The 288,358-nt window shown below is 40.8% G+C and overlaps 1 protein-coding gene and 1 long non-coding RNA gene across 3 annotated transcripts; both read left to right on the forward strand.

The window, feature by feature from the left end:
• Window positions 1-11,298: 11,298 nt before the first annotated feature.
• On the forward strand, window positions 11,299-164,176 carry LOC126262541 (solute carrier family 35 member F5). The gene is made up of 10 exons (XM_049959225.1): window positions 11,299-11,962; window positions 62,385-62,522; window positions 79,858-79,914; window positions 87,186-87,296; window positions 98,114-98,266; window positions 120,686-120,868; window positions 126,483-126,636; window positions 130,266-130,425; window positions 146,682-146,924; window positions 160,627-164,176. Exons 1-10 carry the CDS (start codon window positions 11,804-11,806, stop codon window positions 160,694-160,696), a joined length of 1,428 nt encoding a protein of 475 aa, XP_049815182.1. The 5' UTR covers window positions 11,299-11,803; the 3' UTR covers window positions 160,697-164,176.
• An 86,662-nt stretch (window positions 164,177-250,838) lies between these two features.
• On the forward strand, window positions 250,839-269,044 carry LOC126263097 (uncharacterized). Of its 2 annotated transcripts, none has more exons than XR_007546833.1 (2): window positions 250,839-250,988; window positions 268,776-269,044. It is a non-coding gene; the product is annotated as an uncharacterized LOC126263097 (long non-coding RNA). The 2 variants fall into 2 exon arrangements; XR_007546832.1 differs by lacking the exon at window positions 250,839-250,988 and adding an exon at window positions 260,017-260,249.
• The last annotated feature ends 19,314 nt before the right edge of the window (window positions 269,045-288,358 follow it).

Raw genomic sequence — 288,358 nt, forward strand, 5'->3', positions numbered from 1 at the left:
GCATCATGGTGTGGGGAGCGATCTCCTACACTGGCCGTACACCACTGGTGATCGTCGAGGGGACACTGAATAGTGCACGGTACATCCAAACCGTCATCGAACCCATCGTTCTACCATTGCTAGACCGGCAAGGGAACTTGCTGTTCCAACAGGACAATGCAAGTCCGCATGTATCCCGTGCCACCCAACGTGCTCTAGAAGGTGTAAGTCAACTACCCTGGCCAGCAAGATCTCCGGATCTGTCCCCCATTGAGCATGTTTGGGACTGGATGAAGCGTCGTCTCACGCGGTCTGCACGTCCAGCACGAACGCTGGTCCAACTGAGGCGCCAGGTGGAAATGGCATGGCAAGCCGTTCCACAGGACTACATCCAGCATCTCTACGATCGTCTCTATGGGAGAATAGCAGCCTGCATTGCTGCGAAAGGTGGATATACACTGTACTAGTGCTGACATTGTGCATGCTCTGTTGCCTGTGTCTATGTGCCTGTGGTTCTGTCAGTGTGATCATGTGATGTATCTGACCCCAGGAATGTGTCAATAAAGTTTCCCCTTCCTGGGACAATGAATTCACGGTGTTCTTATTTCAATTTCCAGGAGTGTATTTACAGACTTCTAGTTAGAGACAATCATTAGATTTACTCCTAGTATGCAATACTTTTTTTACACACACACACACACACACAAACACACACACACACACACACACACACACACACACACACACACAGGTGATCTCTAGCCCATTTGCTATCCTGAAAAACTGAGTCAGCATCCCTCCATAATGAGTGAGACGTTGAGCTCAGAAACAGGAAGAAATATTAGTATTGTGCTATGCGTAGCTTGGGTGTAAGTATTTCTAGAAAGGAAAAAAAGAAGAAGAGAAACATAAAGTGAAGGTGTTATGTGGAATGTTGGATATTTTATAATAATAATAATTATTATTTATTTGTCTAACTTTTTTTATCAAACCCCTACTCTGTTTTAGCTACTTAATCCTTCAATGTATAAAATGTCTTGCATACCTTTTTAAATAAGTGTATTTTTGCATTTTCTTTAATATCTTTTGGTAATTTATTACAAAGTTTTATTCCTTGGTAGAAAATGCTGTTCTGAGTTTTGTGTTTATTTTTTCTAGGTAAATTAAGTTGAGTCTATCTCTTGTTGCATGGTCATGTACAGAGCTGTTTGTGCAGTAATTACCAATGTTATTTTTGATGTGTACAACTGACTGGTAAATGTATTCACATGGAGCAGTTAAAATACCCAGTGTTCTGAACAGATCTTTACAATGAGCTTAACTAGTATTTTTCGTTATTATTCTTAAGGCTCTTTTCTGGAGTTTGAAAATTGTGTTCATATTTTATGCATTTGTTCCCCAAAAAAGAATGCCACAGCTAAGAATTGAGTGTACATATGAATAATGTGTAACTAAAAGACACTGCATGTTACACACTGATGATAGGATTCTACGGGCATAACATGCTGATGATATTCTGTTTGCAAGTACCTTTGTGTGTTCACACCACTTTAACTGAGAATCAATATTCATTCTTAGAAATTTTGTATTTGTTACACAGTCTATGGAGGTGCCATCTACATTTAATTTAACATTCTCATTTTTCCTCTTCAAACTGAAATTCATAGCATTAGTTTTGTTTATGTTCAATGTCACTTTATTATTTATTGACCAATCACAAACTTCCTTAAGAGTTTCATTTGCTTTCTCAGCACAGAGTTCTCGTGTTTTCTCTGTGACTATAATACTGCTGTCATCAGCGAAGAGGATTTTTTCAAACACTATTGGGAAAGTCATAGATGTATATCAGGAACAATATTAAACTTCCTGGCAGATTAAAACTGTGTGCCCGACCGAGACTCGAACTCGGGACCTTGGCCTTTCGCGGGCAAGTGCTCTACCAACTGAGCTACCGAAGCACGACTCACGCCCGGTACTCACAGCTTTACTTCTGCCAGTACCTCGTCTCCTACCTTCCAAACTTTACAGAAGCTCTCCTGCGAACCATGCAGAACTAGCACTCCTGAAAGAAAGGATATTGCGGAGACATGGCTTAGCCACAGCCTGGGGGATGTTTCCAGAATGAGATTTTCACTCTGCAGTGGAATGTGCGCTGATATGAAACTTCCTCGCAGATTATAACTGTGTGCCCGACCGAGACTCGAACTCGGGACCTTGGCCTTTCGCGGGCAAGTGCTCTACCAACTGAGCTACTGAAGCACGACTCACGCCCGGTACTCACAGCTTTACTTCTGCCAGTACCTCGTCTCCTACCTTCCAAACTTTCCAGAACCTCTCCTGCGAACCATGCAGAACTAGCACTCCTGAAAGAAAGGATATTGCGGAGACATGGCTTAGCCACAGCCTGGGGGATGTTTCCAGAATGAGATTTTCACTCTGGCAGAAGTAAATCTGTGAGTACCGGGCGTGAGTCGTGCTTCGGTTGCTCAGTTGGTAGAGCACTTGCCCGCGAAAGACCAAGGTCCCGAGTTCGGGTCTCGGTCGGGCACACAGTTTTAATCTGCCAGGAAGCTTCATATCAGCGCACACTCCGCTGCAGAGTGAAAATCTCATTCTGTAAATATCCCCCAGGCTGTGGCTAAGCCATGTCTCCGCAATATCCTTTCTTTCAGGAGTGCTAGTTCTGCATGGTTCGCAGGAGAGCTTCTGTAAAGTTTGGAAGGTAGGAGACGAGGTACTGGCAGAAGTAAAGCTGTGAGTACCGGGCGTGAGTCGTGCTTCAGTAGCTCAGTTGGTAGAGCACTTGCCCGCGAAAGGCCAAGGTCCCGAGTTCGAGTCTCGGTCGGGCACACAGTTATAATCTGCCAGGAAGTTTCATATCAGCGCACATTCCGCTGCAGAGTGAAAATCTCATTCTGGAAACATCCCCCAGGCTGTGGCTAAGCCATGTCTCCGCAATATCCTTTCTTTCAGGAGTGCTAGTTCTGCATGGTTCGCAGGAGAGCTTCTGTAAAGTTTGGAAGGTAAGAGACGAGGTACTTTCAGAAGTAAAGCTGTGAGTACCGGGCGTGATTCGTGCTTCGGTAGCTCAGTTGGTAGAGCACTTGCCCGCGAAAGGCCAAGGTCCCGAGTTCGAGTCTCGGTCGGGCACACAGTTTTAATCTGCCAGGAAGTTTCATATCAGCGCACACTCCGCTGCAGAGTGAAAATCTCATTCTGTAAACATCCCCCAGGCTGTGGCTAAGCCATGTCTCCGCAATATCCTTTCTTTCAGGAGTGCTAGTTCTGCATGGTTCGCAGGAGAGCTTCTGTAAAGTTTGGAAGGTAGGAGACGAGGTACTGGCAGAAGTAAAGCTGTGAGTACCGGGCGTGAGTCGTGCTTCAGTAGCTCAGTTGGTAGAGCACTTGCCCGCGAAAGGCCAAGGTCCCGAGTTCGAGTCTCGGTCGGGCACACAGTTATAATCTGCGAGGAAGTTTCATATCAGCGCACATTCCACTGCAGAGTGAAAATCTCATTCTGGAAACATCCCCCAGGCTGTGGCTAAGCCATGTCTCCGCAATATCCTTTCTTTCAGGAGTGCTAGTTCTGCATGGTTCGCAGGAGAGCTTCTGTAAAGTTTGGAAGGTAGGAGACGAGGTACTGGCAGAAGTAAAGCTGTGAGTACCGGGCGTGAGTCGTGCTTCGGTAGCTCAGTTGGTAGAGCACTTGCCCGCGAAAGGCCAAGGTCCCGAGTTCGAGTCTCGGTCGGGCACACAGTTTTAATCTGCCAGGAAGTTTCATATCAGCGCACGCTCCGCTGCAGAGTGAAAATCTCATTCAGGAACAATATTGGTCCTAATATGCTACCTTGTAGAACTCCTATATTAATGTATTTTGGTTGTGATAAGTGTTTTACTAAATGTTTGGATCTATTAGAAGTATGTGTTATCTCTACTCTTTGTACCTTATCTGTTAGGTATGATCGAAACCAGTCATTAGCTACCCCTCTCATTCCTAATGCTTCTAATTTATTTAATAGAATCATGTGGTCAGCTGTATCAAACGTCCCAGAAAGATCCAAAAAATATGCCTGTGACACACTGGTCTTTATCAAGAGCATCAAGTACAACTTTTGTGAGTTCTACTTTGACTGACTCCGTATTTTTGCCACTTCAGAAACCAAACTGTGATTCGCTGAAAAGATTGTATTTATTCAGGTATTTCATTAATCTGTCTTTCATAATTGCTTATATTCTTTTTGAGAATGGTGACAGCAGGGAAATGGGCAGATAATTTTCTATGTCTTCTGCATTATTTTTCTTAAGCAAATGTACAACTCTTGCCTGTTTTAACTGCTCTGTAAATGTCCCCGATGTGAAGGATTCATTTATTATATTTGTTAAGGGGCCTTGTATAATCCCTATGCATTGTTTCAGTACACACACTGGTACTTTATCTAAGCCTACTGACTTTTTATTTTTTAGTTTTTGAATTGTTTTTCTGAATTCATTATCTATGCTTGGAAGTAACATCATTGTATTTAGTGCAACATTATTTACAAGTGTTATATTTGTTTGGGGGGACTTTTTGCTGTAACTTCTCTGCAATACTTGAAAAAGGCTCGGTTACATGGTGTGCTAAGTGCTGTTGATCATTTATTACTTCATCTCCCTCCCTCAGCAGTATGTTATTCTGTGTTTGTTTACCTCTCCCCATTTTCTTTTTTATAACATCCCAGACTGCTTTGCTTATATTCTCTCGATTATATATTATTTTGTCATTAAATGACTTTTTTTACAGCAATCAGCACCTTCCCATATATATTTTTGTATGTATGATTGAAATTGAAGAATTCTGAATCAATGCAAATCTTTTTCATGGGACTGAGTTGTTTAAGTTTTTGAGCAGGCTTCTTAATGCCTGCTGTTATCCATCTCTGTTTGTGAGATGTTGATACAGACATACATACTTTTGGAAATGCCTTTAAAAGTTCAATTTAAACAATGTGGAAAATTTAGAGAATTTCATATTCACATTGGTTTCCTTATACTTAATTCCAGCTTTGTTTTTGTAGTTCTTTTAAAAATCTTTAATTTTGATTTCTGATCGATGTCGTTTGTAGGCTTGTAGTTTAGGGAATGATTCGATGCCTGACTTTACTGTTGTTATTTGACATTGATGGTCTGATAGTCTGAGATCTTTTATAGCTACATCAAATTTTTCCCTATCCATATTTGTGGCCACATGGTCAATTACAGATGAAGTAGTTGTGGTAACCCTTGTTGCACTACTGACAAAACTTTGAAGGATGTTTATGAAGGTGCTTCTGGATTCATTTATGATGTTAGTGTTGATGTTAATGTCTCCACACAGAATTTTGTTGACCTTTGTACTTGAGACTTTATGTATAACTTCTGTTAACTTATTGAAAAAAGTGTCCACACTACCACTGGGAGATCTACACACACACAAAATGATTAATTTCTTGGTGATATCAAGCCTTGTTAATTCAATAGCTGATATTTAAAAGTGTTTGTCTTCACTTACGTTTCTGAGATCATGTCTTGATTTGAACTGTGTTCCTTTTCTAATATAAATGCATGATCCTCCACCCCTTGAAGTAGTTCTGCAGTAAGAGTTTGCCTTTTCATACAATGATAATACTACATGTTGGATTTCTGTGTCTCTACACCAGTGCTCAGCAATACAAACTATTGTGCAGTTCATAGATTTGAGCTCAACTTCTAATAGTTGTATTTTATTTTTTATTGATTGCATGTTTTGGTGGAGGATTGTTGAGTCTGTGAAATGCCCCATGTTACTCTTTTCAATTGTTTGTTTTTCTTTGTGACATCTGATATATGTGAGTGCTGGAGACACCCTTTAGGCAAGGGAAACTGTTGTCTGGATTTATCCTAAAAAAGACCTACTTTTCCTACCTATGACAACAGTAATTTGACCATGTGTGGCCCAAGATCCACCCAATATATACTTTCATGAAACAGCTGTACCAATCTTCCCTTCCCAGTCCTGTTTAGGTGTAGGTCATGCCTAGTGAAACCCCATCTGTTGATAGTCCCAACAGGCAATGAGCAAAGTTGGCTGTCCTCAGAGCCATCCCTAATCCCACATTGATTCGCCTCACAGCTCCATCAAGGTGTGGTCGATCATGACGCCGGAACAGTTCAACAAAGTGTATGCTGGCGCCATGAGTCAGGGAAGATATCTTGTCCAGATCACCACCTATGTCATAAGCCCCATCCCTGTCCAAACTGTTTCCTATCCCACCCACTATCACTACATGGTCCTCTTTTGTAAAGGCCTTACATAAAGACCCCAGGTCCTCTATCACATGACTTAGCCCTGCATTTGGCTTGAAGATTCTGGTGGCCTGGTACGCCGCCCCTAAACTTTCCTGTAACTGAGGGCCTACACCTCGCCAATGGCTACTACCTAGCAGCAACACTTTCTTCTTCCTAAGGCTTTGTACATTCCTAGGCTTCTTGACCTCAGTTGAGATGTGCTGCACATTTCCTGCTCCTCGTTCTACCTGAGGCTTGTCTCCACTTAACGCTGACAGTGGTAGATAACTGTTTTTGGTGTTGATGATAAAACTGCCAGATCGCGTTCTCTTTCTTCCTATCCTCCTACCAGCTGCCAGTTCCCAACCACCCTCCTCCCCCTATCTCCCTTGATCCTTATGAGTTCCTTCCTTGCTTCCTCCAACTGTGCCTGAAGGGCACAGATTTTCCTTTCCTGTTCCCCATTCAAAATGTTCCTACTGCATACTCTGCAGTTCCAGCAGAGAGGGTCTTCTGTTCTCCCAACATTCTCCCCATGGCATCTCCCCCACCCCCAGTCAAAATATTTCCTACAAGATTGGCAACAAATCCCTCTACTCACTACCCTATAACAGCTCCCATATTTCTCACTCATGGTCAGTTTCGAAATTGGCTGTTTGTAAACAAAAAATAACACAAAGGTCTTATGTGCAGTGGTTGGTTTTTTTGTACTGATTTAGAAATACAATGACAGAAGAATGAATTTGTAATTAATTTGATTTTAGAGAATTTACGTTATCAGGCGTGTTAGGTCAGGTTTTTAAACGTTTATAACTCGGAAATTTTTGGCCTAGATCGTGACTATCTAACTAGTAAACAATACGGAATGTGTTGGTTAAATACGATTTATAAGCATTTAATTACACTTTTATTGCGACAATAGACCATGATGAAACAAGTAGCAGTCTTTTTTAAACGAATTTTACACCATCAAGAAAACTTGAATAGAATTTTTTGTAAGGCGAAATTTCCGGTTATGTCGCGATTATCGCGAGTTCAGCTAAGGAATACGTTTTTTCACGAACAAGTGCTGTTGGGACGTTAATATTCAGATGTGTGACAAGAACAGACGCTATAGCAAGTATACAAAACGAAGAAAATTTAAATTTGGCACTATTTCCTCTTAAATAAGTTATTTTAGCGGACTAGGAAAATACCTGTGATCACTCTGCGGCCACACCTTGGTATGATGGTGCCGTGACGTTATAGTACTTTGATGGCCAGTGTGAATTGGCCATTACACAGCATTCTCTGCTTTTCAGCACTTTGTTTTTAGAAACTGCTCTGAAGTCTCCACACTTCCATCAGAATCGTGTCGAATACATACTGTTCTCCTGGTAGGACCATCAAAACTGCACCCAATCTCCCCTAAAAAAATTCTTTCTATGCTTATTTTACAAAATTTAATTTTTGTTTAGGTTTAATGACAATTAAGCACAGTGAAACTGACTCTCAAATTTCATAGAAGAATTAGTAAAGAAAATTGCGATTTTCGATGCTCTGGAATGTACCAGAGTTTAATTTGCACAATACCTAAAGGTAAGTTCACACATGAAACTAATGTGGTGCCACAGCTTGTGGCTTTCTGTAATTGCATGGTGAGCTACCATTCACATAAGATGCCACAAATTCTATGTACTTGCACAGCTTTTAATATGGCCTCAATTGAAATAATATTGCTGGGTATGTTTCATATATATGTTCCGTATGTTTATTTATTAGATGATCAGTATGGTTACCATGAAATTGGCTTCATCGAAATATATTTTACATATTCATAAACGTATAGTTGTTACTAATTTTTACATTATACATTATGTATTGTACATTATGCATATATATACATACATCTTTTTAGTAGTTATTAATTTGTACATTTTACTTACATCATCATTTATATATACATAAATACATATAAATACATAAACTTCTTACTGATCAGGCTACATTCAAGAACTACTTATACAGTTTTACACATTTAATTAATGATAGTCACATTACTTCCTTGTTTATACATTACTTCGAAAATACCTCCAAGATATTCTTCATTTGAATATTATGCTTTCTTTTTAAACCATGTGTCTAATACCTTCGTAATTTAAAGAAGGTGAGGTTTTGACTGATTGTGGCAGTTTATTATATGACTTTAGACCTTGGTGTTTGTGACTGTTGTGTGTCAGTGACAACCTAGAACATGGAATATCAAGCATGCAGTTGTTTCTAGTGCTGTGCAAATGTAAATTCATTCTGTGTAAATTGTTGTATATTTTCTTTTACGTATATTAAGCAGTTATACATATAGAGTCTTGGGAGGGCCATTATGTTTAATACGCTGAAGTTCTCCTGACAGGTTTCTCTTGGACCCAATCCTTGTATACATCTAAATGCCTTTTTTGCCATTTGAATACACAGTTTGTGCCTGTTTAATTACCCCATAAAAGATTCCCACATTGTAGCTGTGACTGAAAGAATGTATAGTAGCAAAGCCTCAATAAACTTTTACTGACAGAATATCTTAGTTTATACAGCAGGAATATCATGTGTGCAAATTTGCCTGTCAGATAGCTTATATGGTCATCCCATGAGTGCCTTTGGTCTAATTTTAGCCCCAGTAGTTTGACACTGTGATTCTCTTCTTTCCATACCTTCAGATTAAAATAAATTTCCTCAATTTTTGTGTTGTTTATACGTAACTGGTTAGCAATACACCACACCCTACTTTTTTCATAAAGTTCATTATTTTTGTTTACCACATCTTGTATATTCTCACTTGTGGAGTTCACTGTCATATCACAGCATACAAAACATTTTTGCAGGGCATATAGTTTGAGAAGTCATTTACATAGATAATAAAGAGGAAGGGTCCAAGAACCAAGCCCTGTGGAATTCCTCTCTTAATTTTCATTAGTTCTGACCTTTCATTGTTCACATACACTAACTGTTACCTGTTATTTATTTATGACTTAATCAAATTAAGTGATTTGTCTACAACACCATAATATTCTAATTTTTTAACAATTATCTCATGTGATACTGAGTCAAATGCTTTGCTTAAGTATGAATGTATAGTGCAGGTTGTGGCATTAGAGCTGTGACAGGAGTTAAATACAAGGAAGACGAAAGCCAAGTTTTGTATCAAAATTCCCACAGGGATAAATCAGGGGCCACTAACAAATTTATGAAAGAAATAGCGCTCGAGACGAAAACGGTGTTTGCAATAGCAAAAGAACCAACAGCTTGCATATAAGTATCATCTGCAGACATGCCACTCTTCCAAGATTTCAGAATCCTATTGTATTCTTTTATACATGCATTTAAAATAACCAGTTTTTAGTTTAAGAGCTGCCACATCACACTCTGGAACTATTTCCATCAAATAATTCACATCTTATAAAATAACACGTCATGAAGTTTATACAACTTGCTTTTTTGGTTACATATATTAAGTTTATTAATTTATTCATCCAAAAATCTTTTAAGATTGTGGACTACGTCATTGGTTTGCAAATATTGCCCCCTCTTCTCCCCATAATCGCATAAACCCACTGCTGCAGAAAATCAATCATAGGTTGCTGTTCTTGTAGTTCCAGAAGCCGCAAAAGTGTACCTCTCGACCATTGTTGTGACAGAATACTTGTGTTTCTAAATACTGCCACCAGGGAGCAGTGCTGGAAGGAAACTGGCGCAATGAAGCACAACCAAGTTTAGCTTGGCATGACAAAAGTGGTGTCTGTTAAGTTGCTCCACTAAAAACTGGGAGGTCGCACATGCAACTGCAGTATGCTACTAGCTGTGGCGACACCTTCGATGCGTGTGTGAAACCGGCTTAATACATAATTCTTATGATATCAGATGCCTGAGCAATGCAGCCAATGACAAATGGCAGAGCATACATTTGTTTACATGAGCGTTCAACTCAGACGAACAAAGTATAACTGTCTGTAGGCACAGTGACTGACAACCTCTATAATATTATTAATCAGCCACAGAAGGTTCTTTCATTAATTTGTTTTTATTTACACAACAGATAGTATCAACTAAAACTTGGAAATAGCAAAAGTACTGGTTGGAGGGACAAGAAAATTACATATCCCCTCAATCTTTGTTGCTTGCTTCTTCCATCATCATTTCTCGTTCCAGTCCTCAGTCATAACAAATCGGAAGCCACCGGTAAAATAGCGCATTTGCTTCATCGTGCACTGCCCGACCTTTGAGATCCTGCAATAATGTTGGAAAGCAGAGGCAAGAACTCCAGTGTTGGGCATGAGGAAGCTGTAAGTGGCATCCCTGCATACCAAAAGCAGTGCTGTTACATAAACTGAGCCAGCGATAGACGTGTGTTCGGTAGAGGTCGTTTTTATTTTATTTTGCTTTTTTGATGAAATGACACTGTGGCAACACCATGTGTTTACTTACAATCGGTGGTCAGAGGAAAGGTTTCTTATCACACACAGAGGATAGGAAAAGGGGCGTAGGATAACTCACACGCCTCTCCTGGTTAATTCTTAATCCGTCTTTTTTTTTCGCGAATTTTGCGCTCCTTCTGTGCCTACAGCCCTGGTGGACCTATCTTGCCACCCTCTCGGTACGGCCATGGCCTCCATCTATTCTTTCAAACGAATGAATGTCTACACACATAGATGGGGAATATGCTACTGAACTTCCACATACTCTAGAAAAATGTTCTAAAAACAAAAACAACATTGGATCAGTTATCCGCTGTTATTACACTTGTATACAGAGATTTTTTCACACTGTCTGCATTTTAATTATAATGCACTTCAGGGAGCGATCCAGTTATTTCCTAGTTTAGAAATGCCACTGCTACGCGAATTAGATTGCGCTCTGAGGACCGTCGTGCCTACGATAACTATGATTTTTCTCTTTCGATGACTTTAGATTCGTGTCCGTTGCGCGCAAAGTCCTGTTAACAAGTACTTGGTCTGTATAGCAAAGACCTTTTAACAATTGTACAGTGCAAGGAGGTTGGTACGCTGCTTACACCACAGATCTTAACAATTGCACCGATTACCAAAAATGTTTTTGTGGTATCGAGGGAAGATAGTTATATAAGTGGTGTCATCCCCCACGAAACGTTTGACAGCTGCAATTTACACGTTTCTGTTCCTACGGCAACTTTTTTGAAGTTTGTTGGTGCGTGTGGCAACAGCACTGTCATTCTCATGTGATGTTTAAGAACGTCGTCTGCAAATGACGTCAATGTCTGATGGCGATGTTTCAACTGTTATGAAATTATTACCCGCGTATCCGAGTCTTGTTTTTATTGGAACTGCATTAGTTTGTGATTGTTTTAAATCGCCGAACAATACATGGACTGCTTCTTTGCAGTGACAAGTTTGTAGTTTGTTATGCGGAAATTAGATAGCACCCGGGATGTATCTTTCGCCAAGTGAAAACTGTTATCTCGACGTACGTGTTAACGCCCCCATATGACAAGTAGTATATTCAGCTATGTAGTCAAAGAGAGGAAAATTGTGAACTCATGAGAACATTATGGACCAGAATGAGTCTTGTTGTGAGACTTATAGATGTTGGCGCATCATTCAGCGGAATGTTGAATAAATCACAGCGTTTGCTTCTGGGCTTATTTGTTCTCCTGCTAGTTGATATTATTTGGGTGTCATCGTCAGAGCTGACCAAGGTAATAAAATATGTAATGTTGGGTTTCTTTGTTAAATACATGTTCTTGTTTACACTGTTAGAAAACTTAGCAGAAGTTAACATACGAGTACCGAAAATAGCCATCTAAGATAAAAAAAAGACTTAGATTTGTCCTATAACTGTCTAGAAATTAAGGCAGCAAGATTCAGTGAAAGGAGATGACAATCTGTATGAAATATGTTGCCGCAACCAGATATATAGATGTCGGGAAACTAGACATAAGTATGATGAGTAGGGCTATTTGTTTACAGTTAGGACCTGGAGTAGGACAAGAATGTAAATATAGCACAGGAGATGGAGTGATAACTGATTACAAATACTGGCTAGCATTAGGAGAATAGGCAAGTATGAGGAGATAGAAAGGTGCCACGAAAAAAAGATTGAGTGTACAAGTGGGATAGATAAAATAAAAGTAGCTCAGATGTGACTGCAATCAGGAAATGAGAGATTAGTTACACTGGTATTTAATCACCCAGGACGGCATTGTTGTCATATTGCTAGTGGTTAGCAGTAAGTGGTTGACAAGAGTTCATCACTACATGACTTCCAAGGGTAACTGAGTTGAAATAGCTTTAAAAGACTAAGTTCATGATGGGAAGAGCAATTTAACAGCAAGGATGTCACATTTAGATCCTAGTCACCATTAATAATCAATGTGACCAACATAAATGCGAAACAAAAACATTTGACTTAATGTATGTTGTTGTTGTTGTTGTGGTCTTCAGTCCTGGGACTGCTTTGATGCAGCTCTCCATGCTAATCTATCCTGTGCAAGCTTCTTCATCTCCCAGTACCTACTGCAGCCTACATCCTTCTGAATCTGCATAATATTAATTATGATTGCTTTGAGCATTATACTGTTGTACTGTTAACATGCTGGAGACATGTACCAAACAATCAGATTACAAACAAGTACACAGATATTAAGAAGACAAGTAATTTCTTCTTATCATTAAACATGGCAAACAGTGCATATGTGTACAGTGGTAATGAATTTATGAGCTTGTATAAATAAAGAGAATGAAACACCTGCTATAGATTGACACAATTATCAGTATTATTATAAACTGGGCAATGTGTGAAGCCTTCAAATGGCTACCCTAACAGAATCTTATTGAAATCTTTCATGAAACTTAAAGAATATCAGGTGAAATTTAAAAACTATTGACGTGAAAGATAGTGTCTCATAGATGGTGCAGGAACTGAGACTGAGGGTGGCTAAGAATAAGCAAAAGCCGAACACTGTTTCCATATGTTCCTGTCCAAGAGAGGATCCAGGCCTACTGCACCAGTGTAATACTTGCACCACTCCAAAGACAAGTGACAGATGTTAATGTCAGTAACATGGAGAAATCGCTAAACATATAAGACCTTCAGGTGGTATATAAATCACTGTTGAATTAGCCCCTCCCTCTTCACCACTGTTATGTAGATCCATTACGAGGTGGGGGGGGGGGGGAGATTGTGCTTAATGGCTGAAAGACAGCAAAGGTAATGTCTATGGGAAGCTAGGAGAAGTGCTCTCCAAAACTACTGACCAATGTAAATGACATATATTTGTTGTAGAAGCTTACAACATATTCAAACATAATGCCATATCTTGAACAGAATGACCTCCTCCATCTCAAATAACATGGACTCCAGTAATATCTGTTACGTGAAACCCATCTTTGGCTTTCCTCACATGACTTCCTGAAAGCCATGGATCAAACTATCAAATGGACACAGTAATTGTTGTCTTCCAAAAACCATTTTACTCAATACTGCACCAGTCATTATTAATGACAGTATTTTGTTGTAATCTTAAGCACTACTCTCTCTCTCTCTCTCTCTCTCTCTCTCTCTCTCTCTCTCTCTCTCTCTCTCTCTCTCTCAGCTATTCCTTGATGTGTCCCTGTTCAGTATCTCCTCATTAGTTATTTGACAGACTAGGCTAATTTTCAGTATTTTATCTATACCAGCATATTTCGAAAGCTTCTGTTCTTTTCTTTTCTTGTCTGAATTGCTTATCATTCGCATTTCACTACCATCCAAGGCTACGCTCCAGACAAATATATCCAGAAAAGACTTGATAACAGTTAAATTTATATTCAATGTTAACAAATTTCTCTGCTTGAGAACATAGTTCAAGGAGTTCTTGCTGTGTTATACTTGTCAATCTCAAGCTTTCGGCGGCTTTGTCTGTCATCATCATCATCATCATCATCATCAGGAGATTAGATATCAGTAGGGCATTAGGTACTACAGTTTGCTGAATTACATCATGGAGACATCACAGAATTATGGAACTTCTGTATGTTGCCTGAGAGTATATCGATGTAGGTTACTTAAGAACATTGGTAGTGATGCTGATTCCACAGTTTGGTGGAGGATTCAGTTGATTTCTTTGTTACCATTGGATATTCTTGGACCAATAAACAAAGAATATCAAGTACCTGTGTTCATGCATCATTAAGGATGTACCCACTGTTCTGGTCCAAGTTGTTACATTATCTGAGTTCAGTAGCTTTTTTTATGATACAAACCCAGTAGGTTGGTGGATGGGATAATATTTTCATTTTATCAAACATAATCATACGTTTGTTGACGAGACTTTTTTGGCCATTGCCAGTCCGCATTTTATATCTTCTCTACTTAGGCCATCATCAGTTATTTTGCTCCCCAAATAGCAAAACTCATCTATCGCTTTTTGGTGTCCCATTCCCTAATCTAATTTCCCAAGCATTGCTTTATTTAATTCGACTACATTCCCTTACCCTTTTGTTACATTCATCTTGTAGACTGTTTTCAAGACACTGTCCATTCTGTTCAATTCCTCTGCCAAGTCCTTTGCTGTCTCTGACAGCATTACATTGTTGTCAGCAAACTTAAAATTTGTATTTCTTCTCCCTGAACTTCAAGTCCTTTTACAAATTTTTCTTTTGGTGGGTCATTCTGTCAACCAACACACTGCTTATGAATGACTTTCTCAGATTTTGATGAAACTTGGTACACCTTGTGTCCCTGCATAGTTATGAATGAAAACCATCAAAATTGTCATTTCACTAAAAATTTATTGAGCATTGAATTTTCAAATTTTTGTTAAAACTAGCTACAATGTGGGCTAAGAAATTGCCATTTTCTCTGGAACCAGGTGAGGTACAGACCCGTAAAATGTATCATTTTAAAGCTCTTGAGGTGGGCTTTTCTTTGGTATGCAATATGATGGTGTTTAAAATTTTAACGTTTGTGGAAATTTTAAATACATTTTAAATTTCTAAAACAACCAGATATTTAAAATTGTGAAAAATGTCCATCCGCTAAACTCTTACACCTCCCAAATTTTCAATTTGGAATCATCATGGGATCATATACTGCAAAATTTTCATGTTCCAGATGTGTGAAAAACGAGTTTAATAGTGTTTCTACATTAATAAATCACTGAATAAATTTTTAAAATTTTATTTATAATGTAATGAAAACAGCTTTCTACTTACCATGAAGATTGACATGTTAAGTTGCAGTCAGTGTGTTTTCTTCTTCTTCATCTTTTTGTTGTTCTTATCTTTTTCTGGTGGAGTCTGTGGCCACAGGCTAATGTGTGTCTTTTAGTTGTGTCTGTCAGCAATTTAAAATGTCATCTTTACATTAAGTAGCAATCCATCTTTTACTTGCATTGTTGATATTCCAACCTGGAGTTTACATTGTTTAAAAATTTGTTTACCTACATACGACTCGACATTTATGAACAGTAATTTTCAATGCGATAGGATCTGCAGCTGTGATGAATTTTTTGAATGATTTCGCGAAGCCTTCAGTTGCCATTTTCTTTATTTCGTGTACAATTCGGCCTTAGGCCATTTCCAAGTATTTTATGGATATATTTTTTGGTAATACATGATGTCATATATGTTGTTGCTACTATGCATCATGTTATGCTCATAACACGACATCATCTGTTACCAAAACATCATCCATAAAATACTTGAAAATGGCCTTAAGCCAAAATTGTACAATCATACAGGAAATAAAGAAAATAGCAGCTGAAGGCTTCAAGAAATCATTCAAAACATTTATGAACATCTGTGCCTGTCACAACTTCTTCTATGAGAATTAACTGTAAAGGCTCTGTTGGTTTTAGTCATGTCATTTTGAGCAAAGTTACAAATGTAAAGAGTACTCCAGAGATGTCTTCCCTGCTTAGTTGAAAAGCTGATGATGTGTAAGAATTTGATTGTTGTATGGATGTTGCAAACTTTCTTGGGCTGTCAACCTCTTGACTGTGCTGTCAAATCCACCACAAGGCCCTTTTCCATGAGCTGTTGCTGAAAAGTGCCATTCCGCCTCTCTGCTGAAATCAGCTTGATGGAAATCTAGATTATAGAAGTTTCTCTTATTTTATACTGAGCAGCAGCACCATCAGAAAAGTAATATATTGTTTTAGATTCAAAGTGCTCTATTGAAAAGTCAGTGAGGTTTTTCTGGAAGCAGTAGATAGTCACAGTGTTATGTTAAAGACAGTCTGAAATAACAGCATAACTGAGGATCTCTGTTTCTGTTTCTCCTTTGTATTACACAATAAATGGGTTGACAGAGGCTTGCTCACTAGTCCAGTGGTGGCTCAGGACCTCGCATCCTGCATCATAAATGAGTAGTTCTCTGAAAAATCACAGTACACAGCAAACAGAGAATCCTTTAAGCTGATTCTAATGTGTTTCATAAATTAACTTTTTTTTTTCTTTCTTTTTGCTGTAAAGTCATGATGGACAAATGTAGACAGCTTATTGCAAAATAAATTGATGAATAAGTTGTTGATTTTTGTAATGTTTCCTATTTCCACATGTTCACAGAAATCCACTGTCAAAGGTGACATTGTCTACCAGAATTTCGGAAATACGGAAGCGTCCAATCCCACCCGTCTGCTTTGACCCATGACGTCACAAATATGGTGGAAACAAAAACAAACACACACACTTTACACAAGAAGCCTAATGACACTAACGGGACAAGCGCGGGAAATGGGGTGTTTTGGGTGGGGGGCAAAGTAAATATAAACAAATTTAGACGCCTTGCGTAGCTACAATGTGTAAGTGAAGACAGCCATGCATGAATACCCACCCACCTCCCCAGGGGTCGTAACCCCTGCAACCCATAGAAGATAAAGATGCTTCAGTAGCTGATTAGTGTTTTTTGTCTTTTAAAAAAAAAAATCTCACGGTATAGAACGAACAGATCAGAAAGATAAATATAATAAACTAAAACAGAAATTGGAGGAAACAGATAATTAAAATAAGTAATAAGTGTTTTTAAATTAAAAAAAAAAAAAAATCTCACGAGATAGAACGAACAGATCAGAAAAGTAAATAAAATAAAACAGAACTGGAGACAGCCACACTCAAACCAAACTCCGCGCCGTCATGACGTCACACACGACACCACCCTTACGTCACGGGTCAAAGCCGACGCGTGGGATCGGACGCTTCTGTCGACCCAGAATTTCTTAGAAATGTCTTCTGATGTGTGGTCTCAATTTCCTGATTTCCAAGGTATGAATTACAGTCTTTCAAGTGATGCTCTATTGACAGCGGATTGCAAAGAGCCTTTGCAAGGCAGTATTTATATGTATTTCTCTTTTTGTACTGAGTTCAACTTAGAATTTTCAGTCATAAGTTTCAAATTGTAGTGAATGACATGTACACACACCATGTGTGTACCACTAGGGCCTACTAGAACAATTTTTCAGGCCTGAACTCTGCAAATTTGGAAAAACTAGGAGGCATGTTAGGAAAATTTTATGTAAACTATCTGTATGCCTCCTTTAAATTATAAAGCACAAGTCTCTTTGAAACTTTAATTTTCTGACCATTGCTGTTCTTCATTGATACACAATCCTTTACTCCACTCTTGGCCCTGTGTATGTCATCACTGTCATAAAATGACCAATTGATATGGACAGTTACTACTGGCAGACTTTTCTCTGGTTTTTGTTCTGGATTTTCCAAGATGCCTCTGTTCTGTAATAGCTCCTTTGCTTGCTGAATCATGTAATTTGGGGCATTGAACACTTGCCTTATCTTCCTTACACTCCAAGATTCATGCAGGCATGTTAAAATCATGGCTTTTTCTGGTGCTTGAATGTGTGAAGTTGCTGTTCACATTGATTGAAACAGTGTTATCTGACACCTTTGCTGTCACTGTCAGAGCACTTCGTCTTGACAAAAAGATTCTTTTTCATAGCAGAATCAGTTCTTTGTCTCTTTCCTGCAGAATATCTCTTAGATGCCATCGTTTTTATATTTACAAGAGACTCTTCTAACTGTTGAAGAGAAGTGTTAAGGGTCCACAAAACCTGAGCTGAGAAGTAAAAGTGGGTTTTGATTCGAGTCTGGCCCTGCATTGTGTTTCTACACTGTCACAATTTTTTGCAATTTTTGGAATTTCACAAAAAAGTGTACATTTCCATTCTAAAATAGTTTTCACTCCTTTTGTTTGGCAATTATGGTTCACTTGTTCCTAAAGGACTGAAGCAATGTGAGATTGCACGCTTGTTGCTTTTCTCCATCTTATTATCTCAATGTCTTAAATCTGCAAACCTGGAATTTGAAAGTAAATAAATAAAAGCACTGTCTAGAATATATACAATGAAATTCATATTAACCGTTACCATATTTTTAAATGCTGGAGTAATTCAGTTTTTTTCCTTAACCTGAGTTTTGTGGTAATGCTAGAGCTGCTGTTTCCTATTCCTCCAGATGCATGTTTACATTTACTCCTTTTATGGCCTGATCCAATGATGATCCAAAATTGAAACTTTGGGAAGTGTAAGAGTACAGTGCAAGGAAATTTTGTGATTTTTCAAAATATGGCTGTTTTAGAAATTTAAAATTTCAAAAAACTATTAAATTTTAAACACTGTCAGGTTGTTTATCAAATGAAAGCTCATCTAAAGAACCTTAAAATGACATGTTTTCCAGGTCTGTACTTCCTCTGGTTTCAGAGAAAATGACAATTAATTATCCTGGAGTGTAGCAATTTTTAATGAACATTTGAAAATTCAATTCTTAAAAATTGTTAATGGAATGACGAAAAAAAAATTATGTTTTTCATTCATAACTATGCAGGGACACTAGGTACACAAAATTACATCAAAATCTAAGCACTCAAGGTAAATTTTCGTTCATAATTGTGTTCCTTTAAAATGGAAGGATCCTGCTTCACTTTCATGCCCTTCAACTCTTATAACTGTACAAGTTGTATATAACCTTTTGGTCCCTTTATTATACCCCAGCTACACTGAAAGAGTGTATTCCATTCAAAATAGTCAAAAGCTTTCTCAGAGTCTACAAATGCTATAAATGTCAGTTGAACTTTCCTTAACCTATCTTCTAAGATAAGTCATAATGTCGGTATTGACTAGTGTGTTCCTACATTTCTCTGGAACACAAACAGATCTTCACTGATGTCGCTTCTACCAGTTTTAGCAATCTTCTGTAAATAATTTGTATCAGTATTTTGCAACCATGAATACATAAACTAGTGGTCTGGTAATATTTACTCTTGTCACTGCCTGCTTTTCCTTGCAATTGAAATTATTACAATCTTCTTGCAGTTCGAGGGTATTTCATGTGTCTCATGTATCTTGTACAACAGGTGAAATAGTTTTGTCAGTGTTGGCTTTCCTAAGACTATATTGTGGAGTATGAAATTACATTTGTGACTGGAATGAAAGTTTGTCAATAAGGAGGACGCAGTTTGCCACATTAATATATTGAATGTTGTGAGATCTACAGATGTAGAAGTATGTGCAGTGTGCTCCATAGACATGTGCATGTTGGGGACTCTTGCTGTTCATCCATTAGCTTCTTTTTGTATGGGTCCACAGCCTCAATGCAATTTTTGACTGATAAAACCTTTTTAAATATCCACCATATGCTAATTCTGTTATATAAGATGACCTTTATTGCATCAAGAGTATATTACGTTGTTCTATTTTAGCCACTGGCCATTTTTAAATGTGGTTGTGTTGGTTGTGTTTTTCATACTTAACTAGTAATACCAATGCATTTTCAGTAATATGCATTACCAGGGGAAATACATTATGCCCATTGAAATGAAAATTCAAAAAACAAAAAGAAAACAAAACAAATTTTTGTTAATTGTTGTGTTGACCTTCATCAGCCGATTCAGAAAGAAAGAAGAGAGATCAGTTGTTTATTACAGACAAACTATGGAAGACAGAAACACATTGCACATGTCCCTGGATAGAGGAAGGTTCAAAGTTTTGACATAGCTGTACTGTTGTTTGTTTATAGCAACTTGTCTTTCATAACTGAAATCTGTTCTTTCTTTCTGAATCTCCTCAGTACTAACAACATAATTTTTGAAGAGGTACTGATGTGTAAGTTAAAATGTTTATGAAATATGCACGTGCGCGGACACACACACACACACACACACACACACACACACACACACACACACACACACACACTCTCTCTCTCTCTCTCTCTCTCTCTCTCTCTCTCTCTCTCTGCATATGAAAGTGGTAACAGGCTGAAACTGGCAAATAGTGTAATGTATAGGTACTTGATGCAATAATGGTCATACTGTGTAACATAATTTGACACCCTATGGTGGTTATTTAAAATGGCTTTATCATTCAGAATTGTGCTTTTCATGTTGCTTATTAATGACCTGGCACACACTATTAATAGCAACCTCAAGCTGTAATTAAGTACTATCTGAAAAAAGCTGGTCATGCATCCAGTTAGATCTCGATAACATTTCAAAGTGGTGTAAAGATTGACAAATTACTTTAGATTTTCAAAAATATAAAATCATCCATGTCACTAAATGGAGAAAAGCGATATTTTATGATTAAACTTTTGGTAACAAACAGTAGTAATTGGTCAGCTCATACAAATACCCAGGTATAACAGTTTGAAGGGATCTGAAATGAAAGATCACATAGCTGCTTGTAGGTAAAACAAGTGGCAATTTTAAAGTTACTGGAAGGATAATGGGAAAGTGGAGTGAGTCTTCAAAAAAGACTGCTTGAAAAACATTTGTGCATCTCATCCAAGAATATTTCTCAAGAGTGTGGGACTTACCCCAAATAATAAAGGACAATGTGAATATTCACAGGTTTGTCTGACTCAAGGTAGTGCACAATGGAAATGTTGAAAAACTTGAATTGGTAGACTGGAAGGTAATTGCAAAGTATCCTGCAAAAGCCTATATTAAGTGAAGAATCTAGAGATGTTCTTCAGCATCCTAAGTATCTTATCTGCTCTCTAATTTAAAAAGAAATCATGACATATCTAGTTTATTTCTTTCATGAATGTGATTTGGAAAATCGAATTAGCTGGTAGGAAAGAGTAATTTAAGTAACTACTTCAATTAAGTGCAACTTTTTAAATCCACTTTATACATGCAAACCTATGAATTAAACTGCAATTTCTGTGTTTGTTATGTTGAGTATTTTTTGTAATTGGGTTGTTTAGTCAGTACCTCCAGGTTAACCAACATTGCAGCAAGATATTGCTCAAATCAAGACCAACTCATCATAGGTCATTTCCAACTGGTGGTTTTTGTCTTATATTGGACACCACTTATTGGTGGTGACCAGAGTCTAACTGTGGTTCAGAGCTCAAATACTTGTAGTGACAAATCATCGTTGTCTGCTGTGTGTTTTCATCGTGCTTGTCAAGTGGAATTGCACATGCCACCACATATGATGTTGCACTGACAGTGCTCATTATTCCTTGCTGTTCTCTTATTCTTGGAGAGATTGCATTTAGTTACGTGTAGCTTGACTACTGACTCATCATTAACTGTTTCAGCTTATTAAGAGACTATTCTGCATTCATGTGAAACGTGTCTCAACGCAATTGTTTACTGTTCTTGTAATAAAGTTATTGTTCTACATAATTCAGAGAGTGAATAATTTACACACTCCAGCAGGCTTGGAAGCTACATACCTAACAGTGTTGTGCAGTTCTAATCACAGCTCCACTGACGTGACCCAAGCCTAAAGAACTACACAAAAACACAATTACAACATGCAAGAAGAATCCAGAGTGTCATGATTATCCATATGCTAGCTTCTGTTCTGACCACACGATCCCATACTGTGGTTCACTCAAGTGGAGGAAATTTTTCATTATACAGGAGTTACCACTGATTCAACGATGTTTTTCGTGGTAGTGAGCCAACTAGATCATCAATATGTTGTGTAAGTTAAGGATAATTTAATTACACTGCTGGCAGAAGAATCTTACAAAAATAAAGCTAAAAGCTGAGCTCATCCGAAGACTTGCAATTTCACAAGAAGGCTGTGTCCGACAGGTGCTCACGCTAGACGACATGCGGAGTTATAAGCCGTACCTGTACCCAACAACCTTTACATACAATATGGAGCATCTGGCTGCCACCACAAGTTACGACAATGATAGTGCTCCAAATGAAATGTCATTGGAAGCCATGGCGGAACTTGTGGATTGCATATAAGAGGCTATCACTCCTGCATGAGTTAATCCTGTGGCAGAGCCATTCAGCAGTGCAGCAGCAGCAGCAGCAGCAGCAGCAGCAGCATCATGAGCAGCGGTTGTGCACATTGATTATGATTTGGTGGCAGCAAAGGTAGACATTCTCTGTAAACAGAGAGCCGAGATAGAAAACATTATTGTCGCAGATCTAGGAGCCAATCCTCTAATAACAACTTGTCTTCTAACTCAGAACAGTTGGCATGCTGATATCATCAAAAGTTTGTTGAACAGGCACGCAAGTGCACAAGTCCATGCTAGTTCCCAAACGCCAGCAGCAGTTGATCTTAGCCACAGCTGACTGCTGGGCAGGATCACAATACCTGCTTATTAGTGACAGAAGGTCTGGACTAAAATATCTAGTAGATACTGGTTCCAATTTGAGCATACTGCAATTGACCGTGGTACAACCCTGTTGAACACTGACCACATTATGTTTTGCAGTTAAAAATTTCACATTGTCATGTGGAATTGGACTTGGGGCTATGCTGTTGTTGATTAGGATTTCATCGTCGCCATTGTCTCAGAGCCGGTCATTGGTATGGATTTCCCGGCATACTACCAGCTGATGCCACCTGACATTGTGAATTCTTGATTCCTTTACACCGTGACTGGCCTGACTACCACTGGGTTCTGCTACAGCAAGATCATATGCAGCGCCAAACTGAGCAACCAAAGGACTACACTTACGCTTCTGTATTATGCTGACTTCCTGCTCTGAATACGCCCCCTGGAGTTCCAAAACAGGTGCAGCATAATACTGTGCATCTTATTAATACCATGGATGGTCCTCCAGTATCGTGTAGGCCTAAACTTTTGCCACCAGATTGCCTAGCAGTAGCTAAAGTCAAGTTTGCCAGCACATTAAAAGAAGGCATTATCTTATGGTCATGTGGTCCGTGGTCATCTGCACTGCACCTGGCTCCTAAGAAGAGTGGAGCATGGTGTCTATGCAGTGATTATAGAGCACTTAATGCAAGAAGTGTACCAAACTGTTAACCCATTTCATTGTTGTGAAACTATAATCATGCTTTATATGGTGCAATGAGCTTCAGTGTGACGAATTGTGCCAAGGCTTATACTCAAATACAGGTGGCAGAAGAATACATACTGAAAACAGTAGTTATTACACCATTCAGGTTGTTAGAAAGCATTTATGACTTTTGTTTACACAATGCAGCCAAACATAGCAAAAATTTAGTAATTCTGTACTCCAAGGCCTACCATCACCCCCCCCCCTCCCCCCGGCCCTTGTCTATCCTCTTGCTATTCTTTTTCACCTCCCTTGGGGAACATGTCTGGGGATTTACTGGGAATGTTCTGCATTCTCTCGCTGATGTATGAACAGTCTCATCTTTATTTATTTCATCTTTATTATTGGCCCCCTTTTCCTTTCTTTGTTTCCCTTCTCCTCTCGTTCCTCTGCTTCTGCATTTGATGATCCTCTTTTTTTTTTTTTTTTTTTTTTTTTTTTTTTTTCTTCTTCCTCCCTGTGCACTCCTGAAGGCCAGCCCACGCGTCTGATGCGTAACAGACGACTGGGTAATGCATAATTCCCAGCCCCGGGTCGACAAGTAGGGTTTGCACGTACCCCTTGGTACAAGCTAGACCCAGGGAGGGGTGATTGCCTGAGCTGCAACCTTCCCAAATTGCCAATTGGTCTCTCTGTCAGATGTTCAGGAGGTGTGACCTGAGGTGTGAACAGTTACCTAAGGCGGGTGTGCCCCCTTGTGAAGAGAGCCAAAAGGAGCGCACTATCGGAGATACTGGCAATCATTATGGATTTTCTCACAATGAGTCACTCATCATCCCAATCAGTGTCTTCAAAACATAAATGTAATGAGGCCGTTGATTCGAAGACCCTTTCCACTGCACCACGGTTCCTTGTGGTCTCACGTACTGAAGACGGTCAGTCCCTCGCCACAGTCAATCCCGTTATTATTCATAAAGGTGTTGATGCAATTGCTGGCCCTGTGAAATCTTGATCTCATTTAAGGAATGGCACTTTGCTTTTGGAGACGGTTCTGATTCTCAAACAGAACACCTGCTTGCTGCCTCACTTCTCCATGGCTACCCTGTCCGTGTTGAGGCCCACAGAGCTTTGAATTCTTCCTGTGGTGTAATTTACACCAGGTTGCTTGATAGTCTAACTGAGGCCAAAATACAATCTTACGTCTCTGATCGGGGTGTCATTGCCATTCGTCATGTAATGAAAAAGGTAGATTCCTCCTTAGTGCCCACCCACACTATTTTCCTCACCTTTGATAGGGTGGTGCTGCCATCCAAGCTCAAAGCAGGCTATGAAATTATCACAATCTGGCTGTATATTTCGAATCTGATGCGCTGCTACCAGTGTCATCGTTTTAACCACCTTAGAGCATCTTGTCGACGCCCAGCCAAATGTGTAACCTGTGGGAGGAATGCACATGAGGGCGATTGTCCGCCTCCTCCTCCCCACTGTATCAGCTGCAATGGTGGCCATGCTGTCTTCTCTCGGGATTGTCCCCTGTATCTAGATGAGCAAACTGTTCAAGAGATTCGGGTAAAGGAGAAAGTGCCTTACCCAGTAGCTCACAAGTTACTGGCTAGTCGCAAACCCTGTGTTCTCTCGTGTGGCACTCATTGTTCTATTCTTATTACCCCGCGCTTCATGAAGGACATGGCCACGCAGACATGTGACCTCAAATTTGGCTCGGAGGTTGTGAAATTTCCCAGTCTCAAGGTAGCATGGCCAACCCACTGTCCAGCAAACCATCAAACTCTCGCCTCAAGGGGCGAAGACTCCGACTACACAACCAGTAGGCAGGAAAGGACAGAAGGAGTACTCCCGTGAAGACTTCCTCCATCCTTCCAGCTAAACAACCCTCAAGTCTTCCTCTAGCTGGAAAGGCTTGAAGAAGTCCACTAAAGGCAAACGGTCTTCTCCTTCGCCAATTTGAAGATCCTGTTTGACGGTGTCGCCACGTGCTACTTTAGCCTTCCCGGCCTCTGTATCGCTGGTGCGCACCACCAATCGTTATTCAGTGTTGGCCTCCACAGACAGACCGCACGAGCAAGCCAATGCGTCTGTGGGGTCCCCAAGGAGCAGGATCCTGCCGCTCCTGTGCCCTGTAGTAGCGACTCTACACCGGCTGTCACTTGGCAGCCGCTGAGTTGACACCCATCCATCTCTACCTGCTCATGACTGTCCTTCAATGGAACGTTCGCAGTCTTTGGTCCCACAAAGAGGATTTACAGCTGCCCCTTGTACTCTGCCGTCAGGAAACAAAATTGCGCCCTCATGACTCCTTTGAGCTTTCACATTACTTGTCGATTCATTTTGACCCTCCCCCTGAGGTCAGTATTCCGTCTCAGGGGGGCATCATGCTGCTCATATGGGATGACCTTCATAGTCAACCAATCTCCCTGACTACCCATCTTCAAGCTGTTGCAGTTCGTCTTTTCCTTCCCCGCCTGACTTTCTCCCTCTGTACCATTTATGTACCTCCGTCCTTCGATGTCGCCATGGCAGACTTCCTTCAGCCTATAGGGCAGCTACCTCCCCCAATTTTGCTACTCGGTGCCTTTAATGTGCATCATCCCCTCTGGGGTTCTCCCAGGACCTGTCAGAGAGGTGCCCTCTTGGCTGACCTTAACCAACTCAACCTCTTCTGCCTTAACACTGGAGCACCCACTTTCCTTTCTGACTCCCCGCACACCTGTTCCCATTTGGACCTATCCTTTTGCACTGCCCAGCTTGCCTATCATCTTGAGTGGTCTGTTCTTTATGACATCTACTCAAGCGACCGTTTCCTGAGTGCTCTCCGTTTGCTGACTCCTACACCATCCACATGCACCCCAAATGGCAGCTTACTAAGGCTGACTAGCAGCTTTACTCCTCCCTGGCGACCTTCGAAGAACAAGATTTCCCCAGTTGTGATGACCAGGCGGACTATCTCACCAATGTTATCCTTACTGCTGCAGAACATTCCATTCTTTACCGAGCGGGGTGGCGCAGTGGTTAGACACTGGACTCGCATTCAGGAGGACGACGGTTCAATCCCGCATCCGGCCATCCTGATTTAGGTTTTCCGTGATTTCCCTAGATCACTCCAGGCAAATGCCGGGATGGTTCCTCTGAAAGGGCACGGCCGCCTTCCTTCCCAATCCTTCCCTAATCCGATGAGACCGATGACCACGCTGTCTGGTCTCCTTCCCCAAACCAACCAACCATTCCATTCTTTGCACTTCGTCTTTACCACGTCATGTTCCAGTCCCTTGGTGGACTGAGGCTTGCCATGATGCAATTTGCGCATGGAGACGTGCTCTTGGTGTTTTTAACCAATACCCTACAATGGCAAACTGCATTCATTATAAACAGATGCGTGCAAAGTGTAATCGCATCCTTTGGGATAGCAAACGAGCTAGCAGGCTTTCATTCACTAGTTCTTTTAACAGTTCCACCCATTCCTCTGTCTTGTGGGCCAACCTCCGATGGCTCTCTGGGACCAAGATCCATTTCCCAGTTTCCGGCCTGAGAGTAGCAGATGATGTTATTGTGAACCCTATTGCTATCTCCAACATCTTGGGTCACCATTTTGTGGAACTTTCATGCTTTTCGCACTATCACCCTGCCTTCCTCCATCGGAAACAAGCAGAGGCGGCTCGGGTGATACCCTTCTCTTCTCCGAATTTGAGTACTACAATGCCGCCTTCACTGTGAGGGAGCTCGATCATGCTCTCAATTCATCCTGAACCTCCGTCCCAGGGCTGTATGCCATCCACCTTTCTCTTGCTGGCAAGCACTTTCTGCTTAACACGTACAACCGCATCTGGGCGGAGATCACATTTTACGGAAGCTGGCGTGAAGCCATAGTCATACCCATACCTAAACCTGGCAAGGACAAAAACCTTCCTTCTAGCTACCGTCCCATCTCTCTTACCAGCTGTGTTTGCAAGGTGATGGAACATATGATTCATGCCCGGCTGGTGTGGTGGCTTGAGTCTCGACATTTACTAACGAATGCACAGTGTGGATTTCGAGTACGGCATTGTGCAGTTGACCATCTTGTTACTTTGTCCACCCTTGTCATGAATGGTTTTCTGTGGAAATCCCAGACTATGGCCGTGTTTTTTGATTTGGAGAGCCAGCTGGTGTAGCCGAGCGGTTCTAGGCGCTTCAGTCTGGAACCGCATGACCGCTACGGTCGCAGGTTCGAATCCTGCCTCGGGCATGGATGTGTGTGATGTCCTTAGGTTAGTTAGGTTTAAGTAGTTCTAAGTTCTAGGGGACTGATGACCTCAAATGTTAAGTCCCATAGTGCTCAGAGCCATTTGAACCATTTGATTTGGAGAAGTGTATGACACCTGCTGGAGAACTGGTATCCTCCGTACTCTTTACACGTGGGGCCTTCTTGGGCGCCTGCCCTGTTTTCTTCAGGCATTTTTACAAGATGGAGTTTTCAAGGTGCATGTGGGTTCTGCCTTGTCGGACACCTTTATCCAGGAAAATGGTGTGCCTCGGGATTCTGTCCTGAGCGTCGTCCTCTTTGCTATCGCCACTAACCCAATAATGGCCTGTCTCCTGCCGGGCACCTCCTGCTCTCTTTTTGTAGATGATTTTGCCATGTATTGCAGTTCTCCACGGACCTGTCTCACTGAGCGGCATCTTCAGCACTGTCTTGATCATCTTTACTCCTGAAGCATCGACAATGGCTTTTGCTTTTCCCCTGAGAAAACCATCTGTATGAATTTCTAGTGGCGCAAATGCTTTCTCTCACCATCTCTACATCTTGGGCCTGTTGCCCTTTTGTTCATTGAAACTACAAAATTTCTGGGGCTCAAACTTGATAAGAAACTCTCTTGGTCCTCCCATGTGTCTTACCTGTCAGCCTGCTGTACGTGGTCTCTCAATCTCCTACATGTCCTCAATGGTACTTCCTGGCGTGCCGATCAAACCACCCTCCTCCATTTGTACTGCTCCCTTGTCCATTCGAAACTCGACTATGGATGCTTTGTTTATGCATCTGCAAGTCCATTCCTCTTACGCCGTCTCAACACTATCCACCATCATGGCATCCGTTCAGCCACGGGCACCTTTTACACCAGCCCGGTTGACAGTCTGTATGCTGAAGCTGCTGAACTCCCACTGCCCTACCGCCATGACTTTCTCCTCAGCAGGTATGCATACCGTTTGTCTGCCATGTGTGACCATCCCTCCTATGCCTCCTCCTTCGACGAATCCTTCGATTGTCGGTATGGGGCTCGTCCCTTTTCTCTGTTGTTTCCTGGAGTCTGCTTTTGCCACTTGCTACGGCGACTGAACTTCAAGCTACCTGCAACTTTCCCAGTGGGTGTGAACCCTTCACCACCTTGGCTTCGTGAAGCGGCCCATGTTAACCTTGGCCTTCATTCACTTCCTAAGGACACTACTCCAGCCTCGGTCTATCGCTTCCAGGTTCACAACCTTCAGATGGAACTTCGCGATAGTACCTTTGTGTACACTGATGGCTCTCGGACTTACCATGGGTTTGGGTGTGCCTTCGTCATTGGCACATGTGTTTCGATATTGGCTTCGAGCACACCCCTCAGTATTTACAACCGAGCTCTTTGCTTTGTATCAGGTCACCGAGTACATCCAGCAACACAGCTTTTCCAATTTTGTCCTCTGCTCAGACTCACTCAGTGCCCTCCAAAGTCTATGTGTGCTGTGGGTCCAGGAAAACTGACACTTGCTCACTCTTCATGGAGCTGCTGACACAGCTGCCAAGGCTGCAGTCCTTGTACAGCAGCCCGTGAGTACCTTTATTCCCTCTGATGATTCTGCATTGCCATCTGTCAGGAGGTGGTGTCCTCCCTTCACAGGAATAAGCTTCAGCTCATTAAGCCTCTCCCAGCACCTTGGATGACCTCCTCTCGGCCGTCTTGATGGGAGGATATTATTTTAACTCAGCTGCATATTGGGCACTGCCTTTTTAGCCATCATCATTTGCTAATTGGTGCTACCCCACCACTTTGTACATATTGCGTCCAAATTTTAACTGTCCGCCACTTCCTGCTTGAATGCCATTCTTTTTAAGGGTATACGGAATGAGTTTTTCGATGAAAAAATCGAGTTTTGGGTAAATGCATTTCCGAAAAATTTAGACTCCCCCATTTAATACCATGTATAAAATATCTGGATGACGTGAATAGAACTATTTTAAATAATTTTTTAAAATAATTTCGACACACGATGTTCCGCACCTTGTATATGAGACGCGAAATATACCTGATATAGACAGCCTTGCCAGAGATATAATTGAGCACAAGAGAGTTAGCGTTTCTGTTGGCTAGACTGCTAGATAGTTGACAATAGATTCTGCACCATTTGTATTGTTTCCTTTGTGATGAGTACATCCATGTCATTGTTGTGAAAGTCGTATGTGGGGAAGTCATTGAGTTTTCTTTCCTTCAACATGCCAAGACCTAGTCTGAAGGTATTTAGAAAGCGTGTACATTGGCGCAAGAAAGTAAAGTGTACTAAAAATTCGTCTGATTCATCTTTATCAGTATCTGATGTCCCAATAGCGACTAACCTCAACACTGGTAGTGATACATTGAGTGATGCTGCTGCCACTACACCGGAAAGTGCTTCAAGAAGAAAACTAGCGAGAATTGAAGAAGAATACAAGAAACTAAATGCTGGGACTACAAAATATGAGGTAATTAACGTCTCTTTATTATCAGACGTTTTGGAGAACAATGTGTGCTGCAAACAATGTGGAAAATGAGGTGTTTCATTGAAAACAAACTTACATGTAGGACTTGCTTGTGAATTAGAGTTGATGTGCAGTTATTGCAAACACAGTATTACTTTCTTCAATTCCTCGCATGTTACTGCAGATACAGGTAAACTATACGATATAAACATTAGACTGCTTTATGGATTACGGTGTATAGGAAAGGGCAGGACTGCAGGTGCCGTGTTGTGTGGCGTGATGAACCTCCCTCCTCCACCTTCAAAATTTAACAAACACATAATTGCAATAGGCTCTGCTGTAGAAGATGTGGCACAGGAAAACATGAAAGATGCTGTTGAGGAAGCAGTTGTTGAAAATAATAATAGCAGAGACTTGTCCATAGCTTTTGATGGAAGCTGGCAGAAGAGAGGCCACACATCTCTGAATGGTGTAGTAACAGCTACAAGTGTGGACACTGGTAAGGTAGTTGATGTGGCAATACTTTCCAAGTATTGCAGATGCAAGGAGAAAATGAAAAATAAACATGAAGAGGAGTGCATGGCAAATTACGATGGGTCAAGTGGTGGTATGGAAGTTGCTGGTGTAAGAAGTATTTATCAACGCTCAGTAAAATGGTACAACGTTAGATACATAAATTATCTTGGAGATGGTGACTCAAAGGCTTTCAAAGAAATTGAGGAACTGAGACCCTATGGTAACAATGTGAAAATTTCCAAACTGGAGTGTGTTGGCCATGTTCAGAAAAGGATGGGATCAATAATTCGACGGCTCAAGGCTAGCATGAAAGGCAAGAAATTGAGCGATGGAAAAACTTTAGATGGGAAAAATAGACTGACAGATGCTACAATAGATCATATTCAAAAGTGCTATGGTCTAGCAATAAGACAGAATACAGCAGATGCAGAATTAATGAGAAGAGCAGCCTGGGCTCTGTTTTTTCATACAGCTTCAAACAATGAGAATCCCCAACATGGGCTATGTCCAAAAGGAGACGATAGTTGGTGCAAGTACAACAGAGGCAAGGTAACCAAGAAACAATACAATCACCCTCATCACCTGCCACCTGCCATAATGGATGAAATAAAACCAATATTCCGAGACCTCGCAGATATTAGTCTACTAAAGAAATGTCTTCATGGCCGGACTCAAAATCCAAATGAGTGTGTCAACCATGTGATATGGAATAGACTACCTAGAACTGTGTTTGTGGGTGTAAACACACTTCACTTTGGCGTTTATGATGCTGTTTCATCATTCAATCAGGGCAATATAACAAAGTGCAAAGTTCTGCAGAAGTTGGGGCTCTGTGTAGGACTACGAACTGCTGCAGCTATGCTTTGTTTGGACAAGGAACGGCTCAGGTCTTCAGATAATGCCATAAAAGTATATTCAAAGATGGCTAGACAGCATAGCAGAGCCATCAAGAGGAAGCTGTTGGACGATTCTGATGATACAAGCTATGGAGCAGGCTTGTACTGAAGTAAAAACTTTGAAGCTAATTTCCCATAACTTTAGTTTTTTTGTGTATAAGGTACATTTTCTCAGGGCCTATTTATAGTAGAAAGATGAAATTTTCTATGGTTGTTCCTTAAGACCTTCTAATATATCTGAATTAAAAGATATGTGGAATTATTTTGTATTAATGGATGTAAATTTTAAAATACTTGTTAAAATGTATAACTTTTTTTAACATTTGCAAAAAATAAAATATCTGAAAAACTATACATTATTTTTTCAAAATTAATAATTCAGCATAAAAGCAGAACATATCTCTGCGTTCTGTGAAAAAAATCTAGAGTATCGTCCAAATAACAAATGAGAAAATGTTCCTAACTTTTAGCTCAATTTAACATTGTAAGCATATGGCGTTCTGTATACCCTTAACAATTTACATTCCAGCTTGGCTTTGCCATCTGATGTATCAGCCATTTTAGTGAACGAAACGTAGACTGTCAACCACGTTTTACGTTTCATCCGCTGAAGCAATATGGCGAAGGCCATTTAATTTTTAGTTTTGGACCTCTGTTTCTGCATTATGGTTTTCTTTTAGCCCTTTTTCCACATGCAAGTTTTTAGCTGTCTCCTATTCTGTCCATTGGGACTGATGTACAGTCATTAACTCCTCTCTGTGTTCGTATTCTATAGTTTTGACTTGGGTGCATATGACCCCAGTTGTTTTTTGCACCCCAAAGCAAAACAAAACAAAGAACAAACAAAGAAACAAACAAACAAAACCTACCATTCTTCTTTGCCTACCTTGTTTATATCTTGGTCTTTTCGACCTTTGAAGAACATCACAGAGATGTGTTCAAAGGGTTTGAGCAGTATGGTGTCGCTTTGAACACAGCCAAATGTGTATTAGGCCAACTTGAAGTCAATTTTCTTGGTCATTGTGTATCTTCTGCAGGCTCCTCCCCCCTGCCAACAAGATTGAAGCTATTCTGTGAATACAGGAACCAAGCACCATCAGGGAGCTACGTCAGTTCCTCGAAATATTAAATTTTTGTCATTGGCATCTACCGCAGGCTGCAGAGCTACAAGAACCATTAACTGCAGCACTTTCTGACTCTAAAATTAAAGGAAGCTCTTTGGTGCAGTGGACTGAGGCAGTGAGCTGCATCTTTGATGCCACTAAACAAAAAAGTCAAATGCTGCATTTGTGGTGTTAAGCTTGATGCACCCTTAGTGATGGTGCTGGTGCAACCCAAACAGCTATAGGTGCCATATTACAACAATGGACTGATGGTTCCTAGCAACCACTAGCCTTTTATCCTCATAAACTGTTGCCGTTGCAGCAAAAGTGGAGTACTTACGACTGAGAATTTCTCAGTTTGTATAAAGCTCTCGAGTGCTTCCGGCCATAGACAGAAGCAAGAGATTTCACTGTGTTTATGGACCATAAACTGTTAATATATGCATTCAGGTGGAATAGCAACAACTTTTCATTGCAACAGCATAATCTGGAATTTATTTCACAGTTTACCACCACCTTCAGGCACATCTCTAGTATGGACAACATGGTAGCTGGCTGACTTTCATTTCCAGTCCCATTGGCTTCAGTGCTCTTGCCCAGGTGCAATAACAGACCAAAAACTTCACACCTTTCTTAATGGCATTGCAGTGCAACTTGTTAATGTGTAGATGTTAAAATAATTGTGGCATTCTTGCCTGCTCAATTTTGCAAGAAAGCTTCCGACAGTTTACACAACTTGTCTCATCCTGGAGTCTGTCCGACATTCCGTCTGGTGTTGAAGTGTTTGTCGGGGCAGGAATGGAGGAGGACTGCTGCGAGTGTACATGCACATGTATGCCATGTTATGCCAATGCAGCGAAGTGTCACGCCGTGTACATGCACCAGTGAGCAAATTCCCCGACCCGCCCAGGGGGCTCACGATTCTTTCGTGAGTTTGTGCTGGGCGCACATGGGGTCCCGAGCTATTGCAGATCATTCTTCATTCCCTAACTGCATTTCCTTCTCCCTGCCTCCTCCATCCCTATCCTCGTTCCTTCCCCATCTCCTTCCCCCTCTCCGTTTTCTGATTTATGTCGACCTGGCTATTCCCTTGGTTTCCTGTATTGGTTGCAATTTTGTTCCTCTTGCCTGTTCTTTCAACATTTTGGCATTTCATTCCCCACTGGAGGTTTGACCTCCATTCCAAAATTTCCTGTTTTTAGTGTGAGCCATATGGGGAAGAACTCCCTCCCTAGCATCTATGGTGTGGATTCCTCTCCCCCCTCTCTTCCCCTCTCCCTTCCCCACTGTAGCCCCCTTCCTCCCTGCTAGGTCACCAGCACGTGTAGTCAGTCCGTGTGGTGGGTCTGTTATGTACCCATATGGCTGAGTCCCCTGTCAACACAGGGATCACATTACTGATTCCAGAGCTGTTCCCTCCCCATGTATGCCAAGGAGTAGCTGCTTGTCTTCTTGGAGCATCAGAACTCACGGCAACGGCCGCCGTGCCAGACAGCCCGTGCTGTGGCTGGGTGGCACCCATGGGGAGGGCCCCTGATCGGAGTGGGTGGTATCAGGGCAGATGCTTGGCACTTGAAGCGTATCAAGCTGCAAAAATCTGGCCGTTCTCACACGGCCATCTCTTCAAATGGCGAAGGATCCTTAAATGCCACCCCATCCTGCAAACTGATGAGGAACTACATGTTAATCTGGAGCAGCATGGTGTTCATTTTGTTCGACGTGTGCAGAAGGGTCGCAAAGACAACCGCACTGATACTGGTGCCTTCATTCTGGCTTTTGAGGAGGATACCCTCCCAGAGAAGGTCAAGGTTATGTGATACAGATGTGACGTGAAGCCGTACTTCCCCCCCCCCCCCCCCCCCCCCCCCCCCCCCACCTATGCAGTGCTTCGGGTGCTTGTGTTATGGGCATATGTCTTCCCGTTGTGTGGTGACTGTGGCCACACAGTCCATGAGGGAATCCCTTGTGCTCTGCCGCCTGTGTGTGTCAACTGTGCTGGTCCATGGATCGCCTGTCTTACTCTGAGGTTCGCTAAAAGTATGTGACTCCACACAGTGTCACTATCTTCAACTTTTGCCTCTGTTACTTCCTTTCCTCCTCCTCCTCCTCCTCCTCCCTCGTCCTTTCCCAGCCCCGTCCCACTCTCCCCTGCACCTCCCCTGCATTTCCCATGACCGCCCGTCAGGGAGTCGTTCCCCCTCCTCGGCCAAAGAAGTGCCCCCCTTCTTCAGCATCTCCTCCCAGGACCCCTCTCCCCAGTGTCTCTCCAGCCAGAAGACTCTCACCACCACTCGACCACGAGGCACACCATCTTTGCGTCCCGAGGTCGCCCGCTCTCTTTCGATCCCCGATCTTGCAGACGCCTGTACTCCCCCCCCCCCCCCCCCCTGACCTGCCCTCCTCCACCTCAGAAAGAGAAGCAGAAGAAACATAAATCCCACGACAAGGCACCACCAGTGCCCCCAGAGGTGCCAACTCTCCTCTTGCAACTTGAGTCTGACATCTTATTTATGGATGTCACCCCATCCTTGTTGGTGACAACTACTGACAAAGTGACCTGACCTCCTCCTCGGCTCCTTCATGCCTACCTTGGACTTTCACAACACGATCATCCAGTGGAACTGCAATGGATACTATCGTCACCTACCAGAAATGCAACATCTTGTCTCCTCTTATGCTGCATTCTGTCTTGTTCTCCAAGAAACGCTTTTCCGTGATGACCACTCTCCAACTTTCCGTGGTTATTGGACGTTCTGTTGGAACCGTGCTGGCCCTGGGATAGCATCTGGTGGGGTCTGAACTCTGGTTCGCTCCGATGTCCATAGTGACTGGATCGCCCTACATACCACATTGGAAGTGATAGCGGTTAGGGTGCAAATGACTCCAGCACTCACCCTTCGCAGTGTCTAATCCCTCCAGGTTGGCTACTTACTTATGTTGCACTATCTACCTTAATCCAGCAACTCCTGCCCCCGTTTCTTCTCCTTGGGGATTTCAATGCCCACCGTCCACTGTGGGGGTGTGTCACTTCAATAGGTCGGGGTATCCTAATCGACCAACTTCTTAAGGACTTTGATTTGTCTCCCCTCAATGATGGTTCCCCTACCCACTTCAGTGCCACTCATGGCACCTTCTCTGCTGTCGATCTCACGGTCTCCTCCCTTGCCCTCGTGGCTTCCCTACATTGGAAATTTCATGATGACCTTTGTGATATGGACTACTTTCCAGTGACACTGTCGTTCCCCTGCTGCCACCAAGCAGACAGGCCCCCAGATTGGGCATTCCTCAGTGCCACTTGGCTTTTATACGTGTCTGCTGTCTGCTTTGACACCTCCCTCTTGAATTCGATTGATGTAGTCATGCAAGGCACCTCTGCTGCTTTTCTTCATGCTGCTGGTGCTGCTGTCCCCCTATCCACAGGGCCCCCTCATCATTGGCTGGTACCGTGGTGGACCAAGGACGTCGCAGTCGCTGTCCAGGACTGCCAACAGGTGCTGCAGCTATTTAAGTGACACCCCTTCCAGACCAACCTCCTCACTTTTAAGCATCTCCGAGCTAAGGCTCGTCACCTTTTTAAGCAGAGTAAAAAGGATTGCTGGGGGCACTATGTTTCCTCCCTGGGGATGTATGCTTCTTTATCACAGGTTTGGTCAAAGCTCCATAGCATTCTGGGCTGCCAGCAACAGTCAATTGTCAAAGGTCTGAACCTCCAAGGAGCTCTGTCCACTGATCCATTGGTCCTCGCAGAACACCTAAACAGAGACCCTCGCTCCATTTCATCCCGCACCATGTTGAGTCCTATAATGCACCTTTCACTGAATGGGAATTGGTGCAGGCTCTTAGCTCTTCACGATACACAACCACAGGGCCAGATTCCATATCTAATCAGATGATTCAACACTTAGACTTTCCCCAGAGGCAACAGCTCCTCAGGGTTTTCAACACACCTGGCTCACGGGTGCTTTTCTGTCACAGTGGCGAGACAGTATAGTTATACCTGTCCTTAAGTGCGGGAAAAACCCAACATCTCTCGACAGCCATTCGCCCCATTAGCCTTATGAATGTGCTTTGTAAACTGCTCGAAAGGATGGTCAACTTCAGATTATGTTGGGTACTTGATTCTCGCAGTCTTTTTTTCACCATATCAGTGTGGCTTCCGGGCAGGGCAGTCTCCAACTGACCATGTACTCCGATTGGAATCTGCCATCCTACAGGCTTTTACTCACCACCGACACCTTGTGGCAGTATTCTTTGACCTACATAAGGCGTATGGCATGGCTTGGTGCCATTACTTTTTAATTACCCTCCATGACTGAGGCTTCCCTGGCCCCCTTCCGATTTTTATCCTCAAGTTCCTATCTTACCAACTCTTCTGGGTTTGAGTTAGCACTTCACTCAGCACTTCTCAGATTCAGGAGAATGGTATCCCACAGGGTTCTCTGTTAAGTGTTTCACTCTTCCCCATTGCCATTTTGCTGAGCGCCAGCTCAAAGGCGGCATCTGATGGGCCTTTGCGTGGGCTACAGCCCATGGCTTCCAGTTTTCCCCCTCCAAAATGTGGGTTATGCATTTTTGTCATCGACCCACAGTACGCCCTGATCCAGAACTTTATTTAGGCATCCAGCTCCTCGATGTTGTAGCGCAGTCTCGTTTCTTTGGCCTTATTTTTGATAACAAGCTGACATTGCTGCCCCACATACGCCACCTAAGGGCTACATGTATACAGAAGGTTAATGCTCTTTGCCTCCTGGCTCACACGTCTTGGGGTGCAGACCGTTCCACTCTTCTCCATCTTTGCTGTGTTCTGGTCTTGTCCAGACTCGATTATGGTAGTCAGGTTTATGGCTCAGCAGCTCCTTCCACTTTGAAACTCCTTGATCCTGTCCATCATTGTGGGGTGTCTCTGGCTATTGGTGGCTTTCGCACTAATCCTATAAATAGTCTCCTCACAGAAGCAGGGATTCCTCCTCCACACATCCAACTCCTTTCTTTCGCAGTCGCCATTTACCAATTCCCTGACCATCCTGTGTACCCTGTGCTCTTCACCAATGAGGGATGTCTCCCTCCTAACACCCGCCCACAGGTGTGATTGCCGGCTGGCATGCGTCTCACTACCCTCTGGTGGGATCTCAATCTGCAGTCACTGGACTGCACCCTGTGTCCTGCCCCCTCCCCCCCCCACCCCCACCCCTCTTGTATGGTGCCTAGACCACAGATTAGGACTGATCTCTTCCAGAGCCCTAAGGTCTCTGTTGCTCCAGTGGTTTAGCAGCATCTTGTGTATGCCATCCTTGCAGAGTTCCAGGGTGCCACCATCTTTTACACTGGTGGTTCTAAGACTACTGATAAGGTGGGATACCCTTTCACGTCTCCTACCAGCTTTGAGCACCATTTGTTGCCAGGATCATGTAGTGTATTTACAGCAGAACTTCTAGCCATTAACAGGGCCCTCCTTTTTGTTTCTCAGGCCTCCCTCCATAGTGTTTTAATTTGTTCCGACTCTTATGAGCAGTCTGCAGTCTATCGATTGATGCTACTCATCACCCCTTGGTCTCTGCCATCCATGACCGTCTCTCTGCCCTTGAGCATGCCACCTGTTCAGACATCTTTCTCTGAGTTCCAAGTCATGTGGGTATCCCAGGGAATGAATTGACTGACCATTTGTATAGAGAAGCAGATACTTGCCCCCCATTTCCTTTCACAATTCCAGCTGCGGATATGCAGATCTACGTCAAATCTCTCTTTGCCCATCAGTAGAATGCATCTGGAGCACTACTGCTCATAGTAATAAACTCCATGGTCAACTGCAGTTTGGGGCACTTCTTTATGCCCCTCTCAGGAGTAGTCCACTGTTTTATGTCGTATACGCATTGGCCATACCCAGCTCACCCATTGTTTCCTCCTACGTAACGACCCACCCCCACAATGTGGTTGTAGCGCCAGACTGACGATATCTCACATACTGGTGGCATGTCCCCTTCTTTTGACCCTTCATACTAAGTCTAGCCTTCCTGCTTCCTTACATTTAATATTAGCAGACGATCCACAAATGGCTGACCCGGTCCTCAGTTTCCTCCATGAAAGTGGTTTTTATTTTCAGATATAAGGTTCTCCTTCAGTCTTGGAACAGGGGCTGGTTGGTTGTGGTTGGGACTCCTTTTGCAGTCTTCTGGTCTGTGACCCCATGACCACCTCCCATTTTTCCAGTTTTTAGATTTGGTATCACCCTTTATGCTTTCACTATGTGTGTTTAATGTTCATTCTTTTATAATTTGACTCCTCTGACTGACTCTGTCCATTTTTAGCAGACCCTCTTGTGTAACCCACTTTGGAATTACAGGACTGATGTCCTTGCCGTTTGGTCCCATACTTTCTCAATTAATCAATCAATCAATCAATCAAATTCCCCAACATCACCTTACATTTTGTGCATGTACATCTTGATATTGTGGGTCCATTTCCTCCATCAAATGCTCATTGATATTTGCAGACTATCATAGATCATTTCACTCGATGGCTGGAGGCAGTACCATTGGACATCATCTCCGCGTAAACATTAGCCTCCATCTTCGTGTCCACATGGTTATCAAGATTCGGTTGCTCATTTGTGTAACAACAGAACACATGAGGCAATCTGAGTCAGGGTTATTTGCCAAGCTTGCAAGTTGATAGAGTGATGGCACCATTCAGTGAAAGCTCCTCTCACGTACCATGACATGATTTGGACAACTGCTGGTACCGATCATGTTGTATGGTCCACAAAATGCTTACGAATTGGACAATGATGCTTCATTGGCAGAACTTGTTTGTGTTGAAGCAATACATCTCCCGTCTGAATTCTTTGACACAGATTCTCTGCTAGCAGCTCACCATACGAGATCAGCTAGACTTTCTGTGTCACTTGTGTGAACGCATTGTTTGTTTTTGTCAACATTGAGGTTCCACACATGGCACATCACCCTATTACATGTATTACAACTTGACCATTTGTTCACATGTAATGCTATGCACAGATCGTGTGAAATCTTCTCTATACAGAGGTGCATGAACATTATGTATTCCCATCAACAGCAAGCCCAGAACAGTCTCTATTGACCGTGTCAAACCGGCATACATTTTTCGTGACGTATCGCCAGCCAGTGTTTCAAGAGAACAGCTTCATCTTTCCAAACCAGCGTTGCAACTGCAACCACAACCTCTAACTCAGCTGCAGCTGCAAGCTCAACAACCACTCAACTCAGTTTCACAACGCGTACACAAAACCTGCTCTGGCTGGCATTTTTATTTCCTTTTACATTTCAGAGATGACAATCTGCTTCCACCTCAGGAGCTGATGTAGTGACACACCACTGTCATCTGCCATTATTCACTTTGTGTTGCTGTTGTGTTTGTCAAGTGGAATTGCACACACCACCATCGATGATGTCAAAGAGACTGTGAATAGTTATGCATAGCTTGACTACTTACTCTTAAGAGACTATTCTGCACTCGTGGAAAATGCCTTCCAACAGTTCATAAGTGAGTTGAAGAAAATTGTTACTGTTCTGATAGGTAAAGGTATTGTTCCATTAATTCAGAGAGTGGATAAGTTACACACTCTAGCATGCTTGGAAGATACACATGTAACAATGTCGAGCAGTCTTAATCATAGCTGCACCAAAATACTCATGTAACTAATATGTAATTTATCTGAGGATGGTTGCAACTGAACTAATTTGATTGTAGATTGTATTTTATTGGTCCTGTTGTCTACATAGCAGCTTATGCATAAGACATTGGACAAGTCAAGTTATAAATATACAGGCTCAAAGTCATTTCAAGGCATACATATTTAAGCTTACAATAATACACTTTACACGTAAGTATTTATATAACACATTTCATAAATTTAAATATTCTTCAATGGAGTAATGTTTTGATCTCCCCCCCCCCCCCTCTCTCTCTCTCTCTCTCTCTCTCTCTCTCTCTCTCTCTCTCTCTCTCTCTCTCTCTCTCCCCCCCCCCCTCCCCCTCCACCTGTCTTTCTTTTCTTCCAACCGTACCATCTCTTCGCTTATGCTTACTCTGTCAACTCAATATTTGTACTGGACAGCAGTATTGTATTACTTGTCATTTCATTTGCTTCTTGTGCTACCCATACTTTCTAGTCATTTCTGAGGGTTCAAATCTGTGGAATTTTCTGAGCTGTTACATGTGCATTAATTCTCAATCAACTGTATGTGAATGATTGTTTTCAATCATTTTTGTTTGTTAATATATCTTTTTCTTTTTGTATTCAAAATGTATTCTCCATAATTAAGATTTATTCCAAAATCACTAATCCTATTAAACCAGACTCATGTTCTCCCATTTGTCCATAGACAGACAATAGCTAGATTAAATTATGTATTTCTATATTACAAACAGGTTTCTTCTTAGACACCTACTCACACCTACTGAAGACAATAAAAAAATCAAAACATTTTACAGTGGTATTCGTGAAACACAAAAACACATTTTGATATTCAAGACTCTCATTGTTGGGACAGTGATGTTCAGATCATCTCACATAAACTGCTAAAGCATGCCACTTTTGGTGAGATGATTGGAATATTACCAGTCTAGTGATGAGAGCCTAGAATCTCAAAATGTGTTGATGTATTATTTGAACATTGCTTTAAAGTGTATTTAATGCTACAAAATTACAACAGTTGAATAAAACAACTTCACATCTGTAGAAGTGGATATTATAATACAAGGGTGTTACTAGTGTTTATGCTACGTATCGATGACAGTAAGAGCTGCAACCTCAGGCATTTTGCAAATGATCTGAGTACCTGTGTGGAACTATTCAATAATAATGATAGTAATACCCTGTCAGATCTTAAAACTTCCTATCAGATTAAAACTGTGTACTGGACTGGGGCTCAAACCTGGGACCTGGCACCCTTGGAAGAAAGGATATTATGGAGATATGGCTTAGCCACAGCCCAGGGGGTTATTTCGTGGATGAATTTTCAGTCTGCAGTTGACTGTGTACAGATTTGAAACTTCCTCACAGATGAAAACTGTGTGCTGCCCTGGACTCGAACCTGGGACCTTTGCCGTTCGCGGGCAAAGGTAGGAAATGAAGTACTGGCAAAACTAAAATTGTGAGAGCAGGTAATGATTTGTGCATTAATAGGTGAGTCAGAATAGTACTTGCTGTGAAAGGCAAAGATCCCAGGTTTGAGTCCTAGTCTGTTACACAGTTTTAATCTGCAAGGAAATTTCAAAACAGCTCACATTCTGCTGCAGAGTGAAAATTCATTCTAGTAGTCAGTTCTTGCAAAAAATATCACCATAGGCCCTGATGCAAAGATTCACAATAACCTCTTAATGTGCAGCAATTTAAAGATTTGAATTTTACAAAATGCAAATTTGCAGTAGTGCTTACTGCGGAACTAATACACTAGAAGTAGTCACACCACATAAGATTACTAGGGAATAACAATTTGTAGGGTTAAGTAAGTGGTGTCATCATATAGTCAGTGAAGTAAATGGCAGATTTAGATTTGCGGGAAATACTGGAAAGGTGCACGTGATCTGTGGTAGAGTTGTTTACACTCCATTGTTCTCTCTGTTGACTGGCTCACTGTGACCAGTTATAATGCTCCCGCAGAAAGTTCCTCTGTCTTCATTGACCAGCATCTCCATTCAGTTGTCTGCAGTCTCCCTTTCTACATCTCACTTACCCCACTGTTTACCAATGTCACCTGTACACCAACATCTCCCATGACCACAGCCTTGCTGTCATGAACACTATGTTTCCCAGAGTCCTCCTACCTCAAAACAACCACCACATTGTGATCAATGGTTATTTCTCCTCCAAAGATCAAATCTACGAACAAATCCATGGTACTATCATGGGTACTTGTGTTGCCATGTTGTCTGCTAACATGTTTCTGAGCTGCCTAGAGTATCATTTATTTATTTAACTATCATATGGCAATACATACACAAAGATTACAAAACTACTATGTATCAACATTTAAACATAGCTGTCGTGCATAAAACAACATAAATAACAACAGCTTTTTGGGGGTTGGTTTATGTATTTTATCATAGCAGTTGTTACTGTCAGGAAATCTCCGAAAGGACCCTTGTAGGCACGAGTGGGACATGTTGATATGATGGAGCAACTGTCATTCCTCACCACAGTTACAAAACGGTGATGGAAATTTGCCACACATGTGTAGAGTGTCTACACATCTCCTATGACCCATTGAGATGTGGCTCAGCGTAATCCATATTGTCCAAGTCTAGTCAAAGCTACAGATTTCTTCTGGACACAGGGCAGTTTCAGGCATTGCAGATGACTATTTTGTTGCCAGTGGTGTTTCCATTCACCGATGGCAATGAATTCAATTTCTGTGAGGGTTGTGGTTGTGGTAAGAGTGGGAAGTGTAAGTATTAGTCTTTATCACTCCGCAGGGAAGACATTGTTCAATACTGGAAGGTCAGATTTATCAGCAGTCTTCTGGTATTCACATAGTAATATACTTTTCCATTTGATATCAGGAGGTTTGAATATGGCTCGAGATAGGTAACTAGTATGTGGGACGAGATAATATTGAACCAATAACAATGCACATGGCTTCGTTAAGTTGAACATCTAGTTTTTTGATGTATGAACTGGTAAGCCATATGAACTGGTAAACCAGACAGACACACAGTACTCTGCTGTTGAGTATACCAATCCAAGTGCTGATACTCGAAGAGTATCTGCCGACAATCCCCAAGTAGTGCCACAGCTTTTATGGAGAAAGTTGTTTCTGTTTATTGGATGTTTCTGTTGAGTGCTTCTTAAAGAAAAGTGTCCTATTTAATGCGATCCCAAGGCATTTTGGAATTTGTAACCATTTAGGGAAATATTGGCTTAGGACGTCTAGATCAAGAGTTAGGATTTATTTGGTTATTTCAAAGGTTATGTGTGGGATAGCTATTGCCTAGTTGTCCGAATAGACAAACTTTGTGGACTGTGTTTTGTTAGTTTTGTTATCTGTCTGCTTGGGACAAGTTGTAATAATTTATAAAGCAGTCCATGCCTCCAAACCTTGTCATATGCTGCACCAAGATCTTCAAAAGCAACTGATGTTTTTTGTCTTTCATTTGGTATCTTGCTTCAATAAATGTTGTTAAAGATAAGACTTGATTGGCACAGGTCTGTCCTGGACAGAATCCAACTTGCTCAATAGGAAGGTTCTGAAAGACCAGTGGACTAATCTGATTGTATAAAATTATTTCAAGGAACTTATAAATGGTTCTCAGTAACGGGGTTTGGCAATAGGTCTGTGGCTGGTCTCATGCCTTGTTGGCCTTGAGTATTGCTATGAGTTTTGACTGCATCATTTTTTGTGGGATTGAGCCTGGTATAATAATGTTAGAGAAGAAATTCACTAGCCATCAAGAGCAGCAGTAATTTCAACTGTTTGTGCCCGTGACATTCCTCAAATCTCACATGTCCTAGGTGGTGTTAAAGAACAGTCACTTCAAGCCATATATCTAAAGCCAAGCAGCAGAAGCCTCCAGATAATCTCAAAGATCTCTTAGCTCAAATGAATTTGTCAGAGACATGGATTCAGGCACTTCTTCTCAGGGCTCTCCAGCTACAAACTGCAACTAGAGGAATCACTCGTGTTCACTTAACTCTTGACTTAGATTCAACGATATCTCCACAATATGAATCCATGGCAAGGGCAATCTTTGTTCTTTCCTCTTAAACCTCCACATCTAGTCCGTAGTCCAATGTACCTGGTCCTCCTCAGTTCAGTGAGCTACTTACCCCTCAGACAATTCCACTATCCCTCTGCCCCTAACAAATGTGCCAACCACCAACGTTACATCTATTTAACAACTATCTTCAATTAGTCATAAAAATGTTCCTCCCTTACAGCTGTAACACCTGTGTTTGTCAGGTCTACAGTGGGAAACTGGCATTAGCCAAATATGCCAATAACATTGCCAGAGTCTTGAGAGAAAATATTCTGCCCAGCTCATCCAGAAACAGACCTTTCATCACTGTGATCCAGTGCTTTTCTTGTCAACCAATATTGCTCAGGTCGTGAAGCTCAACTACATTTTTTGCCAAGAATTTCGGCTTTCTTTCATCATGCCATTGGAAGAGGTACATCCTACATAAAATCATACCTTTATCACCAAAGCAGTACTTCATTGTGCACTCAGCCTCTGCTAGTCGACATCTACCGAGTGTCTCCCCTAAGAGTCATCAGGCACCCTTTTTCTACTGTTATGATGAAATTGGTAATTTTGCTTTCACAGTGTTTACAAAAAAGATTGGTTTCTTTCCCGTTATAAACAAAGTGAATTTTATAACAGAAATTTACATGCCCATACAGTAGAGCAGTCCAGAATCAGTCTAGTCAAATATTTGTTTTATTAGTGTGTATTACGAGGGACAGTAAAACATGAAGAGTAAACAACAGTCCAGCAGCAACTCGTTAGCCTTGCTTGCTTGGTGGTAGCAGTCAGTGCAACCCGGGACAGTGCAGTTGTTACTGAAGTACTGTTATTCTTCGTATTTTATTGTCCGTGTTAATACATATTGATAAAACAAATATCCCTCTAGACTAATTTAGAATTGCTCTATCAAGTAGGCATGTGAAATCCCACTTTAAAAATCATTCTGTTTGTAATGGGAAATAGACCGACACTTTCTGTTGAAACTGAGAGTTGCATGAAAGACATGATAAAGTGATGTTTGTCTTGCCTGGCACATTGCAAACACTAAATTGCAGATATCTACTGAACCACCAGAGAAAATGTAACTGATGATTCTTAGGAGAAACACCCTGTATATCAACATACATACGCTGCGAACCACTCTGAGGTGCATGGCAGAGGGTAATTAGCATGGTACCAGATGTTAGAATTTGGAGCCATTGTGCTGTCCACTATGGAAGCCGAGACTTGGACCCAAAGAGTGCTAGCAATGGTTTGTGGTCTGTATGGAGGGTAAACTAGGTCCTGAACAGGTAAACATGGAGCGAAGATGATCACTAAAGCTTCTCTTTTGATTTTAGAGTAGTTCTTTTGCATGCATGTCAGCATCTTTGATGCACAGTCAGTGAGCTGCTCAGTAACATCATCATTCCTATGCATCAACAGTGCACCAGTGCAATAGGGAGAAGCATCTTCAGCAAAAAATCAGTGTACTTGACGGAGGAAAATGGATAAGACAGGCTCCGAGTGCAGCAGACACTTCAGCTGTGTGAAAGCATGCTCACAGTCATTTGACCACCTGAACCAAATGCCCTTCCTTCGCAACTGGTTGAGCAGATGCATAACATTTGCAGAGGAAAATTAGAATAATAATTCATCTTTCACAAAAAAACCTGTAGCTCTTGTAAGTTTTGTGGATGAGGTAAAGTCAATAATGGGAATATTGCGATCAGTGAGCTGCATCCCACCTTTGTTGAGCAAGTGTCCAAGGTATTCCTCTTGCTCCTGAAAAAAAACGGAATTTGTGTAAATGGCACTTGAGCCTTGCATCGTGCAATGCAGTAAAGAGCATGCAGAGGCTGCGCAGGTGGTCCTGACGCGTAGTGTCCATGACAATTACATCATCAAGATAATTAGCACAAGCAGGGATGGACATGTTTAACTGTTACAGGTACCTCTGGAAGATCACCAGAGTGGAAAAGATTCCAAAAGGCAAGCACTTGTGTTTGTATAAGCCAAAGGCAGTGTTAATGACCATAAAGTGTTAAGATTCCTTGTCCGCTGGGATCTACAAATATGTGTCGGTAAGGTCTATCTTAGAAAAATATTTACTTCAGACAAGCTTCATGAGGAAGTTCTCTGTACATGATATGAAGTGAGTTTTCACTTGCACCTGGGCATTGATCGTTGATTTAAAATATTCACAGAGTAGTAAGGAGTCATTGGGTTTCCTGACCACCACCAGGGGTGTGGGCCAAGCACTGGTTTTAACAGGTTCAATTAACCCAGCTTCGGGAGTAGGAGTAGTTACTGCTTAACAGGCAAGCATAAGGAGACAGGAATAGGGTGCATTCAGCAGAAATGGTGGACTGCATCTAGATGTAAGGAGATACGAGCACCAAAATCTGTGGCATACCCCAGGCCAGGTTTGAATAGTCAAGACAGCAGCACAGATGTTGTCAAGCTCCTGAAAGGGAACTGTGTCTGAGATGACTTGAAACTCATCAGTGATGGAGAATCCAAACAGTGAGAAGACATGCAGATTGAAAATATTGCTAACTGGGTGACTATCGAAAACAGAGTGGTCAACTTTACCACCTAAAGATGGTAAGTAATATTGATTGTGAATTGACTGCAAACAGGAACTGAACTGTCACCATATGCGATCATTGTATCAAAGACCAAGGCCAAGTCAGGGGAACCAAGATTAGCTTAGGTTTGGAGATTAATCAAGGAAATGATAGCTCCTGTGTCCACCTGGAAATGGATATCCTGGTTAGCAATCATGAGGCTGATAAACAACCTACAAGGGAACCTCCCCATCGCACCCCCCTCAGATTTAGTTGTAAGTTGGCACAGTGGATAGGCCTTGAAAACAGAACACAGATCAATCAAGAAAACAGGAAGAAGTTGTGTGGAACTATGAAAAAAATAAGCAAAATATACAAACTGAGTAGTCCATGCGTAAGATAGGCAACATCAAGTATAGTATGAGCTCAAGAGCACCGTGGTCCCGGGGTTAGCGTGAGCAGCTGCGGAACGAGAGGTCCTTGGTTCAAGTCTTCCCTCGCGTGAAAAGTTTAATTTTTTATTTTCAGACAATTATTAAAGTTCAGGCACTTATGCATAATCAACTTCGGTCTCCAAAATTCCAGGACATGTTCAGATTTGCTTGGACACATGCAAAATTTGACAGTCTACACACGGAAAAATTTGAAAACGTTAAAAAATTATGTTTTGGCAGAGCACAGGGAAAACAGTGCGACTGTGAAACTGTTTCATTCATTTGTTGCAGTTTATGTGACAAACTCTTATGTTTTCATCACTTTTTTGGGAGTGATTAAGGTAGAAGAATCTTTTTACCAATTCGCCAAGTGTACAAGTTGGTGGATAGACAACATATTCCTGTCATGTGACGCACATGCCGTCACCAGTGTCGTATAGAATATATCAGACGTGTTTTCCTGTGGAGGAATCGGTTGACCTATGACCTTGCGATCAAATGTTTTCGGTTCCCATTGGAGAGGCACGTCCTTTCGTCTACTAATCGCACGGTTTTACGGTGCAGTCGCAAAACACAGACACTAAACTTCTTACAGTGAACAGAGACGTCAACCAACGAACGGACAGATCATAACTTTGTGAAAATGAAGAAATTAAATTTTTCACTCAAGGGAAAACTTGAAACAAGGACCTCTCATTCCGCAGCTGCTCACGCTAACCACGGTACCACAGTGCTCCTGAGCTCATGTTATCCTTTATGTTGCCTATCTTGTGCATGGACTACTCAGTTTGTATATTTTACTTATTTTTTTCCATAGTTCCACACAACTTCTTCCTGTTTTCTCGATTGATCTGTGTTCAGTTTTTCAAGGCCTATCCACTGTGCCAACTTATAACTAAATCTGAGGGGGGTTGCGATGGGGAGGTTCCCTTGTTAATGGTGGACAGATTGCCCTGAGAAACAACTGCCTGAAGATGATGCACCTTCCGGTGATGCGTGGAGGAATTGGCATCTGACTGTCGTGGCAGTTGGCAACAGACAGTCTGGTGATGCCCATATTTCCCACAACAGGGGCAGTGCATCCAGCAATCTGACAGTCCACACGTGGGTGCTCTATGAAGCAGTCAGGGAATGATGGGAGACCCTGATGCATACACCGATGGGACATGACAGGCTGTTCAGATGTCATTGACACGTCTGAAATTGACAATTCATGACAACACTCGGGAAAAAAAAAAAACTTATAAGAATTTCAACCCCAAGGCAGCAGCTGGACAGCCGCTGTTTGAGGTTGAGTCGTGAGGCATTCATTTGCTGCCTGCATGACCTTGAAAGAGTAGACAATTTTCAAAACATTATCCAAGTGGTAGGGGTTGTCTAGTTTGAGGGCTGCAGTGCGTTCCTCTGGATCTGGAGCCAATTGGACCATTACACCTCAGATTAAAGAATCTCCATGGGAAGTTGTGCAAGCTTGGTTTGTACGAGTGAAATTGCAACAGTGAATCAATCCCTACAAAAACATCACTCACGAGCAGTGAGCTAATCAGGATGTCCATTTCGAGGTGGACATAGGGGATACTGTTTCCTTGAGTAACCTCCAAACATATGCTTGTCTTGGTTCCCTTGACTTGGCTCTGTTCTCCCATATGGCGACAGTGATTCTTCTCCTGGATCAATTCACAGTCAATGCTACATACCTAAAATGTATTTTTTATCAAACAATTAGATAGTGTGAATCCCCACAGAAGCAAAATTTGCATATCTAAAAGTTGTAGAGCTGATCACTCTGTTGCCAGCAGTCACTCGGCTGCCAATATTTTCAGTCTGGGTGTCCTCTCGCTGTTTGGATTCTCGGTCACTGTTGAAGTTCAGGTTATCTTGGACACAATTCCCTACCAGGAGGTTGACAGTATCTGTGCCACCTTTGTGCCTCTACTCAAACTTGGCCTGGGTTGTGCCACAGATCGCTTGTGGTACTGGTGAAACTTGAGGTGCAATGTGACCCCATGAAACCATTGCAAGTAATAATCTGACAGCAACGAACACATCTCCTTGAATGTGAGTGCAACCAGATTTGAGAGTATAGCCAACCTCTTTAGTAAGAAAAACATTTCCAGGGAAGCCCAAGAAAAGAAGAGCAACCGTTGGAGAATGTCATCTGAAACCTGAAAAGCAGTGAAGTGTCATTTCAGCTGCTGCAAATACATGTCCCAGTCCTCTTTGGCATCATTAAAATGGTGGAAACGCAGATGGTGGGCTCTCCACCTGGAAAGTGACCACTTCCTGGATGAGTTGGGAACCCTTAACGTACAAGGACTCTGACATAAGATGATTTTCCTGACTGAGCAGTTCAGTCTCTTGTTGAAACTGCTGTTGGAACTGCTGCTGCAATTGTTGCAGCAGGAGCAGCTGTTGCAGTTACTGTTTGCGTTCACGGGACACTGCTAACATTTTACCTCATCGCCAGTTATTGTGACCGAAATCACACAAGGCCAGGAACGAGTCAAGAATCTGTGAGACTTGTGGAGGGCATCAACGGTGAGCCGCCAGAGAGTAAACAAACAGGTAGACAACAACAAGAGAAAGACAATCAACAGAGATGGCATGGCAGTATAACAAGTCCAACAATTAAACCAAGATCAAAAACTTAAGACATAGCAAATCCAGAACCAAACAACAGTGTGTAGTGAGACCAATACAACGGCACAGGGGTCAAGATTGACTGACTGAGTGGTGCTGCTGGCTTTAGAGGGTAGTTGTGATTGTTGATAAGCTGGCAGGATGGGCATGTCTGTGTAACCAGCACTACAGCATTGGCAGCAGTGCTTGCAGATCAGGGTAGTGCCATGTACAGTAGCAGCCACCATTGAGGTCTGTGTCATTCAGCAGGCTTTCAAACTTACCAGGCCGGGATACCAGACAGTAAACATCATAAAATATTTTAGTAATGATGGCATTCTTTACAACATATAATTTCAAATTCTTGGGAAACACATCATATAATGCAGAAACATATTTAAGTCCTTCTCGTGCTATAAACGAGGTACCACAGATATCTAAAGCAACTACTTAAAGTGTTTTAGTGGGAATAATTTGAGGTAACTTTCCTTTTCCTGCATTTATTACTTGCCTTTTTCTTATGACACAAACAAGATTTCAAATCATTTTCTACTTCCCTCCTTAGGTTGTGGAAGTAGCTCTATTTACTTAAGTTTTTAGTGTACTTAATGACACCAAAGCGTCCTCATACATAGTGTATGTGCCAAATCATCTTGTTTTCAGTCTCCTTGGCAATGAATACTATCTCTGTGTCAGGCAGCCTTCTGTAAAATAACAAGTCTCTGTGAAAGCCTGTCGTGTGGCTCATTTTTCAGTTATTCTTTTATTTAGAGAAAGCAGGATATTCCTCTTTCATCTGACTCAAGTTTTTAGATCTGCCCAGAAAGTAAAATAATTACAGAATGTTCTGTCTTTCATCAACAAAATGTATAAGTTTGTATTCACTCCATTATGTGGAGGTGATTCTTCTAATTCTTTTGCTAATTGTGATAGTGCATCCACAACTATATTCAACTCTCATTTGATGTAAACTGTCTCTAAACTTTACTCATAAGATATAGTGACCATCATGCTGAATGTGCATGCAATACTTTACAACTAATTGTAAGTAGAAGACTGAATGCTTTGTGATTACTGTAAGGTAAAGTTGCTTGCTAAATAAAAATGAAATCACTTGAATGCCCAAACTGTGGCCAAAGCTTTAAGTTTGTTGGTGGATTATTGCTTCTTACAAGCTATTACAGCTTTGCTTGCAAAACCTTTGGTACAAAATTTCAGTTCTCTGTTAATAATTTGTATTTGAAACAAATAAACTCCCAAATGGATGTAAGATGCATCTGTCACCAGACCAAAATAAAGACTTAAATCCAGGTGATAAACATCTTATCCTTAGTTGTTCTTACTTAATTGCATTGAAGGCTGATTGGCTATCTGCTTATCCATTACAAAATTGTATCATACCCTAACACTATTCAGGGCTTGTTTTGGAACAAAACCTTCAATGAAACCTATGCAAGCCCATGAATGGTCTCAACTGTTTTTTATTATTCGGTGTAGGAAAATTTCTTACTGCAGCTTTCTTGTTTTGTCCTGGTACTATTAGTTCTAATGAAATGATGTGACCAAGAAATTTAATTACCCTTTGTACCAGATTTTGATTTTAGATGTTTACTGATTTTTTAGCCCCACAGCCCCTGCTTCCCAGTCATCCATATAAACATACATGCAATAAAAAAATTACGATTCCAATAGAGGTCCAGGGTTGCAGTAAACACACTTGCACTTAAATTCGACCCAAATGGTAGGACTCTCAGTTGATAGTGTCTTCCAGCGATTGTAAATGTGGTATATCTTTGTGTGATTATGTCAAGGGAATTTCTCACTATGCAAACATCAGCCAAACTTGACAGATAATGCTGCTCAATGTAGATATTCTTCCAAATTTTCCAGACATCTTGTGGCTTACTACTAAAACTTCATTACTGGCTCCTGCATGCAAAAACTAGAGGAACTTTCCCTCGTGGTTTTGATACAACTACAGGAATAGTAAAATATGGCCTCTGAATTTTTTATTATATGCCAGTATGGCATCTGTCTGATTTCTCTGTTTGCTTCTGACCTTTTTTTGCCTGTTGGATAAGTGGTAAGTTAAAAAGATTTGTTGAGCTTTGATTCAAGATAGCACTGATGTTCTTTTGGTCCCCGAAAACATGTGAATAGTTACGCACAGCATCTTTCAGTTCTTGTTTGTGCATGACTTTCAAATAATCATTTATGTTTGCTTTATCTGCAGTTGATTCCAATACTTTTAGTTCTGTTCATTCTATATTGTATTCATCTTTTAAAGGCATACTTTTTATATCTATTACTTGTGTTTTTTCTTGATCGCAGAACCTTCCAAGTGTGGCATTGGATTGTAATAAATTCAGATTAGTTACACCTTCCTCAACATACATCCAAAATTTTCTGCCTGAGAAGTAAATATATGCATTACTGTCATTCAAAAATCAATCTCCAAAATGTAGTCAAATAACAGATCTCCAACAACCAAGAAGAAATGTATCTGGACTTGCAACTTAACTAGCTTCATCCTTTGTCCAATGGCTTAGATTAATTTTACATCACTTATCACAGTATTGTAGGGAGCACATTGTGCTCATGTGGGAGCGATCTAGATGCTTGTAAAACAATAAACTGGCAGCCAAGACCACAGGAATTCTTTTTATTCCATGATTACTGGTTTCAACGAAACTAAAGCCGCCATCATCGGATCTAGGGAGGTCAGATGATGGCGGCTTTAGTTTTGCCGAAACCGGTAATCATGGAATAAAAAGAACTCCTGCTATCTTGGCTACCAGTTTATTGTTTTACTTATCACAGTATTAATATTTCCTCCTGTTTTTCACATTCTGTTAGCCTCTCATCTTGTGTGGTCCATTATCTCTGACACATACTTGAGTGATCATCTCCCATGTGCTATCCATTTGCTGACTACTACCCCGCCTATGTATAAACCCAGTTGGCGGCGTTCTAAGACTGACTGGAGGCTTTACTCCTTTCTGGTGACCTTCAGCAAACAACACTTCCCCAGTTGTAATGACCAGGTAGAATATTGTACAAAAGTTATCCTTACCACCACAGAACATTCCATTCGCCGCACTTCACCTTTACTGCACCGTATCCCGATCTCTCGCCACATTGCAGTGTGCCACGTCGCAGACGTGATCTCCGTGTTTGTAATAGTTACCATATGATGGTGAACTGCATTCGTTACAAACAGTTGCGTGCACAGTGTTGTCGGGATAGCAAAAAGCATAGCTGGATTTCATGTACTAGTTGTTTTAACAGTTCTATTCCCTCTTTTGTCGTGTGGGCCAACCTCTTATGGCTCTCTGGGACGAAGGTCCATTCTCCAATTTTTGGCCTGACCATAGCAGATGATGCCATTGTGAATCCCATTGCCATCTCCAACACATTAGGCCACTATTTTGTGGTGATTTTGAGCTCCATCCCCTATCACCCTGCCTTCCTAAATTGGAAATGAGTGGTGGAGGGTCAAGTGATAACTGTCTTCTCTCAGAATCACGAATGCTGCAATGCCGCCTTTACATTGGGGTGCTAGATCGTGCTCTCACCTCATCCCAATCTTCTGCTCCAGGGCTGGCTGAAGTTCACATTCAGATGTTGTAGCAGCTTTCTCTTGTGGGCAAGCACTTTTTCCTTCATACGTACAATTGCATCTGGGCAGGTGGCATGTTTCCCAGATGCTGGCGTGAAGCCACTGTCATACCCATACCCAAGCCCCAAAAAGACAAACACCTTCCTTCTAGTTATTGCCCTGTTTCTCCCACTAGCTGTGTTTGCAAGGTGATGGAACAGATGATTCGTGCCCAGCTGGTGTGGTGGCTTGAGTCTCGCCGTTTACTAACCACTGCATAATGGGGATTTCAACCGTGCCATTCTGCAGTTAATCATTTTGTCACTTTGTCAATCCATGTCATGAATGACTTTCTGCAGAAATACCAGACTATGGCCATATCTTCTGATTTGGAGAAGGCCTAAGACACCTGCTGGAGGACTGGTATGCTCTATACTCTCTACACATGGGCTTCCAAGGACGTATCCCTCATTTTCTTCAGGAAGTTTTAAAAGGCAGAGTTTTCAAGCTGCATCGGGGTTCTGCCTTGTCGGGCATCTTTAAACAGGAAAACATGGTGCCCCAGGGCTCCAACCTGAGCATCATCCTCTTTGCTATAGCCATTAATACTATCGTGGCCTGTCTCCCACCAGGCATTTCGGGCTGCCTTTTCATTGATGATTTTGCAATCTATTGCAGTTCTCCAAGGACGTCTTCTTGGGCTGCATCTCAACAATGTCTCGATCATCTTTACTCGTGGAACATCGACAAGGGCTGTCACTTTTTCACTGACAAAACCGTTTGTATGAATTTCTGGTGGCAAAATGGATTTCTTCCACCCTCTTTACATCTTGGGCCTATTGATATTCTGTTCGCTGAAACTATGGAATTCCTGTGGCTCATACTAAATAGGAAACTTTCTTGTTGCTCTCACATGTCTTATGTGGCAGCCTGTTGTACTCGGCCTATCAGTGTCCTGTGTGTCCTAAGCGGTACTTCCTGTGGAGTGAATCAGACCACCATCTTCCATTTGTACCAGTCTCTTGTCCATTCAAAACTAGACTGGGTGTTTCGTTTATTCATTTGCATGTTTGTCCATCTTATACCATCCAAATTCAATCCACTGTTGTGGAATCTGTTTGGCCACCGGTGCTTTTTACACTAGCCGTGTTGAGAGTCTATATGCAAAAGCTGCCGTACTTCAGCTGTCTTACTGAAGTGATGTTCTCCTCGCAGATATGCATGTCATTTGTCTGCCATGCCCAGCCATCCAAACTATGCCTCCTTCAATGACTCCTTTGACCACGAATGCGGTGCACGTCCCTCTTCTCTGTTACCTCCTGGAGTTCCCTTTCGGCTATCGCTCCGGCTACATGCCACTTTCCCAGTGGGTGTGAGCCCTCACCTTGAATTTGTGCAGTGGCCCTTGTTCATCTTGGACTTCATTTGCTTCCTAAGGAAACTACTCCAGATTTGATCTGTTGCCGTAAGTTTCTCGACCTTCGCACAGAACTTAGCGGTAGTACCTTTGTGTATCCTGATGACTCTCAAAATCAGTGTGGTGTTGGGTGTGCCTTTGTCATTGGCACCGACAATTTTTGCTATCAGCTTCTGGAACAGGGCTCAGTATTTACAGCAGAGCTCTGTATCAGGCCACGCAGTACATCCAGTGACACAGTCTTTTCATTTGTGTTATCTGCACCGATTCAGAGCCTGTGTGTGCTGTACACAGTCCATACCTTAGTGCGATGGGTCCACGAAAGCTTTCACTTGCTCACCTTTGAGGGAGCCACTTTGATGTTTATGTGGGTCCCTGGTCACATCGGTCTGATGGGCAATTAGGTTGCTGATGCTGCTGCCAAAGGTGCAATCATCATACCTTGGCCCACTAGTTCTCCCACTCCTTCCAATGGTCTCCTTTTTGCCATCTGTCAGCAGGTGGTGTCACTTTGGCATCAGCACTGGTCATCCCTTCATGGGAACAAGCTCTGGGGAATTAGACCTCTCTCAGTAACTTGGCTGACCACCTTTTGGCCATTTCACTACAAGTAGATCATTTTATTTATTTATTTTTTAAAAATTTTATCCATATTTTGCAGCTTCAAACGTGACTGTACTCAATACACTTGAGGTATGAATTAAAAAAATGCCTTCAGTCACAATTTTTTGTGTTTTATTCAGTACACGATGCATTTCGGATCCCGAAGATGGACCTGCAGTGTCCGAAATGCATTGTGTACAGAATAAAACATGAAAAATTGTGACTGAAGGCATTTTTTAATTCATACCTCGAGATCATTTTAGCTACATTGCGGATTGGGCACCATCGTTTTAGCTGTTGCCATTTGTTAAATGGTGGTCCCCCAACCACTGTGTGCTTGTTGTCATCAGCCTTGGCGGTTTGCCATTTCCTGTCAAAATGGCTCTTTTTTAATCATTTATGTCCTAGTGTATGTTTGCCATCTGAGTTGTTGGCCATTTTAGTGAACGACACATGGGCTGTTGACCGCGTTCTACCTTTTATCCATCGTAGCAGTATGGTGAAGGAAATTTAATCTTTAGTTCTGGACCTCTGTTGTCTCTACAGCGTATTTTGTGAATCTTTCTCCATGAAGACGTCCCTGTTCTTAGCTCTTTTTCATCCATTGATTGGGATTAATGTGTAGTCACTTTTAACTCCTTTTTCGTCTTAGTGTTGTAAGGTTCTGATATAGGCACTTATGGTCTGAGTTGTTTTTGCACCCTGAAGCAAAACAAACCTTCATCAGTGTCAGTCAAATTATTTAATCTTTCCATCAGAGTAGTCATCTATATGTGAATTTAGACTTTCCTGATGAAATATTAGTGGGCTTCCTTCCACTCGGCTGCACTGAAATTTTGAGACATTTCAATGACTGCCGCACTCTTCATCTTCTGACGAACTGTTGAGATTACTCGGGCATCCCATATATATAACTAAGTGGCGGCAACCCCTCCCCAACTCTTCCCCCTGATGCAGTGGTCGGCATCCCTGCCATTCGACTCTCAACACATTTGGTCTTCTACAGATTCATGAAGCGTCAACTGCTGGGCATGGTCAGGGCATATAGCTGTATACCTGCTACTGCAAGGTTCGATGCCAGAATTAACTGGTAGCCCTCATCCCTATAGAAGAGATTGTCATGGAACCTTATCTCAGTTGGTTCCTTAATAATGCTCACCCTAAAGCCACTAGTGTGGCACAACATTTTTGTTTTCCCAAATTCGAACATATGTCCTTTGTTTAGGCTGTGTTCTGCTACTGCTGACTTTAACTTTATGCCCCGGACATGTGCATCTGAAGATATGCTTGATCAGTAAAGGACAAACTGCGCTGCAAAAATCTGGTATATATAGCATCCCTTGCGAGTGTCGCCTCGAGTACATCAAGCAAACACAGCACTGCATCTCACAACAATGCACGGAACACATTAGATGCATACTCCTGAGGCTTAAAAGATATTATTAAAGAATAAACTGAGATAAGGCTCCGTGACAGTCTCATCAAAAGGGATGAGGGTTACCAGCTAACTGTGGTGTGGAACCCTACAATGGCAGCTACATGCCAAGGCTGCATCCAGCAGTTAATGCTTCATGAGTCTTGGCAAGACTGAATGCAAATGAAACTGTATGATTCTAGAGACATTTTTAAGTCTCGGGCATCTACGATGTATACATGCAGACTGAAGCGACAAAAGAAAATTTGTACCAATTTGTACCGTTTGAACCCGGGTGTCCTGCTCACTAGGCAGGTGATCTAACCACTGTGCCACACCGACACTGTAGGTTTGTACAGCTACACAGAATACCGTAGCACACCTCCACCCTCAGTCCCAAGCGGGCTGAAGCTTGAATGGGAATGTGGATTGAAGTGGGAGGTATGCTAGAATAGCCTGTTCAGCTGTGCAAAGCCAACGTACCAGGGTGGCATAGTGATTAGTGCATCTGCCTAGTGAAGAGACAATCTGTGTTTGAATCCCAGCCTTGGTATAAATTTTCATTTGTCGCTTCAGTCTGCTTATGTGAGGTGTGATCGAAAATTAACGGGAATTTTTTAATTTCACAGGCCTTATACATCCGATTTTCAATTTTTTTTATCTTGTTGGTATGTCCCTGATGTATTTTTGAATTTCAGCTGTTTTGACTATTCAGTTTATTGTTGACAGTCGAAAAGATTATGTGTGTTTTTGAGCGCTTGGTGAATTTGTACTTTCAGAAAAGATTAATCATAGAATTTGCATTAGATTTTAGTTGAAAAATGGAATAAAGTGTAGCACCACATTCAAAATGTTCACTGTGGCTTTTGGCAAATCTTCTTTGAGTAAGACAAGAGCTTTATGAGCAGTATAAATATTCTAAAGAGAGTCAAGAAGACGCTGAAGATGATGACCATCCTGGATCAACTACTGACGACAGTGTGGAAGAAGTAAAGAAAACGATTCTGTAAAATTGACGAATCACCATCAGAGAGGTTGCTGATGATGTCGACATATCCTTTAGCTCATGCCAGTTTATTTTATTTATTTATTTTTTTAATGTTTTGGGCACAAGACATGTAGCAGAAGTTTGTTCTGCTATTGCTGAATTTCAACCAAAAACGATGTTGCTCCGTAATTTTGAATGAAGTCAACAACAATTCAGAACTTTTAAAGAAGGTTATAACAGCTGACAAAACGTCGGTACACAGGGTATGATGATGAAACCGAGGCCCAATCGTCCCAGTGGAAACCGCCTGAAGAGCCAAGACCGGAAAAAAATTTAACAAATTCGATCACATGTGAAGGTTCTTCTCACTGTTTTCTTTGATTATGATGGGACAGTGCATCATGAGTTCCTGCCTTATGGTCGTATAATCAATAAGGACTAAATACTACCCGGAAGTTATGCACTGTTTGTGTGAAGCAGTCTGAAGGAAACAATCAGAACTGTGACAAAACCACTCGTGGAAATAGCATCATGATAGTGTTCCTGCTGACACCTCAGTGCTTGTTAGTATTTTTGTGGCAAAAAAAGAACCATGAAAAGACAGTGTTTTTTCACAATTGATGAGATAAAAACAGGATAGCCCAAGGAGCTGAACACCATAAGGGAAAGTGAGTTCCAGAATGGCTTCTAAGATTGGAAAAAGTGCTGGAAGAAGTGTATTGTATCTAAGAGAGGTTACTCTGAAGGCTAAAAAGTTGATGCTGATGAATAAATGAAGATGCTTTAAGAAAAACAAAAATTCCTGTTACTTTTTGATCGCATCTCATATTCATCAACTATCGAGTGTCAAATGTCGATCCACCCTTCGCCACAAAACGCTGACCCCCATGCCACTGGGGAAAGGATGGGGAGAGGCAGCTGCCGCTTGGGTATATACTGGGTGTCTCTCCTAATATTCATTAGGTGCATTTTGTGTGGTGTTCCAGCAGATATTTACAAGTTGATTTTTACATTGTGTAGCTGGAGTCATACCAAACAAATACTGTTCATCACTTCTTTCATGCAGTGCCTAGCGTTGATGGAAAGTGTCAGTTTGTTCTCTGTTACAAACAAAAGATTTGTAAATGGAATTTTGTATTTCCACTTGATAGGGCAGTCCCAAATTAGTCTAGTGTGATATTCGTTTTATCAGTATGTGTCAATAGTGGGAGTAAAAAACAAAGAACAACCAGTACTCCTGCAGTGACTCATGTGTTGCCATGCCTGCGCTTTTTGCTACTGGCATGCAGTAGTGCTAATCAGTTGTGGCCAGAGTACTGGTTATGCTTTCTGTTTTTCAGTTGTGGCTAGAGTACTGGTTATGCTTTCTGTTTTACTGTCCCTGCAAATATCTTTTGAAAGACCAGAGAAATTGCATCTCATGACTCTTACGAGAGAGACCCTGCATATGGGATTTTCACATAATCTCAAAACTTTATAAACTCAAAACGTCACCAGAAGATGATAGTGAAACTCCTTGAAACATTGTGGAATTTTAACGCAGCCACCTAGATGGAATCCCAAGCTGATTTCGTCAGGTTATTGATTTGTTGAGCCAAATCCATGTTTCTCAAAACTTCTCTACTTATTACACAAGAAATAAATTTCAATGCTGTTTGCTATATTATTACAACCACACAAGCTAGTTTTCCATATTGTTAGCTATTACTATTAGTGTAGCTTGAACTGAAAATATCTACTACGCTATAGTGCACTTGCTCACTACAATGTAGTCTTCAGTTCAGCTTTCGCCATTACATGATGTACATCATTAACTACACCTTTTCAGTCACCAAGGACTGAAATTTTTAACAATAAATGCAGTACCACAGTTATGGTTACTATTAACTTGTTTCTACTCTAAACTGAAAGGTGCAAGTTGTGTATTTTTATTCCCAAGATGGTTGGTTCTGTGTTGTTGATCGTTACTTCTGTCCTTTTTTTCTCAGTCTGTTTATTTTTTTATATTATTGCTGGGTAGCTTTTTGAACTAAAAATTTTAAACCCTGTGTTTTGCATAAATTTACAATGATTATAGTTGCAGTGCTGTGAATTCCTGTTAAATGTCACTAGATATACAAATCATCATCCTCCAGGTTGAACTAGCCTCTTAGCTTCTTACTCCTACTATGCTTTAAATAAGTATGTGCTCTAATCATTGCATTCACAGTGATGTAGGCAATGCAAATACTATGATAACTTATGTTGTATTTGCCACTCTTTTACAAAGACGAGCACACTTTTTGAATTGTATCTGTTTAACAAGACTGTCAAAGTTTCACAATGTGATTGTTCTGCTCTCATTTATTCCATGTGTCTTGTGTGACAAGCGAAAGTGACTTGGCAATAATTTTGCTTGAGTGAACACCTAACTGATGACAGAAAATGTGAAAAAAATGTATAATGCTACTTTAAACCATTAAACTAAATGGATTGCATAATGTCGTAATTGGGGGAGATTTAATATGACAATGAGTGACCTTTTTACTGTGGAGGGGGTGGGAGCTATATAGGTGGAGACTCTGTTGATGGTTGGTAGGATTTGTGTGCACATAGGTTTTTACGGACTTGTTGGAGAGTGGTGGTCTGTGTCCAGAAAGGTGATAAGCTAAGTTTAAGATGACTAAGAGAAATGCATAGGAGAATAGGTTTCATGGCTTTTGAAGACTGAGAACAGTGCCTTGGTCCTGAGTCCAGACCGTGAAGATTTTATTAATGAATCTCAGCCAGACAAGGGGTATAAAATCTTGGATGGCTAGAAGGGTCTTCTAGTTGTCCATTTAAACAGGTTAGCATACAAGGATGCCTTACAGTATTATGAAAAGGATAGTTGCTACTCACCATATAGTGAAGATGCTCAGTCGCAGATAGGCACAAGAAAGACTGTCAGATAGTGAGCTTTTGGCCAACAAGGCCTTTACAGGTGGACATACCATAGGTTTATTTGCATATCTTCTGCTTGAAGGAGAAATGGTTGCAGATAATGATATAGTTGATCATCTATCTAAGAAATTAGGTGGCAGGATGTTAGGAGAGGTTCTGTTCTGTAATGGCAAGGCTGTTGACTTCCAAGATGTTAGTGTACGGGAAGTGACATTGAAAGTGACAAACAGAGAGCTGGGTGATAATGGAACCAGGGAGGATAGACAGGTGATGGAAGGTGGTGTTGGTGTACTTGCAGTAGGGCATAAGGCTGCGGCTGTGAGCTGGTGATGTAGGTCATCTAAGGTAAAGATTCTTTATGGGGAGCCAACTGCAGTGGAACAGCCCAGACGGTTTGTTTTATGTATTTTGAGGAGCATATAGAAGGTGGGTGTGTGTGCATTCCTTTTTGGAAAGAGGGAAGGATAGGAGGGAGGTTGATTCAGGATATATGTTCTCTGGAGTGGGGTAAGGAATTTGAATAGGGACTGGGTCATGCTAGTGTTCTGAGACAGGATCACTTGGGCAGTGCTTGTGGATGGAAGATTTAGACGGTTGGTGAATACCTTCTGTTAGGTAGTTATTCCAGTTTATTGTGGCAGTAATGGAACCTCGATCTGCGTGGAAGATGAAGTTAGGGTCTGTTTTGAGGCTGCACATGAGTGTTCTTTCCTCTGTTGGGAGGCTAGTGTTACTGAAAATGGACTTAGGAAGATGAGACAAGGTTGGAAGTAAGGGATCTTGGCAGATAGCCAGTGTTGGGACTGTGTAAGAGTCACAGATGGATTGAGGTTCCGACGTCTTCTGTTCGTTTTGCTAATTATTAAAATCAAATGCTTGAAGTTCATCAGCAGATAAACAGTGACATGCCTTGCTCTATACCGCATATGACAAATCTCTGTTGATCACAACTTTTTTGAAATAATTCCTCATTATGCATTCCTTTATTATTTTTTTACATAAATGAGACAACTCTCTACAATTTATTTAATTATAATCAAAGAAACCAAAATCTTTTTTTATGATTAGAATGTGCATATATGGAGTAATCCATTTATTTGATTGTATTGAGAAGTACAATACATAGCTAAAATGAGCCACTGACCAGTTCTATTACAAGAATTCCATCCAACCGTGACCGTCCCCCACACCTGTCTAACCACCACCACTTTTCAGTGAACTCAAAGCATTGTAGAACAGAGGAAGTAAAGTACCACATATTTTAAAAAGTCCCAAATTAGTAGTAGGCCTATAGCCTATAGCGAAATATGTATGTTGGATACATTTTATTGTGTGTGTTTGATTGCACAATAGATTATAATTATGTATCATTGAAATATTATGACTGCAGTTGATGGAATATTTTCATCTGTGTGTGCAGTACATTTATCATAATGCAGAGTTTGAGAAGCCATTCTTCAGCACCTATGTGAAGACATCAATGTTCACACTTTACTTGTTGGGATTGTGCATTTGGCCTCCTTGGCGGAATCAGTGCAGTAAACCAGCTACATACATGGTGAGTATTACTTATTGCTTCACTTCTTAATGTTGTTAATGTATCCCATCTTAGTATACTTATAATGTTATAATAGAGGGAAACATTCCACGTGGGAAAAATATATATCTAAAAACAGAGATGATGTGACTTACCGAACGAAAGCGCTGGCAGGTCGATAGACACACAAACAAACACAAACACACACACAAAATTCAAGCTTTCGCAACAAACTGTTGCCTCATCAGGAAAGAGGGGAAGGAGAGGGAAAGACGAAAGGATGTGGGTTTTAAGGGAGAGGGTAAGAAGTCATTCCAATCCCGGGAACGGAAAGACTTACCTTAGGGGGAAAAAAGGGGAGGTATACACTCGCACACACACACATTTCCATCCACACATATACAGACACAAGCAGACATATTTAAATATGTGTGTGCGAGTGTATACCTCCCCTTTTTCCCCCCTAAGGTAAGTCTTTCCGTTCCCGGGATTGGAATGACTCCTTACCCTCTCCCTTAAAACCCACATCCTTTCGTCTTTCCCTCTCCTTCCCCTCTTTCCTGATGAGGCAACAGTTTGTTGCGAAAGCTTGAATTTTGTGTGTGTGTTTGTGTTTGTTTGTGTGTCTATCGACCTGCCAGCGCTTTCGTTCGGTAAGTCACATCATCTCTGTTTTTAGATATATACTTATAATGTTGTATTTGTGTATGTTTTCTTTAACAGGCTTAGAAAATGCTTTGTTATTTATAGATAATGGTCTTAAAGCAGTACCAATTATTGCACTCTAGTGATATTTAATGACTAGGTGCTTTGCCATTGGGAAGACATTGTTAACAAACAGTATTTACATTTTCAGCAACTGGTAATACTTGTCAACTTCATAAAAGTTAAATGTCTAGCTACTGCATGGCTATCTGGTGTGCTATGGTTGAATGAATGTAACATTCAGGTTTTGTTCTTTCTCAGTAAACCCATTACACTACCTGTTCCTTATTGTCCAGCCATGTGTTGCTTTACATGGAAACTTTTGGAGCAGCTCTGAAAATATGCTAATTACAGTTTTTTGGAATCCTGAATTTTCTATCAAAGCCATAAATAAATAAATAAATAAATGTTTTCCCCTCAGGCTTGGTCTGTTGGACAGTTCCATTGTTGACCACTTAGATGTTCCCTAGAACACTAATTACAGTTATTCACTTTACTTCCTCCAGACTCTTTTCCCTCGTTCATTGTGGGTCAGTTGTTTTCAGTTCCCATTTTGGAGTTTGCACTCCATTATTTCAAAATTTTACAGTAATATGCTGTGGGGAAGTGACAAGTATTCCACCCACTGTGCAGTTGTACGTTAAGCACTGCCACCCCCCCTCCCCCCATTCTTGATGTGACATGTGTTGAAATTCTACATGTAGAAATTGTTACTACTCAACAAGTACTGCAAGTGGAGGCCAAAACAGGAGCTATCTTTTTTACTCCTTCCCACCACCCTTGGGTGCATTTACAATTATCATCCAGTGGAACTATAATGGTTATTTTCACCATGTACTAGAACTTGGACAGCTATCATATTATTCAGCAATAGGTATTGCCCTTCTGGAAATTTGGTTCCCTGAAGCATATCTTTACCCTATGTAACAGCTTTGGTAATTTTAAAAATAGTTTTCTCCTGAAAGAGCTTCAGATGTTGCCTGCACATTCATACTTGCAGACATTTTTAGTAAGCACCACACAACTCAGCATTATAGGTTTTACTGTTCACGTATATACAGCTATGGATTTTACTCTCTGTAATGTCTAGATTGTAATGTTCATACTGAACCTACTGTTATTGCAGAACTCTTTGCCACACACTTTGCTCGAATGTTTGCACCCAACACCTATCCATATGCCTTCCGTCCACAGAAAAGGTGGGTGAAGGAAATCTACCTGTCTTACACTACTTGAGGTCTGAAACCATATTAACACTCCCATCAGTGAATGGTAACTTCACAGTGCTCTGGGCCTTGGCTACAACACACCACTTGGACCCTACAGAGTATGCAACCAAATGCTGTAATTTCTGGGTGTATATTTATGACACCACCTTCATGCACTTGTTAAGTCTTTAGTCTGAACACTGGTTTGATGTAGCTTTCCACAATACAGTAGGCTGTGTGTCCTCAGTAAAAAAAATGAATAATTTCTCCTTGCTTTCAGCATTTACAGTAAAAATATAACATTTGTTAGCTAATGTTACAAGGCTAGATCAGTCAGTCGTTCAGGCTGTTGCCCGTGCAACTACTGAATTGGCTGCTTGCCCATCTTTCTTCAGGGAACTCTTTATATATACTACTAAATATACAACTAAATCGACAGCCAACGAATAATGGAAATATTTTAGATCTGGTAGCCACGAACAGACCAGGCCTCATCGACGGTGTCAGTATTGAGACAGGGCTTAGTGATCATGATGATGTCATTATGACTATGGTTACGAAAGTTAAAAAGTCAGTCAAGATAGCTAGGAGAGTATGCTTACTAGAAAGAGCATATAAGCAGTTGTTAGCATCCCACTTAGTAAATGAATCGACTTCATTTACGTCTGGTACGATGGACGTGGAAGAATTATGGGCAAATTTTAAACACATTGTAAATCGCGCATTGGACAAGTATGTGCCGAAAAAGTGGGTTACGGACGGAAAAGACCCACCGTGGTTTAACAGCGCAATTCAGAGAATGGTCAGGAAGCAAAGGCAGTTGCACTTGCGGTACAAGAAAGATCGGGAGAATAAGGGCAGGCAAAAATTAGTAGAGATTCGTGTTGCTGTGAAAAGAGCAATGTGCGAAGCACTCGACCACTACCACTGTCATACCTTAGCAAAAGATCTTGCTGAAAACCCAAGGAAATTGTGGTCTTACGTAAAATCAGTAAGCGGGTCGAAGGCTTCCATCCAGTCACACACTGATGAGTCTGGCCTGGCAACGGAAGACAGCAAAATGAAAGCTGAAATTTTAAATTTAGCATTTGAGAAATCTTTCACGCTGGAGGATCGTACAAACATTACGCCGTTTGAGTCTCGTACAGATTCCCATATGGAGGACATAATGATAGACATCCCTGGGGTTGTGAAGCAGCTGAATGGGCTGAAAATAAATAAATCGCCAGGTCCTGATGGGATTCCAATTCAGTTTTACAGAGAGTACTCTACTGCATTCGCTCCTTACTTAGCTTGCATTTATTGCGAATCTCTTGCCCAACGTAAAGCCCCGAGCGACTGGAAAAAAGTGCAGGTGACGCCTGTATATAAGAAGGTTAGAAGGACGGATCCTCAAAATTACAGACCAATATCCTTAACATTGGTTTGTTGCAGGATTCTCGAACATATTCTCAGTTCGAATATAATGAATTTCCTTGATACAGAGAAGGTGCTGTCCATGCATAGGCACAGCTTTAGAAAGCATCACTCCTGCGAAACGCAACTCGCCCTGTTTTCACATGATATCTTGCGAACCATGGATGAAGGGTATCAGATGGATGCCATATTCCTTGACTTCCGGAAAGTGTTTGACTCGGTGCCCCACTGCAGACTCCTAACTAAGGTACGAGCATATGGGATTGGTTCCCAAGTATGTGAGTGGCTCGAAGACTTCTTAAGTAATAGAACCCAGTACGTTGTCCTCGATGGTGAGTGTTCATTGGAGTTGAGGGTAACTTCTGGAGCGCCCCAGGGAAGTGTGGTAGGTCAGCTGTTGTTTTCTGTCTACATAAATGATCTTTTGGATAGGGTGGATAGCAACGTGCAGCTGTTTGCTGATGATGCTGTGGTGTATGGGAAGGAGTCGTCGTTGAGTGACTGTAGGAGGATACAAGATGACTTGGACAGGATTTGTGACTTGTGTAAAGAATGGCAGCTAACTCTAAATATTGATAAATGTAAATTAATGCAGATCAAAAGGAAAAAGAATCCCGTAATGTTTGAATACTCCATTAGTAGTGTAGTGCTTGACACAGTCACATCGATTAAATATTTGGGCGTAACATTGCAGAGTAATATGAAGTGGGACAAGCATGTAATGGCAGTTGTGGGGAAGGCGGATAGTCGTCTTTGGTTCATTGGTAGAATTTTGGGAAGACGCGGTTCATCTGTAAAGGAGACCGCTTATAAAACACTAATACGACCTATTCTTGAGTACTGCTCGAGCGTTTGGGATCCCTATCAGGTTGGATTGAGGGAGGACATAGAAGCAATACAGAGGCGGGCTGCTAGATTTGTTACTGGTAGGTTTGATCATCACGCGAGTGTCACGGAAATGCTGCAGGAACTCGGGTGGGAGTCTCTAGACCAGGGCTTCCCAACGTGTGGTCCGCGGACCCCTCTTTCTAGGGGGTCCGCAGCCACCTTTGACCAAATTGTGTAAAATAATGAGTAAAATTATTGAATAAAATAGTGAAAATCAAATTCATCACATTTTGTTTTCGTGTGTAAAACATGTGTACTTTTACTTCAGGTTGTATTCCCAAGCAGCGTTTGCGCACGGAGCGAGCTTTGTCGACCAATCACAGCGCTCGCTGGCACGTATGCGGCTTCAGGCATTGTTAAATGTTAAACTTGCTTTGTCAGTGCACTACCTATTTCATAAGTCGATTTTTGACCAGTTTATTACTTCTAACATGGACCGTGGCTGAAGTCAGGATCATTGAAGAAGGGTGCGGTTTCTCCATCGCCTTCACAGCAAGGGAAGTTTCCAGTTGAAATGAATGAGGAGGGAGGACGACCAAAGGAAGAACAATCACAAGAAGCTCCAAAGACTATTGATACTTCGGGGTGGGGGGTGGGGGGGGATGGGGGTTCATTGGGAGTATGGCACTTGCATTAAGAAGCTTTCAGTTCCCATGGGTTTCGCTCTGAAATTTAAAGTTATTGTGCTCTTGATTGACTAGGGGTCCGCCAAGGATTTTTGTCTGTAGAAGGGGTCCGCCAAGGAGTTTTGACTGTAGAAGGGGTCCGCCAGCTGAAAAGGTTGGGAAGCGCTGCTCTAGACGAAAGGAGGCGTTCTTTTCGTGAATCGCTACTGGGGAAATTTAGAGAACCAGCATTTGAGGCTAACTGCAGTACAATTTTACTGCTGCCAACTTACATTTCACGGAAAGACCACAAAGATAAGATAAGAGAAATTAGGCCTCATGTAGAGGGATATAGGCAGTCATTTTTCCCTCGTTGTGTTTGGGAGTGGAACCGGGAAAGAAGATGCTAGTTGTGGTACGAGGTACCCTCCGCCACGCTCCGTATGGTGGATTGCGGAGTATGTATGTAGATGTAGATGTACTAAGATGTGGTTGCACTTATAGTATGGATGTCAACATAGATTAGGCTCACAAACCATTCCACTGTAGTAATTTCGACAGTTTGATGAGGAGGAGGAATCACATTCTTGCAGTCTTAATTGTATCTGGTGTAAAAGCAAGCTCCCAACTGGGTAGAGGTTAAGTGTGATTGTTTCAGTAAAACTCCTGGGCAGCTAAGACCCATCTGTATCACAAATGTTTGTAAGTTGCTTTAAGGTTAACTGTAAGGTTAACTGGCAGTTGTTTTTCTCTGTTGGGACGAGGAATCTTTTGTTGATATCTACTGTGGATTTTGGTAGAGCCAACCCACAATTGAGGATTGTACTCCATTGGGTCTGTTATAAGGATGGCTTCTACCTGTTGTCTATACTCCACAATATCTTCTTTGATTAAAAAAAAGACTGTGATACCTTGTGGTATATTGACCTATGTTGTTGTTGTTGTGGTCTTCAGTCCAGAGACTGGTTTGATGCTGCTCTCCATGCTACTTTATCCTGTGCAAGCTTCTTCATCTCCCTGTACCTACTGCAACCTACATCCCTCTGGATCTGTTTAGTGTATTCATCTCTTGGTCTCCCTTGACCATAACCATACCAAACTGCATGAGTCGGTATTAAGAAAGTGCTTCCCATATTTTTTTCCAGATTATTCTTCCTCTCTTGTTGTTTCATGTTTAGGTTGGCACATCTTACAGTGTTCAGGAGTATGGATTTCTAAACGTGCATTTATGTTGCGACCTCGTGGCTTGCTGCTCACTGGCATGGCACAATGATGATGAGTCAGATGCCCTGTGTCTTACTGGTCCATTTAGCCTGCACCATTGCTGCTTGCCCCACTGCTTGCTACAATCCTTGCCAGGCAGTGATATTGAGCTGATTAGTGTTTCGCATTGCGGCCATTACTGTATGTCCTGAATCTTGAGCCGTGATTGGCTACTTCAAGGTCACTCCAACGGTGCATGTACTTTGGTAGCTCTCTGCTCAGTATGTGAACAGTTGCAGGGTAATTACTCCCAGCAGTAGTAGGTTTAGAATCTGTCAGGCATTGGGAACTGTGGTGACCTTCCTGGTCACTATGACCAATATTGTCAGCTACAATTACTTCTGCTTGAAGGCATCACCTACAAACAAATCCAGGGTATGGCAATGGGCACCTGCATGGCACCATCCAATACCAACCTATTCATGGGACATTTAGAGAAACCATTCCAAATCACCTAGAATCTCAAACCCCTCACATGCTTGAGATTCATTGATAACAACTTCGTATTCTGGATCAAGGGTGAGGACACCCTATTCACATTCCTCCAGAACCTCAACACCTTCTCCCTCTTTTGCTTCACATGGTCCTCCTCAATCCAGTGAGCCATCTTCCGTGATGTGACCTCCAACTCAAAGATGGCTACATTAGTACCTCCCTCCATATCAAACCCACCAGCAATACCTCCACTTAAGCAGCTGCTGTCCTTTCCGTATCCAGAAGTCCCTTCCGTACAGCCTAGTCACCCGTAGCTGTCACATCAGTAGTGTTGAGCAGTGCCTCTCAAAATATACCAAGGTCCCACTGAGGCTTTCACAGACTGTTAATTACCCTCACAACTTTGTACAGAAACAAGTTTGTGTGCTTTATCTCTCCAGTCACCCACCATCTCGTAAGTCCCACCACCTGGCCACAGAGGAACATTCCCTTCATGACGCAGTACCACCCAGAACTGGAGCAACTAAATCACATTCCCTGCCAGGATTTTGACTAACTCACTTCATGCCCTGAAATGAGAAATGTTGTACTTACTATCTTCCCCACTCTTCCCACAATGCTACTCTGCTATCCACTGACCCTACACAATATCCTTGCTCATCCGTACTCAAACTCTACTCCCAAACCATTGCCTCATGGATCATATCCCTGTAAGAGATGTGGTTGCAAAACCTGTATCGTATAACCTCCCACCACAATATACTGCAGTCTGGTCACAAGCATTGCCTGTCCCATCAAAGACAGGGCTACCTGTGAAACCAGTCATGTGATCTACAAGCTAAGCTGCATCTGCTGTGCTGCATTCTACATGGACATCACAACCAACAAGCTGTCTGTCCACTTGAATGGCCACCAAAAAACTGTGGCCAAGAAGTAGTTGGACCACCCAGTTGCTGAGCATGCTGCCCAACACAGTGTTCTCCATTTCAGTAACTGCTTCACAGCCTGTGCCATGTGGGTCCATGCTAGCAACACCAGCTTTTCTGAGTTGCATAGGCGGGAACTCTCCCAGAAATATGTCCTATGTTCCTGTAACCCTCCTCACCTCAGCCTTCATTAGTCATTGTCCTTCAATCACCTATCCTCTTCCTTGCTCCCACTCCAGTACCACAAAGCCTTCTATTCCACCAATGTACCCATGTTCTGAGTATTTTTATTTCTCTCCTTTTCCATTCCCTCCATCCGTGCACTTCGTCTAACTTGATTGCATGTAGCTGCCATACCCTCTCTCCACCTTGTCCCTATGTGCTCCCATGAGCAGCACTTTGCTGCTGTCCACTCCTACCCTGCTATCCCTCCCCCTTCTTGCCCCAGCCTCCTCCTTACTCCAACCACCTAGATTGCTTCTCCCATCATGTGCTGTTACCTGCAGTCTGGTCTCGACAGCCAGACACAGTTTGTGTGTGTGTGTGTGTGTGTGTGTGTGTGTGTGTGTGTGTGTGTGTGTTGGGTTTGCATGAATGTTTGTGTGTACATTGTCTAATTCAGAAGGAGGTCTTTTGGCCTAAAAAATACTTGTTTAGTAGTCTTTTTGTTGTGCCTGTCTATGACTCAACATCCTCACTATATGGTGAGTAGCAATCTATCCGTATTATTATAGTGTTATTATTCCATCCTGGATTTTTCATTGTTGGATATCATGGCTTTCTCCATGTGATGTTGGTAACGTTCCATTTTTCCTTTAGAGACAGTGAGACTGTGTCCTTATATCCACCTTTAATATTTCTATAATATCCACAGAATGAGTTTCATTGATAGTTTTGCTCTATCTTTGTCAGTAGCTAATTTTGATATTTCAATTTCTCAGAGCATATCTTCTTTCCTGTTTTTGATCATTGGGTTGCAAGTATGTGCTGGTCTTCTACTTTCTTGGATGCATAATATTTTCTCCAACCAATTGAGCTATCTTTCAATGTCTGTTCTAAGTTCTCATTCCACCAAACATGTTTCCTTATCATTTTGATCTATTTATATCTTTTGCAGTGTGTACCAATTGTCTGTTTGTATTTTCAAAGTCCTTCTCTACTGGTTGTGCTAGCTCCATGAAATAATTTTCTTGTTCTTGTAGTTGCTGGTGGTGAATCAAGACACAGAGGTGAATCAATAGACAGCTGTTCTGTTGCTCTTTTTGTTAAGAGGTTTGGGTCTCACTCAGTATGTATCCCTTGTTTGACACTGCTGATCATTATTGTTGTTTATTTTCTGGGCAGATGTCTGAAATGCGTGGACATTGGCTGAATATTATGTTTCTCACATAATTGAAATAACAGTTTTTCATTTTTTGTTGGCCTTTTTACATGATGGATAATGCACAGCAGTATTGTCTGGGTCCAAAAGTAAAATAAAAACTTTATTTGCAGCATGCAAAAGATGTTTTTCTTTTAAACCACTGCTACAAACAAGGCTACCACAAGACACTTGTTGCTATACTTCACTTTCCGTACTACTTGTCCACCCAGTAAGATTTACAAGTGTTGTTCTAGAATGTATCCCATTGTGGTATCTGCAGCATTCCAGAATTTGTCTATATTTTCAAAGTCCTAATTTTTATCATTTGTTGCGGCATGGATGTTAATGAATATATACATTTCATTAACACACATTATGGTTGGCAAACAGTCACTTATTGATTCGCAGTTTAAGACAGACCTAAGAATTTTGTTGTTGACCCTTTTGCCTTATTCCCTTGCACCATTTGTCCAACCCACTTCCCTCCCTCCCTCCATTGATTTTCAATCTAATTTAGATTCCCTCCAGTTATTTTGGGTTTTTGTACACCTCTGTATCTTAAATGCACTTATCATATATCTTCTTCTCAATCTTTCTTTACGTATCACTATGTCCCCTGTTACCTCTGAACCGCAGCTGGCATAGTGCTTACCAGTATATTATCTTTGACCTTTTACTGTCTCTGACATTTCTGTCTCCCTTCATCATTGTCTTCCCTTGTCCTCACATCATGTGTCCTCCTTGTCTAGAGGCATGCTGTCCTTTCTGACCTTCCAAAACCTATCCCCCTCCCAGCTCTGATGAAGCAAAGAATTGTTTGTCAGCAGTACTGGAAGGTAAGTATTTACCAGCTGTACTGTCTCCTTAACCTTTTATTACTCCCCTTTATGTTTTGTAGATGTAGATTTTTTTTCTGTCTCTGTAGTTTAGCCATTGTCTTCCAAGGATTGTGAAGATCTTATTCCTCCTTACACTGTCGGAGGCTTTCTCTAGGTCTGCAAATACTACGAAGGCATTCTGATCTATCATCAGTCTGCCTTCCACTACAAAGTGCAGTCTCATAAGTGCTTATCAGGCACCTTACCCCTCCTGAAACAAAACTCATCTCTGTGCAAATGTCTTCAATTTTTTGTCCTATTCTCTTATTATCTTATTATAGTAGAGTCGGCAATAAAAGATCCCTGACAGCTGGCAGCACTGTTGCCAACATTCAACTGAACTGCAAATGGCTGCAGGTGAAAACTGTAGTCATCTATGGAGCTGTGACAATTATAGGCATTGCCATGGACATACACACAAAATAACATTACATGATTGGTTGAGGTAGATATTGTATATGAAGCAGTCGCACCGTGCCCACTGCAAGGATGTTCTTTCACCAATTCTATTACAGCATGACTTGTCTGGCTAATTATCTGATAGTTTTCACCTGTGCTTTCTTTGACAATGTGATAGTAATGCTTCTCTGGAAATATAATGGTGTGGTACCAGTTTCATGGATTTTTTATGCCAACTCAATTAAACTTCCTGTTCCTACACCTCTCTCAGAGTATGATATCCCCAAGGGTATTTTGTTGGCTCCTGTTGACTTGTTTCAGCTCATATCATTCAGTGCTCTGCCAAATTTTGACTGCATTATTGGGTTCTCTCTTAAATGTCTGCAAAGGGAGGAGGGGTTAAGGCGAGGCCCTTGCTCCACCCCCAACCTGGAATCTGGCGTACAGAGTTTTTATTCATTACAGAATTCTCATACACATACACATACACTTCTAGCAGTAATTTCCTGTGAGCATATAACCATTGTGTATAAAATTTAGTTCTCGTGGCATGACATGCCTCAGAATGCCCCAACTTATTTATATAAAAATTGTCAATTTTAGAGTCTTGCACCCCCACACTCCCTCCCTTCCCCCTCACTGTTCTTTACCCTTGAGAAATTTCTGTGGATGCCCATGGATATTCGATTTCTTTACCATAGATTTCCTCCTCATCTTCTATTATATTTTGGAATACATTGACTGAAAAAAATTGTAGTACCAACAAATAATTAATGAAGAGTAATGAAATTTCAGGAATACATTTGTCAAGGTAACATATTTAAGTGATTAACAGTGCAAGATCACATGTTAATGTAAGCACGAGATAAACCATTGAAAACATGAAATGCAGGTACATTAATTACTGTAGTAACTAACAAAATGTTGTATGCGAGCATGCAAGTGTGCATGCAGATGTCAGTTTGTGGGATCAAGTTCCAAGCCTGTTGCACTTGGTCAGTCAATACAGGGACAATTAATGCTGTTTCTGGGTGATGATGGAGTTGTTGTCCAATGAAGTCCCATATTTACTCAATTGGAGACAGATCTGATGATCGAGCAGGCTAAGGAAACATGTTGACACTCTGTAGAGCATGTTGGGATACAAAATGGGTTTGAGGGCAAGCATTATCCTGTTGGAAAACATCCCCTAGAATGCTGTTCACAAAAGGCGGAACAACAGGTTGAATCTCCAGATTAACATACAAATTTGTAACCAGGGTGCATGGGGTGACAATGAGAATGCTCATGCTGTCATATGAAATCGAATCCCAGACCATAACTGCAGGTATAGATCTGGTGTGTCTAGCATGCAGACAAGTTGTTTGCAGGCCCTCAACTGGCTCCTGCTAACCAACATGCAGCCATCACTGGCACTGAGGGAGAACCAACTTTCATCAGAAAATACAACAGACTTCCACCCTGCCCTCCAATGAGCTCTCACTTGACACCTCTGAAGTCACAAGTGGTTGATGGTTTGGGGTCAGAGGGATCCATGCTACAGGGCATCTTGCTCAGAGCTGTCTTTGAGGGGACTGCTTTGTAAGTGCCACATGTTCATCTGGGGCCCAGTCTTCTTACGACCATACAAGCCAGAGAAACTGGTACACCTGAACATGACATGGCTTGGACTCGACTAATGTCTGAAGTAGTGCTGAAGGGACTTGATACCATGAATCCTGCCGGGCTGCCCATACATCCATGAGAGTACGAGGGGATGGAGATCTCTTCTGAACAGTACATTGCAAGGCATCCCAGATATGCTCAGTAATGTTCATGTCTTGGGAGTTTGGTAGTCAGTGCAAGTGTTTAAACTCAGAAGTGTAGTACTGGAGCCACTCTCTAGCAATTCTGATCATGTGGGGTGCCGCATTCTCCTGCTGGAACAGCCCAAGTCCATCAGAATTCACAAATGACATGAATGGATGCAGGTGATCAGACAGGATGCTTACATACTTGTCATCTGTCAGAGATGCGTCTAGACCTATCAGGGGTCCCATATCATTTTAACTGCACATGCCCCACACTATTACAGAGCCACCATCTTGAACAGTCCCCTGCTGATGGGCAGGGTCCATGGGTTCATGAGATTGTCTGCATACTTGTACATGTCCATCTGCTGGATGCAATTTGAAACGAGACTCGTCTGACCAGGTAACATGTTTCCACTCATCAACAGTCCAGTGTCAGTGGTGACGGGCCCAGGCAAGGCATAAAGCTTCATGTCATGCAGTCATCAAGGGTGCACGAGTGGGCCTTCAGCTCCGAAAGTCTATATATTGTTAGCATGCTGACACTTGTTGATGGCCCAGCTTTGAAATCTGCAGCAATTTGTGGAAGGGTTGCACTTCTGTCACATTGAACGATTCTCTTCAGTCGTCATTGGTCCCGTTCTTGCAGGATCTTTTTCTGGCCACAATGATGTCAGAGATTTGATATTTTGCTGGATCCTGATATTCACAATACACTCAAGAAATGGTCATACGGGAAAATCTCCCCTTCATCGCTACCTCAGAGGTGCTGTGTCCCATCACTCGTGTGTCAACTGTAACACCATGTTCAAACTCACTTAAATCTTGATAACCTGCCTCTGTAGCAGCAGTAACCAATCTAACAACTGCACCAGACACTTGTTGTCTTATATAGGTTTTGGTGATCGCAGTGCTGTATTCTGCCTGTTGACATATCTCTGTGTTTCAATGAGGATGCCTATACCAGTTTCTTTGGCACTTCAGTGTATATGTAACAAAGAAAATATATTCAGATGTGAGGTAGTAGCTCCTACCCACCATCTTTTACACATTACAATAACAGAAATTCTTCTATGGAATAGGAGTTGTCAAGGAGAAACTGTCTCAGTTTGATATCAAATTTTTCTTTACAGTCCATCAGTCATTTTATATCACTCGATAAATGATCAAAAATTTTTTGCAGCATTGTGCACCCCTTTTTGTGCTAAAGACAACCTTAATGTGGAGTAATGGATGTCTTTTTCCTTCTGGTACTGTAATTATGCATGTGATTGTTACTCTTCAACTGTAGTGGATTATTTACAACAGACTTGTTGAGGGAATAAATATAGTGTGAAGCAGTAGTTGGAATGCCTAACTCCTTAAACAGGTGTCTATAAGATGATTTTTTTTTGGGGTGGGGGGAGGGTGAGCACCACAAATTATTCTCACAGTATGTTTTTGCATAATGAAGACTTCCTTTCTTAAAGATGAGTTACCACAGAACATTATTCCATGCGACATTATTGAATGAAAATGTGGAAAATATGTCAGCTTTCTGATTTGTCTTTCCTCAAGATTTGCAGGGGTTCTAAGCACAAATGTGGCTGAATTAGTTGTTTTATGACTTCCAAAAATTGTTTTTCCAATTTAAATCCTCATCAATATGGACCACTAAGAATTTTGAAGTTTCCACTATACTTATTATTTCCTCACAATGTGTTACACCTGTGGTTGGTGTAGTACCTCTAGATGTGCAGAACTAAGTACATTGTGTCTTTTTAAAATTGAGGGTGAGACCAGTCCCAGAAAACCAATGAATAATACTTTTAAGAACTTTGTTTACCATTTCTTGTGTTTCGCAGATAGGCACAACAAAAAGACAAGACTCTCACAATTAAAACTTTCAGCCACACGCACAGACGCTCACGCAAATGCAACTACAGTCTTAGGCAACTGAGATTGCACTGCGAGCAGCAGCGACAGTGCACGATGGTAGTGGCGACTGGATGGGGGTAAGGAGGAGGCTGGGGCAGGGAGGGGGAGGGATCGTATGGTGGGGGTGGCAGACAGTGAAGTCCTGAAGGTTAGATGGAGAGCAGAGGAGAGGTGGGAAGAGGTGGGGGGGGGGGGGGAGTAGTGGAAAATGAGAGAAATATAAAAACTGGATGTGATGATGAAATGGTGGCTGTGTAGTGCTAGAATGGGAACAGGGAAGAGGCTGGATGGGTGAACACAGGGACTAACAAAGGTTGAGGCAGGGAGGGTTACGGAATGTTCGTGCAATACATCCTACATTCCTGTAACCCTCCTGGCCTCAACCTTCGCTAGTCACTGTCGTCGCCTGTCCAGCCCTTTCCGTGTTCCCATTCCAGCATTACACAGCCATCGTTCCACAATCACACCCAGTCTTTTTATTTATCTCCTTTTTCTCAACCCCCCCCCCCACCCTTCCCCCACCTCTTCCCTGCCCTCCGTCTAACCTGCAGCACTTCACTGTCCGCCACCCCCATCACCCTGTCTCCCCTCCTCCTTACCCTCATCCAGTCCGCCACTCCCATCATGCACTGATGCTGCTGCTCGCAGTGCAGTTTCTGTTGCCTGAGACTGCAGTTATGTGTGCAAGTTGTGTTTTGCGTGTGCGTGTGCGTGTGTGTGTGTGTGTGTGTGTGTGTGTGTGTGTGTGTGTCTCATCTATTGTTGACGAAGACCTTGAGACCTTGACGGTTGAAAGCTTTCATTGTGAGAGTGTTTTTGTTGTGCCAATCTGAGGCTCTGCATCTCTGCTATATGGTGAGTAGCAACTTCCCTTTTCATAATATTGTTACGTTCCATCCTGGATTTTCCATTGTTTGATTTCTTCTGTTTCTGTATGTATGCTTGGATTGATTACAATACTAGTGTCATCTGCAAAATGAACTAATTCTGATTATTGCACGCTAGATGGAAGATTGTTTACATATATGAGGAACAGTAGCAGACTTAAGATTGAATCTTGGCAAATTCCATATGTGATTCCTCCCCAGCCAGAATTGTGTCCCTGGACTATATTGCTGGAATTACTAAGTACAACTTTTTGCATTCTTTTGGCTAGATATGACATTATCCATTGGTTGGCTATACCATGAACCCCATAAAGTGTTAATTTATCTAGGATACTTCTGTGATTCACTCAGTCAAATGCCTTAGAGAGGTTACAGAAAATATCGACCAGTGCTATTTTATTAATTACAGCTTGTAAAATCTGGTTGCTGAACATATAAATGGCATTCTCAGTAGAGTGACCCTTCTAAAACACAAACTGTGATTTGCTAAGGATACTATTGTTGCTACGGTGAAATACTATTCTAGAATACATCACCTTCTCAGAAATACTGGAGAATGATGTCAGCAGTGTAACAGGTCGGTTATTATTTACATCTCTCTTATCACCTTTCTCTAAAGGGGGTTTAACAGCATATTTCAGTTTCTCTGGAAAAATGCCTGAGTTAGTGATGCATTACATATTTCAGATAAAACTGGGTTATCACATGGGAACAAATTTTTAGTAACACCATGAAAACCAGATGAGCTTTTATTTGAGAGAATGTATAATTTTCTGAATTTCGGAAGAAGAAGTTGGTGATACAATCATATGATTGAATTTTATGAAATTTACATTTTCAACATACTGCTCTAATTTTGCTCTTGAACTGTTTTGTCTGTGTGCTTTCTACCATATTTAAGAAATTATTATCAAATACATTTGCTACCCATGAGTCATCATTTATAGCCCTTCCATTCAGTTCAGTGGTGCTGGTGTGTTGTTCTATGGCTGGTTATCCTGTCTGTCGTTTCACTACATTCCATATTGCCTCAAGTCTGTTGTCGGAAGTACTGATTTCTGACAGTATGTGCATGTTCTTTGAGTTTTTAATAACCTTTCTTAGTAACTTTGAGTGTTTTTTGTAATGTGCAATTTCTGCAGGATCGCTACTTGTTCTTGCCAGAATATACATTTCCATTTTCCTTTCACAAGATGCTTTAATCCATCCAGTGATCCATTGTTTTAGTGTTCTTTCAGACTACCTTATGTGGAAAGGTATTTTCAAATAATGAATAATGGAATAGATTAAATTTTATGTTAGCATTTGGTTCATTGTAAATTACATCCCATGTCATCTCCTGTAAGCTATTCTTAAAAACATTTGTTCTGGAGTAATTAATTTTTCCAACTGATTTCCGCTGAGGAGTATCCATACTGTAAGGTGATAAGTTGTTTATCGTAACTAACTGTGCATCATGATCAGAGAGATCATGTGGTAGTGGGTAAAAAGTTATTTTCTTACTTTGAGCTTCACAAAGAAAACATTATCAATTAGGGTCCAGGTGTCCTTATCCACCTGGTTTGTAAAGTTAACACTTGTAAATTTTAGTTATTGTAATTTACATTTAATCTTTCTGTATGCCACGTTGATTTGTCCTACAATGTTTACTTTCTTGATGTCTTTCAAGGCAGCTGTGTAAAATGAGCTGCTTCCTTGACCACTGTGACTTCCTTGACTACTGTGACAACAGTTATCATGGGTACATAATATTATTCTGACAGAAGGGGGAATTTCCTTTAAAGAATTGTATGATTAAAAGGAGATAGAGTAGTTGGTCAGTGTTTATGTTGAGGAGATGAAATTAGAACACTGCTGATTGACAGTGGAGGTGGAGAAAGGAAGCAAAAACTATTTCTAAAACTTGGAACTGTTAATGTCTTCCTCGGCAAGGAAAGTGGAATGAGATAGATTTGGGAAGGAGGGAGAGTATCTTTCCAAGTCAGTTTCCCCAAATCTATCCAACTTTCTTCCACAAGGAATAACAGTCCCGAAAACTGAGGATAGTTATTTCCCTTTCAAATGTGCCTGTATACAGTATTACAGTATTATTCTGAAGATATTGTAGGACACTTAGTGAATGATGAGGTGTTTAGATACTCGCAGTATGGATCAGAGTATGAGATGAGCTCCACTTTGTCCAAGTTTTATGTGACTTCTGCATTTTGCTTTCAGAAGCAATGGGATGGAGACTTTGTTGCGTAAAGGATTTGTTCAGCTGTGGCATTCAAATGTCATTAGGAATTTTTATCTATTTCCTTTGTGAAATTTCAACCAATCTTTACCTGTACTTTGTGTTCATTGAAATGAGGATCTTCACACAACAAGTGATTATACTTTTTATTTAAAGTTAGTAGTGTATTATTAGAAGACTAATTAGCTTAAATTATAAGTGATTACATAAAATCACATTTTAGTTGTATTACTCATGAAAATTGTGCTGCTGCAGTGAATGATTCTGGCCTGTTAGAAATCTTGTGCTTTATAAGAAATATGTGACAGTACACACATCAACTTGTACAATTATTTCTAAGTTGCCCAACCAGTGATGTATTTGTTTTACAGTGCGTGGAGTTTAATGAATTACATACATTTTTGTGTTTTTTTCAAATTCTGTATGTTTTTTCTTCCTTTCAGTATATTGATCCCAATGTGGAAGATGAAAATTTCTACTCGGAAGCAAATACAAGTTTGGTAAGGTTCAGCATGTTCCTTTGTTTAAACTTATGTATTATTAATACAATAATATTTTTATGATAAAATTGCTATAATGTTTTTCAGATATTTAATTTATTTATAAGCAGTGGTTTTTGAAGTTCAGTACTGACTGGCATTATACTAGTAAGAGCATTTCTTTATAGATACTTAAACATACAATAAGTGTATATACCCTGTTGCCTGCATTATGTAACCATGCTTAACTGGGTGAAGAAGAAACTTTGTTACAAACTAACTTCAGTTGAATGATTTGGAGATTACCTTTCACCTAACACTTGCGCCTAAGGTAGTTAATGCTGTACACTGTAGAAAGAAAACTGGGGGAGAGCCATTTGCAATTTAGTGCCTCAAGAAATTGTTTTTTGTTGATTTGATCATGCATTAAAGCAAAATGAACTGAGAAATTGTGGAGAAAGGGGGAATCAGAATCATTTATTATTTTCCTGAAGCATTAATTAATGACTAGAGACATGGGGTACAACAGCCCAAGGTGACTTACATAGGCTACTGCTATTATAGAAAAGAGCTGTGAAAGTCATTTGTGGGGCTGGACTTAGTCATGCTAAAGTGTATTAAAATACTGTTTTTATAGTAATTACTATGTATGTACTAGAGTAGTCTTGCTGGTCAGAATATTGTAGCAAATCATAATCCAATCCACACAAAAATGACACAAAAATCAAAGAAATACCACTCTGTGAAAGGGGCTGCTATGCAAGAATCGTATTAGCAAATACATTGCCCAGTGGATTTTAATTCCTTCAGCACTGAAGCATGAAATGTTATTGTGAATAGTACATGCAAAATTTTAATGATTTTTATTTTCTTCTTTTCTTTTTTCTTTTGTATTTTTTGAAGGTGGCAGTATACAGCCAACTCCACTCACGATAAAAAACATGTTACTGTGATTCTGTCTAGAAGAAATAAAAAGAATTATACAGTGTGTGTTGTCACTTTTGTCCCTGGACAGAATGTTGTTCTTTCCAGTTTAAATTCAGTTAGTTTGTTAAGTGATCTGTGATTGTGAACAGGTTTTTGGAATATGCACAATTTTGGCATGATACCATAGTGTGCCCAAGGAGTTCAGTGAGGAGCAATATTTCGTGTGGAAGTCTGGAGAGAAGAATCAGTGGAAGATGTAAATGGTGTATCCGGTCTGAAGCATGTAAGAGTTAGTGTGTAAGTGATTAGTTTTCATTTCAAATTTGGAGTAGTTATGCAGAGTGAAAGTTGTGCAGTTTGGTCAAATGACTCCTTTGCTGCAGGGGTTACTATATCTCTATGGGCAAAGCGTACTGCTGCTGCTTTTTGGAGGTAACTGTGAGTGAGGTACTTTTACATAGTGCTAATTTTGCTTCTATTGGAACAGGCCACTAATAATTACAGAAATATTTTAGTGTCATTGGTCTTGTTAAATCATGAAGATGATGTGTAACAATGGAAATGTTGAAACTTCCTGACAGATTAAAACTATGTGTCAGACCAAGACTGAGACAGAACATTTCATTTTGTGTGCAATATTCTTGCATATTAAGCTATTTAGGTAAGAGTCACAGATCAACCTCGCAGCTTCAGTTATTCCAGAACCTCTCTCTTACATTGCGGAACTAGCACTCCTGCAAAAGAAGACACCATGGAGAACATCTTACCTACAGCCTAAGACAGGCATGAGCGCCGTGGGCAATCATAGGCAGTAAAGGCTATACACCAGGTGGTCCTACTGCACTGTGTTCATGTATCATTCTGTTGTGTATGTGAGCCATTTGCCCACCCCTGCCCACAGATACTTGGTCGAGGCTTACCGTCGTGTATCCTTAGGCCCCGCTCTCTGTCTGTGCACTGTGCCCATCCCTGCCCACCTCTGCTTGCGGACAGACACTCAAGCTGGAACAGCAGAAGATGCAAAAAGTAAGGTCTCTGGTTTGAGTCCCAGTCAAGCACAGAGTTTTACTCCACTGTAGAGTGAATGATTCATTCAGGAAAGGAAGTGATAACAATTTGTGTTTATATACTTGGAATGGAAATGGAAATGCCGTGTGGCTAGAACCCCCTTTGGGTAGACCTGGGAATTAAAACTGGTTGATAATGCCACATTTTCCTGTTTCTTTCCTGTGACTGTCACAAGCAGGCTTTTTAATGTATGGAAATAATACAAATCAGGTGGAGTGTGTGAAACTTTAATCCTTTCTAAAGGCGGAGTGAACTTTTCACTGTTATAGTAAGTGTTTGCAGAGTGTTTAGTACTATTTGTGCATAACCATTTAACCCTTGTCCTACGTTTTCAAGCACTGGGACCCAACTGTGATGCATTTGACATGAGCTGCAGTCTGCTGGGGATGGGTGGCGGGGGAAAGGAGGTGGCCTATGGAGGGGAGGGGCAGAATAGCAGTGTGAAGGGTGAGGGAAGATGCTGTGTTGTCTGTGGGATATGTGCATGTGTAGTGGTGGTTTGGGAGCGGGTAAGGGGCAGGTAGGTGGAGGATAGGGACTAGTGAAGATTGAAGCCAGAGGCATTAGGGGTACAAAGGATATGTTGTAGCGAGAGTGCAATTCAGAAAAGCTGGTGTTGGTAGAAAGAATCTGGTTGGCGCAGGCTGTGCATCAGTCATTGTTGAAGCACATCATGTTGGGCAACATGTTAGGCAACTGGTTGGTCCATCTGTCTCTTCGCCACAGTTTGCTGGTAGCAATTTGTGCTCTCAGACAGTTTTGTTAGTTGTCACGGCCATGTAGAAAGTGGAAAAATGGTTGCAGCCTAGTTTGTAGATCACATGGCTGCTTTCTCAGGTAGTCCTGCCTTTGATGGGATAGGAGATGCCTGTGACAGGACTAGAGGATGTAAACTGCAACTACTGTACCACTACGACAACTAACAAGCTGTCTGTCCACATGAATGGCGAGCCGCCAAACTGTGGTCAAGAGACAGCTGGACCACTCAGTGACTGAACATGCTGCCCAACATGATGTGCTTTGCTTTAATGACTTTTGCAGCCTGTGCCATCTGGATTCTTCCTGCTAATGCCAGCTTTTCTGAATTGCACATGTGGGAACTCTCGCTAAAACATATGTCATTCCTGGAACCACCGTCCTCAAACTTCACTATCCTTGCCTTCCACCTACTTATCCTCTTGCGTGCTCCCACTTCAGCACGACACATGCCTTCTATTTCACCACCACATCTGCAAGTCTTTTTCCCCTTCTTTGTTTCTAAAACTTAGGACAAAGAATTCTGTTTTGGTATGTTAAAAATTGCACTTTCACACAATATTTTGTTCAGAGCACTTTTGTGGTTATGGATGTACCTTCCATTGCATCCATGCTCAACATCTGTTGTTCACTTCCACCCACTAGCAATAAATAAATAAATTTACAGCAGGAGAACAAGAATTCAAAACTGTTTATAAATTTAAATATTGAGGTGAAATCATAATTTAAAATCTAAATAAGAAACCATAATGGTAAAATAGAATTAAAAAGCTGAAGAAAGCAAATTACATTACCAAAAACACAGATAACAAAAAGCCTTTCCATAGACGCAAAATTGAAACATTATAAAACACGCATGACCAGAAATAACTTATGCATCTGAAACCATCTTCATAACAACTAATACAGCAGAAATTGACAAAATAAAAGCTAGATACAAGAATAATTAGTTTATGCATGAATAAACCATATCAAGTAAATGGACATTGGGGAATAGCTTCAAATGAAACAGTGTGCAAGGAAATAGAACCAGTAACCAACACTATTGGGAAGAAACATTTGTCTTTCTTAAGACATATGATGAGAACACCAAAAAATAGAATTAGTAAGTGAGTAATAGAAAAATTGTGGAATAGTAAGAGCATACTAAAATGTAAACTTTCACGGCCGGAAATATCATGTCCATTATAATTATCCGGGCTGTTATGCCGTGGTCGGTTGATACGGAATTCATCAACCGACCACGGCATAACAGCCCGGATAATTATAATGGACATAGTAAGAGCAACATTAAATGGATCCCAGAGAACAAGGAAGATATGAAGGAACTCCAGAATTACAGTATATGACGTGACAAAAACAAAACAGAGAAAACCAGAATTCTGCAAGACACACAAACCAGGCTGCAAATGAAGATCAATAAAAGGGCTACAGGAAGAGTGATCACAGATGAAAAAAGAAAGAAAATATCTGAAAGAATGAAGAACTATTGGGCAGACAGAAGGACAAAATTCTCTCCATGTAATAATAAATTATAATCATCTCTGTATAACCACTGCACTATTGAATTGTCTCATTGAGTTATTATTGAACTGTATAAAGGAGATGTTGACTCGCAAACAGGCACAATGAAGAAGACTGCTGAAAAATATAAGCTTTTGCACAAAGTTCTTCTTCCAAAATATAAAACACACACACATACACACACACAGTAACACCAGCACAACTCACAGACACATGGAAACTGTCTCCGGGCACTGGGACCAGACTGCAACTACATCTGACCTGATCGGTAATCTGCTGGAGTGGGTGTTGGGAGAAAGGAGGAGGCATAGGATGGAAAGGAAGAGAGATAGCAGGGTAGGAGGGGAGATTCTGGGCTGCCTGTGGGTGCTTGTAGGGAGTGGGACAGGTCTTACAACTACTCCAGTCCTGTCACAGGCATCTCCTACGCCGTGAAAGGCAGGGCTGCCTGTGAAAGCAGCTGTGTGATCTAAAACGAAGCTGCAACCACTGTGCCACTTTTTTATGTGGGCGTGGGAACCAGCTAGCTGTCTGTCTGCATGAATAGCTGATGTCAATTTGTGGCCAAGAGAGAGCTGGACCACCCAGATGCTGAAAATGATGCTCAACATGATCTACTTTAATGACTGCTCCACAGCCTGCACCATCTGGATTCTTCTTAACACCACTTTTTTTGAATTGTGCCAGTGGGAAGTCTCCCTACAACATACTGTTTGTTCCCATATCTCCCCAGGCCTCAACCTTTGCTAGCCTCTGTCGTCCACTTACCTACCCTCTTTCCTGCTCCTATTCCAGTGCCACACGTGACTTCTGTTCCGCCGATGTTCGCAGTAGTCTTTTCCCCTTCTCTACCCCTCCCCCCTCCCTCTCCCTTCTCCCCTCCTCCCTCCCTCTCCCCTCTCACTTCTCCCCTCCCCCTTCCCCCCTCCCTCTCCTCACCAGCACAGCCAATACTGCACATAGAAGTCCTATCCTGTCACATGTCCCTGCACACTCCCACGGGCAGCACAGCATCTTCCCCCACCTCTATCCTGCTATCCCTCCCCCTCCCCGCTCCTGCTTCCTCCTTACCCTCATCACCCACCCTGTCAGATTGCTGCTCACATCAGACGCAGTCGCAGTTGTACCCCAGCACCCACATACAGTACCTTGAGTGTGTGAGAGTTGTGGTTGTGCGAATGTGTGTTTTTTATTTTGAAAGGACTTTCATGTTTTAGCAGTCTTTTTCATTGTGCCTCTCTGGGGCTCAACATCTCCTATGTGTTGAGTAACAATCTCTGCTTTCCGTTGTTGTTATTCCTTTATAGTCTTTCCATTGTTTTATTTAGGCACTGCAGCACCTTATTTTTGATTTATGGGCTGAATTTTGTGCTTCTTGTTTCTGTGAGTATACATTTTTACAAAACTATACAGAGCCCTATTGGCATTTCCAGTTGTCTCTTACATTTTCATATATTGTATGTGTGTGTGATATATATAAAAACCGTGCTCAAGATTATTACAGGTCCTGTACAGTCTTGTGTAACATGCCATTGTATATCTGCTGATTTTGTCAACTTAGAAGTCTGTCGGTATAATTCAGTTCCAGTGCAACTTACTCTCTTCATTTTGCAAAATGCTAGTAGGTATGCATTGAAAAAAATTGGCATTGTATTGCAAGAAATCATATGTTGTTTATGTGGAAGTTCCAATGTTAATTTTGCAACTAATTCATACCTGATCTTGCTGTATATCTCTGATGTCCTTTTGCCACTGACTACTAGGCACTGTAACATCATTCGGCTAGTAGATCTATGAGTACAGTTGTTATTTGTAACTGCAAGACATTATGGAATCAAATTCAATTAGTTTGGTCTTGTACACTGAGCTTAAAATCTCCACACTTTGGAAATAGCTGTTCTGATTGACTTTTTTTGCTAAAATCTATTAGAATGTTGTCCACATAATGAATTTGTCACCCATGCATTCGTTTTCTGAGAATCACTGTAATTTTTATCAGAATTTTGGTTTATGTTGTTGATTCGTCACTTGATATCACATTATGGTCACAAACTGTATTTTGCAAAGGAATCGGAAATTAAATTATTTGGGAGTTACTATTACTGATAAGATCTGCATACCTGACTTTTGTTGTGTGTCCTGTTAATGAGTCTCCAATGTTCCCCAGCAAAATCAAAATTTTTCGAGGTGCACTATAGTTCTCACAATGTGATTATTGTGGCATTCAAGTTTTATAGTCACATTGTGATGTATTAATCATCAACTGATAAATATTATCATCAATTAAAAAGGAATAACTACTTACAGCACAAGCATACAGCATAGTTCTCCCACTACCTTTCAAACATAAAAGATCAGTTTCACGGATTACAGAGGTATCCAGTGCTAGTTCCTTACACAATCTACATCTCCATATATATTCTGCAAGACAACATATAGAGCATGCCACACACCACTTCCAATCATTTTGTTTCCCAGTCCACTCACATATAGAATGAGGGTAAAAAGATTGTCTAAAAGCCTCCACACAAACCCTAATTTCTTGTATCTTATCTTTGTGGCCCTTAAATGAAATGTTTGTTGGCGGTAATAGAATCGTTCTGCAGGCTGCCTCAAATACTGGTTCTCTAAATTTCTGCAATACCACATAAAATTTACAGTAGGCATGACATTTTAGTAATTTGTTTGAAGTAAAAGATATTTACAGTTTAACTACAAATATGAGTGCTAAATAAACTAAACATGTGTGTGGCTCAAAATGCTATGATCGTTGATGACTGTTGTTATTCCATTACTCCAACAGTGCCCCCCACTCCCTTATTACTAGGATGTGTAGTTTGTGTCTGTAGGTTTGCAGAGTGGTGGTTTCTCCGTGTTGTGTAGCTCCCTCAGTTTTTTACCAATGAGCATACACCTGATACAGAAATCTCCTCTACATTGCGTAAGATTTTTATGTTATTATTCAGTAGTTAGAAACAGTAAGCATTTATTACATGTGTATTTTTTTTCTTTGACAGAGTGATCCAACTTATGTCCCCATCAAATTACCAGACCCAAGTGACAGAAGTTCAGGAACTGAAAGTGATGATTCATCTGTGAAGTCAGTGCGTTTTAGTAAACTTGCAGAGGTGAGTTCTTCAGAATTTTGTTTTACATCCCCTCTTCTGCACTGGTAACTGTTAGAACATTTGGTAAATGAAACAGCCATATTTTTTGTAGAAGGACACTGCTTGTAAAGTTTATGACAAGATATTTATTAAAATATTTACTTACTTTTGCCATCTGCTTACAAGTAAAGAAAGAGAGATGTCTAGTGCTTCTGCCATTTCATCAGTTTTCATACACGTGGCTTGAAGAAACCAACACAAAGTTCTCTTAATATTTATGTGCTGGTTTTCTACTGTTTTTGTAAGTCCCATTCTGATGCTATCTTCACTCATTGTCATTTACATTATTTTGCTTGTAATTACTCTAATAGAGACTATCTCAAAAAATCTCCACTGTGTCCTAGCATATATTGTTAAAATATGTGATGGAATGAATCCACCCATTGGCTGTGAAGAGTAGGCTTCATGGATTACCATTATGATCCATTACTTAGATGTTTCAAGAGTAACAAGATAATGTGTGGAAATATCTGGTCAGCAAAATATAGGTTGATCAAAAAAAGGAAATATAGTCAATTTTATAGAATGGAGACATGAAAGGAATGTCTAAAATATTAACCAATTTGGAGGACAACATTTTTCCACCAGACTGCAAACAATTTTTTTTTTCCACGCTACTAGTTTCTTTCATTGCCCATTCTCAGTGTGCCTCTAGTAACATGTGGCTATATCATTGTCATTAATGTGAAAATCTCGTAGTATACATACTTGTGCAAAGTGCAGTCATCAAATGTCTTCATCTTGCAATATTTCCTGCGGAACACGCTGTATACACTCACTCAGTGAACTGTCACATGTGCAATTTGCGTGGGAAATTTTGAACTGATTGAATCAATACTAATCAATTAATTTTTATTTCAATATAGTGTAGAACCCGCATACTATGTTACTAAAACTTCATTAATGTGGAACCATTGCTTCCTATGTACATCTACACTCTGCAAACTACCATGAAGTGCATGGGAGAGGGTACGTCCCATTGTATCAGATTTTATGGTTTCTTCCCATTCCATTCACATGTGAAGCATAGGAAGAATGATTGTTTGAATGCCTCTGTGCCTGATGTAATTATTCTACTCATGTTGTTCACAATCCCTTTGTGAGCATCACATGGGGGGTTGTAGTAGGTTCATAGAGTCACCATTTAAAGCCACTTGACTTTCTCAGGATAGTTTATGCCTGTCTTCAGGAGTCTGCCAGTTCAGTTTCTTCAGCATCTCTGTGACACTCTCCCATGGGTGAAACAAACCTGTGACCGTTTATGCTGCCTGTTTCTGTATATATGTTCAATATCCCCTGTTAGTCGTATTTGGTACAGATCCTGCTCGCTTGAGCAATATTCTAGAATGGGTCTCACGAGTGATTTGTAAGCAATGTCCTTTATAGACAGATTGTACTCCCCAAGTATTTTACCAATAAACCAAAGTCTACCACCTGCTTTTCTCATGGTTGAGTCTATGTGATTATTCCATTTCATATTCCTGCAAAGTGTTACACCCAGGTATTTGTATGAGCTGTCCAATTCCAACTGTGACTCATTGATATAATGGCCAGGATACTAGACATTTTCCTTTTTTGAAGTGCACAATTTTATATTTCTGAACATTAAAAAAGTTGTCAATTTTTACACTTCTTTGAAATCTTGTCAAGATAAATAATAAACAGCAAGGGTTCCAATACAATTCCCCAGGGCACACCAGAAGTTACTTCTACACTTGATGACAACTCTCCATCCAAGATAACATACTGCATTCTCCCTACCAAAAAGTCCTCAATCCAGTCACAAACCTCATTTGATACCCCCATATGATTGTACTTTTGATAATAGGAGCATTACTGAGTCAAATGATTTTTGGAAATCAGTGCATCACCTGACTGTCTTAATCCAAAGCTTTCAGTATGTCATGTGAGAAAAGTGTGAGTTAGTCTCTGTTGATCCATCATGGACACGGGACCTTGGCTGATCAAGCAAATTATCAGTGAAATTCACCAGTAGCCGTGTAACTGACATGTTATTTTATTTTATCTACCATTTTCAGCATTCCACTACGCCATCTTCAGGCCCCATTTGTGTCTCTCAAAAATAAACAATATAGTCATTCCTGGATGTCATGAATTCAGAACAAATACTTGATTGCAATCAAGTCTTCAGATGAATGACTTGGACACGGGTTTGAATTCCCAACATCCAGGAATATATACGGCACTGTATGACTATATCGTTTATTTTTGTAAATGCATATGGGGCCTGAAGATGGCATAGTCGAATGCTGAAACTGCTAGTCAAAATAAAATAATATGACATCTCTGTTGGTGAATTTCATTGATAATTAAGTGTGAAGTAGGTTTCACATATTGATGTTTTTGAAATCCATGCTGGTTGGCATTGAGGTGGTCATTCTGATACAGGTACCTCATTGTGTTTGAACTCAGAATATGTTCTAAGATTCTACAACAAATCAGTGTCAAGGATACTGGATAGTAGTTATGTGGATCACTTCTACTGACCTACTTGCAGACAGGCGTGACCTGTGGTTTCTTGCAACTACTGGACACAGTGCTTTGTTTGAGGGATCTATGATAGATTATAGTTAGAAGAGGGGCTAACTCAACCACAAATTCAGTATAGAATCCAATAGGGACTGAATCAGGCTCTGGAGCTTTATTCAGTTTTAATGATTTCAGCTGATTCTCAGTGCCACTGACACAGATTCTTATTTCACTCATGTTTTCAGTAGTACTAGGGTTAAATTGGGGCAATTGTGCTGGCTTTTTCTTCGTAAAGGAAAATTTGAAAATAGAACAGTGGAAAATCCAGGATAGAACGTAACAATATTATGAAAAGGGAAGTTGCTACTCACTATATGGCAGAGATACTGAGTCACAGATAGGCACAACGAAAAGACTGTCTCAAATATAGCTTTTGGCCATTAAGGCCTTCGTCAACATTGACAACAGATACACACAAACACTCTCACGCATAAGCAACTCTCACACACGACTGCAGTCTCAGATACAAGTGAAGCAGGTTTCAATCAGATCTACAGTCTGAAGACTGCTTTGGCAGCTCTCCTGTGTGAGCCTCTTTATCTCTGCATAGCTATTGAATATCATTGACTGTTAAAAATAATTGACCTAAATTGTATTTTTCTGAACTGTTGTTCCTTTATTAGTCCATCAGCTTCTCTTAACTAAGAGATAGTGTACAGCATGGCCGAGGTGCGAAAAAACAGTGTGACAAATGACAGGTAATAATTAACTTATATTGGAATCAATATACTGCTGAGAGAGTGAAACAAGAGAGATCTGACACATTAAAGTTATGCCAAGGAGTGAGACAGGGCTGTATTTTTCACCACTGATATTCAATCTTAATTATGAATATACCTCCAAAGAAGCTCTTTTAAATGTTAAAGAAGGGATTGTCTTAAATGGAGAGAAAGTGAGCAATATGTGCTGCACCAATAATATTCTGTACTAATAATAAATATGTAAAACTGTTGTGTCTGTCTGAACACTCACAAATTGTATTTATTTAATTTGTTTAACCTGATCTGATTAGGGCCATCAGGTCCTCTCTCACATCAGATGAGGGCTTCACACATACAGCATCTAATTACATATTTAGCTTCCTCTTTGTTTTCTTTGTGGTAAAGTTCTTAAACTTTGTACGTGGTTTCTCTCTGTTTAAGAGATTTATTCTCACATTTTTGCAGTTGTAAAGTGTTGGATCTGTAGTGCAGTTTTCATTTCTGTGGAACAGCCAGCTTTGCAGCTTATAAGGCGTCAGCATCCGTTGGTGACATGTCAGGAGATTAGCAAGTTGCTTATCTAGGTTTCTGTCTATGCTTTTACTGTCACTTCTTAAGTTAGAAATACTGGAACGGGTATGATGTGTGCATGCTGTTTGTGGACACAATAAGAGCTGGTTGCAGTTTGCTTTCGGCTATGGTCGGTCATCTTCAGGCTGCTGCCTCAGGTTGTAGCGGAGGTGGAAAACCTGACACATTGCATGAGACACCTCAGGTGTTGTTTGTTTTCTCCACGGGATCCACTGTCGAGTCGCCTAGCAGTGTACCCAATGCGGTGGATCGGCCTTCACAGGAGAGTGAGTGGCGGCTGGTAATGCATTTGCATTGCCCGAGGAAGAGGGCCAGTGTGAGGATGGCCATCTGACCGTGCCTATTTACCCTATGTGTGAACAGGTTGCTGCTCCTTTAGCAAGATACGGGCAGGCACATGGGGGTAGGGGTTCACTAGTTATCAGGAGATCGAACATTAGACTCGTTATGGAACCTCTTAGGCAGATGGGGTTCAGGGCCGGAAAAAAAATCCAATGTGAACTTGGTATGTCTGCTGGGGGGCCTCATCCAAGATGTGGAGGAGGCCTTGCCAGAGACTATTGAGGATGCAGGGTGCAGTCATTTGCAATTTGTGGCACATGTCAGCACCAATGATGCCTGTCACTTGGATTCTGAGGCCACCCACTGTTTGTATAGGCAGTTGGTGGAGGTGGTTGAAGGCTGCTGCCCTCACACATGGGATGCAAGTGAAGCTCACAATTCGCAGCATCATTCCCAAAGTTGATTGGGATCCTTTGGTTTGGAGCCATATGGAGGGTCTCAACCAAAGGCCTTGTTGACTCTGTGACAGTCTTGGCTGCAGATTGCAGGATCTGTGTTATAGGATGGGGAATTGTAAGACTTCACTTGATAGTTCAGGGTTGCACTACACAAAGGAGGCAGCTACTTGGGTAGCAGTGTACTTGTGAATTGCACATGGTCTTTCTTTTCTCTCTCTCTCTCTTTTTTCAAAAAAAGGGCTAGGCAGTACTCTGATGAATACTCACAAGATGACTCACAGATACCAAAATCACACCATATTCAGATTCTGTCAAAATTTTATCAGTGAATTGTCAAAGTATTCATAATAAAGTCCTGAATGTACTGCCTTCTGGAAAACTTCTCACATTAAAATTATTCTCTGGGCTGAGAGCTGGCTGAAACCCAAAGTAGGAAGCTATGAGATATTAAGTTATTCATGGAAAGTATATCAAAAAGACAGATTAGATGCCAGAGGAGATTGTGTGTTTATTGCAGATGGCAAAAATGTTGTCTCTATTGAGGTTGATTTTGAGTGTGACAGTGAAATTATCTGGTTGTATATAACAGGTCTAGGTGAAATCAAGTTAATTGTTGGATGTTTTAACCTGCCACTTGATTCCACTGGGGCAGTTTTAGAGTCATTGACAGAAAATCTACAGTCAGTAGTGAAGAAATACCCAGATAGTGCAACATTAGTTGGAGATGACTTTTTTCAAAGTATAGACTGGAATGTCTATGGATTCACTGCAAGGAGTACAGACGGTGTTGCAAAGTTCTTTAGAACATTGTTTCTGAAAACTGGCACAGCTAGCTTGACAGACTATGCACAACAGTAATATTTTAGACCTTCTAGCTCCATACAGGCCCGAATTAATCAATGGTATCAGTATAGAGAGAGAGAGAGAGAGGAATTAGTGACCAAGATGTCATCATAGTGACATTGGTTACTAAAGTTAATAAATCAGTCAAGAAGACTAGGAGAGTATTTTTGTTGGGTAGAGCAGACAGGCAGTTGTTGACATCCCACTTTGACAATGAAATGGATCATTTAGTTTCAGTATGATGGATGTAGAGGAATTTAACAGTGAAATTCAAAAAAATGCTGAGAAAGCAAAGACGTTGCACTCTCACTTCAAAAGAGAAAGCTAAGGTGATGACTGACAAAAGTTAATAGAAATTCTTGCATCTGTAAAAAGATCAATATGTGAAATTTACAATTACTAAGACTGTCATAGCCTAGCAATAGATCTTGCTAAGAACCTGAGAAAATTCTGGTCATGCTTTAAATCGCTGAGTGGGTCTAAGACTTCTATAAGTCACTTGTTAACCAGTCCAATGTGGCTGTAGAGGATAGCAAAAGTAAAGCTGAAGTTTTGAATTTCTAATTTATGAAATTGTTCACGTAGGAGGATTGTACAAACATACCATCATTTGACCATCACACATACTCCTGTATGGAGGACATAGTAATACACTTTGCTGGTGTAGAGAAAGAACTGAAAGCAAATAAGTCACCAGGTCCAGGTGGAATGCCAGTTTGGTTTTACAAAGAGGCATTGGCTCCATACTTAGCTTGCATTTATCGCAAATCTCTCGCCCAGTACACAGTCCCAAGTGGCTGGACAAAAGTGCAGTTGCTTCCCGTATATAAGAAGGGTAAAAGAACAGATCCACGAAAGTACAAATCAATATCTTAACATCAGTTTGCTGCAGAATCATTGAACACATTCTCAGTTTGAACATAATAAATTTCTGTGAGAGGGAAAAGATTCTGTCCACAAACGAGCATGGTTTTAGAAAGCATTGGTCATGCGAAACTCAGTTTACCCTTTTCTCACATGGGATACTGTGAACTGTGGCTAAAGGGCAACAGGTGGATTCCATATTCGTAGATTTCCAGAAAACATTTGACATGGTGCCACACTGCTGACTGTTAACAAAGGTATGAGCATACAGAATAGGTTCCCAGGTATGTGAGTGGCTCGAAGACTTCTTAAATAGCAGAACCCAGTATGATGTGCCTGACGGTGAGTGTTCATCAGAGGCAAGGTTGGTTGGTTGGTTTTTGGGGAAGGAGACCAGACAGCGTGGTCATCGGTCTCATCGGATTACGGAAGGATGGGGAAGGAAGTCGGCCGTGCCCTTTCAGAGGAACCATCCCGGCATTTGCCTGGAGTGATTTAGGGAAATCACGGAAAACCTAAATCAGGATGGCCGGACGCGGGATTGAACCGTCGTCCTCCCGAATGCGAGTCCAGTGTCTTACCACTGCGCCACCTCGCTCGGTCAGAGGCAAGGGTATTGTCAGGAGTGTCCTAGGAAAGTTATTATTGGGTCCCTGTTGTTTTCTATATACAGAAATGATCTGGCACACATAGTAAGCAGCAGTCTGCGGTTATTTGCTGTGGTGAATGGAAAATTGTCATCATTCAGTGATTGTTGGAGAATACAAGATGACTCAGTCAAAGTTTCTAGTTGGTTTGATGAATGGCAGCTAGCACTAAACCTAGAAAAATGTATGTTAATGCAGATGAATGGGGAAAAACGAACCAATAATGTTCAAATTCAATATCAATAGTGTGCTGCTTATGTCACGTCGATTAGCTATCTAGGCATAATGTTGCAGAACAATTTGAAATGGAATGCACGTGTAAGGACTATAGTAAGGAATGTATTGGGAGAATGTAGTAAAGCCTGTTTTTAACTCAGTGGTAGATGTATTTTCGTAAGTTTGTCAGTGATAGAATTAAGCACCGCAACCTTCCCTTTACAAATACAAATTAATAGCGAATTTGCTGGGCGAAAATGTACAGATTTACTGATTTAACTCTGTGTATTAAAAACTTAATGACTTTGCTTTGCTTCTTTTGATAGGTTTTATTTATAATATTTGCTTAGAAAAATGAATTTATAAGTTTGGTTTGTGAGTTGGATGCCTACTCATCACATTTTGATTTTGTTTTGTTTACATATAAGAATTCCTAAAAAATTGGCAGCTCTTTCTGAATACATCAGAACTGTTAAAAGACAAGGGACTATGCAGCCTCAAGAATTCAATGAAGTTCATTGAGATGAAACTTACTTTGGCTCGGGAACATCAAGGTTTAACTTGCTCTTTGGAAACTCCTTCCAAACATAGGGTGTGATGTAACTCCAATCGAGTGTGTCATCCATTATGTTGCTCCTGAAAACCTTCACTCACAGAGGTTTAAAGTTACTGCTCTATAATGGAACATCATGGAATCAGAACTTTTGATGGGAAGTACCCTATGCGAGTGTGTTTTTATATGCCTCAAATTTCACATATTCCTAACAGTTTACCATTTCACTTTAAAAGTGTACAGTTCCCAGTGAATTTATGTTATGCCATGATCAGAAACAAAGCACAAGGCCAGATGCTTCTTGTTGTGTGTGTGGACCTTAGTGTCAGATGCTTTTTGCTCTCTTACATTTTAGGGAACCAGACAAGCTCTTCATTCATGTCCCCAAACATACTACTTCAAATATTGTATACAAAGAAGCTTCATAAGTATAAAATAAGTGCCACATGTTCCAAGTCTCAGGCACAGCTATCATTAAATACCTGGACAACACCAGGTTTCTCAGCTAGTACTGTAATGTTTGTTGACAGTTTAAATAGTATATACATATTGTATCATGACTTGATGAAGGTAGTAAGCATTATGGCCAAGGAATCAACATAAATAAAACAAATTAATGGTCATCGGCAAGAAAGATGTACCAAACTGTCCTCTAAACATTAAGGGTAAATTTGTTGAACAATTAGACAAATATAAGTGACTGGGAACTAACATTTATAACTAACAGGATAAATAGCAAAAAATTTCAGTCGATATTGAGAAAGCCAGAGCTGCATTTTGTAAAATGACTAATGTGTTGAAGTGCCATCATTTATTTGCAGAAAAAAAAATAAGTTTTGTACATTGCTACATACTTCCCATTTTTCCTGAGCAGCCGAGATGTTGAATAAGAACAAGACGATGGGCAAACGACTTGAGACAGTTGAGGTACGGCACTACAGGAGAATGCTAAAGTGCAATGGATAATAAAATTACTAACAATGGTGTTCTCGGCCAAATGAAGAAAGAAAAAGAAGTCCTAACCATAATAAAATGCAGAAAACTGCAATATCTCTGCCATTCTACAGGAAAGACACTCTGATATAAACTGCTGCAGAACATTCCTCAAGGAAAGGTACTTGGTAAAAGGAATGGGGAAGAAGAAGAAGAAGAAGAAAATCTTGGCTTGGGAACTTAAGGACATGGATGGTAATGGTGAACACTGTGAGAAACTGCATGTTTTTGTTGTTGTTGGTGAAACTGATATCCATTTTTTCATAGTGCTAGCTGTTCCATAAACATCTTTCTGAAAGGTTAATGGGGCATGATGTGTAAGTTTCATGCTGTGACAGTGGGATATTGTATGAGTATGTTTTTAATTATTTCAGAGAAATGCTGCCTTGCAGGCATGTACTGCTGTTGTTTGAATGTGTCTTCAGATTTTCATCTGAGCATTGCAGTGTTTCAAAATAAATGTTATACACACAATATTTCTGTAAATTGTTAAGATCATATGTTGCCTCTTTTTGTGGTGCTATTGATGTCTTGCTCCACCATAGGGTAACTTTTGGCAAACATTATTTTTGAGTGCCACAGAAGCAAGTATTTGAGCCTCACCAGTATCAGTATAGGTGCTATTCTCCTGACTTTGTGCACAAGTAAATTGCTACTGTCAACTGATTCATGCAGAATGTAGATGGTGAAGTCCAATTCTATAAAGAATCCGTGCATAACTTTTATACCTTTTGTGACAATTTCTGCACCTTTGTTTTCTCCAGCACCAGGTTTTGGAGCAATTCCCTGCTCTCCCTACATGCATAACCAGTACATATTACACAACTTTCTTCCTATTTCCAACATTTCCCTTTTTCCTGATAAAGACACTTCAAATCTTGAAAGCTAAATATTTGTCCATGTTTGTAATTATTTTCCTTGTATTGGCCAACTAGGTTCACTTGACAGCTTCAGTTCCTCTACATTTCTTGTTGATTCCCTTTTTTTCCATTAGTTCATCTTATTCTCATGTTGCTTTTCCTTTCTTTCCTGGAAGTTGTTTCTGATTTTATTTTTCCTGCCTTAGTAGCCTTCTAAATTTGAGTACATTAGTTATGAAACAGTTTGTCTGTTGTTTCTGATTCTTTGATGATGTTTCTGTCCTGTTCTTTTCTTATTTCCGTGATAGAGGCTGTTGGTGATTTCTTTTTGCAGAAAAGTGGGGATGCAGAATTGACATGCATATAAAATTTCTGGTCTTGTGACTGTAATGTAATATTTTAGCTTTATACCTATAAGGATGCACCTCTTGCCACAAATGTTTGTAGTTAAACTGTACACTCTTTCCATTTTATTAACCCTTCTATTCCTTGGAGATTTTTAAAATCCATTCTGCTTTATGTTTTATCCAAAATATTTAAATTTTATTAACCCTTTCTGTTTCGTGTACTGGTGTTTCTACATATTTTGGGCATCTTTCACATTTGCCATGAATTAGGTTTCTTTTCAGCTGAAAATTGAAGAACAGTTATGTTTCTTATTTCCCCTAAAACACTTTCACCCATACATTTCATTTTAGGTATTGTAAAATTACATGGAGACAGAACGGCTGGCCAATACCTACCCTTAGGATGTGAAGTTCCAAGTAATACCAACAGATACACACCACACACACACACACACCACCACCACCAACAACAACAACATACAGGGTTTAGAACTGTTATCTTCCTCTGTCAGGGAGGAAAGAGGGATATCGCTCAGACCTCAGGTTGAGAGTGAAGATAAAGAGAGTCAAACATTTTGTTCTCATTTTTAAATGTGTAGCAGCATTGCTTGGAGTGTAAGTACTGTCATCCATTCTATCTGCATCTAATTTTACATTTTTCACCAGTGAACAATCCTTTCAATACCTTCGATACCTTAGGTACTGTGTTTATAAGAAGTTACGAATTACATTGTTTTTATCTGTACCTGTCAGCCATGTTCCAATGGTTCATTTTTCAGTGCTTAATGAGTACACAATCTTCTGCCATCCAAAATATTCACAGTATTTATTGAAACTCTCACTCAAAGTCTAAATAATTCTCACCACTTTTAGGTGCGCCATATGTCAGAGACAGATGCCACCGAAGCACTGTTGGCAAGACTGTCATACCAGGCAAGTGTACGTGCTGGAGAAGCTGCTCGGCGAGCCGCCAGTAAGTTGCCGTTGCAGCGTGTCGCCAAAGTTGCTCTGATGTTTTGCCTCCTGGTAAGCAGTGATTCGTGTCACATCAGTGTTTCTCTGGTAGATCACTCTGTCAAATTGTAAAATGTGAGAGGTGTTACGTGTAATAATATTGTGCATTATGTAGAATTCCATCACTTCTTGACACAGAAGTAATTAAGTAAATTAGATTAGTGATGAAGTAATTAGTATGTTGTGTAACTCTTGTCATGAAGAAGAGCCTCAAAGCAAATGAAATGAATCAAACGTTGCAAGGATATGGTGCTGTAGATTAAACCAGTTCATCTTTTAGACCACTCCTGGTTAATTGCTTTGTTGCACATACAATATCTGTGTAAACTGTGCCCCCAGCAATTCTCAGAGTTTAAGTCACTGTTAGTGTTCCTGCTGTACCTTTACAAAATCAAGTTAAGTAATATTTACACTCAGGTTTATCAATTAATAAAATAATTCTCACAGGTAAGTAATACATTTGATTCTCTATACTGTATTAACAGTTTATCATCACTAGCATTATTTTATATTTGTACATACCGTCAAGTTCTGTTGGTTGACAGGATTTTTTATCTTAATGTATGATGATAATGATTTAATACCAGTTGGCAGAATTAAGTGACAGTGTAAATAACAATAATAACAACTATATAGGGAAAAGTTAGATTGATACTGCAAAGATGACACGTTAAGTTACAGACAGGTACAAAGAAACAGACAGGTACAAAGAAAAGATTAGTACATGTTTAGCTTTTGGCCACAGCCTTAGTCAGAAAAGGAAACACACTCACATTCATTCACACAAGCAAGCACACATCATGCACACATGACTCCAATCTGTGACACCTTCGACTCTAATGCTGTTGTCACATTGAACAGAAGCAGTGATCTGGAGGGGGTGGGGAAGGGGAAGGGATAGTGGGGCACATGTGGGGGAGAGAAGTGCGAGCATTATCTGGCAGAACATGCAGGAGCTAGGAGGCGGCATGATAAGACTGCCACTAGGCACAGCATTGGGTGTCTCTGGCGCAGGGGGGGGGGGGGGGGGGGAAGAGGGAATGGGAAGTGGAAAAGGAGAGGAGCAGGGAAGGGGAAAGATGGCTGTGTGCATTTGCAGAGGGTGGCACACAAAGAGAGTGAGAGGATGTGAATAGGGACCAAGGGGACCCAGACTGTTGGCTGGAGGGTGTGGGGACAGCAGGTTACCTTAGGTTGAGGCTGGGATGATTTTGGGAATGAAGAATGTGTTATAAGGATAACTCACATCTGCGCAGGTCAGAAAAGATGGTGATGTAGGGGACGATTCAGATGGCCCAGATTGTGAAGCAGCCACTGAAATCAAGCATGTTATGCTCAGCTGCATATTGTGTTACATAGTGTGCTACTTTGCTCTTGGCCACAGCTTTTCAGTGGCCATTCATCCTGATGAACAGTGATTGGCAGTTATACCAATATATAAAGCTGTGCAGTGATTGCAGAAGAGCTGGTATATGACATGGTTGTTTTCACAGTTGACCTGGCCTCTGCTGAGTGAATAAAGTAAAATAATAATCTTCCCCCATGAACCATGGACCTAGCCATTGGTGGGGAGGCTTGCGTGCCTCAGCGATACAGATGGCTGTACCGTAGGTGCAACCACAACGGAGTGGTATCTGTTGAGAGGCCAGACAAACGTGTGGTTACTGAAGAGGGGCATCAGCCTTTTCAGTAGTTGCAGGGGCAACAGTCTGGATGATTGACTGATATGGTCTTGCAACACTAACCAAAACGGCCTTGCTGTGCTGGTCCTGCGATCGGCTGAAAGCAAGGGGAAACTACAGCCGTAATTTTCCCCGAGGCCATGCAGCTTTACTGTATAGTTAAATGATGATGGCGTCCTCTTGGGTAAAATGTTCCGGAGGTAAAATAGTCCCCCATTCGGTTCTACGGGCAGGGACTACTCTATAGGACGTCGTTATCAGGAGAAAGAAAACTGGCGTTCTACGGATCGGAGCGTGGAATGTCAGATCACTTAATCGGGCAGGTAGGTTAGAAAATTTAAAAAGGGAAATGGATAGGTTAAAGTTAGATATAGTGGGAATTAGTGAAGTTCGGTGACAGGAGGAACAAGATTTTGGTCAGGTGAATACAGGGTTATAAATACAAAATCAAATAGGGGTAATGCAGGAGTAGGTTTAATAATGAATAAAAATGTAGGAATGCGGGTAAGCTACTACAAACAGCATAGCGAACACATTATTGTGGCCAAGATAGATACGAAGCCCACGCCTACCACAGTAGTACAAGTTTATATGCCAACTAGCTCTGCAGATGATGAAGAAATTGATGAAATGTATGATGAGATAAAAGAAATTATTCAGGTGGTGAAGGGAGACGAAAATTTAATAGTCATGGGTGACTGGAATTCGTCAGTAGGAAAAGGGAGAGACGGAAACATAGTAGGTGAATGTGGATTGGTTGTAAGAAATGAAAGAGGAAGCCATCTGGTAGAATTTTGCACAGAGCATAGCTAACTCTTGGTTCAAGAATCATGAAAGAAGGTTGTATACATGGAAGAATCCTGGAGATACTAGAAGGTATCAGATAGATTATATAATGGTAAGACAGAGATTTAGGAACCAGGTTTTAAATTGTAAGACATTTCCAGGGGCAGATGTGGACTCTGACCACACAATCTATTGGTTATGAACTGTAGATTCGAAGTAGTGAAGGCAGCAGAGGATCAAGTAGGTAAAAATCCGAGGGCTAGTAGAAATCCTTGGGTAACAGAAGAAATATTGAAATTAATTGATGAAAGGAGAAAATATAAAAATGCAGTAAATGAAGCAGACAAAAAGGAATACAAATATCTAAAAAATGAGATCGACAGGAAGTGCAAAATGGCTAAGCAGGGATGGCTAGAGGACAAATGTAAGGATGTAGAGGCTTATCCCACTAGGGGTAAGATACATACTGCCTACAGGAAAATTAAAGAGACCTTTGGAGAAAAGAGAGCCACTTGTATGAATATCAAAAGCTCAGATGGAAAAACAGTTCTAAGCAAAGAAGGGAAAGAGAAAGGTGGAAGGAGTATATAGAAGGTATATACAAGGGCGATGTATTTGAGGACAATATTATGGAAATGGAAGAGGATGTAGATGAAGATGAAATAGGAGATATGATACTGCGTGACGAGTTTAACAGAGCACTGAAAGGCCTGAGGCGAAAGAAGGCCCCGGGAGTAGACAACATTACATTGGAACTACTAACTGCCTTGGGAGCGCCAGTCCTAACAAAACTCTACCATCTGGTGAGCAAGATGTATGAGACAGGCAAAATACCCACAGACTTCAAGAAGAATATAATAATTCCAATCCCAAAGAAAGCAGGTGCTGACAGATGTGAAAATTATCGAACAATCAGTCACGGATGTAAAATACTAATGCGTATTCTCTACAGACGAATGGAAAAGCTGAACTCGGGGAAGATCAGTTTGGATTCCGTAGACATGTTGGGACACATGAGGCAATACTGACCCTACGACTTATCTTAGAAGAAAGATTAAGGAAAGGCAAACCTACGTTTCTAGCATTCGTAGACTTAGAGAAAGCTTTTGACAATGTCGACTGGAATACTCTCTTTCAAATTCTGAAGGTGGCAGGGGTAAAATACAGGGAGCAAAAGAGTATTTACAATTTGCATAGAAAGCAGATGGCAGTTATAAGAGTCGAGGGACATGAAAGGGAAGCAGCGGTTGGGAAGGGGGCCAGACAGGTTTGTAGCCTCTCCCCGATGTTATTCAATCTGTATATTGAGCAAGCAGTAAAGGAAACAAAAGAAAACTTCGGAGTAGGTGTTAAAATCCATGGAGAAGAAATAAAAACTTTGAGGTTCGCTGATGACATTGTAAGTCTGTCAGAGACAGCAAAGGACTAGGAAGAGCAGCTGAAAGGAATGGACAGTGTCTTGAAAGGAGGATATAAGATGAACGTCAACAAAAGCAAAACGAAGGTAATGGAATGTAGTCGAATTAAGTCGGGTGATGCTGAGGGAATTAGATTAGGAAATGATACACTTAAAGTAGTAAAGGAGTTTTGCTATTTGGGGAGCAAAATAACTGATGATGGTCGAAGTAGAGAGGATATAAAATGTAGGCTGGCAATGGCAAGGAAAGCGTTTCTGAAGAAGAGAAATTTGTTAACATTGAGTATTGATTTATGTGTCAGGAAATTGTGTCTGAAAGTATTTGTATGGAGCGTTGCCATGTATGGAAGTGAAACATGGACGATAACTAGTTTGGACAAGAAGAGAATAGAAGCTGTGGAAATGTTGTGTTACAGAAGAATGCTGAAGATTAGATGGGTAGATCATATAACTAATGAGGATGTATTGAATAGGATTGGGGAGAAGAGAAGTTTGTGGCACAACTTCACTAGAAGAATGGATCGGTTGGTAGGACATGTTCTGAGGCATCAAGGGATTACCAATTTAGTATTGGAGGGCAGCGTGGAGGATAAAAATCGTAGAGGGAGACCAAGAGATGAATACACTAAACAGATTCTGAAGGATGTGCCTATTACACATTACGACCATCTTCAACTGTCAGCGGTCTCTGTCGGTCAACAGACGAGGTTGGCCTGTATGCTTTTGTGCTGTATGTGTCCCTTCACATTTCCACTTCACTATCACCAGTAGACCTAGGGACGTTTGGTAGTGTTGAAATCTCTCGTACAGATATATGACACAAGTGACATCTGATCATGTGACCACGTTCGAAGTCCGTGAGTTCCGCAGAGCACTCCATGCTGCTCTCTCACGATGTCTAATGACTACTGAGGTCACTGATATGGAGTACCTGGCAGTAGGTGGCAGCACAATGTACCTAATATGAGAAACGTAAGTTCCTGGGAATGTCCAGATACTTTAGGTCACATAGTGTAGCTGTTATGAATCAGTAATCATTAGCTTTTTCCAACTGAAGCACCCTGCAATTTAAGAAAGTTTTACACCAAGTGCATATTGATTTCATTTATGAGGGAAATCCCAAAAGGAAGATCTCCTTTTTTTATATAAGTACATAGAGCTGTTTATTTCTACAATGGTTTACATCAGTTTACGGCTTGAAAATTTAGCTATTTTTGACATAATCACCATTTCTGTTGGTGCATTTTTGTAGACGCTGTGGCAGTTTTTGTATGCCCAATTCATACCAGCTCACCACCATGCTGTTCAGAAAGTTGTGAACCTCTTCTTTCACCTTGTTGTCAGAGCTTAATTGCTGGGACCACAATTAACACTGACAGGTACTGTGAGACTCTGAAAAAACTCAAACGGGCATTTCAGAACCGGAGAAGAGGAATGTTGAGCAAGGGCGTACACATTCTCCATGACAACGCTCGCCCACACATCGCTCGGCAAACCGTTGCTCTCCTGCAACAGTTTCAGTGGAACATAATCACCCACCCACCCTATAGTCCTGACTTGGCACCCAGTGATTATCATCTGTTCCCTAGGCTTAAAGAACATTTGGCTGGAAAGCCATTCAGCTCTGACGATGAGGTGAAAAAAGAGGTTCATAACTTTCTGAACAGCTTGGTGGCGAGCTGGTATGACATGGGTATACAAAACTGCCACAGCGTCTACAAAAATGCATCAACAGAAATGGTGATTATGTTGAAAAATAGCTAAATGTTCAAGCTGTAAACTGATGTAAATCACTGTAGGAATATACAGGTCTGTGTACTTATAAAAAAAAATGGAAGACCTTACTCTTGAGATTACCCTCATACAAAGCATCAACAATGGTGGTTGGTGTTATTACTGTTTCTGTTACATTTTCAGAGTACTGAATGCAAAATAAATGAAACCACAGTAAAATTTCTATGGAGGCAACTTGTGTGAAGTTTTGCAAAAGTAGAATTAAATGGAAAGAGCACAAATGTAATAAAAGGAAAACCCAATTCCAAAAAACTGAAAAATGGTGAAGTGCAACTAAATTTTTCTGACTCCGACCTCTGCTAACAATGAGGGTACAATTTGTCAGCTTCAGAGTGCCTAGATGGAAGTAATAAACACCAATAATGTTTTGTAAATAGAAGCAAAGCATCCCTGTTTAAAACTCTCTTAAATGGCAGTACATTGAAGGCATAAAAAACAAATAATATTTGAAAAATGAAGGCAGTCTATGCAAAAGGGCACATCTGCGAAATCAAAATCTACTGCTGGAACATTCAGTGCCATGTTGTTCCACCCCATGCATTGTAACATGCTTAAGTGTTCATTAATGTGGCAAAGAGGTTGAGATGTTGCTGCTCATGCCTGCCTCACTTTTCAACGGCGGTCGTCCTGATGTCATTCAGTATGTGAAAGGAGGATTTCTGCAATGACACATTGCAAAGTTCAACTGGTCCTAAGCATGCTCAGTCTGGCTCATGTTAACAGATACCATGAGCCATTCAATTTGGTTGATTTCAGCCTTCTTCAGGAAGATATTCAAAAGGTTTGTGCAGCACACTCCTACATTATTGTTTCAAACGATGAACAGAGTGGCAAAATTTTGACTGTGGGGTTGGGTAATAGGTTTGAGCATCCTGACCAAGGCCCTCAAATTACCTTTGGCAGCTTGTATAATAATTTATTATATCACGATTGCTTAGATATGTAAAAAATATTCACATAACCTGTTTCAGCAAGCAGTTGCCATCTTCAGACTACTGAATTCACTAAAGAGCTTTGTACAGATATACAAGGTATGACTGGAAAGTTTTAAGAATGGGCTTGTAATTGTACAATGGGGGTACTTACATGCTACTGTGATACATTTCCATCAAAATAGTCCCCTTCTGACTGAACACACTGACTCCAATGGTGTTTCCACTTTTGCTAACATTCCTCGAAATGTTTTTTTCTGAAATGTGTTATGGGCACTCTCCATATTTGCCTGGACATTGTCAGTCGAGTCAAATCACTTCCCTTTCAGTGAAAATTCCAGTTTAGGTAGAAGTCCGCAGGGGCCAAATCAGGGGAATATGGAAGCACAGGAATTTTGAATTTGGTCAAAAATTCAACGCTGGAGAAGGCACGATGAGCCAGAGCATTGTCATGGTGTAGCACCCAACTCCTGTCTTTCCACAATGCAGGTCTTTTCTTCTGCACCTTCTCATGCAAATGCTCCAGGACACATTTGTAATGTTCCTGGTTAATTTACTGTCCTCCACAGGTAAATTCATGATGCACAATACCGGTAGAATCGAAAAAAAAAAAAAATCACCAACATTGTCTTCACTTTCGATCAACTTTGCCGTGCTTTTTTTGATTGTGGTGAACCTGGAGTCTTCCACTGCGGAAATGTAGGATCATATCCATATACTCATGATTTGTCACCTGTAATTACCCTATTCGACAAATCTGGGTCATTTTTAGTCCGATTAATCAGTTCTTGGCACACTTCAAGACGGTATTGTCTCTGGTCACTTGACAACACTTTTGGAATGCATTTTGCGGACACTTGATGCATGTTCAGACCTACAGTTAAAATAGACCGGACAACATAGAAACTTAAATTAAGTTCATCAGCCACCTCTCTATAATTGTAAGTATACAATCAGAGCACACTAAGCCGTGAACTTTCACAACATTTTCATTCTTTTTTGAGGTGGAGGTACAGCCGGACTGTGGTTCGTCTTCAAATGATATGAGGCCATTTTTAAATCTGTTGAACCAGACGGGACTGATGACCTCAGAAGTTAAGTCCCATAGTGCTCAGAGCCATTTGAACCATTTTGTTGAACCAGACAAAAACATTTGACTGGCTCATACAATTATGTCCAAAAGCTGTTTTTAATAGTTCGTAAGTCTCAGAAACTGATTTCCCGGTTTTAAAACAAAATTTCACACAAACTTGTTGCTCCGTTTTTACGTCCATTTTCACGCAGCCAGGATCCGGCATCAAGCCCTGACAGACCCACAATCAACCAGCTGCCAAAATGAACTGAATAAAGGAAACACAGTTTCCTGTCAGAGGGCGTTCAAGGACAAGGCAATGACTCACTCCCCACCCTCCATGTGCCTGCCCTCCATGTAAGCAGTAGTGGATCCATTCTTAAAACTTTCCAGTCACACCTTGTATAAACAGATAAGAGTAAGGCATGTAATATTTCACTGAACATGGATCACTTTGTCACATCATAAAAGCACGAAATTAGAATATTACCCTGTATTATTATATGGGGATATTGGAGGGGGAGGTTGGGGTGAGGGTAGGCAGGCAGGGGATAAGAGGGGAAGGGAGAAAAACATAGGTGAAGCAGGAGTATAACAATGTACTTGTATGTTTACTGTGGTTGATCATGAAAAGCAAGTATTTTACAAATTATTGCCAAAAATGGAAATGATTAAAATTATAACACTTGAAATTTTTTTTAAAGGAATCGAAAATTTTAAAACTAAAAAGCATATGCACATCCCAGTCACAGTTTTAAAAACATAAAAAATGTATAGACATTTTTCATTCAAATCAAATTTCGTAGAACTATTCCACAACATTGATAATAACAAGAAACCGTTGCAAGTTTGGGGGTGTACTGGATCAAGTGTAGTAATTCTGAAAAAAAATGTGTACGTAGGGCAGACGGGATGAGACTTTGCAACAAGATTTGAAGAACACTCACATCTCCACAGCAATAAGACAATTTCTGTAGCACACTTGCCTGAATGTAAATGCTCTGTTGAATGTGCACAAAAAATCTTAAAATTTTATGTAGAGCAAATAAGGGGTGGACACTAAATGTATTCTAAGAACCAGAAATTCACACACACAGTATGCTGTATCCAAAAACATGTGCTGAACAATTAGAATGGTTCATCCTGGAGTTCAGTGATCTGATCCTCCAGTGAAAATGAAATGATTGTATGACATTATTGGTCAGGTGTTCCCATCTGAGGTTGTTCAGCCACCAGTGAAACACATAAGGACATACGTGGTGAGAAGGGGCAGTGGATGTTTGCAGCAAGTACACGAGATGAGGTGACCATGGCAACCTGCCACAAGCTACCAAAAACGCAGGACGACACATAGTGACAGGCCGCTGCCAGCAATACAATACTATTGAATGTCCCACTAGAGGGCATTGCTATCCTAATGGCATGTTATTTTACTGTAATTTCAGTTTAACAGTTTTAGTAACAGTTGTTTGGAGTCATTTGATGATAGATATGGTGTTTCAGTTTTTTTTTTTTTTTTTTTTTTTTTTTGACAGTGATCTTTTCATGCTTATTTTTTTCATTAACACTCTCAGTACTGGCCCAATACTTGTCCATGTGCACAGAATCCATGCAATTTTAGCTGTGTTCAAAAATTTATGTCGTGGAAAATATCAAACATATAAATACACAATTAACGGTAATTTTAAGTGCATTTTGTCTTCTTTAATGTGCAACTATGAACAAAATTTTGTCTAGTGTAACATGGACAAATTATATTACTAAACATGACATAGTTTTTGTAAAATCAAAAGAGTCACACATTCATATAGGTAGAGTAAATGAGTTCATACGAGGGTGAGTCAAATGAAAACCTTAAATATTTTTTAAAATGTTATTTATTGTGCGGAAGTGGTACAAAGCTGTATTACTTTTCAACATAATCTCCCCCATGCTCAATTCAAGTCCTCCAGCGCTTACAAAGTGCATACATTCCTTTAGAAAAAAATTCTTTTCGTAGTCCACGCAACCACTCGTGGACCATGTGGCATACATCTTCATCAGAACGGAACTTCTTTCCTCCCATTGCGTCTTTGAGTAGTCCAAACATACGGAAATCACTTGGGGCAAGGTCTGGTGAGTATGGTGGATGAGGAAGACCCTCAAAATGCTGGTCTGTGATTGTTGCATCTATTGTACGGGCAGTGTGGGGCCTTGCATTGTCATGTTGCAAAAGGACACCTGCTGACAACAATCCACGTCGCTTTGATTTGATTGCAGGCCGCAGATGATGATTTAGGAGATCTGTGAATGATGCATTGGTGACAGTGGTCCCTCTAGGCATGTAATGCTCCAAAATGACACCTTTTTCATCCCAAAAGAGAGTCAGCATAACGTTCCTGCTAATGGTTCTGTTCGAAACTTCTTTGGTTTTGGTGATGAGGAATGGCGCCGTTCCTTGCTCGCTCTCTTCGGTTGGTGGAAGTGAACCCAGGTTTTGTCCCCAGTAACGATTCTTGCAAGGAAACCATCACCTTCTCATTCAAAGCACCAAACAAGTTCTTCACTAGAATCAACACGTCGTTCTCTCATTTCAGGAATCAGCTGCCGTGGCACCCATCTTTCAGACACTTTGTGAAACCGGAGCACATCATGCGCAATGTGGTGTGCTGACCCATGACTAATCTGTAAACAAACTGCAATGTCATTCAGTGTTACTCGGCGGTTTTCCTTCACTATGGCTTCAACTGCTGCAATGTTCTGTGGAGTCACAACTTGTTGTACCTGACCTGGACGAGGAGCATCTTCCACTGAAGTCACACCATTTGTGAACTTCCTACTCCATTCGTAGACTTGCTGCTGTGACAAACATGCATCACCATACTGAACCTTCATTCGTCGTTGAATTTCAGTAGGTTTCACACCTTCACTACACAAAAACCGAACAACAGAACGCTGTTCTTCCTTGGTGCAAGTTGCAAGTGGGGCGGCCATCTTTATACTGATACTACGACGGTATGTGTGCATCTGCACTATGCTGCCATCTACAGGTTATTCTGCACGCTGTTTGTAGCATACTTACGAACTTACAGGATAACGGTGCAATATTTCGATTTGTTATTACAAATTTAAGGTTTTCATTTGACTCAGCCTCGTAAATACATAATGATCAGTGCTGAATATCGTATTTAAACACATTAGCACTTTCTTCATGGACTGATACTACATTTTCGTATGAAATATTTTAAAACAGGTTTCCGTACACAATGCCACATGCACTGTTTGCACTGATATGTGTCTCCCTGTGAGACGCTTTCCCACTTTCTTCATTTGATTTTGAAGTACAAACAGACACAGGAGGCATATTTTTTGCTTGTGGGTGAAAAATATTGCAGGAAATGTTTCTGTGTCTGTCAGCTTACCAGTCTGTTTTAGTTATTTGGAGCTGTTGGCAAGATTGGCAATGAAATCAGTTATTGTCATTTTCTTAGACTGAAATGAACTGTGTAACAAAAATGCATTCAGTACTTCTAGTAAGAGCAAATAAAAATACAGTTTTTGCCACAATTTTGAAGTTCTGTGCCTGAACACATTGTACTGCAGTCGCCTTCAAAGACACCTACATTGTCCAAATCATCTTCACTATCTAGAGCATCGACAATGTTTCCAAAATTCAGCAAATCTGCAATTTTCTCATCAGATAAACCATGGTGCACCATTTCTCTTACACAGATACCACAGTGACTCATAACAAACGAAACACCACATAAACAAGTGACACATTTACATCATCTATCCTTGCTGCTAATGTGGTATAAACACACACACACACACACACACACACACACACACACACATTCAACAACGTCTTTGCCTCTGTACTTCCGCCTCGACTGACATCTCTGCCCAACATTTGCATATGTCTGCCTGTGGCTGTATGTGTGCGGATGGGTGTGTGTGTGTGTGTGTGTGTGTGTGTGTGTGTGTGTGTGTGTGCGCGCGAGTGCATACCTGTCCTTTTTTCCCCCTAAGGTAAGTCTTTCCGCTCCCGGGATTGGAATGACTCCTTACCCTCTCCCTTAAAACCCACATACTTTCGTTTTTCCCTCTCCTTCCCTCTTTCTTGATGAAGCAACCTTGGGTTGCGAAAGCTTGAAATTTGTGTGTGTGTTTGTGTGTTTTTTATTGTGTCTATCTACCAGTGCTTTCCCGTTTGGTAAGTAACAGTATATTATAATGAGGATGTCGTCATTTAGTTAGACATATGAAAATACACTGAATAGCCAAAGAAACAAATACACCTGCCTAATATCCTGTGGGGTCCCTGCGAGCCCGCAGAAGTGCCGCAACACAATGTGGTATGGACTTGACTAATGTCTGAGGTAGTGCAGTAGGGAATTGACACCATGAATGTTGCAGGGCTGTCCATAAATCTGTAAGAGTACAAGGGGGTACATTACGAGTCTCAGATATTCTCAACAATGTTCATATCTGGTGAGTTTGATAGGCCAGCAGAAGTGTTTAAACACAGAAGAGTGTTCCTGGAGCCACTCTGTAGCAATTCTGGTCATGTGGGGTGTCACAATCTCCTTCTGTAATAGCCCAAGTCTATCGGAATGCACAATGGACATGAATGGACGCAGGTGATCAGACAGGATGGTTATGTATGTTTCACCTCTCAGAGTCATATCTAGACATATTAAGGGTTTCATATCACTCCAACTGTACGTACCCAACACCATTACAGAGCCTCCACCAGCTTGAACAATCCCCTGCTGATATGCAGGGTCCCTGGATTCATGAGGTTGTCTACATACCCATACACATCCATCCACTTGATGCAATTTGAAACAAGACTCATCTGACCAGGCAACACATTTCCAGTCATCAACAGTCCAGTGTCGGTGTTGATGGGCCCAGGCAAGGCATAAAACTTTGTGTCATGCAGTCATCAAGGGTACACAAGTGGGCCTTTGGCTCCAGAAGTTCGTATCACTGATGTTTTGTTGAATGGTTTGTACACTGACCCTTATTGATGGCCCAGCATTGAAATCTGCAGCAATTTGTGGAAGGGCTGTTCCTCTGTAAAGTCAAATGATTCCCTTCAGTCGTCATTGGTCCTATTCTTGGAGGATCTTTTTCTGGCCGTAGTGGTGTGGGAGGTTTGATATTTTACTGGATTCCTGATATTCATGGTACACTTGTGAAATTGTCGTATGGGAAAATCCCCATTTGATTGCTACCTCGGAGAGGCTGTGTCTCATTGCTCATACGCCGACTATGACATGACGTTCAAATTTACTTAAATCTTGATAACCTGCCATTGTAGCAGCAGTAGCCAATCTAACAACTGAGCGACATTTGTTGTCTTATATAGGTGTTGCCAACTGCAGTGCCGTATGCTGCCTGTTTAGATATCTCTGTATTTCAATAAGCATGCCTATACCGGTTTCTTTTGTGCTTCAGTGTAGTTTAATATAAGCACTTGTGTTAGTACAACACATTTTTAGAAAATTTGCTTTCAATGTAAAATTAGGCATAAAAATGTATCTACATTTTTTTATGTTTTTAAAAAGCAGTTGTGATGTAATAAATTATTATACATTTACAAGGGTTGCATACTGCCAATTGGCAGTATGTCAGTTTTTAAGAAAACCTGTGACAGTGATGTGTGAGGCATCTGATACACAGACATGATACTGATCCAAAATATGACAGTGTGACCTGTCTGCTAAGTATTTGGATCTGCTTGCCTATAATGTGCATTGGTAGCTGGTAACCTTCATTTCCCTCTCTTTGTCTATGACCATCAGACATTGGACAAATACTGCAGTCATTGGGGAAGACAGCCAGATACAGTTGATTCAGTTTTCATTCCAGGTGTTCTCTTGTGCACATTATTCACTCACCAAGGTGATGAGGGATTTGGAGGATTTATGGTGTAGTATTAGTAATAGATACCCAGAGGGCAAATTGATCACACCGATAGCTGCATACATTTGATTGGTCACAATCCTCCCATCTGCCTTGAAAAAGGCAGCACGCAGTTCTGTTGCAGTCTCCTTGGGACTTCTATGAGTTGTAGTTCACAGAAAGCTGTCATCACCTAGTGACAACTATGGAGCTGGTCTTTAATGTTTTGTGTCTCACGATAATTGTTGAATATTGAAAGACATCGCAGTTGTGTAGGCCAATTTGGCTGGCACCTTCCCTTCTTTCAGTGAAGTGACAATGCACTTATGGTCTAAGTTTGAAATAACCCTTTAAGGCATGCCGACAAACTGAAGAGTGTGCAAAAGCCAAATTGGCTAATTCCTAATTGGACACCACCATATTCTATTGAACTGAACTGAAAATGGAGGTTTTTTTTTTTTACCTCTGTTATACACTTGTCTATATGTAGTGATTTACTGTGATCAAAAGTGTATTGAGAAAGAGTTTTAAGGGAGGGAGGGAGATAGGTAGGTGCAAAGCTTTATTTTTGAGAGGTTTATAGTGAAACCAGGGTGTGTACACCTCGGGACAACTGGGATATATTGGAAAAACCTGGGAATTTTTTCATTCAGGAGAAAACCAGGAAAAACCCAAAAATTTTTTAGAATTCTGGGGATTTTCATTGATTTAGTTTTCAGTTAAATTTTGGTGATTTTGACTGGTAGAAATGATACTCTAACAAAGAATTTTACTTTGATCCACTACTGCAAAATAATACTGCAGCAATAAAACATAAATGAGGGGGGAAAAAAAACTTAAGTTGCAAAGGACATGCACCATTTAGAACAACAAAACATAGGGCAAAGACTATGCAATACTTCATAACAACAAACTGCTTCCGATGGGGGTTACAGCACAACAGTTTACATTACGTTTGTCTGAGCAGTTACCAGCGGGCTTATGCGCATGTGCAGTACTGTAGCGTTTGAGCAGTACCTTCTCCTGTTTTTGGCTGCTTGAAGTGCGGTTCTTAGCTGTATCAGCAATAGCAAGAAGCAGCCAGATGCTAACAGGAAAAATTTTTCTGGCACGCCCAAGCTGTCAGATTCGCGCATGGGCAGAGCAGTCTGAGCTGGAGTGGGGTGAGGAGTAGTCTCCACTTGAACCATGTTTACGTTTGGTGATTTTGCTGTTTCCTCTTTGTTTACAGCTCTCAAGTTAAATGAAAACAAAATATATTTCTTTAGCCGGGAGCTATAAAGCAAATTAAAATACATTCACAGAATTATGGAAGGCTAAAATATGTTATTAGTTTCAGTTTTCTGATTTCATTTTATCTCCAGGATTTGGAAGTCAGGCATTAATTGCCTTGCAGAACAATGAAGTTATTTTTGTTGGTTTGCTTTAAAAAATGGCTTTCATTAATCTTTTCCGCAGAGGCAGTCAATTTATTTGAAACAGTATTGGCTGGTGTCAACTGTTTGCAGAATTTCGAGTGTACATTTTTATCTTCTGGGACGTATGGCATTACTCCATAATAAAGAACTAAACATGAGATTATAACAGTACTGATAATCCAAGAAAATTTTCATCCCGAAAACCACACTGAAAAGTTTAATGTCAGGTTGGGTCCTATTTCTTTGTGAATCTGGACATACAAATATGCCTTTTAAGGTGAATCGAGCATTTTAGTATGGTTTACAAAATTCTGATGCTCTTGGAGTATCCTCTGATGTTCTGTTTCATTTATGATGTAATTTAAGATCTCTTAATGCTTTATACATACAAACATAACGGGCTACTTACATCATCATAGCTGCGCACACACACACACACACACACACACACACACACACACACACACACACACACACAGTAACACCATTTTCTGGCGCTCTCTGACAACTGCTGAAATGAATTCTGACAGGTTGTGGGAAAATATTGCAATTGGTGGTTTGAAACGTGTTACTTTCAAAGTACATTTCGTTTTACACAACATGAATTATGTTATGCATGTGAACTTGCTTTGACTTTCTTAAATCACACAGTGTTTGGATCTCATTTAAAGCCCTCACTTGGGGGGCCAGCCACCTAGAAGAATTTTGAGCCCAGAAGACCAGGCATTTATGTCATTGCTTAAAATTTTACTGGAACATTTGTGTGATGTATCGAAGTTAACATACCAAAAAATGACAGATATTACATGTGAGAGCTTAGCTTTTCTTGTAGCTACACTATGTACATTAATTTAAACCATTAACTTTTCCTATTTGTGTGTTCACACTACTTAACAGTGCTGTTGGTATTGACTGACTACATCACGTATCCTGTGCTCTGAATCTCTACGTTCACTTGCAACACATCTTCCGAAAGACAAAAATCGAATTTTGGAAATCGTTTTAATAAAGCCACTTCATCAGTATTAGCCGAAAATTTTAAAAACAAGACGAAACCTGACAGCCCAAGCGCACTTCAATACCGGCTGCGTTTACAAGGGAGCAAAAATTGATTGCAGAACTGGAAAACTGGCAACCAGAAGCAGATTTCCAGAATTGATTTTGAAGTGCTTACATGACCACCCAGAAGCGGTATTGGGAAATTGGTTTACAAAATCTAGTTATGGGAGCCCCATGTAAATGTGGCGAATATCTGCTATCATCAGCTGGCGAATCATGTGACATGACTGGCTTTCGAAAGCACATCACAATCTCAATTTTGATACTTCGGAAACTAACGTTCTGTGTTTGGTGGAATTCAACTATATACTTTGATAATATAAAAATATGCGGCATACATGTTGCTGCACATCAAAAATCTTTCCAAAAAGCAATTTTTTTTTCCCTGTGGTTCGTTTCCTAAAGTGCCGGGAAGTTGTAAGCCTGTGTATTAACCCTTAATCATTCAAAGGATTGATAAGTTATACGGTTCCAAGGGAAGGTATGCATAATAAACTGCTGGTCATGAGCTTTCAAAATTGGTAATTATTAGTTCCATGTATCAGTAACGTGAAGGAAATTTATTTGGTTATAAATAAGTTCTGAAAAAAAAAATAATGTCAGAAAATTTCACTGTTATGTTATTTAATGTTGTATTTAAGTTTATTAGCAGTTATCACACACAAGAAAAATCTGTCCAATTGCCATGATTATAACAGCAGTGATTATCATTTATTTGATTTTGTTAGTAATTAATGTCTGTAAATATGATGGCAGTATTTAACATTCAAAAGTTGAACCTACTTCCTTCAAAAACATAAACACACGCAAAACCAAATAATGATTCAAAAACATTTCAAATGATGCACTAGATACCTCACGTGCATGTCTTTTAACTTTCAACCAACAACCCAGATTTTTCTTCTCTCTTGAATCTCCCAATCACCATACCAATCTTTCAATAGTAACCAGTCAATCATTTTTTTCTCGTCTTCCAGTGCTGCCCTCCAGTGACAAAAAGAAGGGTTATTCACATGATTTACGAATGTTTTATTCCATTTAAAATAGGGCTCTCGTTACTTAAGATTCAACTGGATGTGTTTTTTGTTCCATAGATCCATAGCGAGGAGAAGGTCCTCAATGATGTCTACATGTCATAAAACAAGAAAACGTATTCATTATTAGAAGAAGAGAAATATGCTACTGTATCTTCCACAGATCATAAGTCAGTCCTAGTTTATGTGGAACAAGTCAAAAAATCTTAAGCACATTTTTATTTAATAGGGAATAACAAACTTTTCTCAGAACTTGTAAATGTACAGTGATGGATCAAAAAGTAATGCCTCTTGTGCCATAAAAAATTTAGTGTTGTTGTTGTTGTTGTGGTCTTCAGTCCTGAGACTGGTTTGATGCAGCTCTCCATGCTACTCTATCCTGTGCAAGCTTCTTCATCTCCCAGTACCTACTGCAGCCTACATCCTTCTGAATCTGCTTAGTGTATTCATCTCTTGGTATCCCTCTACGATTTTTACCCTCCACGCTGCCCTCCAGTACTAAATTGGTGATCCCTTGTTGCCTCAGAAGATGTCCTACCAACCGATCCCTTCTTCTAGTCAAGTTGTGCCACAAACTCCTCTTCTCCCCAATCCTATTCAGTACCTCCTCATTAGTTATGTGATCTACCCATCTAATCTTCAGCATTCTTCTGTAGCACCACATTTCGAAAGCTTCTATTCTCTTCTTGTCCAAACTATTTATCGTCCATGTTTCACTTCCATATATGGCTACATGCCATACAAATACTTTCAGAAACGATTTCCTGACAATTAAATCAATACTCGATGTTATAAAATTTCTCTTCTTCAGAAACGTTTTCCTTGCCATTGCCAGTCTACATTTTATATCCTCTCTACTTCGACCATCATCAGTTATTTTGCTCCCCAAATAGCAAAACTCCTTTACTACTTTAAGTGTCTCGTTTCCTAATCTAATTCCCTCAGCATCACCCGACTTAATTCGACTACATTCCATTATCCTCGTTTTGCTTTTGTTGATGTTCATCTTATATCCTCCTTTCAAGACACTGTCCATTCCGTTCAACTGCTCTTTCAAGTCCTTTGCTGCCTCTTACAGAATTACAATGCCATCGGCGAACCTTAAAGTTTTTATTTCTTCTCCATGCATTTAATGCCTGCTCTGAACTTTTCTTTTGTTTCCTTTATTGCGTGCTCAATATACAGATTGAATAACATCGGGGAGAGGCTACAACCCTGTCTCACTCCATTCCCAACCACTGCTTCCCTTTCATGTCCCTCGACTCTTATAACTGCCATCTGCTTTCTATGCAAATTGTAAATACCCTTTTGCTCCCTATATTTTACCCCTGCCACCTTCAGAATTTGAAAGAGAGTATTCCAGTCAACATTGTCAAAAGCTTTCTCTAAGTCTACGAATGCTAGAAACATAGGTTTGCCTTTCCTTAATCTTTCTTCTAAGATAAGTCGTAGGGTCAGTATTGCCTCACGTGTTCCAACATTTCTACGGAATCCAAACTGATCTTCCCTGAGGTTGGCTTCTACCAGTTTTTCCATTCGTCTGTAAAGAATTTGCGTTAGTATTTTGCAGCTGTGACTTATTAAACTGATAGTTCGGTAATTTTCACATCTGTCAACACCTGCTATGTTTGGGATTAATAATGAACATATAACAGTGGAAATCGTGCAGATCATAGATAGAGTGAATGGTCTTCCGCACAGTACTACTGTTCAACGTAGTCATCTTGCATTTATACACATTTGTGCAGTTGTTAAACCCAGGCATCAAAACTAGTTTGAAAAAAATTCAGGATTTTGCTTCTTGACTGATCTTTCTCAGAATGATTTTAAAGCTGTTGATTATGAACTCTTCTGTCTCCTTGAATTGCTTCATCAGTATGTCCTTGATTGCTATCTGTGACAGTTTGTTGATGTCCTTTACAGTGGCCCATACACTTTCTCCATGGATGACACTAAAATGTCTTTAAAATTATGGGTCAAGAAGCAAAACTGTGAATTTTTCCAAGCTGGTTTTGATGCCTGGGTTAAATGATGGCACAAATGTGTACAAGAGTATAGTGGATATCTTGAACAGTATTATCGAGTAGAGGACTGTTCAGGTTATGATCTGTACCAATTCTGCTGTTATAAGTTCATTATTAAATTTTGTATGACATAGGAAGCTTTATTTTTTGATCCACCGTCTACAATACACTGGACTGCAGATGGTAATTTGTAGGCTATTGCAGCCAAACATCACCAAACAGAAAATCAGTTAAGATATTTATTTATGTTGATCAGATTACTGCAGCGAAGATGTGAAAAAGATAGATTTTATGTAACATTCATATTTGATATTACTGTATTCATATTTGATATTACTGTATACATTAACTGGTTCTTCTAAGAAATTTGCCAGTAGGGTTGAAGGTATTGACCACAAATAAATAGTTTAGAATCCTCTTAAACTGAATTTTATTTGTAGCTAAACCATTTGTAACTGCTGACAAGTTATTGAAAATATATATTCCTGAATAATGAACACCTTTCTGTTCCACAGTAATTGACACTCTGTAATTTAGGTATGTTCATCTGTAGAACATCACTCTTCAGATGAAATCTTCAGTTTGTTTGAGTAAAGTGCAATACAGTAGTGTACAGGACAACATTTTTATTCACTTTTGGAAAGTTCTACCTGTAAAAGTTTCATCATGTAAAACAAATGTACACTTGATTCACTACATAGTACATTGTAGTACAATACTGCCCTGTTTTGAAGCGGAAGATTGCACAATCCTGCTTTGCACTTCTGCTGGACATTTCTGTTGCTTTCTGTGAACACCAGAGCAAATATACAGGATGGATTGCTTCCTTTTTTCTTGCTGCTTTGTGCCCAGAAATCAACTTTTACTGTTTTTTTTTTTTTTCCTAATGTTGAGCTATACCTCTAGTACATGCTTCCCACAGAGCTTAAAGAGTACACTGGAATGGGCAAGCAGGGGTCTCCGAAGTATGACAGCAGCCACTGGGGCTGTCATCCTCATGCCTGAGGACTCATCTTGTTTGGCTGGTCTTCACTAGTGCCACACTGTCTGTTAGCTGATTGAGCACTCTCAAAGTTTTATAGGAAGTTTAATTCTTGTTGGCTCATCATCTCCTTTGCTCCATAAATCACATGTCTTTCATCAAGGGTCTGCTTCAATTTATCACTGTTATTCACAAGCTACATATTGCACTGTCAGAGCAGAAGTGCCTGCTGCTTTGTACACCTTGTCAAAAGGTGTTACATTCACTCCACCAGTTGCTATGTGTTACGTGTAATTATGGATGTCACCCACTATCTCCACATGGGCAGATATGATAGAGACTGGGTAGGTATATTTGGCTACAGACAAACACAAGCTGTTGGCTGTCACGTTGAGAACAAGAAAGTTTGTACCCTGTGTGTTACACAACAGTTTTCTTAGGCTATTGCTTTGTGCTGCAGCCATTTTGGCTGTGCACTCACAGTGGTTCTTGTAGATGAGACTCCTATTTAAAGATACCTGAATGTATAAGTTTGTTCTAGCAGCTGGCCCACCAGTGACACATAAACATTTGTTGTTGTGGCTCCAATATGAAAGTACTGACATATCCAATTGTCTGTAAACGGAGTGCATTGGGACCTGAAGATGACATTATTGAGACACTGAAACCGGTTGTTTAAATAAAATAACTTCCAAAATGTACAGCTGTTTGGCAATTTTCCTTGGTAAATATTTGACCAGATGCTGTCCCGATTCTACAATGGAACAACAATGTATCAAAAGACATTAACATTTTGTTATGTTGATCTTGAACCCATACTGAAGGCACACACTAAAGTCTTTGAAGGGTTTGGTCCCATTGCAGTACATGCATGCCAGTGAACTGTGTTAACATAACAGTCCAGGCTTTTGTAAGCTTATTTATCTTAAATCTGTTTAAATGTTTGATCCTGTTTGGGGAGGATAAGATCATTGGCATATAGAAAATACCTACATTGTGGAAACCCATTCTTCTGATTTCTCGATTCCCTTTCCCTGTCACAAAACCAAACCAAACACAGAAACTGACATAATATTCTAGGATCTTGATAGTGTCCCTGAAGGTATTCAGTTATTAGACAAATACAGAATTGTAACAGTAGTTATTCTTGTATAAAATATTTCTGTTTCTGCATCATATATCCCAAAATATTATTTTACAAGGCTTGAAATAATAGAAACTTATGAAACATAACGTCAGCTATTGTAAATGTATGGATAAAAATCTTAGGTCAAGATTGCTAAAATTTCTTTATTGATTACTAGTTTCAGCTCATTGGCAAGCCATCTTCAGATCAACAAAAATTATTACTAAATTCAGTTTGTTTCAGCTACCAGACATTACACATCAGCATAATCTGTGGAGAAGAATCTCAAAAGTAGTAAATTATGTAACCATGGTGACCTACTTTAGTGTGTACATGACAACAAGAGTGATTCAGCTCAACAGGTATTGATGATTTGTAATGCCTGGAAGCTGATACACCCTGAATTAATTAATAATTTTTATTAATGTGAAGATGGCTCAGCAATGAGCTGAAACTAGTAATCAGTAACAAAATTTTAGTGATCTTGATCTAGGAGTTTTATCCACACATTTTAATGTAAAAGATTGCCTGTCTTCCGATTTAACAAAGTCAAAAACAAAGCTTTTGTAAACTCAGGTATGTTACAAAACATCGCATCCTCAAGTTTCCATTCAAGGGAAAACTTTCTTGCTTTCATCTCTTCTATTTCAGTAATAATTTTCTTTTTCTTTTGTCTTTAGAAAATACTATTTTATAAATCATTTAGGAGCAAAGGTCGCAAATTACCAGATAGTAGAGATGTGGAGTTGTCAACAATCACGTAAAGAAGACAGAAACACTAGCTTTCAGACAAATCCACACACGCACGCAAAACAACTACACCATTCTGGATGAATACACAATCCCGACTTTGTGAATACATGTACAGAGAGATAGAGTGTGTGTGTGTGTGTGTGTGTGTGTGTGTGTGTGTGTGTGTGTGCACGCGCTCCAACTCAAAATAGGATTTGCCTGACAGCTAGTGAAGTTTTCTGTTTTATGTGCTTATAAATCACTCGATACCTCTCCTGGTGGGTGGTTTGTTAACATCGCTCCTAAATTATTTACATTCTTCCAGAACTTACCATACATAAATCTAAAAATACTATTTTTTTAAAACCAATACAAAATACAGTCTAATATTAGTATAGTTTATCTAGATTTGGAAACCTTAATTTCTAAAGTGATGCATATGTTAAATAAACTGATGTATATGTTAAATAAATTTTTTTAGTGGTTCTTGGCCAATTACACATACCAAGTGTCACTGGCTGAAACAGAAGCTGGAATGGTGGCAGTCCTGTCATCAACATCGAGTCTCTTCACTCTGATATTGGCAGCTCTATTTCCTTCCAATCTTGGTGACCGTTTCACACTTTCCAAGCTGGTTGCTGTTACCATCAGCATTACTGGTCTTGTGAGTACCTTAATGAAATAATGCACCTGTCTTTTTATATCTAACACTATGTTACTCCAGCACAACTAACTATTGTGTAATAACATGAATTTGACAGATTTATGTTGGGCAGCAGTTGCACACCCTTAAAAGTACAATCACTTAAGTTATGATTATGTGTCGTTAGATTCACAACTCCTGTTTATGAGTAACTGGTCATAGTCAGTGAAGAACATTACAATGCAAAACATTTTGGAAATAAGGTGCATCTTACACTGTCATTAACATACAGACTGTGAATTAGATTTAATATTTATTTATAGAAATTAGAAGTTATATGTATTACATTAGAGGCACTGAGAAAAGGTCAACAATTTGAAGATGTGTTAACAAGAACAGAAGCATACATTTTTTGAATAAACTCAAACAGCATTGTGGACACATGTTACACAACATTTTAAATACTAAAGTTGTTGAGACCATCACGGCCACTTGCTTGACATGGTACCTGTTGGCTCTCAGATTAGTATCATTGGCCGACAGACACTAAGTGGCTTCTGTAATATTTTGTCAGTACGAAGGGCTGGCATTGTCAAAGATTCGCTGACTATATTTGGTGGTGGCCAGTATTCCTCCAGCAGTAAAGGATGAATCTCGGATAGTGCTAGCCACTCGTCGTAGCAAAACATGAGAAAAACCACTAAATGAATGTCACCAAAAGTCCCTGAGCATAGTTCCAACAGACAACATCCTATCTCATAGTATGTGCCAGAGTTCGCTTTATGTACCACTATCATTTCCTTTCTTTTCTGTTCGCTTCACTAAATGCAGAAGGAAAGCACAAATGTCAAGGACCTTTGTTCAGCTTAAATTTCTCTGATTTTATCTACATGGTCATTTCGCAAGATATGTGGGGTAATGTGTTGTTTAGCTTTTATTTGAAAGTACACTCTCAGGATTTTTAAAAGTAAATGCCTGCATGGTGCAGAACACTTCTCTTGTAGCATCTGTCCAAAGAGTTGGTCAAACCTCTCCGTAATGTTGTCGTCCGTCTTAACAAACCTCAGGTGGAATTCACAGATGCATCCTTGTTCATATCACAAGACATATAATGACACAACTGTGAATCATTCCACTTATTTATGCAGAACACTTGATAGTGATGTTGTATTGGTGAAATTCTGTCTCTGCAGTAGGACTTGTTGGAATTGATCTTCAGCAGTTTTTCCTGCAATCTCTCTCTCTCTCTCTCTCTCTCTCTCTCTCTCTCTCTCTCTCACACACACACACACACACACACACACACACATACATATAATGCTGCCTCAGAAAAATAAAAAATGACACTTCTACATGGATGGTGGTCATCGGCTAACAATTCCAAAATTCCAAAGTGTAGTAAGAGTCATCTAGCAAGAGAATCAGTCTCTCTGTCCACAGGAATGGAATTCTGATTCATAAATAAGAAATATTACGTTTTGGAATAATAAAAAAAGTAAAACAGCAAATGGCGATTGGCATACAGTTCCCATCAAAACAAATAGGATTATTGAGAGTATGTTGGCGTAATACAGGGTTATTACAAATGATTGAAGCGATTTCACAGCTCTACAATAACTTTATTATTTGAGATATTTTCACAATGCTTTGCACACACATACAAAAACTCAAAAAGTTTTTTTAGGCATTCACAAATGTTCGATATGTGCCCCTTTAGTGATTCAGCCGACATCAAGCCGATAATCAAGTTCTTCCCACACTCGGCGCAGTATGTCCCCATCAATGAGTTTGAAAGCATCGTTGATGCGAGCTCGCAGTTCTGGCACGTTTCTTGGTAGAGGAGGCTTAAACACTGAATCTTTCACATAACCCCACAGAAAGAAATTGCATGGAGTTAAGTCGGGAGAGCGTGGAGGCCATGACATGAATTGCTGATCATGATCTCCACCACGACCGATCTATCGGTTTTCCAATCTCCTGTTTAAGAAATGCCGAACATCATGATGGAAGTGCGGTGGAGCACCATCCTGTTGAAAGATGAAGTTGGCGCTGTCTGTCTCCAGTTGTGGCATGAGCCAATTTTCCAGCATGTTCAGATACACGTGTCCTGTAACGTTTTTTTTCGCAGAAAAAAAAGGGGCCGTAAACTTTAAACCGTGAGATTGCACAAAACACGGTAACTTTTGGTGAATTGCGAATTTGCTGCACGAATGCGTGAGGATTCTCTACCGCCCAGATTCGCACATTGTGTCTGTTCACTTCACCATTAAGAAAAAATGTTGCTTCAGTACTGAAAGCAAGTTTCGCACTGAACGCATCCTCTTCAATGAGCTGTTGCAACCGCGCCGAAAATTCAAAGCGTTTGACTTTGTCATCGGGTGTCAGGGCTTGTAGCAATTGTAAACGGTAAGGCTTCTGCTTTAGCCTTTTCCGTAAGATTTTCCAAACCGTCGGCTGTGGTACGTTTAGCTCCCTGCTTGCTTTATTCGTCGACTTCCGCGGGCTACGCGTGAAACTTGCCCGCACGTGTTCAACCGTTTCTTCGCTCACTGCAGGCCGACCCGTTGATTTCCCCTTACAGAGGCATCGAGAAGCTTTAAACTGCCCATAACATCGCCGAATGGAGTTAGCAGTTGGTGGATCTTTGTTGAACTTCGTCCTGAAGTGACGTTGCACTGTTATGACTGACTGATGTGAGTGCATTTCAAGCACGACATACGCTTTCTCGGCTCCTGTCGCCATTTTGTCTCACTGTGCTCTCGAGCGCTCTGGCGGCAGAAACCTGAAGTGCGGCTTCAGCCGAACAAAACTTTATGAGTTTTTCTATGTATCTGTAGTGTGTCGTGACCATATGTCAATGAATGGAGCTACAGTGAATTTATGAAATCGCTTCAGTCATTTGTAATAGCCCTGTAGTTGTGTTGATATTTAGAGATCTGGGTGACACATACAAAAATAGAATAGATATTTATTCAAGATGTCTGCTACACAAGATTATTTTCTGTGCTTCATACCACAATTCCGTCCTACTGTAAGTGCACTTAGTTCCTATAATGTAATATAACAAAGTGTGTGAAATTATCTAAGTGACATAGAACTTCTTCATTTGTATAGATTTGTTCAACATCATAAACTGTAAGTGACAAGAAGACAGAATGGCTGGCCAACACATTTCTTCAGGATACAAAATTCCAGTTTTTGCCAATATAACAATGAAAATAATCAATTATTGACAATATAATGTAAATGGAAAAATGAAAAATCTACTCACCAAGCAGCGATACACAGAAAATTTTAACTTAACAAGCTTTTGGAGGCAGTGGCTCCTCCTCCTGGCAGAAGTGGCAAGTCTCCCTTGACCCATGATTTTGGGTGACTTTTCTGAACTGTACCCCTTTCCCTAAGCCTCTCCAGTCATTTTCCTTCACCTCTCTTCCGTCCCCTTCAACTTTTGTGCCAGAAGAAGGAACCATTGGATCTGAAAGCTTGTAAAAGTTAAACCTTTCTGTTGTGTGTTCTCCTGCCACTGCTTGGTGAGTAGACTTTTTTTATCTAGTTATTGCCAATAGAGTTAAAGGTAGAAAAAGAATATCTAGTTTTAACAACTGTTAACTTCTTCCTCAGGGAGGAAAGAGTGATAGGTTGGAGGAAATTGTAAAGAAGGATGCACCTGTTGCAAGAACGAGGAGAGACGAAGATCATAATTTTCTGTTTTTGTCATTTCAGTTATCCTTTAGAGATAACATAATTGGCATATATATTATGGGCAGTAAACAATTCAACATTGTTAATATGGCTCTTGTGCTTCTCAGTGGCAAGCTATATTGCAGTGCATATTGATGACAACAGTAATTATGTATAGAAAGAAAATGGGCAACATTTGTATGTGGTTGCACTGAATAACATCAGCAATATTGTGGAGGTTGTGTGGTCTTCTGGGTGTAAATCAGGAAGGGATGTTGTGTACACAATTTCTCATGACCAGTAGAATATGACTGCAGCTGTGTACATGTGAACAGTGCTTATCATATCATCAGTAGATTTGTAGAGGTAAACAAGCCCCAGTTCACTTCAGTCTATAATGATGTCACTACATCTTTCAGACTTCAGCCTCAGCAGTTGGAGAACCAGGATATGTAAATAATAGAATTGCCACCAGCATTCCAATTTGAACAGTGTAGAAAATGTGTGGTTCTTGCTGAAATAAGCAGTGAAGAGTTGTTCACAGATGCCTGCAAGTGTGCAGAGGATTGGGTAATACAATGTTCAAGAATGATCTCAATGACCCTCTAGCGAGTTTGCATCAACATACCTAATTAAGATTATCAGCTGACGAACTCATGAGCTGCTTGCAGTCACGATGTTTACAGGTGCAAGTGCTGCTCGTTAGTCAGTTGATGTGAGCCAGCTGTTCTTGGCTCTCCCCCTCCCCACCCGTGAGCATAATTGATGCTCTAGCTTAATGGGGGATGACACTGGTGCTTGCTCACAAGAGTATATGTGCTCATGAGCAAGGAAGCTCACAGAATGCTCAGATGAGGCACATTGCACCAGTTTTAAACCTTAAGTGTGTCTTGAAGAATGTTGATATCTGCAAGGTAGTAGTGAATCAATCTGCCTGCATCAAATACTTTTCTTTGGTTAGATAAGTATAGAATTTGATGTGATTTGCGTGCCATATGACACAATTTGTTGTGTTGTTAGACACCGTATATTGTCATCCATGCTAGACTTGCTGCGTAATGACTTTACGGCAATACTGTCGTGGTAGTACACTGACACATTTGCATTATCACTTTTTTTTTGTTACATTAAACATTTTCTGTGACTTGTGAATATATGGAGCCAGCATAAGACGAAGTTGGTAATGGTTTGCTCTTCATGAGTAATGTTTGATTCAGGACAGGTACGGAATGTAGCTTCACTGCTTTGAGATTTCAGTTTCACAGAACAGTAAGTTTCTCCCAGAGTCCAACCCCTCATCCAAGCTGTGGGAGACAGGCAAAGGCATGTTGTCTGTAGGGCTGAAGAACGGGGGTGACCTTGGGTGTCCCATGGACTCTAAAGTAGCTGCGAATGCCCTACAGTAATGCTGAAATCTGCTGGCAAACCAAGGCTCTGGTGAAGCTCTGATAGGCCCAGAAACATGACAGAAAGATAAGAACTGGATGTTTTGTGGATGGCAGAAACAAAGTAGAGGGACAAAGGAAGGTATGAACCGAAAAAAGTTTGACTGTACTTCATAGGCAGGAGGAGGTCACAAAAGATGGAATAGATGTAGTTGTGAGGGATGGACCAAAAGAGGAAGTAAGTACAATAAACACGCAAACACACGGTGAACATTGGTGGGAAAAGAGGAGTTTTATAAAGAATGATATTGTTACTTTTTATGATCAGTACTAGGTAGCCAACCAACAGTGTAAAGCTCCAGTGTAGATGGGCATCTCTTCCACTAAACCATGATGTAAACTGCCTATTTATTTAAAACTTTTAGCAGGCTGCTACATCGAAAAGATGTTGGTTTGTGTTCTAGTCTGAGCTATCTGTCAGATGGTACAACTGAATAGTTTTTGTTATTTGTAGTTAGTTGTGCACTATGACCATGTTGTAGCATAAAATATGTTTCTTGTTTCAGGTGGTGGTTAGCCTTTCGGACCTGAGTCTAGAACCAAAGCTACCCACGGGGGCCATACTGGCATTGGTCAGCGCATTCTTCTATGCCATGTACCTCGTCTTCCTCAGGCGAAAAGTTGATCATGAAGATAAGATGGATATACCTATATTTTTTGGTGTGTTTTGTTTGTGGCAGTATGTTACTATTTTAAACAGTTTTGATGCAGGGTGGTGAGCTGAATAGTAATTGGATGTGCCATTCAAACAGTGAAACTTGTGCAAGAACTTAATTTCCATTATTTTTCCATAATTGGTTGTTGTTGAACAATGAATTAAGGCTGTTATTACGTGGAGTAGTAGAGATACAGGCCTTTTGGACAGTTAACAGCACTTTCTGTGTGATGAACTATGATTTTTTAAGGCATGATAAAAGTCTTTGTGATGCTATGAATTAGAATTCCTTATGAAAACAATATGACAGCAAACTAAGATTTATATATGAACTGCAGTGTGCTAAGTTTTAGATGGTCATTCACTGATGGGCTTATGATTAAGAATAAATGCGAGTAAAAAGCAAAGTTTTTTGCACATAGAGTACATTGTTTTTAGCTATGAAGCCCAACATTGCCTGAGTATTTATTTATAGTTATGCCCAAGACTTCATACACGTCATTTATTTTTGATGTATAAAGCTCCTTTGTATACAGCATTTGAAGTAGTATGATTGGGAACATGAGCAAAGAGCTTGTTTTCTTCACTAACACAAAAGAGACCCATGTAGAGCTGTCCATATGAAAAGCGACTGACACTAAGGTCTGCACTCACAACAAGCAGCATCTGACCTTGTGCTTTCTTTATGGACAAGGCATAACATAAGCTCCCCAGGAATTGTACAAGTTTGAACTGAAATAGCAAACTGTTAGAAATAAGTGATATTTGGGGTATAAAAGCTCGATTGCCTGCATGACTTCCTGCCATGGTTTCTGGTTCATTGGTGTTATGTTGGAGTGAAGTACCATTACACAATTTTGGTGGGCTTAAATTTTGCAACAGATCAATTGGGATGCCATTTTTCAATTTGTGTGATGGAAGGCCAAGCTCACTAAAAGAGCTTAAAAATTCAGTTGGATAATTGGTTGAGCCATTTTGCTCTATAACCCTGTTAATAGAGGTATACTCTACATTTTCTCCCTCAACATGAGTAAATATGTCAGAATTAATTATGATCATTTTTATAACCACTGTTGTTACTGCATGTTATATGCGTGCGAGTGATACACAATTCATTGTAAACATGTCAGGCTGTCTATGTTGCTACACCAAGAAATTGGGGAACTGCATTCACCATGTAATTGTGGGCACATACAAACTTGGTAGCTCTGCTACATATGCACGCGCGCGCGCCCACACACACACACACACACACACACACACACACACACACACACACACACACACAAAGAAGCATGCTCCCTACTGATACATTACTTACAAGTAGAGAGCCACAGTGGTGGGATTGACTTTTTGAAACCATGTACATGGTTTTCTAGGTTAAGGTCCCAGGTATCACACCCTGTGACCATTTGCCCTTGCGGACCCTCATTTGCGAATAATCAATGGAGAAGGGGGGGAAGAAATTTCATGTGGTGCACTGTAGCGTTTAAAAAGAAATCTTACATAGCATAATGGTTATAGTACAAGCCACTTATACAAGAAGTCATGGGTTCAAATCTCATCAGGTGCTTTGAATTTTTTTAATTTATTAATCTTTATTGAAATGACTGATCATTATTTTTATTCAATTAATTTGTTTAAATGTAACATTTTTTATTTCTGTTCCTTTGTCACGCGATTTTAACCACTATGAACTTTTTCAATTGCTCTCAATTTTTATTTATAATTATTTTTCCACTTGCAATTTGAATTTTTACCATGCATTAACATTTGTTTAATTTCTTCTGTTTCATCATCCTATAGTTTCATCCATGTTACTGCATTCATTATTCAGTATTTCTGTTGCTAATTTGAAGAATTTTGTTTCATGTTTTACTTGTATTCCTTTCCTTTGTTTAAATTTTCATCTGTTTTATTTTGTCCATAGTGGAATATAAGTATATGTTGTAAATGTTTGTATGACGACTACCCTTCATCACAATGTACATTTTGTAATGAAAATTACCTTTTTGACTCAATTGAACATATAGTTACATTATTTTGTCTTTTGTTTTTTAACCAGTAGATTGGCGTTTTCAAATGTTTAAATATTATGGTAGATAAATAAAAATAATTATATAATAAATTCACATGCACAGATATTCGACCTGGAAGAATAAAGATGCAAAGAAAAAAATTAGAGCAGTTGAGAAAATTTATACAGTAATTAAAATATCTAAAAACATTGATCAAAGTCATTTCGATAAAGATTTAAAAATAAAAAATTTCAAAGCACCTGGCGAGACTTGAATCCACATATGAAGCTCATACTACAACCATTACTCTATGCAACCAGTCTGTACAAGGGCTCTTTTTAAAGCTGTAGAGCATATGTGAAATTTAAAAAAAATATTTTTTTTTCATGTATAGATAGTAGACCAAGAGATGAATACACTAAGCAGATTCAGAAGGATGTAGGTTGCAGTAGGTACTGGGAGATGAAGAAGCTTGCACAGGATAGAGTAGCATGGAGAGCTGCATCAAACCAGTCTCAGGACTGAAGACCACAACAATAAACAATAGATAGTTTCAAAAAGTCGATTCCATCGTTGAGGACCTCCTTGTTAGCATGTTGAACCTGAACTGTTCCTTTCCATTGTTACTCCATGCCGTCTCCTTTTGTATCGTGGACCAGGGGTCTCGGTTAGTGTTCACCTGCACAGTGGTTTTAAAAAGTATATTTATGGGGCAGGTGCTAGAAGCCAGCATCCAAAAGCTGCAGGTATTAATTTTTTTAAATTTAGTTTAACTGTTGACCCTATAGTTGTTGGTGCAGTCCTAATTAATTATTTGGCAAATTATAATTTTGACAAATACGTATTCTGTTTTCTGCTCTCATAACTCAGGCTGAAGTTAAATCATTGATGTAGTGTTTGTTCATATTTTCGGACAATCTGTGCAACATCATTTGGATAGTTGAATTAAACATTGTATCCTTCATTGCCCTACTTTGTAACCATGAATAGGGATGGTGTCCAGTAGTAGCTATAAAACATATTTAAAAGATAAACAGAAATGTTTTGTGATTTATTAATTAAAAATAATAATAAACTGAACAGTATTATTAGGTCAGACATTAAACTGTACTGTGTGTATTCATTAATCACACTGGTACTATCTGTTTTGTGTGTTCTATTTTGTGTGTTCTTGGCACTATAAATTGCACGTATTGTGCTTGTTGTGGTGTAAACAGACTGTAGATTATTGTTACATCCTAGTTCAGTATCATTCAAAGAGTATGTTGCATTTGACTGTAAACATACTGGTGGGGAAATTCTACTTTAATCGTAATGTGCTACTGACTGCTCTTTGGAGACTTATAAAAGTAGCGTGTCAGATAAGATGTCCACTAACGTATAAGTTGTTATAAAGGATGTGCATTCACTAATAGCAATTCAAGAAATGAATGATAATGTGTAAAATGATGAAAAGCATAGGTTCATATACGAGTATGTGATTTTATTTCCAAGAGTTCGTATATCTGGTGCACCTTAAGAGAGATTCACTGTTATATGTATCTCATGCTACCAATCAAATTACTTCAGTTTCATAAATTCATATTGATTCTTGACATAATGCTGTCACTCTCTAGGTTTTGTGGGGCTGTTCAATCTCCTCTTCTTGTGGCCACTTTTCTTCCTGTTCCACTACTGCCATTGGGAATTGTTTGAGTGGCCATCTAAACCACAGTGGACATTTCTTTTGATAAATGGTCTCATTGGGACTGTTCTGTCTGAAGTCTTATGGCTGTGGTAAGTCAAACCTAATGCATTTGCATTCTTTATTGCACAATTGAAAATAGTACAGTATATGTAAGTCTCTTAGGTATAAATAGTACATAAATTCTCTCTTTAAATTTTGACACACAAATGATAGTGACTTGTCAAAAAATACCCCATGGTATACAAAGCACTTACTGGAAAAAAAAGGCAGAATAATGAAATATGGAATTATGAAGTGGTAGAATGAAATTAATATTTAAAACTGTAACAATAGTTATAATATGCTGTATGTTAAATCGTCTGATGTATTGGGATGGCATTAAAATGCACTGTATGTGTGTGTGTGTGTGGGGGGGGGGGGGGGAGGTGCCTTGCTGATAAATTAAAATTGATTTAAAGACCAAGACTTGAACCCAGTACCCTGTCTTTCACAGGCAATGCTTCTACTGAGTTGTCAGGGCACAGTACATGGCCTGCCCTCACAGCTTCAATCCTGCTGATCTCTCTCTCCCAGTTCCTAAATTCACAGAAGCTCTTCTGCTTACTCTGCTGGACTATCACTCCAGAAAAGATACGATAGATAAATGATGAAGCCACAAACAATGAAGCAATAGGTACCAGCAAAATTGAACCAGTGACATCATGTTATGAGTTTTGTCTTGCTAGCTCAGTCAGTAAGAGAACTGCCCAAAAAACACTAAGTTGCAGGCTTGTGCTCTTGCGCACAGTTTCAGTAGTGCCTGCTACGTGCATACAGTTGCTGAGACTGAGGAGAGGGAAGTAGAAGAGGAATTTGGAAAGGGTGGGGGTTGCATGGGAAAAGGAAGAAGGACGAGGAGCAGTACAGAATGGTGTGCCTTCAGTTGGGTGGGAAACACATCAACAATGAGGTATACAACATGGTTGCAGCAGTTGTCCTTGCCAAATGGTCAACTTAATGCTGTCATAGTAGTACAATAAACTGCCACTAAAAAGTTGTGGAAACTGAAACCAAACTGATCAGACACCTTCCAAAATGAAACCTCCAACTTCGATGAACATACAGTGAACATAAAAGGTGTTTGTGCTTGTGTCCAAATGCCCCAACAGCATGATGTTCTAGCTCAGGTACTGTATATTTCCAAAGACCTGTGTTCAAACAAGTAAGAAATTTTAACTTCAGTTTGATTTTTAATTAATGATTATTATTGTGGTGAGGCTTAAGGGCATTCCACAACTGAAGGAGTATATTGTAATCACTTTATTTTTGCAAGTCCGTCTTGATCACACAGATTTCTTACATTTTATTACTGGTTTCGGCTACTGCCATCTTCAGATGATTAAAATATTCTGATGTAACTCATTGTCAAGTTAAATATGTGAGTACATGGTACATACCATGTACTCACATGTTTAACTTGACGATGATTTAAATCAGAATATTTTAATCATCTGAAGATGGAAGTAGCCGAAACCAGTAATAAAATGTAAGAAATCTGTGTGATCAAGATGGACTTGAAAAATAAAGTGCCAAAAAATGATTGTGGACTCATTTACAAACTTTATGTCTTCAATGAATAAATATTGTAATCACGTTGCAAGTCCAGTTGAAACTCAGTTTATTCTTTAAGTGCTCTTGGATATTCAGCTGGGTGGTGCCATACAGATGTTGCCATATACAAGGTGGTGATGTGTAACATGGCACCAAAAGGAAAACATTCAATCATCAGGTTTGACTCAGGATTTCAATGAGTCAGCCTGCCAAAGGCTCACCCCAAACTAACAATGCCAGCCAGCTGAACATTGGAGAGCAATTCAAGATTGTCAAGATGATAAAATTTTGTTTATTCTCACTATTGGTTTTAACTAGTGGCTAGTCATCATTGGATTGCTTAAAAAGGTTTACCTGCATTAGAATCCAATAGTAACATCTTGGGTTTTTTGTGACAGTCAATGGGAGACTTAAACATTACCTATTATTTGTAAATTATCTGTTCAAAAGCATCTGGACACACCTATCTAATGCAAAATTAACCTCTAAATGTCATGAGAGGTGGACCTAGCACTATAAAAGGAGGTGGAGAATATTGTGTTATCAGTAGAGAAGCAGTAACTGTAGACTGGGTCAGCCAGGAGAGCTCAGTGACTTTGAATGTGGCCTAGCCATTGGATATCGCCTGAACAACAAATCCATCAAAGGCATTGCTGCCCTTCTAAAGCTGCCCAAGTTGACAGTGTTGTGACTGTGAAGTGGAAATGTGAAGGAACATCCACTGCTAAACCAAGGTCAGGCAGACCTCATCTCCTGATGGTCAGCAACTATTGTGTATTTTGGAGGGTCACTGCAAAACATCGCAGAAAATCAGCAGAAGGAAACACTTGTGAGTTCTAAAGTGCTACCTGTGGTCCTGCAAGTACAGTGACTGTCCGTAGGTAGTTAAAAAGAATGGGGTACAATGGTCATGCCTCTCCCCCATAAGCCTCATATTTCTGAAGTCAGTGCTAAGTGATACATGTGGTGGAATAAAGAAGCAATATTACTGTACAGAGGGTGGCTGTAAATAAATTACTTGGAGTGATGAAAACACTATAAGCTGTGGCAATCTGATAGAAGGGTATGGGTTAGGCAGATGCTTGGAGAATGTTACCTGCCATCGCATGTAGTGCCAACAGTTAGATACAGAGGGGGTTATTTTATGGTATGGGGGTGTTTTTTTGTGGTTGGGGTGTGGTCCCCATATTGGTCTTAAGAAAATGCTACATATGGAAAGATGTGAACACATTTTACTGCATTGTGTACTGTGTACACAGAGGAACACTTTGGAGACAATGATTGATTGTATCAGCATTTCAATGGTAATACAATCGAGCAGCATCTGTGAGGCAGTCAATTGTGCACAATAACATTCCTGAAATGGAATGGCCTGCTGGAGCCTCAACCTGAACCCAATGGAACACCGATGTGATGAGTTATAAACCACTTTTGCTCCAGACCCCTGCATCAAACAACTACCTTCTCTGGTATTGGCACTTGAGGGAGAATGGGCTCAATGCCTCCTCAGACATTCAGACAACTCACTGAAAGTTTCCGCAGCAGAGTTCAAGCTGTCACAAGCTGTCAAGGGGTGGGCACATCCCATATTAATTTTCACTAGGAGATGTCCACTCACTTCTGATCGGATAGTGTATGTGCCAACATAATGAATTTTAAGAATTTTTTAAATGGCCATCAGTTTTTCGCCTTATTATACTCTTTTGTATGATTGTCAGTGGGATATCACTCTGACTAGGTATTTATACACTACTTGTACAAATCCAAATGAATTGTTTGCATTGAAAATGAGGTTATAATACTCCAAAGGCAAACTTTAATATAACATATTTAATAACTGCTTGTTGCAATATTTTCTCTTTTCTACTAATAGTATTAATTTATATTTTTACTTTGTGGATGAATAACCACTGTGCATAATGCATGCTATGGCATGCCAGCATTACTCATTTATGAGCTAAGAAAATAGGTTTCACTTCTGCCACAGAGAGTTTACTTTGTTCACAACACATGATATTATTTTGACTACAATGTACATCCAGAATTTTTATATAATTCATATGTAGTGTGTACTTTCTTCGGTGCATTATCCACCAAGATAGGACAAATTCTTTGGAAACACCAGGAGAAGATGGTCTTCCACCCACCAGCCAAAACACAGGCACTACTTGGTGGTGTGAAACATTACCTTGGACTACAGGAAATCCTGGGTCCCTCAGATACCCAGTCAATGTCGAAAGGCTTACATAGGTCAGATGGTGCGTAATGTCAAAGATTGTTGCTGAGAACACCAAAGCCATACCAAATTACAGCAGCCTAACAATTCAGCAGTTGCAGAACATTGCTTGACAGAACTGCATGGAATGGACTATAACCACACTAAGGTTCTGACACATGTCCAAATTATGACCGTGTCATGAAGGAATCCATTGAGATTCAAGTGAGAGAACCACCAATAAATCATGATATTGTGTATGTACTTAGCAACGCATGGGATCCCACTATTAGAATGGTGAAGAAGAGGAATGAGATACTAGACAACGAACTGACTTCGGGGGGGAGGGGGGGGGGGGGGGCAGCAGAGGTGCCACCAGCAAGCTCACCTGGGCACATACATAGGACGGGACACTGGGTTGGCAGGAGCAGTGGGGCTGAGTGTCAGAGAGAGAGAGAGAGAGAGAGAGAGAGAGAGAGAGAGAGAGAATGGGAGGAGATAAAAGCTTTGCGCGGATAGCCGATGGAGTGACTGATCAGAAAGGGGGGATGGGAGATAGATAAAATTGCTGTGTCGGCTCCCAATCAATCAGTTCATCAGTGCACCTGAAGGTGGCAACACATTTGTTTGGCCAAAATATTGTGTCCATTGGACACTGACATCCGGCAGTCCACCTCTGAACTATTTCAACATAAAGTACGCCAAGAGAAGCTGAAGAAACAAAGTAATGCACACATCAGTGCATGTATGAGCTCACTCAGTTTTAGTCACTTATTTTGAGTTTGGACTTGCGGAGGGTAACAGATATGCTGGTGCATTAGTGTTATTTGGATAAGCTCTATCCTAAATTTTTGGTGCACAGTGCTCATACAATGTGAGAATGACTAGTTTGCCTTCTTAATGAAATTCTTCTCAGGGGAACATTACCAATAAAATTTAAGAGAGCTGAAGTTACTGCTATAAAAAAACAGAGACTGAAGGAACAGCTACAGAACATTTTGTCCAGTATCTTAATTTAGCTGTGCTTACGAACTCTTGGAAAGAAAGATCTTAGATGGAATACACGACCAAGTTAATTCTGTGGTACCAACTGAACAAGTTGGAGTAAGACCTCATAGAACATGCTTGTCAGCAAGTGCTCTCCTTCACTTGTCACTTAGAAACTGGCTACCAAAAGAAAGTCAAGACCAGGATAGGGTTCATTGATCTTCCAGCAACTTATGACATGGTGTGGCACGAGGGTCTAATAACAAAATGTCTGAAAACAATACCATGTAACTCTATAGGTAACTTCTTAAGCAGCAAGTTGAGCATTGGCAGTTTCAGGTACATCAAGGTGAAAAGAAGAGCAGATGAGATAGCATGTACTCAATGATGGCTTTCTACAAGGCTTTGTTTTTGTTCAATTATTACTTAATCTCCACGCAACAGACCTCTTGAACTTGACGTGCTGAAAATTCCAGTACGCAGGTGACCGTGACCTTTAATATCAGAGTGAAGATCTTTCTGAATATGAAGAACATCTAACAAACAGTCTCATCACACCTTTATGAATATTTTAAGCCGTGACAGCTAAACTAATGTTTTTAAGTCTTTTCCATCCCTCAGTCATCTTGGATCGGCAAAGATTATCCTATGGTTCACTCCCCTTTGCTTAGTTAGGTACAACAAAAAGCCATAATACCTTGACATCACATTAGACAGAATTCTGACAAACCATAAACAGCTTTCCAGCACAGCTAAGAAGTTACAAACATGAATGGACCTGGTGAAGCAAATCGCAGGCAGTACACGGGGAGCAAATAAATCAGTTCAGTTGTCCATGGAGCATCACTTGCTTTGGTATAATCTGCAGGATATTATTTTGCATCAGTTTGGCTGCACGGTGCCCATATGAAGAAAGCTGATGTTCATTTGAATGTAGCTTCAACAACTATTAACGGCACAGTCACATCCACACCCACATGCTGGCTACCAATACTCTCAAACATCTGTCCAGCTCTCCTTTGTCAAAATGCCACTCTCTATAACCTTTGTCATCTAGTTTCTAAAAATGACTCAATCCCTCTACACGAAGATTTACTCTCACTCCCTAGTAAATGCCTCAATTTCAGAATCCCTGGAAGATGGAGTAGTCCAAATTTTCTCCACTGGATTCAACTGTGATGCTGAATGGAAATATGAGTGGCAAGCTACAGAAACCTGGAATCACGAACTTATTGACGAACCTATTGCTGAAGTTCCAAGCTTTCATAATCTTAGGAAGGTTTGTGTGCAACTCAGTAGATTCCATATTCGAGAATACAACATGCACAAGTGGTGCTTTTGCATTGACAGCCTGTGTGTCTGCAGTGATACTCGGACAAAATGAAATGACTGTATGGCATTGTCGGCCGGGAGGCCCCATTCGGGGGAGTTCGACCGCTGTATTGCAAGTCCTTTTTACGTGACGCCACATCGGTGACTTGCAAATCAATGATGATGATGATGATGGACACACAACACCCAGTCCCCTGCCAGGAATAGAATCCGGGCCCCTAGCGTGGTAGGCGGTAACGCTACCGCTATGCTACGCAGGTGGACGATACTCAGACAGTGAGCCGTGTTGCAAATTAGTGAACTAACAGATGTTTTTGTGTTGGTATCAAGAGTCTAGAATCCCATATGGGGCTCACCACTCCTTCGCAAGTTCATGCTTGGCCACCATGGGACCCCAGCATTTGCAGCATCTTCTCCCTTTTGTGCTGCATGTCTGTCCTCTTGCTATTCTTTTTCCCCTCCCTTGGGGAACATGTCTGGGATACTTTTGGGAATATGTTCTGCATTTTTAGTAGGCTGACATCAGAACAGGTGACTGGGTAATGCATAATTCCCAGCCCCCAGATCAACAGGTAGGGTTCGTACGTACCCCTTGGTACAGGCCAGGCCCAGGGAGGGGTGACTGCCTGAGCTGTTACCTTCCCACCAAATTGCCAATTGGTCCCTCTGTCAGGTGTTCGGGAGGTGTGACCTGAGGTGTGAACAACCACCTAAGGCGGGTGAGCTGTCCTCTGAGGGGAACCCCCAGTTGGAAGGAGCATGCAATCGGAAACACTGGCAGTCATGGAGGATTTTCTCGCAATGAGCCAAAGATCTTCTCAGTCTACATCTACTAGATGTGAATCAGAATGAAGCTAACAATTCAAAGACTGTCCCAGCTGCATTTCAGTTCCACGTCGTTTGACGTACTGGAGAGGGTCAGTCCTTTGCAACAACAATCTGTTTATTATTCAGAAAGGTGTTGATGCAACTGCCAGCCCTGAGGAATCCTGCTCTTGTCTACACAATGGATTTTTGGTTTTGGAGACTACTTGTGATTCACAGCACAACTCCTTGCAGCTTCGCTCCTCCATGGCTATCCTGTTCATGTCAAGGCCCATAAAATGCTGAATTCTTTGCATGGTTTTATTTACACTAGGCTGCTCGGTGGTCTGACTGAGGCAGAAACCCAACTTACGTCTCTGATCAGTGCATTACTGCAGTCCATCAGATGCTGAAAAAGGTAGATGCATCCTTAGTGCCCACATGCACTCTTCTTCTCATATTCGATAGAGTAGTGCTTCCATCAAAGATCAAAGCAGGCTGTGAAGTTATCGCAGTTCAACTGTACAGTCTGAACCCTGCACTGCTACCAGTGTCATTGTTACAACTTCACTCGATTGTCCTGTCGACACCTGACCAAATTTGTGACCTAATTGTCCACCTCCTCCTCCCTGCTGTGTCAATGCGTCTTACTATCTGGTACTTACAATACTGTTTCCAGAATGAGATTTTCACTCTGCGGCAGAGTGTGCGCTGATATGAAACTCAGTTTCATATCAGTGCACAGTCCGCTGCAGAGTGAAAATCTCATTCTGGAAACAGTATTGTAAGTACCAGATAGTAAAATGCATGAAACTCAGTTTCATATCAGTGCACACTCTGCTGCAGAGTGAAAATCTCATTCTGTAAACATCCCCCAGGCTGTGGCTAAGCCATGTCTCCGCAGTATCCTTTCTTTCTTTCCTTCTTTCAGGAGTGATAGTTCTGCAAGGTTCGCAGGAGAGCTTCTGTAAAGTTTGGAAGGTAGGAGATGAGGTACTGGCAGAAGTAAAGCTGTGAGGACGGGGCGGGAGTCGTGCTTGGGTAGCTCAGTTGGTAGAGCACTTGTCTGCGAAAGGCAAAGGTCCTGAGTTCGAGTCTCGGTCCGGCACACAGTTTTAATCTGCCAGGAAGTTTTTTATAATACTGTTCTTGCAACAACTTGCTCCACAAAGGACATAGCCATGCAGACATGTGACTTCAAATTCAGCACTGCGGTTGTCAATTCACACAGTGTCATAGTAGCATTCCCATCTCCTCCTCCTCCAGCTGTCCAACAACCCACCAAATTTTTACCTCATGTGGTGAAATCACCTGGTACACAATCAGCTCCTGCGAAGACATTTTATGTCCCTCCAGCCAATGAACATCTGATTCGTCATCTGCTGTCCACAAAGGCTTCAAGAAATCAAACAAAGGCAAACGGTCTTCTCCTTCCCTGACTCGGAGATCCTCTTCAATGGTATCACCGCTTGACACCCACACACGGCTGACCTCCATGTCACCAGTGCACACCCCCAACCGTTTTTCTGCCTTGGACACTGCAGACCAACCTAGGGAGAATGCCGACAACTCCCATATTCCTTCCTCACTTCACCTTTTCCCTTAATATTTACATACCTCCGTCATTTTGCGTCACCAGGGTAGACATCCATGGCTTATTCGACAACTCCCTCATCCCTTTTTGATGCTCAGTGACTTGAATCTGCACCATCCCCTTCAGGGCTCTCCCAGAACCTGCCCTTCTCAATCAACTCAACCTCATCTGCCTTAACACTGGAGCACCCACATGTCTTTCAGACTCCATGCACACCTATTCCCACCCGGACCTCTTGTTCTGCAATGCCCAGCTTGCCCATCATTTCAAGTGGTCTGTTCTCTCTGACATATACAGGAGCGACCATTTCCTGTATGCTAACCGTTTGCTGACTCCTACCCCACCTATGTGCAAACCCAAATGGCTGCATTTTAAGGCCAACTGGAGACTACTCCTCCCTGGCAACCTTTGACAAATAACTTTTCCCCAATTGTGATGACCAGGTAGAATACCTTACTGCTGCAGAATGTTCCATTCCTCACACTTCATCTTTACTCCACTGTGTCCCAGTCCCTTTGTGAACTGAGGCATGCCACGATGCAATTTGCGCATGGACACTTACTCTCTGTCTTTTTAACCGTCATCCTACAATGATGAACTGAATTCATTATAAATAGTTGTGAGCGTATTGTCACTGCACTCTTCAGGATAGCAAAAAAGCTAGTTGGGTTTCATTTACTAGTTCTTTTAACAGTTGCAGTCCCTCTTCCGTCGTGCGAGCCAATGTCCAACAGCTCTCTGGGACTAAGGTCGATTCCTCAGTTTCTGGCCTGACCATAGCAAGTGATATCACAGTGGACCCTGTTGCAATCTCCAACACCTTGGGCTGCTATTTTGCGGAGATTTTGAGCTCCACTCACTATCACACTGCCTTCCTCCATTGGAAACGAGTGGAGGAGACTCGGGCGATACCTTTCTGTTCTCAGAATTGTGAGTGCTACAATGCCGCTTTTACTGTGAGGGAGCTAGATCATGATCTCAGTTCATCCTGATCCTCCACCCCAGGGCCAACAATGTTTACATTCAGAAGCTGCAGCACCTTTCTCTTGTGGGCAAGCACTTTCTCCTTCATATGTACAATCGCATCTGGCAGAGGGCATGTTTTCCAGACACTGGTGTGAAGCCACGTCATACCCATACCAAAGCCCAGTAAGGACAAACACCTTTCTTCTAGCTGCTGCCCCATTTCTCTCAACAGCTGTGTTTGCAAGGTGATGGAATGTTTGATTCATGCCTAGCTGGTACGGTGGCTCGAGTCTTACAATTTACTAAACACTGCACAATGTGGATTTTGAGCCTGCCGTTCTGCAGTTGACCATCATGTTAATTAATCAGCCCGTGTCATTAATTTTTTCTGCGGGGATACCAGACTGTGGCCATGTTTTTTTATTTGGAGAAAGCCTATGACACATGCTGGAGGAGTGGTATCCTTCGTACTCTCTATATGTGGGGCCTCTGAGGCCACCTGCCTGTTTCCTTCAGGAATTTGTAAAAGGCAGAGTTTTCGAAGTACGTGTGGGTTCTGCCTTGTCGGACACCTTATCCAAGAAACCGGTGTGCCTCAGGGTTTTGTCCTGAGTGTTGTCCTCTTTGCTGTTGCCATTAACCCTACTATGGCCTGTCTCCCACTGGGCATCTCCGGCTCCCTTTTCGTTGATGATTTTGCGATCTATTGCAGTTCTCCAAAGACTTCAGTGTTGTCTTGATCATCTTTACTCATGGAGCATCGACAATGGCTTTCACTTTTCCACTGACAAACTTTTTGTACAAATTTCTTGCAGCGCAATGGGTTTCTTCCACCGTCTTTACACCTTGGGCCTGTTGCTCTTCCATTCGCTGAAACTTATGATATTCCTAGGGCTCATGCTCAATAGGAAACTTTCTTGGTCCTCTCACTTGTCTTAACTGGCTGCCCGCGGAACCCGTCCCTCAGTGTCCTACGTGTCCTGAGTGGTATTTCCTGGGTAGTAGATCAGACCACCCTCCTCTGTGTGTACCATTCCCTTGTCCATACGAAACTAGACTCTGGGTGTTTCATTTATGCATCTGCACATCTGCCCAACTTACACCTTCTCACTACAATCCAACATTGAGGCAGCCGTTTGCCTACTGGTGCCTTTCACACTAGCTCGGTTGAGAGTCTGTATGCAGAAGCTGCCAAACTACCACTCACATACCAATGGGATGTTCTTCTCAGCGTACATGTGTGCTGTTTGTCTGCCATGCCCAGCCACCCATCCTATACCAGCTTCTTTGATGATCCCTTTGACCACCAGTATGAGGCACGTCCCTCTTCTCTGTTACCTCCTGGAGTTCACTTTTGGCTATTGCTCCAGCACCTTAACTTCATGCTGTCTGCCACTTTCCCAATGGGTGTGAACCCTTCTCCACCTTGGCCTCGTGCAGCGGCCCGTATTGATCTTAGACTTCATTTGCCTCCTAGGGACACTACTCCAGACTCCTTCTATCACTGTAAGTTTCGCAAACTTCACACGGAACTTCAGAAACTACCATCGTTACACTGATGGCTCTTGGACTGACCTTGGTGTCAGATGTGCCTTCATCATTGGCACCAACTATAAGGGGCGTTCAAAAAGAAATGAGCCAGAGACTTAATTACAGAAATCAGTACCTGTATGTTCGAAGTATAGACCTTGGCTGCTGAGACACTTGTCCCTCTGTGACACAAGGTGGTGAATGTCTGTCTCATAAAATTCCTGGGGCTGGGATGTGAACCAGTTCCGCATGTACAGCTGGACATTGTTGTCCGAGGTGAATCGTTGGCCCCCCAGAGCCTTTTTAAAGGGACCAAAAATGGCGTAATCGCAGAGAGAGGGAGAGGCCCAGACTTTATGGAGGGTGGCCGAGAACCTCCCATTTTAACTTCTGCAGGAGTGCCGTGACTGTGTTGGCTGTATGAGGCTTTGCATTGTCATGGAGCAGAATGACCCCACAGGTGAGACTGCCTGGTCGTTCTGATTTGATCGTTTGGCAAATGGTGGTCAAGGTTTGTGAGTAACTATGGGCATTCACTGTTGTCTCGTGCTGCAGGAAGTGAATCAGAAGGGGGCCATCTTGGTCAAAGAACAACGTCAGCATAACCTTTCCTGCACTCGTGTGGATGACGACGTCCAGCTGTACGTGTGGAACTGGTTCACATCGCAGCCCTGGGAATTTTATGAGACAGACATTCAGTTCCTTTTGTCACAGTGGGAAAGTGTCTCAACAGCCAGGGTCAATACTTCTAACATACAGGTACTGGTTTCTGTAATTATGCCTCCGGCTCATTTCTTTTTAAACGCCCCTTATATTTTCGGTATCAGCTTCCAGAACACTGCTCAATATTTACAACAGAGCCATTCGCCCTGTATCAGACCATGCAGTACATCTGGCAACATAGGATGTTTGATTGTCACTTGCTCTGATTCCCTCATTGCCCCTCAAAGCAGTGTCTGTGTTCTATACACTGTCCATCCCTTAGTGAAATGGGTCCAGGAAAGCTTTCACTTACTCAATCTTGATGGAGCCTTGTGATGTTATGTGGGTCCCGGTCACATCGGTCTGATGGGAAATGAGGCAACTGACACTGCTGTCAAGACTGTTGTCCTCGTACCTCGGCCTGCTAGTTCTTCCATTCCCTCTGACGATCTCTGTGTTGCTGACTGTCATCATGTGGTGTCACTTTGGCATCACCACTGGTCTTCCCTTCATGGGAACACACTCCAGGGAATTAAACGTTTCCCAGCAGCCTGGATGACCTCCTCTCAGCCCTCTCACCATGAGGAGATCATTTTAGCTAAGTTCTGTATTGGGCACTGTAATTTTAGCCATCAGCATTTTGTTAAGTGGTGATCCCCCACCACTTTGTGCTCATTGTCATCAACCTTTGACGATTTGCCATTTTCTGACAGAATGCCCTTTTTTTAATCACTTATGTTCTAATTTATGTTTGCCGTCTGAGTTTTTGGCCATTTTAGCATATGTTGCACATGCTGTTGACAACGTTTTACTTTTCATCTGTCGTAGCAATCAAGAAAAGGACATTTAATCTTTAGCTTAGGACCTCGGTTGTCTCTATAGCCTATTTTATGGACATTTATCCAAGAGAAAATTCCTGCTTTTAGTTGTCTTTCCTTCCGTAGATTTGGCTTCATATGTAGTCACTTTTAACTCCTTTTTCATATTAGTGTTTTACATTTCTGACGTGGGTGTGAATGGCCTTATTTTCTTTTGTGTCCTAAAACAAAACAAAACAAAACAAAACAAACGAGGGTCTACATGAAGCATCTGATGAGGCACTTAATTGGATTGAGTCTTCCGACATTTTTATGTAGTCTGGTCCACTTAATCTCTATATAATTTCAATAATTACATATATGTACTTTTGTTTCCAAACAATGATGATGTTATAATTGATGCATATTGATGATGATATGAAAAGAATAACCATAAAGTTTCTTATCAATAATCTCACCCAGAATGAGATTTTCACTCTGCAGCGGAGTGTGCGCTGATATGAAACTTCGTGGCAGATTAAAACTGTGTGCCTGACCGAGACTCGAACTCGGGACCTTTCCCTTTCATGGGAAAGTGCTCTACCATCTGAGCTACCCAAACACGACTCACGCCCTGTCCTCACAGCTTTACTTCTGCCAGTAGAGACGAGGTACTGGCAGAAGTAAAACTGTGAGGATGGGATATGAGTCGTGCTTGGGTAGCTCAGATGGTAGAGCACTTGCCCGTGAAAGGCAAAGGTCCTGAGTTCGAGTCTCGGTCCGGCACACAGTCTTAATCTGCCAGGAAGTTTCAGTCTCAACCAACCAACGATTTCCGAGCACAGTTTATCACTGTTACCTTGTCAAAAGCCATTTGTTTGGTTGGGCCAAAATGTCATGCTGCAGAAGACCAAATTGGTGACACATTCTAGTTGTTTGTGACGTTCGGGAGGATGGCAAATTTCAAAACTGTGTCAAGATCCCACCTGAGGTGGACAAAACTGTTGAGGGGTTGAAATACTACAAATGGACTGTTGGTGGATTGCATTTCTTCATACCAGAGGACAGAAAGATTTTCAGAAAGATATCTGACAGTGATGTATAAATCACTTCTTAATCGAACTGTAATATGCAACAAGATTTGGATCCACAAAGAACAGCAGGCCATTATAGAAACAAGATAGGAGCCCTCCAGTCCAAGAGGTAAATTTGGTTGTCAAAACTCCAGAGTACTCTGACAGAAACGTAGCATTGCAGTCTTTTGGACAGTGTGAAAACCACATATTGTAGCATGTGATTCCAGCAGACTAAAATAAATGCAGTGAAATTTACTGGACACATTTTATGTCCTGTTGTGTTTCCACTGATTGCCTGTATTTCTAATGAATTAATACTGCTTTTTGAAGTTTCAGTGGGTGTATACATAATGCATTTAAAATCTCCATTACAGAGAATTGCTCACACCAGCTTTAATACGATTCAGACCTCAGTCTGTGTCTTTTGAACAGATATTATTTTCATTTTATGTTTACAATAAAGAAAATATTATGCCTTGACAGTGCAGACCCGTTGCCCTAATCTCAACTTTCAGCAAACTGATAAAGAAAATAATATTTTAAAAAATTTTGGAACATTACAACAATGCTGACAAATTAAGTGATTTCCAGCATGGTTTCAGAATAGGTCAAAGTACCACGTTATCAGCTGTACAATTTGTCCACAATTTACTTGAAAAATCCCAAGTAGCAGAAGTATTGAAGTATTCCTGAAGCTCTCAAGGGCTTTTGAAAGAGTACATCATGACGTGCTCTTATCAAAAACTTCGAAGAGTGGTGTCACTGGAATACTTGTGCAATTGCTAGAAACATATTTAAAGGGTAGACAACAGTGCATGGAGATTATGTACTCTAATGGAGATACACTGGAGAGGAGAAGGTCAAGTATAAGAAATATACATTTTGGTGTTCCTCAGAGCTCTCTGTTTAGATCAAGTCCTATTGATATGCACAGTACATGATTTTCCAAGGTTTCTTGACAATAAGCAATTGATCACTATGTATGCAGACAATACATCTGGTGTCTGCTATGTAGACAATGAGCCCAGCCTAGTTGAAGAGATACGTAACTTTATTGAAAAGGCAAGAGCTCACTTTGAAAGAGAGAACCTAAAAGTAAACACAGAAAAAACTAATATTATTCATCTTAAACCAAGTGGTCCAAACAAACAAAATACTGTGATTGATGACATTCTAACGAAAACTTGTACAGATTGTAAATGCTTGGGTTTGTGCATAGATGATCGACTTTCATGGAAGCAGCAAGCTGATTATGTCTGAAAACACACACACACACACACACACACACACACACACACACACACACACACACACACACACACACAGTCTATGTGTATTAAGATTATCACCACACCTTAATTATGAAACCCTAAGGACTGTATATTATGGATTAGTATATCCTTTCTTGTCTTATGGAATAGTACTATGGGGTGGGACATGCCAAACTAATATGAAAAGAGTTTACATACTCCAGAAGCGATCCTTGAGGATCATATCAGAATTAAAACCAGTAATTTCTTGCAAACCCCTATTCATTATTCTCACAGTTTATGCCATGCATATACTAGAAACTATAATGCTAGTAAGAGAAGACACTAAGATCACAAAAAGAAACACGGATATTCACAACTATGAAACAAGGCTTAGAAAATTTTTTCATATGGTTAACAGAAGATTCACTGTAACAGTGAAAAGCCTCTGTGTCAAAGGAGCTGTTTTTAATAACTTGTTACCAAATGAAGTTAAGATATTGACAGGGGATACTTTTTAAAAGTTTGTCAAGCAGTGGCTTATCGAAAAATGCACTTACAACTTGAATTTATCATGAATTACAATGTAATAAGAAATAATGTAAACTAAAAAACTGTAAACATAAAAACTTTATACTTAGTTGAAAATCCACATGCATGTAAAATTACGTGTTACGAGCAATAAATTCAATTGAAAATCGAATCTTCTCATCGACACTGGCTATCAGCTACAATAGTGTGTTGTCTGCTGTAGTAAATGTCAGTCTCAAAGAAAAAATATGACACTGCATCATCATGATTCAAGTCAATTCCACATAAACAAAGAAAAACACAGTTACATGAATGTATTGAAATCTAAGTATTTAAAATACATTAAAATATTAATGTTTACATCCTAACACACATTCAGAAAAGAGAGCTTGTGTTACCAGCACCAGACTAATTTGTGACACTACCAACATCTTTTCCCTCCTATCCTCCCTCCCCATCACTTGAACATGTTTGACCTGTTGAAGTAACGTTAAAAAGAGAATAACTCAACATCATCATCATCAACAACAATAATACTGTTGAGCATAATGTATACTGTTGGATTTTGGAACACCAGACTTCTACTTGATCAGGCAATCTAGAGGCAGCCCGTTATGAAGGAACTTACATTGCTGGTAAAATAAACTACATGGAACAATAATATTCTGCATTTGTAATGTTGACCAATATCACCAGATGTGTTAAAACAAAGGAAATGTCATCCACTTTATATTTGTGCAAATCTCTTAAAAAAGTATGAAGTTATGAAACAGATATTACATTTGTAAGTGGTTATCAGTGCCTTAGAAAGTTACCAAATAGTGCCCTATGAATTCCTCATAATAATAAGTGATTATTGGGGCTCATGTAGTTGTTATACCAGGTGTTCCACAGTGAATACAATTGTAATTTAAGCATCACATATGCAAACATTGCAGTGATTTTACACACACTTGTACCATTTTTTACAGGGGCTGTTTCCTGACATCGTCATTAATTGCTACAGTGGCCATCAGTTTGACCATCCCGATGACAATGCTTGCCGATGTAGTAATGAAACGCGTTCACTACCCATATACATTTTATCTTGGCACTGTGCCCATGTTCGTAGCATTCTGCGCCGTTGCTCTGCTCGCTCACTACGACAATTGGGATCCCGTCCTTGATGGTGCCAAACGGTGTCACGCTATTGTTTGTAAACGTACGAGATCGAGGTGAGTAGAATAAACTCAATCAGTAATTTAAAGCTGTGAAGTACATTGCAGCTGAAATTTATATTGCGATCTTGAGTTAATATCTGTTGCTACTTATGGGGTTACTACTGGAGGGTCTGCGAGGGCGAATCATGAGTTTTTCCTAGGTATCTCAGTTGGTAAGAATGTTGTCAGCAAAAGGTGAGGTTCTGGTTTCAAGTTATAGACCTGCACACAGTTTTAATCTGTCCAGAAGTTTCAAAACAGCACACTCTTTGAACTTACCAACGTGCTCCATATGCATCTGCTTCATAAATCTCGTGGAATTTCTGCTGTAATCTTCTTCCTGCGGTTACTTACAGTAATTTGAAATGTTATTAAATGGTACACACACAACAGTGCAGAATTTTTCATTTTACATCACATTTGTTGTAACACAGAAATTTCAATGATCAAATTTATAAAATATAGGATAATAAATACTTCAACACAGGTCAGTAAGCTACATCTGCTCAAAGATGTTTCAAAAATTTCTCAAGTGGCAATAATTGAAAAAATGACTGTACATCTTGGAGACTGACAAGCAGAGTGTCACATACTGGCGATACACTGTGACATTCCATTTGCAGCTGACTTAGTGATTATACATTTTGTCTATTGGGGTGCTACTAGTTTAACGCTAGCCCGCCACTGACTCTGGCCTTATAAGCAAAGCCTCTTTATATGTGGGTGTACTGAAAAGTAATGTCTCTGAATTTTTTATTCTGTTTTCAATATCAATTGAGGTATTGAATGTTGTGCATATTACTTGTCGACTTTCTCACTTTGTTTACACAAGTTGCCACCCTCTGCCACTAGAGGCTTTCGAATTGTAGCATGTAACATGGCAGTGTGTAATGCAACTATGCCAGTGCATTAGAAGCAGCTTGCTGTAATTGAGTTTCTAACTGTCCACATGTGGAGTACTCTCTCCTATAGCATCGTAATGCCAGACCACACACGAGTACTGCAACATCTGCAACAATTTTATGCCTTGGGTTCATTGTCATTGATCATCCTCCACACAATCCCAACTTGATCACATCCAATTTTCATCTGCTTCCAAAACTTAAAGTACACCTTTGAGGACTTCAGTTTGATAGTGATGAAGCGGCACAAGCAGGTGTGAGGTTGCGGCTCTGTCAACCTAGTCAAACATTTTACGATGACAGTTTCAGCAAACTGGTCTCTCATTGAGAGATATGCGAGGTGCATTCAAGTTCTAAGGCCTCAGGTTTTTTTTCTAATGAACTACTCACCCGAAATCGATGAAACTGGCGTTACTTCTCGACGTAATCGCTCTGCAGACGTACACATTTTTCACAACGCTGACACCATGATTCCATGGCAGCGGCGAAGGGTTCTTTAGGAGTCTTTTTTTACCACTGGAAAATCGCTGAGGCAATAGCAGCACGACTGGTGAATGTGCGGCCACGGAGAGTGTCTTTCATTGTTGGAAAAAGCCAAAAGTCACTAGGAGCCAGGTCATGTGAGTAGAGAGCATGAGGAATCACTTCAAAGTTGTTATCACGAAGAAACTGTTGCGTAATGTTAGCTCGATGTACGGGTGCGTTGTCTTGGTGAAACAGCACACGCGCACCCCTTCCCAGACGTTTTTGTTGCAGTGCAGCAGGGAATTTGTTCTTCAAAACATTTTCGTAGGATGCACCTGTTACCGTAGTGCCCTTTGGAACGCAATGGGTAAGGATTACGCCCTCGCTGTCCCAGTAGATGGACACCATCATTTTTTCAGCACAGGCGGTTACCCGAAATTTTTTTGGTGGCGGTGAATCTGTGTGCTTCCATTGAGCTGACTGGTGCTTTGTTTCTGGATTGAAAAATGGCATCCACGTCTCATCCATTGTCACAACCGACGAAAAGAAAGTCCCATTCATGCTGTCGTTGCACGTCAACATTGCTTGGCAACATGCCACACGGGCAGCCCTGTGGTCGTCCGTCAGCGTTTGTGGCACCCAACTGGATGACACTTTTCACATTTTCAGGTCGTCATGCAGGATTGTGTGCACAGAACCCACAGAAATGCCAACTCTGGAGGCGATCTGTTCAACAGTCATTCGGCGATCCCCCAAAACAATTCTCTCCACTTTCTCTATCATGTCGTCAGACCGGCTTGTGCGAGCCCAAGGTTGTTTCGGTTTGTTGTCACACGATGTTCTGCCTTCATTAAACTGTCGTACCCACGAATGCAGTTTCGACACATCCATAACTCCATCACCACATGTCTCCTTCAACTGCCGATGAATTTCAATTGGTTTCACACCACGCAAATTCAGAAAACGAATGATTGCACGCTGTTCAAGTAAGGAAAATGTCGCCATTTTAAGTATTTAAAACAGTTCTCATTCTTGCCGCTGGCTGTAAAATTCCATTAGCCGTATGGTGCTGCCATCTCTGGGACGTATTGACAATGAACGCGTCCTCATTTTAAAACAATGCGCATGTTTCTATCTCTTTCCAGTCTGGAGAAAAAAAATCGGAGGCCTTAGAACTTGAATGCACCTCGTATCTTTGTTGTCGTAGTGACAATGTTAAGAAATAAAAATGTAGACATGAAGAATAAAGGCAAAATAAAGTTTGTTTTATTTAAAAAGTGTAGAGAGTTTTCACGTAAGAAATTCGGAGGCATTATTTTTCAGTATACCCTCGTAGATGTGCGTATTACGGAAAATACAAATTGGTAAAGTACTAAGCTATTCCTTTTTTTATATTAATATAAAGGACAGAAAAATTAAAAGTGACAAAAATACAATAAACAGTGAAGTAAGTTTGTTTAACTAACAGTTGTACATTAAGAAAATGAGAAAATAATAGGAACTGCTTTATGGCAGTGAAGTCTTACTGTGCATGGGGGTTCCCAAAGTTTCTTAAGAAATTCTGAGTAAGTGAAGTTTTCTGATTTGAACAGTTCGCAAACTGAGAGGTTATTGTAGTAAAAGTACACATTTTCAAAAACAGAAAAATCATGGCTGCATAATTATGGGACTCAATTTAGGAAAGAATTACTTTTAAGATTGGAACATTCTGGAACATGAAAATTTTGAGTGCAAATAACTTTTGAAATATTAACAAGAAGAAGAATGTGGGCTTTCAAATATGTTACAATAGAGAAAAAAAAATAGCATAATCGAATTTTGATGTTCACTTGGTTTGCAGTATAGAAATTTTTTAATATTTCTTCAAATAAAATGTTTCCCTAAGAACTACATATACTATTGTCATCAGCATTGAGTAAATTATACAGTGAATAATGAAGTTTGGAGAAATACTGCTTGAAAAAGAAATTAGTTATTTCACATAACTATTATATATGCACCATAAATGAAAAGAAATCAGAAAAGAAAGCAAAAAAAAAAAGTATTTACATTGGGATTGCTCTGTTACATCACTACCCATTGGATTGTACAAACAAATATTGAAATAGAACTGGGTAATGCAATGTAAAGGAACAATTACTCTCAAAAAATACACAATACAGTCAAAACATATAAAATCACAAGTTATACTCGAATTTAGAATAATGAAGTGAATTTATGAATCAGATAGGGCAAAGCTTATGATTTTCATACAAAATAAAAGTTACAAAGTCTGAAAACATCGGTTTCAAATGTATACATAGACATACAATTTGCTTTGTTAATTTTAAGAATTCTTGAAAATTTTGTAAATTTAATTATATTTTTCACAAAAAAGATAAAGAAAATTTTTGCACTCATCTTTAGAGTAGTTGACAGTTTTTTTACAGTGGCCTTTTAGACTATTGTGTGGCTCAGTTTATTAACTCAACACGTACACTATAGATGTTCCATTTAGTCACAACACTTTGTGTAGTTTCTTTTCCTGAGTCTGTTTCTCAAGATGACACAGTGTGTTCACAAGCTCTTGGATTTAGCCTTTGCTGGCACTACATACCAATACTCTGACATTTAAATGAATTGTATGGAAGCTATATTCAAAATAGATAATTACTAAATCAAAGGAAGTTAATTAACTTTCAAGGTTTCACCATCTTCGCATTATACGGGAGGTAAGCACATTTGTGTTCAGAAAACAAATTCATAGCAGAATAGCCTTTTTAATTGTTAAATATTCGTTTTTTCATTTTGCACTCCTAAAGAACCTTCATCCACTATTCAGCCTCACTACTATATTTCTGAAAACACCAAATATATTTAACTTCAGAGCCGTACTTTTACATAAACCTACAAAAGTTTAGCAAACATTCTCTTTGTTACTCAGTTGTATCTTTCCATTTACCAGTGCTAACTAACGAATGTATTGACAAAAATTAAATACTACCAAGACGGGAGTCCCTAACAAGTACCCTAAACATCACTACATTACTTTAATACATCTCATATTCATTACTAACTTCAATATTGCCTCACTAATTACTTAAAATATCTTATTATATGAGGGGCGTTTGAAAAGTCCATGCAAAGTCCAAGAGATGGCACCACCGGCGTGTATCGAGGTCATTTTCAGTTAGTAGTATCTTTGGAAAGAACGCTCACCAAGTTTTAGCCATATTGGTCTATTTCTTTGTGTTTGGCATTCATGTGAATCAAGGAAGTCGAGTGATTGTCAAAAAATGGATGAAAAAGAATTTCGTGTGGTGATTAAACAGTATTTTATGAAAGATAAAACACCTCAGGAGACTAAAGAAAAGTTTGATAAACATTAAGGTGATACTGTACCTTCAATTAGAACAGTTTTAGAAGTGGTTTCAAAATTTTCTGAGTGGCCATATGGGCACAAGTGATGCTGAATGTTCTGGACGCCCTGTGGAGGTTACAACTCCAGAAATCATTGATAAAATCCATGATATGGTGATGGATGACAGAAGAGTTAAGGTGTGTGAGATTGCTAGTGCTGTGGGCATCTCGAATGAACGGGTAAATAATATTTTGAATAAACATTTCGACATGAGAAAGCTATCCGCAAGATGGGTTCCGCGATTGCTCATGCTTGACCAAAAACGGAATCGTGTGAAGCATTGCAAGGATGGTTTGCAGCTGTTCAGGAAGAATCCGCTGGACTTTAAGCATTGTTTCGTCACTGTGTATGAAACTTGGATACATTACTATACTCCTGAGACCAAACAACAATCAAAACAATGGGTTACCAAGGAAGAATCAGCACCAAAAAAGGCGAAGACCAATCCTTCGGCCAGAAAGGTTATGACGACTGTCTTCTCAGATTCACAAGGGATAATCCTCATCGACTATCTGGAAGATGGCAAAACTACTACAGGTGCATATTATTCATTGTTACTGGACCATTTCAAAACTGAGCTGCAAGGAAAACGCCGGCAATTGGACTGCAAAAAAGTCCTTTTTCCATCACCACAATGCACCAGCACACACCTCAGCAGTTGTGGTCGCAAAATTAATGGAAATAGGATTCCAACTCGTTTCACATCCCCCTTATTCTCCAGACTTGGCTCCCTCGGACTACTATTTATTCCCCAATTTGAAGAAATGGCTGGCGTGACAAAGATTTTATTCAAACGAGGAGGTGATTGCAGCAACTAATAGCTATTTTGCTGACTTGGACAATTCCTATTATTCGAAAGGGATCAACAAATTAGAACAGTGTAGGATGAAGTGTATAAGTCTAAAAGGAGACTATGTCGAAAAATAAAAAAAGGTTTACCCCAAACACTTAAGTAGTTTTTATTTTTGCACGGACTTTTCAAACACCCCTCGTATCACTAAACGTATCTTAATTACATCATTTTTAAAGATCAAATCCCTACTTTGTTTTACTTACAAAAATGACTAAAGAATAACATTTCACAGTTACAAGCACTAGTTTATTTATTTATTGTATGTAAATACATATATAAAGATTACAAATTACTACACATCAACATTTAAGCACAGCTCTCCAGCGTAAAATACCACAAATAACAACAGCTACAGATGGATATCAAAATCTTTTATGTTTTTATAACCTCACTCTTCCCTGTGAGGAAATCTTCAAAAGGACCCTTGTAGGCACATGTGGGACATGAGCAACCGTCTGTTGCTCTGCACCGCAGTCACAAGATGATGTTGAAAATTTGCCCCAATTGTAGAGAGTTTCTGCACATTGTCCATGGTCCATTCGGATGTGGTTCAAGATAGTCCAAACTGCCCGAGGCTGGGTTTCTTCTGGATGCAGGGCAGCTTCAGGTATTATGGGGAACAGTTTTTTGCCAGTAGCATTTCCATTCATTGATGGGACTGAATTCAGTTTCCATGAGAGTCCTGGCTGTGATGAAAGTGGGATGTCTTGACCTTAGTCTTTTTCGCTCTGAAGGGAATATGCCATCCACTATTGGAAGGTCAATGTTTTTAGAAATCTGGTATTCACACAGTAGTGTGCTCTTCTGTCTGATATCAGGACTTGGAATGTGGCTCAAGATAGGTAGCCAGTATGTGGGAGTAGATTGTATTGACCCACTAACAATGCGCATGGCTTTGTTAAGTTCTAGGTCTATCTTTTTTACCTGTGGACTATTAAGCCAGACAGGCACACAGTACTCTGCTGCTGAGTATACCAAACGGAGTGCTGATGCCCAGGAGAATGTCTGCTGATGATCCCCAACAAGAGCCACAGAGTTTATGGAGAATGTTGTTTCTGGTTTTGAGCTTAGTAGATGTTTGTGTCAAGTGCTCTTAAAAAAAAGTGTCCTATCTAATGTGATCCCAAGTTATTTTGGGTGCATATTATGATGAAGTTTGTCTTCTTCAAAGTAGACATTGAGGGCTCTGTTTGCCAATCTATTGGACTGATGAAAACATGAAACTTCTGTTTTGAGTTTGGTTGTAACCTCCATTTGCAGAAATAGTGGCTTATGATAAGCAGATCACAAGTTAGGATTACTTTAGTTCTTTCAAAGTTTGGTGTTGGGTAGCTACTGCCCAGTCGTCTGCACAGCCAAACTTTCTGGACTATGTTGGAGGGATATCAGATACATATACATTAAACAAGAGAGGAACAAGGGTGGTTTCCTGTGGCAAACCATTATTCAATTCTTTTGGGCAGCTAGTGTCTTTTTCTGTGGTTACAGTAAATGACTTTCCAGTTAACATGTTGTCAATTATTTTTGTTGTCCGTTTGCATGGGATGAGTTGCAATAATTTATAAAGCAGTCCATGCCTCCAACCTGTATCATATGCTCCACTTAGAGTGACGAAAGCAACTGATGTTTTCTGCTTTATTTGGCATCCTGCTTCAATAAATGTTGTTAAAGGTAAGACTTGATCAATGCAACTCCATCCTGGATGGAATACAGCTTGCTCAAGAGGAAGGCTCTGTAAGATTACTGGACTAATCCGATTGTATAGAATTCTCTCAAGGAACTTATAAATAGTGCTCAACAGTGCGACTGGGGAGTAGTTCTTAGGCTGCACTTGTGGTTTGCCGATCTTGAGTATTGGTATGATCTTTGATTGCTTCATTTTTTTGAGACTGAACCAGAGATCATAATATCAGAGAAGAAAAATCCACCAGGCATCTTTTTGCATAGTGCCCACTTTGCAGAAGAAATTCTGGGTGGATTCTGTCACTTCCTGGTGCCTTTCTGGGTTTTAGAGTTCTAAGAGCAGCACATATTTCAGGTATGGAGAAAGTTCTTGAAGTCAAATTGTTCCTTCATGTCCTTTTTGAGCAATGTAAGTTTGCGTCTGATATATCTTGTATGAGTTTATCCCTTGGTGCTCTTGATGTGGACAGTAGATATGAAGCAACACTGTTAGCTGATATTTGAGTGTTGTTCCTTACTTTTAACTTTGTTTCCATACAACTTCCTTATTAATGACCATGCTTTTCTACTTAATGTTTGAAAATTGAGTGACTCAGCAGTCTCTGTCCACCTAATTCGTCTGGCTGGGTTGAGGTTATGAAGTGGGTTATCTGCTATTTCTGGCTCCCTGCTTTTTAGAAATTCATCATACTATTTCTCAGTAGTTTCATTCCAGTCTGGAATATATTGCTTCCAGTAGCCCATAGGGATTGCCTTCTTTGCTGCACTTATCATAGCTCCAACAAGCCTCTCATAGTTTTTTGCTTTTGGGGGAATCCAACCAAGCCATTTGTCCAGATTTTTAGGAAATACATCCCACTTTGCTTTCCTGAAGTTCCGTCTTGGTCCTGGGAAGGATGAAATGAGTGGGATATTTGTCCCTATTTCAATTAAGATTTGACAGTGTTGGCTGTGTGAGAAGTAATACGAACTATGATCTTTGGAGAGGTAATTTATTTTCATTAGTTGTTACAAAGCATAGATTAGATTGTACTCCTGTCTCCAAGTTGCTGAAACGAACGTTCCTTTATCCTTTGCATCAAACACCAAATACTAGTAGCTACTGTTTCTTTCTCCCCTCTGCATGAGACTGAAGGGCTACATTGTGATACATTTTTCTCAAGGCACACATCACTTAACTTTCCATGATAATCTACTTGTGCAGCAAAAGCTTCAAAATGCTGATAAAAAAAATCTAATAGTATCAGCACTTTTATATTTTTATCCCTTCAGAATGACAGTGGCAACACCTACTTTCTCCATACTCAAACTGCAATAACTGCATGACAAGTTGTATCCATCCATAGTCAGCATTCCTCTATCAGTGGTCAGATGAAGTTTAGAAACACACATTACTTCTAAATAATTTGCAGGCTGCAATTCAGTTAAACAGATCAGATGTTAATTGATTTTATTTCATAACCCTCTAGTGTTTTTGATAGAATAAATTTACTTGAACCACCTCCTCATTTTCATACATTTTAGACTCAAAATTTTCAGTTTTATTCACTTCTTGTAATACTGACAGTCTAAAAATTGAGGTAACTCCCTCAGCCAACAACCTTTGGTATGGAAGCAGCCGAGACTGCCACATGTCATTGTTCAGGTACTAAATTACTACTGCAGTTTTCTGCAGACCATCTCACAGTAGGTCAAGGAAGACGTCACTTTGAAATCTGTCGGAAAAACCTGGTGTGATTCAAGCTCCGCAATGCGAAAACTAGAGGCATGTGATGAGTGAAGTGGCTGCGCACAAGTGGCTGTTTTACTCTCACACCAGGCACCCAGACACAATGATTGAGGTTGTGTTTTGCAGCATCTGATGATTGTAAACAAGAATTGGAGGACCTCTGTTCAGGGTGCCCATGAAATTCCTGAACGCAAGTGAAAATGGACCCCTCCTGCTAGCTGTCACCAAGAACAACTCTGAAAGTTTGAAGTTGTTTCATCTCTCACTGGTGACTAAGATGGTGGTCACTGTGGATACCTTCAAGTCAAGTCAAGGCGAGGTTCACCTTAATGCTTGAGGTGTCAGAGCACTGGGCACGTCACTGCTCGACGCTCAACGATTGTGTGAAGTGCGCTGGCGGCCATGTGAACCAGTGTTATTTACTAATCCGGGAGAAGGAAACAACATGTCCAAACCTTGTCGGAGAACACGTGGCGAGAAAAATGTAACGTAGAAAGTTATCACAACTACAAGCAGTTCAAAGCTGTGTTCACTTGCCAATGAATATTACTCTATTGGGTACACAGAAGCAGAAGGCAGCCCACTTCAATTGCCGTCTGCAGCCAAGCCAGGGCTGAATTGTCACTAATGTGGAGCACGACTCTGCCCGGCATCCGCTTCCAGCTGCACCATAAAGTGCAAACAGGACTGGTGATGTTACCAATACAGAGCAGTCACAGATGCTGGCCACGGATGCAGCAACTGAGTGGCTCCAAATGATAGAAGATGGTGCACACGTACCAGAAAGTGCACTCTGCAGCTGCAGCCGGGTAGCTTGCACGAGCTGGAATTGTGGGTTGTGCGACACAGGTGGAGGCGGAACAGGTGGTGATCTGCACCCACTCCTCCTCATTGAGTTTGAACGAGGTTGTGTAATATGGCTATGGAAAGGTGGATGTTCCTTCTGTGATACCCCAGAAAAAAGACATGGCAGGAATGTAACCACAATAAATGATTGGTGGCAGTCGTACTCACTGGAGAATACAGTCACAAGAGGACCTGGTTCCAGACAGCACGTGGCACTACCTAGAGGGATGACCGTTGTGTTCAGCATATGGCTTCGATGCGTCTTACTACATCTGCAGCAGCAGTTACAATTGATTACTTCAAGGACAACCCTAAGCCAGGCAGCATGTAGCGTGTCTGCCACTGACCCGAAATCGGCACCATTTGCGACTTCAGTGTGTCAGGCGAGAACTCATTGTAGGGAGGGATGGAGGTCTGTTGTGTTTTCTGATGAAAGCTGGTTCAGCATTGGAGCCAGTGATGGCCATATGTTGGTTAGGAGGAGACCAGCTGAGGGCCTGCAGGCAACATATTTGTGTGCTAGACACATTGGATCTATACCGGCAGTTACAGTCTGGGGTGCAATTTTGTATGATAGCAGAAGCAGTCTTGTGATTATCCCATGCACTCGGACTGCAGATCTGTACATCAGTCTGTTGATTTGACCTATTATGCTGCCATTGATGAACAGCATTCCAGGGGGCATGTTCCAATAGGATAATACCAACGCACATACTGCTGTTGTAACTCAACACACACTACCGAGTGTTGACATGTTGCCCTGGTCTGCTTGATCACCAGATCAGTCTCCAATTGAGCATATATCAGATGTCATTGTGCATCAACCCCAGCATCATCCACAAACAGCATTAACCGTCTCTGTATTGACTGACCAAGTGCAGCAGGCATGGAACTTCATCCCACAAACTAACATCTGGTACCTGTAGAATACGATGTGTGTTTGCATGCTTGCACTGAACATTCTGACAGTTGCACACCAGTTATTAATGTACCATCTTTCCACATTTGCAATAACTTATCTCACATTTACATTAACCTGTGATCTTGCAATGTTAATCATTCAAATATGTTACCTAGACAAATCAACCAGCGGAAGCTCCAGGTAAGACTATTAACAATGTAGGAAAAGACAGATTGCTTCTTACTGTAAAGAAGGCATGTTAAACTGCAGACAGGGACACTTAAGACACTTACATAGGGCTTTCGGCCACAGCCTTCATCAGTAAAGAGAGACCACCATCTCACACATGAGCAAGCGCGCGCACACACACACACACACACACACACACACACACACACACACACACAACCACCAACTCCAGCATCTCAGGCCACAGTTCTGGCTAGACCCAACCATGCTCATATTAGCAAGTAGTAGTACCCCTTACAGGACTCAAGTTTGTTTAATAACAGTATTAAAGCATGGGCAACCAATAAGAGTAAATTATTATACACTACAATCAACACTCATGCTATTGAGCACAAATATAATGCAGTCACAATAAAATTTATCAATCTCTGGATACTAAAATGTGAGTCTAGAGACACGTATACACAACATGAAACTGAAATGGTACTTCAAAACAATTTAACTGGATAGATAAAAAATCTACTCACCAAGTGGCTGCAGAATATACACACAAAATATGGTTATAACCAGCAAGCTTTCAGAGCCAGTTGTAGTGGTTTGCCTGCTTTATTTTCTTCGTTTGTTGTCCTTGGTGTCGATGTACTGCATTGCTACTCTGGCTGAAAAATGGGGTTTGTAATTTGGACTCTGACTACGGTAAAGATGTAGCCGACAGCTGCACATTTGAGTTTTGCAGATGTTTACTTTCGTTTTTCACAACCCCCATATACACATTTCATAGGGTCAGTGCACTATTGTTCAACTTTCCATAAGCCTCATTAATAGTTTGCAGGCAAACGTCCACATACTGCTACAATAGTTTACTGTTGTACATCTGTGAGCTGTAAAACCCTAACCACACAGTTACCTGTCTTTCAAATAAATTGAACAGTCACTGTCATTGCTTTAACACACAGCCTATTGGTGTAACACTTATTTCACTGTTAAGTTGATGCATTGTTGTCATTCTAACCAACACAGGTTCCTCGTCTGAAACTCGGCCTTGGACTGACTGGTTCTTGACAAAAAATCGGGCCCTTATACATCCTCACAATAATAGGTGCTGAAACTAAACATTGTTCGAAGTTAAATTTACAGAAATTACAAGTAAAACTTAACTCACAAAATTAACTGAATACATCAAAGAAGTCATTCCTTTTAACAGTTTCTTCTACTACAAGGTTTAGTCCGAATTATTTGTTAAAATGTTGAAATTAACATATATAGTTATGCAAACAATACTTTTGACAAAATTGAAAATTACTTTGGAATGAATTAAGGGCTGGTTTTGCTAACATGTTTCCGACTAGAGCTAAATAGATACTTTAAGAATACTAGCATTTCATCTTCCAAATGTTTACGATCATTACAGAATTTATGTTTGGCTATATGTCAGCAATAGAATTTAAGTTATGAAAACTGATTTTGCCGTATAACAAACGATACTAACTAGGCATAGTCAAAGTAAATTAGCAAATCAATTACATACATAAAACACACAAAATTAGATCTGGTGTTATATTCTTTAAAACTGAGGGCCAACCTTTCTCTTTATGAAAATGTAGATTATATACACGTTTGTTAATGGTAATTAGTGTCTGTCACCCGTAACTGAGTGGTCAGTGTGATGGAATGTCATACCTAGTGGCCTGGGTTCGATTCCCAGCTGGGTCGGTGATTTTCTCTGCTCAGGGACTGGGTGTTGTGTTGTCCTTATCATGCTCATATCATCGCCATCAACACGCAAGTTGCCGAAGTGGCATCACCTCGAAAGACTTGCACCAGGTGAACGGTCTACCCGACGGGAGGCCCTAGCCACATGGCATTTCCAATGGTAATTAGTTAAAAAAAGAAAAAAAATTTTAATGCTGCAGATGGCAGAACAAGAGGGGAAGAAAAAATATCCCAGCTTGCTTCGTCACACAGTGGCTTCTTCTTCAGGGAGAAGGGTTGAAGGGGAAGGAAGAGGGGTGAAGGAAAAAAGGACTGGAGAGGCCTAGAAAAAGAGGTAGATTTTGGGAAACTCAGTCCGCAACTCGTGGTTGTGCGGTAGCGTTCTCGCTTCCCGCGCCCGGGTTCCCGGATTCGATTCCCGGCGGGGTCAGGGATTTTCTCTGCCTTGTGATGACTGGGTGTTGTGTTATCTCCTTAGGTTAGTTAGGTTTAAGTAGTTCTAAGTTCTAGGGGACTGATGACCATAGATGTTAAGTCCCATAGTGCTCAGAGCCTTTTGAACCATTTTTTTGGGAAACTCACCCAGAGCCACGGGTCGGGGGAGACTTACCTTGTGGGGTGAGAAGGAAAGACTCTTTCCTTCTCATCCTGTGCCTGAAGGAAGAGCCACTGGCTCTGAAAGCTTTCTAGTTACAACTGTCTTTTATGTGTATGTTCTGCCACTGCTTGGTGTGTAGCCACTCAGTCAAAGATATTTCTCATTATTGAAAGCCTAAAGTGTTCATTAGAGCAGTATTTCTATACGTATAGTTTTATATTTTTGAGGGTTCTCCCCATTGATGAGAACTAAAAAAATAATGTGCGAATTGAGCCTCTTTGGGTCTCAAGCTTTTAACATTTTGAAATGATCTCTCACTTCTGTTGTTTGGTACCAACACATCACTACATAAAAAAACCTATTCTTTTATTTTGCTTCACAGACTTGTTGACTGCTAGGTATATTTTCATTTTACTTAAATTATTTCATTATTTTCAGGACTACTGACTGTGAAGATGAGCAAACCGAGTCTTTGATTGGAATTAACTCAGCTGACCACGAAGCGTGATGACAGTCAAACGTAGTTGCGGGTCACTTTTCTGTACAGAAGTATTCTTATATGCTACAAATACTATGGTTCCTGCTTCACATTCCAAAATTCTGAGATACAGGTCAACATTAAAGACTGCAAATATTAAAAAAAACACATATTTTCAGTGTAGGCGAACGATTCCCTTGAAACCTGTTTAACTTTACAGAAGTGTAATATCCGTTTTACCATTGAAGTGGTATTAATTAGTTTTAGGTGTGGATCTTTCAAGCTCCACATGTGGCATTTATTCTTCGCACAAATACAAACAACTGTTGAAAATGATATTTTAGTACCTTAATGTTAGTTGTTTAGAGTAATTAAATGTTTACTTCAGACAGCATGTACATGTTTCGGTACATATGATTCCAAGTTGCATAATTTGAGTGAAGAATTTGTAATTTTTGTGTGTGATTTTGACTTTTAGAACGAATTCTTAAGTGGGAGCATGTAACTGGCCATAGAGTTAATGTTGTCATTGTCCTCAGTCTGTAATTTTCTTCATATATCATGTTGTTCTGTTATGGGAATGAATCCAATGCAGATCTGGAAAAGGCATTAACCTGCATTTTGTCAAGAAAGTGGAGCTCAGAAAGCAAACCTTACACTGCTGAAACCCATATTGAAGATTTTAAGGCTATGATTCTCAAAAAAGGAGAGAGGGCATCTTATTTAGAAACCTATTTATATAAATGTTATAGACATGTCATAATAAATACTTACCATTGTGAACATACTGTGAATAAGTTTTTCTTTCACTTTAAATGTTAAAATTGGTATGAATAAAAGTATACAGAATATAAAACACACAGTTATTGTCTCAGTATCTATCGGATTTCTTTTCTTTAAATTTTATTGCATTTTGAACATAAAATAAGGTGATGTCATTACACTGCATTTGCCAGTTTAATCTGATTTGTACATAACCACATTTTCGTATGTTTTAGATCATACTTCATAAGTTATAATTTGTTTGATCCTAGAGCACTGTTCTGAGCTCTTTTGGTGCTACACATTTAATCTATCTTTTATAACTCTTATTTAAATTTTCTTGAGGTACAAAATCTGTTGTTCTTGTCCAGTTCTCTAACACCCTTCAAAAGAATATCAGTAGTGACTTCTGTCACTTTTTGCCTGCATGTCATTACATTATGGTAGACATGAATAGAGACTGATAGAAATTTAAGTTTAATGAACATCAGGGAACTAAATAATTCAGCCAGTTTTTATTTTACCTTAAAAACGAGCAAATACTACATGAACAGAAAGTGAACTGTGACAGACAAACTTGTGACTCATCCCTTGGCTTATTTCTTTCATTGTTTCCTATTATCTCTTAATGCTGTTGTGTCTGGGACAATGTCTTTTTAAGTATTGTAAAATACATATTTTTTTCCGTATAGTCTTTGGTGTAATTATAGTTCAAAAGATGTTTCTTGCGGCAGATATTTATCGTGTCATTTTCTTTATTCCCATGTGAACATTTTTTGTACTTACAAACATATTTGATGGATTCATTTTTCCATACTTTTGTATTACAATCAAATAACATTTTTATCTGTCAGTTGCATGAGTTTTTTACTGCACAAAAACATTTTGTTTAGCAAAGACATTTTATGTTCAGCAAGCACAATTATTCCTACTGTCACGATACAAAATTTCTCTGTTCAAGTGATATAAATTGTATATGTGACTGACAAATCTATGTGAAAAAAAAACTTTCCAAAAATTCTGGGAATACCAAATGACCTGTCTGTTTTTGGCATGCAGTGGGTTTCAGTTACTCAGTGACATTTTTTTGGAAATCTCATTTTATTCTTTTGACTGGTGCATGGGATTGTGCAGTAATGTTTGATACCATTTTGGTTTAGTTTTATTCCTTTTTTCATTGTTGCTGAATTAGTTTTATGCAGTCCTTTGAATACTTTGTTTTATGTTTCATTGGCAAAAGTCTGAAATTGTATTTCATATATGACAGTGACAAATTCCACATGTGGATTGGTTGCCATCTGATTTTATTCATTTTGTTGTTATTGAAGCCCTCAAGACAAGGCACACAGGGAAATACAAATGCAAGCAAATTCAAAAAGAAGTAGCAGATGTCTATACTACTTCACTTTTCTTAAAAATGGCACAGTAACTATTTAAAGCCTTCTCATTTAACATATTATTTGTTGACAACAAATAGGAGCCGCATGTCAATTGAAGTAGTGTGTGTAAAAGATTTAGAAAATGATGTGTGTATATTTTGAAAGGAATACTTTAGACATCTGCAATTGGAAATGTTGTAAATGTGATTGGGTGCATGCAGAAATTTTTCCTGTGCAACTGTACTCCTGTTTGTCAGATGCAGACTAATAAAGAACTAGAAGATTCTCTCCCATAGACAGTTTCTAAAGTACATTTTTTGATGTAATGATCAGAATGTTGGAGTGCTATAGCAATTTTACTTCAGAAGAGGTTGCAGCTGTCACTCAAGTGTACAGTGGAGTATAGGAATCTGTAACTGGTTCACAGTGACAGTTATCTCATGGGCACAAGAATTGTGTTTGCTCATAGTGTTCTTTTTAATATTATTTTAATAAATTCATTAATAGGAAGCTAAGTTAATTTCTATTGGTAGATCAAGTGATGTATTTGTGAATGCTCATGAAAGTCAGCATTTTGTTGGAATCAGTGGATGTTGCATTTAAATGCACTATAACTAGCTTTTAATGCCAGTACATTTTTATTTTTGCACACTTTTGAATTGTCATGCTTTGATATTTTTTGCTTGCACTGCAGCTTGTTCTAGTCACAACTTGTTAAGTTTTCTCTTATATGTGGTTATTTTATATATAGTCTGAGTGTATGTTTTTAGATGAATGTATTCTAGACTGCAAGGGCTTAATGTGGATACAATTAAAGATGAAATCTTTTAAATGTGTGAGTATATGGGTTTTGTTTCTCAGATGAGATGAAAAATGTGGAGGTCAGATGAATAAACATTTTCGAGCAGTGCATTTTTTAGAATTAAAGAAAGAGCATGTTGTAGGAACTTTTTAAAGTTTTTATGTCATATTATTCATACAAAAACTGGTTCCTTTTACAGATACTGTTGAAGCTTTCTTGTTTTTGGTAGCCAAATATATCTATTAGTGATAGATTCAGCTGTGAAAAACTTCAAATATGTTGTATTTTTTTCTTATTTGCACTGCTGATCAGTTCTGAGTTTTGTATAAGCTAAACTGAGTGTAAAACCACAGTTAATAACTTGCAAGGTGAGGAAAATTCATTTTACACATACTTTTGAGTAAATCCTCAAGAGAGCCCTTTGTTTTGAATATCAGAATGATCTTTGTACTTAAATCATCCAAAATGGTATTTTTTTTTTCTTTTTCTTTAATGTTATGAGTTACAATAATGCAACTCTAATAATTATATATTTGCTTGTGGGAAATATCACTTGTGATGAACATACATTCCATTTCTTAAACTATGTTGCATTTTTTGTTTCTTTATGTTCATGATCATAAACTGTTGTTGACAATATTTGTGTCTGTGGTATATTTCTTTTAAAGTCCAGAAGTTTACTTTTTTCCTTCCCTTTAATTTTTGTTCCCTTAACCCAGTATTGGAAAGATATTTTTCCTCTCTCCAACATCGGTATGTCATCCATTTCCCTGTTTCTTGTGTTTCTTATTCTCCTGTAGCAAAAACTAAAAGGAAAAATTCTGAAAGCTAAGGGCTGAATTGTGTTTTTTACTTTGCAAGGCTGTCGACATTACTTCCGCATTGGCAACTGGTCACTAGGCACCTCGATGTCTAATACATTTTTGAACCGGTTAATTTATATAAAAAGTGTAGTTGGATAGCATGGAATGTTTGTGAATTGTAATAAAAATGTTGCGTGGATGTTTAATTAGGAATGAACTTGCAAATTGCATTTGTTCTGAAATATTCTACAGCTGATGTGGAACCATATTTGCAAGTTCATTCATAATTGAATATGACTGTTGATTGTCAACACAGTGTCTCAGTCTGCCATATAGCACGACATTTAATTACATGCACCTCTGCAACCAGTAAATTCTGCTATGAGAGTAAGCAACTTGACCAATCAATCACGCCAAGGTTCTCTTACTATTTTTAAACAAAATCAGGACAATTTTCAAATGAATAAAAAAATCATCTTGCACAAGTAAGTACCTGAATTTTCAGTCATATGGACTTCTAATTTATTTAGAAAAAATTAGGAGAGCAATAATGTAATTGGGAATACAGTGCTCCTTCTTCAGGCACAGGATGAGGAGGAGAGTCTTTCCTTCTCACCCCACACGATAAGTCTCCCCCGACATGCAGCTCTGGGTGACTTTCCCGAAATCTACCCATTTTCCTAGACCTCTCCAGTCCTTTTCCTTCACCCCTATTCCTTCCCCTTCATCTCATCTACCTGAAGAAGGAGCCACTGGTTCCAAAAGCTTGCCAGTTACTGTAATCTTTTATGTGTACATTCTGCTGCCGCTTGGTGGGTAGATTTTTTTGTCTGTCCAATTAAATTGTAAGAACAAAGATAAAGTTGTCTGTGCACTGCATTCAGTTATTAAATTTAGTAGTTTTCAGTTGTTCATTGATATCTCTGCAGCGTGTCTACATTTCACAGCGTGCAGTTGCAGCTATAGCAGTTCTAAAGTTAAGTACTGACAAAGTTTTTTATACACTGTATTCAGTTATTAATTTAGTAGTTTTCAATGGTGTCTTATTCTGTTTCTGGTGAAATAACAGAACCTTTTGCTCACTGTGTTTTATAAAGTTGTTGTTGCATTGTAGTCATTTATTAAATTTAGTACGGTAGTTTTCAGCTGTTGTTGCTTGCTGTTTCTAGTGAAATATTTTAGTTAAAACTTTCACTCACTCTGTTTGGGTTTATTGAGTGTTCCAGTGGACACCTGATTTTATGGTTTTTGTGAATTTTTTGTAGTATTGATATTAGTTGTGGTTTAGTAGTATTGATAGAAGAAGATGCTAGAGTGAAATTTGAGGTCACTGTTGTTAGTTCTTTAAATTGTTCTACTGTTGTAACTGAACTTACATAACATAGACATTTAGTTTTTTCAGCAATTATTAACATTTTACCTTGAGTGAGAAGTATGGGCTTTGTCATAGGTTTGTTAGTAGCAGGTTACAATGTGAAATTTGTTCAAAGTATTTTCGTTGGAGGAATGAAATGGGGAAGCCAGTGGGCATTCTAGCGAGGTCCTCTCCTGGAAATGCAGAATTTGTTGCAGAAATAAGTTCATAGAGGAGCAGGAGTATGAGATCTGTGCCCTTCAAGTGCAGTTACAAAATGCAAAGGAAGAACTAGATAGGATGAGGAGTGAGAAAGGTTCTAGGAAATGGGACTGGTAGGTTGTAAGAAGGCTACTAGGAGGAGGAGATATTCAGACAGTTGTATTTCGCGTAACAGTTTGACCAACTGTCAGACTTCAGTGGAGAGGAGCCTCTTGTAGCTATAGGTGTGGAAAACGTGCAGTAGACTTCAATAGTTAAGGACTTTAAGACAGTTGAAGTTTCAAATAGGTAGAAGGAAGTTCTGCTATTAGGCAGTCCACATGGCAGAGGTGTAAGCCAGCAGCTGCAGGAAATGTTGGGGAGTGAGTACCAGGTCACCAGCATTGTGAAGGTTAGTGCAGGATTGTCTCAGGTGACTTTAACGTAGGGGTGTTATGTACAGGTTTTTTGAAAGAGGATCAGGTAGTGATTGTGGATGAAACTGGGAATAGTCTTGATAGGGACGGGGAGTATGGTGTAGGTGATGACCTGGAAGAGATAGCTACTCAGACTGGTGGCGCAAATGTGCACCTCGTGCAACTATTTCAGCGTCATGATTGGCCCCGTCGTAATGCTGCTGTTAGGCATGTTAACATGGGGATTGAGAAGACGCTGGTGGTGGAGGGCATGGCAGTGGGTGTCAGTTGAGTCTTTAAACAGATCAGGTTTCATTAGACATGGTCTGCACATCAATAGGTATGGGAATGGGAGGTAGGCAAAGCTTATAGGTGACAGTGTAGTGGGTGGTGGTGGGATCACTCTTGGGAAAATTCCTGTAGTAGTGGGCATTAGAGCTGCAACATTTTTAGACTGAAATCAGCTGATAGGTATCCCTGCTTAAAGTAAGTCTCTCTAACATGAGAACCACCGTCAAAGGAGTTCAGATATTTAAGTAAAGAGGGAATTGGCATATTTCATCAAAATACAAATGGCAACAGAAAATGCACAGAAAATATGCTGCAAAAAGTGACAACAATTTTGAAAACCAGGCTGTAATGTTCAATAAACAAGATAGTATACAAGTATCCACAGAAAACAATATTTACAAAACAAACAGTACAAATGTAATAATGTGTTAAGAGTGTTTTATAACTATGCTACTATTTTCTGCATGTTTAAGATTTGAAGAACCCAATGATGATGTCAGTATTTGCTGCTGAAACTAGTTTGGGGAATAAATAAGTAAATAAATAAACAGTGGACTCGCAAGTCCCATATTATTGTTTTTAATTTAAGATACATTGGAGATAAAATTAGTGAACCACTTACAGATGTTGATTCTGATTATATTGGTATATCAGAGCACCACCTAAATAACTTGGTAGTTCAGAGGCTTCCTTTACCAGGATACAGATTAGCTGGTCTGCACTGGACAGGTATCTGAATGTTGTGCAGGAACACTTGAATTTAGTGAAACTAAACTTTTAATTATAGTTATTTATAGGTCTCCAAACTCTGACTTGTTCACTTTATAGGAAGTACAAAAAATTAGTTGTACGGGGTGACTTCAATATTAATTTTGTATATGAGTGTGCAAGAAAAAGGATGTTGGGAGATCTACATTCATATGATCTGATGCCTCCCCCCATGAACCATGGACCTTGCCGTTGGTTGGGAGGCTTGCATGCCTCAGCGATACAGATAGCCGTACCGTAGGTGCAACCACAACGGAGGGGTATCTGTTGCGAGGCCAAACAAACGTGTGGTTCCTGAAGAGGGACAGCAGCCTTTTCAGTAGTTGCAAGGGCAACAGTCTGGATGATTGACTGATCTGGCCTTGTAACAATAACCAAAACGGCCTTGCTGTGCTGGTACTGCGAACGGCTGAAAGCAAGGGGAAACTACGGCCGTAATTTTTCCCGAGGGCATGCAGCTTTACTGTATGGATAAATGATGATGGCGTCCTCTTGGGTAAAATATTCCGGAGGTAAAATAGTCCCCGATTCGGATCTCCGGGCGGAGACTACTCAAGAGGATGTTGTTATCAGGAGAAAGAAAACTGACGTTCTACGGATCGGAGCGTGGAATGTCAGATCACTTAATCGGGCAGGTAGGTTAGAAAATTTAAAAAGGGAAATGGATAGGTTAAAGTTAGATATAGTGGGAATTAGTGAAGTTCAGTGGCAGGAGGAACAAGACTTTTGGTCAGGTGAATGCAAGGTTATAAATACAAAATCAAATAGGGGTAATGCAGGAGTAGGTTTAATAATGAATAGGAAAATAGGAATGCGGGTAAGCTACTAGAAACAGCATAGTGAACGCATTATTGTGGCCAAGATAGATACGAATCCCACACCTACTACAGTAGTACAAGTTTATATGCCAACTAGCTCTGCAGATGACGAAGAAATTGAAGAAATGTATGATGAAATAAAAGAAATTATTCAGATAGTGAAGGGTGACGAAAATTTAATAGTCATGGGTAACTGGAATTCGGTAGTAAGAAAAGGGAGAGAAGGAATCATAGCTAACACTTGGTTTAAGAATCGTGAAAGAAGGTTGTATACATGGAAGAACCCTGGAGATACTAAAAGGTATCAGATAGATTATATAATGGTAAGACAGAGATTTAGGAACCAGGTTTTAAATTGTAAGACATTTCCAGGGGCAGATGTGGACTCTGACCACAATCTATTGGTTATGACCTGTAGATTAAAACTGAAGAAACTGCAAAAAGGTGGGAACTTAAGGAGATGGGACCTGGATAAACTGAAAGAACCAGAGGTTGTACAGAGTTTCAGGGAGAGCATAAGGGAACAATTGACAGGAATGGGGGAAAGAAATACAGTAGAAGAAGAATGGGTAGCTTTGAGGGATGAAGTAGTGAAGGCAGCAGAGGATCAAGTAGGTAAAAAGACGAGGGCTAGTAGAAATCCTTTGGGTAACAGAAGAAATATTGAATTTAATTGATGAAAGGAGAAAATATAAAAATGCAGTAAATGAAGCAGGCAAAAAGGAATACAAACGTCTCAAAAATGAGATCGACAGGAAGTGCAAAATGGCTAAGCAGGGATGGCTAGAGGACAAATGTAAAGATGTAGAGGCTTATCTCACTAGGGGTAAGATAGATACTGCCTACAGGAAAATTAAAGAGACCTTTGGAGATAAGAGAACCACTTTCATGAACATCAAGAGCTCAGATGGAAACCCAGTTCTAAGCAAAGAAGGGAAAGCAGAAATGTGGAAGGAGTATATAGAGGGTCTATACAACGGCGATGTACTTGAGGACAATATTATGGAAATGGAAGAGGATGTAGATGAAGATGAAATGGGAGATACGATACTGCGTGAAGAGTTTGGCAGAGCACTGAAAGACCTGAGTCGAAACAAGGCCCCCGGAGTAGACAACATTCCATTGGAACTACTGACGGCCTTGGGAGAGCCACTCCTGACAAAACTCTACCATCTGGTGAGCAAGATGTATGAGGCAGGCGAAATACCCTCAGACTTCAAGAAGAATGTAATAATCCCAATCCCAAATAAAGCAGGTGTTGACAGATGTGAAAATTACCGAACAATCAGTTTAATAAGCCACAGCTGTAAAATACTAACACGAATTCTTTACAGACAAATGGAAAAACTGGCAGAAACTGACCTCGGGGAAGATCAGTTTGGATTCCGTAGAAATACTGGAACACGTGAGGCAATACTGACCTTACGACTTCTTAGAAGAAAGATTAAGGAAAGGCAAACCTACGTTTCTAGCATTTGTAGACTTAGAGAAAGCTTTTGACAATGTTGACTGGAATACTCTCTTTCAAATTCTAAAGGTGGCAGGGGTAAAATACAGGGAGCGAAAGGCTATTTACAATTTGTACAGAAACCAGATGGCAGTTATAAGAGTCGAGGGACATGAAAGGGAAGCAGTTGTTGGGAAGGGAGTAAGACAGGGTTGTAGCCTCTCCCCGATGTTATTCAATCTGTATATTGAGCAAGCAGTGAAGGAAACAAAAGAAAAATTCGGAGTAGGTATTAAAATCCATGGAGAAGAAATAAAAACTTTAAGGTTCGCCGATGACATTGTAATTCTGTCAGAGACAGCAAAGGACTTGGAAGAGCAGTCGAATGGAATGTATAGCATCTTGAAAGGAGGATATAAGATGAGCATCAACAAAAGCAAAACGAGGATAATGGAATGTAGTCAAATTAAGTCGGGTGATGCTGAGGGAATTAGATTAGGAAATGAGACACTTAAAGTAGTAAAGGAGTTTTGCTTTTGGGGAGCAAAATAACTGATGATGGTCGAAGTAGAGAGGATATAAAATGTAGACTGGCAATGGCAAGGAAAGCGTTTCTGAAGAAGAGAAATGTGTTAACATCGAGTATAGATTTAAGTGTCAGGAAGTCATTTCTGAAAGTATTTGTATGGAGTGTAGCCATGTATGGAAGTGAAACGTGGACGATAAATAGTTTGGACAAGAAGAGAATAGAAGCTTTCGAAATGTGGTGCTACAGAGGAATGCTGAAGATTAGGTGGGTAGATCACGTAACTAATGAGGAAGTATTGAATAGGATTGGGGAGAAGAGAACTTTGTGGCACAGCTTGACCAGAAGAAGGGATCGGTTGGTAGGACATGTTCTGAGGCATCAAGGGATCACCAATTTAGTATTGGAGGGCAGCGTGGAGGGTAAAAACCGTAGAGGGAGACCAAGAGATGAATACACTAAGCAGATTCAGAAGGATGTAGGTTGCAGTAGGTACTGGGAGATGAAGAAGCTTGCACAGGATAGAGTAGCATGGAGAGCTGCATCAAACCAGTCTCAGGACTGAAGACCACAACAACAACAACAACAACAACAACAACATGTTCTGATGATAAATACTTTATTTTTTCCAACAAGGGTGCTGGGGCTGCAGCAACAACCATAGATAATATTTGTATTCATTCTTTGTTACTAGATGGGCATTCTGTTAGTAAAAGGGTGAATGGCTTTTCAAACCATGTTCCACACATTTTAACACTAAAAGATTTTTGTACTTAAACAAAGTTGTATATAGTGAAAAACTATGTAGAAAAGCTAACCGAAAGGCAATAGAGAGGTTTTTAAACCTCATTAGGAAACAAGAGTGGCAGGATGTTTGTTGTGCTGATGACATAGATGGCTAATATAATACTTTCCTTGACACCTTTCTCATGCTCTTTGAAACTTGCTTTCCATTAGAATGTTCAAAACAGAGTACCAGCAGTAAAAAACAGCATGTGTGGCTGACTAGTGGGATAGTGGGAATAACATGAAAATGTTAAGTCACAATCAAGCTACAGTAGCCCATTACAAACAGTACTGTAAGATATTTAAAAAGGCTATTAGGAACGCAGAGAGTATGTGGTAAACAAATAGTAAAGCTAATTCACAGATAAAATGAAAAATGCATGATCAGTCATGAAGGAAATGTCTGGTCAGCAGCACAAGTTCGAGAATATAAAGTCAGTATGTACTAAAAATGTTTCTGTTACTGATAAGTCGTATATATATGTACAGTATTTAACAGTTTCTGCAGGGAATCGTATAACTCTCTTGCAAAATGGCTTTCCGAGACTGATATCTGAAATACTCTGTTGTGATAGTGACAAGGGGGAGATTGAATCAATAATTAAATTACAGAAGACTAAGGACTCTTATGGATATGCTAGAGTATCTAAGAATACTAAAGTACTTTGCTGCATATGTTAGCCCTGTACTTTGTCATATTTATAATTTTTCCTTTTGCTGTATTCTTTTTTCTCTGTGAGGAGCTGGATAGATTAAACAGAAGGTTTTGAGTGCTAGGCATCTTTTTTGATTTAACTAAGGCATTTGATTGTGTTGATCACAAAATATTGCTTCAGAAGTTGGACCATTATGGAATACGGGGAGTAGCTCACAATTAGTTAACCTCTTTAAGGATACAGGATACTTTATTATGACTTTATTAAATTCTATGGTCTTTTCTGGATTACATTGATATATACATTATAGGGTTTCAAATGAAAAATAGCCTATATATATCAAATTTTAAAGTTACAGTCATGTATGCTGCCATGCCCCCTTTATTTCTGTTACAGAAACCAGTGTTATATCAAAAAGAACTGTGAACTTTCTGTTTCCAGCGATTATATGCATGATACATTGTATATGTTGTTAACAGTGCAGGTTCCTAGTGTCTGCAAATGATTATCTTTGCTAGTATTTACTTTTGTTTCGCTGAAGCAGTTCGTTCACGTATTACTGAATGTTTGTTTCCCAAGTGCTACATATTATTTGTGGAAGTACATATCCTTTAGTGTGCAATAAATACAAACTATGCCACGCATCAAGAAATGCCATAAAAGGAAATTCCGTGGTAACAGGTTCACAAACAAAGCAAGCCACACTGTTGAAAGTAACCTATGTATCAGTTCTTCAGGGAAGAAACTCCCACGTGGCACGCGTCCTGGTGATTCAAATATTTGTGTTAACAATGTTTGTAATGGATTTGTTGTTGTTGATGTGGACGTCTTATCTTCTTTGATAAAGGAAGTGGTGCAATGTAAACAATATGCTGTCTGGAAATAACTGAACAACAAATTGCAGGAAGGTTTTAGCATGAAAATTAGTTGTTCTGTGTGGATCCTGCAACAAGTCTACCTCGAAAATGACTTCAAACATTGTGCATAATTCATATGATGTGAATTTGAAGTTAGTATATGTAATGCATGCAATAGGAAAAGGAAAAAGGCTGCTCAAACATTTAGTGGTTTGATGGACCTTCCTCCTCCTCCTAGTAGGTTCAGAAAGTACATAAAAATACTTTAAGGTTCCTTGATGGTTGTATCTAAAGCATCTATGAAACTCCCAGTAGAAGAAACTGTAAATATTAGGGGAACCAGGGACATTGCTGTTTTACTTGATGGGACATGGCAACATCGAGGACATCATTCCTTGAATGATGTTGTAAGTGCTACTTCTCTGGAGAATGGAAAAGTTGTTGATGTTGAGTGCTTATCTAAGTACTGCCACACCTGCCATGGTAACACTGGACATATTGAACATCAGTGTTCTAAGAAATTATGATGGTTACAGTGGAGGTATGGAGTGTGATGGAGCTTGTAACGATTCATGTTGAATGTTACTTAAGTTTCTTCTGCCTGGTCCATTGATGAATGAATGGAAAATTTTCATGCTTCACAAACTTTACTCACATTAATTGACATCCGAACTGCACACTTGTCATGTAAACAAAACACGGACAGACTTCACTGATCTCTCTGACTTTCAAAAGTAACTTTAAAACTGACTGACAAAACAACAACTCAACAACTAACTCGCAGCCTTGTTGCATCGATTTATATAGAATTTTAACAATAACTTCCAAAAAAAGCATTATTAATTTTGTACAATTTTGATGTTACTATCAAAATTTACAAAACGTAAAGAAACTGATGTTACAGCCAAGTAAGGTATAAAATAAATATTCAATGACAATATTTTATGCTAATATCTTTAGTTTTCCATAAGAAAATCATTCTGAACTTTAATTACAATGATGTCTCATATTATTTTAGTTACATAATTAATTACAGTTTGGATTTGGTTACTAACATGTAATGAATTTAAGAACCTTCAACATCGCAGCGCGTCAGCAATCGTTGGTTAATATATTAAAATACTAGAAACCCGCCTCAATTGCGAAAAAAGCACCTGGTGTTAACCTAGGTTTCGGCGTAGATAACTACACCTTCTTCAGAACAAAAAAACCCATAAGTGCCTAAGAAGTGCAGTTTAAGCCGGGTCATGGCCCATCGAACATAGGCCGGTGTGAGGTGGAGGTTACACCATTAAGTTAAGTAATGGTTTAGACTTTGTACATATGTACTGTTTGTGTTTTCCTTTTTTCGTTTATAAATATATAGCTATGGTGTTCTTTTAATCATTGACAAAGGTCTTCTTAGGCACTTGTGGGTTTCATTGTTCTGAAGAAGGTGTAGTTATCTACGCCGAAACCTAGATTAACACTAGGTGCTTTTTTCGCAATCGAGGCGGGTTTCTAGTTTTTTAATAACATGTAATGGTAGTACAGACCTCATGCTTTATCCGATTAAATACATAGAATGTGGAAATAAGGCCTCAAATTCTGTAAATTGGAAAACTGCGAGATGTAAATAATTGGAGAGTTAATTAGAAATGTAATTACAAAGAATATTAATTACAAATGAAGGCATAAAAATAAATAACAAATGAAAATATATCGCTTGGTAATAACTTTTAAGTTGTTTCTCAAGGTAGTGTGTTCTTTTGTTACTAGATTTTTAGATTACCATTTTGTTAATTAGAAGCATTGATTTTTCATGCTAACATCTCTACAGTCTCTAGTTATTTATTTCTAAGGACTTATTATTTCAATTTCTTGATTAGTTACTTAATTTAGTATATGTACATAATGTAATCAATGACAACAATCCACTGATAATTACAAACGGCCGCCCTTCTAGAACATTCCACATGGTTTCACAGTAAATGTCAAGTTTTTTTTATCAAATAGGACAGAATGTAATATAGACACACACATACAAGGCCTTAGGAAGCACTGAATTGTCTGATAAGTATCTGGATGCATATAAAAAAGATGATATCAGACATTTCATATGAGTCCTGGGAGAGGCTGTACCATTATAAGCTCTAAAAGAATTTCAGACGTCGGTGGCCATTCATAATGTTAGATATATGAAGTACCTGGGCGATGGGGACTCCAAAGCTTTCAATAAAATTAATGAGTTCGATGTTTATGGTGATACCTTGGTAACAAAACTGGAGTGTTGTGGACATGTACAAAAGAGGATGGATGCTAGATTGAGGAAGCTATGAGGAGAAATGAAAGGAAAGTTGCTATCTGATGGAAAATCTCTGGCCGAGGCAGATTGACAAATTAAAAAAAACCTCCTTCAGAGTTCTTATGGACTGTCCATTAGACAAACTGTACCTCTGAATGATATTACAGCAATGAGAACTTTCATAAGTTGTCCACAGATGACTACCGTGTTCATGGACTTTGCCCCAAAGGAGCAGACTCTTGGTGTGGCTACCAAAAAGCAAAAGAAAGTGGTCAAATATACCACCATAAGCATTCTCTTCCTGAGTCTGTTATGAATGAAATAAAACCAATTTTAGAGACCTGGGTGACCCTGTTTTACTTAGTAAATGTCTTCATGGAGGCATTCAGAATACAAATGAAATTTTCAACCATTGCATATGGGAAAGATTACCCAAGAATGTTTTTGTAGGACTAAATACATTAAAAGTTGGTTTTCTAGATGCAGTGATATATTTCAGTGATGGAGTGGTAGGAAGGTTGGAAATCCTGAGAAATTTAGGCTTAAAATGTGGCTCTAATATGGTACCTCAATTTGAGGAAGCATTTGGGGAAAAAAATTGCATCAATTTCTTTGTAATTTTTTCTAATAACTCTAAGCATGTTTAAAATTATTCAAAATACTTCTAATTTGTTTAGAAAGTATACTGCATTACCTGATATCAACAAAAAATCTGTAAAACATATACATTATAAGCAGTGCCTGAAAGAAATAGGTATTGATTTTTACATAATGTTCACCTGGAAAAGTACCCTATATCCTTAAGAACAGACAGCAACTAGTTATTCTCCACAATAATGAGAATGGTTATGGAGTCTGAGTGGGGCAAGGCCAAATTTGGGGGGGGGGGGGGGGGCAGGTATCAGTGCTGCCTTCTAGTACTACAGGTGATTATAAAATATTTCTGTTTGCTGCTGACATTAGCTTGATAATAAAGGAAGTTTTGTGCAATGTTGGTACTTTTAAATAGTGCAGTTCAAGACATAAGTTTATAATTTGTAGAAAATAAACTAACACTAAAGAACAGTAAGGCTCAGTTTTTAGTTTCTAATATTCAACTTAAAAAAAAAAACCTGACATTCTAATTACACAAAATTGGTAGTGAGACTGAACAGTTCAAATTTCTAGGTGTTCAGATAATAAACTTTTGTGGAAAGCACATGTTCAGGATCTTGTTCAGTGACTTAAGGCTTCATTTTTACTGTTACAACAGTATCTGAAATAGTGATAGTTTGACACGAAAAGTAGTCTGCTGTGCTTATTTTGATTTGTTTATGGTACATGGTATTGTAATTTGGTGTAACTCTTCCCATTCTCAAAGGGTATTTTTGGCTCAGAAATGGGCGGTGCAGGCAGTGAGTGGTGTAAGTTCATGAACCTCTTGTTGACCCCTGTTTACTAATCTGAGTATTATGACATTGGCCTCTCAAATTATCCATTAAATCCAAACCGATGAGTTTCTTGTATTCTGTTGAGGAGAGCCTTGAAAAATTAAGCTAATTTGTGTGTTAGATTGTTGACTGTGTTCCTATAAAACTTATAGCTTGTTGTCTTTTTAGGATTCATAAACATTTTGTTTTATCTATTATTACTTTTCTGTTGTAATTTCATGTAATGCCATGTTCCCTGACCATGGAGATTTGCTCCTCACTTTGGACCTATGGAACTAGACATATAAAATAAAAATAAATAAAAAAACTGAAATACTTTTATCTGACTGAACAAGTCAAGAAAGCAGCTTGATATTAGTGTGGCTAGTAGAATCTATAATTTCTGAAGTAAGATGTGTGTCTTTAAAATCATTGATTAATTCTTCCGTAGCAAATGGTACAGTTCAATGTGTGATGGTTCATTTTGCTTCAGTTACAATGCGTGAAAACTTCTGTTTGAATAATGTTTTAATTATACAAAGGTGTGCTGAAAAGTAAAGCCTCCAAATTTTTATATGAAAACTTTTAAAGCATTTTAAATAAAACAAACATTATTAGAATAGAAGTTTATTGCCTTGTAACACATAATTTCAACTCATTGACTTAACAAGAGATTTGTCGAAACACAAAAATTGGTTTACAATTTTTCTTGTATTATCATTAACTAAATATAATACACTGTACTGAATATGTAATCAATATGTAACTAATATTTTTTCTTAGAAAGTAACAAAACCTTACTAAGTACTGCTCTCTCCTGCTCAAATTTTCAGGTAGTCCTTCATGAATTCTTCTACTGAATAGTGATGTTTCTGTACTAGTTTCTCATATAAGGTCTTTTTCAGTGTTTTTAAATGTATACTGAGCAGTTCTCTTCCTTTCACTTCATCATAAATTTTCATACCCTTATACTGTGGAGTTTGAGCATGAAGGTTTAAACAGTGGGTGAGCAGCATAAAATTATTTTGATTTCTGGTGTTGTAGTTGTACTCAAAATGATCTGCTACAAATAAATCAGGGTAACATGTACAAAGATAATCTTCTCATAGATCTGTAGTGACAGAAAAAATATTTAATATACTTAAATCAAACAATGGAAAATCCAGGATGGAATGTAACAATACCAGAGAAGGAAAGTTACTACTCACCATATAGCGGAGATGCTGAGTCGCGATAGACACAACAAAAAGATTCACACAGTTATAGCTTTCGGCCATTAAGACCTTTGTCAGCACGCACGCGCACACACACACACACACACACACACACACACACACACACACACACACACACACTCATGCAAATGCAACTTGTACACACTTCTGCAGTCTCAGAGAGCTGAAACTACACTGTGTGTGTGTGTGTGTGTGTGTGTGTGTGTGTGTGTGTGTACTGCTGACATAGGCCTTAATGGCTGAAAGCTATAATTGTGTGAATCTTTCTTTGTGCCTATTGCGACTCAGCATCTCTGCTATATGGTGAGTAGCAACTTTCCTTCTCTGGTATTGTTAATATACTTAGATTTTTAGGAGTAGGTAACATGATTTTCTTCACCCTACATTGTGCATATTTCTAATTATGGTTTTCTAAAGTTTTAATCTTCAACATATGTGATTTGAGTTACCCCAAAATATAATTCCATACATTATTACTGATTCAAAGTAGCTGTGACATACTACTTTCCTTGTGTCCACACTGGTATCATTGTGCACTAGCCTCATTACAAATGCTAGGCTATTTAATTTATTTGCAAGGAACTGTATATGTGAGCCCCATGATAGGTTTTTATCCCGTTGCATACCTAGGAATTTCACGCAGCTAGCTTCCTGCAAATCCTGGTTTTTGCAACTGATCTGAACATCATTTGATTTTGCTTGTTTTGTCTTAAACTGCATTAACTGAGTTTTTTCTATGTTTAATTTTAACTAATTTAAATCAAACCAAGTATCTAGTTTTTCTTAAGTATTTAATATAGTTTGAGAAATTGGGTCAGTACTTGTATTTTTAATGATTACAGATGTGTCACCTGCAAATAAAACTGAGTCACACTCAGTATTAAGTGATAGACCATTCACATAAAACAGAAACAGAATGAGTCCTAAGACAGAACCTTGGGGCACTGCTTTTGAAATAGTTTTCCATTTTGATGTACAGTGGAACTTTGCTTGACAAGGACCTTCCATAATGCACATTTGCATAATGAGCAAAACAGATTGTAAAAAAAAAAAAAAAAGACTCACATAATGAGTGAAGACAATTTAGTGCAACGTCACTAGCCATATATGCGTGCCAAAAGAAACATTCAATAATATGAACACCTTTCTTTGTTGGCAGTGGCATATGAACAATGTCTTTAGTATGTACTGCAGTCTGGGTTTAGCACTCTTTCTGCCACCATCTTAGTGCAGTTTGTGATCACACATTTTTTTAAACTTGTGTTCACACAGTGTTTTTTGTGTACAAATTTTAGTAATGTTCGTAGAAATGTCCCCAGAAACAAAGCCACAAGAAGACAACCATAAGACAAAGAAAATGACCTTAGAAATGAAATGTAAAATCAGTGAAAAACATGAATGTGGTGTGAGCATTGCTGATTTAATATGCATGTGGTCTACATCAACTACCTGCACTATCCTCATGTTTGTGGACAAGATTAAGCAGATAGTGACAAGAATATCTAAACAACGGTTTCATATTCTGGAGGACGTTGAAAGGCTGCTCCGCATATGGGTAAATGAAAAGCAATTACAAGGTGACACTGTTAATGAGAACATCACATGTGAAAAGGCGAGAATGATTTTCACCAATCTCGTTAAGAGGACACCAGGATCATCAGCGGCTGAAGAAGTGTTTAAGGGAAGCTGTGGATGGTTTGAGAAGTTTAAGAGAAGAACAGACATCCACAGTGTTGTGAGACATGGCAAAGCAGTCAGCTCCAACACAGAGGCAGCAGAGAACTTCATCAGCAACTTCAAGATGCTCATAGATTCTAAGGTTTGATTGTGACGAGACAGGTCTAGTCTGGAAAAAGATGCCAAAGCGTATCTTTATAACAGCAGAGGAGAATGCATTGCCCAGTCACAAGCCAATGAAAGACTGTCTCACAGTGCTATTCTGTGCCAGTGCAAGTGGCAATTTTAAAATTAAACTGCTGCATATTTACCATTCAGAAACTCCATGAGCCTTCAAGAAATTTAAAGTCCAGAGGAGCAAGTTAAATGTGATTTGGACATCCAACAACAAGACTTGGGTGATGCATGATCTTTTTTGTGATTGGATCAATGAAGTGTTTGGTCCCTTGGTGAAAAAAATATTTGCTTGAGATAAATCTGCCACTCCATGTCTTGCTTGTTATGGACAATGCTCGTGCTCATTCTCCAGGCCTACTAGACCACCTCCTTGAAGAATTTTAATTCCAATTTCTGCCTCCCACTACCACTCCGTTACTCCATACTATTGACCAGCAGATTATTTCTAATTTTAAGAAGCTCTACACTAAAGCACTCTTTGAGTATTGCTTTGAGTTGACTGAAGCTACCAATCTCACTCTCAAAGAGTTTTGGAAAAATCACTTCAACACCATTGCCTGCATCAAGACTATCAAAAAGGCATGGAAAGGGGTTACCAAAAGAACTCTCACTTCTGCTCGGGAGAAGTTTTGGCTAGTGTGTGTTGTCAAACATGACTCTGAAGCATTTGATTCAGTACTTGTGGAACTTGAAGTCAATATGATCATATCTTTGGCCAAGAGCATGAGACTAGAAATGGATAATGATGGTATCAATAACCCTGTGGAAGATCATAACCGAGAAATTATCTTCAGAGGAGGAGGAGGTGGCAAGAGCAAAGCAGCAGTCTTCTAGCACAATAAAAGAAATGCTGAAAGCATGGGAACTGGTTGCATCGTACTTTGAAAATTTTCATCCCAATAAAGCAATGGCTACGTGCGCTATAAATTTATTTGATGATAATGCTGTGTCACATTTTTGCCTAGTGTTGAAGAATTGGCAGAAACAAATGTCTATAGGTAGCTTCCTAGTAAAAAAGAATTAGTTACGTATCATGAATAATAAAGTATGTAATACATCCAAAAACAAAGATGATGTGACTTACCAAACGAAAGCGCTGGCATGTTGATAGACACACAAACATACACACAAAATTCAAGCTTTCGCAACCAACGGTTGCTTCTTCAGGAAAGAGGGAAGGAGAGGGAAAGACGAAAGGATGTGGGCTTTAAGAGAGAGGGTAAGGAGTCATTCCAATCCCGGGAGCGGAAAGACTTACCTAAGGGTGGAGAAATTTGGGAAATTTCGAAAAAACTGTGTGTAAATGTATTAAAAGGAGTGGTTTTGTGGTGGCAGATTTCATAGTCTGGAATGGTTTTCATAATCTGCCACATCATCTTTGTTTTTGGATATATTTTTCCCACATGGAATGTTTCCCTCTATTATATTCAAAGTATATAATACTGTATGTATAATTCCTTTGAATGAATGACATGAATAAGATGAAACGTTTAGTTCTTTTTCTGCATGGAATGCATTATCGTATTTTATATTCATTTATATGGGATAAACTGTTTTTCTTAACGAGTGTTTCACACTAGAAGTAAGGTTCTGCAACGAATTATGCTTGCTATGCGAGGTTCTACTCTCTTTGATGATACAACCACCCTTAGTCTTCGGATGATTAGGTAGGACTTAAACCATTGTAATACAGTGCCCCTAATTCCATATTTTTCCAGTTTATAGAGTAGCAATAAATGGTTCCACTATCAAAGGCCTTTGATAGGTCGCAAAAAATTCCTGTGGCATGCAGTGAGTTGTGTAGAGAGGAGCTAATTTTATCTACAAGATGGTTTATAGCAGATACTGTGTTTTTGCCTTTTTTAATTTATGCTGATTCTTTGAGATGATCGTAAATTTCTCTATGAAATTTTAAACTTGTATTGTGAGCATCTTTTCAAATATTTTTGATAGTGGTGGGAGAAGAGGAGTTGGTTGATAGTTTCCCATGTGTTCTTTTGTGTGAATAATGGCTTAACTACTGTGTATTTAAGTGTGTCTGGAAAATGACCTTCTTGTAGGGCCTGGTGAACTATTGTAGATGTGGCTTTGCGTTATTTTAGAGACTGTTTCTAACACTTTTGTTGATATCCCATCCTGCTGATGTTTTACTTTTTGGTGATAGTAGCACATTTTCTATATATTTTACAGTAGTTTTGCTGAATGTGTTGAAAAGTTCACCTTCAAATTGCTCAGTGGTAAAGAAATTTACTTTGTCTGGGTACTGTTCTACATTGATTTTTGATTTGTTTGCGTTTATGAAGAATTCATTAAATTAATCTTAAAACTCAGGATTTCCAATAGTTTTGTCCTCTTATCCTGATTTCAGAAATATCATGGCCTCTACCTGTGGCACCTATTTCAGCTTTAATCACTGACCATAATGCCTTTGATTTATTTCACTATCCAAAATAAATCTATTTTTTTGCCAATTCTTTTGCTGCCTTTACAACTTTTTAAAAAAAATATTTTGGTAATTTTTACATAAATAACAAAACCAGGACTTTTGTTATGTTTTAGTTCCCTATGCAGTTGTCCTTTTCTTGCACTATAGATTTTTATTCCTTCAGAAATCCACTTTACTTTATTTCCTACTTTTTTATGATGTTCAGTAAGGGGGGAAAGTTTAATTAAAAACTTGTAGGAAGTTTTCCAAGAAAGTAGCAAAACTTTGAGAACATGAAATACTGTGATCTCTAGCCCAGTTCACTATTTAATCTATGATGAAATAAGTTCATATTTTCTGTGCTGGATATCATTTTTTTTTTTTTCAAAACCATATCTGCAGGTGCTGGATCAGACAACTTCAATGTAACATATGATATTATAAACACAAACAACAATACTGCAGCAGAAACTCTACAGTGAATCCAAACACATCATATTGGTGACCTGTGAATTTCTGATAGAATCAGTATTATGTATTGATTGCATCCTTCTTGATTTTGTGGGCCCATTTTTGGGATCACTGTGGTTGCTCATTTTGTGGATGCTTACTGAAAGTACGTACATGTTGTATGCATTGTATCCATCACAATTGACACCATCATCACTGCCTCAGTGCAAGTTTTGGCCGTTGAAGTGTTGCTTTGCACATTGGTCTCCGATAATGGGCACAATGCACAGCATCCGCCTTCCAGGATACCTGCAAGGCCAATGGCACGAAACATACTTGCAGCTCTGCATTCGATTCTTCCTCAAATGATGAAGTGAAAGTCTCGTTCAGACCTTTAAGCAGCAAATGAGAAAAAGCTCTTGAATTCTCTGGCCCTACATCAGCCCTCACTCTGTTTTTGAGTATTTATCAAACCACACTGATTAACAATCATAGCCCTGCCGAGCCCCTCAACGAGTGACAACCGTGGCCTCTTCTTCACCTTCTGATGCCACCCTCTTCAGAGCCCCACTCCTGTCCCTCCCACTGTTATGCCCGATCACAGCTGTGTGGGCCCAAAACTGAGGCTTGACTGCCAGCCACAGTGGTTGAGACCCATGGGCAAAAGGTTATGTTGGTCCAAACACTGTTGCACTGGTGATCCCTGCCACACCCATATAGATCCATGCCGGCCATGTCCCAACGGACGCCACCAAACATCCTCTCTCTTCCTGTAGCCGCTGCTCAGTTGATTTCCACCTATAAGTGCTTGTTTTGGGCGGCGAGGGGGTTGGGGGGGGGGATGGGGTGGGATTGGGGGGGGAGGGGGGAATGATCTGATATCTGGCTCCGGAAGTTGAATACTGGAAGTAATCTACAGTTACATCTACATTGATACTCTGCAATCCACCTTAATGGAGATTACCCTGAACCACTACTAGTCATTTACTTTCCTGTTCCACACGTAAATAGGATGAGGGAGAAATGACTGTCTATATGCCTAGTTTCTCATACCTTGTCTTTTTTGGTCCTTAGGTGCAATGTATCTTGGAATCAACAGAATCGTTCTGTAGTCAGCTTCAAGTGCTGGTTCTCTAAATTTTCTCAAGAGTGTTCCTCAAAGGAACATTGCGTTTCCTCCAGGGATTCCCATTTGAGTTCCTGAAGCATCTCCATAACACTTATGTGTTATGCCCATCTCTGAAATGCTTCGATGTCTTCCTTTAATCTGACCTAGAATCCTCCCAATAAACTGAAATCAACCATTTGCCTTTCCTATTACAATCCTCACATGCTCGTTCCATTTCATATCGATTTGCAACATTATGCCCAGAAATTTAAACGATGTGACTGTGTCAAGCAGTTCACTAGTAAAGCTGTATCTGAACATTACAGATTTGATTTTCCTACGTATCTGCATTAACTTATATTTTTAATACATTTATTTAGCTGCCGTTATCATCCAACTAGAAATTTTGGCCATGTGATCTTGTATCCTTCTAAAATCACTCAATTTTGACACCTTCTACACAGCACAGCATCATCAGCAAACAACTGCAGATGGATGCCCACCCAGTCAGCCAAATCATTTATGTATATAGAGGATAATAGCAGTCCTATCACACTTCCCCAGGGCACTCATGATGATGCCCTTGTCTCTGATGAACATTTACCATCGAGGGCAAAATACTGGGTTCTACAACTTAAGAAGTCTTTGAGCCACTGACATTTTTGTGAACCTATTTCATATGCACTAACCTCTTTAACAGCCTGCAATGGGGCACCGTGTCAAATGCTTTCTGGAAATCTAGAAATATGGAATCTACCTGTTGCCCTTCATCCACAGTTCATGGCATATCATGTGAGAAAAGGACAAGCTGAGTTATGCACAAGCAGTGCTTTCTATAACCATGTTGATTCATGGACATAGGCTTCTTGGTGTCAAGAAAATTTGTTATATTAGAACTGAGAATATGTTCAAGAATTCTGAAGCAAACTGATGTTAGGGATATTGGTCTGTGAGGTAGATGGCCCTTATAACAGACCTAGTTGGCCATTAGAGGGCACAGTCTCGGCACAGCACTGCACTCATAGCAAGAGTGTTCCTCATGGCCAATATAAATATGGCCACCCAACAAACAGTCAGTCAGGTCTGTACTTGCATCTGATACTGTCAGTTACTCTGATCACTGCACTAAGGACTGTTGAATAACAACCTCACTTAGCACTTAGTCTTTCTCTCTGGTCATGATTTGGATTGTCTCTCTTTTTGCTCTTGGCTGTTGACATCATTGTGGCAAAGAGGAGTGAGGACAAACTGTTACATTATTTTCTACCCATGACTTTATAATAATGATCATTGGTTGTTAGACATTCCATGTGACTCAGAGGAGACATTTAATTTGGTCATTACAGCTCGGGTCACTTTGGTGTGGTTAAATATACAAAAAAGTTAGCTGAGTATTGCTATTTCAGCTACATGCAAAGGTGAGTACAAATCATTTTGAGAATGTATTTGCCAGAAAAGTAAAGAACTCAGTAAATGTGGAAAAGGTGAATTATATCTGATTATACAGAGAAAACTGTTGGAAATTATAGCAGTTGATTTACATAGATCTTTACCGAAAGCAAGAGAAGGTGTGAAGTGTGTGCTTGTGGTCTGAGACATTTCACAAAACACACAAAACTGTATGCATTGAAGAAAACTGTCAGCACAACAATTTTAGGTACATTTGCAATCACTGTGGGCAAACCTGATGCCATACAGTCAGATAATGGAATACAATTAAGTTGTAGTAAATGGAATTCTTTTTCTGAAATCACATATCTGGCAGATATTCATTTCCAAATTTAATATAGAAGCAAATCACACTGATTGTGTTTTCAGACAGTTGAACCATTTTATGACAATATGAGTAACTGGAAGTAGAGACCATTGGCATAGGGAAGGAAGTCAAATGACTGTATAGGACTACAGGAAGCCTACACAGTCTGTGAATATTTTATGGTTTTGATACAAAATTTTACTCTGAATTTTTTTCATATGCTGTTCAACTAAGCTCCAGCATAAGCTCACTGATTGTTTGTGTGCCAAAGTCGGGCTATATTACAAGCCAGAAACAATCAATTCTAATTATGGTTGCTGACAAGCCACACTTTTGTGAGCAATGTCTGTAGGAAAACAATGGGAAACATGGAAATGTTGTTTGCAGGCCACTTCTTGGGGAGAAGAGCCAGTTTGGTCGCTCTCTTGCACTTCAGGTCTGCTACAGAGCAGATAGCTTTATGCCATCTGCCTCTGTTCTCTTGTCATTTAGCCTTCTTATCACGTGTATGGCTTAGGCCACCTCTCTCGCACTGTTTTCCTTGACTGGCCACCAGCTAATTCAAGTGTGAACTGTTTCCTCTCTCATCCTGTGTCTACATACACTATTAGCACAAATGGTAGACAGCCTTACAGTACAGTCCACACAAGCCCTTAAGTAACTGGAACTGTTAAAATATAACCTAATTCAGTTTATTTAATTCTTTCATTCTAAACTCCCTTCAGATGCCTGCATCCTCATCCATCCTGATCAGGCACCACTCCTATGCTTGCACAAATTAGTGCCAGAGGTTGGGATTCCCCATCTTTTGGTACAAAGGGAGATCATAACAATTTTGATTCATGCCTTATGAGTCTGTGGGCTTGATTTGGTCTTGGCTAAAATATGGCCAAGCTACAATGGGGCATGACAGCCCAGCACTTCGCACTTAGCACCTGCTCAAATTAATTAGGCAACTTGGAATAACAGATAAAATCCAAGTGTTAGGAAGACATGCATGCTGGTTGTCAACTGAGTGTTGCTTTCCGATTACTGAATATACCTTCAAAATACACGAAAAATACAAAGATTGTATCTAATGGAGCCTAAAAGTAAATGATGATATCAAATTGGGTATCTTAATTTTATGAGTACAGCAAAGCCCTGCACTTCACTGTATGAGTAACAAAGCTTTTTTTTGTAAACTATGATTTAACAAACATTTTAAACTACTAGCAAACTATTGCAGCTTCACCCTTCTTTGGTATGTCAAATGGTACTAGATGAGAGACAATTTTAATTAATATGTTTCAATCAGCTGAACCTAAACTCAGTGTAATCCACAGAATTTCATGACATGACTTTAGCATATGTGCCCTTATACCTTCCAATGGTTCCCCAACTATGTTTAATATTAGTTCTAAATAATATTCATATGTCATATTATGAATTATGTTGTTGACTAAAGCAGGCCATTATGTAAATTAGACAAGATTTAAATTTGGTGTGTCTTGACTATGAACTGAGTGTATTACAAGGAAAAATACAAATTTGTATACCTTTCTGATATGGCTCAGCGCACACACACACACACACACACACACACACACACACACACACACACACACACATTTTATTCATTGTAAAGTAGTGCATGGTTCAAAGGATGTAACTGTTTGTCTGTTAAAGTGATGCATCAACATTCTATACAGAGACATGTTTAAGTGCTACATATAAGAGCGAGAGACACCACATGATTGAGCAGTCTAAGTTATACATCAAATTACATAGCACAAAAGTCAAATAAACTATGTAAGCACATGCTGTCAAATAAAATTACATAAAGATGTAGGTGGGAGATGACAACACATAAGGAAGTGTAAGCATGGATTATGTAGGAGTGTATTTCTCTGAGGAGGCACTGGAAGACTTCACCAGTCACCCAATAATCCTTGTGTGTGAGATCACAGTCACTGAAAGCATTGCAGTATGTATCACTTAACTGCTCAATGTCCGTCTATAAAGAGCTAGCAGTGCTGGATGGTTGTAGCAAATTGTAGATGGAGGGGCGAGGGGGACCAAATGGGTGATTGCTATGGGGAACTCGACACATGTAACTGAAGCTATAGCACGTAAATTTGGGTTTGATGTTTTTGTGAGACCTTGTCATTTAACTGTATAGCTGTTTTGTCATGTGGAGACTATTGACAACAGTTATTATGGGCCAGTTGGGCGTGGTATATGAGCTGTCAGAAATGAACATATTCAAGTCCTGTGGTCGGATCTCTGAATCTTTATGAAAGTAGCTGCATTGCTAGATGGGCTTTAATTATTGACTTTGGAATCTTGTGGGCAAAATTCAGGCTGAAAATCCTTAATTATACTGATTTTACATACTAGAGATAATTAATCTCGGTCTGCCAACAAACGTTTCCAGATATGCAGTATGTTGCGTAACTTGTCTCACATCATGTTACCGAGTGTGCGTAACTTCTGGCTGTGGCCAAAAGTAGGACTTGCTGCATCACTATGGAAGCTGCGAGAAACAGACGAGAGGAACATTCCGGGCTCATTTTCAGTCGGTTGGTATTTTCAGGCACCTCAAATTTGGTACCGGGTGTAGCTAGTCAACATTGCCATCTGTTCCCCTTGCACTTTAATTCCTATTCCAAAAGTTTCTTTTGCTTCCCTCATTGGTTCTTCAATGTAAGAGCTGAACAGCAGTGGTGATCTGCCTCAACTGTGCCTTACAATAATCATAACATGGAACTTTTCTTTTGTGAAAGGGCATTTTTATTATTCCCATTTGTGTTTTGTAGATGTTGTGGATTGTTAATCTGTCACAGTACTTTGGGCCCAAGGTTCTGAGGCATATTTACATTTAATTACAACTTACACTGTCAAAAGTTTTCTCTAGAACCATAAAATCTTACAGAACCAATCCGATTTTTCCTTGTTATACACCACCCAATGAAAACAATCTGGACATGTGTTAGTGGACATTAGGTGGGATGTGTCAACCTGACATCTTTATGGCGGCTTGAACACTGCTAGAGACACTTTTAATGAAATGTTTGAATGTCTGTGGAGGAATGGCAGCACATTTTAATTCAAGAGCGGTCTGGAGTGAAATTGACATTCTAACTAATCCCAAAGGTGTTCCATTAGACTCAGGGTGGCACTCTGGGTAGGCCAGTTTGTTTCAGGAATGTTACTATCAACAAACCACTGATTCACAGATTCTGCTTTGACAGGGCACACAGTCATGCTGATACAAACAAACGCCATCTCTGAACTGTTCCTCTATTGTACACAATACTGTAAAATGTCTTCATATCCTTCTGCATTTAATGCTTCCTTAAGTGCATCCAGGAGACAACCCCCTAACCACGAAAAACTCCACCATACCATAACCCCACCTCCTCCGCATCTTACTGTTTGCACTACACATGATGACAGGTAATGTTCTTCCGGCAATCATCAAACCAGAACACTTCCATCAGACTTCCTGAGGGTATAGAGAGATTCGTCACTCCAAATCACTAGTTTCCAGTCAGCTACTGTGCAGTGCCTTCACTCTTTACACCACCTCTAGCGTCACTTAGCACTGATTACAGAAGTGTGTGGCTTAGGAGGAGCTGTTGGGTCGTTGTACCTCATTAATTTTAACTCTGTACATACACAGTTATTGTGTTAGCTGGACTGCTGGTAGCACATTGGAACTTATGACATTTTTACTGATTTCATGTGATTTTTTTTTTCAACAACCATCTTCAATGTTCGACAGTCCCTGTCCGTCAGTACATGAGGTCTGCACAGTCTTGGTTTAGTTGTGGTTGCTCTTTTGCATTTTCACTTCACAAACATATAGCCAACAGTTGACATGTGCAGCTTTAGAAAGGTTTAAATTAAGCAGTCGTGATAATACTACTGGACAAACACTTATGAACGCAAAGTTCTGTCATGGATAGACTGTGGACACAAACCCAGAGAAACATACCTAAATTAGATACATTCATTCAACAGTGAATTACCAACAAATTACAATACGAACAGTTAACAAAAATTATCAGATGACAGTGGCGTTTACATGCAACACACAGTATAGCCTTCAAACAAACAGCCCCTATAGACTAGCTGACAGCTGCCTTCACAGAATATATTAACACATGGTGCGTACAGGCAAAATCTAAAACAAACATAGAACAAAAATTCATAATAATTATAGGAAACCTGCCTGAAATTTATGTAGCCCATCTTGGGGTAAAAATCAAATTATAGCAAGTAACAACATTTAGTATTGACCAAAAGGTTATGACCAACAGTGCCAAAGAAAATTTTTAACAGGATATATACTTTGCTTTAAGGCAGAATTTTAACACTTGCTTCTTTTGAGAACTCGGTTTTGGCTCAGTATAACCAGCTGGCAGAGAGCCACAAAGTTTTACAAGCTAGCCATAATTTTTATAACTCGCTTCAAACACATAACCATTTAAATTCAAAAGAACTACAGAAAGTTTATGGAATTAAAATAAGTGGGCCCACACAACAAGAGCATTTAAAAGGTATTGTGTCAACAAACACATAGTAAAATTTAAAGAGTTTAACTTCTACACTCAGAACAACCAATTCTTAAGTCAACAACAGCCTTAGGCCCAACTAAATTCAGCATCCTCAAAGCTCAGACACACCTCTGAACGTTCAGAGCACACATGATCCTTGTGTCCTAACGCCTGTGAAAAAACTATTTACATCCAAATGTGATGCTCACCATGCACTGAAGTGTTGCTTTGTTCTCCATCAGCAAACGTATCTCAGGAAGTATCCACAATAGGTGACTAATGTGGGAAGTGAGTGACAACTCTGTCTGGTGTTTCTGGTTGCCACTGCGCAGCCCCTCTATTAATAGACTGTATCTGGCAACCATTCACTATGGCTACAACTGTTACTCCACTGCTAGGTGCACTACATCACCCAAGACGGGTACCGAGCATCCAACTAGGAGGGAGCTACTGCGCAACCTCCACAGGGTCTCCCCTCAAACCAAAAAAACAAACTCACCAGTGCTGACGCTACTTGTCTGACATCACACAGAGCATTCCTGACAGATGGGATCCAATGAGTAGTTGCAGTGTGTGCTCCTTTGTTGCAGATTTGCGACTCTGTCGCCCCCTACTGAGGCAGCAGGGAAATGTGCTCTCAAGAGCAGCCTGACATCTTTGACTTGACAACCAATCGTGGACCGGCTCACAAATGCCTCTGCTAGCATTTCAGCAAATGTCAGAGCAAGCTGAAGCAATATGTCATTGCATATCATCGGGTATAGTTGGAATGTCCTTGTACACAGTGCCTTTCAGCTTTCCCCACAGAAAAAGTCCACATGCATAAAATCTGAGGAATGGGCCAGCCAAGCTACAGGTGCTCTGCAACCAATCCAATGACTTGTAAACAATTCGTGAAGATATGCTGTAATAGCCCACACACTGTGGGCTGGACAGCCATCATCTTGGTACCACAGGTTCCTCCTGCCTGCAGTGGAATCCCTTCTAGCATCTGTGGAAGATGGTCTGCCAAGAGACTGCAATACTTGTGCATGTTCAGTATTCCATCTATGAAAAATGGGCCTATGAGCTGGCGGTTCATTATCTTACACCAAACGTTTACACTCTATGGACACTCGTGCTCCACCTGACAAAGCCAATGGGAATTATTAACAGACCAATAGTGCGTATTTCAGTGTTTTACGTGGCCATAATTGGTAAATATAGCTTTATCACTGAACAAGGTACATGATACATCTGTAGTATCCTGTCTGAATGCCCATGTAGAGAAGTTAACACAATTCTCATAATCGTTTCAATGTAGATCTTGATGTAGAGAGATGTGATGGGAATGGAACGTATGTTGATGGAGAATGCGTGGGACACTTGCCTGACTCATGCCGCTTCCTTGTGCTGTTGCTCAGGAACTAACGTGCAGATTAACTGCAACAGCAAGAACCATAATCTCTCCCTCTTCTGCCATCACTTGTTCCTTTCTGTTATGTTGTCTAGGTGTTACACTACACTTTCACGTAACTGATTTAAGAGGTAGGTAAATGATTGCCGAGATGGTTGATGTCTATTGAGATGTTTTGCACCATTCTTCCTACACTGTCCATACACCATGAGCATGAGGGCTTCTTCTGCATTGGTTTATCCCATTGTCCAATTGTTACCTACTGCTTGGACTATCACACACTAACTGACTAGCAAGTCACAATGCACTCTAGAAACTCAGAAGCACATTGTATGCAAAGATAATAACATCACACTTAGGAACTACACAGGTTGGATGGCAGAAACAGGTGTCAGTATGGAAGCTTTTGAAAATAAGATTCCTCGCAAATGACTCGCACTAGAATCCTGGAACAAACACAAATTACAGTCTAATGTACGCTAATTTTAGTTTCTTAATGTCAATAGAAAATGTTCCATTTAAAAAAGTGTATGTTTGCAAAAATATACATTTTCTAAGTATTGTATTGTATTGTATTGTATTTATTGGTCCAGTAAATCTTACATGTACAGTACAGCACATCAGATATTGGACAGGTCAAAGTATATCTTACAATTAAAACACTTTAGAAACTAGAAAATTATGTTCACAAAATTTTACAGCACTTCATATACTGGGCAAGCCAATGTGTAAGTTATAATTAAACCACATTAGAAACTTGAAGTTTACAACTGAATACATGTATAAGCCAATATTAACGATTAAAGTATTTGCATGGTCCTCACTTAAGCTCTAAGGATTTTTGAGGAACTCTTCTACACTATGAACTGACATGTACACTAGAGAATTACATTCACAGAATTTTACTTCATATACTGGGCAAGTCGGTATATAACTTATACTTGAGCCCCATTAGAAACTTGAGAATTACATCTGAATGTATTTATAGGCCAATATTAATGGTTACAGTATATGCATAATCATCACTTAGACTCTCGAGGATTTTGGAGGAACTCTTCCACACTATAAAAGCATTGTGTCAACAGATATTCTTTTAATGCTGCTTTAAAAATTTTTACATCAGTCTTTACTTTAATTTCTCTTGGCAATTTATTGTAGATAATTTTTCCATGGTGTAATGTTCCTTTTTGGCACAAACTGGTTTTTGTATGGAGTACATGAAAGTCAGTTTTCTGTCTTGTATTATGATGATGAACATTTTCATTTTTGGGGAGGATACTAGGATTTGTTATTGTATATTTCTTTATAAACATTGCACTTTCAAATAGGAAAATACATGGAAGGGGAAGAATCCCCATCCTTTTAAATAATGGTCTACATGGTTTGTTCCTTTTTATTCCAGCCATGATTCTCACTATTCTTTTTTGCATCCTGAAGAGTTTTAGGCAGGATGGCGAGTTACCCCAAAAAGTGATCCCATATTTTAGGACAGAATGTATATTAGAATAGTAAACTGTCATTAGACAGTCCTTATGACAGCAGTTTTCTAGCACTCTCATTAAATAACACATGGTACTTAGCTTCTTTAATATGTTGTCAATGTGAGTTTCCCATCTAAGATTATCCTGTAGCCAGACCCCCAGAAATTTTGTATTAGGCACACTTGCAATATCCGTGTCTGACATCTGAATTCTTATATCCTCTTCAATGTTTCTCTTGACATTATGAAAATTTAATGCTACTATTACAATTTGTTGGTTGGGCAGCAATACGAGCCCTTGATTACCAATCTGTTCTGTGAAAGCCACACAGCAATAGCACTTCCCACTGAGCTGCAAGTTTTAGGCGATTCGCCTTGTATAGTACTGTACGGATAATTTTGATCTGATATTGTACCTTCCATTAGCAAGTGGTATGTCAGAATTGCATATCAGCTATTTTTTCCCACACTGAAAGGAAGCCAATCTTCGTCCAGTGTGCGTGACGAACAGTTTTATTGAAAAGAAAACCAGGTTTTCAATTATTTTCGAATTTTCCATTTTAATTATCTTTCATATGTACAGGGTACTAACTCTTTGGTAAGACAGCGGCTGAGCTAGGGTCGGCATAGTAGGGATGTTTTGCCTAACACCCACTTTCAGTCCACGCTAACATCGTCCCACAGTAGTACCGCTGACGGAGGCACGCCCCCTGAAGCACCCTCTGCCCACCTATAGGAGGACTAGGAGGGGGGGGGGGGGGGTCGGGGGGCTCGGTCACTTGGGGTGCGCCGGATGGGTTGGTGAAAATGAGTCGGTACTGAGGACACTCACTCACTCGCTTGCCACCAGCTCGGTCTGCGACAGGGCACATTCACTAGTTCCTTCCTTTGAGGGCACAATGCTTCTCAATATAACTGCGGGAGCCTCCTGTTGCCGTAGAGAGTTTGAGTAGTGTATCCCTTAGGCGTATGCTTTTGGAGCCATAAAACCTCCACTGGTGACTGGAAACAGTCTCTGCTTATGAGGATTTTCTCCTAACACCACCGGACGCCCTGCTTCCCAGTCATTTTCCCATCCTGATAACGTTCAGCACGTACACCAGTATGTCTATAATTTTTCTCTCTTTTTATTCCGTTCATTATTTTGGTCAGCAGTTTACCACCGTGACTTGTTGGACTAAACAGCCGGTCTGAAGACAAAAAAAGATTTTGTTTTCAGATTTCTGGAGCTCATTTCTCCCTTCTTCCCGGACTCCCTCTACGAGCCACGGGTGAACCGTGAAACTGATGGTAGTGCAGACGGTCGTCTGCTGCGACTCTAGTCGAGGGGGAGGAGAACGCCACGCCGGACAGGCGTGTTCCGGCCGCCGCGGTAAATACGTTTGCGTCAGCAGCGCGCCGTTTATTGGGTATTGATCGCCGGTACAACCGTCAGTGTCACTTCGCACGAGGCACCGCAGTTCGACTGCCCCGCTCACGCAACGAAGTCGACTCACAGGGCTAGTACGCACTTCTCCTCGGACAGAAAGTAATCTCTACTTCAAGTCGTTCGCGACTTTACCCCCCGTCTAAAAGTGACATTCCCAAACAAAATGGTTGTTTCTATATGATAGTTCATACGAGGGATAGTCACGAAGTCTGCACCATCATTTCGGAAAAAAACAGACTGACTTAATCAATTATGTGTCTCAAGTATTAACGATTTCTCCGTCTTGAGATCATTAAAATTAATTAAAGGCAAATTTACATCAGATGCGTCTTGCTTTTATTTACAAAAAGATCTTCAGTGGTCATTCTGGAAAAGTTTGTACGTTCTGGTTGTTACGGATTAAGAACAGTATTCCTTTGTAAAGATGGCATACAATTTATTTACGACATTTCTGCCTCATGCTCACATATTCTGCACACCACTGCTTCTTCATTCGTTGTTAGCGCAGGTTGAGGTCGAAATAAACTTCATTGTACATATATACTTGGCAGTTTTTGGCCTTTTTTTTTTAAAAAAAAAAAAGAAAAATCAAAACTTCCTCTTACATTGGAATGGCGACATTTTCACTTCACCTCACTTTAAAAATAGAACTGCAGTTACATGTCTTCGCTGGTGTTTATGTTTGTTCATTTGTTTTTCGTGTAGGTTATCAGCTGCGCCAACTTCCGACTTTATGAAGCTAATACGTAATTCATGTTTGTGTGTGTGAACACGAACACGAATTATTTCTTGGTTAAAAAATTGTGTGTGTGTGTACTAGAACTAGAATTATTTATTAGTTAAAGTTGATTCACAGGTTCGCAACGCTCACAACTTAGACGAGAACTAAATGAACAACCATAAACACTGTAATACTGTGCTGAGTGTGAACACATGTAACTGCAGTTCTATTTCTAAAGTGAGGCAAAGTGCAAATAACGCCAGTGCAGCGTAAGAGCAAGCGCTTTCAAAAGAAGACGAAAAAGCTGCCAGGTGCGTCTACAACAAAGTTTCCTTCGACCTCAAGCTCTTTTAACAATACAGGAAGACCCAGTAGTTTGCAGAATGTGAGAGCAAAAGTCAGAGAAAACGTACTTACACTGTACGCAACTTCGTAAAGAAACACTGTTTTAAATCTATGACAACCAAAATATACAAACATATTTACCCATATTTCCAGAACGGTCACTGAAAATGCCTTGCAAGTAGAGGAGAAGCGTGTCTGGTGTAAAATTGCCTTACATAATTGCAGTAAGCGCAAGGCGGACAAACCAATAATAATTGAGTTTAATAGCTGCAGCGCAAGCTGGCCGTGTGAACAAACTATCAATTTTTTGTTCCAGTGCTGCTATCTGCCTGCAGTCCTAGTACTCATTGAAATTCCCGTACCATAGTACTGGAGCACGCCACTAGACGAACAAAATAAAATGGCGCAGCACACTGATAAATTTTGAGTTGATCGAAATGTGTGACGACAATGCACCATCATATGACACAGTGGTTGGACGGCGCATACGGTTCCAGAGTGCTCAGATATGTCTGAATTATGATGAATGAGATGGCAAGTCATCTCTGTGTGAAGAACGTTGGATTGCAAGAGAGGTACTGGTCATTGTGCTCAGAGACTGGCGTGTCACATTCGAGGCGATAGTGGAAAAAGTGAATATCAGTCATTCATCCGTTTTCGACGTCTTGTGGGGCGGCGAGTGGAATAATTGTTAATGTTCCTATTATTTATTTAATGCTGTTGTTTGCCGTTCTCAACACTGGCTCTCTAACTACAATATTGGCAACCAGAAAGCGATTAGCAAAACGTGAAGCCTGGAATTAGAATTCCTAGTGCCCACTTCATCTGAGAAATACATTTATAGCTACAGCTTATAGCTCTGAGGAATTATGAGATTGTCTGGGACTTATAATCAAAAACCATTCTCTCTAAAATGTTCGCTATGTTCTGAAAGTCACAGACCAAAAAGAATCCACACAATACAACTACCAGAGTAGTTCAGAGTCTAATGCGCTGATGCCACTATAACTGTTCAAATTAAATGTTTAAGTGAATGCTCGCCATAATTTGATGTAATGTTCATCAAACGCCACGCTAATAATGGTAGAATGTCTTTCCTGCAGCGGCACGTGAAAATACGACATACGCAAACTAAAGATAGATCATTAACGTCATCCCAAAATTAACACTTCACTCAAAAACGATTTCATGGTTACGCGTATCCCGAGTAACTTATTACTGCATCCGAGGCTGTTTATATCAACGATACCGACGCGACGCGACTCCCGGCACAGGTGGTGCGCTAATCAGCGTCTGGAGAGAACTGGGGCCTTCCTTCTCTCGCGCAGCGTTCTTACATATAAAGCCGCGTTGCGGACGGCTAAGGGAACGCCTGATCAAATCTGCTCTCCCGACTAGCCGCTGGGCTAGTAATGCACCACTTTAAGTTATGGAATAAATCATTGCTTCCTTTGCTGATGGCCGATGAAGCTCTCAATTTAAATGTGCAATCAGCACACAGGTAAGTAATCATAATAAAAGTCTGACATGGCTAAGTCAAATATTTTGGGCGAGATAATTAATTTAATTACACTACACGCAGTAGACGAGCTCTGAACTTGCCCTTTGGAGATACGCTATAGCTATAGTTTTATAGTTATTCTGTTGAAACTTCTCACATTTTTATGATTATAGCGGATCTCCCTTCTACTGAAATTTAAACATCCTAGCTTTATTTATTCGCCTACTTAATCTATCCTGCTTCCTTAATTTCTAAGACAAAAACCAGAAAATCATGAATTTCAACTAAAATTTTAATTTGTGAGATCCAGAATACTGTTTCTACTAAATTATTATGCAAAAGGAATCTAAATATAAATTTTTAAGTTTCTAGCTCTTTTCTGTTGCGCCAATGATTTTTACAGAAAAACATCCAAATTTCGAAAATGGTTAAAGTTATTGAACTGATATCCAACACATATTGATTTTGTATTACTCCTGACATGCTAGAAACGTTTCAGGTTATTTACTTCATTTTGAAGTATTGCGCAATATTTATGACGTCAGAGCTAGTTACAGCGGACTAGGCTGGCACACAATGGAAAGACTGATGTGAAGTTTATAAGGCGTGAGTATGCTGCTTCTCTACAGTCTCACAGCCGAACCAGGCAGCAGCACAATTGTTGCAGTTGTGTCAGGACTACCCACCTGACTTCTTTAGCCATATAACCGCCATCGATCAGTGCTGGGTGAGTATCGTGACTCCGAGGCAAAGGAGCAAAACAACCAGGGGGAACATGTTGATGCACTACCAACGAAAAAGATGAAGATCCAACCATTTTCGGGCAAGTGGATGGTGAATGTTTTTTTGGGGACTGCTGTGGAGTGAACAGATAATGTTCCTTGGGAACAAATTGTCACATGAGCAAATTACCGAAATATCCCGACGAGTTTAAGGGAGGCTACCGAGACAGAGTATCGAGGGGAGCTGTCGAAGACTGCATTTGCTTCACTGTTCCTTTTGCATACAGCACAGTCACACGAGCTGCTTCTGTGGACGATAAAATTTTGACTCACCTCACGTATCCTCCCGATATGGTAGAGTCTGTGCTCGATATGGTGGCTGATGTGCAGTGACCAATTTTCGTCCAGTGTGCTGAGCGAGTTCATTCAATTGTTCCGAAGGGGATGCCGACACTGTCTGCTACATTTCGGTCGGTCGGCATTGACAGAATCGAGGCGCACGCCCTGCAATCTTTCTCAAACTATTTTACAGAAACTATTTGGTAAAAAAATATGTTTGCTTTACTTGCAGCTTTATAATTTGATGCATATTTCATAATATGTTGCTGCGTATGAAATTTAGCTAACATACTGAGTTTTCCTTAGGTGATCTCAGTTTGTCACCAATCTCAAGAAAACTGATCTGACTTAGCACACTCATTTGCGATTGCGCTGCGTCAGTGGAAATGAGAGTTTGGTGAATGACAGCACGCTAAGAGGAGAGTATATTGCCATACGGTTACTATGAAAAACTTCATTATCTACCCTGTTATTCACTAACTATAGACTTTTTCGATGAAAGAATGTAATTTTTAAGGGCCATTGACAGCTGGTGAAACAAGAAATTCTATGGGTTTTGGAACAACATAAGTGAAGATGTTACACGATTGTTTTGTACCGAAGATGTGTTTTTTGATGAGATACTGACGTAACTTTTCCCCAGTTTTTCACTTAATAAATCATTTGTTCAGAATTCTCTCGCAATTGCGTCTGCACAACATGTTAGTGAGATGAGGCTGTCTAAACTCCGTTGTGTTTCGGCAAAAGAAGCAAATTTTAACATGGCAACAAGAGAAATGTGTAGGGTTTACTCTCAATTCCCCAATCATGACGCTTCTCTGAAAGTTACAAATGGTTAACAAGCAAGGTGAAAATAAATCGCTGCATTTTCGTCGGAATACTTTTTAGAAACTAACTAAAGCAGAGGTGACAGATCTTTTTAAATGGTCACCATGTAAGTGTGGGCATGGTGAGACCCTGCTTAATATTTACAAAAATTGTGAGCGTAGGCTTCAGTTTAGAATGGCACTTCCCTTCTAGCTCTCTGCACTTCCCCTACAGCGTCTTCTGGCAGCCCCCACCTCTACCACCCTACCCACGCACTCCCTGCCGTCTGTGCATCTACCGGCCAGGTATTCTGCGTGGACTCTGCCCAGTGACTTCTTCTTCTTTCCTCGAACGAAGAAATCATTACATGGCAGGCATTTTCAGAATCACGACAAGGTGATTTTTGGGGTGAAACGTTTTCTGAACAACCAGACTGCGAACATCTACAAGAAAGTTCTGCATCAGGTCATCCATCGTTACGAAAAATGTGTCCGATTGAAGGGTGAGAACCTAGAGAAAGGACAGTCATCTGTACCAGGTTTCATTGTCACAGCTTGATCTCTCTGAGGTGAAAAGAGAAGCCTTATGGTTAGCCCTCGTACAATGAGTAGCACAATGCTGCGAATCGACTGGGCATGGTTGCCACATGTAACTGTTCGTGCGAGCCAAACCTGTGCATCTTCACTAATCACTGGTTACTCAGTGCGGTCGAGAACACCATGAATATGACAAATACAGCAGCTGTATCCACATTGATATATAACATCGGTAGCAAAAGGAAACTGGAATGACAAGTGCGTTCGTGGGTGAGAGAACTGTATCGCCAAAGAATGCAGTATCTAAACACGCTTAATGCTATATACGGTGGCCGTGCGGTTCTAGGCGCTACAGTCTGGAGCCGAGCGACCGCTCCGGTCGCAGGTTCGAATCCTGCCTCGGGCGTGGATGTGTGTGATCTCCTTAGGTTAGTTAGGTTTAATTAGTTCTAAGTTCTAGGCGACTGATGACCTCAGAAGTTAAGTCGCATAGTGCTCAGAGCCATTTGAACCATTTGCAATACACGAATTTCGAAGTGGTGGAAGATGCAATTAAAAATTTTACTCGATTGCCTTTGCACAATTTCATACAATTAAACGCGAGAAGCGATTACGGGGATGGAAATATTCTTCTCTCTTCTGTAGCAAGACAATAAAGATGCCACTTTCTGTTTCAGATCCTGAACTGGCATTTTCATCTCTCTGCTTAGTCCGTCCATGAGTGCTCATATTTTTGTTGTGGCAGTCTCCTTTCTTTGGGTTCCGCCACGCCTCTTTTGTTTTATGGAGCTCTCAGCACTTCTCGCTGTTAATTTCTGCCACAGACGTACAGCAGAAGTACCATCTCGACTGCACAAACAGAGCAGTCTGAGATCTCCTTGCCGCCGGACGAATACACCTCTAAACTTGGGATCGCTACGTGACTAGTTCGATCACGGCTGCCTTGGGCTACAACTTGGTATTACAGCTGCGAACGTTGCCGCGGGCCGCGGGCCGCTGCCCTGCTCAGTGGATACGCAAATTAAAATTTAACATGCCTGTTTTTCGTGAACGCTTCAGGGTATTAGACGAGTGTATCAGGTAACTAATTAAGTGGCAGTGAATCGATATGGGTGAAAAAGAAGTCCATGGCGCAACTTACAACGATATGTTTATGTAATGTGTATACATAAACATACAGTTATAAATGTCCTCGTTCTTAGTCGCTAATTATAACAATATGTTTACTTTTGTGCTGTAACATCTAGCTATAATTAGCGGTGGAAATATATTTGCGAACGCCGACCGTGTGCGGCTGTTTCTTGTTGGATCGTCTGATCAGTCGGAAGTTCCATTGCAGAGGAGAGTAAATGCCTATTCAAAATATAATTATTTTTGGATAGCTCAACATGAATTTCCTAAGGGACCGTAGTTTATCATGCATTTACCAGTAGAATATGGCGCGGAGAAATTATTTCGCCGCATGCAACTTCCGTCCGATTTCGACGAAAGAATTCATGACTGTGAACTCTCTATTTGGCAGAAACATAAAGATAATTAAATAACTTCATAAAGGAGTAAGACATAGATTCTATACTAAATAAATAGTCCATACACCAGTTCCATATAACTCTGAATTTATGGCAATTAATAGATGAACTTACACTGCAATGAAGGATTTAACATGGATGCCGTTTTGACTGGCACTTCTCGTAATGAAAATAATTCCTTTGACGTCTTCACATACACGTCGCATAATAAATCTTCCGCTATGCAGTATTGCACTTTTACTTTACACTAAAATAATATTATTTTTAACAATAATACACTCCTGGAAATTGAAATAAGAACACCGTGAATTCATTGTCCCAGGAAGGGGAAACTTTATTGACACATTCCTGGGGTCAGATACATCACATGATCACACTGACAGAACCACAGGCACATAGACACAGGCAACAGAGCATGCACAATGTCGGCACTAGTACAGTGCAGCAATGCAGCAATGCAGGCTGCTATTCTCCCATGGAGACGATCGTAGAGATGCTGGATGTAGTCCTGTGGAACGGCTTGCCATGCCATTTCCACCTGGCGCCTCAGTTGGACCAGCGTTCGTGCTGGACGTGCAGACCGCGTGAGACGACGCTTCATCCAGTCCCAAACATGCTCAATGGGGGACAGATCCGGAGATCTTGCTGGCCAGGGTAGTTGACTTACACTTTCTAGAGCACGTTGGGTGGCACGGGATACATGCGGACGTGCATTGTCCTGTTGGAACAGCAAGTTCCCTTGCCGGTCTAGGAATGGTAGAACGATGGGTTCGATGACGGTTTGGATGTACCGTGCACTATTCAGTGTCCCCTCGACGATCACCAGTGGTGTACGGCCAGTGTAGGAGATCGCTCCCCACACCATGATGCCGGGTGTTGGCCCTGTGTGCCTCGGTCGTATGCAGTCCTGATTGTGGCGCTCACCTGCACGGCGCCAAACACGCATACGACCATCATTGGCACCAAGGCAGAAGCGACTCTGATCGCTGAAGACGACACGTCTCCATTCGTCCCTCCATTCACGCCTGTCGCGACACCACTGGAGGCGGGCTGCACGATGTTGGGGCGTGAGCGGAAGACGGCCTAACGGTGTGCGGGACCGTAGCCCAGCTTCATGGAGACGGTTGCGAATGGTCCTCGCCGATACCCCAGGAGCAACAGTGTCCCTAATTTGCTGGGAAGTGGCGGTGCGGTCCCCTACGGCACTGCGTAGGATCCTACGGTCTTGGCGTGCATCCGTGCGTCGCTGCGGTCCGGTCCCAGGTCGACGGGCACGTGCACCTTCCGCCGACCACTGGCGACAACATCGATGTACTGTGGAGACCTCACGCCCCACGTGTTGAGCAATTCGGCGGTACGTCCACCCGGCCTCCCGCATGCCCACTATACGCCCTCGCTCAAAGTCCGTCAACTGCACATACGGTTCACGTCCAAGCTGTCGCGGCATGCTACCAGTGTTAAAGACTGCGATGGAGCTCCGTATGCCACGGCAAACTGGCTGACACTGACGGCGGCGGTGCACAAATGCTGCGCAGCTAGCGCCATTCGACGGCCAACACCGCGGTTCCTGGTGTGTCCGCTGTGCCGTGCGTGTGATCATTGCTTGTACAGCCCTCTAGCAGTGTCCGGAGCAAGTATGGTGGGTCTGACACACCGGTGTCAGTGTGTTCTTTTTTCCATTTCCAGGAGTGTAATACGGCGGCAAGACATGGGCATCCGACACGTTACAAGAGACAAGAGAAAATGAGTAACTGAGTAACTGTTCATCGAAAATATTTCGTACATCAAAAGAATGTGTAAAAGTGTTCTTCTTCTGTCCGTTTCTCGCGCCTCGGATTTCAAAGTCAGTAATTCACTGCATCTCTGACGGCGCTTCGACAATAAACAAGTTACGTCACAGGTCGTTCACCTTTTACATTCTCGCAACATTATTTGCTAACTGTAGCTGTTGCCGAGCGACTGCTCGATTAGTGAATGATTTAAAATGATAAGGCAATCACATAACGTTACAAACTTGACTGCATCAAGGTATCATTTGATAGAACACACCCTGAAGCATCGCAGAATAGTTAATTTGGTAATTGAGGGATGCGTGTGAAGGATAAAAATTGCAGGCAATGGCGAAGGCGCCAATACACCAAGCTGGTTCGAGTCGAGCTAGGGAGCAGTAGTTACGAGAACATGCAAAGACTCTCACAAGATAACTAGCATGGAGAGCTGCTGCAAAAGAATCATTGGACAATGCCAACAACAACAACAACAACTACTACTACTACTACTACTCTTGAACCGTTGCAGTGCTCCTCGTATTTAGTGGCCTGGAAGATTGGGTTTAGCTAATAACTGAGCCAACCTCCCGTTCCCGAGCGCTAAAATTCAATAACAATACAGCAATAGCGAAAGTTCTGCCGCTCCAAGCGAACACCAGTTTCAAAGAGAAATTACCACTCCCTCTCACATATCTCACGCTTCAAAGGAAAAGTAGACTGGACTGCTGGCGACAAGCATACTTTTCATGCAGCCACAGGACGTTGTGTTACGACTCAAACTGTGCGCAGTAGGGTGCATGATGCGCAACTTCACTCCCGAAGTCCATGGCGAGGTCCATCTTTGCAACTACAACGCCAAGCGGCGCGGTACAGATGGGCCGAACAACATGCATGTCGGCGCTCATGCTTACCGAAACTTCATCTTCTGGAACGGTCACACTATAACTGCCCACTGCCCCTTGTACACTGTCCACCCGCGGAGGGCGGTTGGCGCCCAACCGCGAGAAACGGGCGCGCACCTGAACTGGCCAATCAGAGGGCCGGAATCCCACAGGGAGGCGACCTCACGACGTTAAAATCGAGCAGAAATAGCAGTTACAAGGTTGGTAAGGCAGGTTGGGGAACTGAGAACAGGAGAAACTTTGTCCACTACTGAATGTTCAAACGACACCACGTGCTACCCAGACGATCGGAAAAAGGATGGGAAACGGGAAGTCAGCATGGCTGCTAGGAAGACTGCTGCCCTCGCCCATAAATAAAGAAAATTCCTAGCGCCAAGCTTCTCTCACAGATCAGTGTGAGACAAACTGTAAACATCGTCAAATAAATTAGGCAACCCATAGAAATGATTAACAGGGCCTGAATTATTACATTACTGAATACCAGAATGCTGGGATATGAAATACGAGCACTGAATGGTGAATGAAGTGCATGCCTTTCAACGTGTTTGCAGGCAACACGGTCAGGCTGAACGCCTTAGACACACCGTCCAGCGAGTGCAGCAAAGTGGAGGTTCCCTGCTGTTATAGGATGGCATTATGCGGGGCCGACGTGCGTCGCTGGTGGTCATGGAAGGCGCCGTAATGGCTGTATGATACGTGAATGCCGTCCTCCGACCAATAGTGCAACCATGTCGACAGCATATTGGCGAGGCATTCATCTTCATGGACGACAATTCGCGCCCCCATCGTGCACTTCTTACGAATGACTTCCTTCAGGATATCGACATCGCTCGACTAGAGTGGCCAGCACGTTCTCCAGACATGAAACCTATCGAACATGCCTGGGATAGATTAAAAAGGACTGTTTATGGACGACATGACCCACCAACCACTCTCAGGGATCTACGCCGGATCGCCGTTGAGGACTGGGACAATCTGGACCAACAGTGCCTTGATGAAGTTGTGGTTAGTATGCCACGACGAATACAGGCATGCATCAATGCAAGAGGACGTGCTACTGGGTATTAGAGGTACTGGTGTGTACAGCAATCTGGACCATCACCTCTGAAGGTCTCGCTGTATGGTGGTACAAAAGCAGTGTGTGGTTTTCATGATCAATAAAAAAGGCAGAAATGATGTTTATGTTGATCTCTGTTTCAATTTTCTGTATAGGTTCCGGAACTATCGGAACCGAGGTGATGCAAAACTTTTTTTGAAGTGTTAGTATGTCGATAGTGTACCGCCCGAAGCTTCGATTTAGTTCGTACTGTGTGCTGTCGTTCAGCAGATTGGTCGTAAACGTTAATTAAAAGTAACGCCAGAACTATGGATGGCAAATTTTTAAGTGCGTCTTGCATGAAAGTTTTATAAGGGTCTATTAATACTTCCACACGTGTGATGCAATTGTCACTCACAGATGCGCTTTTCCGGTGCCCTGTAGTTCTGGTGTTACTTTTAATTACCACTTCGCATGTTCTGCTGGATGACAACACATCACACTGCTATACAGTTATGGAGTGTGAGTTGAGGAGAAGGGTGCACCTGTGTGGTGTGCATACAAGTGTGTTGTGAAAAAAACATAATAAATTCATAGTATTCCAGAAAAACTAAAAATTAGACCAAAATTATCAGTTACTTTTGAATGCATTATGGGAACAGCAGTGATCAATGTGTTATAAATAATTCCTATTAAAAACAGTCTTGATCACGATTTATTTAAAAAGGTGACCGGTTTCGACCACTACTGTGGTCATCTTCAGACCATTGAGTAGGAAGCTCTTTCTGTTGGAGAATCACTACTAGTAGTGATTCTCCAACAGTAAGAGGTTCCTACTCAATGGTCTGAAGATGACCACAGTAGTGGTCGAAACCGGTCACCTTGTTAAATAAATCGTGATCAAGACTGTTTTTAATAGGAAAATTATCAGTGTCCAAAGCAGAAACACAACGATGTGCTATCAGACGGCATTTCGCGATGTAAGCGAGAAATCAACCGAAAATCACCACCACTGATGATGCTTTACCTCAATAAAGCGAAACGCGTCTGGTGGAAAAAATCACGCATTTTTGTAGTTGCAACGACAGAACAATAATACCCTCAAGAATTATAAAGCAACTACGTACATTGTGGCCACACAAATCAAGAATTAAATGTTTGGCAGACCTTCATAGTCTCCACAATTACACAGCGAATGAATGCAGCATGAATATCTTGTGTCTTGTCGTACTAGTATATTTATGTAATGAATATGCTACTATTTTTTCCAGATGTTTATTTAACTATTGATGATAACTGCTAATACAAAATCGTGGTAATTTAAGAAGCGGTCTGTTGCATGTGTTAGTTGACACAACTATTGGAAAGAGAACCACAAGACAATTCTGTCAAGTAGGGATTAATTATTGTTTGAACAGTATTTAACGACAATCTGTTGTCATTTAACGTGAGCGCACTTGTGCAAGAGTGTTAGCTTATTTACTTATGCGTAAACTATTATTTATAATTATTGTAAACTGAGTGTGAGCAAATGTTTATAACACTCTTTACTTAACATTGTTCTAATAGATCAGTGCAGAAAATGGTGAAGTTGAGTCACATCATGTCTGTAGAACATAAGAACGATGTAATTTTCGTGGGGACCACGGAAGTGGCGGAACATTACTGGAATAAATTCGAGTGAGATGCTTTTTGAGTGGTGTGCCCAAGGGAATGATGTGGAACACGGCAGACCTGGCTGTGGCAATGTGCATGATTCGGTCATATGGGTGATTGATTGATTCTAGGCAGTGAACTTCCGCTACAACGCTCTTTTCCCGATTGCGTTACGAAACTGAGAACAGACAGACTGTGAATGTCTATTCGTTGCTTCGGTTGTATCAGTTTATAAATTACGACGTTGAACTCTGAACTGTTTTGAGCAGATGAATATTTCACGTATTTTGCTCACGAAACTGACTTAGTTTTCGCGCATCTTGGATGACTATTTAGCTTCGGGATTCTGCTACAATTCTCGTAACATTCTCAACGCAACTCTACTGCAATTGATAAGGTTATTTCCTGTCTGTATTTTAATTGGATATTGTAGGACCACATTCCATTTAGTTGAGATATACTTTCATGAATAAACTTAATTCAACGTAATTCTCTGGTGTGCTCCACATAGGGTTGCCATCCATCCCATCGGGACTCGGCGACTTGTAAACCTAAGGTGTGGTACAGATACGTCAATGATACTTTCGTGGTGTGGAGCCATGGTGAAGAACAGCCCGGTGACTTCCTAAGACACTTGAACAGCCTCCACACCATCATAAAATTTGCTATGGAAGTAGAAAAGGCCAAAAAACTACCTAGATGTGATGGTCACAAGGGACGGCGAAAACCTGGGACATAGCGTGTACCGAAAACCGACACACACGGACCGATACCTGCACAAACTATCAAACCACCACCCGAGCCAGAAAAGAGGAATGATTCATACGCTCGTAACTCGAGCGGGACGAATATGTGAGCCGCAGCACCTCAAACGCGAAATGCAACATCTGGAAAGTGTTCTGAGGAGCAATGGGTATTCCACTAATTATATTAGGAGTGTAACAGAGCCAAACACTCGACGAAGTAAGAAATCAGGGAAAGAAATGTCGGGTACGGCCTTCTGCCATACATTCCCAGACTGACGGACAGAATCGGCCGTATATTGCACAAACACGGCGTAAAGACAATTTTCAAACCGACAAGGAAGATCAAAGAATGTCTTAGATCGGCAAAGGATAAAAGGGAGCCACTTGCAATGTCGGGAATATACCACTTACCATGCACATGCGGAAAAGTTTATGTCGGAGTGACTGGACGATCAATCAACACCAGGATCAAAGAACATAAGCGACATAGCGACATTGCAGGTTGGGGGAGGTGGAGAAATCGGCCGGGGCAGAGCACGCGCTGAGTGAGACCGATCACGTAATAAAATTCGCCGACACGGAAGTTCTGGCTATAGAGAAGCACTATCACACCCGCTTGTTTAGAGAAGTTGTAGAAATACAAAAACACGCGAACAGCTTCAACAAGAAAGAGGAAAGCCTTAAGGTAAACGGATCCTGGCTTCCCGTACTGCAGCGAACGACCATCGCGGGTAGCAAGAGGAAAACCGCACCGGAAATGACCGCGGAGAAGCCCTCGGACTTTGGCGCGCCAGGTACATGTAGTCTGCGGCCGCGAGCTCGGCTCCAGTTCACCACCGGCAATGGAAGGTGAATCTTTGACAATGCCAGCCACTCGTGCTGGCGAAACGTCAGATAAATCATCAGAAGAACATCGGCCGAAGAACCCGAGACAGAAGCAAATAGGCAGTTTGTTGCTAGAATATTTTACCCATTTCTGAGAGCAGGAGAAACATATTCGAATTATTCTTGACACCGTATTTAATTATATTTTCTGACTTTTGAACTACTTTCATTTTTACTTCATATTTTCATAGTTTTTCGTTTGTGCTTTTAAATACATCTTTAATGTTTGGAAAAACAAATTAGATAAAATCGTGTATGTAATATGTTATTTATTTACATTTCCAATAACAATCAAGTAGAATTTAGATTGAAAAACTATTCAGTTTGAAATAGTTTCCACAGGAGCTTAAAATATACCATAATACATAATAATCATACACACACTGTCATTAATTTAAATGTTAACATTGTTGTTGTTGTTGTGGTCTTCAGTCCTGAGACTGGTTCGATGCAGCTCTCCATGCTACTCTATCTTGTGCAAGCTTCTTCATCTCCCAGTACCTACTGCAACCTACATCCTTCTGAATCTGCTTGGTGTATTCATCTCTTGGTCTCCCTCTACGATTTTTACCCTCCACGCTGCCCTCCAATACTAAATTGGTGATCCCTTGATGCCTCAGAACATGTCCTACCAACCGATCCCTTCTTCTAGTCAAGATGTCCCACACACTTCTCTTCTCCCCAATCCTATTCAACACCTCCTCATTAGTTATGTGATCTACCCATCTAATCTTCAGCATTCTTCTGTAGCACCACATTTCGAAAGCTTCTATTCTCTCCTTGTCTAAACTATTTATCGTCCATGTTTCACTTCCATACATGGCTACACTCCATACAAATACTTTCAGAAATGACTTCCTGACACTTAAATCTATACTCAATGTTAACAAATTTGTCTTCTTCAGAAACGCTTTCCTTCCCATTGCCAGTCTACATTTTATATCCTCTCTACTTCGACCATCATCAGTTATTTTGCTCCCTAAATAGCAAAACTCCTTTACTACTTTAAGTGTCTCATTTCCTAATCTAATACCCTCAGCATCACCCGACTTGATTCGACTACATTCCATTATCCTCGTTTTGCTTTTGTTGATGTTCATCTTATATCCTCCTTTCAAGACACTATCTATTCCATTCAACTGCTCTTCCAAGTCCTTTGCTGTCTCTGACAGAATTACAATGTCATCGGCGAACCTCAAAGTTTTTATTTCTTCTCCATGGATTTTAATACCTACTCCGAATTTTTCTTTTGTTTCCTTCACTGCTTGCTCAATATACAGATTGAATAACATTGGGGAAAGGCTACAACCCTGTCTCACTCCCTTCCCAACCACTGCTTCCTTTTCATGCCCCTCGACTCTTATAACTGCCATTTGGTTTCTATACAAATTGTAAATAGCCTTTCGCTCCCTATATTTTACCCCGGCCACCTTCAGAATTTGAAAGAGAGTATTCCAGTCAAACATTGTCAAAAGCTTTCTCTAAGTCTACAAATGCTAGAAACGTAGGTTTGCCTTTCCTTAATCTAGCTTCTAAGATAAGTCGTAGGGTCAGTATTGCCTCACGTGTTCCAATATTTCTACGGAATCCAAACTGATCTTCCCCTAGGTCGGCTTCTACTAGTTTTTCCATTCGTCTGTAAAGAATTCGCGTTAGTATTTTGCAGCCGTGACTTATTAAACTGACAGTTCGGTAATTCTCACATCTGTCAACACCTGCTTTCTTTGGGATTGGAATTATTATATTCTTCTTGAAGTCTGAGGGTATTTCGCCTGTCTCATACATGTTGCTCACCAGATGGTAGAGTTTTGTCAGGACTGGCTCTCCCAAGGCCGTCAGTAGTTCTAAAGGAATGTTGTCTACTCCCGGGGCCTTGTTTCGACTCAGGTCTTTCAGTGCTCTGTCAAACTCTACACGCAGTATCATATCTCCCATTTCATCTTCATCTACATCCTCTCCCATTTCCATAAAATTGTCCTTAAGTACATCGTCCTTGTATAGACCCTCTATATACTCCTTCCGCCTTTCTGCTTTCCCTTCTTTGCTTAGAACTGGGTTTCCATCTGAGCTCTTAATATTCATACAAGTGGTTCTCTTTTCTCCAAAGGTCTCTTTAATTTTCCTGTAGGCAGTATCTATCTTACCCCTAGTGAGATAAGCCTCTACACCCTTACATTTATCCTCTAGCCATCCCTGCTTAGCCATTTTGCACTTCCTGTCGATATCATTTTTGAGACGTTTGTATTCCTTTTTGCCTGCTTCATTTACTGCATTTTTATATTTTCTCCTTTCATCAATTAAATTCAATATATCTTCTGTTACCCAAGGATTTCCACTAGCCCTCGTCTTTTTACCTACTTGATCCTCTGCTGCCTTCACTACTTCATCCCTCAAAGCTACCCATTCTTCTTCTACTGTATTTCTTTCCCCCATTCCTGCCATTTGTTCCCTTACGCTCTCCCTAAAACTCTGTTAACATTATGTAACTTTTTATACTCAGTAACTGCAAAATACCTTTTAGTTCAGGCTAAATGTGGCACGATTTACGGGTTTTGAGTGCCACTGAAATATATGGTCTGATGCACCAAGAATGCTCCAAAAAGTGGTGTTAGGACCTAATTTTTTCAATCATTTTCAAGGGGATATCCCGTTTAGACCTTTGTGACCTATACCCGACCTATTGAGCCGTCTCCCACCTCCATCCACTAACCCCAATAACTTAGTGCTGATGACGCCTGTGCCTAGCAGCAATAAAAACGCCCTCACCAACAGAGTTCAGTCTCTTGTTTCTGAACACCTTTAGGTTCTTTGTAAAAATTTCGGCTCAACTTATCTCCGACTTTAGCGAGCTTTCTGTACCTATAAAGATGTGTGACCTTCAGTGCTTTCTATTTGCGGGGTCCTTCTTAGAGCTGTTGTTCGTTCCCAACACGGCTCGCCCTGGTAACCACCCAAAACCAGAGAGAATCTCTTCCGATCCAAAGCGACGAACATCATTCGTACCAATATCAGCCACCACCTGCGTCATGTGCTCTTCATGCCACACAGAAGGACGTGTTTGACATCTGCAATGATCCTCCCCCAGTTTACCCATAGAGTGCATACTGAACTTCTTTCTCTTCTCAGCAGTCATATTTCTAAGGAGCCGCATTGTACGTCTAACATTGGAGCTCCGAGCTCCTAACAATCAGTAATCCCATTCTCCGAAACAGGACAAGCGACTGCATCTGGCTCAGGATCCCCGTCAGCCACAGATAACGCCAGAAACCCGTTTGTCAGACAAATTGGAGAGGCCTTACGATCGGCCGGCTGAAAAAGTGTATGGCTGCCTGCCACACCGTGGAACCACCCCGCGCTTGACTACTGGTAACAGATCAACATCAGTGTGGGCAGTAACCAGCGCACCACAGTAGTACACCCCTCGGGGGGTACGAGCAACACCGACTCATCCTTTGAGTCGGTGTTGGTCCAGCTCTGAAAGGTTTTTCAACAGCTCTGGTAGGACGAGAAGAGGCGGAGGAGGGGAAGGCTCCGTCTCCATGGGGTCGTCCTGCGGTGCCGTGATGACACCCTCTGGCGGCTGCAGTGACCGCTGTTCCTCGGGGTCCGTGAGTCTGGGGGAAGAGACACAGGAGGACAGTGGTGAAGTTGATTTTGATGTCGGCGATGCAAGCCGTCTGGACATGAACCGAGATACGTGCAAGCGCCAAGTCGACGGACGATCTCGCCTCGCGAACACCGGCTGCTGCCGCTAAAAACCCTTTACACAGTATCATGCGGCGCGAAGTGATACTTGCGGCCGTCCTTCGGCGCCGTATGCTGAGGAGGGTGGAGCAGGTGGAGCAGTGACCGATGGCGGCGGCCATACGAGGTGCATTCAAGTTCTAAGGCCTCCGATTTTTTTTTCTAATTAACTACTCACCCGAAATAGATGAAACTGGCGTTACTTCTCGACGAAATCGCACTACAGACGTACACATTTTTCACAACACTGACGCCATAATTCCATGGCAGCGGCCAAGGCCTCTTTAGGAGTCTGTTTTGACCACTGGAAAATCGCTGAGGCAATAGCAGCACGGCTGGTGAATGTGCGGCCACGGAGAGTGTCTTTCATTTTTGGAAAAAGCCAAAAGTCACTAGGAGCCAGGTCAGGTGAGTAGGGAGCATGAGGAATCACTTCAAAGTTGTTATCACAAAGAAACTGTTTCGTAACGTTAGCTCAATGTGCGGGTGCGTTGTCTTGGTGAAACAGCCATCCACGTCTCATCCATTGTCACAACCAACGAAAAGAAAGTCCCATTCATGCTGTCGTTGTGCGTCAACATTGCTTGGCAACATGCCACACGGGCAGCCATGTGGTCGTCCGTCAGCTTTCGTGGCACCTATCTGGATGACACTTTTCGCATTTTCAGGTCGTCATGCAGGATTGTGTGCACAGAACCCACAGAAATCCCAACTCTGGAGGCGATCTGTTCAACAGTCATTCGGCGATCCCCCAAAACAATTCTCTCCACTTTCTCGATCATGTCGTCAGACCGGCTTGTGCGAGCCCGAGGTTGTTTCGGTTTGTCGTCACACGATGTTCTGCCTTCCTTAAACTGTCGCACCCACGAACGCACTTTCGACACATCCATAACTCCATCACCACATGTCTCCTTCAACTGTCGATGAATTTCAATTGGTTTCACACCACGCAAATTCAGAAAACGAATGATTGCACGCTGTTCAAGTAAGGAAAAAGTTGCCATTTCAAGTATTTAAAACAGTTCTCATTCTCGCCGCTGGCGGTAAAATTCCATCTGCCGTACGGTGGTGCCATCTCTGGGACGTATTGACAATGAACGCGGCCTCATTTTAAAACAATGCGCATGTTTCTATCTCTTTCCAGTCCGAAGAAAAAAAATCGGAGGCCTTAGAACTTGAATGCATCTCGTAAAGCAATTCCGCCGGCGATGGTCCATCTCATGGGCGCCAACGATAGGAGGCGAGAAACAGTTGCAATGCGTGATGTCTGGTGTGTGTGTGTGGGGGGGGGGGGGGGGGATTGGCCATCTGCTGCTTGAAGGTTCTGACAAAACGTTCCACTTCGCCATTTGACTGCAGATAGAACGGTTGCTGATGATACAAGTATAGTAATCACACCTGACAAACAAGAATTAACTGATGAAATTGTCAATACTGTCTTTCAGAAAATTACTAAGTGGTTCCTTGTAAACGGACTCTCACTGAATTTTGATAAGACACAGTACATACAGTTCCGTACAGTGAATGGTATGACGCCATTAATAAATATAGACCTTAATCAGAAGCATATAGCTAAGGTAGAATATTCCAAATTTTTAGGTGTGCCCATTGATGAGAGATTAAATTGGAAGAAACAACATTGATGATCTGCTGAAACGTTTGAGTTCAGCTACTTATGCAATAAGGGTCATTGCAAATTTTGGTGATAAACATCTTAGTAAATTAGCTTACTACGCCTATTTTCACTCATTGCTTGCATATGGCATCATATTTTGGGGTAATTCATCACTAAGGAATAAAGTATTTATTGCACAAAAGCGTGTAATCAGAATAATAGCTGGAGTCCACCCAAGATCATCCTGCAGACATTTATTTAAGGATCTAGGGATATTCACAGTAGCCTCTCAGTATATATACTCTCTTATGAAATTTGTTATTAACAACCAAACCCAATTCAAAAGTAATAGCAGTGTGCATAACTACAATACTAGGAGAAAGGATGATCTTCACTATTCAAGATTAAATCTAACTTTGGCACAGAAAGGGGTGAATTATACTGCCACTAAAGTCTTTGGTCACTTACCAAATAGTATCAAAAGTCTGACGGATAACCAACAAGTATTTAAGAAGAAGTTAAAAGAATTTCTGAATGACAACTCCTTCTACCCCATAGAGGAATTTTTAGATATAAATTAAGAAAAAAGAAAAAAAAAACCAAACAAAAAAATTATTTAAAAAATTAATAAAAAAACAAAAAATAAAAAAGTTGTTATATTAACTTAATTATGTTGTTAAATTAACTTAATTATGTCATGTATTGGAAAATTTGACTCGTTCCACATCATTACGAAATATCGTATTCATGATCCACTGAACCAGTATTAATCTAATCTAATCTAATCACTGCTTAGATGCTGTATGCCATTGCGTTCACAGATGTTTCAAATTCATTTGTCGTGAACTGAGGGCCGTTGTCTGGCACTATGGCATCAGGTAAACGCCGGCCGGTGTGGCAGAGCGGTTCTAGGCGCTACGATCGCAAGTTCGTATCCTGCCTCGGGCATGGATGTGCGTGATGTCCTTAGGTTAGTTAGGTTTAAGTAGTTCTAAGTTCTAGAGGACTGATGACCTCAGATGTTAAGTCCCATAGTGGTCAGAGTCATTCGAACCATTTTGAACCATCAGGTAAACCTTCGAGGCACAAAATAGAGGACAACACCTGAATTGTGCTACGTGATGATGTCGAGTTCATTGGCACAGCAAAAGAAAACTAGCGATACAATCAACCAACGAATGTTCCAAAAAGTTCCCTCAAAGTCTATGTGCACACATTACCACGGTGATTGCGACTTAGGCCAAGATGAGAATCTCTGTGGCGGAGTGGGCTGATTTTCCGCACATGCGTGACACTGTGACGTCATCTACTCTAGTTGGGTGTCCATACCCTGCCGAGTTCAGTGTCGACGCACTAACTGCTTCATACGAACAATCCCCCAGTGTCCTTGGTGAAGTGACTGCAACACTTATTTTTGCAAAACTTTAGGGATCAACACACGTGACTGTCCACTGTCATTTTGAACAAGAATCTCACCTTTCTGTATAGCGAGGCTCTGCCGACGTGCAAAGTATCGGCGCACTGCAGGGTTCTTTATGCTATGCAAGGAACGAGGCCAAGATGTGTGGAATGTGATGATGATGTCCCATACTGCGAGGAGAGTAGGGGACGATGCGGGAGTAGGCGAAGTCCTAGTGGAGATGGTTTGCCATTGCCTTCCTCCGAACGTATTGGGGATGAATGATGATGATAAAGACGACACAACAACACCCAGTCATCACGACGCAGGAAAAATCCCTGAACCCACCAGGAATCGAACCCGGGACCTCTTGCGCGGGAAGCGAGAACGCTACCGCAAGACCACGAGCTGCGGACGTGTGGAATGTATGTTAGCAAAATGTTCCAATCTGAATCAGTTCCGTGGCCTGTGCAATTTTCCTGTAGTTCAGAGGAAAAGATTGAAGCAATTCAGAATCTTGAGCATCGATGTGACAACAAGATGCAGCAGAAGCGTCAAAATCTGTATCAGGGCCAATCGGAAGACATGAAACTGCGTTCGCATTACCATGTTGAGCCGTCGGACGATACACAATCTCGTACAGGTATTAAGACAACGACAAAGGCCATCTTTACAATTTTTGAGCACTTTTTACGGGAACCGGTGTCGTCAGATAAAATAAGGACTGCAAAGGCTTGTGATCCGTTACTAACAAGAAAAATTTTCTGCCATACAAATAGTGGTGAAATTTGGTGATACCATACACGATAGCCAAATCCTCATTTGCAATTAGTGAATTTTTACCCCGAGCCTTGGACAACACTTTTAATGCGAAAGCGATAGGTCTGTCTTTATCACCAATTCTGAGCGAAAGCACTGCACCGATTCCGTAAGAGGAAACTTCAACTTACAATACAGCTGGTTTGTCAGGATCAAAGTGAACTAAGCGTCGATCACTGAGCAATGCATCTTTAAGTTTTTGAAAAGCTAGTTGGCACTCATCTGTCCAAACAAAGGGGACGTTCTTGCGATGCAAGCTATGCAATGGAGCTGCTATTTGTGCAGCATTCGGTATGAACCGAAGATAATAGTTCATTTCCCCTGAGACTGACTGCAATTCTTTGACACTGCTAGGAACTGGCAAATCTCGTGTGGCTCACAAATGAGACTGAAGTGGATGCACACCTTGATTGTTTATGACACGACCAAAATACTGAACTCAGGTTTATAAAAATCACATTTGTCCAGTCTACACTTCACTGCTGCATCAGATAACACACGAACAAAGTACACAAATCTGCAATATGATCTTCAGCTGTACGACCTGCTACGACAATATCGTCCAAATAGTTTTAACAGTTTGGCACTTGTGCAGTCAGCTGTTCCAATACCGTTGGAAAATGGCGGGTGCGGTAGCACTACCAAAGGGCAAATGCAAACATTTAAACAAGCCCAAAGTAGTATTCACTACACACACTTTCTTTGAGATTCTTCATTGAGCGGTATTTGAAGATACGCGTCACGCAAATCAATTTTTGAAAAGTAGCCACCAGTGCATCTGTCCACGAGATCCTCTGGGAGTGGCTAGGGTAAGTATCAATCATGGTTTGTGGGTTGACTGTAGACTTAAATACAGAGGCGGATGCGACCTGATGGTTTGGAGAGCAAAACCAGTGGACTTGGCCACTGACTAGCTTATACAGTACGTGCGCAATAGCTGCGCTACCTTGCAATTCTTTAAGTGCAGAAGCGACTTTGTCCCTTAATGCAATGGGAACAGATCTGGCCCGGCAAAATTTCGGCTGATCATTGTCTTTCAGAGTAATATGTGCAACAAAATTGTTAGCCTTGTCTAAACCTTCAGAAAAGATTTCTGAGAATTCTTTCAGCAAGCCAGCTGCACTGTCGTTTGCATAGAATGCAGACACTGACAACACATTGTCCTGAATGTTAAATCCAAACAAATCAAATTAATCAAGACCAAATATGTTCTCAAAATTGCGTGATTGTAGCACCGTTAAAGTCACTGTTTTCGTATGCGAGCGATACATGGCAGGCAAAGCACATTTTCTGAGAACGGGAATGTCTTGTCCATTATAAGCCATCAGGTGCGTGCTGGTTTGAGACAGACGTGGGGAACCTAACACTTCATATGTGTGATGATTTAGCAAGGTAACAGAGGCACCCAGGTTCAACTGAAATATCACGTACTTTCCACAAAGAAGCAAATGAACAAAAAGTTTGTTGGACTGTCGTAGCAGGAAAAAACTGCTCGCTTGCTAGTTTTGCTAATGCCTGCCGCAGACTTTGAGTATACTGCATTAATGACATGGGTTTTTTGTCTAGATTTCTGTGAGTGGGCCGAATTCTTGTGTATGTTCCGTTGCAAACACATGGATTGTACATGTCCTTTCTTGCTACAAGCGTTAACACTGTGTTCCTCTGGAGGGGCAGTCTTGGAGTTTGTGCCATGAACAACACTGAGGGCATGACTTAATTCTGTTCGCCTGTGTAGCCACTTGTTTGGTGAGCTGCTTACGTGCGTGGAGAGTTGTTTACGTGGTGTGGTGAACGTAAGTGCCGACCGTTGTGGCCGAGCGGTTCTAGGCGCGTCAGTCCGGATCCGCGCTGCTGCTACCGTCGCAGGTTCGAATCCTGCCTCGGGCATGGATGTGTGTGCTGTCCTTAGGTTAGTTAGGTTTAAGTAGTTCTAAGTCTAGGGGACTGATGACCTCAGATGTTAAGTCCCATAGTGCTCAGAGCTATTTGAACCATTTCTGAACGTAAGCTGCCGCTGCCGAATGGGCCGGTCTCAAACAAGGGACTCAACCCAACAAATTGCTAGCTGCTCAGATTTATCGAATGACAGAGCACCTGAATTGTACTGATCTAGTATTTGCACTACTTGCTGAAATGATGGATCGCATTGTTTCAAAATCTGCTCTCTGAGTTTGACATCAGTTACATTGTACACGATTGCATCACACAACATAACATCTGAATATAAAGCATATCTGAATTTGCATCTCCTCGCCATACCCAGCAAATCTGTTACCCACTTGCGATAAGTTTGTTCTGACAATTTTTCACAATTAAAGTATTGGTATCTAGCTGCAACAACATCGACTTGTTGGTCGTAATAGTTAGCGAATCTGCAACCTGATCATACTAAAGTTCACTCGGAGTGGCGTTAGGGAACAGTTTTTGGAGGAGTCTAGACACTGCTCTGCCTACAGTGGACAATAGATAGGGAAGTACGTACCTGGTACGTTTGTGAACAATTACATGGGCTTCAAACTCTTGCAACCACTCAAAATGTTTCAAATGGCTCTGAGCACTATGGGACTCAACTGCTGAGGTCATAAGTCCCCTAGAACTTAGAACTACTTAAAGCTAACTAACCTAAGGACAACACACACATCCATGCCCGAGGCAGGATTCTAACCTGCGACCGTAGCGGTCGCGCGGTTCCAGACTGTAGCGCCAGAACCGCTCGGCCACCAGCGGCCGGCCTGCAACCACTCGAGCCATTCCTCTACTTGATCATGAAACTAGTGAACAGACGGTATTGCACTTTGAGCTGCTGTAGGTATTGCATGTGCTCCATTAGTGTTTGGTTCGTCAGGAGCTGCTGTACTGCGTTTAGCAGCGAGGATATTTGCTGGCTCTGAAACTGAAACATCTGCTTTAGCTGCGCTGCATCTAACGCTGTCAGCTGTGGCATTTGATCAGGGGGTGGGATATGTCGGGTGGGCATATTGGAAGAGACTAATGCAAAAAACAGACAAGGCAAACAAGAAAAATAAGTACAAAAGCAAAGACAATTTTTGCAATGCCCCCCCCCCCCCCCTGAAAACACTGATTAGCAAAAAGAGACTGTTGAAGCAAGTAAACACCCCTGCAAAGAAAAGAGAAAATTATGGCGCCAGCAAAACACAAAACAATATTCCGCCCCCGCGAGGCGCGGGGTTTGTTTTTGAATCCTCGTCGTCAATTTTTTTGTATCCTGCCCATTCGTCTAATATAGGGTGTCTAGGAAACTGTTTTCTCGGATCGCTAGGCAACAATTCAAGCAAATCATAATAATGGATTTTATTACAGTACGTTAAATTGACAACACTCAACTTCGCCGGCCGTTGTGACCGAGCGGTTTTAGGCGCTTCAGTCTGGAACCGCGCTACCGCTACGGCTGCAGGTTAGAATCCTGCCTCGGGCATGGATGTGTGTGATGTCCTTAGGTTAGTTAGGTTTAAGTAGTTCTAAGTTCTAGGGGACTGATGACCTCAGATATTAAGTCCCATAGTGCTCAGAGCCATTTGAACCAGTTTTTTTTCATCTCATACCACGTGAATTGAAATTACTATTTATTCAGTTTTTTTTTTATTTAGACGGATGGTTCTACACCTACAAAGCACCCTGTATTACAAGCGTTATCTGAAAGTGTGGTATACTTCTGTAGCAGTATTTGAAAGCTCTTGTATAGAGTAGTACGTTGGTACAGATCTTGTTAATGTTGAAGATGAAACTTTCCTCTAAGTTGTGTTAGAAATGTGTAAAAATTGATAATCTATCCGACAATAATTGCTGACAGATCCTTTCACGAGAGTAGCCTTGGCGGTGTTATTTACTTTGCAATGTCATGTGCCGGCCAGTTGACTTCTGAATTATAGCACGTTCCTAACGTAGTGCAGCGAAAAGTGTAAATGTTCCAATATCAACTTTAACAGCCGTTAAATTTATGTACTCACCTTTACAGAAACTCTCGGACGCCTTCAGGAAGTACACCGTTATTTTTTTTTTAAATCATCCTTGCTTCAGTATCTCGTATATTACAGGAGTTAAGATTCTTAAGCATTAATGAAATTACGCGCCTTCCGGCGTCTTCCTGCATACTGTCATTTATGGAAAATCTCGTTTCGTTATCTTGATCCGTGTTACACCTTGTATTAGTCATCCAATACACAATGGTAAAAAACACGAAGCACCCAGAACTGGAGGAGGAAACAGCGAATCTTCACGGGTTCAAATGGCTCTGAGCACTATGGGACTTAACATCTGGGGTCATCGGTCCCCTAGACTTAGAACTACTTAAACCTAACTAACCTAAGGACATCACACACATCCATGCCCGAGGCAGGATTCTAACCTGCGGCCGTAGCGGTCGCGCGATTCCAGACTGAAACGCTTAGAACCGCTTAGAACCGCTCGGGCACAACGGCCGGCGCTCAGAGCCATTTGAACCATTCTTGAACACTTAACTTTGTGTATTCACAAAAGTGTGTGGCAAGCAAATGGCGACATGCAAATAATCAATGTCTTTCGGTATATGTAATTTCAATGAAAGCAAAACAATGCAGTACGTGTCACTGCGGTAGCGTTTATATGACGGCTCGTCTTCCGCTCCGCCCGGTTATGCGGCGCAGCTCTTATATTCTCTTCGTGTAGAGGCCGCTCCTGCCTCGGTGTCGTCCTAGAGAGAGTAGTAATGGCTGATGTCGTCTCCGAGCCCTCTGTGCCCTTCCGTTCTTCATTGTCGTTACGCCGGAACAAACCTGTCTGCGTGTAATGTAATCATGTGGAAGTGAGCGGAAGTTTTCTAAATGTTTGCGAATCGAGTAGCTGAGGTCGAACTTAAGTAACAGCCCGGTATCCACCCATGGGATGTGGGAAACCGCCTACAAACCACATCCAAGCTTGCCACTACACCGACTCCCTGTCCTGGAAGCAGCTCTTTAACAAGTACTGGGTGGGTTTTACATATTGACTCAATGACGTCATCAATTGCGACTGTTGGGAGAATGGGATCATGAAGAGTGGATTATGTACCAATGGATGGTCGGATGAATTGTGTTTCTTAAATAGTCCTCGGGATTCAGCCTTGTGGCGTCGTCTAAAATGGGTGATATTTCGGCAAGCCTACTTCTTGCCATCTTCAGGCGTTCCTGGTGGTATCTCTAGGGTGCCACCTTTGTATCCTCTTTCCCATCCCTCGCGCCGGCACCGGCCGAAGCCTCCGGGAGCGTGGACCCGCTGCGCAGACGAGGGAAGTGTGGCATCGGGCGTCGATCAAGGGCCCTCAGTAGCACCGCGGTGGGCGTTGGAAGCGGATATCTGCTGGCATGGCGACAATGCTTCTTCGTCTTCTTCAGTTGTCGTGACAGGAGCGCACCTGCATGTAGACTGCCGGTGTGCTCCGAACATGCTCAAGGCTGGGTCACAGGTTTCCTTAATTGAAACGCGCTGTCCTTGTTTATTAGTCCGCCAAACAGTCAAATCTTTACAGCTTCTCTGAGAGTACAATTCCAGAAGGTCTTGGATTGTTACAACAGCTTGGTGTCGACGTAATTCATAGTATGTCCGTGGGAGATGCAGTGCTCTGCCAGAGTGGACTTTGTCGCCTGAACGTCGTCTGTGTGGCGTTTACGCTCAGTGCATCTTCCCTCTGCTGGTCGGGTAGTCTGGCCTACATACATCTTCCCACAAGGGATGTGCTAGACTCCCGGTTTCCAGAGTCGTTGGCCATCCTTGACCGATCTTAATAAGGTTTTCTTCTTGGCTCGTGGATGGTACACGCACTTGGCGTTGTGTTTCCCGAGTATTCTTCCGATTTTTGCTGGTTGTTTCCGACGTATGGAATACGTCGCAACCGCTTTACCTTCGTTTTCATCACTTGCGACTGCAGTGGGAAGGGGATCATTAAGACTGGACTGTGTAACAAAGAAGAACAAAGAAATTCAAAACACTAAAGTGCTGAAAAGCCTTGATGTTGATTCAGACCACTATTTGACTACGATTAAATTCAGACCACTCCCATTTCGAAAAGAGAAGAAAACCTTTTACAAAATTCCAAAATATAACACAGAAACTTTAAAAAATGAAGAAATTAAACAACGGTTTCAAAGAGCATTGCACAAAGATAGCGATGGCATATCCACAATAAATAAGGAAGCGGGATGGGAGGAGATCAAAAACGAAATAGTTGAAATAGCAAAAGAAAATTGTCTCGTGAAAAGAGTAAGAAGACATCCATGGTGGGACAATGAATGTGATGAGAACCTGGAGAAGAGACAGAAATTGTGGCAGAAATGGAACTCCACAAAAGATCCTCAAGATCTTGACAATTTTAAAATCCAGAGAAGAGAAACAGCTAAGCTTTTCCGTAATAAAAAAAGAAGACAATTTCAGGATAACCTAGAACAGATTGAGGAAGACTTTTAAAGAAATAATTCTAGAGATTTCTACAAAACTTTTAGAAAACAGCTAACCAAATACCAATCCCCAAATTTATGTTTTAAAGATGAAGAGAACAAGCTAGGTTTGACAAACAAGACTAATTGTGAAATATTAGCAAAATATTTCGAGAATCTACTAAATTGTGAACCCCCCAAAGATAAAATGAGTTTTGAAAACCACCGAAATACTAATACCGAGTCAAAACCTCCAGCCGCTGAAGAAATAAAACACATAATACACAGTCTAAAAAACAATAAAGCCCCAGGTGAAGACTCCATAGTACCAGAAATCCTAAAAATAATGGATACCAACCTCCCACAAGTTTTGGAACATATGTTTAAGAAGATCTGGGACGAAGAAAGAATTCCTGAAGACTGGCAGTGTGCCCTGATACACCCACTACACAAAAAGGGGGATAAGATGAATGTTAATAATTATAGAGGGATCTCGCTACTACCAGTAGGATACAAAATTTTGTCAAGGAAATTACTTCAAATCGTGGAGCCAGTTCTGGATAAAAAAATAGGTGAATATCAAGCAGGTTTTAGACAAGGTAGATCCTGTGTTGAACAAATATTTAACCTGAAAACACTAATTCGTTACAGAATCTCAAGAGGCCAGAGATTTGCAATAGTATTTGTAGATTTCAAAAAAGCATACGACTCGGTAGATAGAGAAACACTACTGAAAGTATTGGAAGAATTTGGGGTCGATAAGAAAACAATTCAAATTATCAAACAGACGCTAACAAACAGTAAGGCCAAAGTTAAATTTATGGGTGAAATTTCAAGGAAGTTCGAAATTAAAACAGGTGTTAGACAAGGTGATGGTTTATCCCCAATCCTCTTCAACTGCGTACTGGAAAAGATATTGAGAATATGGAAAGAAGAACTCAAAGGCACCAAGAATGACATCAGAATTGGAACAAAAAAAGAAAAAATAGAAGTGGACTGTTTAGCTTTTGCAGACGATCTGGCAATAATTACAGAAAACGAAGAAATAGCTCAGAATTACTTGGAGAAACTACAAGAAGTTTCGGCCAGAGCTGGACTGCAGATTTCATTTGAAAAAACCGTGTATATGTCTAATCATAGAAATAACAAGAAAAATCTTATTACTAAATACGGCAATATTAAGAGAGTAGAAAAATTTAAGTATTTAGGTGAAATAATCCAAGTGAATGGTTTAGACAAGAGTGCAAACCAGGCGAGAGCAAGGAAAATGGAATTTGCTTTTCAAAAAACCAAAGACATATATAACAAAAAAAACATTTCGATTCAAGCTAAATTAAGACATTATAAAACTGTCATTAGACCAGAATGCCTGTATGCATCGGAGTGCCTAACTCTTAACAAAAAGGGGGAAATAGAAAACATGGAAAGGAAAGAAAGGAAAATTTTGAGAAAAATATTAGGACCGAGAAAGATTGGAGAAGAGTACAAGCTAAAGAGTAATAAGGAAATATACAAAACTATTGAGAAAGTGAGTGATGCAATGCGTAAACGCAGACTAACGTTTTATGGTCACCTGTCGAGGATGGATGGAAACAGACTAACAAGAAAAGTGTTTGAACATAGTAACAGGAACGAAAAAACCAACAATAAATGGATACAGATGGTGAAAAAGGACTTGGCCTATTTTAATGTCACCCGTGAGTCAATCAGGGACAGGAAAAAGTTTAGACAAATAGTGAACGAAATTAAGTGTTTTCCAGAAGAAACGAAACTAAAGAATAATAACAGGAAATGATCAGAAGAGCGGAGCAGGAACCATTCGAAAATGATGAGGAAATATTGGGAAGAGAGAAAAAAGATCAAAAAGCCGGGCAAGTGAATTGTTGAACGTGGTCCAAAGATGGCCGAAATCGAAAGAAGAAGAAGAAGAAGAATGGTCGGATGAATTGTGTTTCGTGGATAGTCCCTTGGCTATTTATCCGGGTGCCTTCTTCAGTTTCAAGGCACGTTTTATCTGGTGGCTGCTGTAACCGTTCGCACGGAACACAACCAGTAAGTGCTTCAATTCATCTGCGAGACTGTCACGGTCCGAGATTTCGCGTGCTCTATGGACAATCGTGCTTAGGACACCTTCGCATTGTGAAGGGGGATGACAGCTGAAGGCGTGCAAATACAAATTAATACATGTTTCGGTTTACAGTAGATGCTGTGTCCTACCGTGCCATCTGGTCTTCGTTTGTCGAGCACATCCATAAATGCAAGTTGATAGTTTTCCTCTATCTATCAGTGCCGGATAGACCGTCAGTGAGAGAGCACCACGAGTTCCTGCTGCTAATAAGGCGAGTACACCATTCGTTTGTTATTTATTTTTATGAGCTTCCTACAGGAGCGAGTTATCTACAGATACCTGTGTAGTTACTAGTTTATTTTTGTAATTACTTGCGTGTTCGAGTGCTTACTAGGCACAACCATTTATTTTAATAACAGTGTAGCGTACAGTACCACCGTTTTTTATCGACCCTCGTATCGTACAGAATTTGTTTGTTTTGGTTAGTATAGCTCAGCGTCGGATAGACCATCAGTGACAGAACACCTCGTGTTCCTGCTGCTGATAAGGCGAGTACACCATTCGTCTGTTACATATTTTCACGGGCTTCAAACAGGAGTGACTTCAGAAATGAGCAGGAACTGTGATTGCTGTGTACAGATGTGAGCTGAGTGGGTGACCCTTCGTGCACAGCTCCAGGCTGTGTTGGCTTCAGTCACACAGCTTGAGGCTGCTGCCAAAGGGCATAACTGTGGGGGATCGGTTGAGGGGACGCGAGGGACGTCCCAGGTGTCCCCGATCATTCCAAAGTCTGGCAGCAGTGAAAGACTTTCCGAGGGGCCGATTGGAGGGCCTTCCTGGTTCGTTTGACGAATAGTTTTAGGGCGTTGTCTGTGGCTGATGCAGTCGTCCACCCTGGTCCAGAGGAAGCTTCTCGGCCCGCAAGGTCTGGGCATTCACAGAGGGTGGGTTTGCTGGTAGTTGGGAGCTCCACCATTAGGCACGTAATGGGGCCTCTTAGGAACATGGCTGCCAAGGCGTGGAAGGAAGCCACTGTGCACTCCATGTGCATAACAGGGGGGAGTCATACCAGATGTGGAAAGGGTGCTTCCGGATGCCATGAAGAGTACAGGGTGCAGCCAACTGCAAGCGGTGGCTCATGTTGGTAGCAATGGCGTGTGTCGCTTTGGATTGGACGAGATTCTACCTGGTTTCGGGCGGCTAGCGGAAATGTTAAAGACTTCCAGTCTTTCTTACGAGATTAAGGCTGAGCTCAGCAGCTGTAGCATCGTCGATAGAACTGACTGTGGTCCTTTGGTGCAGAGCCGAGTGGAGGGTCTGTATCAGAGGCTCAGGCGATTCTGTGACCGTGTAGGCTACAGATTCCTTGACCTGCGCCATCGGGTTGTGGGTTTCCGGGTTCCACTTAATAGATCAGGAGTCCACTACAAACAGGAAGCGGCTACACGGGAAGCGGGGGCTGTGTGGAAGTGACTGGGCGATTTTTTAGATCAGAGAGTCTCAGGAAACCATAGAAAGGGCGTCCGTGTAAAAGGGGGCAGGTAAAACACAGTAAGGTAGATATAGAAATGATCGGTATTGCAATTGTAAATTGTCGTAGTTGTGTTGGAAAAGTACCAGAGCTCCAAGCCCTAATAGAAAGCACTGAAGCTCAAAGCTGGCTAAAGCTGGAAATAATTTCAGCCGAATTATTTTCAGACAATCTAACAGTGTTCAGAAAGGGTAGATTAAATACAGTTGGTGGCGTACTTATTGCTGTCAGAAGCAGTTTGTCTTTCAGTGAAACTGAAGAAGCTAGTAGAGGTAATACTTGACAATCGGACTAAACTATTAATGGGATCGTTTTACCGACCCCCAGATTCAGTAGGTATAGTTGCTGAACAGTTCAAAGAAAACCTGTGTCTCATTTCAAATAGGTACCCCATTCATACAATTATAATCGGTGGTGACTTCAATCTACCCTCGATATACTGGAGAAATTATACGTTTAAAGCCGGCGGCAGGCATAAAACGTTATCCGAAATTGTATTGAATGCTTTCTCAGAAAATTATTTTGAACAATTAGTTCATGAGCCTACTCGAAGCGTAAATGGTTGAGAAAGCATACTTGACCTTTGAGCAACAAATAATACTGGACAAATAGTGAATATTGTGACGAATACAGGGGTTGGCGACTACGTGGCAATTGCTGCTAGGCTGAAGACTGTAACATCTACAACAATCAAAAAGGAACGCAAAGTACATCTATTTAAAAAAGCTGATAAAAATGCTCTTAAAGCCTTTTTAAGAGACAGTCTCCACTCATTCCGGTCTCATCACGTAAGCGTAGAAAAGATGTGGAATGATTTCAGAGAGATAGTACCGACGGCAATTGAGAGACGTACACCAATTAAATTAATAAGTGATGGAACTGATCTCCCATGGTACACAAAACGGGTCAGATCGCTATTGCAGAAGCAACGAAAAAAGCATGCCAAATTTAAAACAACGCAAAATCCTCAAGATTGGCAAAGTTTTGCAGAAGTTCGAAATATAGGGCATAATTCAATGCGAGATGCTTTTAATAATTTCCACAATGAAACTCTGTCTCGGAATCTGGCAGAAAACCCAAAGAGATTCTGGTCATACATAAAGCACACCAGTGGCAAGACGCAATCAATAGCTTCACTGCGCGATAATAACGGTGAAGTCACTGACGACAGTGCCACTAAAGCAAAGTTATTAAACACGCTTTTCCGACACTCCTTCACTAAAGAAGACGAAGTAAACATTCCTGAATTCCAATCAACAACAACTGCCAAGATGAGAAGCATAGAAGTAGATATCCTCGGTGTAGCAAAGCAGCTTAAATCAGTTCATAAAGGCAAGGTCTCCGGTTCAGATTGTATACTTGTCAGGTTTTTTTTCAGAGCTGATACAATAGCTCCATATTTAGCAACTATATACAACCGCTCGCTTGCAGAGAGATCCGTACCTAAAGACTGGAAAATTGCTCAAGTTAAACCAGTACCCAAAAAGGGAAGTAGGAGTAAGCCGCTGATTTACAGACCCATATCACTAACGTCGATTTGCAGTAGGGTTTTGAAACATATATTGCGTTCGAACATTATGAAGTACCTCGAAGAAAACGATTTATTGACACATAGTCAGCACGAATCCAGAAAATATCGTTCCTGTGAAACATATCTAGCTCTTTATACTCCTGAAGTAATGAGTGCTATCGACAGGGGACGTCAAACTGATTCAAAATTTTTAGATTTCCAGAAGGCTTTCGACACTGTTCCTCACAAGTATCTTCTAACCGAACTCCTTGCCTATGGAATATCGCCTCAGTTGTTCGACTGGATTCGTGATTTCCTGTCAGAAAGGTCACAGTTCGTAGTAATAGACGGAAAGTAATCGAGTAAAACAGAAGTAACATCCGGCGTTCCCCGAGGAAGTGTTATAGGCCCTGTATTGTTCGTGATCTATATTAACGATATAGCAGACAATCTGAGTAGCCGTCTTAGATTGTTTGTAAATGATGCTGTCATTTACCGTCTTGTAAAGTCATCAGGTGACCAAAACGAATTGCAAAATGATTTAGATAAAATATCTGCATGGTGCGAAAAGTGGCAATTGATCATGAATAAGGAAAAGTGTGAAGTTATTCACATGAGTACTAAAAGAAATCACCTAATTTTCGATTACGCGATAATCCATACAAATCTGAAGGCTGTAAATTCAACTAAATACGTAGGGATTAAAATTACAAATAACCTAAATTGGAACGATCACATAGATAATGCTGCGGGTAGAGCAAACCAAAGACTGCGATTCATTGGCAGAACACTTAGAAGGTGCAAAGGTCTACTAAAGAGACTGCTTACACCACGCTTGTCCGCCCTATTCTGGAGTATTACTGTGCAGTGTCGGATCCGCATCAGGTGGGACTGACGGATGACATCGAAAAAGTTCAAAGAAGGGCAGCTCGTTTTGTATTATGCCGAAATAGGGGAGATAGTGCCACAGACATGATACGTGAATTGAAGTGGTAATCGTTAAAACAAAGGCGCTTTTCGTTGCGACGGGATCTTCTCATGAAATTTCAGTCAACAGCTTTTTCCTCCGATTGCAAAAGCATTCTGTTGACACCCACCTACATGGGGAGAAATGATCGTCACGATAAAATAAGAAAAATCAGGGCTCGCACAGAAAAATTTAAGTGCTCGTTTTTCCCGCGCGCCCTTCTAGAGTGGAACGGTAGAGAGACAGCACGAAGGTAGTTCATCGAACCCTCTACCATGCACTTCATTGTGAATAGCAGAGTAATCACGTAGCTGTAGATGTAGATCTCCATCCTAAATCTGAGTTCTGGTGCAGTGAATTCAGGTGTTGCAGAAAGGCTTGTAGGTGACGTCGTTCATTTGGCCAAATTACGAACGTGTCGTCTACATATCGAAAAAAGCACGAGGGCTTGTAGACTGTCGACGTTTGGGCTTCTTCTTCAAATGCTTCCATACACATATTGGCCACCACTGGTGATAGTGTACAGCCCATCGCTACTCCGTCTATTTGTTGGTAACAATTTTCGTCATGCAGAAAGTAGGCTTACGTAAGCACGAATTCAAACAGCTTTGTTAGGGCTGACCCGAACTTTTCTTCTATGAGATGTGTGTGTGTGTGTGTGTTGGGGCTTACGGGCGCTCAACGTCGAGTTCATCAGCCCCCGGACGCACATTAAAAGAAACGAATGTGGACAAATTTAGTAAAATAGAAGCATACACGCAAAGAAAGCGGGAAAAGATGCAAAATGCTGTATAAGAAAATAAAACGTAAGGAAAACGAGAAAGGAGCTTCAAGGATGCCACAGGAAATTGTCACTGGCTGGCCATTTACGTAAAATATGGGCGAGCCAGTCATCCTGTGAACAAATTAAGACTCTCTCCCTAAAATCTTGGTAAAAACACTCGACAAGTCACAGAACTTTAAAACTTGAACCACACTCTTTTGAGTATTTCTAAAAGAAATGGCAGATCCACCTGCAAGTCAGCAGCGGCCCGCTGGTCAGAAAATAAAACGCGATCCAATAAAACGTGGCGCCCAGTGACCTGGACACCAAAAGTACCACACATTGGAGGGTCGTCTCGCCGGAACAGGAAGCCATGCGTCATAGGGCTGTGGCCTATCCGAAGCCGAGTGAGGAGAACCTCGTCCCGTCTACGGGGCTGAAAGGAAGTACACCACACACGCGTTGTGGGCTTCACTAAACGGAGCTTATTGTCAGTCATTTCCCGCCACTCATCCTCCCACCGACGCATGACTCGTGAGCTCAACAGCGAGGTGAGTGCGTGCAGGGGGATAGCACACTGAGATACTTGCGGATCGAGACACGCCTCCTTGGCTGCGAGATCTGCCCTTCGTTCCCAGCAATGCCGACGTGCCCTGGAACCCAGCAGAAAACCACCTCATTCCCCAGTCGTTGTAGTTGGAGGAGGGCATCCTGGATGTTCTGGACTATTTTATCTGCTGGATACAAAAGTAGCAATGAGTGAAGGCCACTTAGTGAATCGGAACAGACAAGAAATTTAGGACGGGAGGAGCATCTCATCTGCTCCAATGCACAGACAATTCTGCGTCAAAGACAGTAAATGCTTGAGGCAGTCGGACCTTGAGGACACGATCTGGAAAAACAGCAGAGAAACCAACAAATCCTCCTGTTTCGACCCATCCGTATAAACAGCTACATAGTTGAAATGGCAGAAAATGCTGCATTAAAAACGGTGGCAGGAGTGCAGTGTCTCTTGTACCGCACCATATCTAAAACCACTCTGGGCCTCTCCATTAACCAGGGTGGCAGGCGGTTAAAGTCCTGGATTTGAGGCTGTACGGGCTCCACACCGAGGGACTCCAGCACACGTTGCACACGGATCCCTAACAGAATCGCAGCTCGTGGACGGTTGGAAAAAGGCGCCCGGGAGGCGGACGAGCAACAATATGGTGAGCGGGTGAGGTTGGAGCTGCAAGAAACTTACAACCCTGCGTACCAACAGGAGCTGCCGCCGGATGGTAAGTGGCGGTTCTCCCACCTCAGCACAGAGTCTGGGTATGGGACTAGTCCGATAAGCACCCGTGGCCAGTCGAATCCCCGCACGGTGGACAGCTTCAAGGATCCGCAGATAAGAGGGCCTCGCTGACTCGTTCACCGTGCACCCGTAGTCCAGCCGCGAACGCACAAAAGCCCGATAAAACTGGAGAAGAGGCGCCCTGTCCGCTCTCCAAGACCTGTGGCTAAGGCACTTGACGATGTTCAGCGCCTTCAGGGTTCTGGCTTTCAGGTCTCTCAAGTGTGGCAACCATGACAATCTGGAGTCAAAAATGAGGCCCAGAAACCGGACTGTGTCTCTAAAATGTGTCCCCTATATGCAAGGCAGGCAAATTAAAAGGACGACGAAAACAATTAAAATCAACACACACTTTTATCGGCAGAAAACTGAAAACCTGTCTTTGCAGCCCACTCCTCTAACTGCTGCACTGTAAGTTGCAACTGACGGCTCACTGTTGCAACACTGGAGGAGGCACAGAAAACAGAAAAGTCGTCCACAAATAAGGAGCACTGTTCTGGACTCCTTACCGTAGAGGTTATACTGTTGATGGCTATGACAAAGAGGGTAACTCTTAAAACAATGCCCTGGGGGACACCATTCTACTGCTCAAATCGATCAGACAATGTGTGACCAACTCGGGTCCGAAAAAACCGCTGAGACAGGAAAGACCGAATGAAAATGGGGGGGGGGGGGGGGCTGGCCACGAAAGCCCCATTGATGCAGTTGTGCGAGAATACTGTGTCTCCAAGTAGTATCGTACGTCTTACTGATATCAAAGAATATGCCGATACAGTGATGCTGACGGAGGAAAGCCTGCTGAATAGCCGCTTCTAGGAGGGTCAGGTTGTCGACCATGGACGGGAACTTTTGGAATCCACACTGAGAGCGGCTAAGGAGTTGCCTGGTCTCTAAAAGCCAGACCAGACGACGGTTAACCATCCGTTCCAGGGTCTTTCCTACACAGCTCGTCAAGGCGGTACTCCGATAACTTCTCGGACATGTGCGTTCCTTTCATGGTTTGAGGAGAGGGATTAGAATTGCCTCGCTCCACGAGTTGGGGAAGACACCTGTCTGCCATATTACAGGGTGATTCAAAAAGAATACCACAACTTTAAAAATGTGTATTTAATGAAAGAAACATAATATAACCTTCTGTTATACATCATTACAAAGAGTATTTAAAAAGGTTTTTTTTTCACTCAAAAACAAGTTCAGAGATGTTCAATATGGCCCCCTCCAGACACTCGAGCAATATCAACCCGATACTCCAACTCGTTCCACACTCTCTGTAGCATATCAGGCGTAACAGTTTGGATAGCTGCTGTTATTTCTCGTTTCAAATCATCAATGGTGGCTGGGAGAGGTGGCCGAAACACCATATCCTTAACATACCCCCATAAGAAAAAATCGCAGGGGGTAAGATCAGGGCTTCTTGGAGGCCAGTGATGAAGTGCTCTGTCACGGGCTGCCTGGCGGCCGATCCATCGCCTCGAGTAGTTGACGTTCAGGTAGTTACGGACAGATAAGTGCCAATGTGGTGGCGCTCCATCCTGCTGAAATATGAATTGTTGTGCTTCTTGTTTGAGCTGAGGGAACAGCCAATTCTCTAACATCTCCAGATACTGTAGTCCAGTTACTGCTTGCTGGATGCGTGCTACATTTTCATCACTCGTTCTCGGCCGTCCAGAACTTTTCTCTTTGCACAAACACCCATTCTCTGTAAACTGTTTATACCAACGTTTAATACACCACCTATCAGGAGGTTTAACACCATACTTCGTTCGAAATGCACGCTGAACAACTGTCGTCGATTCACTTCTGCCGTACTCAATAACACAAAAAGCTTTCTGTTGAGCGGTCGCCATCTTAGCATCAACTGACGCTGACGCGTAGTCAACAGCGCCTCAAGCGAACAAATGTACAACTAAATGAAACTTTATAGCTCCCTTAATTCGCCGACAGATAGTGCTTAGCTCTGCCTTTTGTCGTTGCAGAGTTTTAAATTCCTAAAGTTGTGGTATTCTTTTTGAATCACTCTGTAGATTAAAACAATCGAGGAGGATTTCCTTTGACGCCGCTGACAGATGTCGAAGCATGCAGTACCGGATGTGGTCGTGACCGGGTGCAGTGTCAGAAGTCTCAGTCAGTGTCGATTCGAGTTCCCACATCGAGAAAGGAAAGTTGTAGACCTCAGAACTGTTCGACCTAAGCTCCAACTTTTCCCTCTCGACAGTCGCACGGTAATGACCAAGCGCTGGATCCCGGCTTGCATTGGTAGTAGTTTGTGCAAAATGCTCGGCCAGCGTCTGAGCAATGTTTCTAGGTGTTGTTTGGAGGCACCCCTTGTTCAACACTGAAGCTGTCGGTAAACGGCTGGGTTTACCGGAAATCCTCCGGATGGCTTTCCATACTTTTGAAGAACAAGTGGAACGATTGATGGAGTTCAGGAACTCATGCCATGACCGCTTTTTGCTCTCTTTAATGACACGGCGAGCCATGGATCTCGCGATTCGAAAGGTTGAGAGATTGTCCTCTGTCGGGCGGTGTTCAAACCGTCGAAGAGCCGCACGACTGTCCCGAATGGCTAAATGGCACTCTTCCGCCCACCAAGGGACAGGTCGCCTCTGAAGAGGGCCGAAAGACATTGGTATGGATAGGTTCAAAAATGGCTCTGAGCACTATGGGACTTAACTACTGAGGTCATCAGTCCCCTAGAACTTAGAACTACTTAAACCTAACTAACCTAAGGACATCACACACATCCATGCCCAAGGCAGGATTCGAACCTGCGACCGTAGCGGTCACGCGGTTCCAAACTGAAGCGCTTAGAACCGCACGGCCACACCGGCCGGCGTATGGATAGGTCAGCAGCGTGATGGATCACATGCGTGATGTGATCCATCCATTGCTGGATGCTGTCACAGTGTTCAAACACAGCCATCTGGCCAAACAGCGTCCAGTTAGCCCTGCCAATCATCCACGTTGGTGGCTTCTGTTCCAGCAACACATCATCGAGTAGCTGAAGGCGGATCGGGAAATGGTCGCTGGAGAGGCTTAGGGAGGCTCATAGACTCTGTCTTATTACATGACGCCGATCATTGTGTCTGGATAAGCCATTACCCACATGGATGGCTGCTGGAAACATGCATGTGCCATGGAAATAGGCCGGTGGAGGCGGTATTATGCTGTCGGAGACATTAACCTCTGCTTCCATGGTACCTGCAGCAGAAGTGAACGGTCCATGACAGCTGAGAGCTACGTGAACATTCTTGCTGACCAACTGCATCCCTTTATGCATGATGGCTTTCCTGAGAGTGATTGCATGGTCCGGCAGGACAGAACCGTGCCACAGTGGTTGAGGATCATGACAGCGAATTTACTGTACGTCGATGTCTGGGCCGCCATATTAGTCTGATATGAGCCTTGTAGAACACATCCGGTTCATTATCAGGCGCCCACAAACCACCGTATCATTATTTATGGGAATAACGTGACTTGTGAGTGACATTTGGAGCCACATACCTCTGGAAACCTATCAAGAGCTTCTAAGAAAATGAAACACCTACACCCGTCCTTATGATGTCATTTATTGTATGGCTACCAGTTTCCGCGCTTCAATGGACTTTCTTCAGGCCTTAGCTGAGGGGTTAACACCACCCATATGCACGATCCATCAGTGGCCAATGTAAGTGGTTTCCGCAGACTACCAGTAACTGTAATGCTGTCTCTCCCATCATCAACTGTCAACTCACAGTTGGAGAGGCAAAATCACAGTTACAGGGAGTCTGCACAAACCAGTCATGTTGACCACTGATTCATCATGTATACAGATGGTGTTAACCCCTTCAGCATGAGCTAAGGGCTGAAGATGGTGCATTGAAGCGCCGAAACTGGTAGCCATACAATAAATGACATCATAAGGACTGCTGTAGGTGTTTCATTTTCTTAAAATAGGGAACGACCGTAGTCCCCCAGACCTCCATTCGCAAGGATGGACATGCAAGTACCAAGGACTTGCTCAATTCATGTCATGCAAAATATCTACTGTATTGCGTTCCAAAGGTGGGCCAACACTCTATTAAGCAGGTGGTTGTAATGTTTTGACTCATCAATGTAGGTATCCCATTTTTCCTTTTATCTTATACAAAGGAAAAAAACCCTACCTTCAGATTCAGAATACATGCCAGCTTTTGGCCCTCTGTAGGATTTCCGAGATGAATCCCAGACTGTAGTTTATCCTCCAGTGTGATCAAATGCGACATTAGAGTCGTCCAAACCACACTTTACGTCAGTTTTCGTGTTAAATGTATGCTTCGCAAAACGTATAAGTGTGAGTTTGATAATTGCATCATAAGTGTTCCAAGTTCCGAAGTTTGTTAGCATTCATTAGCGAAGACCAAATTTTATTCTTTAGTTGGAGAAAAACTACAGTGTGATCCACTAAACCTAAACTACTTTAATGAGTCATAACATTTGAACCAATGATAGGACACATTTGAGTTTTGTGAGGTAATAATATACGATTGGGAGATATACGATTGGGAGATCACATATATACACACACATGGAGTCCTCACAGTCAATGTTGGAAATGCCCTCCATCAGCATCAATGTACAACTGTATTCGCTTCTGTGAAGCGTATCCTGTCAATGTTGCTTATCTCGTGTGTAATGGCCTCACGGAGTCCTGTAGTTGTCCATGGTTTATGTTTGTACACTCAGCTTTGATACCCCCATAGCAAAAGATTCGAGGGGGGAGGGGGGTGTCAGGTCAGGTGATCGGGGGGACAATTTTTTTGAAATTATCTGGCCACCAAAGAAACTGTTTACAAGTTGCATGGAAGCGTTAACGTGTGACACGTCGTTCCATCTTGTTGGAAATAACCTTCTGTAAGTTCAACGTCATTCAGCTACTCCAATAATGTATTGAAGATGTGCGTATGAACTGGAGTGTCTACAGTCTTATCAAAGAAAATGGGACCAAGAATCCTGGAAGCTGACACCACGCACCACACTCTAACCTTTTCATCGTGCACTGGTGTTTCGTGGATGATACAGGGGTTTACACCAGCCCAGTATCTTGTGTTTTGTATGTTGATGTAACTGGACAGATGGAACCATGTCACATCTGTAAACCAAGTTATGGAGAGAGGGTCTGGACGTTGAATAAGAACCCTCGGAAACCATCAACAGCAACGCATTCTTTTCTCATAATCTGTTTCTTGAAATGCTTGCACCATGTACACTCTATGTGGTCGCAATGCCGATTTCTTCGAAGCTCTCTGACATGTGTCATATGCAATGTCTGTCTCCGTCTCAATCGACGCAACGATTTCCCTGGAGAGTTCTTCACGTATCTTCGATCGTTATCAATAACATCTGCACTCATTGCCGGCCACTGTTTAATACACCAGTTGTCTCCAGCTTCCTCACAATCGATAAAATTGTTGCCTTTGTTGAAACAGCAGGCATTTTGAATTCCCTTCGGAATGCCCGCTGTTTTGTAACCAAAGAGTCTGTCTTCCAATACGTTTTCACAATATGAACCCAGTCTAGATGTGCGTACTGCACGTTTCTGCCCTCTAAAGACTGCGAACGAACCACTAATTTGCTCATTATTGTCACGCGGTCCGAACTGCATACTCACAGACTTCACAGTGACCGATGAGGCTACGAACGAGCTAACACGAGCCGAGCAATAGCGTCATTATACTGGACAAAAGACCTCATGCACAGAAACAACAATCAGCTTGCCAACAACGGGCGTTACTTCTGATTCTCTCAGAGCTACTGAGATCATTAAAACAAGTTTTACGTTTCTACGAGCTTTTGGAGGGAAATTATGACCCATTGAAGTAGTTCTGGTTCATAGGGATCGCCCTGTACCTCTGTCCTATTGTATAAAACAACAGAATTTCTGGGCACTAATGAACGTAAAAAATCGAAAATGGTCACGTCATCACCTGAAATGGATCGATTATTTTCCAAACACTAACGATATTGTTGCTCCATTCTGAACAAACGAACCAACACTACAGTTGATGGTGGTGCTAGAAGTATTCTATGCCACACAACAGAAGGTAGTTTGTGGAGTACAAACTTGATAAACATTACGGTGACTCTGCACCTTCGATTAGAACATTTTGTAAGTGGTTTCAAAATTTTCGGAGTGGCCATATGGGCACAAGTGATGCTGAACGTTCTGGACACCCTGTGGAGGTTACGACTCCAGAAATCATTGATAAAGTCTATGATATGGTGATGGATGACAGAAGAGTTAAGGTGCGTGAGATTGCAAGTGCTGTGGGCATCTCGAATGAACGGGTACATAATTTGCATAAACATTTGGACATGAGAGAGCTATCCGCAAGATGGGTTCCGCGATTGCTCATGCTTGACGAAAAACGGAATCGTGTGAAGTGTTGCAAGGATGGTTTTCAGCTGTTCAGGAAGAATCCTCAGGACTTTAAGCGTCGTTTCGTCACTGTGGATGAAACATAGATACATTACTTTACTCCTGAGACCAAAGAACAATCTAAACAATGTGTTACCAAGAGAGGATCTACACCAAAAAAGGCGAAGACCATTCCTTCGGCCGGAAAGGTTATGGCGACTGTCTTTTGGGATTCGCAAGGGATAATCCTCATCGACTATCTGTAAAAGGGTAAAACTATTACAGGTGCATATTATTCATCGTTATTGGACCGTTTGAATCCCGAGCTGAGAGAAAACCGCCGGCGATTGGACAGCAAAAAAGTCCTTCTCCATCACGACAATGCACCAGCACACATCTCGGCAGTTGTGGTAGCAAAATTAATGAAAATAGGATTCCACCTCGTTTCACATCCCCCCCCTATTCTGCAGAATTTGCTCTCTCGGAGTACTATTTGTTCCCCAATTTGAAGAAATGGCTGGGGGACAAAGATTTTATTCAAACGAGGAGGTGATTACAGCAACTACTAGCTATTTTGCAGACTTGGACAATTCCTATTATTCGGAAGGGATAGAACAGCGTTGGACGAAATGTATAGTTCTAAAAGGAGACTATGTCGAAAAATAAAAAAGGTTTACCCCAAACACGTAAGTAGTTTTTATTTTTGCACGGACTTTTCAAACGCCCCTCTTATAGATAGCTCAGTCTGTACAGCACATGCCTGTGAAAGACAAAGATGCCGAGTTCGAGCGCACAGTTTTACTCTGCCAGGAAGTTTCACATCGGCACACACTTCGCTGCAGAGTAAAATTTCATTCTGGACCTAAGGTGTAGTTCACCACCATTCCTTAGCATACCCCTTCTCTCTCTCCTTACCGAGATACCAGACTTGAGAGACATATTTTCTCACACATCTTAAAACTTAACGAGTCTTAAATCCATCACATTCCTCGATCAGTCCGTTGCTGTACCGAATATTAAACGAGTATTCCTAATTTTTTGGTCCAACTGCTATTAAAGTTACGCCCCTAATATAAATACAGACACAAGTAAATTGTGTGTGTGTGAGTGTGTGTGTGCCCTGTCGCCTTGACAGAGATGCCTGCCTGACCTTCACACAGTTCTCTACAGAACCTTCCCGACTGCCCACGGCTTGATGCGGCCACTTGGTTGGCGAGTCGCTGAAGCCATTGCAGAACCTGAGCCGGTTACATGGTCACCGTGCTGTCACCGCTGCCTGTTGCCTGCTGCGCCACTCAAAGCCAGCTTTCCTTCTCACCTCGTTACGTAACGTCTGGCAGCTATCACCTGTCACAAATGGAACAGATGACGCTACTTTTGCAGTGCGTTTTAAAATTGTAAACGAGTGGTCAACGCTTCTTAATTCCCTACGTCAGAAGCAAAAGGCAAGCACTCTCGTCTCTTTACTCTTTCAACACCTTTCTTTTGCACCTTAGAGCCATTGGTCGTCTGTTTTCGTCCAGGTAAATACACTACTGCCCATTAAAATTGCTACACCACGAAGATGACGTGCTACAGACGCCAAATTTAACCGAAAGGAAGAAGATGCTGTGATATGCCAATGCTAGCTTATCAGAGCATTCACACAAGGTTGGCGCCGGTGGTGACTCCTTCAGCGTGCTGACATGAGGAAAGTTTCCAACCGATTTCTCATACACAAACAGCAGTTGACCGGCGTTGCCTGATGAAACGTTGTTGTGATGCCTCGTGTAACGAGGAGAAATGCGTACCATCACGTTTCCGACTTTGTTAAAGGTCGGATTGTAGCCTAACGCGATTGTGGTTTATCGTATCGCGACATTGCTGCTCGCATTGGTCGAGATCCAATGACTGTTAGCAGAATATGGAATCGGTAGGTTCAGGAGGGTAATACGGAACGCCGTGCTGGATCCCAACGGCCTCGTATCACTAGCAGTCGAGATGACAAGCATCTTATCCGCATGGCTGTAACGGATCGTGCAGCCACGTCTCGATTCCTGAGTCAAGAGATGGGGACGTTTGCAAGACAACAACCATCTGCACAAACAGTTCGACGACGTTTGCAGCAGCATGGACTATCAGCTCGGAGACCATGACTGCGGTTACCCTTGACGCTGCATCACAGACAGGAGCGCCTCCGATGATGTACTCAACGACGAACATGGGTGCACGAATGGCAAAACGTCATTTTTGCGGATGAATCCAGGTTCTGTTTACAGCATCATGATGGTCGCATCCCTGTTTGGCGACATCGCGGTGAACGCACATTGGAAGCGTGTATTCGTCATCGCCATACTGGCGTATCACCCGGCGTGATGGTATGGAGTGCCATTGGTTACACGTCTCGGTCACCTCTTGTTCGCATTGACGGCACTTTGAACAGTGGACGTTCCATTACAGATGTGTTACGACCCGTGGCTCTACCCTTCATTCGATCCCTGCGAAACCCTACATTTCAGCAGGATAATGCACGACCGCATGTTGCAGGTCCTGTACGGGCCTTTCTGGCAACAGAAAATGTTCAACTGCTGCCCTGGCCAGCACATTCTCCAGATCTCTCACCAACTGAAAACGTCTGGTCAGTGGTGGCCGAGCAACTGGCTCGTCACAATACGCCAGTCACTATTCTTGATGAACTGTAGTATCGTGTTGAAGCTGCATGGGCAGCTGTACCTGTACACGCCACATCCAAGCTCTATTTGACTCAATGCCCAGGCGTATCAAGGCAGTTATTACGGCCAGAGGTGGTTGTTCTGGGTACTGATTTCTCAGGATCTATGCACCCAAATTGCGTGAAAATGTAATCACATGTCAGTTCTAGTACGAGGGCTATCCACAAAGTACATTACGTTTTGGAATTAAAAATAAAGTATTGGAAATTTTTTTATTATATACAGATGAAAGCCACACTTAAATACTACTTTTCTACATAGCTGCAATTTAAATTAAGGCACTTATCGTAGCGATGGACGAGCTTGGAAATTCCTTCGTCGTAAAATTCGGCCGCCTGCGCCTTCAACCACGTAATGACTGTCTTTTGGGACAGAAAAGGTGTGATTTTTGTGGATTTCCTGGAAAGAGGCACTACAATAAACTCTCAAAGGTATTGCCAAATTCTGCACAACCTCAGAAGAGCAATACAAAACAAGCGCAGGGGGAAGTTGGGCTCAAAGATCTTGCTGATTCAACACAACGCCCGGGCCCACACGGCAAATGCCACTCGTGAAGTTCTCGAATCTTTTAAGTGGGAGTTGTTTCCTCATCCGCCGTATAGTCCCGACCTGGCACCGAGCGACTTCCACTTATTCCCAGCAATGAAGAAGTGGTTGACTATGCAGCGTTTTGATGACGACGCACAGCTTCAAGAAGAGGTAACCACGTGGTTGAAGGCGCAGGCTGCCGAACTTTACGACGAAGGATTTTCCAAGCTCGTCCATCGCTACGATAAGTGCATTAATTTAAATGGCAACTATGTAGAAAAGTAGTATTTAATTGTGGCTTTCATCTGTATGTAATAAAAAAAATTTCCAATACTTAATGTATTTTTAATTCCAAAACGTAATGTACTTTGTGGATAGCCCTCGTATAATATATTTGTCCAATGAATACTCGTTTATCAACTGTATTTCTTCTTGGTGTAGCAATTTTATTGGCCAGTAGTGTATTACCAAGGAATAGTGCCCAGCATGTTTTCGTAATTTTATCGACTACCGTGGTAAAGACGCTTACTTGATAGAACTTTGGCTGCACAAAAGTGGCTCCTGATGAGACAAAATCCATGGTACATTTTTTTCCTTCATTTCGCTACTCACATGCTGGCCTGCGCCCAAGGAATGTAATTAGCAATTTCTGTTGACCGGGCAGCTTTCAGAACGGTTCAAGTTGGGGTAGACAACTGCAGTAGTTTAGATATTTCAGGTCTACAATGAAAAAGTGATCCTAATGAAGTGTAGCGATAGTAATCATAGCAGCAGTCACAGTAGTGCTATTAGTTGGAAAATTGGATAATAGGTCAGTTGCAGTATGCAGCGGTACGAGGTAGACTTCCGTTTACATCTTTCTTTTTCTTGATTCGTTCTTTTTGGTATAAGTATGCAAGACCTAGTAATAATTAGTATATACATAATTCATTAAACACAACTAGATGACATGAGGTTGGTTACAACAGAATAATGAATCATCTTTCTCAGAATAGCCTTTGTTTTAACAGCGACTTGGTTTGGTTTCTCTAAAGGCCTTCCCACTGAAGAAGAAATATACGATATCATAAATTCTGTGCCGATAGAAGCAAACAGCATTATTCTGTGGCATTTTCGTTTATCTTACCAAGGCTTTCCACTGTGTCGATCACAAAATTATACTAGGAAAACTTAAATGGTATGGCATTAAACGCTTTCCCCTTGCAAGGATGGATTTCTGTCTTAACAACAGAAAACTGAGGGTCACATTAATAAGTGATGTAACAGGAATATGACTCCATTCGGTGTGGGCAAACATTAAATATAGTGTCTTCTTGGCCTGCATAAATGATTTACTTGGGACTTTGGAGGACTCTTCAAAAGCAGTTATATTTGCTGATGACAAAAATATTCTGATAAAGGGCCCAAACATACCCATAAAGACTAAGGAAGGAGAATGGTGGATTAGGCTTACAAGTGGCTCACAGCAAATACAGTCCTGGAAATGGAAAAAAGAACACATTGACACCGGTGTGTCAGACCCAACATACTTGCTCCGGACACTGCGAGAGGGCTGTACAAGCAATGATCACACGCACGGCACAGCGGACACACCAGGAACCGCGGTGTTGGCCGTCGAATGGCGCTAGCTGCGCAGCATTTGTGCACCGCCGCCGTCAGTGTCAGCCAGTTTGCCGTGGCATACGGAGCTCCATCGCAGTCTTTAACACTGGTAGCATGCCGCGACAGCGTGGACGTGAACCGTATGTGCAGTTGACGGACTTTGAGCGAGGGCGTATAGTGGGCATGCGGGAGGCCGGGTGGACGTACCGCCGAATTGCTCAACACGTGGGGCGTGAGGTCTCCACAGTACATCGATGTTGTCGCCAGTGGTCGGCGGAAGGTGCACATGCCCGTCGACCTGGGACCGGACCGCAGCGACGCACGGATGCACGCCAAGACCGTAGGATCCTACGCAGTGCCGTAGGGGACCGCACCGCCACTTCCCAGCAAATTAGGGACACTGTTGCTCCTGGGGTATCGGCGAGGACCATTCGCAACCGTCTCCATGAAGCTGGGCTACGGTCCCGCACACCGTTAGGCCGTCTTCCGCTCACGCCCCAACATCGTGCAGCCCGCCTCCAGTGGTGTCGCGACAGGCGTGAATGGAGGGACGAATGGAGACGTGTCGTCTTCAGCGATGAGAGTCGCTTCTGCCTTGGTGCCAATGATGGTCGTATGCGTGTTTGGCGCCGTGCAGGTGAGCGCCACAATCAGGACTGCATACGACCGAGGCACACAGGGCCAACACCCGGCATCATGGTGTGGGGAGCGATCTCCTACACTGGCCGTACACCACTGGTGATCGCTGAGGGGACACTGAATAGTGCACGGTACATCCAAACCGTCATCGAACCCATCGTTCTACCATTCCTAGACCGGCAAGGGAACTTGCTGTTCCAACAGGACAATGCACGTCCGCATGTATCCCGTGCCACCCAACGTGCTCTAGAAGGTGTAAGTCAACTACCCTGGCCAGCAAGATCTCCGGATCTGTCCCCCATTGAGCATGTTTGGGACTGGATGAAGCGTCGTCTCACGCGGTCTGCACGTCCAGCACGAACGCTGGTCCAACTGAGGCGCCAGGTGGAAATGGCATGGCAAGCCGTTCCACAGGACTACATCCAGCATCTCTACGATCGTCTCCATGGGAGAATAGCAGCCTGCATTGCTGCGAAAGGTGGATATACACTGTACTAGTGCCGACATTGTGCATGCTCTGTTGCCTGTGTCTATGTGCCTGTGGTTCTGTCAGTGTGATCATGTGATGTATCTGACCCCAGGAATGTGTCAATAAAGTTTCCCCTTCCTGGGACAATGAGTTCACGGTGTTCTTATTTCAATTTCCAGGAGTGTAGCTTAAGCATTACTCTTACGAAGACTCGTATTATGCAATCTCGAACTCATGAACATAGAGCTCAATAGCCATACATTATGTGAGGATCCTATGCATCCAGATGGATATGAAACTAAGGTGGCACCAGTGATTAAGTTAGCCAAAAAGCTCATTTTTGAATAAACAGCTTGATGTGTTATGTCTAAAATTACGTATTTTTTGAATCTGAAGCATTAAATAAAAACAGCACTTGAGTGTTTTAAGAAAAAGAGCAGTCTTACTGAGTATTACTGTGATTTGGCAATAATTTATTTCCTACGAGTCACGAACTCACTTCTTGACTTGCAGTATTTGATACGTTAATATATATTGGAACGAGTCGGTACATGAAACTAACATCATAAAAGATAATAACAGATGAAATAAAAATTACACAAATCCTATGTAGATGGCAAACTGAGAGTGTCAACAATATGACACAAGAACTTGCTTAGTGTTCTTCAAGGAATTCACCAACAGAATAAAAGCAGTGAACCATGAGGAAATTCTTCTGATTCCATTTAAAAGTGCATGGATTGTTGCTAAGATTTTTGATTTGCTGTAGTAGCTTACTGAAAATGGATGCAGGAGAATACTACACGCCTTTTGCCCAAGATTCGAGGAGATGCGACTCAAACATGGAGTGAATTTCTGTCTAGAATTAACTGGGTGAAAGCTGTTAATTCTAGTGAATAACAACAAACGACATTAAAGATAATATATATTGCGAAGTCAAAGTCAGAATTCCCAGACTCCTTAATAGGGGTCGACAAGAGGTTTGGGAAATTACACAGCATACTGCCACTGTCTGAGCCAAAAACAACCTTTGTGAATGGGAAGAGGTACCTCTGAATATAGTGTAGTATGTCATATGCAATTGAAAGTAAGCAAAGTAGACCAGTTTTCATGATGAGCTATCACTTTTTGCAGACACTTTGCTAATGGTAAATATAGTAGCATTTAATTTTTGAGGAAGATCATGAACACAGGCTTTTCTTGACAGTTTACCATCTATCTTAACACCTGGGGATTTTGACTGTTCAGAATCACTAATAATATGCCCATTCTGTGTAATTTAAATGTCGGTTTAGTTGAGCTGTGTGTTAGAAACTGTAAAAATTGAGTCTTACTGTGATTTGGAATCAATTTACTTCCCACAAGCCAAGAACTTCTTTCTTGAATTGCACATTGACTATGTTGCACTCAACATCCTTCACTACCAAGCTAGTGTCATCAGCAAACAGAAATGTTTTTATATCACCAGACATAGAAAAGAAACAGTAGAGGTCGAAGCACTCACCCCTGGGGCATGCCCTACTTAACTATGCCCCAGTCAACTCCATATGTTAACTGTTGGGTGCTGTGGAGGAGGACCTTTTGCTCTCTGTTCTTCAAGTATTAGAGCAACCATTGTGAGCTACTTCTCTTATTCCATGATGGTCCAACTTCTGCAGTAATATTTTGTGATCAACACAATCAAACGCCTTAGTTAAATCAAAGAAGACGGCTAGTGTTTGCAACTTTTTCATTAATCTGACCATTGTCTCATAGAGAAAACGGAAAATTGCATTTTTAGCTGTTAAACCACTACCAAAACCAAACTGCAAGTTTAACAACAAATTATGTGAACTAATACAAAATAGATTAGTGTGCCAAAGTTTTACTGACCTTCAGAGTAGTCACTAGCATTGCGTATAACCCGTTGCTAGCGATGTGGAAGTCGTAGGATACTCTTAGCAGTGCCAGTTGTGTTGACAGTTCGAGCGGCGCGCTCTATTGTCCGACGAATTTGTAGCAGTTCTGAAGCGAATGCCGTAAAGTGTTTCCTTCAGTTTAGAAATCGGGTTGAACTCACGAGAGCTTAAGTCAGGGGAGTGCAGTAGGTGGTATAGCACTTAGCAGCCCCATCAGCCAAACAAATCAGTAATAGCTTGCATTGTACGTGCTTGAGCATTGTCCTGAGAATGATGATCAGGTCCAGCAGCAAGTTCATCACTTCAGTCCCTATGCTGTTCATTTTTGTAACACAACCTACGACCAGATTAGAGACAGTATTGATGACACTGGCAACGGGTTATACGCAATGCTAGTGACTACTCTGAAGGTCAGTAAAACTTTGAAACAAGTATCTACGTATTTTGTATGAGCTGTAAATAAATAGTTGCCGCTCTTAAAGTTCCAAGCCTCATATATACTGGCTTTTCAAAGAACTTAAGAAAATACCAAAGGCATAGAAATAGGTTTAAAATTGTCTACATTATCTCTTTCTACTTTTTTTTATAAAGAGGTTTCGCATCTGAGTATTGCATCCGTATCTTTCCCCCTCGCATATTTCATCAGTTTATGTCTGTTCTTTTACTAAGAAGGGATGACATGAAAAGAGGACAATGATATTTACCAGGCGCTCCCATGAAAGTTTTAGTATTCGGATACTGAGATTCGAAAATAAGTGACTGTAATAAAGTTTAGCTCAAATGAGAGAATCAGCTCAAATGGAAGAATCAGCTCTAAAGAAGTATCTCACTTACGCAACATCTTAAGACGTTGGACTGGCTGGAAGACCGTATAACACTACAACAGCGTATTTACGTAGCTTATACTATGAAGTACCAAGTTTGGTTTATTATGTAGTATGTCCCCAACAGAACAAAATAGTCCTGTCACGGAAAAGCCACGTATAACACTCCTGTCTGCTACTGCTATACCTTAACCTCAAAACTGGAGGCAGTTTGCAAACAGAATTATCTTGTTATAGCAATTATGGTATAAAGCAACAGAGCAGTGTTACCCTCTGGGAGGATTTTTGTTAAGTTGACTGTGTTGTACCTAACGGAAATGGCTTACCGGAAATGAAAGTCAGAATTACGTAATAATTTGAACAGTACCAAACAAAATTTTGCCTACCTGCACTGTTCAACGGATAAAGAAAACGGCCGCCAGCCTAACTAGGCAAGAGAATGATTAACATTCTCGTTTAAGAAAGTAGGTATAAGTAACTATAGCGGACAAACACAACCTAGACTTGGCCACACGCGAGTGCAATGAACTCTGACACACATATGTTTTAAAATTGAAGCTAACAACTGGAGCAGCACAAACTATTTGCTAAATTATAAGAGATACCGAAACACCCTATTACTTTCAGGCTTACATAAAGTGAATGGTCTTTATAATATTACTATTAACATGCACTTCTAATATACAAGATACACAAACACTTAGCAAACATGAATATATAAAGTTTCACAACTGCAGCTTTCTCACTTTTACTACAGCGAAACACAATACTGACCAAATTGCAAGAAAGTGACTCACCTTTTAGGATTTATTACAGACAATAATGTGATCATTTGCCTTATAAGTTTCAGTCTTAAGAACTTTTAATATTGAAGTTAGCAACAGCACTTTAAATAGCAGTTTTAATAGGAAAGTTATTTTGAGCAAATAATATTTAACTCACTCTATTGCCACATTAACTTTAACTTTCTTTTTACTAAGTTCAAGAGACATTAATTAGCAAAACTCTAGGCTTTAACTTCTTTTAGTAAGGACACTAGGATATTGCTTCAGTTCAAACGGAGAGGAACCTGAGAGGTGTTATGATGAGGAGAAAATCAAGGTTGGTACATAAATTCAGATATAAATTACCTTATATTTCAGCACAATAACACCTCCATTAAGCTGATCCTTCACTGTACATCATTACCGTGTTACGTTGCAATGATTGCGCAATGTGGTGGCAACTGCATGTTAGTAGGTGGAATTGCAGGCAGAATTGCTGGAATCTGTCATTTCTTGGTGGCGATGATAGATACAAACTCCAGAATAGCCCAGCTGATTATCCATCCATCCGAGGCATTGGAAAATAACAGAAAAGCCTCTCTCGAAACCAGCACTATGCAACTTTTATACGGCAGTGCACGGACTCGTAGCTCATCTCTGACTGCTGGCTCGTCCCCGACTGACTCTTGTTCCACCTTTTCCACCTAGGCCAACCACATTTTGCGCGCGCTACACAGTTCCGTTCCCAAGGGGAACCACTACACCTCTTATACACAGAATACTAAGAGCCCTAAGTGAGGATCAGCAGTTTACATAACAGCAATCAAATACATTAAATAAGACAGAACATTTTCACATATTGACACCTCTACAAAAAAATTATTCATACAAAATTACAATTATATACATTAAGGTTTGTTCCCTCCAAATGGGACAAAGAATTTTAAATTACAGATACACTACTTTGCATAGAATCAAATCACGACATCAAAGGCTTGACAAAGAAAAGAGTACACAATTTTATGTTATCGATTCAAACACATTTACAGACGATCAACAATGTAACATTAAATAAAGCAAAAAATAAATAAATAAATAAATCCATACAGCATAAGAGCTGTGGTGTTACAACCTGTAATCTTATTTAGAAAATATTAGCACCATTGCCTGTTTAATAAAGTGATGCAGTGACAGTGTCATTTGAAACTGACATAATGACAGAATAATTTGAGGGCATTGGACGTTGAAGCCCCCGAACCAACGTTCGAGAAAACGTGGCCGTACGATTTACATTAACATCACCGGCATTTTCTGCTGGCCAATTGCATCTTTTTGCTATCGGCATATGGCGACAGTCTCGCAGACAATTTAAAGCTGTAATGAGACACATGGATAATTACAACGAAGCACCAAAGAAATTGGCATAGACATGCGTATTCAAATACAGAAATATGTAAACACGCAGAATACGACGCTGCCGTCGGAAACGCCTATATAAGACAACACGTGTCTGGAGTAGTTGGCCGGCCGAAGTGGCCGTGTGGTTAAAGGCGCTGCAGTCTGGAACCGCAAGACCGCTACGGTCGCAGGTTCGAATCCTGCCTCGGGCATGGATGTTTGTGATGTCCTTAGATTAGTTAGGTTTAACTAGTTCTAAGTTCTAGGGGACTAATGACCTCAGCAGTTGAGTGCCATAGTGCTCAGAGCCATTTGAACCATTTTTTTGGAGTAGTTGTTAGGGTTCTGCTGCTGTTACAATGGCACGTTATGTAGACTTAAATGAGTCTGAACGTGGTGTTATAGTGGGCGCACGAGCGATGGGACACAGCATCTCTGAGGTAGCGATGAAGCGGGGATTTTCCCGTACGATCATTTCACGAGTGTACCGTGAATATCAGGAATCCGGCAAAACGTCAAACCTCCGACATCACTACGACCGGAAATAGATCCTGCACGAACGGGACCAACGATGACTGCCGAGAATAGTTCAACGTGACAGAAGTGCAACCCTTCCGTAAATTTCTGCAGATTTCTATGTTGGGCGATCAGCAAGTGTCAGCGTGCAAACCATTCAACGAAACATCATCAGTATGGGCTTTCAGAGCCGAAGGCTCACTCGTGTACCCTTGTTGACTGCTCGACACAAAGCCTTACGCCTCGCCTGGGCCCAATACCGATATTGGACTGTTGGTAACTGGAAACATAGTGCCTGGTCGGACGAGTCTCGTTTCAAATTGTATCGACCGGATGGTCGTGTACGGGTATACAGACAAACTCATGAATCCATGGACCTTGCATGTTAGCAGGGGACTGTTAAATCTGGTGGAGGCTGTGTAATGGTGTGGGGCGCTTCCAGTTGGAGTAATATGAGACCCCCGATATTTCTAGATACGACTCTGACAGGTGACACGCACGTAAGCGTCCTGTCTGATCACTTGTATCCATTCATGTCCATTGTCCATTCAGACGGACTTGGACAATTCCAGCAGGACAATGCGACACCCCACACATGTAGAATTGCCACAGAGTGTCTCCAGGAACACTTTTAAGAGTTTAAACGCTTCTGCTGGCCACCAAACTCCCCAGACATGAACATTATTGATCATATCTAGGATTCCTTGCAACGTGCTGTTCAGAAGAGATTTCCACCCCCTCGTACTCTTACGGAGTTATGTACAGCCCTGCAGGATTCATGGTGTTAATTCCCTCCAGCACTGAACAACTGACAGTATTGACTTAAATATACTTTACGATATTTACGTAAATGTTACTCATTACAGGATGGTTTCCGCAGCTTTAATGGAAAAAGCGTCTAGTCGTAACTAGAGGTAAAACAGGAGCGAGGGACACGTAAAAGAATCATTCATTTATTTAAACAAAATACATCGCAAAGAGTTATTAAAGCTTCTTAAACGTAGCTCATCACTTCTTTATCGATGTTGTAGTGTTAGAGTCTTTCAGTCGTTCAGAAAATTGACCATTCGTAAAGAAAAATTACAAATGTAGCTAATTACTGGGCACTACAGTACTTTAGTATTCTGCTGGGTAGCCTACGATATCCATGAGCATCCTTAGTCTTCAGCGATTTCAACACCGGTTCCATCCGCCTTTGTCAGTATTATTGAGAGGTACACTCCGAAACGGAATTAAAGAATCATTTTTTCGAAAACACATAAGTGTCCCACATTCCAACGCTTAAGATCGAAATTTGACTCAAAGTGTGGCGCCTGCTCGGTCACCCACAGGATCTACGACGCTTCAGGCAGCAAGGTGCTAACACATGCGAAAAAAGGCCAGAGCTGAGAAGTTCGTGTGACGTGTAAAGTGGGTTAACGATGTCACACTGGCACCAAATTTCACTGCAATTCTGCTCAAAGCCACCGCTGACGTGTCGTACGATGGGAAGGCCGACACACCCCTCTTACCCATATTTCACCCCTTCTTTTGACCCCTCTGCGGTGAAGATCAAAACCGCGTCGCCCAGCGTTAAAATCACGTGGTTTTCTTGTGAGTGTCCCAGAAAAGCATTTCAGACGCACCGCCGCTCAGAATCGAAACGAAAAGGCCTCCGGGAGTCGCGTAAAGGACATCAATGAAACCACACCTTTCCTTGGGACGTATATTCCCCACATTTCGCGGTCGAAAATGACAGTTTGCAGTGCGATGAGAACAGCAAGAAGTTCCTGACAACCTTTGGCATGGTTAAAACCTTCTAAACGATTCAATCCTTCTCGACGGACATCATGGGACTGCAGCCCCACTGAAAATGATCTCGCCCATTTAGAATGCAATGCAATCACAATTTTTGCTCTGGTCAATGAGATGGAACCACTAGGTGCCGTTCAAAACCATTTGACGAAATCTGAAAGTGATTAGAAGCAGCAAAGGGTTCTTATACTTTTTCAGTACTCTTGTTTAACGCCCTCCTGTGGCGTGATTACACAGGGGTGTGACATTGACACATGCATGAATGAAACGGCAAAGATTCCTTTCAAGACCCCCAGTTTGACAAAACTCTCGGTGGCACCTTCCCACATTATTGAATATTTCAAAAATGTGCTTTTCATCAGAAAACCTGCGAAATACTCCTGGGCGCTTGCAGGCAGGCAAGAAGCCTTGGAGGTGTGTCATATAGTTGCCTACCTGCAGGCGACTGGGGCTACTTCACAGGTTTTCTCTGTAAAAGTAAATTTCAAAATGCTCAACAAATGTGGGTGGATACCATCGAGGGTTTTGTCCAACTGGTGGTCTTAGAAGGACTCTGTGTATGTGTCAGTGTCCCACTCCTCCATGATCACGCCAAAGGAGGGTGTGAAATAGGAGTACTTAAAAGGCAAAAGTTCCCTTTACTGTTTCAGGTAAGTTCAAATTTCGTCAAATGGTTTTGAACGGTCCCTCATGGTTCCAACTTGTACACCGGAGCAAAAGGTTGTCAAAGCGCCGAAGGTTGTGAAGAACGTCTTCTTGTGCTCATCGCAGTGCGAACTTTCTCGACCGCGAAGTGTGTGTGAATCAAGGTCCCAAGCAAAGGGGTGATTTCATTGGTGCTCTTTATACCACCCCATGAGGCCTTTTCGTTTCGATTTTGAGCGGTGGTGCGTCTGAAATGCTTTTCTGGTACACTCATAATAAAACCGCGTGATTTCGGGACTGACCTGCATCGCAGACACGTCACAAAAAAGAGCGAAATGTGGGTAATGTGACGAGCCTCCCACCGTGTGAAACGTCCACGCTGGCTTTGGCCACAATTGTGGTGAAACGCGGTGCCAATGTGACATCGTTAACCTACCTTGCACGTCACAAGAACTTCTCAGCTCTGGTCTTTTTCGCATATGTCAGTATCTTGCTGTTCGAAGCATCAAAGAGCCCATGGGACGTCGCAGGGGGCCACGCTTTTGTTCCATTACAGAGGAAGGTTGTTGTCACCTTTGAGCCCAATTTCAAACTTGTGCGTCCAAATGTGGGACAGTTACGTGTTTTCGAAAAGGTGATCATTTAATTATGTTGCGCAGTGTATTTCAAACAGAAGTCTTCGAAAGCCATTTTCTAACAGGTTTAAATGATTCCACATAGAAATTAAGTTTTCATTTAATTCACCTGCTACACCTCGAAATCGACTGTTAAATACTGTACATATATCTGATTTCTCAGTACAAAAATATATTTACTACATTTTTACGTTATACATTCTCGACCGTGCTCTGTTGGCCAGGCATTTCCTTAAGGACTGACAATATGGTTTTAAATTTATCGTGAAAAAGAGCTATTCTACTTGCATACGGCATGATTTTTACCATCCTAATTTAATTTTTAAGGACCTTAGAGTACTGTCTGTAATGGGCTACTGGAGCTCGCGTCTGACTATTTCTAACGTGTTTATTGTAATTCCCACTTGGTTCTACGTGATATCCTTACTTTTCAGAAGTAGCCTGAAACACGTATGTTGTGCGGCAGCGATGCTGAGACATTGTAGAATCTCTGACCAGAGCAGTTGCGCTCGACTCGCAGTAGCGAGCAGTCAGTCAGTCTGCAGTAGTCAGTCCGCAGTAGTGCTTGGAGTCGGTTGCTAGCAGTAGCGGAGAGCAGTCGGCGGGCGTCGGCACCGCAATGGTCGAGATACAGGATAAGGTATATTGTTAATCAGCCTCCCGCTCAACTAGCAATATTAATTAAGTGTAATTTTCTGTAAAAATCGCCCCCAATAATAATTTTGATTTTTTTTGAAAGCAATTTTTTTAACAAAAGTATCATTTGATTCCCTTGCATTTCCTTAAACAAAAAATTTCAGTTAACTTCAAAAAAAATTTAGTTATGGCGATACATCTATTGCAAGCTGTGCCGCAGAATAAGAGCAGAATTTTGACATGCAGTTTTAATAAGGTAAGAAATTTATTCTGAATTCGCACAGGGCAAACACCGACATTTCGGTTTAATTGACTTTTGATTATCACTGTAGTTTGATTGTCATGGGATTATCCTTCATTATTTTATGGGAACTTGTAATTGAGTCAGATAGCGAGCTTTCATTTAATTGTCTTTGCCATTAATATTCTTGTGGGGAGTTTATACTTAGCTATGGCACCATTTCTAATAAATATTGTTTTTAAAATTTCTGTGGGAGTTCACACTTAGCTGTGGGTCCATTACTAATAAATATGTTATATTTTTAGAATTTGCTGTGGGGAGGTTACACTTGGCGACACCCAGTCCAGGATCGTATTTCGTGTGAATCTTTTGAAAAACAGTCAGATATCTGCTCTTATTGTTTAGATATAATTATAATTTGGCGCAACGCTTTTATTAATTTGTAACTTTCTTTCCTCAGATCATCGGCAATTCGTTGCTCTGTTGAATTTGTGTGTTGTTTTGCATTGTAATTATTTCTTTTGTGAATATTTGTGTTTATTGTGAAAATGCCGCGAAAGACTGTGAATAGTGTATCGCGAGGTATTTTGAATGAAATTACCGATTTAAACAACGTGACTGATAGTAATTCGGACACGCAGTGTAATAATGACAATCCTGCGTGCACCGACAATCAATGCTTTTCAACCACTAACGATGATTTTTGTCTTAATGATGAACAAACGAACTCGGTTATGTCCTCTGTTGATTTGACGACAATCGATGACGAGGGACGCTCTGTTGTAATGAGCGCTGCCCAGCCTAATACACCCGGTCTGGAAAATTCAACTAACGCACAGACAAATTTTTCGAATGAAAATGATCAATGTACGGAAAGTACGCCGGATTTATTTAATTCCGAAATAGTGACCGACAGTGTAAATTCGACTGAGAAACCTTTGTGTGAATCTCAGAATAACCAAATGGTTACTGAAAATGAGACAATTCCAGATCCAGTATTAATTAACACAGAGAATAGAAATGCTAATTTTGGCTTGGAACAAATTATGGCATTTTTGCAACAAAGTTTCAGACAACAGAGTGAAAAACAAGACAAACTTAGTGAACAGGTCAGACAACAGAGTGAAAAACAAGACAAACTTAGTGAACAGGTCAGACAACAGAGTGAAAAATTAGACAACAATTCCAGACAGTTAAGTGAACAAATTAGAGCCGTTGCCGCGCAGTGCCATGACACTAAGGAACAGTTACGCGAGGAAATCGAGGCTTGTTCGCGAAAAAGTAGTGAAGAAATTAAGTCTGTTGCTCAGGAATTAAGGGAATTGCAAACAGCTGCAACAGAAACACTCAGAGACGAAATTAGCGGAGTCGCTAAACAATGCTCTGAAAAAGCTACACAATTACGCGACGAGTTTAAAGCAATGACAACAGAACTTTCGCGCACAATGGATGAAAAGATTGACGCGAAATTCGAACAACAGAACACTCAAATTAACGAACGTCTTAGTCTTCACATACAGAACAGTGATACGCGTTTCCGCAAATTTATTGATGATCAAAATAAAGTCAAACGTCAAGTCATGGAAACAATCACTGCACAGAGACAAGAAGACAAACGTAAGATGTTTGCGAAAGCAAAAACATACGTAGACAACAATATTGCTACAATGTCCGATAAAATTAATACCATCGAACAGTTGAACGCGGAATTACGCGATGAAATTTCTGATCTTAAATCAAAAACAGATACACATACAGCAGATATTCAGACAGTGACAGACAGATTTGAAGAATTAGAAATAACACAGGATTCCGATGTCGTCAAAGCTGACATTAAACAACTGAACGAAATTACACGTAAGTTGCAAAAACAGATTAATGCGTCCGATTCTAAAAACGATGATCAGGCAAAAATACTGACTGAAAAATGTGATGAATTGGCCAGTCGTATTGATGTGATCGAAAGTACTAATGACAACAAATCAGACGATACTTCACCGGTTTCATTTAACCAAACACCGGAATTTCAAAATCTACAGCAGACTATTAATGAGATAGATTCATCTAATAACACATTGCGTCGAAAACTGTCAAGTTTACAGCAAGAGGTAACAGAAATGAAAAACACTTCAGTTAATGACACATCACAGCAGACGCCACTTTTCGAACATTTGCCAGACTCGCGTAACGCGTGTAATTTGAGTAATCTACAGAGAGTACGGGACTTAGATTCAGAAATGACACAGAGAAACAGATTCTCACACAAACTTGAACGTATTCTTAAAATTAGTGACGAGAACGTAGATTATGAGCAATTTGCATTTGTAAGAAAATCTAAGGAATTTAATAATGACAGAGCACAGGTACACGATTTGAACTGGTTACGTCGATTTATTTTTATACTTTCACCATTATTACCTGTAATGCAGAAACGAGCTTTGAACCTGTTACGACAATTTGCTATTGTACTTTCATCAGTATTGCCTATAATGCAGAAATTGGAATTAGCAAGAATACAGCAATTTGTGTTTGAAATTTTACCACCATTGCCTGCAACGCAAAAACTAAAATTTATTTGCAGTGCGTAATAGACCTCAGGGGATTCATTACGCTTTAATGAATATGTGCCGTAGCGAGCATAGGGCCCCGAGCTGTAGTAGTGCTGTTTCATCTTTAGTTTTCTGCACTGCTGCCTTCTCTTCAACTATCCTTTATATCTATCAAAACAGCTCTTTAACTATTGCTCTACTTAGAATTAAGAAAAATGAGTAATGAGAACCCGATAAGACAAAATTTTTCCGAATGTGACAATTTTTAGTAGGCACTCCCGTAATGACCATTACCGCTGTAATTTTAATATCAAAAAAAAAATCGTAATCATCAGTATATGTAAAATTAGCAGTAACAGCAACCACATTTTTGGTAACAATAGACGTTTTCCACCACAACAGCATGAAAGTCAGCTGCTTAGTATGCGTAACCAACAATGGAATGCACAAGGTCAACCAGGCTTTAATGTTTCGCCGCGTGCACGTATAGTCCCAGCTACAATAAATAGTAACGCACAGCAGAGAAATAACTACGTACAGAAAACACAATATTTCGACTCGTATCGCAATGCGCCGTATAGAAGTGACTATTATGACAGACGTAAAATTAACGAGCACAATTTTCAGCGTACATTTCATTACAGTCGATCTTTTCAGCAGCAAGAATGTTAGCAACAACATATAATCATGAATGAAACAGACAATAGGTGTCATCTATAGCGCAACACGTCAGTAAGAAATAACAGAGCAGTTCAAATAGTCGATATGCCACAGCATCGTCCCGTAAATAATAACACGTACGACAGAATTTGACCAGACACAGTACAGGTAGCCTATTCCAGTAAAGTAAGCAATACTTATTGACACGCAGAATTTTGTTCACGAGAATGTTATTTGAAATATGCTTTGTTGAATGCTCCACTTTTATCGCACCCAGATCTTACCAGAAATTTTTCCATTGCCACCGACAGTTCCAACACAGCTTTAGGCGTACATATTTTTCAGGAAATTGAAGAAGATGGTTCTACAGTAATTAAAAACATCGCATTTGCAAGCCGCATTCTGTCACCTGCTGAACGAAATTATTCCGTCACAGAATTGGAAACGTTATGTGTTGTTTGGGCTTTTACGAGATTTCGGCACTTTCTTTATGGCAGACATACCACCGTTTACACAGATCACAGAGCTATTCAATTTTGACTTTCAGCTAAATTCACTCACGACAGGTTAAGTAGATGGAAACTTTATTTGCAGGAATTTAATTTTACGATTGTTCACATTCCCGGCACACAAAATGTTATAGCAGACGCACTTTCGCGTTCTCTCAGCAACAATCAGCAAGACGTAACAACCAACTTCTGCAAAGCAAATTTCAGCGTCATGTACATTCAACAAGTTGCATTTGAAAATTTTATTTCATCATCATTACAGGACATAGCACGAGAGCAAAGCAAAGACAATGTGTGGAAAGAAATTAAACACCTTTGGCAAGATAAGAATAATGTTACGATTAGAAACCACTACACTGTACGCAATGACATTCTGTTTCGCCGCTCTCATCCAGACAGTAACAATTGGTTATTATGCATTCCTGACGAACTGGTTAACAAATTAATCTGGTACACTCATTTAAGCTACGCACATTATGGAGCAAGAAAATGTTTTCTGATACTGAGACAGAACTGTTATTTTGCCAGCATGGAAAAACGTATACGACGAGTTTTAGCGTCATGTAAAATTTGCCAGAAAGCTAAGTCTGACACCACTTCACACATTCCTCCATTATATCCCATTGTACCTGTTAAATTAAGACATATGGCCGCAGTAGACATTTTTGGTCCAATTCCGAGAACTAACAGAGGTTTTTGCTACATCTTTGTCGCTGTTGAACTCACTTCAAAATTTGTTACTTTCACTCCGTTACGCAAAGCTACTGCTAAAACTGTTTCGAAAGCATTTGTAAAGCATTTCTTATTTCATGTAGGACATGTGATGAAAGTAATTTCTGACAATGGATCACAATTTCGTTCTGCTATATGGACACGCATGTTACGAGCTAGAAACATTTCTCCGATTTATATATCCAAGTACCACGCCTCTTCGAACCCTTGTGAACGACTAATGAAAGAAATTGGTAAACTGTGTAGAATATACTGCCACAAAAGACATGTTAATTGGGACACACACGTACACTCATTTCAAGATGTAATTAATTCCATTCCAAATGAATCCACTATGCTACCTCCGTCTGTTATACTGAAAAACGTTGAACCACCAAACAAAATCAAAGAATTAGTAACATTTCCTACATCTCGTCGATTACGACACCACGAAATAATTGACATTGCGCTGAACAACATCAAACGTGCCGCAGAGCGCCGGAGAAGACAGCAAAAACAGGTTTGTAGACACCGAGATTTTCACGTTGGACAGAAGATATTAGTACGTACACACTATTTATCCAGCAAATTAAAAGGTAAGTGCAGTAAATTTGAACTTCTATACGCAGGTCCATATCGGATTCGCAGCATTCCTCACCCCAATGTTGTACACGTCGAAACTCTGAGAACCAGAAAATCGAAAGGCAACCATCATGTGTCAAACATTAAACCCTTTATCGAATGAAACCACTTTACGATGTAACATGCTATGAGGCCGTTTACACATTTTATGACCACTTATGCAATTATATTCACATGACTAATTACTGATGATTATCGTATTTTTCTTGGCAAGTGCCCGGCAAGGTAAGGTTAGCAGGTCGCTCTTCTTGTCGTTACACACTAGACCGTGCATTTTTTCAGATGAACTTACGCATTTTATGAATAATTATGCAATTCTCTATAATGACGCATTAATTTTATCAAATTCTCTCTCCATTGAAGTCTTTAATTATCGCATCTATTAACTACACTACATATAAGCTGAACACAACGAATGTCACATTTTTGTCTTTCTTATGTAGGTACGATTGTTTTCATGTTTTGTTTGTATGCACTGTGAACTAGTTAAGGTATAACACACACCATTTGACTTTGACATTTTGCCTTGTGATATCTCAACATCGTGACTGTTTTACATTTTCCTTTTTTGCTGCTGCATTACGATATTCTCTGTACACTTTTTGCCTTTAAACACTGTCTGTGTTTTGAGATATTACGTTTTCTGTCATGTTATGCTGTATGCTTAATTGTGTCACCATTAACCAGTCATTATTTAATGGGTATATGATTTAAATGCAAAACATTAATCTTTGTTCATCAATTTCAGAAATAAATGATGCGTAAAGGAAATGAATTAAACAGAAATGGGAATTTCACCTACGGAATAAACGAAAGAAGATGCAATAAGCTAATGAGGACGAGTAAATGGATCAGAATTAACAAGCATTAACCAGAATATATTATACACATCGCAGAATAGCAGTCTTAACTAATTTTTTCTTTCAGAATACAAAGCGATTGATGCAAGCTGTCAGACAGAACTACACATCTTAGTTTTAAGTGATGAAATATGCTAGGGATTAGGAATAGTTGTGTGATGAATAATGAAATGATTTTTGCAGATGATAATGAATGCTGATAATGAACAATGATGAAGAATATGGTACTATGAATAATGAAGTTTTTGTTTACAGGTGATGATAATGATGGAGTTATGATGATATGAATAATGAAGTTTTTCTTTACAGATGAGGATAATGTTGAAGTTATGTATTTATGCTATGTAGTTATTTAAGTATTTGTTGCAGTTTGCTTTGACAGCAGGTGTTATATTGCATAGTAGGATGACTGAAGATTTTGGAAAGGACAGCTATGGAACACATTTTTTATACACATTTCACTACCTGTTAATTCGAAGTTCACTACTTTTCAGCATAGTCTGCATTTCTTCTTTCAGCTCAATAATCCATTTTGTATTTTTCTTTCAGGAGAAGCTTTTTATGATACTTACTAAACTTGTTACTTATTATACCTGTTCTAGTACTTGCATTTTTCTTACCCACTTGTGTCTATCATTTATAAATGTGATAACCTTGCTACAGCTGACTCATGACGAATGACGTTACACAATCTTTTCATTTATAGGAACAACCTAGAAGCAATTTTTTCTCTTATTTCTTCTTGCTTTCCCTTATAATTACCCAAAGCAATGCATTGCTAGCAGAAAAAACAAAATGTATTAACAGTCCCAGATAATGTCACTAGTTTATGATAATTCTGAATAACACTGATCAGCTCTGAATAGTATGTCACTTGAATAATGACTTCTTAATGATACCTAAACATAATTGCCACTATCTATTGTAATGAGAGTACTTATTATGCCCATGCTTATTAATGCTACTAATGTTTTGTACTATTCAATACTTGCTGGCCACTGAGTGCCCATAATTAATGTAACTTATAATGCCCATGCTTATTAATGCTATGACTGTAATTAACTGATTTTTCTAATAATGATTTCTTAATGATATGAATAATACTGAATGATGAATAATGTTTTATACTATTCAATACTTGCTGGCCACTGAGTGCCCATAATTAATGTAATTACTTATTATGCCCATGATTATTAAGGCTATGACTGTAATTAACTGATTTTTAATAATGATTTCTTAATGATATGAAGAATACTGAATGATGAATAATGTTTTATACTATTCAATACTTGCTGGCCACTGAGTGCCAATAATTAATGTAACTTAACGTTTTGTTAGTGTTTTCAATGATGACTTCCCATATTAATACTGAATGATGATAAATATTTTGTACTAATCGAAAGTTGCTAGGCCACTGAGTGTTAATAGTTACTTGTAAATATGTCATTTGAATGAGGAAAAATGTTTTGTAATACTCAATACTTGATGGCGATTGATTACCACTCTTGTCTTTAAATTAATTAATGAACATTTTTCTGTAATACTACATTCATGGTACAGAAATGTTCAATGACTAGAGTATGGATACCGCAAACTACTTATGTAATCACTAATCAAGACTTGTGTTAGTTAATGTCCTTCACCTTCTGACCTAACTACCTGAAATTATTGTAACATCCATTTGTCTTGTCCATCCTCATTATCATGGAGCACTATATTTGGTTTTTGCACTAATTCTACGTTGGTGTGCCGCCTCTTAAAAGCGTGGTGTTGACACGACATGCTGTCCACCACTGTAGGCGAAGAAACTACTTATGTAATCACTAATCAAGACTTTGTTATGGAGCACAGTGTGCCGCCTCTTAAGAGCGTGGTGTTGACACGACATGCTGTCCACCACCGTAACCGATGAAGACGTTATTCTGGTCCCACTGTTTGGTGTACCTGGTATACTGCCAAATGATAGCATGGAATACTACTACGACGTTTCAGTGTCGTGATACGCTGATAAATACTTCTGGGAACGGAACTGCAGATTGTATCACTTAGTTGTGATTCTGTGGAAAGATATGGACTTTCAGTGCAGCTATGTGCAAACTAAAGTGCTACAACCATGATGCAATCCTTCCTTTCCTATCCTAATAGTGAAAATCATTTTTTACTAACATCATTTATGTTCATGGCATATACATTTTTTCTCGATTTGTTGAACTCTAGTGCGAGTACACTTGTGTCACTTGTCGACATGATTTTTGCCATTTGTTGTCAAAATACTAAAGACATTTTCGATTTGTTTTGAAGTGCAGTATGTGTGCACTCTTGTCATCTATATTGTATATACTTTTTGTGATTTGATGATTTTTTCTACTCTTGCGTTTATTTGTTATAAAAATGTTCAAAAGTTTTCAGTGCATGTGCACTTATGTGAATATGTTTTCAACTGAACTACAGTGCCTGTGCACTCTTCTCAATTTTCGATATGATTTGTGTTCATTCTGTATACCTTTTATGATTTATGTCATTTGTTACTCTTGTATATACATTTCGTCTTTTACTGATATGTTCTCCACTGCAGTGCATGTGCACTCATGACACTTGTCAACATGATTTTTTTTTTTTTTTGCCTGTTATGAAACTGCTAAAGAATTTTTCAGTGTGTGTGCATTTTATTATCTGTCAAATAATTTGTATATACATTTTTCCTGATTTGTTTTGTACTTATATTTTGTCTTGTCTGTAATGTTTTGTAATTGGTGCATGCGCACAACATTTAATTCATGAGATACATCTAAATATTTTGTAAATGTTAATTAATTAAAAGAAAAATTTGTTACGATGGCAAGTCCAAATGACTCACCATCGCTGCCAAATTTTTGCCCCCCCAGTGGAGGGTTATGAAACACGTATGTTGTGCGGCAGCGATGCTGAGACATTGTAGAATCTCTGACCAGAGCAGTTGCGCTCGACTCGCAGTAGCGAGCAGTCAGTCAGTCTGCAGTAGTCAGTCCGCAGTAGTGCTTGGAGTCGGTTGCTAGCAGTAGCGGAGAGCAGTCGGCGGGCGTCGGCACCGCAATGGTCGAGATACAGGATAAGGTATATTGTTAATCAGCCTCCCGCTCAACTAGCAATATTAATTAAGTGTAATTTTCTGTAAAAATCGCCCCCAATAATAATTTTGATTTTTTTTGAAAGCAATTTTTTTAACAAAAGTATCATTTGATTCCCTTGCATTTCCTTAAACAAAAAATTTCAGTTAACTTCAAAAAAAATTTAGTTATGGCGATACATCTATTGCAAGCTGTGCCGCAGAATAAGAGCAGAATTTTGACATGCAGTTTTAATAAGGTAAGAAATTTATTCTGAATTCGCACAGGGCAAACACCGACATTTCGGTTTAATTGACTTTTGATTATCACTGTAGTTTGATTGTCATGGGATTATCCTTCATTATTTTATGGGAACTTGTAATTGAGTCAGATAGCGAGCTTTCATTTAATTGTCTTTGCCATTAATATTCTTGTGGGGAGTTTATACTTAGCTATGGCACCATTTCTAATAAATATTGTTTTTAAAATTTCTGTGGGAGTTCACACTTAGCTGTGGGTCCATTACTAATAAATATGTTATATTTTTAGAATTTGCTGTGGGGAGGTTACAAGCCTCAATGGCAACGTCTGCCCTTTAGCGCGTATCTTGACTAGTTGCACTGCCTGATTGACTGAATGAATGAATGAATGAATCTGTTCCATACCATAGCGCCATAGCTGGTCTCTTCTGACAATTGGCAATACCGGGGCACGTGTCGGGTGCAGACGATAAGTCTGTTACTGACTCCTTTGAAGAAATTATACACAAGGAACACTATAACACCGATGTAACACTGGGTACTTTTCTTTTCCACAACTCATAAATAGTATTATGAGAGCAATATACACTACTGCCTATTAAAATTGCTACACCACGAAGATGACGTGCTACAGACGCCAAATTTAACCGACAGGAAGAAGATGCTGTGATATGCAAATGTGTAGCTTTTCAGAGCATTCACACAAAGATGGCGCCGGTGGCGACACCTACAACGTGCTGACATGAGGAAAGTTTCCAACCGATTTCTCATACACAAACAGCAGTTAACCGGCGTTGCCTGGTGAAACGTTGTTGTGATGCCTCGTGTAAGGAGGAGAAATGCGTACCATCACGTTTCCGACTTTGATAAAGGTCCGATTGTAGCCTATCGTGATTGCGGTTTATCGTATCGCAACATTGCTGCTCGCGTTGGTCGAGAACCAATGACTGTTAGCAGAATATGGAATCGGTAGGTTCAGGAGGGTAATACGGAACGCCGTGCTGAATCCCAACGGCCTCGTATCACTAGCAGTCGAGATGACAGGCATCTTATTCGCATGGCTGTAACGGATCGTGCAGCCACGTCTCGATCCCTGAGTCAAGAGATGGGGACGTTTGCAAGACAACAACCATCTGCACGAACAGTTCGACGGCGTTTGCAGCAGCATGGACTATCAGCTCGGAGACCATGACTGCGGTTACCCTTGACGCTGCATCACTGACAGGAGCTCCTGCGATGGTGTACTCAACGACGAACCTGGGTGCACGAATGGCAAAACGTCATTTTTGCGGATGAATCCAGGTTCTGTTTACAGCATCATGATGGTCGCATCCGTGTTTGGCGAAATCGCTGTGAACGCACATTGGAAGCGTGTATTCGTCATCGCCATACTGGCGTATCACCCGGCGTGATGGTATGGGGTGCCATTGGTTACATGTCTCGGTCACCTCTTGTTCGCATTGACGGCACTTTGAACAGTGGACGTTACATTTCAGATGTGTTACGACCCGTAGCTCTATCCTTCACTAGATCCCTGCGAAACCCTACATTTCAGCAGGACAATGCACGACCGCACGTTGCAGGTCCTGTATGGGGCTTTCTGGGTGCAGAAAATGTTCGACTGCTGCCCTGGCCAGCACATTCTCCAGATCTCTCACCAACTGAAAACGTCTGGTCAATGGTGGCCGAGCAACTGGCTCGTCACAATACGCCAGTCACTACTCTTGATGAACTGTGGTATCGTGTTGAAACTGCATGGGCAGCTGTACCTGTACACGCCATCCAAGCTCTGTTTGACTCAATGCCCAGGCGTATCAAGGCCGTTATTACGGCCAGAGGTGGTTGTTCTGGGTACTGATTTCTCAGGATCTACGCACCCAAATTGCGTGAAAATGTAATCACATGTCAGTTCTACTATATTTGTCCAATCATCTGCATTTCTTCTTGGTGTAGCAATTTTAATGCTCAGTAGTGTAACTTTATGCAGCAGCAGAATACGTTTGTTGTGAAAATTACAAATTCTACACATGGAAAACCATTCGTAACTAGCAGATAAATGTATGCATAATGCTGGATCTGGGATGCTAACTAGCTGACACTAAATAAATAAGAGATCTTTATTTTTCTTTAGATTTCGGTGATCTCAATGATCTACATCTACATACGTACTCCGCAATCCACAATACGGTGCGTACCACAACTAGCATCTTCTCTCCCTGTTACACTCCCAAACAGAACGAGGGAAAAATGACTGCCTATATGCCTCTGTACGAGCTCTAATCTCTCTTATCGTATCTAACATGGTGCTACTAACATTGCTAGGATTATCACTTTTTCACATTTTTGACACTTCTGAACCATGCGTTAGAACTCGGAGTTACATTGCTGTCCATCGTAAAGAGGTACCAGATTTTAGGCCCGATTCACATCTCATTAAGTGTTCGAATGTGCCGTGGTACGGCGTATCCATTACGGACACAGTTAAAAGATGAAAATGAGCATCGGCGCACTCGCGTGTGTGTCAAGTTACAGATGACGACGAGTACAGCTAAGCTTAGTCACTGTCACGGGGCACCAGACCTTGACCTATTAGATTTTGCGAGTGCGTGGATTATGCTGCGGAACTTGCCACTTTCCTAGTTCACACTTAACCAGAACAGTGCGACGAACACTACAACCAGCGTGGTTGGAAAACACTGCAGGAAACGCCTGTTTGCGAAGAGAGTAAAAGAAATGTTACGCAGCCCAGTACACCTAACGCCCAGTTTCCAATATTGTATAGTTTTTGAAGGAGAAGATGTTTTTCTCGAAGAATCAGCTTGGGTTCAGTACATATCATTCGCGCGAAACATTACACGTTTTATTCACACACTATATTCCGCAAATAGTAGGTGCAGGCGAACCGTTCGATACCGTGTTTCTAGATTTCCAAAGTGTCTTTGACAATCTACTATAATTTCCACTGATGTACCGAGTATCTTCGCAAACATACGATTGCCTCCAAGAGTTTTTGGCTATCGGAACCCTCAGTGCTAAACTGGACGACATATGTAAGACAGGAACTGAAGTAACGTTACGACTGTTCTAAGAAATCGTGAGCGCACCTCGGCCTAGGTAAATACGTTTGTATGTAAATTATTGAGAACTGCTTCAATATTTGGAATCGTTGTGAATTAGGCTGCAGAGCAAAAATCTACGAAATTCAGAAATTTTGGAAATTTGTGTGGAAGGTCTTATGGGACCAAAATGCTGAGGTCATCGGTCGCTAAGCCTACACACTACTTAATTTAACTTAAACTAACTTACGCTATGGACAACACACACACCGATGCCCGAGGGAGGACTCAAACCTCCGACGGGGGGGGGGGGGGGGGGGGGGGGGAGCCGCCCTAGATCGTTAATGGGTTGATGGGTTGGTGGGGTACTCACACAAAAGGGTAACAGAGACGCTCAGAGAACTTAAATGGGAATCCTGTTGGGTAAATATAGAGAATCGGTGTTCCAGGAACGCGGTGCAACAATTATACGGCCTCATCATTTATCTCGGATGGGTATTGTAGTGTACAGGGAGGCATACTGACCACCAGATCTTTGAGCGCGGTACACCCATTGGTCAACGTTATTGTGAGACTGTACTCCTTTCCTATGCGCTTCAACAGTACGTTGAAACGATTGTCGGCATTCGTGTGCTGTCATAAGATGAGCGTGTCCCATCTGTTAACACGTGACTGGTACGTTCAAAGACGGCGTATGGGTCCCTGAATCAAGGGAAACTGCTTACACTTCATGGTTGACGATTTCTACTGTCGTATGTTTCCATGTTGTAGCAATCGTACATTCTCCTCCCACACTTCAGAGCTGGGAATAAATGTTCCGTCCCTGTGTTCTGGCGGATGTGTACACGCGACGTGTTTAGACACTTGTCTTCAGCTTACGCCAGCTGTCTACACGGATTGTCACTAGCCTAAAGTACACACACACACACACACACACACATACACACAGACGCACGCACGCACGCACGCACGCACGTACCACCTGATGCTCAAACTGCTTATAGCTCGTTTCCGCTTCCCTCTGCCCATTCCTCACTCTTTTTCCAATGTAATACATCATGGATGTAAAATAGTAACAAAAGTTATCTAAAGAAACAATGACACAACTAGTAGAAGCCAGCACAGGAGAAGATCAGTCGAGTTTTGGAGAAATGTAGGAAGAAGCGGGGCAGTACTGATCCTACGACTTAAATTAGAATATAAATTGAGAAAAGACAAGCCCACATTCATAGCGTTTGTAAATTCAGAGGAAGCTTTTGATCTTGTTGACTGGAATATACTCTTGGGATTCTGCAGTTATCGGGCATGAAATACTGGGAGCGAAAGGTTATCTACAGTTTGTAAACAAACTGCAGGAAACAGAGGCAGCCGCGGAAAAGACTCAAGGTTGTAGCCCATGCCCCGAAAATCACAGGAACACTCGACTCGTTGTTGAACAATGGCTAACAATCTGTAATTTCTAGCATGTCTAACCTGTACCTCAAGAGGCGAAGAATGCAGGAGTACTAGACCAGCCAGTATGACACGCTAATTAAGCATACTAGGAGAATTGTCGGAAGGACAGACTCAGCATACAGGAAAGTCAAAACAACCTTTGGTGACATTAAAAGCAACGGTGGTAACATTAAGAGTGCAACGGGAATTCCACTGATAAATACAGAGGAGAGAGCAGATAGGTGGAAAGAATACATCGAAAGCCTCTATGAGGGTGAAGATTTGTCTGATGTGATAGAAGAAGAAACAGGAGTCGATTTAGAAGAGATAGGGGATCCAGTATTAGAATCGGAATTTAAAAGAGCTTTGGAGGACTTACGGTCAAATAAGGCAGAAGGGATAGATAACATTCCATAAGAATTTATAAAATCATTGGGGGAAGTGGCAACAAAACGACTATTCGCGTTGGTGTGTAGAATATATGAGTTTGGCGATATACCATCTGACTTTCGGAAAAGCATCATCCACACAATTCCGAAGACGGCAAGAGCTGACAAGTGCGAGAATTATCGCACAATCAGCTTAACAGCTCATGCATCGAAGCTGCTTACAAGAATAATATACACAAGAATGGAAAAGAAAATTGAGAATGCGCTAGGTGACGATCAGTTTGGCTTTAGGAAAAGTAAAGGGACGAGAGAGGCAATTCTGACGTTACGGCTAATAATGGAAGCAAGGCTAAAGAAAAATCAAGACACTTTCATAGGATTTGTCGACCTGGAAAAAGCGTTCGACAATATAAAATGGTGCAAGCTGTTCGAGATTCTGAAAAAAGTAGGGGTAAGCTATAGGGAGAGACGGGTCATATACAATATGTACAACAACCAAGAGGGAATAATGAGAGTGGACGATCAAGAACGAAGTGCTCGTATTAAGAAGGGTGTAAGACAAGGCTGTAGCCTTTCGCCCCTACTCTTCAATCTGTACATCGAGGAAGCAATGATGGAAATAAACGAAAGGTTCAGGAGTGGAATTAAAATACAAGGTAAAAGGATGTCAATGATACAATTCGCTGATGACATTGCTATCCTGAGTGAAAGTGAAGAAGAATTAAATGATCTGCTGAACGGAATGAACAGTCTAATGAGTACACAGTATGGTTTGAGAGTAAATCGGAGAAAGACGAAGGTAATGAGAAGTAGTAGAAATGAGAACAGCGAGAAACTTAACATCAGGATTGATGGTCACGAAGTCAATGAAGTTAAAGAATTCTGCTACCTAGGCAGTAAAATAACCAATGACGGACGGAGCAAGGAGGACATCAAAAGCAGACTCGCTATGGCAAAAAAGGCATTTCTGGCCAAGAGAAGTCTACTAATATCAAATACCGGCATAATTTGAGGAAGAAATTTCTGAGGATGTACGTCTGGAGTACAGCATTGTATGGTAGTGAAACATGGACTGTGGGAAAACCGGAACAGAAGAGAAGCATTTGAGATGTGGTGCTATAGACGAATGTTGAAAATTAGGTGAACTGATAAGGTAAGGAATGAGGAGGTTCTACGCAGAATCGGAGAGGAAAGGAATATGTGGAAAACACTGATAAGGAGAAGGGACAGGATGATAGGACATCTGCTAACACATGAGGGAATGACTTCCATGGTACTAGAGGGAGCTGCAGAGGGCAAAAACTGTAGAGGAAGACAGAGGTTGGAATACGTCAAGCAGATAATTGAGGACGTAGGTTGCAAGTGCTACTCTGAGATGAAGAGGTTATCACAGGAAAGGAATTCGTGGCGGGCCGCATCAAAACAGTCAGTAGACTGATGACAAAAAAAAAGGAGAATTTAAGATTCGAATGATGCACTGACGACGTCGAGATATGAAAATACACCGGAGCTTACCATTATCAGGATCATGCGATGTATCCTAACGTGTATTGGCAAGTATTTTCAGGTCCCGTGAAAGTAGACGCGTATTAAACAAAGGTACGACTTCCGTGCATATCGCATTTATCTTTCAAATCTGATAGCTCTATGTAGCGTCTAGTGGTGTAGGTTTACGGCTCTTATTCAACATTTAAGGCTATTTACCTTACTGTGGCCAACGAATAAGATAAACGAAGTTTTGGATACTGTGCTTGTGTGTTTATATATCCCTCCGAAAGACAGCAATGGACGCCACTGACGTCCTGAGTTTAGTATGATTGAAAAGTGTAGTATATTGTGGCGCACGCACACAAACACACATACACACACGCACTCACACATACGCACACAAACACACATACACACACGCACTCACACACGCTGACAAACACACACACAACATATGTGAAGTACATAGTGTCTCTAGATGCACTAATACTATGAGGGTACAAAAGTTTTGCTGAATTAAATTCGCGATTTTTCCCATAAATGTCACGGGTGCGAAGTTTTCTGTACCCTCTTCGGCAAATGAGCAAGCCTGTCGATAGTTGATTCTATGTTGAAGACTAAACTTTTTTTAATAATATACAGGTACTATATACAGGGAGCTCAAAAAAATGTCGAATACTTTGAGAAGCTAACTCATCGAAACAAGAAAACTAAGTCCATTAAAAATGGGTCGGAAATGTATACTTTATAATTCCAACAAACAAGGATCTAGAAATGAACAGTTTCTGCGATAAACACGTGTTTATAGGAGGTGTTCAATGTGGCGTCCATTGATGACAATGCACCCCTCTGCCATCCGGCGTAAGAAATGACGCACTCTTTAAGTATACGCGATTGTCCTTGTACGTGCTGGCACGCATTGAAGTCGCGACCCTGTAGTGTCCGCACATCTTTGATTGGCGTGGCGTAGACCAATTCCTTAAAGTATCCCCATAATAAAAAAGTCTAGGGGATTGAGGTCTGCCGGCCGAAGTGGCCGTGCGGTTAAAGGCGCTGCAGTCTGGAACCGCAAGACCGCTACGGTTGCAGGTTCGAATCCTGCCTCGGGCATGGATGTTTGTGATGTCCTTAGGTTAGTTAGGTTTAACTAGTTCTAAGTTCTAGGGGACTGATGTCCCATAGTGCTCAGAGCCATTTGAACCATTTTTGAACCCAGATTAGTCTAGCGCAATATTCGTTTCTTATATATGTATTAACAGGGACAGTAGAACACGAAGCATAACCAGTGCTCCAGCACTACCTTCGTCCGCACTGTTTGCTATCGCCAAGCATGCAGCGCTACCGAGCGAGGTGGCGCTGTGGTCAGCATACTGGATCCCGCGTCCAGCCACCTTGATTAAGGTTTTCCGTGATTTCCCCTAAATCGATCCAGGCAAATGCCGGGATGGTTCCTTGAAAGGGCACGGCCGACTTCCTTCCCCATCCTTCCGTAACCCGATGAGACGGATGACCTCGCAGTCTGGTCTCTTCCCCCAAACAACCCAACCCAACCTGTGCAGCGCTGCTCAATCGCTGCTGGACTGGTGTTTATTCATCTTGTTTTACTATCCCTGTTAATATCCATCGATAAAAAATATTGCGCTAGACTATTGTGGGATAGCTCTATCGAATGTGCATAGAAAATTTTGATTTAAAAATCATTTGTTTGTAATGGGAAACAAGCCGATGCTTTTCGTTGAGGCTGGGCGTCGAAAGAAAGACGTGAAGACTTCTGTTTGTCTGGGCTGACTTCAGCTACACAGTAAAAAAACTAAATTGCAAATACCTGCCGAAACACCAGAATAAATGTCCCTGACGACTCTCAGGAGTGCTAATATTTGTTTTGTGTTGTGCTGTTTGTTTGAAGCACTTCTTCGGCGACTCGCGGCGGCTGGTGTTCCCTAGCAGATGCCTGCAAGCCACATCAAATGCCGCACTCAGCTTCCAACACTGCACGGACTGCTTCAGAGGTCGTCGGAATAGACGACGACAAAAGAGTCGTCAACGAAGAAGCAAGACAAGAATGAATGTGTATAAACGGTTCTGTAAGATGTCTTCACTTCGATTCAGTGTATGTTTCCACTCAAAACGCATGTCTGTAGTTTGTTACGAAATAAATGTTCACTGTTATACGTACTAGTTGAAAGTTATTTAAATCAGGATCAAAACCACAGCAAGATTTTTTACGATTTTGCCACCCAGAACACGCTTAATACATATCCACTTCCATTCTTGAGATGAGCGTAACGTCACTCTTTGAGCGTGCAGTGAGCGATACTTTCTTTGCTATTTATTCATTTGTCCTTCGGCAATATGACATAAGACTGGGACGGGAAAGGCTGAAGCCGGAAGTCGTAATGACGAGACGACTTGACTATACTCTATTTGTTACTATAGTTAATTTAGACTAAAAGCTATTTTGCTGCTGTATGTTTTAAGTGACAAATTTATTCTCAACCTAAATGTTGGTTTGAACATAACAGTGTGTAGGCTCCCTTAGGCGATTTTTACGGACAGTGCGTGTGCAATGCATATAAGAAACGTGAATAAAATAAAACAAACAAGACTAAAAACGCATTTATGAAGAACTGTACAGTTAATATTTACAGAAAACTGTAACGTAAATACTCTGATGAGAAAAAGACCTTATCGCTGATAATATTGCAGTAAAAAATATATTGAAATAAAGTATTTATATTTTTATGTAACTATATACAAGATGGACAAAACAAATCGATCTTCTTGTGCTTCCTTTGTTATACGGAGATTGTGTGTAGCGCTTAACAGTTGCATATGTTATTATTGTTTTCTCTTCTAGACGATGTTAAGGCGTGTATGTAAATTATTGCTTAAAATACACGTATAAAAACAGCTCATGTTATTATTTCAAGATAATGCAAGCACCTCATCTTAATGTTTCACTTGAAGAGAGAGATTAATTATTATTCTTCAGCTGCTACGACGCCCAAAAGCCGTTATCGCTAACTGGCAACAATTGGCCGCCATGACGCGACAGATTTAAATATTATGTTATTTTGCAATTTTCATTTTTAGCAGACGCTACGAAATCATTTCAAATCCTTATTTAATTTGAGTTTGAGTATTTCGCTAATTCAGATTTGCGAGACGTCAGATATTTTCAGCGATATCATGTGGGGCAGGTATGTGAATTCTGGCGTGGACTTTATTTCGTGAAATTATAAATTTTTAGGGAGCCTGGCGCTCATCTAAAATAAAATCAAACATTTATTTGGCCTCCTACAAAGTATTTAGCTTATAATCTTCTTACCTACGCAATGAAAATAATTAATGTTAAATTCTCATCGTACGTAGTTAAAAGTAAGGAAACATCATAAACGTCGCCCAGTAACGTTGGTGCATGAGAAAATAATAGTAGTCATGTACATACATGTACATTTCTTAATTGTGCATGTATATTTATACAAGACAAATTTTTATTTCATGTATAAACGTTACGAACGTGTGTACCAGAGAAGAACCTTGACAGGCCCTGAGAGGACGGAGAAACATATACAAACAGAAAAGTGGAAAGGTAAGGACCACTATGCATCAATTCTTGCTGCATAGGCTTGGTATCATCAAAGTACAGGAGAGTAGATCGTACGTGATACGTAGTGGAGAAGAAAATAGTTTGTATTTGTGAAAACAATCGTTAAGCAAGTGATAGCACTGTGAGTTTAGAGATTTTAACCAATTTTTTAGAAAGCACGGTATGCTACTGTAGATCAGAACCAGTATTTGTAGTAAGTAGATATACTGTAAAGCAGTAGCCAGTGAAAGTGTATACTGTTAAAGCGTGTGACGCAATTTGTATGAATTTGTTGTTAATATGGGTAAAGTTGGTCGAGTTATGGAGCCACAACAGAATCAGGATATAAAATATTCAGGATAATGTTCCGTTAATAAGCGATATTGATCGTGGTACGGAGTTGGTAGACGTTACTAGTAACCATAGGAATGGTAACGGTGATAAGCTATTTTCGGGTGAATCAACAAGATCTAGTCAGTACATAGAAGTACCAGAACAGTTAACCGCTACAAGGGCAAGTAGCGGTATCACAATGAATAGATTTACGACGACGCCAGTATGTTCGCCGATACCCGACCCGTTCGTAGAATTCCTCAGGAAGTTAGAAGAAAGGGACACGTTACAAGAAGAAAAAACGAAAGAAAGGGACAGGTTACGGGAAGAAGAAATGAAAGAAAAGGATAGGATCATGGAGGAACGAAATAACCAGCTAAACAAATAAGGAAACAAGTCGAAGAAAGAGACAAAGCATTAATACAGCGCATGAATGAACAGTTCGAAAAAGTACAGTCGGAGATAAATGAAATGAAGAGGGCATACACCGAATTGCCGAACATAGTCAGCAACATGGTACAAGATGTGCAAACGTTGCAAACGGCATATACCATTATAAAACTTTATCAACAAAGATACAGTAATTAAAGAATGTGATTCTGAGCTAAGTAACATATTAAGCTATCTGTGTAACCAGTCGTTTATCAGTGGAATATTTCCTGAGTGGCTGAAATATGCTGAAGTTAAGCCACTGTTTAAGAAGGGAGATAAATAAATAGCATCAAATTTCCGTCCAATTTCACTGTTGCCAGCATTCTCAAAAATTTTCGAAAATGTAACGTACAGTCGTCTTTATAACCATCTTATCTCAAATAACATACTGTCAAAGTCATAGTTTGGATTTCTAAAAGGTTCTGATATTGAGAAGGCTATCTACACTTACAGTGAAAATGTGTTTAATTCATTAGACAAAAAATTGCAGGCAACTGGTATATTTTGTGATCTGTCAAAGGCATTTGACTGTGTAAATCACAATATCCTTTTAAGTAAACTAGAATATTATAGTGTAACGGGAAATGCTGCAAAATGGTTCAAATCTTATATCTCTGGCAGGAAACAAAGGGTGTTATCAGGAAAGAGACATGTATCAAGCTATCAGGCATCATCCAACTGGGAACTCATTACATGTGGGGTCCCACAAGGTTCCATTTTGGGGCCCTTACTTTTTCTTGTGTATATCAATGACCTTTCATCAGTAACATTACCAGATGCCAAGTTTGTTTTGTTTGCCGATGATAGAAACATTGCAATAAATAGCAAATCAAGTGTAGTCTTAGAAAGATCAGCCAATAAAATATTTGTGGACAATAATCACTGGTTCCTAGCCAATTCTTTGTCACTAAACTTTGAAAAAACACACTACATGCAGTTCAGAACTTGTAAGGGGTGTCCCAAGAGTATATGTCTAACATATGATGACAAGAAGATAGAAGAAGAGGACAGTGTTAAATTCTTGGGATTACAGCTTGATAATAAATTCAACTAGGAGGAGCACACCACAGAACTGCTGAAGCATCTTAACAAATCTCTGTTTGCAATGCGAATTTTGTCAGACATAGGGGATATAAAAATGAAAAAGCTGGCATACTATGCTTACTTTCATTCCATAATGTCATATGGGATTATTTTTTGGGGTAATTCATCAAGGCAAGCTAAAGTTTTCCGGGCACAAAAACGTGCAGTAAGAGTCATATGTGGTGTGAACTCAAGAACATCCTGCAGAAGTCTGTTTAGGGAACTAGGGATGCTAACTACTGCTTCCCAATATATTTATTCCTTAATAAAATTTGTCATTAAAAGTATATCACTTTTTCAAACCAACAGCTCAATTCATGGAATCAATACTAGACATAAGAATAATCTTCACAAGGATTTAAAGTCACTTAGTCTTGTACAAAAAGGTGTGCATTATTCAGGAACACACATTTTCAATAACTTGCCAGCAGCCATAAAAAGCTTAACAACCAATGAAATTCAGTTTAAGAGAAGCCTAAAGGATTTATTGGTGGCCAACTCCTTCTACTCCATTGATGAATTTCTTAGTAAAACCAAGTATATAAGTACAACATAACTTCTGCACAATTTCAGTGCAGTAATGTGTTCATTGAAAATTTGTGTGTGTGTGTGTGTGTGTGTGTGTGTGTAAGTATAATCTAACTTCTGCACCATTTCAGAGCAGTAATGTGTTCATTGTAAAGAAGTATTACAGTAGTTGTATTACATGTTTATTACCTTATAAATAAATAAAAAACTTTTTTATTTCAAATTCAGTGCATTAGTATTTGTAAAATGACTCTTAGTGTTCATTAAAAAATGACGATCATTCCACTTGGGACCTGTGGAATGGTACAATAGCTTACTTGTCTTAGTTGTAAATATTTGTCGTGTATTGTTGTTTTTCTGACATGTTCCACATCCTGGAGGACCTCCTCACTACGGATCAATTGGAATGAAAGTAAATCTAACCTAATCTAAAAAGACGAGGTCGAACAACTTACAAACCGTATGGAAAGCCTTGAAATAGTGAAAAAGGAAACTATTGACCAACATTTAGCCGAACTAGCTAAGAATATAGAACAGGGATTCCAAGATTGGCTAACTGAGAAGGACAGTCAGATCTCGGAACAAATAAGAGAATAAAGTAAAGGCTGCTACGCAGCAAGTAACCAAAGGCGTAGCTGTTTGTAAACAGCGCAACCGAAGCGCGTCAACTCGCAACTCTCCAATGCCACTGTGGCAAGAGGAGCTCACGCATCGTTTATCCGAACTACAACGTGCGCGTTCACAAGCGCAGAAATATGATTATGGAGATACACTAAGCCGAAACACTTACGACAACACAAACAGCGCATATGGGTTATGTCAGCTCGTATTGGATTCTGATAGATTAGACGTAAATGTACAGAGGAGTATGCCAATGCATAATCACATGGGGGCAGCTTCTTTTAATGTAATTACCACTATTGACGAGAGTCTAATAAAACACAGTCAGTTTCAAGTTTACAACGCAGAAAAGAAATCGGTGCACCCTGTGATATTTATAAAGGTATTTCGGAATATTTTAGCCAGTGCGTGGAACGATCGACAAAAGATTCAGTTTATAATAGCGCATATCTAGGGTGACGCTGCCCTGTGGGCGAATGACATTATTGATATCTGTCTGAGCGTTGCACAATTTGAAAAGGCATTCTTAGTCCGCAGCTCGTGGTCGTGCGGTAGCGTTCTCGCTTCCCACGCCCGGGTTCCCGGGTTCGATTCCCGGCGGGGTCAGGGATTTTCTCTGCCTCGTGATGACTGGGTGTTGTGTGCTGTCCTTAGGTTAGTTAGGTTTAAGTAGTTCTAAGTTCTAGGGGACTGATGACCATAGCTGTTAAGTCCCATAGTGCTCAGAGCCATTCTTAGACCGATATTGGTCAAAAGCAATACAAGAACACCTTAGGACGGAAGTCTATAGCCCTCAGGTGTGTAATTCAAAACAAGATACCCTGCGGAAATATTTTGAAAGATAGTCCGCAGCTCGTGGTCGTGCGGTAGCGTTCTCGCTTCCCACGCCCGGGTTCTCGGGTTCGATTCCCGGCGGGGTCAGGGATTTTCTCAGCCACGTGATGACTGGGTGTTGTGTGATGTCCTTAGGTTAGTTAGGTTTAAGTAGTTCTAAGTTCTAGGGGACTGATGACCATAGATGTTAAGTCCCATAGTGCTCAGAGCCATTTGAACCATTTTTTTTTAAATTTATTAACAAGACGAGATATTGGGATGAGCCCATATCTGCACGAGATGTGATACATATATTAAAACTTCACTTGCCAGGTCACATTCGTGATAAATTAATCAATGTTGCAGAAGACGATCTGGAGAGATATTTATCGGTGTTAGACGAGATAGACCTACCACGAGAGGAATGCCGGACGAATCGTGACCGAGAAAACGGGAACTTTTCGCCGAGGAAACATTAAAACCGGAATTCAAATCCCAACTTCGGGAACAACAACAACAATAAAGGAGAACAACATAACGAAAATAATAGGAGAAATGGGAATGGTCAGATGCCGTATAGCAAAAAACGTAGATGCGAAGAACAATATCACCCAGGATATAACAACAACGATGACGGGAATCAAAGACGTAGGACGAATGAAGGGCAATGGCCTAATCAAAATAGAAGTCCGAATAATCACAACTCTCCGCGGCTGTGGATGCACAGTTCAATGCAGCCACCAGCTACAGTAAGCAGTAATAATTAGCAAGATGACAACGGGAATACGATGCCGAACACAAATGTGATACCACAGCCTTGGACGGATAGTAATAGCTGTTGAAATGAAAGGTGAAGGAAGCAACAATATTTTGCGACCGTCAAACGAGAACAGAGCGCAATAAGCTCCACATAGTTGGTCGACGTACGGAGCGGGGGCACATCTCAGGACAATTTCCAAAACAATATCCGCATGCTGAGATACCAAGAAGGCAACACCATGCAACAGGATTTATTACCGGAACCGAATAAATGCGATAACAAGGAGATCGAAATAGTGCAAACAATATTAAAAGCACGAATAAATAACATCCCAATAGAAGTATATGTAGACACAGGAGCTACAACTAATGTACTGAGCTATGATCTTTTAAAAACTTTAAGTCACAACCGCAGATTGCCTACTTACCCAGTGCAAAACTGTCGTGTTACTGGAGCCATTAGTGCACAGACGCAGAACATTCAATACCAGATGTGGGTGGCTTGGGGAAGAAACCATAAAGTGTGCTTTTCTAGTGGTAAAAGGATTACGTGTGACCTGCATCCTGGGGTGCGACTTTCCTAGCGAGAGAAATGCACAAATTGACCTCTCAATCGGAAAGGTTAGCATTTTGAATGGAAATAGAAGGGTTGTACTGGATTTAGTACACACAGAAAAGATACACGGTAAATATTGCCGAAGTATACAAATTAAATGCGGGGGGGGGGGGGGGGGCTGTAGACATTACAAATACGCAGCGACTTAAAGGGACAAGAGGAATATTACTCAGACACGGTTCATGATGAGACACTTTGCTGGACAAAATTATTGACAGCAATGTGCGAGAATCAGATTATCTAAAAATATCTCAGCGACAACATCTTACTCAACTGTTAACCCATTACCGAGAAGTATTCTCAGAAAAACCTGGAATTATGAGAGGCTATGAACCATGAACCATGAACCATGGACCTTGCCGTTGGTGGGGAGGCTTGCGTGCCTCAGCGATACAGATGGCCGTACCGTAGGTGCAACCACAACGGAGGGGTATCTGTTGAGAGGCCAGACAAACGTGTGGTTCCTGAAGAGGGGCAGCAGCCTTTTCAGTAGTTGCAGGGGCAACAGTCTGGATGATTGACTGATCAGGCCTTCTAACAATAACCAAAACGGCCTTGCTGTTCTGGTACTGCGGACGGCTGACAGCAAGGGGAAACTACAGCCGTAATTTTTCCCGAGGACATGCAGCTTTACTGTATGGTTAAATGATGATGGCGTCCTTTTGGGTAAAATATTCCGGAGGTAAAATAGTCTCCCATTCGGATCTCCGGGCGGGGACTACTCAAGAGGACTTTGTCATCTGGAGAAAGAAAACTGGCGCTCTACGGATCGGAGCGTGGAATGTCAGATCCCTTAATCGGGCAGGTAGGTTAGAAAATTTAAAAAGGGAAATGGATAGGTTAAAGTTAGATATAGTGGGAATTAGTGAAGTTCGGTGGCAGGAGGAACAAGACTTTTGGTCAGGTGAATACAGGGTTATAAATACAAAATCAAATAGGGGTAATGCAGGAGTAGGTTTAATAATGAATAAAAAAATAGGCGTGCGGGTAAGCTACTACAAACAGCATAGTGAACGCATTATTATGGCCAAATAGACACTAAGCCCACGCCTACTACAGTAGTACAGGTTTATATGCCAACTAGCTCTGCAGATGATGAAGAAATTGACGAAATGTATGGTGAGATAAAAGAAATTATTCAGATAGTGAAGGGAGCCGAAAATTTAATAGTCATGGGTGACTGGAATTCGAGTGTAGGAAAAGGGAGAGAAGGAAACATAGTAGGTGAATATGGATTGGGGCTAAGAAATGAAAGAGGAAGCCGTATGGTAGAATTTTGCACAGAGCATAACTTAATCATAACTAACACTTGGTTCAAGAATCATAAAAGAAGGTTGTATACATGGAAGAATCCCGGAGATACTAAAAGGTATCAGATCGATTATATAATGGTAAGACAGAGATTTATGAACCAGGTTTTAAATTGTAAGACATTTCCAGGGGCAGATGTTGACTCTGACCACAATATATTGGTTATGAACTGCAGATTAAAATTGAAGAAACTGCAAAAAGGTGGGAATTTAAGGAGATGGGACCTGGATAAATTGAAAGAACCAGAGGTTGTACAGAGTTTCAGGGAGAGCATAAGGGAACAATTGACAGCAGCGGGGGAAAGAAGTACAGTAGAAGAAGAATGGGTAGCTCTAAGGGATGAAGTAGTGAAGGCAGCAGAGGACCAAGTAGGTAAAAAGACGAGGGATAGTAGAAATCCTTGGGTAACAGAAGAAATATTGAATTTAATTGATGAAAGGAGAAAATATAAAAATACAATAAATGAAACAGGCAAAAAGGAATACAAACGTCTCAAAAATGAGATCGACAGGAAGTGCAAAATGGCTAAGCAGGGATGGCTAGAGGACAAATGTAAGGATGTAGAGGCTTATCTCACTAGGGGTAAGATAGATACTGCCTACAGGAAAATTAAAGAGACCTTTGGAGAAAAGAGAGCCCCTTGTATGAATATCAAGAGCTCAGATGGAAACCCAGTTCTAAGCAAAGAAGGGAAAGCAGAAAGATGGAAGGAGTATATAGAGGGTCTATACAAAGGTGATGTACTTGAGGACAATATTATAGAAATGGTAGATAATGTAGATGGAGATGAAATGGGAGATACGATACTGCGTGGAGAGTTTGACAGAGCACTGAAAGACCTAAGTCAAAACAAGGCCCCGGGAGTAGACAACATTCCATTAGAACTACTGACGGCCTTGGCAGAGCCAGTCCTGACAAAACTCTACCATCTGGTGAGGAAAATGTATGAGACAGACGAAGTACCCTCAGACTTCAAGAAGAATATAATAATTCCAATCCCAAAGAAAGCAGGTGTTGACAGATGTGAAAATTACCGAACTATCAGTTTAATAAGTCACAGCTGCAAAATACTAACACGAATTCTTTACAGACGAATGGAAAAACTGGTAGAAGCCGACATCGGGGAAGATCAGTTTGGATTCCGTAGAAATAACGGAACACGTGAGGCAATACTGACCTTACGACTTATCTTAGAAGAAAGATTAAGGAAAGGCAAACCTACGTTTCTAGCATTTGTAGACTTAGAGAAAGCTTTTGACAATGTTGACTGGAATACTCTCTTTCAAATTCTGAAGGTGGTAGGGGTAAAATACAGGGAGCGAAAGGCTATTTACAATTTGTACAGAAATCAGATGGCAGTTATAAGAGTCGAGGGACATGAAGGGGAAGCAGTGGTTGGGAAGGGAGTGAGACAGGATTGTAGCCTCTCCCCAATGTTATTCATTCTGTATATTGAGCAAGCAGTAAAGGAAACAAAAGAAAAATTCGGAGTAGGTATTAAAATCCATGGAGAAGAAATAAAAACTTTGAGGTTCGCCGATCACATTGTAATTCTGTCAGAGACAGCAAAGGACTTGGAAGAGCAGTTGAACGGAATGGACAGTGTCTTGAAAGGAGGATATAAGATGAACATCAACAAAAGCAAAACGAGGATAATGGAATGTAGTCAAATTAAATCGGGTGATGCTGAGGGGATTAGATTAGGAAATGAGACACTTAAAGTAGTAAAGGAGTTTTGCTATTTAGGGTGTAAAATAACTGATGATGGTCGAAGTAGAGAGGATATAAAATGTAGACTGGCAATGGCAAGGAAATCGTTTCTGAAGAAGAGAATTTCGTTAACATCGAGTATGGATTTAAGTGCCAGGAAGTCGTTTCTGAAAGTATTTGTATGGAGTGTAGCCATGTATGGAAGTGAAACATGGACGATAAATAGTTTGGACAGGGAGAGAATAGAAGCTTTCGAAATGTGGTGCTACAGAAGAATGCTGAAGATTAGATGGGTAGATCACATAACTAATGAGGAGGTACTGAATAGGATTGGGGAGAAGAGGAGTTTGTGGCACAACTTGACGAGAAGAAGGGACCGGTTGGTAGGACATGTTCTGAGGCATCAAGGGATCACAAATTTAGCATTGGAGGGCAGCGTTGAGGGTAAAAATCTTAGAGGGGGGCCAAGAGATGAATACACTAAGCAGATTCAGAAGGATGTAGGTTGCAGTACGTACTGGGAGATGAAGAAACTTGCACAGGATAGAGTAGCATGGAGAGCTGCATCAAACCAGTCTCAGGACTGAAGACCACAACAACAACAACATGTGTACAACATACAGGTGCCCCCCCCCCGCCCCCCCCCCCCCGCCCCCCCCGAAACCTACCGTCTTGATCCATACTCTGTCCCGTGGACCGAGAAAGAAGCGGTAAATAAAGAAATCCAGAAGATGTTGCAATGGGAAATAATCGAACCGTCCCTGTCACCATACAGCTGTCCACTCGTAGCCGTAGCTAAGCCAAGTTCTAGATGCAAGGAGTATAAATAAAATTATCACACCCGTGAGGACGAGGCCGGCGAGCCTCGGGAAACAGATACAAAAATTTTACAGAATTAAATACCTGACCTCAATGGATTTAAAATCTAGTTTTTGGCAAATCCCGTTGACAAAAGAATCCAGAAAGTACACTGCTTTCATCTTCAATGGCCGTAGTTACCAATTTAATGTACTACCGTTCGGACTTAACGTGAGCTCTGGAGTATTTATTACCGCTCTGGACCAAGCGTTAGGCTCAGATTGACGCTAAACGTGGACGATCTTTTAGTGGTCACACCCACATGGGACGGGCATTTAGAAATTTTGGAAAGAGTGCTGAGTAGACTAGCAGAGGCAGGTATAACTGCCAAACTCGAAAAAAACGCGTTTGGAAGAGAAAACTTAAGTTTCTTTGACTTATTTCTTCACCATTAGGAATAATGTCAGATGGCAAAAAACTACAAGCCATTAAAGAATTCCACGACCTACGACCAAGAAACAATTAAAGTCGTTTATCAGGTTGGTTTCTTTTTTTAGGCGATTCGTGCCAAATCAGCTGCTTAATAATGAAGCGTTGCTCAACTTGCGAAAGAACACTACGTGGAATTGGTCCGAAGACTGCGAGCACGCCTTCGAGAATATCAAACAAACGTTAGTGAACGCTAAATTACTATACCATCCAGACATGAATAAAGATCGCTGTATCGCAACGGATTCTTCATCTTATGGTTTAGGCCGGTATTACACTATCAAATTTCTTTGTCAAAGATTTGATCAAAGATGTGATCCAATATTCCGTCCAATATATTTGACAAAGATCTTTGACGTAGCGCTACAAGGGGTATTACACTGTCATCAAATTTTTCGTCAAAGTTCAAGATGGCTGACAACAACTTGTTATTAACTGCAGCAGTTCTACGTACTCCAATTGCATTGTGTGCACATGCGGAAAAGAAGTGGGTGGAAAAAATGGAACCATACATACGAGGTTGACAGTCTTAAAAGTTCTGGGATTACAACTTGATAATAAATTCAGTTGGGAGGAGCACACCACAGAACTGCAGAAACGCCTTAACAAATCTGTATTTGCAATTCGAGTGTTAGCAGACATAGGCAACATAAAAATGAAAAAGCTTGCATACTTTCATTCCATAATGTCATATGGGATAATATTTTGGGGTAAATCTTGAAGTCAAACAAAAGTTTTCAAGGTCCAAAAGCGTGTAATGTGGAGTAAATTCACGGACCTCCTGCAGAAACCTCTTCAAAGAACTGGGTATACTAACTACTGCCTCTCAGTATATTTACGTCTTAATAAAATTTGTCGTAAATAATATATCTCTTTTTCCAACAAACAACTCAGTTCATACACACAATACCAGGAACAAAAATGATCTGCACAAGGACTTAAAAGCACTTACTTTAGTTCAAAAAGGGGTCCACTACTCAGGAACACTCATCTTCAATAATTTCCCAGGAAACATAAAAAATTTAGTTAGAAATAAAGATCAGTTTATCAGTTTAAAAGGAGCCTGAAAGACTTGCTACTGGCCAACTCCTTCTACTCCATTGGCGAAATTTTTAATAGAAACAAATGATGTATTGTATTTATTCATACTATTAGTATTTTTATTTCAGCTTAAAAAAAATCGACATATTCCACATCCACGAGGATCTCCTCAGCACAAATCTATGGAACGAAAAACTAATCTAATCTGGGTGAAGCCGTGGGTTTTACGACGACACGATAAAAGCATTCAACAAAACTTGTTACGTGGGCTTACAGTGGAAGACGTCAAGTCGTACATCAATTACTTAAGAATGGATGAGCATACATTTATGTATGTGCTCAATGAAGTGTATCCTCATATCACAAAGCACAATTTTCACTTAAGAACTGCTACATCTTCAGAAGACAGGCTCACTATAACACTCCGATTCCTTGCTACAGGAGAGGGTTATGTTAGGTTAGGTTAGGTTAGGTCAGGTTAGGTCTCCAATCATCTTAATCTATTTTTGTATTCAGGGTGCCTCACGTTGTAAAGCGCCTCATCAGCTTCAGACATCTCTATTAATTCTGTAGTTGTCGGCACACACCAATTGTATTTACCGGCAATGGTTATAAAAACACTACAGACGACAGAACGCTGCAGCGATGCTAGCGCTCCGCATGGTAACATATCGCATTGCAGTGAACAGAAGACAAGCGATTTCTTTGATCAAATATACGGCCTCGGCCTAGATTTGATCAAATATTGGACGACATTTGTCAAAGATCCCTATTACACTATCAAATATCTTTGACAAAGTTATTGGACAAAGATATTGGACAAAGAAATTTGATAGTGTAATACCGGCCTTAGGATCGTGTTTCTTTCAGTTGGAAGAAACAGATGGGAATAGGGAGATAAGGATTATAGCATTCGCTAGCAGAGTGTTTAATAAGTGTGAAAGATCATATTCAGTCACGGAGTTGGAAGCACTAAGCGGCGTCTGGGCACTACAGAAATTCCACTGCTATGTTTTTTGAGAGAGGATAAAATTGTTTTGTGGTCATCAAGCTTTAAGTTTTCTATTAAATTGTAAGTTGTTACATGCTAGATTAGCCCGCTGGGCGCTAGTTTTACAGGAATATGATTTAAAGATCATGTACATAAAAGGAAAAGACAATGCAATTGCTGACGCTTTGTGTCGTCTGCCTATAGGAATGTCACAACTGGTAGAAGTTACAGAGCGCGCATCTGAATTCAAATTTCTACTCATGACGTCGCAGCAGCACCAACGCGAATATATGGACCTGTGTAAGAATATCGTACAATTGCAAGATGAGGATCCTACATTGGAGAAAATAAAGAAGTCAATAAGACAGAAGCAACCAAGTAACGAAAGCTTGCAATATAAACTAGAGAATAATGTACTGTATCACAGAAACAACACAGATTCCGAAATATGGTGTGTGTGTGTATTCCGCACCAATGCATAGAAAATTTTGTTCGGTACACTCACTATGGGTGGGGATACGTGGGAATCCAAAAATGTGTAGCCATCATATGAAAGTACTGTTACATTCGAAACCTCAAACGTTTGGTACAACGGATAGTAAGGATGTGCGAAGCTTGCCAGAAAGCAAAATCCAACAATTAAGGCTGTAAAACAGAACTACACCCGATTATTCCTATCTATCCACTTCAACTTGTGTCTGTGGACGTCGCGGGACCACTACCGACCGCACGTGGCGGTCTAAAATATTTATTTGCCGTTTATGATACGTTTACGAAGTATGTGAAGCTGTACATAATGAAAAACACCACAGCCAAACCTATGATACAGCATGTATTAAAAGACTGCATACCAAATGTGGGAAAACCTCAGAATGTTTTGATCGACAATGCAAAATATTTTACGGGTCAACCGTGGAGGACATTTTTTTGCGAACAAAACGTCAAGCATATACTAGTTGCCCGTTTCCATCCCGAAGCTAGCTCTGTAGAAAGAATCTTCCGTGAGCTAAACCGATTTGAAAGAACATATGCACACAAACAGCATACAAAATGGACGGAACTGGTACCGTTATTTGAGACATTGCATAACAACATGCCTGATCCTTCAACAGGCTACACGCCCCAAGAATTATTATTTCGCACTTCGGAACCCAATGAATGGATTGCATCGTTGCCAAAACTACCACGTCCAGATAAAACTCAGGAAGAGAAAATAAAGGAAGCAGCAAGCAACATAACAAAGTGCGCTCACCAGAGAAAATTACGGTACTACATGGATATACGGAAAACCATCGAATATCAAGTAGACGAGTTAGTCCTAGAAGCCACCCAAAACCTTCGCTAATTGCTAAGGAAAATAAAAAATGGCGACTGTTATATACAGGCCCATACAAAATTGTGCAGATACCGCACAATTGTAGCTACCTTGTAGCAGATGTAAAAAAGAAAAGGAAAAATAAAAGGATTATGTCCCTACAAATATCTAAAGAGATTTATTCCATGAAACATTGTATTGTAGCATAAGGAATTTCAGCCAGTCGGAGTGGCCGAGCGGTTATGGGCGCTTCAGTCTGGAACCGCGCGACCGCTACTGTCGCAGGTTCGAATCCTGCCTCGGGCATGGATGTGTGTGATGTCCTTAGGTTAGTTAGGTTTAAGTAGTTCTAAGTTCTAGGGGAATGATGACCTCAGATGTTAAGTCCCATAGTGCTCAGAGACATTTTGAAGCCATAAGGAATTTCATGTGTCACATGTCTAGTTTATAAGTTAATATGAGATTTTATAAGGTATTTTATTGTAGTTAAGAGTAACTGTTTAACATTTTTGTGCTGATTAAATAATGTGTTTATTCTTTTTGAAGTGAATACTTAAAAGTCTTGGACATTTGAACAAGTCAGTAATAAGATAATGTTAAAACGATAAGGGACCTTAAGTCCACTAATAAATTTTTCATTTGATCACGATCTTTGATTACCTTAGTTATTCCATTTGAGAACAGATTTAGTATGTGTAAGATTTTGTAGGATTTATTGTACATATTTAATTGATGATTATTCTGAGTATTTCAGTGTGTCAAGTGAGAATATATGAAAATACAAGGATATGCGTTTTGTTTTCTTATAAGCAAATACCATATGGCATCTATGATGCTGTACCTTGAAATATAAAGTTCAGTTATCAGATCATACCATTTACGTGCATGACATTGCTCAAATTTGCGCTTTTGACCTAAATTTTAACTTCAGTATAGGACTCGCATTTTCGCTACTTGTTTACAGAGCAAGAACATGCGTAGCGGTCCTGATCAAGGTATAAATGAGTATTGCGAAAGAATTCATTGGCCATAAATACGAGAATATTGCAAAGTCAGGCCAGAGTCGGTTGCAAGTCAAATGTATCCAATGTTTGCAAAAGCCTTGATATGAGGTGCACAATACACATCAATTTCATTGTATTATGTTTATATATGTGCACGGACAATTGTGTTGCTATGTGAACTGTTACCCTAAAATCATATAGTACACTGTTATCAAAGTCATACTACAAGCTAAACTGACAAGAATTGTGAAAAGTGTGTTGGCATTAACAAGTAACCCGTGAACTTTGTAAACTGTATTTGTGAAAAACTTGAATAGTGAACCTGCATGTGTAGTGCAGCGTTAGGCGGACGATGTAGGAACAATGGCAAAATGTTTGTATACGCAATGGGGTGAAACACAAAACATGTAATAAATGTGTGTTCGAACGTCTAAACGCGATATTTTTGGTTTGGACGCTACTTTCGGCGCACCAGCAATTCGGTGCTACGAAAAGCGTAGTGGGGCGTTCAGATAACAACACCTATGGTGGGACTGCATTGCCTAAATCAAATATAAAACACTGGTATTTGCTGTGAGCTGATTTCATCAGATATGTGATTGCGTGATCAGACCTTCAATCTACAGCAACTTTCAGCACCATGTTTCATGCACATAGAAAGAAAATGACAAGTGACAGAACCTGTGCCTCGACAAAGTAATATTACAAGTGTTTTACTAGGCACAGCAAGATTGTACACAGGACCTTGGATGGGGGAGGGGGTCATTTTACATTAGTTTCGTGGTAAATTAGGGATGCGAAAAGCCGACCGATTAAAACTGATACCGGTATTTTAGTTCTAAACAATGGAGTAGAAAACGAAATATTACTTATCCATAGTAGCAGTGCTAAAATTTTTAGTTCTCGTTTGTTAAAAAGAATTTTTAAGAAACGAATATTTTTTTCGGTAAGTTTTCATTGCTTTGAAATGTTGCTTTATTATAGAAAATGGTATAAGCGATCAGTTCTATTTTAATAACAATAGAGACATGGCATAAGAATTGGTACAGAAGTGCTGAGACAATTATAAGCAGGTTACCATGTGGCGTGCCCTATTGGTTGGTAAGCGAGTACGTGCAGCGTGCGAGATTTTTCCCATCTGGTTTATATGGTAGTTTCAGGCTGCCATCGTCGGACATTAGTTGTACTACAGAACGACTCCATTTCTTGTGGCAACTGTTCTTCGGAGTGCGTTACAAATGAACTAGGTCTGCAATGCTCCATTTCCTTTAAAAGATTAAGAACAAACTTGCGACATCAGATAAGTGGAAAACTTGAAACTTCGTAGTTCATTCGTAGTTTACAATTGAAAGTAGCTGACCTGTTGCCTGCGACTACGTAATATATTTTTATCTGCTTGTAGTCCCTGAAAACGGATACATTAACACGAAAAATAGTTGTTCAGTCTCAGTTTTCACCCTTTAGCACTACTCCTAATGCTCAAATGGTGGTATGCTCCTCGATCACAACATGATTTTTAAGCAGAATTTCAAAAAATTAACTCAATTTGAGAGTATTAGCGATTTTTTTTAGTATTCAAACACTTACCACTTTTCGCCGGCCGGGTTGGCCGTGCGGTTCTAGGCGCTTTAGTCTGGAAACGTGGGACAGCTACGGTCGCAGGTTCGAATCCTGCCTCGGGCATGGATGTGTGTGATGTCCTTACGTTGGTTAGGTTTAAGTAGTTCTAAGTTCTAGAGGACTGATGATCTCAGATGCTAAGTCCCATAGCGCTCAGAGCCATTTGAACCATTTGATTTTTGAAAGAAAGTAAACTGCATTAAGCGAGGCAAACAAATAAAACTTTGTTGTTGTTGTTGTGGTCTTCAGTCCTGAGACTGGTTTGATGCAGCTCTCCATGCTACTCGATCCTGTGCAAGTTTCTTCATCTCCCAGTACGTACTGCAACCTACATCCTTCTGAATCTGCATAGTGTATTGATCTCTTGGTCTCCCTCTACGATTTTTACCCTCCACGCTGCCCTCCAATGCTAAATTTGTGATCCCTTGATGCCTCAAAACATGTCCTACCAGCCGATCCCTTCTTCTAGTCAAGTTGTCCACAAAATTCTCTTCTCCCCAATCCTATTCAATACCTCCTCATTAGTTACGTGATCTACCCACTTTATCTTCAGCATTCTTCTGTAGCACCACATTTCGAAAGCTTCTATTCTCTTCTTGTCCAAACTGGTTATCGTCCATGTTTCACTTCCATACATGGCTACACTCCATACAAATACTTTCAGAAACGACTTCCTGATACTTAAATCTATACTCGATGTTAACAAATTTCTCTTCTTCAGAAGCGCTTTCCTTGCCATTGCCAGTCTACATTTTATATCCTCTCTACTTCGACCATCATCAGTTATTTTACTCCCTAAATAGCAAAACTCCTTTACTATTTTAAGTGTCTCATTTCCTAATCTAATCCCCTCAGCATCACCCTACTTAATTTGACTACATTCCATTATCCTCGTTTTGCTTTTGTTGATGTTCATCTTATATCCTCCTTTCAAGACAGTGTCCATTCCGTTCAACTGCTCTTCCAAGTCCTTTGCTGTCTCTGACAGAATTACAATGTCATCGGCGAACCTCAAAGTTTTTACTTCTTCTCCATGAATTTTAATACCTACTCCGAATTTTTCTTTTGTTTCCTTTACTGCTTGCTCAATATACAGATTGAATAACATCGGGGAGAGGCTACAACCCTGTCTCACACCTTTCCCATCCACTGCTTCCCTTTCATGCCCCTCGACTCTTGTAACTGCCATCTGGTTTCTGTACAAATTGTAAATAGCCTTTCGCTCCCTGAATTTTACCCCTACCACCTTCAGAATTTGAAAGAGAGTATTCCAGTTAACGTTGTCAAAAGGTTTCTCTAAGTCTACAAATGCTAGAAAAGTAGGTTTGCCTTTTCTTAATCTTTCTTCTAAGATAAGTCGTAAAGTTAGTATTGCCTCACGTGTTCCGTTATTTCTACGGAATCCAAACTGATCTTCCCCGAGGTCCGCTTCTACCAGTTTTTCCATTCGTCTGTGAAGAATTCGTGTTAGTATTTTGCAGCTGCGACTTATTAAACTGATAGTTCGGTAATTTTCACATCTGTCAACACCTGCTTTCTTTGGGATTGGAATTATTATATTCTTCTTGAAGTCTGTGGGTACTTCGCCTGTCTCATACATCTTGCTCACCAGATGGTAGAGTTTTGTCGTGACTGGAGCTCCCAAGGCCATCAGTAGTTCTAATGGAATGTTGTCTACTCCCGGGGCCTTGTTTCGACTCAGATCTTTCAGTGCTCTGTCAAACTCTTCACGCAGTACCTTATCTCCCATTTCATCTTCATCTACATCCTCTTCCATTTCCATAAAATTGTCCTCAAGTACATCGCCCTTGTATAAACCCTCTATATACTCCTTCCACCTTTCTGCCTTCCCTTCTTTGCTTAGAACGGGGTTGCCATCTGAACTCTTGATATTCATACAAGTGGTTCTCTTCTCTCCAAAGGTCTCTTTAATTTTCCTGTAGGCAGTATCTATCTTACCCCTATTGAGATAAGCCTCTACATCCTTACATTTGTCCCCTAGCCAGCCCTGCTTAGCCATTTTCACTTCCTGTCGATCTCATTTTTGAGACGTTTGTATTCCTTTTCGCCTGCTTCATTTACTGCATTTTTATATTTTCTCCTTTCATCAATTAAATTCAATATTTCTTCTGTTACCCAAGGATTTCTATTAGCCCTCGTCTTTTTACCTACTTGATCCTCTGCTGCCTTCACTACTTCATCCCTCAGAGCTACCCATTCTTCTTCTACTGTATTTCTTTCCCCCATTCCTGTCAATTGTTCCCTTATGCTCTCCCTGAAACTCTGTACAACCTCTGGTTCTTTCAGTTTATCCATGTCCCATCTCCTTAAATTAGCACCTTTTTGCAGTTTCTTCAGTTTCAGTCTGCGGTTCATAACCAATAGATTGTGGTCAGAATCCACATCTGCCCCTGGAAATGTCTTACAATTTAAAAC

The sequence above is a fragment of the Schistocerca nitens genome, chromosome 6, assembly GCF_023898315.1.
Source record: "Schistocerca nitens isolate TAMUIC-IGC-003100 chromosome 6, iqSchNite1.1, whole genome shotgun sequence".
In the NCBI taxonomy this organism is placed as follows: Eukaryota; Metazoa; Arthropoda; class Insecta; order Orthoptera; family Acrididae; genus Schistocerca; species Schistocerca nitens.

Excerpts from the sequence above, each read along its gene's own strand:
- LOC126262541 (XM_049959225.1), top strand. The coding sequence starts at position 11,804 with ATGAGAACATTATGGACCAGAATGAGTCTTGTTGTGAGACTTATAGAT. Across the intron at positions 62,523-79,857 it reads GTAAACCAGCTACATACATG|TATATTGATCCCAATGTGGA; the intron begins GTGAGTATTACT and ends TCTTCCTTTCAG. Across the intron at positions 130,426-146,681 it reads TCTGAAGTCTTATGGCTGTG|GGGCTGTTTCCTGACATCGT; the intron begins GTAAGTCAAACC and ends CATTTTTTACAG.